We start from the raw sequence: 288358 nt of genomic DNA on the forward strand, positions 1-288358 counted from the left end.
TCCCAATAGGCTCTGCGCATTGGAATAACACAAACAGCAGTTTAGACGTAGGACTGAGGTCATCTAGGTCTCTACTGGATTTGCTAGACTTAATTAGTTTTGCCAGCTAGCTCAGAGGTCACTAGAAACTTTCTCGAATGTTCAGGAAGGAGTTAACTTTCCTGATTAGACAAGAACGGATTAGTTTCTGACAACCGCATAAACATGACAACTTTGCTCCCCCCAGAATAAGGAGTGTATCTACAGAGTCGTGTGAAAACAATAGATAGCTATTTCACTCAGTCAATCGTGCATGCTTAGTTTCACCAGAGTGCAGAGAAATAGAGAGACAGGCGTTTTCAATAAAAGGTGTTATTTATTGAGCAGTCCTCTTTCTCATGCAAGAGAAGTGAGTTGCCGCAATTGCAATACTTATCATGAAGTAAAGTGCGTACAGTAAAAGTAGTATTATGAAATAATGCTGTAAAAGCATTGATATGGTTTCTGAGCCATATGATACTTTAAAATGGATAAAATATATACATACATAAAAACATTGACTAACGTACTCAACTGGAGCTTCTAAGATACGCCTACCCCGGTGTACCTGACCTAAGCCTAATACGTGGGAAGGAGTAAGTAAGTTGCAGTTTAAGTTAAGTTGGTTTTTTGCCAAGAATCTGAATCAAGAATTCTCTTAAGATCTAATCAGCTCTGTACCTTGGTTTTTAGAATGAAGGAGGTCGTGTATCTCTCTCAGGACTCGATCTCCCAGCAACCCGCAAGGGTGACTGGAAACACCGGAGCTGGAATTTCTCGGCAGGAGAAAAGACAGCGTCTCTCTCAGTGCGTCAAATGGGAGGGTCGGCTTCCTTCAGCACTCGCATCAGCTGGGCGTCAGGAAAATAGATAGCCGCTCTGCTCCAAACCACAGTGTGTTTGCTTAAGGCAACGTTGGTATATTTATACCTGAAAGGTGCCGAGTTTGATGTAAGGTTGGACATAAGACGTCACTAAGAACTAACAGTTCTTTCTGGACTCCAGGAGTTTTTGTGTAAATCAAAATAAAAGCAGGGGGAATTCCCGGGCTGCTGGAGGCTTGGTTTGTTTAAAGAACGCGTTGTACTTTCTAGGAGTCTATGGGATTAGCCTTGCCGTATTTGGATTGCATGGGCTATGACTAAATATGGACATGATTCTTATGCCTTTATAAGGATATGTTTTGTTATAACCACGCAAGGGCATGAATCGGGAATATTTAATTAGGGTCCTAGATACATTCGCAACAAGACAGAGAGCCTTTATGGTGTGCCCCCCTCAGTGTCAGCAGCATCACTCTGAGTCCCTGCCTGGCACCCTGCTCTCATGTCTTATGTTGCCTTTCAGCCAATCTAGCTCAGAAGGATCACCAGAGGCCCGCTCCGATGCAGAATGTCATGCCAACCCCAGGCTCAACTCCAGCAACAGTTTCACAGGGCGCCCTGGAGCCAAAAAAGAACTCAGGTGTCTTACTCTCACCATCCACAGCTGCTGCTCCGGCAAGGACTCACCCCCACCCCAGTGCAGGTTAGAGGCAGAGGTCAAGTCGGGATGGCACATGCCCAGCCTAACACCCTCCATGCCACTCCGACTAAACTATGGGCTGAGTCCATCCACTGGCTCCAACAGGCCTCTGCAATGGCTGGCTGCCATCCAGTCACTAGCGGTAGGCTCTGGTCTTACCGCAGCCCCCAATCGCCGGCAGGGCTTCTGTGTCCGGCACTTGTATATTATCAGGACAGGATGATGCTCACCTGAGAGGACCCACTCTGGGCCCCTCCAATACTGACACAGGTCACGCCCACCTACTGACTTCAGCAGCCCTCAGCCACATTAGTCCACCGACTCCACTCCCTGTGGCGTGTTTAGGCTTTGCCATGGTCTTCAGCCTTTAGTTGGGCACACGCACCCCTCGTTGGTGCTGTTAGCAGGAATTATGCTGCTAGATTACTGTCTGTGTATAAGGATAGTGCAGGATTATCGTGCTTGGTCCGGGAGCTCCACAGAGGCACATCTAGTCTGCCATCTCATCAGGCCACGCCCCTAAATGAATGTGTTTTTCTGTCCCAGTGCAGAATCAGTTAGATGGCTCAAACAGATAGCAATCTGCATTACATATAATATGGAGTATAAAGGCTGCATTGAATTCACCATATACCCTCATTTCTGTCATTTCTATGCTGACGAGTGCTGTCAATTGAGCTGTTCTGTGCTCTTTAGTCGCTCTAAAACTATTAGTTCTACTTATATATTTGCCAAATTTCCCAGAGTTTGGTTTTTAATAATTTGGTCATCCTACCCTTCATCCATTGTGTGATGTGAGATAACCCACTAGAGTGCACTTTATAGTAAATACTTTCTCACATTCATTATATTCTAGTGGTTTCTGTCTGGTGTGAACTTTCATGTTACATAATATATTCCTTTCTAATGAATGTCTTGTCCGAGTCAGAAAACTCTTGTTTTGTGCCTGGTGGGCACACTGAGCCTTTTCACATTCAAACACATTCATAAGGGTTCTCTCAGATGTGGACATTCTGATGACCTAGTATGTTTCCTTTTATAATTAAATTTTGATCACATTTGGTACATTCGTATGGTTTCTCCCCAGTGTTGGTGTCCTGCTATCGCATTAGCTTATAATTTCTAAATCACATTGTCACATTCAGCAATTTCATATGATTTCTTCCCCTTGTGGAGATTCAGATGTTTATTTAGTGATGAGTTTATGATGAAAGTATTTTCACATTCAGTAAATTTATTAGAGTTCTCACCAGTGTTAGATTTCAAATGATATTATCGCCCAGTCTATGTAATGTATGCTGCATCACATTTAGTACACTGATGTGGCTTCGCCCTGTGGAAAATGTCAAATCAGAAAACAGTCTTCCTTTTGGTGAATAAATGACTTGTCACATTAGGGCTCATTCCGATCAGCGGAGTGGCTTCCACCCCGTATGAACCTCCCAATCTAAAAATAGTCCTCACCTTTCAAGAAATGCTTTGTCAGATTGAGTACATTGATAGAATGTTGCCCTTGTATGAATTCACATGGTTTCTCTTCTGTTTGGGTTCCATGATATTGCAGTGTTGTTTCTAATGACTGCCCTGTCACACCGATTACAAGCAAATGGTTACTTCCCGGTGTGGATTTTCTGAGATGGCTCTAATAGGTGCTTTGAGTCGAATGCCTTGTCCTATTCAGTAGATCAATAGCGTCTTTCCCGTGGACTTTCTGATGCTGCATTAGGATGTTCTTTGCAACAAATGTCTTGTAACATTCTGTACATTCATATAGTTTCTCCCCAGTGTGGACTTTCAGAAGTAGCATTAGGCAGTCCCTTGGAAAACCCTTCCCACATTCACTTCAATCGTATTGTTTCTCGCCAGTGTGGATTTTCTGATGTTGCACTAGCTTGTGCTTTAAAGTGAATGCCTTTTCACATTCAGTACATTTATATAGTTTCTCTCCTGTGTGGACGTTCAGATGTTGCATTAGGTGTGTCTTTCTCCTAAATGCCTTGCCACATTCAATACATTGATATGGTCGCTCTCCTGTGTGGGTTTTCTGATGTTCCAACAAGTGGTGTTTTCTACTGTATGCCTTGTCACATTCAGTGCATTTATATGGTTTCTCTCCAGTGTGGGTATTCTGATGTACCATTAAGTGTTGTTTTCTGAAGAATGCTTTGTCACACTCACTACAACAATAGCGTTTCTTTCCGGTATGGATTTCCTGATGTTGTTCTAGTTGGTGCTTTAGAGTGTATGCTTTGTCACATTCAGTACATTTATACGGTGTCTCTCCAGTGTGAACTTTCTGATGTCGCGTTAGGCTTCCCTTTGCAAAAAATGCCTTGTCACATTCATTGCATTGATATTTCTTCCCAGTGTGGGTTTCTTGATGTTGCATTAACCGCTGTTTTGTAATAAACGCCTTCTCACATTCACTACAGCCAAATGGTTTCTTTCCAGTGTGTCTTTTCTGATGTAGTATAAGGGTGTGCTTTGCAGTGAATGCCTTGCCACAGTCAGAGCAATCATATGGTTTCTCTCCAGTGTGAGTTTTCTGATGTTGCTTTAATTCCCCTTTTGTAACAAATGCCTTCTCACATTCACTACAACCATATGGTTTCTCCCCAGAGTGGAATTTTTGATGCTGTTTTAATTGCAATTTTGTAAAAAATGCCTTCTTACATTCACCACAACTGTATGGTTTCTCCCCAGAGTGGAATTTCTGATGTTGGTTTAATTGCAATTTTGTAACAAATGCCTTTTCACATTCTCTACAAGCAAATGGTTTCTCTCCGGTGTGGAATCTCTGATGTCGCAAGAGATAGGTTTTTGTAAAGAAGGTTTTCTCACATTCACTACAACCATATGGTTTGTCTCCGGTGTGGATTTTCTGATGTTGCAAGAGATAGCTTTTTGCAATGAATGACCTGTCACATTCAGTGCATTCATATGGTTTCTCTCCAGTATGGCATCTCTGATGTAGAATAAGGGCTCCTTTTGTAATGAATGCCTTGTCACATTCAGTGCATTTATATGGTTTCTCACCAGTGTGCACTCTCTGATGTCGTATTAGGGATGCACTTGTACTGAAAGCCTTGTCACATTCAGAGCATTCATATGGTTTCTCCCCAGTGTGGACTCTCTGATGTCGTATTAGTTCTCTGTTAGTAATGAATGCCTTGTCACATTCACTGCAACTGTATGGTTTATTTCCAGTGTGGATTTTCTGATGTTGGTTCAACAGTGCTTTTGTGAAGAATGCCTTGTCACATGCAGCACATTCATACGGTTTTTCCCCATTGTGGACTGCATAATGTCGATGTACCTCTCCCCTTGTAACAAATGCCTTGTTACATTCAGTACATTTATATGGTTTCTCCCCTGTGTGGACTTTATGATGTCGTATTAGCTCTTTTTTTGTAATGAATGTCTTGTCACATTCTGTACATTTATATGGTTTCTCTCCAGTGTGGATTTTCAAATGTCGCATAAGGGATTCCTTTTCAACGAATGCCTTGTCACATTCAGTACATTTATATGGCTTCTCTTCAGTATGCATTTTCCAATGTCGCATCAGGTTTGCCTTTGCAGCAAATGCCTGGTCACATTCTGTACATTTAAATGGTTTCTCCCCAGTGTGTATATTCAGATGCTGCATTAGGTTTGTGTTTGAAATGAAAGCCTTTTCGCATTCAGTACATTTATATGGTTTCTCTTCAGTGTGAATTTTCAGATGATGCATTAGCGCTCCCTTAGCAACGAATGCCTTGTCACATTCACTACAACTAAAGGGTTTCACTCCAGTGTGGAATTTCTGATGTTGCTTTAACAACTCTTTTCTATAGAATGCCTTGTCACATTCTGTACATTTATATGGCTTCTCTCCAGAGTGAATTTTCAGAAGTCGCATTAAGTTTGCCTTTCTGATGAATAACTTGTCACATTCTCTACATTCATGGGGCTTTTTCCCAATGTGGATGTTTTGTTGTTGTATTAAGTCTGTCTTTGTAATGAATGCTGGATTACATTCAGTTAGGTTAAAAGGTTTCCCATCAGCATGACCATTCTGATATGCCTGCAAGTTGCCTTTTGTAGTGAATGTATTTTCCTCAGCATGGCTTGCCTGTTGTACCGGTAGGTGTCCTTTTGCATGCACTGCCTTCTGACATTCAGTACATTCATGTAACTTCTTCCTGGTGTCAAGACTCGTTTGATTGAATGTCTGCCCACATTCCCTGCATTTACATGTTCTGAGTCTTGCTTGGGCGACCTTGTGTAATTGTAGACGGCCAGTGGCCCTGAATGTTTTATCACATTCTGAATACTTATGTCTTTCCATTGCGTGAGATTTATGTTCAAACCCTACTTATAATAAATATATATTGTCTTTCTTCTATGCTGACTTCATCCACTCCTTATAGAATGCTATAAGAAACAGCTTTGAGTGTTTTAGTACATTTAGAAAGTTCTCTATTCCCTAGTGTCTCTCACGTTAGTCTTTTCAAGCAGTGTATTTGTTTTCATGCTACTTCAGTGTATAGATTAAGATTTCTTTTTGTTTTTTGAACGGATCTTCATGGGATGAATTTTCAATGCCCAGCCTTGCAGACTTTTGCTTTAAAAAAATATACCCGAATGTCCTTTCAATCTTCCATTCCTAAAGCATTCCTTTCACCTGTAACAAAAAAAAGCAAGTTAATATAAAGTAACTATAATTATAACCTAATGCTATCTAGAAAGACTTATACTTAACATTTAAAACAAAGTGAAAGAAACTCTGCAATACATTTACAGCCTGATTCATGTACAATCCGTTTTGCGTGTCCCTAATAGCGAATCATAGCGACTCGCTATTGAGGACACGCAAAACGGCATTCATGTAGGAATTGCTACTTAAATAGCGATTCCTACATGTTCTTTATTTGCGAGTAGCAATTTGCTACTCGCAAATACTCCCCATTCATTCCTATGGGCAAAGAGGCCCATAGGAATGAATGGGGAGTATCCCTTATTTGCGAGTAGCAATTTGCTACTCGCAAATAAGATAGCGATTGAAAGGGTGCCAGGGGTGTCCAAAGGACGCCCTGTAGCACCCCTAAAATGCACATTTGGACAGGTGTTGCGCACACACATGTCAAAAAGGACATGTGTGTGTGCAACATGCAACTTAGAAAAATGCTTTTAAAAGCATTTTTCTGAGTTTCTGCTATTTACCGACAGGTCTGACCTCTCGGTAAATAGCGGCCCCAAAAGTGCTAAATCGCAATTTCAGGATGTGTCATGAATAGCATTTGAGGAATCTCTAATAGAGATTCCTTAAATGCTATTCCTCGCATATTTGCGACTTCTTAAATAGCGATTTTTGCATTTGGTATCATGAATACCAAATGCAAAAATCGCACTCGCAAAGGGCCAGATTCTCAGAATCTGGCCCTTTTGCGAGCGCTATTGCCTACATGAATCAGGCTGTAAGTCTTTGCTGTTTTCAGTTTTTGATGTGAACTGCAGCGGGGGTTTGTCAGTATAAAATCAGTCGTTATTAATGTTTAGGTGTTTTTAAGCAGTGCAAATTCATTTGCACAGTTTCTATCTAGACCTTTTAGAGTAGAGATCACCAACCTTTTGTGTACTTAGAGCTACTCATGTTCAATTAAAATCATTGTGAGCTACTATTATTTGTGTTGAAATAGTAACCACATCAGGCAAGATCACATTAGTCCCCCCCCCCCCCATGCAAGATTACTCACAGTGATCACTTCAGTAGTACATCCGGCAAGCAGTAAAGTAAAAAAACCTTTTCAGATTGGAATGCCTCTATACGGTTAATATGACATCCATAGCTACAATACCCCTAGCATTAAGGTATAATATCAGTAATAGTGTATGATTTATCACTCCGATACTAGCTTTACATATATTTTGGACATTCAGACATTTTTGTCTCTAAACATTAACTTATGAGTTCTGAAAACACACACTTTTTTGTCTTGAATACACTCATTAGGTCTGTAGACATTAATTCAACAAAGAAAAACGTTCCAAATTAGTAAGCTGGGATGCACATAAGAGAGCTACTTCTATCTAGTTGGAGAGCTACCAGTAGATCACAAGCTACTAGTTGGAGAAGCCTGTTTTACAGACTTTTGCTATAATTATTGTTTGCTTTGTGCACGGACATTGTAGGATAAACATAGTGTATATGAGGTTCCCCATGCTGTGGGTATGCCACGGAACAATACTATTCACTTGTATTACTTTTGCCCAGGACCACTTCTGACCAAAGGGGAAAGAAGGAGATTCACTCACTAGTACAGTACATGCCCGGAGCAGCACATGACCAACCCCTCACCAAGACCTGCCCTTCTGACGAAAACAAAGTATGAAACATATCAAAGGTGACCAAGCACTGGGCTGCAACTTGTCATGCAAGAAAGCACTCTACAGCCAGTAAAAAATGTGTTTGCTTACATGTAGCACCATGCATTGGAAATGACTAGGATAGTCTTGCCAGAACTAGTATGCAACTCAATACCTTGTTAATATTTTGAGCTCATGGTGCTTACGGTTTGTTCTAGGCCAGTCATCGCTGACCGACACTGGGTTCATCCACAGAGACTTACTTAGTTCTAGGTTTTAAGCCTCAGATTCTACATGAAAGTACATTTATGCTGAAACATAACAACATAAATACACATAACCCAGAAAGGTAGGCTGCTCTAAAAGTAGCTAGAATACTGAATTTGGTAAGAAGTCATTTGTGTAAATCAGTGCAGTAGATCAGTTTTCCACGATCCCAGAGGAATCAGGGTTGTCATGTTCAATCGTTGCCAGAACCTACCTACACCACTGTAGAATACATGGGGTTGGTAGTGGCACTGTAAAGCGAGCTGGTCTAATGGCTGACATTTCCTGTGGGGGGTTTCGGAAGCAGTAGGGACACCAAGCCCTCAGTTTCGGTCATCCAAAACACGCAGGTCCTGGAGGGTTCCTAAGAACTACATGACAAGACGTCTTACGAGGTGATTAGACAAGTGAATACCAAGTCTGTTACAGCACCTAAGCATGACACACTTTCAAGTCATACCCAGCACTTTATTAAACAATCTTAAGAAATATTCTGTACAATTAGTAAATATGACAGGATGTCGAAAATGTCGATTCCAGGCCCTACATGATAAACCACCAGTTGACCTGTATGTAGCCCCCGCTTCAAGGGCAGTTTCACAGGTACATTTGAGAGGTAAGAACCTTTTGTGAATATTAGATCTCTACCTAAGCACCATAGTAAAGTATGGGACCTGATTTCTTCTGTGCAACCAGATCTCTGCTTCTTAACTGAAACATGGCTAAAACCTCATTCGGCTACAGTTATTACCTTAGGGATCCCAGAGGGCTATAAAATAGTCAGGTTACATCGTCCAATTAAAACTGGGGGAGGCATAGCGATCGTATATAGACACAATCTGTCGATCTCCATTTTAGAGGAAAATAGCACTCCTAATCTAGAAATTTTGGTTTTTAAGGTCTGTATCTCTAATAAAATCAGCCATAAAGGGGCATTAGTCTATCGCCTTCCAGGCCCCTGTACTAATTTCTCTATCTCATTGCTGGAGATATTGGCCAGACACATTAATGCTGAGAATGAATTTATTCTCTTGGGAGACTTCAATGTACATAGCGAATTGAAGGAATGTGGGGAGGCACAGTCCTTATTGACTGATCTTTCCTTATTTGGACTAACTCAGATGAATACTGGTCCCACACATCAGGCAGGACATACCTTGGACCTTATTTTCTCGAATAAATCCAACACCATTAAATGTGTTCACCCTATACAAGTAAATTGGACCGACCATTGTGTCATGGAATTCCATACCTCACATTTAGGGAAAGTTCCCGTTCAGGCACAAGCTCTGCCTAGCAGACAGTGGCAATGGCATAAGGTAACCCCTGAAGCCTTTCATGAGTGGTTTGTTGAGCCCCCCATTAGCCCTTCAGAGGGTGTGGAAACGGCTTTAGCTAATCTTAATCAAGCTATTCTCAAAGCTGTTGATTCCATTGCCCCTATGAAAACGTTCAAACCACGCTCAGCACACAAACAGGAAGTATGGTTTTTGGAGCATCTAAGATCTCTTAAACAATCCGCTAGAAAGCTGGAAAAGGTGTGGAGAACCACCCATAGTGAAGCTGACAAGAATCATTATTGGGCGGCCCTTACAACTTATCACAAAGATATTCGACGTGCGCGAAAAACGCATATTGAGTCCTTACTCTCAGCTGCGGGTAATACCCCTAGGGTTCTATATCAAATCCTCCAGTCCTTTGTGAAGCCAGCTGCCTGTGAAACCCCTGAACTATCCTCACAGCAACTGTGTCACGAAGTCGCTCAGTTTTTTACTAATAAGACAGATAGGATACATGATCACATTACTAATGTAAACTCATCTTCCGTAGGAGGAACATTTTCTTCCCTGGATGATGAAGAAGAACCAGGCCTTATGACCTTGGACATATTTCCCCCCATCTCTCTGGTAGAGGTAGAATGCTCTCTAGGCCAGATTAAGAGTGGTAGCCCCTCAGACTCTATCCCGGCAAGAATTATGTCGGTGGTAGGGAGCACTCTGAGCCCACGGATTCAGTGCCTTGTGAATCTCTCATTGATGGAAGGTCAGGTTCCTGGGGAATGGAAAAAAGCACTGGTTAGACCTATCAGGAAAAATCCTTCTATTCCCTGGACTGACATGTCTAATCTCAGACCCATATCCTTGCTTCCTTTTATGGGGAAACTTATAGAGAAACACGTAAATAAGCATGTATCAAATTATATTGAACAGGCTGGTAGGCTAGATTGCTCCCAATTTGGTTTTAGACCAAAACATAGTACCGAGTCTGCCCTATTATCGGTAACTGATGGCCTTCATATGTACCAGGACAGAGGGTACTCTGTTATCCTGGTACTATTAGACCTGTCGGCAGCGTTCGACACGATATCTCATAAGATCTTAATCGAACGACTGACCATGATCAGCATTGAGAGCACAGCATTAGCCTGGCTAAATAGTTTTTTATCTAACCGTACCCAAGGTGTTAGCATGGGCTCATTTCAATCGGCAGAGACTAAGATCACCAAGGGGGTGCCACAGGGCTCTTGCTTGAGCCCCACTCTTTTCAATATCTATGTGGCGCCCCTGGCCAGAATTTTGAGAGAGTTTGGGTTCATCCCCGTTTCTTACGCGGATGATACCCAGCTCCTGTTTCCTTTTAAGAGTCTCTCTGACGAAGTGAGGACGTCATTTTTCGAATGCATGAAAGCTGTGGCTAAATGGATGTCATCGAACTATCTCCAATGCAACGTAAACAAGACTGAAGTCATGCTTTTCGGGGAGGCTAGGATCATGTGGATGCCGGACTGGTGGCCGCACGAGCTTGGTCTAGTGCCAGAACCCAAACAGGTTGTAAAAAATCTAGGGGTACGCCTCGACCGTGAGCTCTCCTTTAAATAACATGACAACTGGGTGGTGGGCTTATGCTTCCATGTTATTGGTCTCTTACGAAAAGTATTTCCTATGTTACCGGATTCTACCAAAAAAACTTTGGTGCAGGCGTTATTGTTAAAAGGGGCGATCTCAGAGGGCCAGGTTATGCTCACCCGACCACCCCGGGACCCACCTCTCCCACAAGTAATGCCGAGTCTTAACGTGAGGTCCTCGCCGGGGAGGACGTCGGGTCTAGGATCGTACACACTGAGCTCACACCACACTTATGAACGGACACCACACCGTAGGTTTTCAGTAACAGGTTCTTTATGAACATTAAAAAGGAAGCAGCACTCTTATTTACAAGCGATCGAGGGATCGTAAAGACTCAGGAATTCGGGAAGAGGGAAGCGGGACAGTCTCAGTCTTTAGGCCAGTACGAAGCGTACCCTGCGCACAGCTCTCAATCCTCGAGCCGGGGGATACGGAAGATGATGGTCATACTGGCTGCTTCACTCACTTTGAGTCGACTCAGGTCGTGTCGGTAGCGTCGATGGTCCAGCCGGACCAGAGTTCTCCTCGAGCTGCGACGAGGTCAGCAGGGCTCGATCCGGAGGTGTTCTTGAGGAGCCGCGACAGCGTCAGCAGGGCTCAGGAGGTTTCACGAAGATCTCTTTAGAGTTCAAGCTCGAGCCGCGACGAGGTCAGCAGGGCTCCGAGGTTCTTAGTTCCGTCTTTGCGAGGACGAGCCGCGACAGCATCAGCAGGGCTCCGACGTTCCAGTTCCGTGATACTAGAAGGAGCTGCTACAGCGTCAGCAGGGCTCGAAGAGTTCAGAGGTTCAGTTTTCCCCAAGGTTCAGCCGCGATCAGATCAGCAGGGCTTTCTTGTCCAGGATACAACTGCCCGCTAGTTGTTGGGCGGGCCTTGATATAGTCCAGTGGCCCTTTGATGTCCGGACCCTCGCAGGCAGAGGTCTCATGCCTTGGGGGGCTGGTCATTGGGCGGGTCCGGCGGTTGGCTCTTTGATCCTTTTTGAAGATGCGCCCGGGAATTCCCAGACGCCCAGCAGGTCTGGAGCCAGCACTCGGGGGAGCCAGAGGTGCGATCGAAACTGGCCCTCAGGGGGAGGACAGAGGTGTGAGAGAAACCAGTCTCTCGGGGAGGCCGGAGGTCCAATCGAAACTCCCTGTCTTATCTCACTCGGGGAGCCCTTTACCCCCCAGCCGGGACTGGCACGTCTAGAGCCTAAGTTTTGCTGGGGCCGGGGTCATGCTAGGCCCAGGGAGTCAGGGGCCTCAGGAAAGGAAAATGGCTGTTGGGCCCTGTGGGGTGATGCAGGGGCATGCGGGGCTGGTCGTCGGCTGCGGGTCGTGCAGGCAGTTTGGGCGTACAGGGAACAGGACGATCAGGGGATTCTGGGTACAGGGCAAGGCTAACGGGGTGCTGAGGAACGGGGGGAACCACGCCACGAGGCCAGGTCCAACAGTTAGTATTGAGCCGCTTCGATTATTGCAACAGACTCCTGATGTCAGCCAATGAGGGTGTACTAGCAAAACTCCAGGTGGTGCAAAACACTGCAGCGAGGCTAGTACTGAATAACCCGCCAAGATCACCATCTAAACCCCTCCTGGACAAACTACATTGGCTCTCAGTTCGTAATAGGGTTAAATTTAAGATATGCTGCCTAATTCATAAGAGCCTACATGGACTTGGGCCATCTTATTGGATACGCAAATTTACTCCATACAACCCAGCTCGATCTTTGAGGTCAAGTAGCCAACTTCTACTGAGAGTGCCAGCCGCAAAGAAGGCCAGACAAGGCGGCAAGGCTTTGTCAGGTGTTGGACCCACTCCGTGGAACAGACTCCCTCTTGCGCTTAGGCAATGCTCAGAACATCTAAGCTTTAGGAAAAAACTTAAAACGTTTCTGTTTCAGACCTAATCTATGTATCCACTGACTATACTGAACTGTCTGCCTACTCTGTACTTCTGGCTTGTCTCTGTTCTGTCTCTCTTTTTTTCTGTGCGCAGAGATACTCTGTATAGAGTCGATTCTAGCGCATTATAAACCCGCAAATAAATAAATAAAATAAATAAATGAAGAATGGTAGATGCGGGGAGACTACACAGAAAGTAAATGTGCACAGGGTTAAGGGAGAAAATATTATGATCATTTTGGTTATTATGATTTGCACAGTGTACTATTGTCTAAGGCAACAATACTTTGACAAACCTTTCAGATATGTAATCAATAATATGAAATGACAGCGCAATTTAGAGAAATAATTAGATTGTGATGCTGAGTGGTAATGGGTTAAATAACAAATTTAAGGATAGAGCAATAGATATATGGCTAAGAGGACATTCCCCGGATGCAGTATTGATTCAGGAAACACACTACATTGAGAAAAAGGAACCAGCTTTCAAAATGTTCACGCAGTGGGCCGGATATCATGTGTTTATCATGTGTAAGTGCAACAGAACAGGGGGGTGTCACTGTATGTGAGAAAGCATTTCCCCCTACAAGATACTATTTCCCAAACAGATACGGAAGGCAGATGTGCTTATATTTTAGTGTATTTCTTAATAACAACAGGATTATGATAGCTACAATTATAGATATAGATGAGGTCCTACCTCATATCCCAGGTTCTTTTTTTTGGTGCAAAGATATGGAGATATAAACAGTTAATTATTTTAAAATAAATAATAACTCAACTAGTATTGAAATTGTATGGGAGGCTTACAAGGCCATGATATGTGGATATATTACATTGAAAGAGATTGTAAAGAAGAGGAAACAGTCGATATTAAGGGCCGAGCTTGAAACAGAATTAAATCAGGTATGTTTAAAAGTACTATGCTCAGCGACAAAAGCTAACAAAGACTTCCTTAGGAAAGCCAGAATATGCATGCAGGAGTATTATGATGAACAAGAATACACAGCTAAAAACATATCTTTACAAAAGGTATTTGAAAAGAGCGAGTATGGTACTGGCTTGGCAGACAAGAGATCTCCAATCAGCAAAATAAGATAATATCAATAATAGATCCAGAGACACAGAGAAGTATCAAAGACCCTGAAGAAATTCAGATGTAATCTTTTAAGCACTATAAAGCAATATCTGGTACCCCCCAAACATCAAAGGGATATAAGAGCACTTACTGATTGTTTAGTTAAGCGAGAAATCCCAAGACTGAAAGAAAACCAAATACAAGCATTGGTAGCAAAATTTACCCTTAGTGAGATTGAGACAGTAGTAAAGCCCTGAGCAATGGTAAAGCCTGCGGGGAAGATGGCATTCCGGCAGAGTCGTATAAAAGTTTTGCGTCAGTTTTAAACCCAGAACTACTAAAATGAGCTAATCATGTTCTGGAGGGTGGGGAGATTCCGGATTCATTTTGTTTAGCAACGGTAGTCAGCTTTATAAAAAAAGGATAAGATAATGAATACATCAATTCATATAGGCCATTCGCCTTTTAAATGTGGATTATAAATTATGAAGCTTTTAGCTAACCAAATCAGTTCGGTAATGGGAACTTTTATCCACTCAGACCAGTGCGGTTTAGTGTCTGTAAGACAGTTATCTTTTAATACAATCTTTCTAACTGAAGCTTTAGATTATTTTGCACGGAAAAACATGCCTTTTTTATAATTCTTTTAAAAGATTTCTTATTAGATTGATTCAGTTAATATCTGGTATGTACAAGAGAGCAAAAGCCCAAATAGTTATAAATGCTAGAAATAGTGGAACATGCATGATAAATAGGGGAATAAGACAGGGCTGCCCTTTATCACGCATTCTTTTTGACCTCTTCATTGAACCTTTAGCTATCGCTGTTCGTGATTCACCAAATATAAATCCACCTGTAGATGGTATGACTCCCATTAAATTATACGCAGATTATATACTGTTGTTTTTAAAACCAGATATTGAAAATCAGAAAAGAGTTTTGTCAATCTTTCAAATGTATTAAGACCTGGGAGGTTATAAGATTAATAAATCAAAAACTGAAATTTTATTATGTAATTGTACACAAGACACTTTAATGCACAAAAGTTATCTATTAATTAATTCCAGAACCAAGCGATATCTGGGGGTGTATTTCACACAAAATATTAATAACTTATTTGAACTAAATTAAACCCCCCTTTCCAGTAAGATTAAGGCACTATTCACTAAATGGAATAAGTTGCCTCTCTCCATTATGGGGTCGAATTGGGTTAATTCGGATGTCAGTTTTACCACTATATAATTTTATGTTCGCTGCTGATCCTGTGGCTCTACAGATGAAGTTTTTTAAGGAAATAGAGAGCATGTTTATAGCTTTTATTTGGGCAAAGAAATCCCTTTGCTCAGCACTAGACACTTTATATAGGCCACTGAAAGATGGTGGACTAGCCCTTCATAATTTAAGAATTTAATGTTTTACGAATTTTGCACTCAGCACTTTTAGATTCACTAGATCCTCAGGATGCTATGGAATTAAAGATTTAAAAAATAAGTTTTTTATGGAATTATGATACTTCAGATTTTTCACATCTTGCTAAAACACCTTAAACAAGCATTTACAATGCAATGGTCTCGGCATTATTAAAGGTAGAGCTATTGGCATTGCTCATGACATTTTTTTAAATAAATGGTATTGACATTTACAATGGCAATAGGTGAGCATTAGGGAGTAGTAGAGAGTATTTGCGGACACAGAGCCACACACACACAGACAGAGCCGTGCACACACACACAGACAGAGCCGCGCACACACACACAGACAGAGCCGCGCACACAGACAGAGCCACACACAGACAGAGCCACACACACAGACAGAGCCACACACACAGACAGAGCCACGCACACACACACACACACACACAGAGCCACGCGCACACAGACAGAGCCACGCGCACACACAGATAGAGCCACTCGCACACACAGACAGAGCCACGCGCACACGCAGACAGAGCCACGTGCACACACAGACAGAGCCACGCACACACACAGACAGAGCCACACATAAAAAGTCAAGCTGGGATTCAGACGCATGGCCTGTAGGTCACAGCAGAAGTAGGCCTCTCGAGCCTCACGTGACCTTGTGTGACTGGCTCCGTCAATCCAGGTTTTTGCATCTGCATTCTGTGATTTGAAGCCATCTTTACCCCATTATTAATTCAGGACTATAAGTCCCAGAATGCAAAGAAAACCATGGTCTGGCGCTTCTATTCCTGGCGTCAGAAACTGGAGAGTTCCGGGATGTGGCTGAGTGGCTGTGGTTGCGGCTCTAACACTAGTTTCAGCCCATCAAGTGGTCCTGGGCACGTTAGTAGCTAGATTCATGCTTTAACAAATGAAAGTCAAACAATGTCATTTGGGCCGCGTTGAATGTATGCCCGGGTCCGAGTACAGGTGGATTCAAGACGCAGCCAGCAGCAGCAAGCACATGGTTTCATAACAATGTAGGTCACTGGGACACCCTGCTCCAGTCCGGGAAATCCAACTCACACCCCGTTGCATTCTGGGAGTTGTGGGCTTAGTTCACTTCAGTTGAAGAGACAGGACGAGAAAAATGAGATTACAAAGGTTTGCAAGTGAAAGGGTCAGGACTGGGGGAGCCCAGGGCGTCAGCTGGCACGGAGCCCACTAGTCACCCTCACCAAACACTCCCTTGCACAGTACTTACAATGAAATGGGGACAGACACACACTTCCCCCTTGGCACGCGACAGCCTTTGATCTTGGAGAGCTGTGGACGGCAGAGTAAACTAACCGGTTTGTGCCCTGGTCTAAAATTAGACTGGAAGCAGCGGATGTGTTTGTAGCATCATCACTATGGCAGCCAGGCCCCGCCCCCAGCACTGGTGTGACGCACCGACCCCTGGCAGGCTCTGAGGCAATCCCCACCCACGCACAGGCCTCTTATCTGGGTAACAAGGGCAGGGCAGGGCGTCTGTGTGACCCTGGGGATGGGTGTGTTTGCCCTGCAGTGACGCCAGAGGCCGCCCAGAGGATTACTGTCTGAAGCTGGTGCTACAAGGGACAGGACAAACTCTTTCACGACCAAAGGCGCGAGTAGGGAACTTTGAGCAACACTCAAAACCCTCAAAAGGTCCAAACTGAGATTCCTACAGAACCGCTTCCAGCCGCAGGTTCAATCTGCTGGAGACATACATGCATTTAAAGCATTATAGACACTTTTTAAAATACATTTGCAAAATTTTAAGAAGCTTATTCCCTTCCACCCCCCAACCACCATATACAAAAAAAAAGCGATATGACGTGACCAGCACTGGCCACTTCATAGCGCTTTTTTTACCGTCACTTTCCCCGTTATCCACCGCAAGTAGCTTTTCATCGATGAGACCTATTGGCTTTGCCAGTGCGGCCACTTAGAATATAATCTTCTCACAGTATTAGATAAAACAAAATATTGAAGTATTTATAAAATTTTAAATGTCAGCCGGCCCAGCTCTCGCCCCTCTACGCACACCCTCAGGTTTAATGTGAAGCTGAGGACACGCACATTAAACACAAACCTAATTCTAGAACCTTCTCTTCCTCGCCGAATGTACACAGCTGAAAGCCCTTCACAAAGAGAGCCTCAGACTGTGGACGTAGGTGTTCAGCAGCGAGTATCCGCGGGTCCCCTGAAGGGAATGATTGAAGCGACGCAGTCAGATTTGAAGGAGCAATACCTTAAACGCATTTCTCGACAAGAAATAATCTCCAATAATGGGAACTGTACTTAGTAACATGACTGCAAGGAGGAGAGTAAACCTCCGAGCGTGATTGAATTGTACAAAGTGGCACCCTTCATTTCATTTTATCGCCGGGCAGTAAACTCGCGCTTCCCTCAAAAGTGCATTGATTGAAAACAAGCACTGGCCGCACCTGCGCCTCGCGTTTAAAGTTAAAACAAGCAACGAGGAGGGGCAGGACAGCAAGCACACACCTGAGGACGACTTCTTCCGCCGGCGGTCGGGGGGAATTGGCAGAACAAAAGCGCCGCCATTTTCGCAATTCGGGGGCGTGTTTTTTTGCTGAGTGACGGATGACGACACTGATTAAAAATTTTTTTAAAACACGCCCCCGAATCTGCTCAAGCCGGGGCTAGAACCGAGTGACGCCCCTCTTCTCCAATGGCTGGCCAGCATTTACGAGGCCAGCCAATGGAGAAGAGGGGCGGGTTCAAGTCCCCATACTAAACAACATGAAATCTTCGGCTCCGCCCACTGCTTCGCAGTGCGACGGTAGCCTCGACCTAAAATGTCAGATATAAGACTCTGCAATGGTATATAAAACGAAAGACACAGATATTTAAGCACTGCAAAATCCCAGTGATTAATGGTGTAACTAAATTGACGGCTGTGTATGTGGGGGTTCGCCACCTAATGGAAAAGAAATGCAAATCAGTCTTGACCCTGTGCCTCATGGGAACAGTCCAGACCTAACTGCCAAGCCAGGTCCTCCCTGGTTGGGTCTAACCTGGGGTGGCATGGTGAGAAAAAGAATGATGGATTTAACCCAGATCTCTTGACTGGGGTGAATGTATGATTTATTCAGCATTCCGCCCATCATTTGTTTGTACAGCACTTTTCACCCTAAGTTTGATGGGTATGCCCACACGTGGGTCCCTTGCTCACTGTGCCACTGGATTCAAGCTAGCCTGGCTGATAAAGGGTAATACCCAGAAACAGGTCCCAGGATGCTTGTTTCCGGTTCAGGGAGGACCTGGCTTGGCAGGTCGGTCTGAACTGTTCCCATGAGGCACAGGGTCAAGACTGATTTGCATATGATTGGGTCTAAACTGGGGTAGCATGGCGAGCAAAAGAACAATGGATTTAACCCAGATCTCTTGACTGGGGGTGAATGTATGATTTATTCAGCATTCCGTCCATCATTTATTTGCGTAGCACTATGCACGAAACCTAGGCATAATGCTAGACTCATCGCTCACAATCAAAGGCCAGATTAACATCATATCTTCGGCCTGCTTCAACACCCTTCGTATACTCTGAAAAGCTTTCAGATAGATCCCATCCGAATCCAGAAAAACGGTCATGAGGTTCTGTGAATTCTGAACCCTTGGGTTCCCTTTTGTGCATGGTAGCCATTTTGTGGTTGCCCTCACATAGGCCTATGACTGTGGCTGACAAGTCTTTAGGACACGTACACCTTAGCTTGAGTTTGTGCTGACTCCTGTTTGACCTGAGTGAACTGACCCTGTTGCCTGAAGCCGACCTTGCCAAACCAGTTCCTGCCCTTTCGCTGATCAAGATTAAGGATCAGAGCACAGGACATCGTAAAGTTTTACTGCACACAAACATGCCTTATCCTACTTCTATCTGTTTCTGTTCCTTCTTTTATGGTCTGTTTATGATATGGGTTGTGGTCCGTTTATTATGGGTTTGTCCGGCTTGTGTAAGAAGGAATGTTAGGTATTTTGTATGCTTGCAAAAGCTAGGACTGCCCCTTACTTGTATGCTGAAGTTTGTAACCCTGAGAGCATATAAAAGGCCTCTGTTCTCTGTACTCTGGAGACTACCTCATTCAGTTGCTACGGCTTCTGTGTGACGTGGCCTCACTTATTAAATTTAATAAAGATGTCTTTTCATATTTTCAGCTTCTGTGCCAAGTTCTTTTTTTATTAGTAAGTATTCCCTGAGAATGAAGATTACAGTTCTTCAGTCATGCGCGCCCTCATCAGTAGCAGACTGGACTACGGCAATGCTCTCTATGCAAGAATCTACAAGAAACGAGTACGTTACATCAAGAACATTCAGAACGCCACAGTCAGACTGATCCTAGACATCACCCGTCGCAACCACATCACCCAACACCTCCGAGATCGCCACTGGCTCCCCATTCAATGAAGAATAACCTTCAAGCTCCTCACCCACCCATACAAGACCCTCCAGAACTTCGGACAATCATACTTAAACAACCACCTCGTTTTCCACGCACCCAAGAGACTCTTCCGATCTCCTGACCACTCTCTGGCCACCGTCCCACGCATCTACAAGACCAGGACTGGAGGAAAGGCCTTCTCCTACCTCGCAGCCAAGACCTGGAACACCTTCCCACTCTACCTCCGACCCATCCCTACACTGCTTCTGTTCAGCAAGGACCTCAAGACCTGGGTCTTTGGATGACCCCAGCACTCAGTGGAGCCATCCCCCCTCCCCTAGCACCTTGAGACCATTGTGGTGGAGTAGCTGCGCTTTGATGGAGCACGGTTGCACATGAAAAGCAACTTGCTCAGACTCAGCCCTCTCTAAATAACTTGTAAACCTACTAAACTACATGTTTTGTCTTATTAATATTCCACCACATGACATTTTTAGTATCTAGGGGAAGCTTGCCTATGTGCTTTTACTAACCGTAATCCTTTTTCATTATTATGGGCGCCACAACGCAGGTTCTGTTCTACGCATGCGTCAGTCATACTCATGTGACATGATGTACCTTTCGCTTGAGGGGAAAACTTTGCTTCTGCGCACTAGAACCTAAAATGGGTTCTCTATGTCATAACGTGATAATGCTTGCTTTGCTGCTTTAACTAAATTGTTCATTCTGCTTAACCCCTAACGCTATAGTTAAAATAAAGTAATGGGAATAGAGTAGAGATACGTGGTATACAGAACATTCATTTATTCTTTGTTCTAAAACTGTTTGTTTTCTATTTTTGCATGTATCACATTTCGGACCTGATGAAATCCCACTGTACTCATTTTGGACATGCGCAGAAGAAACCAAGAAAGCCCAAGTCATGGCATTGAATGAGTGCCAGGGACAGTCTTGACTGAGATGCGCCTGGGAAGATGACCTGCTGAACTCTCAAAAGGAAGTTATATTATAACATTGTATTGACTATTAGAACATCCATTGTTGGGTGGAATAAACGTGCATGGGAAAATAAAGTTATGGGCGGGAACGCTAATTTCAATATTCTAAAGAAAAGTTTCATTTTGATATGGTGTGATGACCTCTCCTCGTCTTTTGTCCAATCAAAATTAGGGATCCTTACACTTGCAACATTGGGGGGTGGTACACTGCCCTGAAAAATAGTATAACTAGAGTATGCTTAGCTAGTTAGTTTTGTCCAACTTGTCTGAATAGCTGACCTGTCACTGACCCAACGCCAGGCGCGGTGCGTCCATTGGGGCGTGGGGGTGTAGCCCCGCCGCCCGCAGCTCCGACGTTTCTGAACTTAAGTAAACTGAATAGTTTACAAGTTCAAACACCGACGCCGAGGAAGAACTGACAATGCATGCCAGTCAGCATGACGTCAGACCGCCCACCCCCTTCAGAGACTGAGGGGGGGGGGCGGTCTGGCGTCATGTTGACTGACATGCATTGTCAGACATGGGGGCAGCAGCCAGAAGCACAACACAACTGCGCATGAGTGGGGACAGAGGGCGAATTTTCGCACCGTGCCTACTCATGCGCACTTGTGTTCTTACTTGTTAGCTCATGCCCATTAGGAGCCCCTCGGACTCCTAATGGGCGTGCTGCGGGCGAGGAGTAACTGTGCCCTGGCGCTGCAGATTGGCTTAGGGGTTGCCACTCAGTGCTGCTGCTCCTGTTCCGGTTCCTGTTTGAAGATGAGGCGCCAACGCGGACAAGGAGAAGAGGCGGTCATGTAAGTTTTCTCAATGTTATTCTCCCTTGGCGCACCCCCCACCGTGACCCCCTTCCCCGCAACTCCCCCACCCCCCCCTCGCGAGTACTGCGAGCCGTGACTGTTTGAATGGTTTTAATTAACTGTGAATAAATTAGCACTGGGCAGTGAGCGAATGATACACTCACGGAGCACTGCACGCACACTACAATCATTGATAATTCCTCTGTACCCCTTGCACTGGGTCTTGGGGGCACACTTTAGTTACTGGGCAGCGCGTGTACTCTACTCATAAAGCAGTTGGCGTCGACTGCTGTCACCGGATTGCACGTATTCGTTTATTACTGCACTACCGCTGGCAGTGATTGCACATTCAGATTACTGGCCAGCCCTTTAACCGAGGGACAATGCGCTTCACTCGCTGTGCATTATGTGTGCACTGGTAGCTGCAGCGCGTGGACTCTATAATCGCTCGCTCGTACTGGTGTTCTGGCGCCGGTCCCCGTTGAGGCAGACTGTATTTATGGCAGAATTCAATGCTCAAGCCTTAATGTGGCAGAGATGTCTGGGTTGGGAGCGTGTTCAGGCAGCGCTAGGAAGGATCCTAACAGAAATAGTGACACAAACCCCAAATACCTCCCGGAGGTGAGCTTCTACCTCTGGGCACGAAGAGCTCACGTCACTTCTTTGTTCCACTTGGGTACAAACCTGCCAGACAGCAAATCCCTTATTACTAGAAAGCGGATAATAAATCCCTGGGGCAGTGATTTCAGACAAGACCCATAAAAAGCATCACTGACAATAGAGCATGTGGCGGGTCTGATATGAGAATAAAGCTCGCAAACGAACGAAATTAAATTTGGGCAGAGCGCGAGCAGGCACATTGACCCACGGTTCTATTCTGACTGCTGCATCTACACCCACTTTCCTTTGCAGTGCAGGCTGTTGCAGTGACGAACATCCTACAATAACAACACCAGTGTCTGTGGGGGGGCTGCTTGCAGGGGCTGCTTGCATTCTTGGGTCTGTGCTGAGCACCCCCAGCTGCTCAGAGGCCCCAGCTGACGTGGTCTTATGTACTGGAGTCTGTCACCAGGCAATGTCAGGCCTAGACAGGCTGAAAGACATGAAACCTATTGAGTGCAGTGCATTGAAGGGTGAGTGATGTCTGTGTGAGTGCAGGCTGAGCAGTGCGCCTGTTTGAGTCCAGGGTGAGTGATGTCTGTGTGAGTATAGGGTGAGCAGTGTGCCTGTGTGAGTCCTGGGTGAGTGATGTCTGTGTGAGCGCAGGGTCAGCAGTGTGCCTGTGTGAGTGATGTCTGTGACAGTGCAGGGTTGGTGATGTCTGTGTAAGCGCAGGGTGAGCAGTGTGCCTGTGTGAGTCCAGGGTGAGTGATGCCTGTGTGAGTGCAGGTTGAGCAGTGTGCCTGTGTGAGTCCACAGTGAGTGATGTGGATGGGTGAATGCTGGCTTAGTGATGTGTCAGGTAAGGGTGAGTAATGGGTCTATGAGTGTAGGGTGACTGTGCCTATGCGAATGCAGGGAGAGAGATGTATCTGTGCAAGTGCAAAGAGACTTGTCTGGCTACTCCCAGAGATGTATTGGCCAAGATATCTCTTTCTCAAATGTGCTTGAGAAGGCACCATTTGCCCACTCTTTTTTCAAAATGTTCTCGTGGGAGAACCCCTGAATCCCCCATAGGTGGTTGGGCCTCGCTCGCTGCGCGCGCTCGCCACAGCGCAGTATTTACGCCCACCACTTTCAAATGTCACCAGCCGCCCCTGCCCAACGCACTCAATAGGCGATCGAGAGCAGAGGTGCTGGCCGAGCACTCTGTCAGAAAAATCGATAGCAATTTCGGTGTTTCTAAGGGAGAAGATTTGATGACCCATTTGGGGTTCGACTGTTAGCTGTAGAGAGGGTTGTAACGCTGGTGGAGCAACTTTAGCTGTGGGTGTCGGTCTTAACCTATGGTGGTCTTGTCCTGATCCACTTTGGCTTTACCTGTCCTGATTCTGGTCTGCACCTGTTTTATCTTGGTGGCACCTGTGTATTCGGGGTTCTGTCCTTTATCCCAGCCCGTTGCCAGGGTTGGTCTTCACACTATTTTAGGTAAATATAAATAAATGTAGGTATGTTATCGTCTGTCATCCCGTTTCTCTTCCCTACCTTTGTTTAAATGGCAAAATTAAGTTTCACAACTTCTTTGCATATTATTGCTTTCATCATTATCTTCCTAATTGAAAGAGCTTTGATCTTGCATATTTGGACTGTGACATTTAATAATTTTCATAGATAAAGAGTTGAAATCGTCCCTGAGTTTGGGGTTATTTAAGGTAAATGAAGTATTATTGTTCTACCTATTTTCTTGCTAACTCCCTTGATCCCGTAGGACTTTAGGTACCGATGATAAGGATTGGTAAGACAATGGTATAGGTCCTAAAACGAAATTCATAAATCACTGATTAGAGTTGGCGCCAAAGTCACCTGGTGGTTATTAGGCTTAGTCATGCGTATGGGCCCAGGTGAAGATGGTAAGACTAGTCGGGTGACCTGCGCGCTCTATCAGCTTCACTAACCTCTGATTGATTGATCGCCTGCTCCCTGATCACCTCCTGCCCCTCCCCCCCCAGGGGGCCCCATAGAATCCTTCACCCCTGCCCCCACCCCAGGGGGCCCCATAGAATCCTTTACCTCTGCCCCTCCCCCCCAGGGGGCCCAATAGAATCCTTCACCCCTGCCCCCACCCCAGGGGGCCCCATAGAATCCTTTACCTCTGCCCCTCCACCCCCAGGGGGCCCAATAGAATCCTTCACCTCTGCCCCTCCACCCCAAGGGGGCCCAATAGTATCCTTCACCTCTGCCCCCCCAGGGGACCCATAGAATCCTTCACCTCTGCCCCCCCAGGGGGCCCATAGAATCCTTCACCCCTGCCCCTCCCTCCCCCAGGGGGCCCCAGAGAATCCTTCACCCCTGCCCCCACCCCAGGGGGCCCCATAGAATCCTTTACCTCTGCCCCTCACCCCTCCCCCCCCCCCAGTGGGCCCCATAGAATCCTTCTCCTCTGCCCACCCCCCCTTGGGTGTCCAGTGACTCCCCTCAGCCTGGGTCTGGTTCAGCTCTCTCTGGTGCTGTGAAATCCCATCAACACAAACAGTGATGACGCTGCACTCACCCCTGCACCGGGGATCCTGCTCTGTCTGCTGCAAACCTGAGGTCAGGGCTCAGCTGTCAGGACATTACATTGGTCCCTCAGCGCATGCGCAGACCCCTACGGGCAGCAGTCGGATAACATACTGGTCGCACTGCGCATGCGCAGACCCTGGCGGACACCTGTCAAGGTATCACAGGCCGTGCTGCGCATGCGCAGACCCTTAAACAGAGGTCTCCCTCTCAACTTGCAACTGAAGGTGCGCGCATGCGCAGTTATTAACATTCGATCTTTTCACAACTGCGTAACCCGAGTTGCGCATGCGCAGATCTACACTCACTACGTCCACTGCGCTCACTGCCCCATAAATCCGTAGCCAGTGAGTGGCGCATACGCAGATCCGAATTCACTACCTCCGGAAGTGACGTCTTCCGTAGCTGCAGCCAGTGAGTCTAACTCGCCTACGGTGGAGCTGCAGCCCTGGGGCGCCTCGAAGCGGAAGCTTCATCTCCCGGCTCTGTGAGGCCTGGTGAGTCAGAGGGGAGGGGAGTGAGAGGGGGGAGGGGTCATCTCTGTCATCGACCCTCATCCTTCGAGTGTCGATCCCTCAGACCCTGTGTTGACTCCTTTACAAGACACAGTGTGATCTGCATTGTTATAAACCATTCGTGAATTATGTATCTATCTCCTCAGAGCACAAGTCCTGAACAATCATTGGCAAAGCCAAGAGATTTCACCCATGCAAAGTCTCTTGGCGTTGCCAATGTTTGTTTAGCCATGCTGCACAGCTCAAAGTCTAACAGAGCAAAGCGCTGACACCCCAGAGTGCACCGCGGCCTGGGACTTTGTTATTCTTTGTCATGTTTTGGGTGACCAGGCGTCCCCGTTTTGCCAGGACGGTCCCGGTTTTTAACCAGCTGTCCCAGAAAATGTCAAGAAATTTAGCTCATATCCCGGTTTTTGGAGAGGGTCGCCTAAAAACGGTGGGAGGTGTTTTTCATGTCAAAGCAGGGATACTTAGCAGTTGTTTCAAGAAAGCAATTTAATTAACAGGCAAGTTACTGGGCTTAAAAATTGAATTTTATGTATGTTCTTACTGCCTGTTCTGTAATTCTCTGCTGAGTAGCGCTCTCATCGCTTGAAGTAAAATTGTAGTCCTTCTTCTATTTTTGTGAAATGTCCCGGTTTTTAGCTTTAAAATTCTGGGCACCCTACATGTTCCACAGCAGCTTGCGAGCTTTGCATCATGTCTAAATAAGCATTGACAAAGCCAAATACCTCTCATGTTATCTGAGAGCTATTTGGCTTTGTTAATGTTTTTTTGTGATGATGCAAGGAGCGTTGGCTGAAATATTACTCCAGGGCTTCCAACACCGGGAAATGTGGGGATCCTTTCATAAACACAGTCACTCATTAATTACATCATAAACACAGTCACTCATTTAATTACAATACCACGCAAGCAATATTCCCTCTATTTTTTCCTCTGTGTGCGAGAGAGTAAGGTCTCTGTGTGTTGCAGCCAAGGCTATGTGCTTCAAGAACCTGGCCACGCATGTAGACCAGAGCTTTAAGTGAGATGAAAAAACTAGGGTGTCTCTCAAAAAGGCTGACTAATGCATTTAAGGACGTGGCTTACAAAGCAATTAAGATAGTTTAGCATAGTGTGCCACCCGACTGATATTTCGCTTCTTCTGTCATTGCATCCAAATATATAATACAAGTATCTTTACACCTACAAGAAGCCAGATTTATTGGCTTTGTCAATAGTTGTTCGTTGCATAAAGTTGTATATCATATTGTAAATGCTTCCGGTCTTGTGGTAGACGTTGTGGCTTAATGCTCGAGCTGCCAACTTGGGAGATGGGTTTTCTGGCTCGGGTCAGACTAACATTCTGTGATTCTCTGCAAATCAGTGAATCTCCCCAGGCATATAAATAAAAAAATCCAGTAAATCTCTCCAATACCTTTGGGTTGAATTCCCACTATATAAAACTTGCTACATTTCTTTTCTAAATGCGGGGCTGATGGTTTGCCTGTTGAAAGAATTTATGTAAAATGCAGCCCATGACGTACGCTGTGATCAAGGGAGCAACTTGACCCAACCTTCGGGAGGAAGCTAACACTCCCACCCAGTGATAGCCCTTGCACGCATCGCACACTGTGCAACAGTCTTTCTTGGCGCCCCATCTCCTTCTTCTCCATGAATTCCATCACTACCACTCACCAACATCCAGGATCATCTGAAAGCACACATTGTGCTTTTAAATGTCCTGCATTTCTTTTCTTAAAGCAGCACGGCTGCAGGGCTGATTGCGGGCCTTTTGAAAGTATTTATGTTAATCACAGCGTCCGTCAAGGGCTGCATTTAGCATAAATACTTTCAAAAGGCACACAATAAGCCACACAGCTGAGCTGTATTTAGAAAATAAATGCATCAAGTTTAAAAGCACGTACTTGTTCTTTCAGATGATTCTGAAAGCACACCTCGTGTTTGTGGACTTGTTGCATTTCTTTTCTAAATAGAGCACAGCTTTGGGGTTGATTGTATGCCTTTTGAAAGTATTTGTTAAGTGCAGCCCTTGACGGGCACTGTGATTAACATAAATACTTTCAAAAGGCCCACAATCAGCCGAGCTCTAGTTAGAAAGGAAAGGCAGCAAGTACATGTTATGTTAATTAAACTTTTAGAGTGAAACGGTTACCCTGAGGTGTCCTGGCGCTATGCACTGCATATCAGGAGAAATTATGTCACTGAGTAAACAGCCATGGTTTCAGCCCCTTGTAAAAGAGAGGAGATCTGCTGAATTTCTCAAATGGAACGGCAGATCGTTCCAGGTGATGAAACTCCTAGCTCCCCAACTGGCTTTTTAGGTCTCGTATAGGGCAGCGCATGCGCTGCCTCTGCCAGGCATCAAGTAATCAGTATTGGGAGGAGGAGCTTAGCGGGCATCCGTGATGGCCGCGTGAGCGCGGAGCTCTCCGGACCCCCGCCACTCCCGGCATAATATCTTGAAAATATCCTGGATTCTTAAATGGATTATTGAAGAGGAACCTGGGCTGAACTCAATACTGATTTCGGATTTTGAATTGGACCAGGGGCACCGAAGATACGTCGAATCGAACTTTCCGAGGCCCGCCTTGGGGCACACCCGGGACTTGGCGAGGCTCTGATGCTGTGTCTGAGTTGAACAACAGCGGCAGTGGGATTCGACTCATGAGTCCCCCCCTTAACTTTCGGTTTCGATTCCCACTCTGACTACGTCTCTCTACCGATGCGTCTGGCCGGTGGCTGACCCAACAACGAAGACGTGTAAGGAAGCCTTTCGCTCGATTTGGATCTGTCCGGGCCGTCTCCCACCTTGACTTGCCCCCGCTGGTGATTTTTGGACGGTGGCACCCTGTTTTTCAGCGGCCATTTTCACCAGGTCGCTAGGGTCCCTCGGGGGCTCATTCTCCACCATGTCTGGCAGAGGGGACCAAGAGAGTCGGAAGACCAAGACTCCCCTTCGTGGGGGCCCGGTCCAGTCTAACATCATGGACCGGTATACCCAGTCTAAATTGTCCCTGTGTGCCGTCATACCTACCCCGAGTGCAATGGGGGACCCGATGGCTGCTTCGGCGGAGCTATCCCTACAGGACGTCATGGGCGCCATCTCTAACATGAAGGAGACTATCGGCCAACAGTACGAAGCCTTGGCTCACAAAATCGACACTGTGGCCATTGATGTGAACTTGATTCGGGCCGATCTGTCTAAGACCAATGAGAAGGTGAAGTCATTGGACCTCAAGACGACTAGTCTCACGACCGACGTCTCGGAGCTTCAGACGGAGATTGGCAATCTTAGAACGGCGAACGATTTCATGTCCCATTGTCTGGAGGATTTTGAGAACAGGGCACGACGCTGTAACGTGCGTGTAATTGGTGTTCCGGAAAATCCTGAGGCTCACTCCGTTTATCTCCTTGTTGAGGACCTGGTTCAGAACTACCTTGCTCCGTCTGGGTTAAGCAAATTCTTTGCGGTGGAACGTGCCCATCGTGTTCCGGGTGGAAAGGGCAAGCCGGGCGCCCCGCCGAGGCCCATCGTTGCCAAGCTTTTTCACTACAGGGACCGAGACGCTATCCTGCAGGCCTCGAGAGTGAAGGGCCCGGTGGCCTTTGAGAATGCCACTGTGAATTTCTACCCGGACTTTTCTCAGCTTGTCCAGAGACAGCGAATGGGCTTCCGTGGAGTCAAGAAGCGTCTCCGAGACTTGGGACTGAAATATGCCATGCTTTTTCCCACCAGGCTACGAGTTGAGTACAATGAGCGAACATTTTTCTTTGATCGACCTGAGACCGTAAGTGATTGGTTGGATTCCTTGCCGGACCGGACTAACCTGACTGATCCCACCGTGCTCCCGGATGGAGCCGAGGGTGGCATGGAGAGCTGAAAGCAATATCTTGGCCCCTGCCTCCGTAACAAGACATTGTCTGCTGGGGTTCCGTAGTTGTGTGGTTTATGTTTTCTGTGTATCCCCCTCCTCTTCCTCCTTCGGGGTGGCGGGTGGGACAAGGGCCCTTTCCTCCTCCGGGGTCTTTCTGTAGAATGGGGTTGTTTGGGCGACAGGCACACTGCATGTTGGGGTGGCTTTTTAGTCTACTGCAGGGGTGCAGGGTGGGGGGTGTTGCGTTGGGTGTTGGGGGGTGGGTTGGTGGGGTGTTTGTGGTTGTGTTTTGTTCTTTTCAAGGCGATGTAATGTTTGCAATTTTGTTTTCAGTGTCTGGCTCTTTGTGGGGTGGCTCCTGCGTCACATGTTGGGATGGGGGGTAATGGGTTGAGGTTTGTTTTGTGGAATGTCAATGGTTTGGGGGATTGTATAAAACGGGGGGTGGTGTTGCGATATCTGCGACGACTGTCTCCTGATATTGTGTTTTTGCAAGAGACACACCTAGTGGGTAATACTTGTCATGCGATGAATAGGTGGGGCTATCGTCTTGTTGCACACTCGGGGTTTACTACGGGCTCCAGAGGGGTAGGCATCCTTGTCCGGTCTTCCCTTCCCCTTGAGATAGACGAGTTACTCCTGGATGATAGGGGGCGCTATGCCGCCCTCGTGGGAAGGTACGAGGGCAAGACCCTTTCCCTGTTTACCGTTTATGTACCCCCTGGCCTGCAGACCTCCACCTTTTCAGATGTTGGCCGAGTGCTGTTGGGACTTCCTGATGGTGCTCTTTTCCTGGCTGGTGATTTCAACTCTGTTCTCTCGGGTTTGATTGATCGTCACCCCCCCAGGGATACTCCTTCGGCCCAAGCGTGGCTGGGTGGTTTCCTGGATACCTTTGGTTTGGTGGACTGCTGGAGACTTATACATCCCACCCAGCTCCAATATACTTTTCACTCCGGGGCTCATGGGATTTTGTCCCGCCTTGATTACTTCCTCATGCCAGCTGCGCAGGCTTCCTCGTTCCGGGAGATTAGACACCTGGCCCGGGGCATCTCTGACCACTCCCCGCTCTGGCTCTGTTTTGAAATGGGTATAGAAGCAGTGGGGCGGGTGGCACCTATCAATCCTTGGTACTTGAGCTCTCCTGGGACACGTGATCAACTAATCAAGTCCTTAGACCACTACTTTCTGGACAACGAAGGGTCCGTCTCCTCTGCAGTGTCCCTATGGGAGGCCTTTAAGACGGTGATTCGTGGGCAGGCCCTATCTCTTATCGCTGAAACTAAGAAGGCAAGGAATCGGGAGGTGGTGGTTCTGGAGACGGAAATACTTGGGCTGGAGGCTGACCTGGAGTCGGGTGTTACTCGTGACAAACTCCATGCCCTTGGTCTGAAGCAATTTGACTACAAGTCCCTGGTCACGGACGCTGCCAAGAAGATGTACAGGGAACAACAGGGCCGACTTTACGATGTTGGGGATAAGGCGGGTAAATTGCTTGCCTGGTTGGACAAGAAGGAAAGAGCGAATCGTGTTGTACCTGTGATTCAGACTTTGGATGGTGTGAGAGTGACTGACCCGGGTGAGATAGTGGAATGTTTTGCTGATTATTTCCGTACGGTTTACTCCCCGGTGTCGGCTAGGGACGAAGATGACTCCCACTTCTTGTTGCGTGACATAGATCTGCCTTGCCTTTCCGAAGTGGAGCGGGTATCTATGGAGGCCCCGTTCTCTACGAACGAAATAGCGGCGGCAATTCGATCTCTCTGTTCGGGCAAGGCTATGGGCCCGAACGGCCTGCCGATTGAGCTATACAAACTGCGGCCTGATAAGATTGCGCCCTATCTTCGAGCGATGTTTCGGGAATCCCGTGATCTAGGCACACTCCCCTATGACCAGCGCCTGGCCACGATAGTGGTTATTCCTAAAGAAGGTAAACCCCGAGACCTTTGTGCGTCATATAGGCCCATCTCTCTGTTAAACGCTGAGCCTAAGGTTCTAGCCAAGGTTCTTGCCACTCGTCTGCTGGTGGTCATCGGTGACTTGATTCATCCGGACCAATCCGGATTTATCCCGCACCGGAACACAGCCCTTAACCTGCGGCGCCTTCATGGAGTCCTCGCGAGGGCGGGGTCTCTGACGGAACCGGCCATTTTGGCTTCATTGGACGCCTCGATGGCCTTCGACACGATAGAGTGGCCCTACCTTTGGGCTGCGCTCGTGAAGTTTGGTTTCGGCCCGGAGTTTATCGGATGGGTGAAACTGTTGTATACCAACCCCCTGGCGCAGGTCGTTGTTAACGGTCGAGTGTCGGCACCCTTCTCCCTTGGTAGGGGGACCAGGCAGGGATGTCCCTTGTCTCCGCTGCTTTTTGCTCTCGCATTGGAGCCGCTCGCTGCTTGGCTCCGATGGGAGCCGTCTATCAAAGGTATACGGTGGTCCCCCGACTTTGAGGATCGTGTTTCGCTTTACGCCGATGACCTTCTTCTCTATCTTACCTCCCCGCGTAAATCTCTGAATGTCCTCTTTGACGTCCTTACCTCGTTCGGCAAGAACTCTGGCTTGATTATAAACTGGGCCAAATCCTGTGTGTATGTTATTTCTGGCGGCTTGCCTCTGCTGCCACGTAGATTTCCCATCCAGGTTACTCAATCGGGCTTTAAATATTTGGGGATATTTATTACACTGGACTCGTCGCTCCGCTTCGAACGCAATCTCCTTCCCCCACTTCGTAGATTGAGGCTGGACGTGGCCCGGTGGCGTAAATTACCTTTGTCGCCGCTGGGCAGGGCCGCCCTCTTCAAGATGATGTCCCTACCGCGATTTCGTTATGCACTCCAGAATTCTTTTGATGACATCCCTACTAGTTACTTCCGGGAGGTAGAGGTTTTACAGAGACCGCTGATTTGGGACGGGCGTCCACGCATTGCCCTTGCGAAGCTCACCATCCCTTGGTATGATGGGGGTATGGCACTTCCTGACATCAGAAGATATTATTGGGCCTCCCAGTTGTCCGCCATCAACCATTCGGTATACTCCCCCGGCCCGAATCCGGCTTTTGAAATGGACAAATTCCAATTGCCGGGTGGAGACTTCAATAGAGTGCTTTATTCCAGGGCGGCTGGGCTTTACCTTACGGGACCGACTAGGATTGCTGTTAGTGTGTGGCGGGCTGCGAATGTGAGCATGGGCTGGGTTGATCGAGTCACGCTGGCGACTCCACTTTATGCGTCTGAACGTTTGGGATGTCTCTAGACTACGAAGGGGTTTGAACGCTGGGACATGATTGGTATCTGTAGAGTGGGTGACCTTTGGGTGAATGGAGCAGTGAAGTCCTTCGAGGCCCTTCGGAATGAATATGAATTGAGTGACAGAGAGTTTTTTAGATACTTGCAGGTCCGTCATGCTCTGACTTCGGTTCTGGTTTCCGGTGCCGCTATCCCTGAATCCTCCCCCCTTGAAGATCGTATACTTGACGGTCATCTCCCTGATAGCACTATCTCTTTGATCTACAAGAAGTTGATCAACAATCGAGCGGATCTGCTCGGCCGGCTTAGAGAAGTGTGGACTGGAGACGGGCTGGAATTGGACGACGAAGACTGGCAATCGGCTCTGTCTTCCCCGAAAGAGGTCGCCATTCCCGCCCGTCTCCGTCTCGTCCAGCTTAAGATATTAAACCGGGTGTACGTTACTGGTCCTCGTTTGGTTGCAATGGGTTTCTCCCCGGATGGGCTGTGCAAACGTGGGTGCGGGATGAGTGCTACATTTCTCCATATCCTTTGGGAGTGTTCGGAGGTGGCTGATTATTGGACTAAGGTGCTTGCGGTGATGGCTGATGTTACTGGGATTGCCCTGTTGCCTGAGGCCCGGAGGTGTTTGCTGAACGTGTGGGAACCCAACGATTACACTGTGGCCCAGACGAGATGGGCGACCCTGGGGTACATGGTCGCAAAACGAGATATAGCGCAGCTTTGGGGCTCGCAAAGACCCCCTACCGTGTCTGTGTGGGAAGAAAATATGGACTGGTCTATGTTCAGGGAAAAGACGGTATACACAGCTAGGGGCAGACCAGGGGCATGGACGAAGATCTGGTGTCAGTGGAACGCCTATCGTGGGAACATCTGTACTCTTCCCCTGGTAGAGACCCCTGATGTCCCCTTGTCCCCCTGAATTGGCATTCCCATCAGTTCGTTCATTAATCAAATGGATTGCTTGACCTCCCCTCTGTCCCCCCACCCTGACTCATTCTATTGATTGCAATTTTGTATCTCTCATTAGTGAGCTCCCCCCCTCAGGGGCTGACTCTGTCCGTTACGCTATTCGCCTTTGTTTTTGTGTTTGTTTCCTTTTAGTTTTTTCTAAAATAAGAAAAGTTTTCTATCCTGCTTTACACTCTGTGCGGCATTTTGTATCCTGTTCTCGCCTCACCGCTGGGGTTTCGACCATTGATTTTCTTGTACTGCACCATGCCTTGCTGTTAGCGGCCGGCCCGTGTGGTTGTAGGCCCGTGTTTGTAAATATGATTTATGCTGCTCAATAAAAGTTTTTAACCAAAAAAAAAAAAAAAAGTAATCAGTATTACTACTGAAACTCCACCCATTGCATTTGTCTTTGTATTATTGCTTGCCATTGGTGGAATCTGGCATTGCTGTTCTTATCTTGCGCATTGTTGGCTTGTGGTCCGATACATCACTTCCTTTTTCTTAGGTTTCTGGAAGAAGCTGCATGGGCCAAATACAGTTAACTTACGCTGCTGGCTGTTATCTTTTTATTTAGGGACTATTTTTTTTCTTGTGGCATTTCCACATGTGGCAGCTTCCTGCACTTACCTAAACCTGTTTATTTATTTACCTTTAATTTATTCATAACTAAATCAGGCTTAAATGATGCTGCCTATGCAGAGGCTCGAACCCTGTTTTCCTGCTCCAAAGTCAGCAGCGTTATTGTTGAGCCACCTCTTTGCACCGTTTGTTGTATTTGGTTTCAGATGGTACATTTGTCCCTCTCAACCGTTTTTTTTTTTAATTGTATCTGTCTCCATGTGTATTATTTTTTTCTATTTATCTATCCCCACCCCCTCCGAGATTCTTTTTTATTTTTTAATAAGTAAATAATGCAGCCCACGCCGAGGATCGGATCCCTGTTCTCCAGCTCCAAAGTCAGCAGCGCACGCAGCCTGCCATCTGTGTTGTGTCAGGTTACAAATGGTTTCACTTTCTGGGCTTCGCTGCTGCGCTTGTTGTAAATGCCCCTCCTTTCGGTGCCTGGTTCTCTCCCAGGTGATTTCACTCACTGAATATTTTTGTGGGATATCATATCGGCGTTCGCGCTTCTTTCTATTCCGGCATGTGATGGCCCCTCATTCCTCCTCCCGTGTGGGTCTGGCCGAGGCTGGCGATGGAGAACTCTTTCAATTGTCTCTAAACACTTCACTGTAAACACACCCGTCAAGAGGCCCCATGTTATGTGCTTCACCTTGCGTCAGGCTCTTTCATGACCTCTTCCCCAAACGGTATGCTCCATTCTGTGACTTGTAGCGTCAAAATGTAAATTTTAGAAATGGTCGTGGTGGTATTGCCGTGGCATGCGACCACTTGGACACAAAGTCTTAAGTTACTAACATTCTTTTATAATAGTGATAGCCAACGTACATAGCCACGAGTATATTTTTATATTATTTTCCTTTAATTGTTTTCATGATTCCCGAGTGAACATGTCACTTGGTAGTCAGACAAAATATCGAAATTAAAATATCGATATACAATAATATCGATGTTTTAATTTCGATGATATAGAATATCGATGTCCAAAATATCGACAGACAGAATATCGTTTTTTTAAGGTATGTATGTTACTAATATCGAAATTTACTAATATCGAAATTTTGTTTAGTGTTATGTATTTCATTATGTTGTTTATATGTTTGTTAAATATGTTTTGTAATGTATTTTGAAAATTAGTAATTTTGGTAACATTTTGCGTTTTAGTATCAGAGCGGGTTGTGGCTTTATAGGGGAATAGGGTGGGAAGTAATTTAATAATAATTAATTAAATACTATATTTTTGTAAATATTTTTAATTAATAATTAATTGGTAATTAATTAATAATAATTAGTTAATTAATTAATATATTTTTGTAAATATTTTAATTAATAATGAATTGGTAATTAATTAATATTAATTATTTAATTACATTAATTAGAGTTAATGTTTTAATATATATAATTTTTTTGTTATTGTTAATTAATTAATTGGCAATTAAATATTAATTAGTAAATTAAATTAATTAGAGTTAATGTGCTAATATATTTATTTTTTTGTTATTGTTAATAAATAATTAATTGGTAATTAATTCAATAATATTAATTATTTAATTAAATTATTAGAGTTAATGTGCTAATATATTTAATTATTTTCTATTGGTAATTAATAATTAATTGTTAATTAATAATTATTAAGTGATTAAATGATGTGATTTATTTATGTGTAGTGGTTTGTGTGTTTATAGGGGGATAGGGTGTGATATAATTAAATGTAATTAATTAAAGAGATTGTATTTATTTATTGGTATTTATTGTTAAAAAATTAGTAATTAATATGTGTTAATTAGTTAATTTATAATTATATCAATTTAGTAATATTAATTGTTATTAATTGATTAATTGAAATTTATATTAATTGTGTATTTTTGTATGTGTAGTGTGTTGTGTGTTAAAGGGGGAGTAGTGTGAGAAGTAATTTTTAACCCCATGCTATCCAACGCTTTCCCTACTGTTGCACCCTCTGGAGTGGGAATAGTAATTTAAACCCCTGCGCTATCCAACGCTTTCCTTACTGTTGCACCCTCTGGAGTGGGAATAGTAATTTAAACCCCTACGCTATCCAACGCTTTCCCTACTGTTGCACTCTCTGGAGTGGGAATAGTAATTTAAACCCCTACGCTATCCAACGCTTTCCCTACTGTTGCACCCTCTGGAGTGGGAATAGTCATTTAAACCCCTACGCTATCCAACGCTTTCCCTACTGTTGCACTCTCTGGAGTGGGAATAGTAATTTTTACCCCTACGCTATCCAACGTTTTCCCTACTGTTGCACTCTCTGGAGTGGGAATAGTAATTTTTACTCCTACGCTATCCAACGCTTTCCCTACTGTTGCACTCTCTGGAGTGGGAATAGTAATTTTTACCCCTACGCTATCCAACGTTTTCCCTACTGTTGCACTCTCTGGAGTGGGAATAGTAATTTTTACCCCTACGGTATCCAACGCTTTCCCTACTGTTGCACTCTTTGGAGTGGGAATAGTAATTTTTACCCCTACGCTATCCAACGCTTTCCCAAGTGTTGCACTCTCTGGAGTGGGAATAGTAATTTTTACCCCTACGCTATCCAACGCTTTCCCTACTGTTGCACTCTCTGGATTGGGAATAGTAATTTTTACCCCTACGCTATCCAACGCTATCCAACGCTATCCAACGCTTTCCCTACTGTTGAACCCTTTGGAGTGGGAATAGTAATTTTTACCCCTACCCTATCCAACGCTTTTCCTACTGTTGCACCGTTTGGAGTGGGAATAGTAATTTTTACCCCTACGCTATCCAACGCTTTCCCTACTGTTGCACCCTTTGAAGTGGGAATAGTAATTTTTACCCCTACGCTATCTAACGCTTTCCCTACTGTTGTACTCTCTGGAGTGGGAATAGTAATTTTTACCCCTACGCTATCCAACGCTTTCCCTACTGTTGCACTCTCGGGAGTGGAAATATAAATTTTTACCCCTACGCTATCCAACGCTTTCCCTACTGTCACACTCTCTGGAGTGGGAATAGGAATTTTTACCCCTCCGCTATCAAACGCTTTTCCTACTGTTGCACTCTCTGGAGTGGGAATAGTAATTTTTACCCCTACGCTATCCAACGCTTCCCCTACTGTTGCACCCTCTGGAGTGGGAATAGTAATTTTTACCCCTACGCTATCCAACGATTTCCCTACTGTTGCACTCTCTGGAGTGGGAATAGTAATTTTTACCCCTACGCTATCCAACGCTTTTTCTACTGTTGCAATATGTAGAGTAAGTATATATATTAATTTATGTGCAGTTTTTTAATTTATTTTACATGTGTATGTATTAGTTATTAATTTTTAATATGTTTTACATTATTAATAATACATTTAAAAAAACGATATTTTTAACTTCGATATTTTTGTACTACTATATTTTTTGCCGATATTTTTGTACTTACCTTTATATAGATAGAACTCCGATATTTTTGATTTCCATATTTTTGTGTCGATATTTTTGTATGTCTATATTCTGTCTGTCGATATTATGTCATAGATTCATGTCACTTATCTAATGAATGTTGAAATAACTTTGACCCCACTAATACAAGTTCCGAGCGTGAACAGGACATGCCTTAAATTCTTCAAGTGTGCCGTGCCATGTAGCTTTAATTATATGCACCAGCCCCACCCCCAGAAATCAACCCGCAGCCACTCGCAAACAATACACACGGTTTTCTGTCGAGCAAAAATGTATTTCTATTTTTTTGAAATACGAGTTCCGAGCTTGAACAGAACGTTCGCGAAGTAATTCTCTCTAAACACTTCACTGTAGACGCACCCGTCAAGAGGGTCCATGTTATGTGCATCACCATCGCCTATTGAAAACACAAGCGAATATCAAAGCATTGCTGCTCTGCACAGCTCCAAAGCCAGTTGTTTTATCTGTTTCTGGCACATGTGCAACCCAGAAAAACATTCTTCCACCTCTAAAGTGGCAACCCTGGACAATTTGGAGGCAGTCTCTAGAACAGGAGCTGCTGCCACAGGTGAAGCAACAGGAGCTGCTGTCACAAGTGAAAGATATAATTGCAAACAATAAGTGCCAGGAAAGGAGGAAGTCATTTGCAAACAACAAGAGGCCCATTCAACCAGCAAGTTTTAATTCAGATGATGTTCGGTTGTTTTAGCTCTGCTGCTCTTTTCACGTTCTGCCAAACTGCTTTAATCTCTTGTTTTTATCTTGGGTAACCGAGTTTGTGGAAGATGATAGTTAAACACGTGTCCTTCAGAAGAACAAAGCTGAATGTGTTAACTTAAAGCGGCGGATTGCAACTCAGTTCGTACATGGCCTAATCAGTGGCATGAATGCATCTTTGCCGAGTAGTAGTTTACCATAAACTGCTCAGTGAATCATCAAGTTGCCTGAGCATGACCCATCAATGCAGTGGATAGTAATGTAGCTCAGTGGGCTAATGTGCATACTTTAGAAAAATTCTGTCTGAAGTGCAGGCTCAAAATCAATGTAGGGTAAGGAAGCAGGGGTGTTTGGGCTGCAAAGTATGTGTCATGAGGATGGTGAAGATTATAATCCTAGAAAGGATGTTAGTGGGGCTAATGCGCCTGCTTTGCACATATCGACTTCTGCTATTCTCGGTTCCCGTATCAAAAATATGTGTGCTGCGAAGATCTGTAATGTGTTGGTTTAAGTCCTTTCAAGCCAGCTCATTGGGTTAATGCAGGTTTTGCAGAGATTATTTTTATGGATTGTTCACAAATACCAGTGTCAGAAAATACTTGAGCAGGAGGTGTCTGCTGTGACAGTCTTTACTCAATTTGCATATCAGAGATTTGATTGTAATGCACCCTCACTGTTATCATTTTAAGGGCAATACAACTAAAGTTTATCAGCGGTGACAGAGCAGCAACAGGTCTCGCATTTACACAAGTTTGAGCTATTGGCATTGTAAATGAGAATGCCTTTTATTTATGTTTTGGTTTTTGAAACATAAATAAAACACATTGTGATTTACAATGTCAATAGCTCAAACACGCATAATACAAGACCTATTGCATTGCAAATGCAATAGGTCTCGCATTTGCGAGAGATTAGGCTATTGGCATTGTAAATGACAATGCCTTTTATTTATCTGTTTTGGTTTCAAAACCAACACATAAATAAAAGGTTTGTCATTTACAATGCCATTAGCTCTAACTTTTGCAAATGCGAGACCTATTGCATTGTAAATGCTTGTTTAAATATAGGAACTAGGACTTGTTTTGCTACTGTGGACCGAAGAGTCCTTCCAGGAACATATCATTTGAATCTTTGACTCAGATGGTCAGGCCAATTCCATTGAGGGCTTTAAATGCCATACAGAGGCCCATAAAGCGTACCCTTTCTTTCACAGGGAGCCAGTGTAGTTGTATTAGTTATTTTTTGACAAAATGTAGGTGTCCCTGTTAACAACCTTGCCGCAGTGTTTTGTGTGATCTGAAGCCTGTTAATGTGCTGTTTTTGGGCATTCGGACAGAGGCTGTTGCAATAATCCAGAAGTGCCATAACAAGTGCTGCGACCACCGTCCTGAGACTTTCTTCTGGAAGATAAAGCTTTATTTTTCTTATGATTCTGAGTATCAGAAAACAAGCTGACACCACCGTGCTTATGTGGTCACTAAACGTAAGTTTGTTATGCACGAACACCCACAGATTTGTTGCTTTCCCGGTGGGGGCAGGGCAAATACTAAAATCTCCTGGTCACCAGTCTGGTGTCCATAGGTGTGGGTTATTCCCGAATATGATGACTTCTGTTTTGCTTGGATTTAGTTTCAAGCAGTTGGTCGACATCCACCCTGAGAAGGATTTCAGACAATCATGAAAACATGCCCCAGTTTCCTTTTTCTCCCCATCTCTAAGAGATAAGACAATTTGAGTGTCGTCCGCATAGGAGGTGAGTTGGAAGCCAAAGGATCTTATTAAACATGCCATAGTTATCAGGTACACATTAAAAAGTGTCTGGCTTAACGATGAGCCCTGAGGCACCCCACAAGGGAGGGAACACGGCTTTGACATGTTGTTGTCGTCCAGATCAACTGTTTGTGTTCTTTCAGATAGAAAGGACTGCAGGAGGTTCCAAGCAGCACCCTGTACCCCTGCTTCAGACAGCCGGTCCATCAGAGCTTCATGATGGACCGTGTCAAAGGCCGCTGACAAATCTAGCATAATCAGTATTGCCTTGCCTCCACAGTCCAAGGCCTCCCTCACTTCCTCTGCAGATTTAATTAAGGCCAGCTCCGTGCTGTGTTTGCCTTTAAACCAGTATTGAGACTGGTCGAGTAGATTATTGGTTCGAAGAAATAAATCGAGCTGGGTATTCATATCTTTGTAAGCAATTTTTGCAGGATGCGGAAGCCGTGAAATTGCCCTATAACAACTTGGGTCCTTAGGAACCAGAGTCGTTTTTTTTAATAGAGGGAGGATAGAGGCCTTCTTCCAGTCCCTGGGAAACTTGCCGGTGGTGAATATGGTGTTGAGCAAAGGGGTAAGAGCTGACCCTATGACTTACGGGATTAATTTCAATACAAACGCCGGACATGGGTCTATTGACCCTGATCGAAAGAGTTCAAAAGATTGATTGAGTCTGATGTTTCTAGCAATGAGAATTTATCTAAAACTGGTGTAGGGCTGGGTCTATTAGGTTCTATTTTAGGTGGCTGCACTCTTTCACCTTTTTGGGCTAAAGTGAATGTAGAAAAAATACATTCTACCTTTTGTTGGAAAAAAGGAGCCAATTTTTCGCACAATTCAGGACTACTTAAGCTCTTATGGGCTGGTGCGGCAAGTTTGGTAATACTTTTAAAGAGTTCTTTGAGACTGAATTTAGCTCGAGAAATTTGTTTTTCTTTTTTGTTTCCAGCAATAGTTCCTTATAGATTCTGAGACTGTGCTTATACAGTTCTCTATCCTTGCTTTTATACCCTTTCCTCCATGCCCGTTATAATCTTTTACAGGCTGTTTCAGGTTTTTTAAATCATCTGAGTACCAGGGGGCTGAGGTTTGGCCCCGTTTAGGGGTCCAGTGTTTAACCGGAACTAATTTATTGCATGCCACGTCTATCCAATCTGTATAGGCCGACGTAGCCTCGTCCACCCCCGAGGAGAGAGGGTGCAAGCTTCTCTTCAAACAATCTGCATTTTTCCAGGTTCTTTTTGCAATCTTCCTTATGGGTTCAGGCCTCGGTTGAAGGCTTTTTGACCCTTTCGGTTCAAATAAAATGGCACTGTGATCGGACCATGCCAATGGGAGTAGCACAGTGTACGTCAGATTTGGATTATTTTATATGCATAGCTCAGTGGGTTAATGCGCCTCCTGCAGAGAGTTAGTCAGCATATTACAGGACTGTATTTTATATGGAGAGCTCAATGGTTTTATGCACCTCCTGCAAAGAGTCTGTTAGCATATCACAGGGCTGTATTTTATATGGATAGCTCAGTGGGTTGCTGTGCCTCCTGCAGAGAGTCTACCAGCATATTACAGGACTGTATTTTATATGGAGAGCTCAGTGGGTTAATGCACCTCCTGCAGAGAGTCTGTCAACATATCACAGGACTGTATTTTATATGTAGTACTCAGTGGGTTAATGTGCCTCCTGCAGAGAGTCAGCTGCATATTACAGGACTGTATTTTATACAGATAGCTCAGTGGGTTAATGTGCCTCCTGTAAAGACTCCGTCAGCATATTACTGGACTGTATTTTATATGGATAGTTCAGTGGGTTAATGTGCCTCCTGCAAAGAGTGTGTCAGCATATTATAGGTCTGTATTTTATATGGATACCCCAGTGGGTTAATGCGCCTCCTGCAGAGAGTCTGTCAACATATCACAGGACTGTATTTATATGGAGAACTCAGTGGGTTAATGTGCCTCCTGCAGAGAGTCTGTTAGCATATTACAGGACTGTATTTTATACGGATAGTTCACTGGGTTAATGCACCTCCTGCAGAGAGTCTGCCAGCATATTACAAGACTGTATTTTATATGGATAGTTCAGTGGGTTAATGTGCCTCCTGCCTAGAGTCTGCCAGCATATTGCAGGAGTGTATTTTATATGGATAGCTCAGTGGGTTAATACGCCTCCGGTACAGAGTCTGTCAGCATATTACAGGGCTGTATTTGATATGGATAGTTCAGTGGGTTAATGCGCCTCCTGCAGAGAGTCTGCTGCATATTACGGAACTGTATTTTATACTGATAGCTCAGTGGGTTAATGTCCATTGCTGCAGTCGTCCATAGCTGCACTCCATAGCTGCACTCCATTGCAGCACTCCATGGCAGCACTCCATTGCTGCACTCCATTGCTGCTTTCCATGGCTGCACTCCGTTGCTGCACTCCGTTGCTGCACTCCTTTGCTACAGTCCATTGCTACAGTCCATTGCTACAGTCCATTGCTTCAGTCCATTGCTGCAGTCGTCCATTGCTGCAGTCGCCCATTGCTGCACTGCATTGCTGCACTCCATTGCTGCACTCCGTTGCTGCACTCCATTGCTACAGTCCATTGCTTCAGTCCATTGCTGCAGTCGTCCATTGCTGCAGTCGCCCATTGCTGCACTGCAGCAATGCACTCCATTGCTGCAGTTGTCCATTGCTGCAGTCCATTTCTGCAGTCGTCCATTGTTGCACTCCATTGCTGCGGTCCATTACTGTGATCTATGGCGGCATGACTTACTGGCCTGCTGCGCGCGTGCGTTGACTCGCTATCGCCCTTCTGATTGCTTTTCTGATTTTAACCTTTTAAAATATATATTTGCATTCGCTTCAATCGCGCTGTGCGAGTACAGGATGCAGGCGCTTTTGACCTTGTAGATACATTGGGAATTTTAAGTAGAGCTTACCTGCACTATAATGGTTGGGCACCCGCACTTTGCAGGACAGAGGGATATCTAGGGTGTGCTGGGTCCGCTTCACGCCGTTTTGGCCGCCATATTGATTGTGGGTCTCCAGGAGGTGACAATTCCTAGGCGCCATCTTGGCTGAGGGGCCAGCGGCTTGCCCTCACAGGACTTCCGCGTTCGGAGGTGGAGTCTACATAAGTTGGGATCAGGCCCGGACTGGCCGTTGTGGGCACCGGGCAATCCCCCGGTCGGCCGCAAGGGTGGGGGCCGGTTTTGGGCCCTGGGGGCCGTTTTTGTTGCAGAGCCGTTTTTGCAGCATAGCTGCAAAATCGGCCCTGCAACAAAATCAGCTGAAAAGCGGCCCTGGCAAAGCGCTTGCCCCCCTTCCCCCCCGGGAGGGTGGGGGGGGCGGCCGAGCACTTTGCCAGGGCCGGTTTTGGTTCCCAGTCTGGCCCTGGTTGGGATCCTCTTTGAGTCAGGTAGACTTACTGGCCTGCTGCGCGCGTGCGTTGACTCGCTATTGCCCTTCTGATTGCTTTTCTGATTTTAACCTTTTAAAATATATATTTGCATTCGCTTCAATCGCGATGTGCGAGTACAGGACGCAGGCGCTTTTGACCTTGTAGATACATTGCGAATTTTAGGTAGAGCTTACCTGCACTATAATGGTGGGGCACCCGCACTTTGCGGGACAGAGGGATATCTAGGGCGTGCTGGGTCCGCTTCGCGCCGTTTTGGCCACCATATTGGGTGTGGGTTTCCAGGAGGTGACAATTCCTAGGCGCCATCTTGGCTGAGGGGCCAGCGGCTTGCCCTCACAGGACTTCCGCGTTTGGAGGTGGAGTCTACATAAGTTGGGATCCTCTTTGAGTCAGGTAGACTTACTGGCCTGCTGCACGCTTGCATTGACTCGCTATTGCCCTTCTGATTGCTTTTCTGATTTTAACCTTTTAAAATATATATTTGCATTCGCTTCAATCGCGCTGTGCGAGTACAGGACGCAGGCGCTTTTGACCTTGTAGATACATTGGGAATTTTAGGTAGAGCTTACCTGCACTATAATGGTTGGGCACCCGCACTTTGCGGGACAGAGGGATATCAGGGCGTGCTGGGTCCGCTTCGCGCCGTTTTGGCCGCCATATTGGGTGTGGGTTTCCAGGAGGTGACAATTCCTAGGCGCCATCTTGGCTGAGGGGCCAGCGGCTTGCCCTCACAGGACTTCCGCGATCTACGGTACTTAAGATGGACACCTCCCAAGCTTGCAGCGTAGGCGTGCAGTGGGCGCAACGTAGGCGCGCCGGAGGTGCGCCAGAGGTAAGCCCGTTTGCGCCCATTAGCGCACAGGTTGCGCCGGGCGCCGGGAATGCTGCCTCTCTGTCTCTTACTCATTTTACTTATTCGAGAGATGAGCTTATAAGTTTGGACCCCCGTTCTATACCGAGCCGCCAGCCTCACACCATTGCTAGCCGTCTGGAGCCCCTGTCCTGTGGCTTGCTCAACGTTAGACCTCTCAGCAAGCATCACGTGGAAATTGCACTACTCATTGAGTCTTATGAGTTAGTTGTGCTTTTCATGACAGAGACATGGACCAGAGCGGATAGTGCGGTGGAATTGGGCCTTGCCTGTCCCCCGGGCTATAAAATCAGACACAACCCTCGTGTAGGGACTAGAGGAGGTGGCGTAGGTTTCATTTTTAGGGAAGCATTGGATATCTCCAAGCTGGAGACTAAGGAAATCCCGGGTTGTGAACTAATGGGCTTCTCCTTAAAAGGACAAGGAGGCGTCCTATATTCCGGGCTGCTGTGCTATAGACCCCCGGCCAATGCCCTGTCAGCCGTGCCTGAGCTGGTAGATCTGATTTACGATCTTTCCAACTCCCATGCCAGGACTATGGTTCTGGGAGACTTTAATCTGTGGCCGGATGGGTCTACAGACCTAGCTTACAAAGATCTGGTCCAGGCCTGTTGCAATATCCAGCGTCAGCAGCTGGTACTCTCCCAGACTCACTCAAAGGGTCACGCCCTGGACTTGATCTTTGCAGATGCTAGTCGGGTGACTGTACGGAACATCATTCCTCAATGCTGGACGGACCATGCTCTTGTCCACTTCTCTCTTCTACTCCCTGTCGATATACTGAAGAGTGGCAGTACAGGAGCTACTACTAAGTTTGGTAGGCAATGGTCAAGGCTCCTGAAACAGTTGAGCTTGCCAACTCTGCTTTCAGAGGGTTTTTCCTTTGGAGGCAATGTTGAGGAGAGTTACGAGATCCTTAGCCAGCAAATTTCTGACTCATTGGCTGAACTGGCTCCTTTGCGGATAACCAGGGACAGGGCTAAACATGCCATGCCTTGGTTTTCTAAGGAGCTTCTTCAGCTGAAACTCCAGTGTAAACGGGCGGAGCGTGCCTGGAGGAAACAGTATCTTGAGTCAGATAAGGCTTTCTTTAAACAGGCATTGTCGGTTTATAAAGCGCAGATTAAGTGTGCCAAGGCCAGATTTCTGGAGGAGACGCTATCGCTAGCAGTGAACAAATCCCAGGCCTTGTTTAGGATCGTTAAGGATCTTTCTCGTCCTGCCTGTGTTACTAATGACATTCTGGCCTCTCAATCGTTATGCGACTCTCTGGCAAAGGCCTTCGAGGACAAGATTGCTTCCATCTTGAGCAATCTGGGTACTTCGTCCATCCTTGATCCCCAGTCTACGCCTAATTCTGTACTGGTGACCACCCCCAGGACCCTGGAGGTGGATGGAAGGCAAGCTCGGTTGAACAGCTTCCCCCTCCCGTCCTTTGAGGATTTCTGCTCATTGGCCGACGGGGTCTCTTCGGGTTCTCCCTTTGACCCGTTACCACATACATTTTGGAAACTGTTCCATGAGGAGCTCTTCCCCCCCTTCATGCCATCTGTTGTCAGTCCCTCAGTACCGCTCGGGTTCCGGATTGTTGGAAGTTGGCCGTGGTATCTCCGCTTTTGAAGAAGGATACGCTGGATCCTACTTGTTCAGCGAACTACAGGCCTATTTCATTGCTTCCTTTCCCAATAAAGATCTTGGAGAAGCTGGCTACTAAACATCTGTCCAGCTTTATAGAGACCAACACCTGCCTGGACATGGCTCAGTTTGGCTTTAGGCCAGCCCACGGTACTGAGTCCGCACTGGTGACCGCTTTGGATGACCTTCGTTCGCGTGTCGACCTTGGTCGAGCAGCCTTTCTAGTGCTGCTCGACATGTCGGCCGCGTTCGATACGGTCAGCCATGCCATTCTGGTCAGGAGACTAGAGGAAATTGGGGTGTCCGGCCTGGCTCTGGACTGGTTGGTCTCTTATCTCGGTAATAGACACCAGGTGGTAGCCTTGCCGCCCTATCGATCTGACATCAAAAAAGTGGGGCAGGGCGTACCCCAAGGGTCGGCCATTAGCCCTATTATTTTTAATCTATACCTCCGTCCCCTGGTCAGGCTGATTAAGTCCTTCGGCATCGCGGTCATCAATTACGCTGATGACACGCAACTTATCTTCTCTTTTGAGGGTAGGGATGCTGTGTCCCAGGAGACCTTCCACCGCTGTATGACAGCTACCGCGGATTGGTTGAGTCAAAACTCCCTGCAATTTAACAGCTCAAAAACTGAGGTACTGCACTGTTCGATGGATCGCACCCCTCGGCCTCTGCCACTGGATTTTTGGCCTTCTTCCTCCCAGGGCACTGTGTTGGCGGCAGATTCTGTTCGAAATCTGAGTGTGATGTTCGAATCTAACTTACAGTTAGACACTTTTGTGAGCAAAACTGTGGCTACTTGTATGATGCTGCTCCGCACATTGCGGAAGATCCTTCCTTTGCTCCCGGCTCACGCCCGACCAGAGGTAGTGCGTAGTATCATCTTAAGCAGGCTTGATTACTGCAACGCGCTACTTCTGGCTGCGCCTGTTACCCTGGTGGGTAAACCGCAGCGAGTACTGAACATGGCTGCTAAGCTGGCTCTTTCTCGACGGCGTTCTGATTCCTCTTCCTTGGCGCTCATGGACCTTCACTGGTTGCCAATCCTCCAGCGCATTAAGTTTAAAGCATTATGTCTAGTATTTAGGGCCCTTCATGGTCAGGGGCCGTCTCCGCTGCAGGCGATGTTTTCCTGGTATACGCCTACCAGATCTCTTCGTTCTTCGTCAGCCTGCTTGGTGGTAAGCCCTAAAATTTTGAGGACTCGGATGGGCGGACGCTCCTTTAGATTTACCGCAGCTAAACGGTGGAATTCTTTACCCCTACCTCTGAGAAATATGGGGGACCTCTCCTCCTTTAAAAAAGGATTAAAAACATACCTCTTTCCTAGGACAGTGTAAAGACTGTTTCAAAAGGACAGTAGTCCAAAGCAATTTCAGAGATATACAATAATGATAATAAGACAAGCCGTGATGAGCTGCTTATATATTTATCCAAGTCCAGCCGGACCTGGAATTTATTTTCATAACAATAGTTGAATTGTATAATGCATAAGAGACATTTAGAGAGCACAATCCTTTGCTTCTACCGCAAGACAGAGACAATGAAGAATAAAGAATAGTTGTGGGTAGGAGAAGATATCGCAGCCAAGAGAGAAATTAGCAATCTGGGCACTTTCAGATTGATGTTACAAGTGTTTTGCCAGAGTAGTACATACAGGAATTTGATACACATTGGTTTTACTGTATAACTACTACAAAAGGTCGACGTTTCGATCCCGCGCTCAAGGGTACAAGGGGATCATCATCAGGACTGTACAAAATTATTATGCCTGGAAAAAATATACGTCTGTATGAAGAAGAAGACAGGGAAAAGAAAAAAGTTTTCAGAGTATTACCAAAAGGATTACATTCAAGTATTCGAAGGCGAGAGAGTCAGCAATGCTTAGCACATACAATTATGAAATTACTCGGAATCGCAGTGCGCTGGAAGTGGACCCAAAGTGGAACAGTTCGTGCATTAAAACCGTTGAGCATCAATTGTATAAAGGACGCGTAAACACAGTGTTGTGACTTCGTATAGCCGTGTTATGGGTAAGGAGTGACCGCAATTACGTGGCTAGTGGAGCGGGGGTTGGATAAATTATGCAGAGCGAATCTGTGCAGTGATCGGTGGGTACTGGGTGCATTGGATATCGACAAATGCGTGCGGGGGTAATAGTAATCTTGAAGAGTCAGCTGATTACCTCCTAGGTGGGGGGCGGCGTTTGCTTTAGTGAGCGCTCACGTGTTAGCCAACTGTCGAGGTTCAATCGGTATATTCTGGGGGAAAAAATTATAAACATTGGTGCCTATATTGTGCTGGGCACGAGAGCGAGGTAAGAGACAATTCAGGGAATTTACCTTGCATGAAATGAAATATCCGTGCGGAAGGGAGACAAGACTCCTGGGATTTAGATCCGCAATTAGTTATATCGCCGTTCGAAACTCAGGGGATTTAGATCCTCAATTAGTTAAATCGCCGTTCGGGCTAAGGGAAAAAGAAGGTCAATGGATCAGGGCAAGTAATTAACCATTGGTATGTGGGAACCAGACCAAGGTGTAGGTACATACCACAGTAGTAGTCGGGTGAACGACCAGTGAGTAGGAGCCAGCGGTTCTGAATAATTATTGAATCCGCTATGGAAAAGGTGGAAAACGGACAGTTAGGCGGGCCGATGGTGAGCACTCTGAACGAGGCTTGTGAAAGGAGGAGTAAGGCTTACCGGCATCAAGGAACGGTTTCATCGTATAGACAGCTGGATGGCAAAATGGCCCGGTCGTGTTGTGCTCTGGTGGCGCGTAGGGTTTATCGCCAGTGAGAAGCGCAGTCACGTGATCGGGTGGGTGGAGAGAAAGAGGTGGTGCTAGGGATGTGAAAAAACCACGGCCATCTTAGAGTGATGATAGTAACGGATGGTGAAGTGAGAATAGCATGCCAGTACGTGACTTTAAAAGCATGCAATGTTGCAGCAGACGGTAACAGTTACACAGATGGGAGAATAAAACATTTTCCATTAATGTAAGAGTAAAATTACAAAATCATTAGTGGTCTTAATGAAAAAGTTCTGTTTTTAAAAAAACTATTATTCAGACTTTGGTATGGAACAGTGTGAGGCAGAGTCATAATAAAGTGGTCCAATCTTCATTTCTGTTGAGCCCAGTGCGTATAGTGTCAAACTGGATTATGCTTTTCAGTTCTTCTTTGTTTAGCAGCTGGGCTAGGTTTCCACCTCCTGGCGGTAATTTGACCACTTTGAGAATTGTCCATCTAATGTCATCCTCAGTGTGGTGTGCTTCACAGAAATGTTCCACCAGGGGCGCATTAGCAGTCCTGCATCTGATGCGGCTCCTATGTTGGGAAATCCTGGTCTTTGCCTTTTGTGTAGTCTGACCAACATACATTTTGGGGCATGGACAAAGAATTGCATAAATGACATTATTGCTGTTACAATTAGTGAGACATTTCATTGAGACAGTGGTACCATTGTGGGTAAAATCACGCGCTTCAATTGTGTAGTCACAAACAATACAAGACCCACATTTGACATGCCCAGTTACAGGGGGGAGACCCCAGGTTGATTCAATGGTAGATTGGGGTAAGGGAACAGGGAGTGCAGCTCTGACTAGGTGGTTGCTATGGTTTTTACTTTTTCGGAAAGCGAACAATGGTCTCTCTAGTCTGATGGTGCCTGCATTTATAGTGGGCCAGTGTTTCAGAATGGATTTTCTAATCCTATTTGATACAGGGGAGAAAGTCGTGACACAGGCTATCCTCTCATTTTGCACACGGGTTTTAGGTGTTAATAGGACCTCTCGTGGACAGTACCATGCTCTTTTGGTTGCTGTTTTGATCAGTCGGCGCGGATAGCCGCGATTTTTAAGTTTGTTTGCCAAGACGGATGCTTCTTTGAAATAGTCTGTTTTGGAGGAGCAGTTCCGTCTGATCCTTAAAAATTGGAAGTATGGGAGGGAGTCTTTTAGTGCCCTGGGGTGATTGCTCTGATAACTAAGCAGGGTGTTCCGTTCAGTAGGCTTTCTATAGAGCCGGGTAAGGAGTTCTCCCTCCTGATGATAAATGGTGAGATCTAAGAAAGCGATTTGCTCTTTATCGTGAGTCAAGGTGAATTTGAGATCGGCACAGTTATTATTGAGCCAGTGTAGGAATTGGCTAAGCGTGTCTATATCGAGGGTCCAGATGATGAAAATATCATCGATATAGCGCCGCCACAATTTTATTCCAGGGCAGAAGGGATTCTCATCAGTTAGGATTGATCCAATTTCTAGGGCATCCATGAAGAGAATAGCCAGGTTGGGGGCAAAAATAGCCCCCATTGATGTACCCTTGATCTGTTGGTAGTATGTGTTGTCAAAGATAAAGAAATTCCTGGATAGACATACTTCTAGTAATTGTAAAATTAACAAAGTAGGTACCCTGTGTGGACGAGGGCGAGTCTCAAGGGTTTTTTGTATCACTAGGAGGGCCACGAATTGGGGGATGTTCGTGTAGAGCGACTCTACATCCATGGTACAAAGAGTGTCTTGTAAGGGATCAAAAGGAAAGTGCTCTACCAGATTAATCATAGCCATGCTATCCCTTACATAGCAGGCGGTCTGGGGCACAAATTATTTAATGAAAAAGTCAACATAAGCTCCCAGAGGTTCTAGAATAGAACCGCAGGCAGAGACTATAGGTCTGCCAGGGGGATTGGTGAGATTTTTATGGACTTTGGGAAGGGTGTAGATAACAGGCAGGCGAGGGCTTTTTACATTGAGATAGTTAAATTCTTTTTTGCTTAAAAACCCTTCGCTACAGGCATCAGTGGTCAGTTTAAGTATGGTTTCTTGAATTTCTTTGGTGGGATTTCTAGGCAATCTTTGATAGTGATCTGTGTTATTGAGCTGTCTCATAATTTCAGCTTTGTAAGATTCAATGTTTTGAAGAACAATTCCTCCCCCTTTATCTGCACTTTTTATTATCAGGGAGGGGTTGTTTTTCAAAGACCATATGGCCTCTTTCTCTTGTCGAGTGATCTTGTAGGGAATGAACAGCTTTTTGTTTTCAAAATCGTGTAAATCTTTTAGCACCAGCTTTTCGAATGTAGTAATTTCAGAGGGAATAATTCCTGCGGACGGCAGGAATGTGGATGGTGGCCGAAACGGTGTATTTGAATTGAGGATGGGAGAGGGGTGCATCTGGAAAAATGCTTTTAGTCGAATGAGCCTGAAAAATCTCAATAATTCAGTTTGAAGCTCCATGAAATTTGGACGAATGGTGGGAACAAAGGAGAGGCCCTTTTAAGGAGTTCTAGTTCAGGGGGTTCCAAATTGTGTTGCGAAAGGTTAAAGATGGGGATTATTTCAACTGAGTGTTCAGTGGCGAGGCACATGGTGAGAGAGGAAGTGTTCTCTACCACTGGTAAAAGTATTCCGCGTTTTGCGTTCTCCCGGGGGGTTGAACCAACGTTGAGGTTTTTTGACCCTTTCTCTCTGCGAGGTGTTTGTTTGGCCTCTGCCTAAAAAATTGGAGTGTGCAGCCCCTCCTCTTCTTGATGTGCTTGGCTCTTCACCCTGGTCTGAGGTTTCTGAGGAATCAGCAGATGTATCAGAAAACCCAACCAGATTTTGCCGTTTATTATATCGTCCCCAAGGTCTTCTGTTCTGGGGATTAGCGTAGGATCTGTTATTGTAAAAATCCTTTTGCAAGTAGGGGTAGGTGTTTTCAATGCTGTAGGATTTGATGTCTTTCTTGACTTTGTTGGATTTTTTATTTTGCTCGATACGGTGAAAATCTGCTACGGTTTTGTCAACCTGTTCGAGCAATTTTTTGCAATCAATAGTGAGATCAGAATCGTTGATCTGTTTAAGTAGATCGGTTATTTCTATTTCTAGGGCCTTGAGTGTTTCGGTTGCTATGTCGATGCCCAGCACTAGCCAGTGCCTGGAGCATGTGGTGCCTATCTAGCTGAAGTTGGAGATGTATTTAGGGTTATCTGTGAAGATTCCCGGTATATTGCGTACCTGTAGTCTGACTGGTATAATTTCTGCCTTTAGGTAGTCTGTAAGCATTAATATCATCAATTCAAGGCGTACCTGTTTCTTTTTAAGCTTCTCTAGTTGGTCTGGTAGAGAAGTATTGGTCAGTGTAGGTGCGTCTACTGTATCAGAGAGAAGGGAAGGGCGTGAGCAAAGTTGCTTTATATAATCATCTGTGTAGAGGGGGCATGTGCTGACATCTCTCAGCGAGTAGGTTTAGTCAAAAGAATAGTGAGTGTGGAGGAGCAGTAGGAAGGCTCTCCTTCGTATGACGAGGTATCGGAGTTGTATTTTAACCCCTGCAATCCAGCGATTGCACTCAAGTTTCTAAAGAAAACAAGGGGGACCCTATTAGTGGCTGTGGACCAAGGGTTTGAGTCAGTTTCAAAAGGACAGTGGTCCAAAGCAATTTCAGAGGTATACAATAATGATAATAAGACAAGCCGCGATGAGCTGCTTATATATTTATCCAAGTCCAGCCGGACCTGGAATTTATTTTCATAACAATAGTTGAATTGTATAATGCATAAGAGACATTTAGAGAGCACAATCCTGTGCTTCTACCGCAAGACAGAGACAGTGAAGAATAAAGAATAGTTGTGGGTAGGAGAAGATATCGCAGGCAAGAGAGAAATGAGCAATCTGGGCACTTTCAGATTGATGTTATAAGTGTTTTGCCAGAGTAGTACATACAGGAATTTGATACACATTGGTTTTACTGTATAACTACTACAAAAGGTCGACGTTTCGATCCCGCTCTCAAGGGTACAAGGGGATCATCATCAGGACTGTACAAAATTATTATGCCTGGAAAAAATATACGCCTGTATGAAGAAGAAGACAGGGAAAAGAAAAAAGTTTTTAGAGTATTACCAAAAGGATTACATTCAAGTATTCAAAGGCGAGAGAGTCAGCAATGCTTAGCACATACAATTATGAAAATACTCGGAATCGCAGTGCACTGGAAGTGGACCCAAAGTGGAACAGTTCGTGCATTAAAACCGTAGAGCATCAATTGTATAAAGGACGGCGTAAACACAGTGTTGTGACTTCGTATAGCCGGTAAGGAGTGACCCCAATTACGTGGCTAGTGGAGCGGGGGTTGGATAAATTATGCAGAGCGAATCTGTGCAGTGATCGGTGGGTACTGGGTGCATTGGATATCGATAAATGCGTGCGGGGGTAATAGTAATCTTGGAGAGTCAGCTGATTACCTCCTAGGTGGGGGGCGGCGTTTGCTTTAGTGAGTGCTCATGTGTTAGCCAACTGTCGAGGTTCAATCGGTATATTCTGGGGGGAATAAATTAATAAACATTGGTGCCTATATTGTGCTGGGCATGAGAGCGAGGTAAGAGACAATTCAGGGAATTTACCTTGCATGAAATGGAATATCCTTGCGGAAGGGAGACGAGACTCCTGGGATTTAGATCCTCAATTAGTTAAATCGCCGTTCGGGCTAAGGGAAAAAGAAGGCCAATGGATCAGGGCAAGTAATAACCATTGATATGTGGGAACCAGACCAAGGTATAGGTACAACAGGGAAACGGGAGACATGGCCATATGCAAATCATCCTTGACCCTGTGCCTCATGGGAACAGTCCAGCCCGAACTACCAAGCCATGTCTTTCCTGTCCCGGAATCAAGCATCCTAGGACCGGTTTCCCCATGAGGCACAGGGTCAAGGCTGATTTGCAAATGGCCATGTCTGAACTGGGGTGGTGTGGAGTGCAAAAAAACGATGGATTTAGGCCCAGATCTCTTTAGGCCCAGATCTCTGTACTGGGGTAAATGTATGACATTGTTCTGCATTCTGTCCATTAACTGTTTTGCTTTTGTTAATATGAGGCATTCATCTCTTTGGGTGCTGTACACAACTGTACCATGTAGAAGGCATAACTACTTATTGTGGTAAAGGAATTTGCAACAGACAACAATAGTACACATTTGCTGATATATTTCGAAATGTGTGAATACTTTGTGAACAACCCCCTGGTTTACGTTAAAAGGATATTGCAGGATAAAATCATGGACCTCCCAGTGAGTTGCAATATACTGTTTACATATGGTAGGGATATTTTATTTATGTTACAGTTCTTGGTCATGCACTCCATCTTCTTTCCCTCAGTGCTTTTTTAAACTTTTGTGGCATCTAGTTAATGAAAAATGTGAGATCTTTAGTATTAACAATCAGTTGTTTTTTACTTGTAGCCAAAATGTTATGTAGCTTAAGTATTAAAACCGTGTATATGATTTCTGGTAACTCCTAGATATATTCATGTTGTGGTATAGCAACTTAAGCAGTGCAGTAAGGAAATGTGTTTCAATAAGTGCATCCTTATCAGCTATTGAAGAAGAATTTCCAGAGGAAAAAGATCTGAAGAAAGAGAGAGGGACATATCAAGTCTCACTTTATTTAGGTGGCATCAACATTCCCAGCGACCTCGCTTTCATATTCTCTATAGTATGTTGCTGGGGGCACAGTGACTCCTCCGCTGGAATCTAATACATTATTACAGTAGAGTAGATCTGTTGTTTTCTTATTGCGGTTGGCCACAATTAGACGTAATAACTTATTACAGTGAGTTGTGACATGATGCCTGCTGCCAGAGCCAACAGCCAAGGTGAAAGGCAGGTCAAAGAGCCCCATTGCAGGTGCAGTTTAAACAAAGAAAAGGAGAACTGCCTTTTTAGGTCGAGCTTGGGCAGCTCATGCGCTGCTCTGCGAGGCAGGCTGTATTCGAGAATAGAAGCCAAACCCTGCCCATATTTGTCATTGGCTTGTGTCAATGTTCTTCGTACATGCTGACTTCTGATTCGTTAGCAGGCTTGTTTGTGCCTCCATAGTACCGTCTTGTCTTAGTTTGGTATGATTGATATTTAAATCAAGGAATGCAATGGTGTATTTATGTACTATGGATGTAAATGTGAGATGGTTCTGGATGGTGTTGAGGTACGTGACAAAATTGTCAAAGTCTGTCTCACTTCCTATCCAAATCAGAAAGATGTCATCTATGTACTGCTCCCAACATTTAATGTTGGAGCGGTACACATTGTCAATGTTGAGAGTAAATGTTTGCTCCACATAGTTCATATAGGTATTTGCAAGATTTGGCGCAAAAACTGCTTCCATGCTGGTGCCAGAGCACTGCTGGTAGTAGTTGCCACCTGTGAGAACTGGGACCACCAGTTCTCCGGGGGGTAGCATGGCTCGAGCAGGAAGGCAGCCAGGGGCTTGCGTGTAAAGCAGCTACTTAACACACACATCCAATGAAACACACAGTGGCGCAATAATGGAGACATATGAACAAAGAGGGGGACGAAAAGGGACAATGTTTAGAGGGGTCCAGTGTACCTGTCCAAAGAACATGTAGCAAAAAGGTTGTACAAAGTTCCCCTAGGTATAAGCCTGTAATATAGTCTCTCTCCCGAAATAATTAGTGAAAGCAAAAGGGGTTTGGGAAGTCAGCAAGTTCCTTGTCGGAACTAAGAAGCCTCACACAACTAATGGGCTGGATGACATGTCTCATTCAGCCTTTTGTGATGTTGTTTACATCATCGGCTTCCTGCTCCTACGTCAAGCCGGCGCTGCAATGCCTGACGGGTAACAACACGTGTTACTCTTTTACGGAGATCTTTTGTTCCTTGCCGTGATTTGCTAGTGTGTGAGGGACCTAGAAAAGTGAGGTAGTGAGCGAAATGTGAGTTTAAAAAAAGTTGGGTAGTCCACAAAGTAACCTTTATTCGTGTGGCTAGCCACTTTATTAAAAAGTGAAATGAGGGGTATTGAGGACCAAAAATACCATTAGTATGGCCTCATTTCAACCCTCAGACATGGTCAACATGTTTCATGCCCTAAAGGCAATTCTTCAGGACCAGAAAGTGCTCATAAACTCATTGGGTGCCCAGAGGTGAGCTAAGGGGTATGGTTTATACAACCTGGTGGGTCTATGACTGGAGCAAGCTAAAAGTACTGCATCACCGTCAGACCTAGGGATTAAACAAAGATAACATAAACATTGTATGCCAAAACGCTTAAATATTGTGCGTCGTAATTATCCCAAGTTTCAATGTAGCACCCAGGCATCAGTGATCTTCTAGGTGCTGAAACCATTATTTACATGTGACTTCGTGCAGAGAGAGAGACTTTTATTACATTCATAAATATATGACCCAAAACATTATTTGGAGCACGTGTGAATACTAATCTTAACTCGAGGTATGTTACTTTTTAACAACAAAACCTCTCGGGTCAAAAAATTATAGCTTATTTTGAACAGCCAATGTCCCCCGAGGTGGAAGACAGGGACTGAAAAGGATGATTACCCGCAAGTGCCGGGGCTTACCATTGTAGAACCCTATGTCAGTCTACGCGGCTTGTTCCTGTGGGGCCTGCGCTAGAGATAACTACCTGTAAAAATAATGGACAGGGGAGGGAGACAAGGGGTCACAACCAGATCGTAGTCGGGGGAAACTGAAATAACAGGACAGCCAGTAAATCACACGGAGTCCCGCTCCGCCAGGCTGTGGTGTATGGTAGGACATACCACCAGTCAAAATCTGCGGCCCCGCCCGTAGGTGCCGAGCAAGCGCGCCGGTGGTCAAGGGTAGGACCAGCGGTGTGGAGGGCCGTAGATATGGAAGTCCGTGTGGCGGCCCCAACCACCAAATCAGGCGGAGCCGCAGGACCAGGCAGGGGCAGTCCCCACTGTCCGCAGCCCGGCGGTACGCAAAACCCCATGCGGTCTCCTTGAGGAGTCCGTCAAAAAGCAGCGTCGGAGAAGTGTTAAAAGCACTGTTGGCTTACCTTAGCGACGAGAGGCCAGCGCCATTCAGAACCTACCCCCACACACTCAGGCGTGTTGTTGCACGCGGAACAGCCGGTGGAGGGCCATGACTCAGTCGCCATTAAATGCAGGGCGTTCGAGTCTCAGTGGGGGCGTGTCCCTTGTGACGCAGTTGCCTGGGCGGCCAATCAGGAGCCTCTAGTGTCAGTAGACGGGAATGGTAGTTTTTACTGAAATGACGTTAGAGTCAGGGGTCAGGAATCATGAGCTTGGGAAGAAGTGTCTTAACTATCGAACCCCAGAGTCCTACTAAAGTGTATTATAGGATCTCATTGGCGGTACATCCCTCTGAAAAGATTTGCAATGGACCCCGGAGATGGTATTAAACATGAAGGCGGCCACGTCAGGGCACGTCCCAAACTTAGCGAGACCATCAACAAAGTAAGGGGGCGTCCCAAAACTAGCGTGACCGTCAGGGGGCGGGTAAACCGAATGCGCCCTATGGGTGTCATCAAGGGGATTATTAGCCCCCCGATCAGGGCGTGCTAAGAAGGATGGTTAGACTGTGGGAGATAGAGTTGGATGAGGGTGGTGGAAGGAGTGAGGGTACCGGAGTGTGCAACGGGACTGGTTAAGTCTGTCTATTTATTCGATAGTAAGAAGTCCAATTTCAATATCATCCAAGGCTAGGCAGAGTATTAGTAGTGAGTCATAAGAGTCACCTTGCTAGCTGATTCCAAGGGAACGAGTCATTCAGCCCACAGGTGTCTAATTGTAAGCGGTGCACCCACCTCTGTTCCAATCTATGTAGTGCTTGTTGACTGATGGATGGGTGCCATTCTGAAACTACCCATTTCATGTTCTCTGCTAGGTGACCAGCTTCTTTGCAATGTTCATATAGCCTTGTGTGTGTCTTGGCACAGCGAATGTTGCTGTTATGTTCAATTATGCATGTTTTCACAGTGCGCATTGTCATGCCTATATATTTAAGCCCACAGGGGCATGTGAGCATGTATATACATCTGCTGCTGTTGCAGTTGGTATGTTTGTTCATGTGCCAGGTGAAAGATGTTGATAGAGTAATCTCTTTGCTTTGTATGGACTGGGGACAGACGATGCAGTTACCACATCTGAAATGGCCGACCACTGGTGGTAAGTCCCAAAGCGTATTCTGGTGGTGGGTATTTAACTTCTTAGGTTGAGTGTGGGGCAAGGTATCCTTAAGGTTGGCAGTTCTTTTAAAGGTGAAGCGTGGACGTGGAATGTCCAGTCCAGCAATAATGGAGACCACACCAGTAGTTGTATTTGAAAAATCAAGATAGTTTATATAGGCTTTCAATTAGATCAATGCATTGGTAATTCATTAGCATTTCAGATAAGCATTTCATTAAGACATTTCATGAATCACGTGCAGGTTGGGGGACCTCTCGCGGCCTGACGCGGTGCCAAACGCTGCTACAGCGCACCGGCGCCAGGGGCGAGAAACACACACTGCGGGACCAAGCGGAGGGGCGTTTCCAGCTTCGGGCCCCCTCCGCGATGAATCGCGGCCTCTTCCGGGTGCTGGCCTTGAAAGAAGGGCTGGGTCGGAGCAGCCAATGGCTGTGCGGCGTGGCGGGGGGCGTGGCCAATGACGAGGCCGGAGTTCCCCCGTCACGTGCTGCAGGTAGGGGAAGGTCTCAGGCCTAGCGGCCTAGTGATTACGTTGCGGCGGCCCTCTTCTGACTCTGGGGGCCTCTGAGGAGGAATCAATGGCGTGCCCCTTCACAGGAGCACCGGGGCAGATGAAGGAGGATACTTCCCGGCCCAGCGCGGCCTCTCAGGGTTTCCGGCGGCCCTCTCCGGGCATACGGGGGCCGCCGAGGGGGGGATACACGCTCCCTCTGAGGAGATTCCACGACACCCCGGGAGGGCGTGGACGGCTCCGGGCCGCGGCGGTGAGTTGGCCTGGCAATTAGCGCTTCTGGGCACAGCGCTCGGGGACAGCAGGTGAGCGCTTGGGGGCCAACGCAGCGCCTCGCAAGCAGGATGTTCCCTGAGGGGAAAAACGCCTTGGAATTCCAGTGCCTCACAGGGGACTTCAGCGCTAGAGTCACAAGGGCACAGTTAGCTCAGGGCAGGCAGGATGGGAGCAAATAATAGCGCTTGTCATACAGTTCAGTCAGGGGGAGACAGGTAGGCCAGTTGTAGGCAGGGCATGCGCAGGGCAGCACAGTCCAGTTCCTGGTCTCAGGAAACAGTTTTCTTGGCGCTTGGATGGTTCTGCGCCCTTAGTTGCTTGTTTATTGAAGTGGAAGAGGGGGGGGGGGTGATAAGTTGAAGGCTTGAAGAATTTCTCCTCAGTCACTGCAGATGGGCCCTGGGGTTCCCTACGACTGGGCCAGATCAGGGGGCTAGCTTTGGACACCTCACCCAGCTTAAGAGGCAGCACCTAGATCCTGTCACTCCCAGTAGCATAGGTTCCTCACTAGGCCCTCCCGCCTAAAACTCCTACGTGGGTTCCCCAGGTCAGTGATGCCCCAACTGACTAGAAAAAGTTCCCTCCCTTGCTTATATATGCCCAGGTCAGGTGACCACTCTCTAAGGCGGGAAAAGTCAGGTCCGCCTTTCTTCTGGAAGGTTCCAGGAGCTTCCCCACTCTAACTATGGACAGGGGCTGTGTGGCTGGCATTGCAACATTGTATGGGGACCCAGCCTGCTCCTGGCAACTAGGGTGCTACACTAAAAAGACCACGCTGCAGTAGCAGGGGCCAGTGGCAGCCATGTTGGAAGTAGAGAGCACCTGCACCCTAACACAGATTAGCTATGAAAAGGTGCCCGAAGACCTAAGGGCCAACAAAAAGTAGGTGGAAAAAATGAGGCAAGGGGCAAAAAATCACGGGGAAAGACCACCCTAGGGCTGACAGGTCTAACACGAGTCCCCCCAGCTGAAAGTGGGGAGAGCTACCCAACCTCTAGGGAGTTCTCGTCACTAAGGCGGAAAAAACGGGAGAGACCGTCAGCATTGGCGTGGTCCGCTCCGGGCCGATGTTATGTTATGTTATGTTAAAATGTATTTATATAGCGCACGGCTACTCCGACAGAGTGTCCCGGCGCTTTCCACAAACAGCTCAGTGTGTAATAACATAACACAAAACAATGCAGAAAAGAAAGAACCCCCACCCTAAAGTCCATCCCCTGTAGGGAAGTGGACCACCTTAGCAACTTTGGGTTTTCGCCTCTCATTTGCATGAGCCAGCGAAGGGGTCAGTGGTCGGTTTGAACCAGGAAGTGAGAGCCAAAGAGGTATGGCCTCAACTTCTTCAAAGCCCAGACCACAGCGAAGGCTTCTCGCTCGATGGTACTCCATCGCCGTTCCCGCGGGAGGAGTCTTCGGGAGATGAAGGCCACAGGTTGGTCTTGGCCATCATCGTTGAGTTGCGACAGCACGGCGCCTACGCCATGCTCTGAGGCATCTGTCTGCACGATGAATTATTTTTTTAAGTCCGGAGTGGCCAGCACCGGAGCGGTGCACATCGCGCGCTTCAGTGTTTCAAATGCCTCCTGGCAAGCAGCCGTCCAGATGACCTGACGTGGCTGCTTTTTGGACGTCAACTCAGTCAAGGGGGCCACGATGGTACCATACCCCTTGACGAATCTGCGGTAATAGCCAGTGAGGCCGAGGAAAGCTCGGACCTCAGTCTGAGTTTTGGGGGGCTCCCAGGCCATGATGGTCTCAATTTTGGCCTGGAGGGGTTGCACCTTACCTCCGCCCACCAAGTGTCCCAGGTACACGACAGAGACCTGTCCAATCTGGCACTTGCTAGCTTTGATGGTCAAGCCAGCCCGTTGTAATGCCCGCAGCACCTCCTGGAGATGCTGCAGATGGTCCTCCCAGGTGCTACTGAAGACAGCTATGTCATCCAGGTAAGCTGCTGAGAAGGATTCCAGGCCAGATAATACCTGGTTCACCAACCGCTGGAAGGTGGCCGGAGCATTCTTGAGCCCGAAGGGCATCACTCGGAATTGGAAGTGGCCCTCGGGGGTGGAGAACGCTGTCTTCTCCTTTGCTCCATCGGCCATGGCAATCTGCCAGTACCCTGATGTCAAGTCGATGGTGCTGAGGTACTTGGCTGCTCCCAGCCGGTCAATCAGCTCGTCTGCCCGTGGTATCGGGTGAGCATCTGTCTTGGTGACAGAGTTCAACCCCCGATAATCCACACAGAACCGAAGTTCTGGGGTGGCGCCCGGTGGAACCGTTTTCGGCACCAGAACAACCGGACTAGCCCACGGGCTGCTGGAGGGTTCGATTACTCCCAGCTCCAGCATCTTGGTCACCTCACCCTGGATGCTGTTCTTTACTTTGTCGGACAGCCGGTAAGACTTAGTTTTCACTGGCGGACTGTCCCCTGTGTCCGCATCATGGGTACACAGATGGGCAATTCCAGGCGTGAGGGAGAACAACGAGGTGTGCTGCGCCAAAACCTGGCGGCAGTCCCTCTGTTGTTCTGGGGTCAAGGATGGGGAGAGGACAACTCTCTCCACTGAATCATCCTGAGCCGCTAGAAGGTCAGGAAGAGGCTCACTTTCCTCCTCCTCGCACCCATCCGTCACCATGAGGAGAGCAAGCTCTGATCGCTCATGATGAGGCTTCAGGCGATTGACGTGGAGCACCCGGTGGGGTTGTCGGGGGGTCTTCAAGTCCAAGACGTAGGTGGTAAGGCCTCTTCGCTCCACAATCTCGTACAGACCAGTCCACCGGTCCTGGAGGGCACTAAGCTCCCCAGGCTCCATGACCCACACCTTCTGTCCAGCGTCCAACTCTTCCGAGCGTTGCGGTCATACCACTCCTTCATGACGGCTTGACTAGCCTCCAGATTGTCTGAGGATTCCTTCCACAGCTTGCCCATCTGGCTGCGGAATGCCAGCATGTAGCTGACAACATCACGGGGAAGCTTCCTCGAAGTCTTCTCCCACCCCTCTTTGACCAGACTGAGGGGTCCCCTAACGGGATGGCCATAGAGCAGGTCGAAGGGGCTGAAGCCAACTCCCTTCTGGGGTACCTCGCGGTACGAGAACAGCAAGCAAGGGAGGAGGATGTCCCATTTCCGCCTTAGGTCTTCTGGCAGACTCCGGATCATCCCCTTCAAGGTCTTGTTGAAGCGCTCTACGAGCCCGTTAGTCTGGGGGTGGTAAGGAGTGGAGAACCGATAGGTCACTCCGCACTCCTTCCACATGGCCTGCATGTAGGCCGACATGAAATTTGTGCCCCTGTCTGACACCACGACCTTGGGGAATCCCACTCGGGTAAATATCCCCATCAGGGCCCGCGCCACTACAGGTGCAGAAACGGTCCTCAGAGGGATGGCCTCCGGGTACCGAGTGGCGTGGTCCCCCAATACCAAAATTAACCGATGTCCCGCAGAGGTTGGAGGGTCCAATGGCCCAACGATGTCAATACCGACCCTCTCGAAAGGGGTCCCGACCACTGGGAGTGATTCCAATGGGGCCTTCAACTTGGTCCCAGTCTTGCCACTGGCCTGGCAAGTCTTGCAGGTCTTGCAATAGGTGTCAGAGGCAACTCTCATCCTAGGCCAATAAAAATGTGGGACTAGCCTCGCAAAGGTCTTGTCCTGGCCCAGGTGTCCGGCTAGAGGTATCTTGTTGGACCCGGCCTCATGGCATGGCCCTACCCCTCCCGCATGGCGGGCCCAGAACGACATCGGCCCTCCGCTGAGCCTCGGGTGACCCCTTTTGCCCGACCCTGCACACCCCAACACCAACACTGCCGGTCCGGTTACCATCCCGGACCACCACTACCGGCCTGACTCCATCTTGGGCCCAGCACGTTATGAGCACGAGGCCACGCCCGACTCCATCTTGGGCCCATCACGTCACGAACCACGTCCTGTGCACGAGGCCTCGCCCGACTCCATCTTGGGCCCACCACGTCACGAACACGTGGCCTCGGCCCCGGCCCAGGCCCCAGCGAAGCCCCGACATCGAGGCACCAAGATCCACCCAGGTGGTCGAGTGGCCACTCAACAGATCCGAGAGGAGGGAAGTTTCGATGGGCCTCCAGCCGTCCCCGGACGCCTGGTATCGATCGCCCTCCGGCCTCCCTGGGCGCTGGCTCCACCCCCCTGCTGGGTGTCTGGACACCATCATCCCGGCCCCTCTGGCCCCCAGGCGCGAGGGTCCGGACATCAAAGGACTCCAGTTCTATATCTGGGCCAGCCCCGGAGTAGGACGGCAGTTGTATCCTGGACTGGAAAGCCCTGCTGACGCTGTCACGGCCGACACCAGAAGAACTAATTTTCCTGTAACCTGAAGCTACCCTGGGAGCCTGCTGGCGCTGCCGCGGCCCACCTTCGCTGAACCATCTTGAGAGCCTGCTGGTGCTGGCGCTGCCGCAGCCCACCTTTGCTGAACCATCTTGAGAGCCTGCTGGCGCTGCCGCGGCCCACCTTCGCTGAACTATCTTGAGAGCCTGCTGGCGCTGCCGCGGCCCATCTTCTCCGAAACCACCTCGAGGCCTGCTGGCGCTGCCGCGGCCTCCTCTCCGTAAAGACCACCTGTCGAGTCCTGCTGGCGCTGCCGCGGCTCGACCTCTCGGAACCCCCGGCTCGAGGATTGAGGGCTGTGCGCAGGGTATCCCTTCCTGTACCCGTACTAAGACTGTCCCGCTACCCTATCCCTTCTCTCCGAGACTTTACAGATCCATCGATCTGCCTGTACATATCACTGAGAACAAGCAACCTTTATTCCTGATAAAGCCTAAGAACTTATCCTCTTGTGTGGTGTCCGTTTGTAGTGTTGTGGTTACTCTGCTGTACGATCCTAGGAGAGGATCCTCACCCAGGAGGCCTCTCGATAACGCTCGGCTACTTCTCGACGGAGAGGTGGACCTAGGGGTGGTCAGTCAGACATCTTCTGCCTCCCCCGGGATCGCCTTTCTAACATATCTCATGCGCCAGTTCCATCAAAAAGGCCCGGTAACACTGGGGGACCACTAAGGCCCTCGAGGACCCATGCACCGGAACCCTTGGCTCACTGTACAGGAGGCCATCCTCCCAATACACGTGATAGCCGCCGGTCTCCTTGTTTGACGCTTGGGCTTCGGCCTGTCGCCGCATGCCTTCAAGCGTGGGGCACTCCTTTTGAGCCCGACAGAATTCCTCCCGGGTAGGACCTCCTTCCACATGCCACTCGGCAAGGGTCGGCAAATGCCCCACGGGAACGACATCCACCTCCACGGACTCCGGGGTTACCTCCGCGGGCTCCCCATCCATCACACGGAGTGTGTCCTCCACAACACTCTCCTCTGGACCGACAGTGGGTTGGGCCGTTGTTTCAGGCTCCTGCCCGGGTTGAGCTTTTTGCCGGGCAGCCGTGGACCGCGTGACTACGCACGCCCACCCTGGTAATCCCAGCATCTCAGTGTGGGCCTTAAACTCCACTTCCTTCCAGGCGGTATGTTCGAGGTCATTACCGAGCAGACAGTCCACAGGCAAGGCAGGGCTGATCGCAACTCTCAACGGGCCTGACACTCCTCCCCATTCAAAGGGAACTTGAGCCACGGGATAGTAGCTCATTCTGCCGTCAGCCAACACGGCCGGATGGTACACATCAGGAACAACCTGCTCAGGGGACACCAGCCGCCTCACTACAGTGGTCATGCTGGCTCCTGTGTCCCTCAGAGCGTCCACCTCCTCCCCATTGACCTTCACCCTCTGCTGGTACTTAGCAGTATTCGATGGTAAGGGCGCCACTAGGACCATCTCTTTATCCCCGAGTGAAACCAGGGTCAGGCCTGTCCACTCCCCTTCCCTATCTAGGGGCAGCTCCAACCCAAGCGCTATACTAGCCACCCCGGGACTCTTGCCACTAGTGGGGGCTGGGGGTCGTTTGCGACACTGGGGGTCTCCCTTGTAGTGCCCGACCTCTCCGCACTCATAGCACCAGACCACTTTTGGCTGCTGACTCTTGTCAGGGTAAGTGGGTTTTGGGGAACGGTTCTGAGGTGGTGTACCTACTCCTTTCCCAAACGGTCTAGTTTGTGGGCCTCGTGAGAACTCTGTTCTTTTATCTCCCCCCTCCTTCTTCTGAGGGGCGCCCAGTCCACCTTTCGGGCCATCTCCCCCGGGGCCCTTGTGTGACACCTGGGTGTGTAGTGTAGTTCCTATCATCCCAATAGGCTCTGCGCATTGGAATAATACCTTCAATAGTAAAGGCCTAGACCAGACGTTAACTAGGTCTACTACTGACGATATTAGACTTAAAGTTTTGGGTTTGCCAGCTTAGCTCAGAGTTCACTAGAAACTTTCTCGAATGTTCAGGAAGGAGTTAACTTCCCTGATTAGACAAGAAGGGATTTAGTTTCTGACAACCATAGAACATGACAACTTTGCTCTCCCCTAATCAAGAGTGTATCTCGAGAGTCGTGTGAACAAAAGGCAATTTATTTTACTCAGTCAGTACGTGCATTCTTAGTCTCATCAGATTGTAGAGAAAAGGAAGAGACGGGCGTGTTCAATAAAAAGGTGTTATTTATTGATCAGTCTCTTTTCTCATACAAGAGAAATGGATAGATATTATTGCAATACTTATAGTTAAGTAAAGTGCATACATTAAAAGCAGTAGTATAAAATAATACTGTAAAAACATTGATATGGTTTCTAAGCCATAAGATGTTTTAAAATGAATAAAATATATTACATACACATATACATTTGACTAAACGTACTCAACTGGTGTTTCTAAATACGCCTACCCCGTGTACCTGACCTAAGTCTCATACGTGGGCGGGAATAGAAAGTTACAGTTTAAGTTAAGTTTGTTTTTGCCAAGTGACTAACTTAAGAATTCTCTGTGAGGGGTTATTCAGTTCTGTACCTGGAAGTTAGGATGAATGAGGGATGGTATCTCTCTCTCTGGTCTCGATATTCCAGGCTGCCTGCGAGGGCTACCCGGAAGCGCCGGTGCTGGGTCTCTCGGCAGGAGAGAGCAGCGCGTCTCGTTCTCAGCGCGTCAGGAAGGCGGGGCTGCTGCCAGCGGGGTCTGCTCTGCTCTGGGCTTCGGCAAGTATGGCTGCTCCGTCTCGTCACCACCGCGTGTGTTTGCATAGGGCAATATCGGTAATATTTATACCTTTAAGGTGCCGAGATTGACGTAAGGATGGACATAGATACGTCAATAAAGATGTCATACGACTTGCTCGTTAGCACATTCTTTTGCTGAAGTTCTCGGTGAAATCAAAACAATGGCCGCAGGGTTTTGCCCAGGTTGTCATAGGTTTGATTTGTTTAGAGAACTCCGTATGCCTTATCAGGGGCTGGAGAAATATCGCTTGTTTAATTAGATCGCAAGCGTTATGACCTAATCAGATAACACGTTCCTGTGCCGTAGTGTGGCTGCGTCAGATAACGGTATCTGCATCATGGGGGTTGTCTGCCTCATGGGCTGACTGCTAGTTAACTTGTTAGTTTGCTAACCAGAATAGGGTCAGGAATAGGGGGATCGATTCAGAACCTATAGGAATACATGACACCCACTCCACGCTAACTATGGACATATTTACTAATCTAGGCATAGTAAAACATAGTACAACATACTATAGAGTAGTGTGTATACCTTACCACCCCAAAATACATAAATGCATTTTGAAATTTTCAAATATACGGAAAAATTGCAGTCATATGTATTGTATGCGCTCAAGCTGTAGAATAATGCCAAAGTAATCACGCATTTGTATACATTATTGCTATTTGGTATATGAGAATTACACATGAAATGGCTCTTAATACAGAAAAAAAAAAGGTCGAGACCATTCCATCACAGAATAAAATATTTATGAACATACCAGCGGGCAGCTAATGTCTATAAGCTATCTAAAAATTAGAAATTTTAGTTCTCTAAGAATAGTTCTTACTTTAAGCAGAAGATAGTGTCCCGAAAAATATGCAAAAATATTTTGGGGCTGTTGAAAAACTTGCTGTCCGTGAACTGGAGGGAAAAATTGTTCATGTGACTTTATTTTTAAAGTTGAAGGCCGAATTCAGGGAACGCCGTCTGCGAGCTTGCTCAAAAGTCTCTATTTCTGCTCTGGTGAGAACATCATATCATTTAGGCTTTCGAAAAAGCTGTCAACAGCTTCCTGGGAAAGTTCCACTAACTCGGAAATAGGTGTAACCATGCATTCGTGCGCATGATTGTCTCCATTGACATTCTGATTTGAATTACTGACAGAAGGTCGTACCTGATCGATGCTGCTTTCATCTTGAACTTCACTACCCCTCAATCGTAGTGGTGAAGCTTCCACGAATGCCGTCATCAGGATTGGTAGCCTTTGAGGGCAGCACAAAGCGTGAACCTTGATCGGGCTCAACAATGTTTCTGCATCCATTGGCGCATCTGATTGTAGCGTCAGACAGGTGTCTAACACGCATTCTTCTCCGCATAGCAGACATCTTAATACAGGTAAAACACATCTTTGCCACATTGGTCGAAATGATAGAAACCAAGTCATGTTCAGGTCTCTAAGCCGGGAGAGTCCCAGGATTTTTGATATCCGGTCCCGGTATCCAATGGCTAGGATTGTTTCTTCCCTTGTCGCAGGTGTTCTGTCTGTGACATAGTTTGCCATAGCGAAAAATAAGGACTAAGAATAGGATTCCTGCAATTAGTCCCAAGATCAGGGGAAGTCCGCCAAAAATCGAATGGACGAAATCTGGAAAAATACCCAGAATGGCTTTGAATGGTGTTAATGCCATCGAAAATACTGTCTTAAATACCTTTGAGATCCCATTGGTATCAGAAATATTTAAGATTTCATTCAGGATTTCCGCGAAATGTATGGGGGAATTAGTTGATAATAATGAATGTATCTCTGCAGTCGTCCTTGCGACTTGTAGATCATACGTTTCTTTTGATGACGTGAGCCTGGTAGGCGTCTGAAGAAGCACTGTTTTCATTCTGCTTAAAGTATCTATTCGAATAGAAGTAATTTTCAAATTGGGCCATGCCCTTGCCTCCCTGTCTGGAAAGGAGCTTGGGAACAATGAGCGTCCACAGCACTTGACCTTTGCAGTCATAGTTACTAGATAAGGAGTCCCGGGCATAAGACTACAACATCTGCGATCTACAATTAGAATGTAACTCCCATTATAGAGTCTTTGAAAGAATGGTTCTATCTCAGTTGCAGGTGCGCCTTGCTGGTGACATGAAAGGTTATATGAATTCCCTTCACAGGCTCCATGCAAACTAATTCCGTTACACAGAAGTGTACCGCTTAGTGACATCGCACAATTATTGCCACTAAGAAACACTTTCTGTCCTTTATTACTGACACATGCATGTGAATAGGGCAGGTTCCATGTTGTTTTAATGTACCCCTTTCCCAATTTTTCGTACATGCCAGCCTGTATATATTTTTGGCAGTATTGAAACCTGAAGGTTGAGATTGGAATATTTATTATCCCATGTATTATCCATTCACTGACAGGTCGTTCTGACATTGTCACTGGTAATCTTTCGAGTTTTTCAATGCTCAAGATTGTATAATCAGCACCCTTTTGTGCCATACTGATTTGTCTATCAGTAAGGTTAAAGATATGGAATAGTGACGTTGTGTTGATTAAACGCCAAGGCACATAGCCTGAACGCAGATTTTGTAACGTCCAGCCAAGCTGTACAATAGAACGCAATTGGGACTGACCGTGTTGTAGCAACAGTAAGTCCTGCGATAATATGTCGATTGCTGAAGACACAATGCTGTCCAAAGAAAAAATTCTGGAGGACAGAGTCATTAACCCATTGTCCACTACAGAAAGTGATTTTTCCAAATTAATACGGTCAATTTCCCGTATTCTCTCTGCTGTTTCAATTTGAGTAACCTTCCAGGCCTCATTGTATGCTGCATATACAGAGGCTGCTATGAAACGTTTTTGACGCTGTTTGCGTGGTCCCATAATGAAATCACGCAAGTCAGCACCATCAGTAAGTAAAGTTAGGTGTTGCTTAATTTCTGTCAGTGTGGAAGTTTGTAACCATTGAAGGCATAATTTGCCCACACTGTAGGTGGTTATTATTCCTGGGTGATGTCTTTGGGAATATCTAGGGTCTGGCTTGGTCATTTTGAACCCCTGTGTTTTGTTCAGGAATCTGTCTTGACAGTTATTAGTATCTGTGGGCCAGATCAACCACTGTTTCCAATCAGGATGTGTTCTGTTTTGGTTTAATACATAATTTACGTCTATCTCTTCATCTCTAGAGCTATTGCTGAACATTGTTGGCTTTGGAATAGACGGTTTATTTAAGTCTTTGATTTTGGCTAAGCCAAGACAGGTGGTTTGTTGAACAGTGTCTTTAAAAAAAAAAAAAAATTGTTCTGGGATCATGCAGGCTCTAAACAAAGATTCTATACCCTGTACTTGCCATTCTTTTGTACCCCAAACACTTTTCAATTCAACATTTTTGTCCCAATAATCAAAACCAAAAGTATTCATTTGTTCAAAGAATGAGTCTGAATATATCAATTTTGTGTTTGTTATCATGGTCTTAGTTCCTGTCTTATTTGACAATTTGAAATAAAATGTTTCAGCATTACTTGTGTTAAAACCTGAAAAGTATGAATATTTGTCATAAAAGGTTCTTGAGCTTCCTTTTGGAGGGGTTGCACAATGTTCCCATTGATTATAATTTAAAACATTTCTAGGTTGTGCAGATCTATGTATGAAATGGTTACCATAATGGTTATAGCAATACATACTATCATAATTTGTAGAACCCTGCAAATAATCATGTTTGGTAAATTTAGCAGACATTACTAAATCAGACATCATATTATTAATGCTTTCGAAGTCCCAATCATCAGCAAATGAGCTTGGTTTTACAAAGTCACTCAATGAGATCTTAATTTGGTGTGGATATTTCAGGATTTCAACAGGACCATAAATTTCGTAGTCAGTGTTGTCCCATGCTACCCCACCCGGTATAGGATTGGCTGTGAAGTTGACTGAAGAAAGTTCTCTTTTCTCGACGTGTGAAGATGTGTGTGGTTTGAGGATCAAGTTGATTTTCTGACTTGCTGTGTCCATTTTAGCATATTTTCCCTCAATGAAGCGTCCCAAAGTTAGTACCATGATGAGCCAAAGTATGAGGATAAATGCACCAAAACCCACCCAAAATTCAACACATGGAGAAATCAGATATGTTTCTTTCAGTTGTTTCGAAAGTTCTTTAGCTTTATCTTTAAAGGTTTTTGATGATGGCTGTGTCTTTGATTCACTGAAGCCTTCAGAGGAATCATTGAAGTTTATGAAGTAGCCGGATGCAGTTCTGTCAATTGTTCCAATTGCTTCAGGATTTCTGTTTCTTGCATTTTCACTTGGTACTTCATTATAGATTGGTGTGTCTCTGCTAAATGTTTTTATTTGGGTATTCAGAGGTCTGAGTTCTATTGCATTGTTGCATAGTCCTTGTTGTTCTTCTGTAGGCGTTTCGAATGTGATGAGCCTCTTTGTTAGGACCTCTGTACTGGTAGCAAATCTTGGTGTTCTGCTACTTATTGGGAGTCCACTTGGCCTACTATTTGTTATCGGCCACATGATTGTGGTTTTACCAGGTCGATGGATACAACTCGGTTCTCCTTTTTACCAGCAAGTGGCGGTAGTACAACCGATCTTGTCCCGTTGACAGACAAGACAGGAACTGCTTTTCTGTAAGAAGGCCCAAATTCCTTCTTTACCGCGATCTTTTCTCTGACTAGATCCCCGACTTTTGGAATCCAGACAGGTCTTGCTGGGACAGGTGGTGGTTCTTCAGTGGTTGTTGGCTGTTGTTTCAACTTTATGTTGCTCAGGTCTTTTCTTGTTTTGTGTAAGTCCTGCAAAATAGCCAAACGGTCTTTGATATCAAAGCTTTTTTCTTTCACCACTGAAGTCTGACTGTCAAGGTCATAGATCAACATCCTAGTTCCAAATAATAATTCGTACGGACTGAATCCCTTCAGAGAATTTCTTGGCAAGTTATTTAGACTACGTTGGACACTTATTAGATGTTTGACCCACCCAGCTCCCGAACCTAATATCCTTTCCGTTATAGATTGCTTTATGCCTTGGTTTTTTCTTTACACCATCCCGTATCCCTCAGGAAGGAAGTGAGAAGATTCCCGCTGGGCTATGCTCATTTGGTCATGTTTCCTCTCAGGCTGGAGGGCTAGAGTGAAAACAATGGTCAAACGTAGCATGCTCTTAGCGTATATGCCATTTAGACTCGCAAATCTTTGTATAACAGTCCAGACGTCAGCCGAGTGCTGAGGATCTACATTATAAGTGGAAACTAGCCTGTATATGTTAATCGCAAGCCTTGCTTTTTATCGGTGATATTATCTGCAGTGAGACTCCACGGTATTATACCGTTTCTCTCACCACTGCGATTCCTGTTGCAGTTTGGGCAGTTTTTTACAAACCTGGTATGATGCAGGCTCATGCCTGGCCACCAATACCTTGATTGTAATTCTTCCAGAGAATCTTTTAGTTTAAGGTGTCTGAGACCCTCGCCCATATGTGCGTCTGCGATTAACAAGTTTCTCCTGTCCATGTTTGGAATCACTCTCTCCCCCACTCCAGGGATTCGAGCAAAAGGGACGGAGTTTGCATCGATTATATATGTGTAATTGAGTGGATAGTTGATCGGTAGCGCTGAGCAGTCGCCTTTTGATGACGTTTTCACCGCCAGCACTGTTTCACCGTCAATGTATTTTAATGTACGCTTTTTTCGAACTACGGGAGCCGATTTAGTGGCTGCCGCTGTGGCTGTCTCAGCCAATGAATTCCCTGCAACGCGAACGCCATCACGCTGGTGACTCAGTGAGTGTGTCACGTGAGTCTTTGGTAGTTCTTTTTGTAAAAGAGATATTTGTTCCCAAAGCAGTTTCTGCTTTATTGTTGCACCTGTGTCATCTTTGTAACTGTTTTGAATCCATGTCTGCAAATCCTTATTGTATGATTTGACGCAGTAATATGAATCGGACACTATAAGTGTCGGGAATTCGCGATCCGCATTATCTAGCGCCATTTTCAAAGCTAATATTTCAGTTTGTTGTTCTGAATTAGTTTCAACTGAGTGTGTTTTTGTTAATAGCGGTTTTAGTTTACCTCCGCGCCACACTTCTTTTGTAATCTCACATGTGGGGTTGTATGCTTGTTCTCCCCAAACGGAGGGTTGAGCATGTCCGTTTGTATAGATTACACAAGCGTAGTGTCGTAAGGGCAGAATGTCGATTGGCAGAGGGTATATTCTTTCATATTCTAGATTTTTCAATTCCTTTAATTCTGGATCAAAGTAGTAGTATACTTTGTCCGTTGTAATTGAATTCACCCATTGTATCCATTCTGGATTCAATGATGTTGTTGGTAAATTACACGGTGTTGTTAGTGCTTCAAAAGCTGGTTCTGCTGTTCTGACTGTGATGTGTCTACCGTCTGCTTGATCTTTTTCTCTAGCTATTGCGGTTTGAACTGCATGAACAATGTTTTCTTTAATACTGAACTTCTTTTCAGCTTCTGTGTACAAGTGTGATTTGAATGCAATTGGTACCTTTTCTCCCTCATTAGAGGTCAGGTATGTGAATCCGCATCTCCCTGGGATGACTCGAATCACGAGATTGCGTGTGTTATCACGTGTTTCTAATTTTGTTTTAATTAGCATGTCTGTTTGTAAGGATCTCAGAATTTCTGTGTGTATTTGAGTCCAATTGGATCTTTTAAAATCTGGTTTTATCAGATCATAAAGGGGTTTGACCCTTTCTGCGTAATTTGCAATGTACGTTCTTCCGAAATTTAGGAAGCCTAGAATTGACTGTAGATTTTTTAGTGTTCTAGGTGCTTGGATAACGGCACATTTCTCTAGGAAATTGTCAGCCAGGCTTTTGCCTTCACTTGATAATTCATATCCTAAGAACAGGACTGTCAGATGGGCAATTCTGGACTTTTTAAAGTTGAATTTGTAACCCTCTGCTGCGAACCCAAGTATTATGGTGTTCACTCTTTTCAAGTGAGTATCCAAGTCATCATCTGTTAAATAAATGTCGTCGACATAAGATAATGCTTCATCATCATATATTTGTAGTAATTCTGTTACTCTCGCTGAGAATACTCCCGGGCTGTTCTTGTACCCCTGGGCTAACCGACAGAATTATTTTTGAGTGCCATTTATTGAGAATGCAGACAAATATCTGCTCTCTGGTGCTATGTTTTGACAAAAGAATCCATTAGAGATGTCTAATGTTGTTTTGTATTTTTTGCGCACTATGTTATTCATTAGTGCAGCACTATGCGAGTTTTGCACTGCAAAAGTTTTGCAACATGTGTTAAGGTGTCGGTAATCCAAAACTAGACGATATGAATTGTCTGGTTTGGAGACCGGAAACAAAGGGTTGTTCATTTGTGAGGTGCAAGTTTCAATCACCCCCTGGTATTCTAGCTGATCTAGTATTTCTTTTACCTGTTTTTTAGCTTCTTGCTTAATTGGGTACTGCCTTTGTGCAGTAGGTTGTGATTTTAACTGGATTTTGTGAGGAGGAGAGTTCTAATCCCATCCTATGTGATTTTTATATAAAGCAGGAGCTAGAGCTACTGCCCACTTTCTAGCAAGTGTGTATTTTTTATGAATTGGGATATGATTTGAGAAGGCAGGCATTATTATTTCTTCGCCATGAGGGCAATCCCTGACAAACTCTGGTGGCCAGTCTTTTTCAGCTAGAAGGATGTCATAGCCCTTGGATAGATTATCCCAAAATAGTCCCCTTATTTTTCTAGTCATATCCCCCTCTATACGTAATGTTATTTCGTATATTTTGTGAGGTTTGCTAACTCTGGTGTCCGCAGTTTCCACTTGAAGATATTCATTCGTGTCCACTGTCTCCAGATGATTCATAAGGACTTTGCGAGCTATGCTCACTTCTGCTGCGCTGTCTAGCATCGTCTGAGCCCATTCTCCGTTTTTCAGTTGTGTCCTCAGAATTCTCGGCATTGTTAACTATTTTAATGCTGGCTACCTTCTTTTTTGGAAATTGTAATTTCTTTTTTAGCTGAGCAGGTTCCTTGTCTTTGGACTTGGCGTGCTCTTCTCTTTGTTCTGATCGTCCTCTTCTTTCCGATTTCTGCGAGGAAGTCTGAAAAGATTGAGAGGGACGTGTATCAATGTCTTGATATCTATCAGGCTTTTTTATATTATCCCTATTTCTAAGGTTGTATCTTTTCCCAGAGGGGTCACTCTGGGGTGACCTGTGTCTTTGGTTCGGAGATTTTTCTCTTCGCCTAGGAGACCTTCCTCGGGACTGGAATTTCTTTTCTTTAGGACTGGATTGTTTGTTTCCATCCCAGCTCTTTTTTGGTGATGTTGAATTATTATTCAAAAATATTTTTTCAGGGCTTTCAATCAGTTGTGGTTTTACTGGTATCCCACCTAAACTATCTCTACCTAGTTCCTCATAGGATTTTTCTATGATTCTGGCAATTTCAGCTGGTTGGTCTGCTATATCTGTCTCTTTTAACCTCTGGCGGATCGCCACGTTTGCTGCTTCTCCCTTTATGTTGGCTAGTAATATAGCCGAGACCTGCTTGAAGTCTTTTAGTAATTTCATACCAAGAGTTAAAGCGGGTTCTGGACCGTATTCGTCCTGAATTTGTTTTAGCACATCTGGTATTACCGAGATTGATGGAACACCGTGCGTTTTTGTGTAGATGGAAGCAAAGACTGTACCCCAAGTGTCACAGTCCTCAATGTGTGGTGCGATTCCCATTGGAAGACAGATAGTCAGAATCCTGTGCTTTTCTAGCAGGGTGGTGTCCGGAAACACCGCCTCTATTTGGGTGATTTTATGCGCTAGCCAGAATGGTATTTGTTCCCGTTTAGCCGGTACTTTACCTAGGCAGGACTGTATGTTCTGTGGTGTAATTTTAGTTGTGTTCCCCTGGTGAGGGGTCAGCTGTGGAATTTTAATTGCTGGTTGAATTGTTGAAGTCCGCATCACATACTGGACTAATTGTCTATGTATTTTTATTAATTGTTTTAGCTGTGTTAACAGCTGTGGTGCAGACATCCCGTCGATGTCTGGATGTGGTGTGTATCCGGCTAGGACCGGCCACGTTGCTCCTGGTCTACCTAAAGGACCAAGCCTGGTGATGTGATTGTTATGTTTTAGGGCGCCATCAAATAAGAGCAGGTGCTCTTGAAATTTGAGTGGTACTTCCACCTCCTCGAAAGGAGTGTACGTTTCAGGAGGTTCCTCTATTTTGTAATAGTGGAAGTACTTTGTTACAGGATTTGCTGCTGGAAAGTTTATCCATGAATAGTATACCTCTGTCTGCCGATATTCGTGTGCTTCAATTACGAATATGACTGTGCCACCTCTAGGTGTCAGTCCATTTTCTATACGTTTTATGGTTATAGATTTCCTTTTGATGACCGGAATGAGTATTATATTCGGGTCTGCTTCCTGCATGGTAGCATCAGCTGCTGCGAGTTCAGTTGCTATTCTAACTGCCTCTCTTTCATCTTCATTGTCTGATATTTTACTGTCAGGAAGGTTATTTTGTTTGTTTGCAGATCAGGTTTCTTATGGAAACAAAGATTAGATGCACAATATTTTGGAACAGTGTATCCTTCAACGTTGACTAAACCAAGAACCATACATAGGAGTTCCCTCCTGCGAGGTCTGGCGGATATAACCTTTCACCCACTCCAGACGTCTTTGGAGTATTATGGGAAAAGGGGTCTGAGTGAGAAAGCACGACTGAGTTACTCTAAATGTCTTACGTTAGTTTAATCGCCCTTTCCAAACGCGTTGGGCGCCATGTAGTGTAGTTCCTATCATCCCAATAGGCTCTGCGCATTGGAATAATACCTTCAATAGTAAAGGCCTAGACCAGACGTTAACTAGGTCTACTACTGACGATATTAGACTTAAAGTTTTGGGTTTGCCAGCTTAGCTCAGAGTTCACTAGAAACTTTCTCGAATGTTCAGGAAGGAGTTAACTTCCCTGATTAGACAAGAAGGGATTTAGTTTCTGACAACCATAGAACATGACAACTTTGCTCTCCCCTAATAAAGAGTGTATCTCGAGAGTCGTGTGAACAAAAGGCAATTTATTTTACTCAGTCAGTACATGCATTCTTAGTCTCATCAGATTGTAGAGAAAAGGAAGAGATGGGCGTGTTCAATAAAAAGGTGTTATTTATTGATCAGTCTCTTTTCTCATACAAGAGAAATGGATAGATATTATTGCAATACTTATAGTTAAGTAAAGTGCATACATTAAAAGCAGTAGTATAAAATAATACTGTAAAAACATTGATATGGTTTCTAAGCCATAAGATGTTTTAAAATGAATAAAATATATTACATACACATATACATTTGACTAAACGTACTCAACTGGTGTTTTTAAATACGCCTACCCCGTGTACCTGACCTAAGTCTCATACGTGGGCGGGAATAGAAAGTTACAGTTTAAGTTAAGTTTGTTTTTGCCAAGTGACTAACTTAAGAATTCTCTGTGAGGGGTTATTCAGTTCTGTACCTGGAAGTTAGGATGAATGAGGGATGGTATCTCTCTCTCTGGTCTCGATATTCCAGGCTGCCTGCGAGGGCTCCCCGGAAGCGCCGGTGCTGGGTCTCTCGGCAGGAGAGAGCAGCGCGTCTCGTTCTCAGCGCGTCAGGAAGGCGGGGCTGCTGCCAGCGGGGTCTGCTCTGCTCTGGGCTTCGGCAAGTATGGCTGCTCCGTCTCGTCACCACCGCGTGTGTTTGCATAGGGCAATATCGGTAATATTTATACCTTTAAGGTGCCGAGATTGACGTAAGGATGGACATAGATAAGTCAATAAAGATGTCATACGACTTGCTCGTTAGCACATTCTTTTGCTGAAGTTCTCGGTGAAATCAAAACAATGGCCGCAGGGTTTTGCCCAGGTTGTCATAGGTTTGATTTGTTTAGAGAACTCCGTATGCCTTATCAGGGGCTGGAGAAATATCGCTTGTTTAATTAGATCGCAAGCGTTATGACCTAATCAGATAACACGTTCCTGTGCCGTAGTGTGGCTGCGTCAGATAACGGTATCTGCATCATGGGGGTTTTCTGCCTCATGGGCTGACTGCTAGTTAACTTGTTAGTTTGCTAACCAGAATAGGGTCAGGAATAGGGGGATCGATTCAGAACCTATAGGAATACATGACAGGTGCTAACCCAAATATTTCATGAATCACGTGCAGATTGCATTTCCTGTCAAGGGGTAAACGTTTCATTAAGCATTTCAGTAAGACTTTTCATTAAAATAATAACCAGCTCATCAAAGCAATGAAACATTAACTACCCCGCCTGTCGTATCAGACTCTTTGACAGGCAAAGGGGTAATTGTATAAACCTGGAGGATCCTACAAGAAGCGACTATAGTATTGCGTGTAAGTAACACATCAGACCTCTCATGGACGCTCTTCCTAGAAGGTAATAAAACATATCAGCAAGTACTTATCAGTCTAACAAGGAACTTCAAAGAACACAGCTTTTAGTCAGCAACTACAAGCCTTTCTTCTTGTGAATACAGATCGGTTTGCGACCCAGATCAGATCTTGTAAATATGGTACACTTTGAACATATCAGGCTTGTAAATATTGGGGTACGTTGAACATATCAGGCTTGTAAATATGGTGCACGTTGAACATATCAGGCTTGTAAATATGGTGCACTACGGTCTAATGAGGAAAGTGTCTGACCCTCCAGCCTCCAAATACTTGAGGCACATTCAAAAGGGGGCCAACAGGGCCCAGTCACAGTTAACCCTGGGGGAGGGGCGACCTCGGTCCACACTCGGCCTACCGCCCTCGCCCCAGGAGGTTACCTCTCTGCTTCGGCCCTTCGGGGCCCTTGCGTAGGCTGGAGTCGGCAGGAGAAGCTTCCGCCGGTTGGGGGACCTCTTGCGGCCTGACGCGGTGCCAAACGCTGCTACAGTGCACCGGTGCCAGGGGCGAGAACACACACTGCGGGACCAAGCGGAGGGGCGTTTCCAGCTTCGGGCCCCCTCTGCGATGAATCGTGGCCTGTTCCGGGTGCCGGCCTTGAAAGAAGGGCTGGATCGGAGCAGCCAATGGCTGTGCGGCGTGGAGGGGGTCGTGGCCGATGACGAGGCCGGAGTTCCCCCGTCACGTGCTGCAGGTAGGGGAAGGCCTCAGGCCTAGTGGCCTAGTGATTACGTTGCGGTGGCCCTCTTCTGACACCGGGGGCCGCCGAGGAGGAATCAATGGCGCGCCCCTTCACAGGAGCGCCGGGGCAGACGAAGGAGGATACTTCCCGGCCCAGCGCGGCCTCTCAGGGTTTCCGGCGGCCCTCTCCTGGCACACGGGGGCCGCCGAGGGGGGATACACGCTCCCTCTGAGGAGATTCCACGACACCCCGGGAGGGCGCGGACGGCTCCGGGCCGTGGCGGTGAGTTGGCCTGGCAATTAGCGCTTCTGGGCACAGCGCTCGGGGACAGCAGGTGAGCGCTTGGGGGCCAACGCAGCGCCTCGCAAGCAGGATGTTCCCTGAGGGGAAAAACGCCTTGGAATTCCAGTGCCTCACAGGGGACTTTAGCGCTAGAGTCACGAGGGCACAGTTAGCTCAGGGCAGGCAGGATGGGAGCAAATAATAGCGCTTGTCATACAGTTCAGTCAGGGGGAGACAGGTAGGCCCAGTGTGTAGGCAGGGGATGCGCAGGGCAGCACAGTCCAGTACCTGGTCTCAGGAAGCAGTTTTCTTGGTGCTTGGATGGTTCTGCGCCCTTAGTTGTTTGTTTCTTGAAGTGGAAGGGGGGGGGGTGATGAGTTGAAGGCTTGAAGAATTTCTCCTCAGTCACTGCAGATGGGCCCTGGGGTTCCCTACGACTGGGCCAGATCAGGGGGCTAGCTTTGGACACCTCACCCAGCTTAGGAGGCAGCACCTAGATCCTGTCACTCCCAGTAGCATAGGTTCCTCACTAGGCTCTCCCGCCTAAAACTCCTGCGTGGGTTCCCCAGGTCAGTGATGCCCGAACTGACTAGAAAAAGTTCCCTCCCTTTCTTATATATGCCCAGGTCAGGTGACCACTCTCTAAGGCGGGAAAAGTCAGGTCCGCCTTTCTTCTGGAAGGTTCCAGGAGCTTCCCCACTCTAACTATGGACAGGGGCTGTGTGGCTGGCATTGCAACATTGTATGGGGACCCCGCCTGCTCCTGGCAACTAGGGTGATACACTAAAAAGACCACGCTGCAGTAGCAGGGGCCAGTGGCAGCCATGTTGTAAGTAGAGAGCACCTGCACCCTAACACAGATTAGCTATGAAAAGGTGCCCGAAGACCTAAGGGCCAACAAAAAGTAGGTGGAAAAAATGAGGCAAGGGCAAAAAATCATGGGGAAAGACCACGCTAGGGCTGACAGGTCTAACACCACCTCATAGTAATTAATTTACAGACCCATCTCACATTTACATCCACAGCACATAAATCCACCATCGCATTCCTTGATTTAAACATCAATCATGAAAAGAACACCCTCCTTTCATACCAAAGTCAACATCACGAGCACTAAGGGATGGACGGCTCTTTGGCCCATTCCTTAGGATACGCCGCAATTGCACCCTTAAAACAGACTACATGTGAGAGGTGGAGATACTAAGGACCAAACTAGTCACAAGAGGGTACCCCAATAAACTTGTATAAAAGTCTCTCAAACGCACCTGGCACTGCCCCAGGGAAGACCTTCTCAAGACAAATGAGAAACCCAATCTGAACAAGATTGTATGTGTCACCACCTTTGGCACACACACCAATCAAGTCCACAACCTGATCACCAAAAATTGGAATATTATCCAGAGTATTGATCCTACAATAGACACACCTCTGTTTGCCTACAAACGAGGAAAATATCTAAAAGATCATCTGGTCAGGTCATCAACAGACTTAATCATCAACAGGACAAACACACTGACTACTGCATGGTAGTTCAGAAAAAGGCTACTTTAGATCCGCTCCTGCCCGAGAACTATCGCCCCATATCTCTCTTGCCTTGGACTGCTAAAGTGACCGAGGCTCATGTCAATTCCATTCTATCCGACCATCTGGCCCGCCATCAGATTCTGGACTCTAGTCAAAATGGCTTCCGCTCTGGACACAGCACAGAGACCGCCCTACTCCACATTATCGAGCATCTACGCCTGGTGCTTGACTCCGGGCGTACGGCAGCGCTCCTTCTACTAGATCCGAGCGCTGCCTTCGATACTGTGTCCCACTGCATATTGATACAACGCCTAGAGGAAGCCGGAGTCACGGGAATCGCTCTTCAGTGGTTTCGATCTTTCCTATCCGATCGAACCTTTAAAGTGGCTATACCACCTGGCCAGTCCATTATCCATCCCTTGGATCTGGGAGTCCCACAGGGCTCCTCGTTGAGTCCCACTCTGTTCAACTTGTATGTGAAACCGCTAGCGGGAGTCGTCAAACAGTGGGGTCTGACAATGGCCTCATATGCTGACGTGTCACAGCTAGCGGTGACACTGAGTGGAGACCCTGAGGTAGAGGCTCCCAGATTCCGAGCTGGACTTGTAGCAGTAGCCAATTGGCTTCGTACCAACTGCCTACAATTGAATGCTACTAAGACTGAAGTGATGGTCTTTGGAAAACATGCTGAGCTTTGGGGTGATCAGTGGTGGCCTCCAGAACTGGGTGTCACTCCCTTACCGGTCTTAGAGGTGAAAAATCTAGGGATCTGGCTGGATCCTGCGCTCACCTTCATTGGGCATTCGAAGAGGGTTGCAGGTACATGTTACGGCATATTGCGAGGCATAAGGCCGGTCCTTAAATACTTCGATCCTCCAACTCGGCAGCTCGTAGTCCAAGCCTCTATACTATCTCGGCTGGACTATGGAAGTGCGCTGATGCTGGGGGCTAACCAGGCTGAGGTAGCCAGACTTCAGAGGGTGCAAAATGCTGCGGCACAGGCCATTGTTGGTCTCCCCAGGCATTGCTCTGTCTCCAGCACTATCTCCTCTCTTCATTGGCTGCCGGTCAGGCAGAGGATCAAGTTTAAAGCACTCTGCCTGGCGTTCAAAATTCTGAAACTTTCTTCCCCACCAGCTCTGGTTAATCTATTGACCCCTTACATCCCTCGGAGATCCCTTAGATCTGAGGCCTTGCATTTGGCGATCTGCCCTCGATTTAAACTCAGCAGAATGGGTGGACGCTCTTTCCGGGTGCTTGCTGCGGGACTATGGAACTCGCTTCCAGCGCACACCCGTGCCCTAAATGATTTGTCCATTTTTAGGCGTGCTATTAAAACGCTCTTGTTTTCTACTTCTGAATAGCCCTTTTTTTATTCTGCCTGTTATGTTACAGTACCTGTCTGAGCGCCTGGACGCCCCTTTGCTGGGGTATCAGCGCGCTTTAAAAATATAAATAACATAACATAACATAACATAACATAACATAACATAACATGGGGCCTACCCAAAATGAAGGGACACCACAAATGTGGCAACTGTATTTCCTGCAATTTCACGTTCAATACCAACACATTTGAACATGGTAGTGTAAAACACGATTTACAATCATTCTCTAACTGCAATACAAAGAATGTTGTTTATTGCATATGGTGTCCATGTGGCCTCCCCTATATTGGACAAACACAGCAACCGATCAAGGCTCGCATTGGCCAACATCGCAGCCGTATACGCAGATCATTTGAAAACGCACCACTTGAGTCTCATTACAATGTAACAGGTCATACTGCTGATGAAATAAAGTGGCAAGAAATTGAGATTGCCACTCTTCCAGAAAGAGGAGGTGACATCCTTCAAATACTCCAACGGAATGAATGCCGCTGGATAGACAAGGTTAATTTAATAAATGAAGGGCTTAATTCTGCTGAGGAATGGAGAGGATATGTCACTACCCTTTGCTAACCAACTGTCTGTGATATAACAATTGTGGCCTGAATACACCTGTATGTCATCTGACACCCGACTATGCTTGCTCCAACAGCTTTATTTAATTCATTATTGCAGTGACATTTGAACTGTATATATTAGATCTACTCTCATGAAATACGTGTTCACTAACTAAGAATTACAACTGTGAAATGTCTGCACGCATACAATGTTCAGCATGCGTGATTGCATATTACAAATACCGGCGAAATTCGGATTTTTGTAAATATATAAAATATATATGTGATTTTACCTTTTCTTCCCTATTTAGTGCCCATTAATGATATTGTGCCTTAATTTCCACCTATTAACATAATTCACCATTGTCATTAGCGCAGCAACACCACAATGTTGCCAAACCTTCTAGTTCTTCACCTCCCTCTGAGGTCTTCTTTTACTCTTTACTGACCTCGGAACCGTAGCCCCGGATTGCTTGGTGCAGCAGTTTTCCTTAGCTAGGTCTGCCGGTTTCCCTTGGCAAAAATAGCAGGAAACCTTGTATATAACAATCCTCTCTGGATGAGAATCTTTGTCATTGTACCCGATCAAGCTGACTGACGCTGCTTTTTCTGAATCTACACGCAGGGCACTGTCCCGCTTTTCTAATCTTCTACCTAGGTAAGTAATGGCACATCCAGGCCGCTTAGCCCTTGCCCTCAGCCCTTGTAAATGTACAGGAATTTATATAGCGCAAATCACCAAGCGGTTTCTAAGCGCTTGCTTAGGGAACCCGTCCTGGTATTCCCCTGTGAGATAACCCCGGCAGGGTATCCGCAAGGTGAAAGCCAGGCATCCCACCGCGAGGGGCCGTTGTGGAGATTAAGCAAGCTATTGCCCAGAGTCGCAGAGTGTGAACCCGTGAATCGAGTAGGCACTGGAGCGAGAATTGTCGAGTCCATGGACATTTTAGGACTCAAGACCCCGCCGAGCCGGGAATTGAACCCTGGTCCCAGGCTGACCTCTGCTTCCAGGTCTGCCTCCTCTAACCAGTGAGCCACCCTTCTTTTAGCATACTGACCTCTATATCATTATTATTTGAATTGCCAGAGAAACTCCCAGTGCACTGTCGCTGTTAATCCACAAAGGGATTTTACAACGCTACGGCTGTGACGTAAAATTAATTGAGCCCCTCTGGCCTACCTACATACCCTATTGGATTGACAGCCTGTCCTCACATTGAGGTAAGAACCTCGGTGAAACTTGTATTTGATTATAAACAGCACATTGTCCAATTATCAGTAGTTGCAACATTCTTCTTTGCTTCTTTTCTCACAATCATAGTACCAGGACGGGTCCTCATGTGAGTAAACCCTCTATTCTTCATTTAGATGTCCCTTCATCAATAGTCCTGAAGAGACTCCACATTGTTTTTAAGGTCAAAACGTCGTCGACAAACAGAAGCGAACCATTTTCCCAGCACATATCATTGTATATAGCTGCTGTTTACATGCTACAACTGTCCCAGCTCGCACAGAACATTTGGAGATGGGTCATTCCACAGAACATATATCTGTTGGCAGATCACCTTCCAGGAGTTCACAATCAGATAGCAGATCTGTTGAGTCGGCAGACACAACAAATTCATGAATGGGAACTACATCCGCAGGTTCTTCAACCATTTTTTCACAAGCTGGGTCATCCAGACATAGATCTGTTCGCCACACACGAAAACGCAAAATGCCTAACCTTCGCCGCCAATTTTCCACACCCGCTGTCCAAGGGCAATGCGATATGGATGAACTGGTCAGGAAGATTTGCATACGCGTTTCCGCCAATACCACTAATACCATTAGTAGTACGCAAGCTCAGACAACAGTCTCTCAACTAATCCTAGTAGCTCCCACATGGGCACCCAACCATGGTTTACCACACTGCTAGAACTATCTCTAGTTCCACACCAAAAGCTACGACTAACTCCATCCCTGCTAACGCAGAACCATGGAGACATCCGACATCCAGACCCAAATTAATTGAATCTGGCGATCTGGCTCCTGAAGTCTTAGAGTTTGGTTATCTTAACCTACCACCAGACTGTATGAACATTATTAAAGAGGCCAGGACACCTACTACCTGAGATTGTTATGCTGCTAAATGGAAGATGTGAGAAGTAGGCCTGATATATGATGCTCACTAGTTCTAGTGATCACCTTGTATCAGTCCAAACAACCCTTATAGTGATTGGTTGTAAGTCAACCTTATAGACCAGCTATCCTAATGGTAGCATGGACAAAGCAGTCTTAGGCTAAACTCTTGTGGCATGTGAAGCCAGCTGTTTTACCACAATATAACCCCTTGAATACCAGATGAAAGGACACCACACAGGTTGTTATGAAAATAAACAATATATTTATTAATAACCAACACCTCTGAACTCTTTATGAGGTCATAGGGCTAAGCACATGACAATCTCTTACGAAAAATACTTAAAGTTGCACAAAATTACAATGGTGCCCTAGGGGCACGACAAACCATATACTAAGTAAGTGGAATGTGAAAGTCGATAGTTCGAATGGAGCTGTCCAGAGGCTGTAGGATCGTTGGGACCACGCTACACTAACACTAGGTAGGTAATAGGAGGCCCACGGAACGCGTGTGCAGAGTGTGAACTCACACGCGAGATGCGTAACAACTTCTATGGACAGTACAGTTCAAGAAAAAGGTGAGTACGGACAATCCTGACTAGGTAGGACAAAAACGACTGTGGAACTGGACACTTGGACAGTTAAACTACCCTTGAGCACCGAAATGCTCTCGTTACCTCACCCACGGGCTGCGGGTGCATAGGTGCGAAGTCGTGTCGGGTTCTCGCGTTGAAGTCTATGGAGCCTGAAAGAAAAGATGCTGCAGGCGACCAGGAGGAAGATGTCCGGTGCAATCCAAGGGTGGATTGTTGAAGAAGGAGACCTGAAAGCAGAGGGGACAATGTTCACAGTCACTAGCCAGTGACTGGAGTGGAACCAGGAAGGAACCAGATGTCGTTGTCGCGATCAGGTGAAGGGTGGACGCTTGACTCTGCAGCCACGGGGACCAGGAGGTGTCTTTGACGACCAGGATGGAGGCACGAGCTGTCCCATGCAGGCTCTCGCTGTCGGCGGTGTTGGATCCGGAATCGGCATCAACAGGCCTTGGCAAAGGTAACCCACGCGGTGAGTGAAGAAAGCGTCTGGTGCAGACTAGGAGAGTCCGGGGTGCCCCTCTTTTGGAAGGGAGCAAGGGCCAGTCTGGAGCAACCAGACCAGCAGCAAATATTTCAAAGTTCGTAGTCTAGGAGGCCACTAGCCAGCCGGAAAGTGACCAGACAACGCGTCGAGCAGGAACCAAGCAGAAGGGCCCCACGCAGATCTCGTGGATGCTGGAGGGCTGATCTTTGGTGCAGGGGCTGCTCGGGGTTGGGGCTTCTCAGTCCCCAAAGCACTTGGTCGAGTTTACCTCGGGAGTCGTGCTGGAAGCGAATTGCAGTTTCTTCCAAGATGGCAGGTCCCACGTGTCTCGTCGCACCCACGGGTCTCAGCTTTGCTGCAGATGTGGGTTGAGGTCGGAGAGGTCTGGGAATCCGAGTCTCGTCGGGCTCTGAAGTCTGGATCCTCGAGGGAAGACGACAAAGGGAAGCCGCTGGACGCTTGATGGTGCCTGCTTGTGCAGGGTGGACACTCCTTGTCCACAAGGGAGATTCTTCAGTCTTCTGTGGACCAGAACGTCGAAGGGCCAGAGTTTCTTCTTGTTGAATAGTTCAGGATAATCTGATTTGGAATGGGACCAGCTCCTACCTTTATCCTGCTAAAGGGGGCTGCACTACTGACTAGGTCCCTCCCCTGGGTGGGACCAGGAAGGGGGGTGGCTACACCCTCTATCCTTTGTCCGGCTTCCCTCCAGAGCTGGGGCAGGGATGCCCCTGCAACTGGTTGGAACCGGTATATGCACAGGACACCTTGTGTGCCCCGGGCATGTCTCATTCCTTTCAAGCCTACCCTACCCAATACACAAAATCCTGTCTGGGGTGGTGCTAGCACCTCCCAAGGCAGGAAACCCTTTGTCCAAGCCGCCCTCGCTGGAAGGACTCCGAGCAGCAGGAGGTCAGACTTGTGTCTGTGGTGGCAGCATCCATTTTGTGATGCCAAGGCTCGAGTTAACTTTAACCGGGGTTCTCAGTTACATACATGTCGTGTCCCTCTAGAAGGGTGGAATGCTACCCCCGTCGCCAGAGTTGGCGAGGGGGTAGTATTCCAAATCGTATGACACCTCACTAGACATGTTTTGATAAAGTTATACCAGAGTTGGCATTTAACCGCGAGGATTATAATGCACTTAATAGTATATGGTATAGCGTTATCATGGAACAGCTATAAGGACTTGTTTCCGCAAGCTGCAAACGGGCTCAGCTCATGCCAGAGCACCATCTCACATAATTCCAAGCACTCTGCCTTCAGGATTGATACGGCCTTCCATAGGAGTGACTGATAGGAATATATGTGTCCCTTTTAGGTTTAGATATAGGTAACTATATCTAAAGCAAAGGGTGATTACACCACCTTGCCCCAGCTGTCGTGCAGCCAGTTGTGTCTGTTTAGTTGGCCAGCCAGGGGTGGCATAATACATGCTTCAGCCCCAGGTAGGCCCTGGGTACACTTATGCCCTGGATACCTAAGGTATACTGTACAGGGACTGGTAAGGTGGCCCAGTACCAATTGGTAAATGCACCTAAGGTACATGGTTGTCAATTTAGAGAGAGAACAGCTAGGCTGTGGGTCTGATTAGCAGGCCCGCAGCCAGGGAAAGTCGTAAACCAGTGAAGCAAAAATCTGGGGTGACCATAGGATTGCAGACCCCACTCTCCTACATAACCCCCCCCCCTCCCCCCAAACTTAGGGACATTAAACTAACCTTGACCAGGTGAGTCTTCCTGTTCTAAGTGGAAATACCTGGAGAGACCATCTGCATTGCCATGGTCAGTCCCTGGTCTGTGCTCCACTGTAAAGTCCATCCCCTGTAGGGAAATGGACCACCAAGAAGTTTGGGGTTTTCACCCTTCATCTGATTTAGCCATAAGAGGGGCTTATGGTCGGTCTGAATCTTGAAGTGAGTTCCAAACAAGTAGGGCCTCAACTTCTTCAGGGCCCAAACCACAGCAAAGGCCTCCCTCTCTATAGCTGACCAACGTTTCTCTCTAGGGGCCAGCCTTCTGCTTATAAAAGCAATGGGCTGGTAATGACCATCAATATTCAGTTGAGAAAGAACAGCTCCCACACCCAACTCAGATGCATCTGTTTGGACAATGAAGGTTTTGGAGTAGTCAGGACTCTTGAGAATAGGTACAGTACACATGGCCTGCTTTAGGTCATCAAATGCCTTTTGACAGCTAACTGTCCACTGAACTTTCTTTGGCATTTTCTTGCTTGTCAGGTCATTAAGTGGTGTCACAATGGACCCATAATTTTTGACAAACTTCCTATAGTAACCAGACAGGCCCAAGAAAGCTCTGACCTGTGTCTGGGTGGTTGGAGGAGCCCAGTCCTTTATGGCCTGTATCTTGCTCTCCAATGGTTGAACCTGGCCTCCACCCACAAGGTGGCCCAGGTACACAACCTGACTCTGCCCTATCTGGCACTTAGTAGCCTTGATAGTGAGGCCTGCCTTTTGCAGGGCCTCCAAAACTTTCCTCAGGTGGATCAGGTGATCCTCCCAGGTGGAGCTAAAGACAGCAATATCATCTAGATATGCTGCACAAAAGTCATCCAACCCAGTGAGAACTTGGTTCACCAACCTTTGAAAAGTGGCAGGGGCATTTTTTAAACCAAAGGGCATCACCACAAATTGGTAATGACCTCCTGGGGTAGAAAATGCTGTCTTGGCCTTGGCATCCTCAGCTAACCTGATCTGCCAATAACCAGCTTTTAGGTCAAATGTACTTAAGAAAGTTGCAGAAGCCAACTTGTCTATCAGTTCATCTGCCCTAGTTATTGGGTGGGCATCTGTCTTAGTGACAGCATTGAGACCCCTGTAGTCTACACAAAACCTCATCTCTCTCTTACCATCCTGGGTGTGAGGCTTTTGTACTAGAACTACAGGACTAGCCCAAGGGCTCTCTGAGGGTTCAATGACTCCCATCTCCAACATCTTTTGTACTTCTGTTTTTATGCAGTCCCTGACGTGGTCAGGTTGCCTGTAGATTTTACTCTTTATAGGCAGACTGTCTCCAGTGTCCACCTCATGTGTGCACCAGTTTGTCTGACTGGGGGTCAGAGAAAACATTTGTCTGAAGGATTGAAGAACCTGTCTACAATCCCCTTGTTGATGCTCAGAGAGGCTGTCAGAAAAGACTACACCATCTACTGACCCATCATCAGGGTTCTGAGTGAGCAGGTTTGGGAGAGGGTCACTCTCTTCCTCCGGCCCCTCATCTGTGGCCATGAGCAAGCCCATGTCCTCCCTGTCAACAAATGCTTTGAGCCTATTCACATGAAGTACTCTGTGAGGGCTCCTGGGAGTTCCCATGTCCACCAAGTAGGTGACTTCTCCCTTTTGCTCAATGATGGTATGGGGCCCAGATCATTTGTCTTGGAAAGCTGCTGGGGCCACTGGCTTCAACACCCACACCTTCTGTCCTGCATGGTAAACAGTTAGGACAGCCTTTTGGTCATGCCAAGCTTTTTGAAGTTCTTGGCTGGCCTCAAAGTTTTTAGATGCCTTCTCCATGTACTCTGCCATCCTGGAGCGGAGACCAAGTACATAGTCCACTATGTCAAGCTTAGGCTTTTTGAGAGGTAACTCCCATCCTTCCTTCACAAGACATAGGGGTCCTCTTACAGGATGTCCAAACAAAAGCTCAAAAGGGCTGTAACCAACCCCCTTCTGTGGGACCTCTCTGTAAGTAAACAGAAGGCAGGGTAAAAGGATGTCCCATCTTCGCCTAAGCTTTTCAGGTAACCCTTTTATCATCCCTTTGAGGGTCTTGTTAAATCTTTCAACAAGCCCATTGCACTGTGGGTGATAGGGTGTGGTAAATTTGTAATTTGCACCACACTCCTTCCACATAGCAGTCAAGTATCCTGACATGAAGTTTGCACCTCTGTCAGAGACAACCTCCTTAGGAAACCCTACCCTGGAGAAAGCTCCAAGCAGGGCCCTGGTCACAACAGGAGATGTAGTGGTCCTAAGGGGAATAGCTTCTAGATACCTGGTGGCATGATCCACTACCACCAGTATAAATCTGTGCCCAGATGCTGTTGGGGGGTCCATTGGTCCAACAATGTCTATCCCCACTCTTTCAAAGGGTACCCCCACCACAGGTAGTGGTATAAGGGGGGGCCTTTGTTGTGCCACCTGATTTGCCACTGGCTTGGCAGGTGACACATGAGCGACAAAACTCTTTGGTGTCCTCAGACATGTGAGGCCAGTGAAAGTGTGGGGCAAGCCTGTCCCAAGTCTTGTTCTGGCCTAAGTGACCTGCAAGGGGAATGTCATGGGCTACGGTGAGAAGGAAACCTCTAAGAGACAAGGGGATGACCAGCCTCCTGGTAGCACCAGGCTTGGGGTCTCTTGCCTCAGAGTATAGGAGTCCATCGTCCCAATATACCTTATGGGCACCTGTAGCATTCCCTGCAGCCTCAGCAGCAGCCTGCTGTCTGAGGGGTTCAAGAGAGGAACAGTCTAACTGTGCCTGCCTCAAGTCTGCCCTGGAAGGTCCCCTGTCCCAAGAAACTCAACCTGTTCAGGTTCAAGCTCTTCTAGGACAGTTCCTTCTGGGGTCTTGGGGTCAGCCTCCTGAGAGGGCTGATCCTCAACCTGAGGCAGGGGGGAAGGGTCAACCTTACCCCTACTGCTCTTTCTCTTGGGTAGTGTCTGGTCCATTCTTCCAGGATCCAGCACTAGTTCAGCTGGGCATTTCCTGGCCTGTGACCTAGTCTCAGCAAGGACATGTGAGGAGAGACCTAGCATTTCTACATGAGTCCTGTACTCCACATCTGACCACAGTGAGGATTCCAAATCATTGCCCAAAAGACAATCTACTGGGAGGTCTGAACTAACTACAACCCTTTTGAGGTCAGTTACCCCTCCCCCGGAGAAATTAACAACTGCCATACTGTGATTGGTAGTGACATTGCTAGCATTGGTCACTAGGTAGTCTGAACCTAGCATGATCTGGTCAGGGTTCACAAATGTTGGTGTCACCATAGTAACACTGGCACATGTGTCCCTGTAGGCCTGAGCCATCTTTCCATTGATTAAAGGCGTTTGTCTGTATTTGCCCAGAGTACTAGGACTTACAGTAGGGGTCATATCCATGTCCCAAGTACAAACAAGAACTGCCTGAGTAGGAATTCTAACTAAGTCAGAACCCACCTCAGTTCCCAGGGTTAACCCAACTATAGCCTTGGGAGGTACACTACCACTACTAACTATACTAGGGGGTGCAGGTGTCTTAAGGACAGTAGTGGTAGGAGTTTGGCCTTTCTTGGTGCACTCACTAAACCAGTGAGTCTTACTTTTACAGTATTGGCACCATGGTTTCTTAGGACCATCCTTCTTCTTCTTTTGGGAATTTTGGGACCCACCCTCCTTAGGTTGTTGGGGCCCTGTTGAAGACTTCTGGTCATTTTGCTTATTCTCATTACTCTTCTGGTCTGCTTTCTTCTGGCCACCACCCTGGTTCTGGTTCTGCTGCTTGACCCATCTGTCTGCCTTCTTTCCCAATTCTTGGGGAGAGGTCAGATCTGAGTCAATCAAGTGCTGATGCAGCAACTGGTTCTGACAATTATTTAAGATTTGCTCTCTCATAATTAGATTATACAATCCTGTGTAATCAGTAACTTTACTTCCCAGTAACCAGCCCTCCAGAGCCTTAGTGGCACAATCCACAAAGTCAGTCCAATCTTGAGCCTGAGTTTTCTGGGTATCACTGAACATTAACCTGTATTGTTCAGTGGTTAAGCCAAACCCATCAATCAGTGCAAGTTTCAAGACTTGGTAATCATTAGCATCCTCATCTCTAACAGTGAGGAGCTTGTCTCTACCTTTACCTTCAAAGGAGAGCCACAATATAGCTGCCCACTGACTCTGGGGTACCTGCTGTACTTTGCAGGCCCTCTCCAAAGCAGTCATCCACTTGTGGATGTCATCCCCTGTCTTATAGGGGGGCACTACTTTACTCAGGTGTCTATTATCAAAACTCCTGTCTTTATCCTTAGGGATATTGCTGCCACCAGTGGGGACTACCCCACTCAACTGTTGCTCTCTAGCAAAGGCAAGCTTCTCTTTGGCAAGGGCAAGTTCTTCCCTCTGGATCCTCAGATTAGCCTGTCTCATCCTTGCTTCATGCTCTCTCCTCTGAGGGGAAGTCATTCTCCTCTGAGCAGATGCATGAGAGTGCACAGATCTATTGGAGTCGCTAGAATGAGATCTATCTCTCCTAACTCCAAAGTTAGGCCTGCTCAGGGTCAGTACTGGGGGTCCCCCAGATCCTTCCCTACGTAGGTCTAAGTTGGCCCTTGTAAGTCTGCTGACTAACTCCGGACCTTTTTCTGCCTCATCCCCAGAGGTGTCCTCTTCTTCCTCCTCCTCCTCTACATTCTCTGTTTCAGGGAGGTCTGGATCACCAAGTGTACCATCTAAGGGGGGCATGCTCCTATCTGGATTAGAGAGGTCTGGGTTAGCAGCCTTTCTGGCATCATATGTCTCTAAGAGACCTAACAGAAAAGGAGTGGTAGGGTTAGAACCCTGTTTCAATTTCCTGGAGGTACACAATTGTCTCATCTCCTGGAAACTGAGAGCTGCATATCTGGAAAGGACCTGTGGAGGGTCACTAACCACTAGGGGAGTCTCTGAAGACTCTCCATGGGTAGACATGCTTTCTAGTGTGGTGCAAGTGATGCACTTACCTACACTATGGGTTTTCCTACTGATCCCTTGCTAAGAGTTGTAGTCAGGGTGTGCTAGGCCCTTTCTACTACAACAGCTGGTTCAGTAGAACTCAGAGTATTTCTAAGCTTGTTATATGTACCTATAGTACCTTATCTGATCTTTCAAATGATATTTCAAGATTATACGTGGTAAAAACAACAGTAAGCTCAAATCCCAACCGCTGCACACCAATGTGAGAAGTTGGCCTGATATATGATGCTCACTAGTTCTAGTGATCACCTTGTATCAGTCCAAACAACCCTTATGGTGATTGGTTGTAAGTCAACCTTATAGACCAGCTATCCTAATGGTAGCATGGACAAAGCAGTCTTAGGCTAAACTCTTTTGGCATGTGAAGCCAGCTGTTTTACCACAATATAACCCCTTGAATACCAGATGAAAGGACACCACACAGGTTGTTATGAAAATAAACGATATATTTATTAATAACAAACACCTCTGAACTCTTTATGAGGTCAGAGGGCTAAGCACATGACAATCTCTTACGAAAAATACTTAAAGTTGCACAAAATTACAATGGTGCCCTAGGGGCACGACAAACCATATACTAAGTAAGTGGAATGTGAAAGTCGATAGTTCGAATGGAGCTGTCCAGAGGCTATAGGATCGTTGGGACCACGCTACACTAACACTAGGTAGGTAATAGGAGGCCCACGGAACGCGTTTGCAGAGTGTGAACTCACATGCGAGATGCGTAACAACGTCTCTGGACAGTACAGTTCAAGAAAAATGTGAGTACGGACAATCCTGACTAGGTAGGACAAAAACGACTGTGGAACTGGACACTTGGACAGTTAAACTACCCTTGAGCACCGAAATGCTCTCGTTACCTCACCCACGGGCTGCGGGTGCATGGGTGCGAAGTCGTGTCGGGTTCTCGCGTTGAAGTCTATGGAGCCTGAAAGAAAAGATGCTGCAGGCGACCAGGAGGAAGATGTCCGGTGCAATCCAAGGGTGGATTGTTGAAGAAGGAGACCTGAAAGCAGAGGGGACAATGTTCACAGTCACTAGCCAGTGACTGGAGTGGAACCAGGAAGGAACCAGATGTCGTTGTCGCGATCAGGTGAAGGGTGGACGCTTGACTCTGCAGCCACGGGGACCAGGAGGTGTCTTCGACGACCAGGATGGAGGCACGAGCTGTCCCCACGCAGACTCTCGCTGTCGGCGGTGTTGGATCCGGAATCGGTGTCAACAGGCCTTGGCAAAGGCAACCCACGCGGTGAGTGAAGAAAGCGTCTGGTGCGGATTAGGAGAGTCCGGGGTGCCCCTCTTTTGGAAGGGAGCAAGGGCCAGTATGGAGCAACCAGACCAGCAGCAAAGATTTCAAAGTTCGTCGTCTAGGAGGCCACTAGCCAGCCGGCAAGTGACCAGAAAACGCGTCGAGCAGGAACCAAGCAGAAGGGCCCCACGCAGATCTCGTGGATGCTGGAGGGCTGATCTTCGGTGCAGGGGCTGCTCGGGGTTGGGGCTTCTCAGTCCCCAAAGCACTTGGTCGAGTTTACCTTGGGAGTCATGCTGGAAGCGAAGTGCAGTTTCTTCCAAGATGGCCGGTCCCACGTGTCTCGTCGCACCCACGGGTCTCAGCTTTGCTGCAGATGTGGGTTGAGGTCGGAGAGGTCTGGGAATCCGGGTCTCGTCGGGCTCTGAAGTCTGGATCCTCGAGGGAAGACGACAAAGGGAAGCCGCTGGACACTTGATGGTGCCTGCTTGTGCAGGGTGGACACTCCTTGTCCACAAGGGAGATTCTTCAGTCTTCTGTGGAGCAGAACGTCGAAGGGCCAGAGTTTCTTCTTGTTTAATAGTTCAGGATAATCTGATTTGGAATGGGACCAGCTCCTACCTTTATCCTGCTAAAGGGGGCTGCACTACTGACTAGGTCCCTCCCCTGGGTGGGACCAGGAAGGGGGTTGGCTACACCCCCTATCCTTTGTCCGGCTTCCCGCCAGAGCTGGGGCAGGGATGCCCCAGCAACTGGTTGGAACCGGTGTATGCACAGGACACCTTGTGTGCCCCGGGCATGTCTCATTCCTTTCAAGCCTACCCTACCCAATACACAAAATCCTGTCTGGGGTGGTGCGAGCACCTCCCAAGGCAGGAAACCCTTTGTCCAAGCCGCCCTCGCTGGAAGGACTCCCAGCAGCAGGAGGTCAGACTTGTGTCTGTGGTGGCAGCATCCATTTTGTGATGCCAAGGCTCGAGTTAACTTTAACCGGGGTTCTCAGTTACATACATGTCGTGTCCCTCTAGAAGGGTCTAAAAATAGCATTCTTCTTTCCGACCTTAATACCCTCCCACAGGGCTTGAAGAGTTTCCTTCTAAATGTGCGATCATTACCCAAGCATCAACATCAGGTTTGGGATTTAATTTACTCTACTCAGCCGGATATTTGTTTTCTTGTTGAAACATGGTTAAAACCCCATACAATCACAGCCATAGCAATGGGGATTCCATCCGGGTATAAGATCAAACATCTGGATAGAGAAATTAAAACAGGAGGTGGCCTGGCAATTATATATAAGGACCACATAAAAATCACTATTACAGAACAACATTTATACTCACAGTTAGAGATTATGATTTTTAAAATCTTTTTAACCAACCACATTACTTGGAAAGGTGCTTTGGTTTACCGGCCCCCGGGACCAAACCCCAATTTTGCACTCACCCTCCAAGAAATCTTAGTCCCTCATCTTAAATCTAAAGAAGATTTTCTTCTTTTAGGTGATTTTAACACGCACGTAGATCGCCCAACACTGTCTGAATCCACAGCTCTGATCACAGACCTCTCGAATTTGGGTCTAGAACTACAAAACCATGGATCCACTCATAAAGGAGGACACATGCTTGATCTACTTTTCTGCAACTGTGCCAAAGTAATCTGCTCTCCGGCAAAAGAAATATCATGGACAGATCACTCTATGTTAGAATTTTTATTACTAACTCCAACAAGACCCGCTAAAAGTGCTCCTCTCCCCCCACCTGGCGACAACAATGGCACAAAGTTACTGCCAACAAAGTCCAGGAAGTTTGGATAAGTCCTGATTTTCAGGAAACAGACACAGCAGATATGGCCATAGCTAAGCTCAATGACTCCATCAAGCAAGCCATTGACATCTTAGCTCCTCTTAAACGGCACAAGCAGTATCCTGCGTCTAAGCAAGAAAGCTGGTATACCAATGAGTTGAGAGCAGGAAAACAAAAATGCAGACGAGCTGAGAAGGCATGGAGGAAAAGGAAAACCGAGAATAGCCGAGCAGCTTTCCTAGATGCCCAATCAGAGTATTATAAAAACATAAAGTTAGCTAGGAAACAACACCTATCACAACAGATAGTAGAAGCGGGCAATTGCTCCAAGGAGCTCTTCAATATTCTGAAGAATGTTATCAAACCAACTGCGTGTGAGAGCTCCGATGACTTCTCGCAGGATTTATGCGATAAAGTCTCTCTATTCTTTGAGGATAAAATAAATATTATCTACGAAAGAATAGTAGCAGCTAATAATGTCACTAACAAGACTAACAATTGTCCTCCTCAGATCCCGGCAATATATAAAAAACCCCCTCTGATATCCTTTCCTCCGATTGACAATACAGAGCTCCTCTCCCTCTGCAGCCATATTAAATCAGGGTCCCCTAATGACCTAATTCCTGCCAAAATGGTTGGCCCTATGGTCTCTCTTCTGGGACCCCACATATTGGAAGTGATCAATACCTCCCTTATGAAAGGCCAGGTCCCAGCAGACTGGAAAAAGGCAGTGGTGAACCCGATAAGAAAAAAAGCATCATCCCCATGGACAGACCTCTCCAACTTACGACCTATCTCTCTCCTACCCTATTTAGGCAAGATCGCGGAGAGGCACGTGAACACCTATCTTTCCCAACATCTTGAAGCGACGGAAGGCCTGGACTATTCACAATCTGGGTTCAGGCCTAACCACAGCACAGAATCAGCCCTTCAAACAGTGACCAACAACATCAAGATGGCACTGGATGACGGTAGCTCTATGATTCTGGTGCTGTTGGACCTTTCCGCCGCTTTTGATACGGTGTCTCACATGGTGCTTCTCAACCGCCTAAGGGAGGTAGGCGTGGAAGGAGGGCCTCTGGAGTGGGTGGAGAGCTTTTTGTCTGGCCGATCCCAGGAAGTTAGGCTGGGCTCCCACAAATCCATTCACAGGGAGCTCAATAAGGGAGTGCCACAAGGCTCTTGTTTAAGCCCCACACTTTTCAACGTGTATGTGGCCCCCCTAGCCAACTTAGCAAGGTCTTTCGGGTTCACCCCGGTGTCGTATGCTGACGACACCCAACTCCTTTCTCCCTTCAAAAATCTTACACCTGCAATAATAAGATCTTTTGCAGATGGTATGAGAGCCATTGTAGAATGGATGTCATCAAACTGTCTGCAGTGTAACGTAGGGAAAACCGAGGTCATGTTGTTTGGCCAAGCGGCAACACACTGGTCATCTGACTGGTGGCCCCAAGAACTAGGCCCCGTCCCCATTCCCAAGAGCACGGTTAGGAACCTGGGAGTGTTACTTGATCAGCAACTCACTTTTAAAGATCATGTAAATCAGGTTGCCGGTACCTGTTTTCGGGCTATTGGGATGTTAAGACGAGTCTTCCCCTACTTGCCGGACCATCATAGGAAAATGCTTGTACAGGCTCTTGTCATCAGCAGGGTGGATTACTGCAACGGTTTGCTCCTTGGAGCAAATGAGGAACAACTTAAGAAACTGCAGGTAATCCAAAATACAGCAGCAAGGATTGTCCTGAACGCTCCACCAAGGACTCCCTCCTGTCCCCTACTGGCCAGACTCCACTGGCTCCCAGTGAGGAAACGAGTCCAGTTTAAAACTCTATGTACTATTCACAAGAGCATGATAGGGGAGGGCCCCAAATATCTGACGGAAATTTTCCAGCCCTATATCCCTGAGCGCTCTTTGCGCTCCAGTAACCAGCAGCTTCTGCAGGTACCCAGAGTAAAGAAGACCAGGCAAGGTGGCCGTGCGCTGGCATATGCTGGACCAGTACTCTGGAACTCTTTGTCCCCAAACCAAGATCTCTTACCAGTCACCTGATCTTTCGGAAAACCCTAAAAACACACTTGTTTCCCATTAACCAATAGCCTTTCTTGCCCAAAACATCACCATTGGACACACCGCTATATAATATAATACTCCTTTTGCAGTAATAGCGTTGAGATACCCCTTCGGGGGTCTATTCTGGCGCTTTATAAGCATATAAAAAAAATAAAAAAATAAAAATAAAAATAAAAATGCTACCCCCGTCGCCAGAATTGGCGAGGGGGTAGTATTCCAAATCGTATGACACCTCACTCGACATGTCTTGATAATGTTATACCAGAGTTGGCATTTAACCGCGAGGATTATAATGCACTTAAGAGTATATGGTATAGCGTTATCATGGAACAGCTATTAGGACTTGTTTCCGCAAGCTACAAACGGGATCAGCTCATGCCAGAGCACCATCTCACATAATTCCAAGCACTCTGCCTTCAGGATTGATAAGGCCTTCCATAGGAGTGACTGATAGGAATATATGTGTCCATTTTAGGTTTAGTTATAGGTAACTATATCTAAAGCAAAGGGTGATTACACCACCTTGCCCCAGCTGTCGTGCAGCCAGTTGTGTCTGTTTAGTTGGCCAGCCAGGGGTGGCATAATACATGCTTCAGCCCCTAGTAGGCCCTGGGTACACTTATGCCCTGGATACCTAAGGTATACTGTACAGGGACTGATAAGGTGGCCCAGTACCAATTGGTAAATGCACCTAAGGTACATGGTTGTCAATTTAGAGAGAGAACAGCTAGGCTGTGGGTCTGATTAGCAGGCCCACAGCCAGGGAAAGTCGTAAACCAGTGAAGCAAAAAGCAAAAATCTGGGGTGACCATAGGATTGCAGACCCCACTCTCCTAGAGAAGAGATTCGCAATTTATTCAACAATAACCACATTGATCCCTTGGATGTCTCCATCCAGAATATTATTTGTTACCTTTTACATTTACAAAGGTGTAACTTCGTATATTCATCCATATGCCTACACCTTGCAGCAATTGCAGCATATTTACAAAACAGACAACATCTGTCTCTTTTCAGAGTGCCTGCAATTAAAGCATTATGGAAGGATTAAAAAGAATCATCCCTCCCAGGTTGCCACCTTCTCCAGTATGGAACCTAAACGTTGTTCTTACAAGACTCATGGGACCCCCTTTTGAGCCTTTACATAAATGTGAACTGCAATTCCTCACGTGGAAAACAGCTTTTCTTATTGCTATCACCTCTCTTAGAAGAGTAAGTGAAATACAAGCATTTACAATACAAGAACCATTTTTACAACTACATCGTAACAAAGTGGTTTAAGAACTAATCCAAAATTCCTTCCAAATGTCAGAACTCCTTTTCATTTAAACCAATCTGTAGAATTACCTGTGTTTTCCAAAACCCAAACTCTGTAGCAGAAAGGGCTCCACACACATGAGATGTTTAAAGAGTTCTTCTCTACTATATAGATAGGACTAGTCTTTTCGAAAAACAAAACAACTATTTGTGTCTTTCTTTCCACCTTATAAAGGCAACCCAATCTCTAAAGGTGGGATTGCCAGGTGGATTGTAAAATGTATACAAATATGCTATCAAAACGCAAAACGTACATTAACAGTTCCTCCTAGAGCGCACTCAACACGCAAACTAGGAGCCTCTATGGCTTTCTTAGGAAACTTCCCCCTAGAGGACATAGGCAAGGCTGCAACATGGTCTACAACACACACCTTCACTAAGACTACTGTGTTGATGTGCAAGCCAAGCAGCAAGCTGCAGTAGGCCAAGCTGTCCTTAAAACTCTCTTACAAACTACTGCAACAGATACAGGTGACCACCGCTAGGGGGGACAGTGCTGCACAATCGATGCTAAGTGTACAATCTGCAGCTCATATGCCTCGAACAGAAAATGCTACTTACCAGTATGCATCTGTTCTTGGCATGTAGAGCTGCAGAGTTGTACACGCCCTCCCGCCTTTCCGGGACCTGTATCTGTTCCAGTTTTATCTTACTTAGATGCACACGCATGGACATCTTTTTTCTTTACTTCTACTAACTCCATCATTTCCCATCATGGCGAAAAACAATCTAAGGATGGAGCCAATGCCCATAGTCACTATCGTCCAAGGAAGGAGTCACCTATCTCGTGACTACAAAGACTTCTAACAAGATGACAACAACATGCAATCATCCGAGCCCACCACCAGGTGGCGATCTAATGCTAAGTGTACAACTCTGCAGCTCTACATGCCAAGAACAGATGCATACTGGTAAGTAGCATTTTCCTTACTGGTAAAGTCGGATTTAACATTACTATTTTAGAAAAGCTACTTTTAGAAAGTGGACTTTTGTCTGCTTGTACTGCTCTTTGTGTCTTACACCCTGTCTCTAGTACACGTCTGGGCTAGGTGACCGACCCCTTTGTGTATTCCTTCTAGAGAGCCACAGACACTGCAAGGGTTGGGTGTGATTTAGCACCCATCTGCATCCATCTGCATCCCGATGGGTCTTTCTGGGCAGATGGGAGAAAGGGGACAACTCTTACACTTCACAGGGTAGTAGACTGACCACATACAAAGGAATGGTTACTCCCTTTGGTAGTCTGGAGTGAGTGCTGGGATTGAAAGCGATACTGGTGTACTTCAAAACCGCTCTTTGAAGTTTCCCTCACATATAAGGCCCATTTGGACGTAAGTGATGAGTCTCTGGCCACATCAAATCTGACACTTATGGATCTAGACAGACCCGCTGTCAGAAGAATTGTGGTGCTACACAAAATACTCAACTGGAGCCTTGGTTTCTCCTTGAGTCCACACTCCGCGATAGGAGGGCGTCAAGGAAGGATCGTATTCTCTTGCTCTGCCTATGGCATCTTTACATTGAAAGCGTAATCTAGAATTTCTTCAGCACACTTGTCTATGTGATGAATTAAATGTCTCATTAAATGCCAACAGAATTTCGTGATGGACCCACCATTTAAGCTTATCCAGTGTTTTTTTTCCAACAGGTGAAATAAATGCAGTAATGAACAAAAAAAGTGAAGGAATTAAACATCAGTTGTGTAGGAGGTGATGTAAAAACAGTGCACCTTAACATTTCTTCCATTGAAGGCTAATGCCTCGCCAAAGTCTTTCTACAGCAGAAAATCCAAACTGCCCAATGTGGTCTGTACTTGGCTCTTAGGGATCACCTGATAAACATTGACAAAATAACACACTGACATACTGAAGCAAGTCTGATAAGGTCTCACTACGAAGGAAGAGCTAACCTGGATCAGAAAGAACACACAGAAGAGAAACCGTATGAATATCTAGAAAGTGACAACTCATTTATTACGTAGAGAAAGCAAGTGCAACATCAGAAAGTCATACTGGAGAAGAACCATATTGATCGACTGACTGTGGAAAAGTTTTCTTTGCTGTGAAAGCCATAATGCAGCATCAGAGTGTCCACGTAGAGAAGAAACCATATAAATATACAGAATGTGACAAAGCATTTATAACAATTGGACAGCTAAAGCGACATCAGAAAATCCACACTGGGGAGAAACCATATAAATGTACAGAATGTGACAAAGCATTTATAACAAATGGAGAGCTAAAGCAACATCAGAAAATCCACACTGGGGAGAGACCATATAAATGTACAGAATGTGACAAAGCATTTGTAACAAATGGAGATCTAAAGCGACATCTGAAAATCCACACTGGGGAGAAACCATATAAATGTAGAGAATGTGACAAAGCATTTATAATAAATGGAGAGCTAAAGCGACATCAGAAAATCCACACTGGGGAGAGACCATATAAATGTACAGAATGTGACAAATCATTTATAACAAATAAAGATCTAAAACGACATCACATAATCCACACTGGGGAGAAACCATATAAATGTACAGAATGTGATAAGGCATTTAAAACAAATGGAGATCTAAAGCGACATCAGAAAAGCCACACTGGGGAGGAACCATATCAATGTACAGAATGTGACAAATCATTTAAAACAAATGGAGAGCTAAAGCAACATCAGAAAAGCCACTCTGGGGAGAAACCACATCAATGTACAGAGTGTGACAAAGCATTCATTAGAAAGTCACATCTAAAGGAACATCAGAAAGTCCACACTGGGGAGAAACCATATCAATGTACAGAGTGTGACAAAGCATTCATTAGAAAGTCACATCTAATGGTACATCAGAAAGTCCACACTGGGGAGAAACCATATCAATGTACAGAGTGTGACAAAGCATTCCTTAGAAAGTTACATCTAATGGTACATCAGAAAGTCCACACTGGGGAGAAACCATATCAATGTACAGAGTGTGACAAAGCATTTATAAGAATTATACAGCTAAAACAACATGAGAGAGTCCACACTGGGGAGAAACCATATCAATGTACAGAGTGTGATAAAGCATTTATAAGAAATGGAGGGCTAACGCGACATCAGAAAATCCACACTGGGGAGAAACCATATCAATGTGCAGAATGTGACAAAGCATTCATTAGAAAGTCACGTCTAATGGAACATCAGAAATTCCACACTGGGTAGAAACCCTATCAATGCACAGAATGTGGAAAAGCATGTATAACAAATCGACAGCTAAAGCAAAATCAAAAGGTCCAAACTGAGGAGAAACCATACCAATGTACAGAATGTGACAAATCATTTTTAATCAATGGAAAGCTTAACCAACATTAGAAAATCTCCACCGGAGAGAGAACATTCAACTGCACTGAATGTGAGAAGGCATTTATTAGAAAGTAGCATCTTATGCAACATCAGATAGTCCACGTAGGAGAGAAACCCTATGAATCTACATAATGCAACAAGATATGTATTACTAGGCAAAGATAAATACTACATCAGAAATTCCACACTGGTGAGAAATGATATGGCTGTTCTGAATATGACTTAGCAGTTATTACAAAGCAAAGTTTAAAAATACATCAGAATGTTCACACATGAAAGAAACCATATAATTGTACAAAATGTGACATCGCATTTATTCCAAATGGAGGGTGACCATTCAACTGCACTGCATGTGACATGGTATTTATTATAAAGGGAGAGTTAAAGCAATATCAGCATCCACACTGGGCAGAAACCACATGACTTTATAGAATGTAACTAGGGATTTATTACAAAGCAAAATGTAATACAAGATCAGCAAGTTAACACAGAGGAGAAAACATATGTATGTACTGAATACTACAATGCATTCATTATAAATGGAAAACTTAAGCGACAAACCCGAAAATCTACTTGGCAAGAAATCCAATGTATGTACAGAGTTTAATAAAGTCTTCCACAGGAAGAATACGCTAATGCAGCATAAACAAATCCACACCAGGGCGAAACCTTATTAATGAATAGAATGTGACAACGGATTGATTACAAAACATAATGTAATATATCAGAATGTTCACACAGGAGAGAAGCTCTATAAATGTGTTGAACGTGACCATGCATGCATCAATGGAGAGCTAACTCTGCATCAAAAGTCAACCCTGAAGACCGCACTGAATTTAGCAAGGCAATTATTGACAAGGGAGAGTTGAAGCCGCATCAGCAAGTCTCCACTGAGAAAAATCTATAAGAATCTACAGACTCAATCAATCAATGGGTGTTAAGCGCGGCAAATCATCAGTGAGGTTCTCAAGGCGCTGGGTGAGGAGTTGTTGTCCGGAGGGGCCGATCAGTTGAACAGCCAGATTCAGTGATGAGGCAGATCTCAGGTGCAGGGGGGAGTTCATTCCAGGTCTTTGCAGCCAGGTGGGAGTAACCGCGGCCTCCGTGCCAGGAGCTTTAGACTCTCGGAGTTTAAGCTAGGAAGAGGGAGGCGGACTGCAGGTATCTGGCAGGGAGCCATCCAAAGATCTTGCGGCGCATGCGCATTGCGAGGAAACAGATGGCGGAGATCATAAAGCCGTCTTTGACCTGCCAAGGTCTGCCTCCCCTTCCCAGGTCAGATTGGAATTCGACCTTCACCACCAGAAATTCCGGGGAATGAGCGTTTTCATTAAACTCTGTCATAAATTTCGCTACTCAAACCCAGGTACCCTGAATAGATTATGCTGGGATGAAATTAAGGTCCAGTTGAACCTTGAAACTCCAAACTCCTGGGGAAGCTTTTTGTGAACATCTTTGTCTGAGTTGGAACTAGAAACAGTTTGGGAAAACAGGGAAGAAATAGCAACCTTCGGCAAAGCAGCAAATATCGCAGCAAAAAAGAAGTCCCTGTTGGCTGACAAAAAGGCGATCATCAAGCGCGGGGCACGGGTGGACAGTCATTAATTCCTACAGATGTTTAAAGCCTCAAGCATACTTATCTGCACACTTTGGCTTACAGCTAAAAAAGGGCTTTATAAACTTTCGATTAGGCTTGCACGTCTCAAATGACCTGTATCCATCTTGGAAAAAGACCTTTCAATCAGAGACGTGTCGATTATGCGGCTTCAAACAAGAATCTCTAACTCACATATTATGTGCCTGTCCAGCAGTTCTGGTCTAGAGGACACAGTACCTAAAACACATCTTCCAGGATCTGAATATCCGTTCAAGCAGACAAGCGGTGATACGATGGCTGGAGGGCACATCCATCATCCTCGCTTGCCGGGGGGCTAAATTCATGGCAAAGGTTAGAAGACTTTTACAGCAAGCTGATGGAGAACATGTACAACAAGTAGACCCATGCAACTTTGTAAAAGCAGAACTCCCATGAGCTGCCATTGGCCAAAATAAAAGGACAGGTTGGGAAATCACCATTGAATAATGGGGTCTTACTAATATCATTGTTCTCCCTAAGGGGTTCGTACAATGTGAATCCTGACGTTCTGAGGTTAAATCTTAGCTGTCTTATGCTGCCTATTTTACTGCCCATTTTTCTATGCTCTGGCCAGGAGCCGAGGAAGGACTACATTGGAATATAGTCCTAGAGCTATACTGGTTTTGTGTCAGGAGAACGCCGTTAAAGTAGGAATTCTTATAAATGAATTTTGTTGTTAATCATTTTGTATTGAAGTACATGAACCATGGTATTGTGTTAAACCAGGTGAATTTTAAAACGGGATTGTAATGATTTTTGTTAAGTAACTTTTAATCTACTCCAGGGGGGTATTGTAATGATTTTAATTAATCAAACAATTAAAAAAAAAAGAATTTGAGATGGCGGAGATGATGTTGATTTGCTTCTTCATAGAGAGCTTGTTGTCCAGGACAATGCTGGAATCGCAGGGATGGTCGGTAGGGGAGGGGAAGAAGCCAGGTTCTGCTGACCACCATGCGTTGCTTCAAGGAGATGCGTGGTTACTGAAGATGAGGACTTCTGTCTTGTCCATGTTCAGTTTTAGGCAGTTGTGCTTCACCCGGTCGGTGATGTTGGCCGTGCACCTATGAAAGTTGTCTCTGGAGGTAGTGAGGTGGGTCTATTATGTGTAGATGACTTTCAGCCCGTGCGACCTGACAATGTTGGCTAGGGGTGACATGTAAGTGTAGGAGAAAGGGGCTTAACAGAGGATCCTTGTGAGGTGCTGCAGATGATGTCCTTGGGTTCAGGAGAAGGGTGGGAGTCTGATTGAGGTTTTCTAGGGAGGTAAGAGGTGATCCATTTGAGGGCATTTTCTTGGATTCCGATGTGATAGAGCTTGTCGATCAGGATTTGGTGGGAGACCATGTTGAAGGCAGCTGAGAGGTCAAGGAAGATGAGGGCTGCTGTCTCACTGAGGTCCAGGAGGGCTCTGATGTCATCTATGGCTTGCTCTGTGCTTTGATTGGCTCGGAAGGCTAACTGGGAGGAGTTCAGTAGGTAGTTGTGCTCCAGGTGTCTGTTCAGCTGCCTCTTGATCGACCTCTCGAAGACTTTGGCCGGAAACGAGAGCAGGGGCATCAGTCAGGAAATCTTCAGCTGCTCTAGGTCTGCTGAAGGTTTTTTCAGGAGGGGTTTCACTTCTGTGTGTTACCACTCTTCTGGCAAGGAGGCCATGGCGATGGATCTGTTCAGTGGTTTTGTGAGCTCTAAGCTGATCGCCTTGCTCCTGAGGTTAAAGATAAGATGGGGGCATGGATCAGTGGGTACCCCAGAGTGCATCAACTTCATTATAGAGGTGGTGTCTTGTGCGATGAGGAGCTCCCAGGAAGCGACTGGAGTTTGGAGTTAGTGTCAGTGGGTGTGTGGAGGTCGAGGCTGTCACTTGCAGAGAGCTGAGATTCAAAGTCCCTGTAGATGATGGAGATCTTCTAATGGAAGTAGTCAGCAAGCATGTCGCACAGATCCCAGAAGGGAGTTATGATATTCTAAGTGGACGCAGGGTTGCTGAATTCACTAACGATGGCGAAGAGCTCATTGCTGTGGTTTGAGCTGATCTCAATGCAGCATGTGACGGCACTCTTCTTCTCTTCTTTAAGGAGGAGATGGTAGTGGTTCATCGATGTCCTGAAGGTGGTGTAGTGCACTGGATCCTTGCTGTTACTCCATCTTCTTTCTATCCAGCAGCAGTCTCATTGAGGGGTCTAATGTTCCGGGGTAAACAAGTTGACACACTTTGTGGATTCTCTGATCTTGTTCGGCTCGGCGGGGGTGACATAGTCAGTGATCCAGTCTGTGAAGTTCTTGATGGCCTGTTTATGGTCTGGAGCTGTGTCTGGTCAGTTGGCATGGAGAGTGTTGTTCCAGTTCTCGTCTGAGACGGTTTTCAAGTTGCGCTGAGGTTTGCTGGGTGGTTTGGCTTTGGTTTCTGTAACATTGTGCCCTGTGATGGTGAAGTGGACAATGGAGTGGTGTGTCCAGGTGAGTTCTGTGACATAGTGGTGCTTGATTGTTTTGCTGAATACGAAGATGGAGTCAAGCATGTGCCCTCCGGTGTGCTTTGGGTCGATGATAAGTTGGATGAGGCCGATGCTCATGCTTTCTATTAGGTTGTCAGTGCTGGCATCGCTATGGTCTTCCATGTGGAAGTTGAAATCTGCTATGGATATGTAGTGTTCGAAGACAATGGTGAGTTGGGTGATGAAGCAAGGGAAGGCTTTGCAAAACTCTGGGCGAGTTCCTGGAGAATGTGACAAAGTGTTCTTTATGAAGTATCCGTATGAATGTACAGAAAGTGACAAGGCTTTTATTAGAAGGTTACCGCACAGCCACTGTACCATAGGAAAGCCCACCCTGGGGAAGAACCATATAAAGGGCCAAGGGTATGCCCAGATGTGGGTCCCGGGCTCACTGTGCACTGGATTCAAGCTGACTGATGAGGGGTGATACCCCTAAACCGGTCCCAGGATGCTTGTTTCCGGTCCAGGGAGGACCTGGCTTTGCAGTTCGAGCTGGACTGTTCCCATGAGGAGCAGGGCCATTGGTTTACATATGGCAGGGTCTAAACGGGCGTGGCATGGTGAGCAAAAGAACAATGGATGTAAACAAGATCTCTTGACTGGGGGTGAATGTTTGATTTATTCTGAATCCCGTCTATCATTTGTGCTTCTTTTGGTTACGTATATAAGCACCATACAAGGGCCTCAGGCCACATTGTGCAAATGATGGACACAGACACCTGGTGACTATAGTGTAGTAACTGGCCACAAGCACATGCACTCCGGCCCTTTTATTGGCGGCCCACGTCACTCGTGACACCCGTGATGGATGGGTGTGGGAGTGCATATGTGTACAGCCTTCAAGGGAGTGGCTGGGAGTACAGCTTCCTGCTGAACACTAGAACGTGTCCAGCAGGACACTACACCAAGTATGCCAGCCCTCAGTGCAGCCTCTCTACCTCATGCAACACCAGAAGGTCAGAGTCCCAAAGGGGTAAAATAGGAGGGAGGCTGTTTAAATCAGACAAAGGCCCCCCCAGCGCTGAGATAGCAGAGCAAGATCTGGAGCACTAGGTAGAACACATTATTGTTGTAATTGTCCATATCTCCTCCAACTTCTCCGTGAATCACGGGGACAGCATTGTCAGGAAGGTTTTTGTATTTGTATTTATAAGCGCTACCTTCCTCAGGGAGGATATAACGGTGCTAGAAAGCCTAAGACCTGAATGAGGGTGCATATTAGAGGCTTCTGTGTCAGCAGTTACAGCCTGGGGAACAGATATGTTTTCAGCTTCCTTCTAAATGACATATAGTCATGGGTAAGACAAAGTTCTAGAGGTAGTTCATTCCAGTGGGTTGCCGACAAATGAAAGAGTTGGCCTCCTGCCCTAGCTTTCTTAATGCATCTTGTTATTGCCCATGCCTGGTAGCATGACCCTCAAATTCCGTCTAGGGGCATAGAATTCGATGTTATCTTGTAGAATTCTGGGGCCGTGTTGGTGTAGGGCTTTGTCTGCATGATATCCAAGGGTCAGGACAAAAGGTGACTGCCAACTGAACAAATTCACAACCACGATATGACAAACATGAAATGAACCATTAAATCATTTTTAAATGTGGCGAAAGGACCCAGGACGAACACCCGTATGTGACAAGTATTAAGTAAACTCTGGCTCAAAATCATGGGTAAAAGTTTCCCATCAGTAGCTGTTCTGTACCGCCCTTTACATCATATGGGTTCTCCTTGCCCAGGAGACAGAGTTCACAGCCTATGCATGATTTCTAGACTGTGATTTTACCATAGAGTCCATGTTTAAGGAAAATGGTATAGAACCTTAATAATAGTAGCTACCGAAAAAAGCAGTGCAAAAAAAGAAAGAAAAGTGTAAGTGAATCTAAAATTGGATAGAGCTATATGAACTACTACTTTAATATTTTTATTAGCTCTCCCAACCTTAAAAATTACAAATGTGCAGATACAGATTTAACATAATATCTGTAAACAATAACGGTCGACATGTTTCAGCATGGAGGGCTAGTGTGCCAATGCATTCCTCAGGACCAATTTATTGCTACTGCTATGTGATGTGAAAAATTAAAACTAAAATGATATCACCTGTTGAATGAGGTAATATACTCCACCACAAAACTGTTGTCACATCACGTCGTGGTCAATTGAACAGGGGAGACACATGGAAAGAAGCAAACATAGGTTAAGGTGGACCTAGTTAGGAAGGTAATTTAAGATAACACATAAGAACAGATAAGTTGTACAAATTGTTGACGACACTCTGACCACAATCTGGAGCTATCTGTTACAAGTATAATTCTTAAATAGACTAAGCAATATATCGTACATAGCCACTCACCAATTCGTTGTGGGGATGGCGCTTCACCCCACCTGGCTGCAGCTCAGGTATAGAGGACCACCGCTCTAATATTAAAAACAATAAGGAGACCTTCAATATATCATGTAGTTGGTTACATTTCTCAACAGTTAGGGCATCTTTGCTAATTCACCGCTTCATGGTCAGCCTCTAACAAACTCGCCTATAGATTGTCAAAGATGTTTATAAAATCAGGCTCGTTAATGGCCGCCTATTCGTGCAGGTAGCCCTCATAATTTCGAAAATATCGAGGCATATTTCTCAAATAAACCCGGCACATTTGCAAACGGCAGGCATTAACACCCTCACTAAGTAGCCGCCACCACACTACACCACTACAAATGGAGTGTCAAATTGTCAAAGCGTGTTAGTACAATGCGCCATTATCAAACCTACAAAACTGCATTTTGCCAATGGAGTATAGATTCGTAACAGCATGTTGATTCACTACGTACTTATATAGCGCGCTTCAAATTCAAAAAATGCTATTGCGCTCACCCGGTTGCCGCCCCTCTCTCGCGGTCAGATTGTGTAATGTATTTAACTTTGTTTTAGCTCGGATTTTTAATGTGCAGCGAAAAATCCGTGCCGCCCCGTGTAATAAAATGGTACGCCTTGACTATGCTTTTCTTTCAGGTCGAAATGCCTCTTCGGCACACATTGAAGTTGCCTCCAGGACCATATCCGATCATAATCCCATAATTATTGATCTCTCATGGGACCGCCCTACTAACCAAATTAGGCCATAGACTTTCGAGAGCAAGCTCCCTATAGATCAGCAATATCGGGAGCGTTTGGCTATTTGGATCCCAGAATTCTTTAATATTAATAGGGGTACCTCTTCTGATTCTATCGTCTGGGCTACATTTAAAGCGGCTTTACGTGGGGAACCTAAAAACTTTGCCTCCCACCGTTGGAAACCAGCAAAGCAACACACTAAAGATAGACTCAAAGAGTTGCAACAAGCTGAACTTGATTTGTGTAATAATATCCGCCTGGGCCACGATGTATCCAATAGTCAGAAAGCGGTCACTATAGCTAAGTCTAATCTGTTAGAACCTTTGTATCAAGATTTAGCAGCCAAATATGTTCAATTTCATACGCTAATGTATGAGTTTGGGGAAAACTCAGGCAAGGTTCTTGCAAAGAGACGGCAGCAGAGGGCTATGGCGAACCGAATTGTCCGAATTACAGACCAACAGGGCCGTCTGCAAGAGACCCCGGCGGGGGTCCTTGATGTTTTTGTGAGCTTCTATACTAAATTATATACAGAAGATCCTAGCACGGCTCAAAACCAAGTTGGTCTGGATGACTTCTTTCACCCCTTAAACACCTTGCGAGTAACAATGGAACAGAATGAAGTCCTTTCAGCACCCATTAGCTGGGATGAGGTAGAAACTGCTATTAAATCTCTTTCCAACGGTAAGGCTGCTGGCCCCGACCTTATCCATCTCGAGTTTTATAAGACCTTCTCACCACTGTTCAGACAAGAAATGTTAGCGGTTTTTAGGGCTGCCCAACTTGGGGTTGTTCCTGATTCTTGGCGCCGGGCCACCATTGTGCTGTTTAAAAAGAAGGGCAAAGATGAGCTAAACCCTGCCTCATATCGGCCGATTGCGCTCATTAACACAGACCGTAAGATCTATTCTAGAATTCTAGCTTTTAGACTAGCTCAAGTTATAGTCCCCTTGGTCTCAATCCGGCAGCATGGTTTTATTCCCAGAATGGACACAACAGATCACATTCGGCGCGTCATTGCCCTTCTTGATTGGGCTCAGGCTACGAGCTCTCCCCTCTGGGTGATCCTGTTGGACGCCTAGAAGGCGTTCGACAGGGTCTCCTGGGGGTATCTTTCGGCGGTAATGCGTTGGAAGGGATTCCCTCCCGAGTTCATCCAGGCCCTCCAGGCGCTTTATCTGGCTCCAACCGCCGTAATTCGTATCTCAGGGAAAGGATCTGCCTATTTTTCTATCAGTAGGGGGACTAGACAGGGCTGTCCCTGTTCCCCCCTACTATTTGCCCTGTTCATCGATCCCTTTCTGAGTATGATCGAAAATTGCCATGGGATTGCTCCAGTCAGGGTTCGAGGGGTGGACTACACGGCATTGGCGTATGCCGATGATATTGTTGTACTAACTGACAGTGTTGGCTCTTCTTTTTCAGCATTAGAGAGTCTCGCGGCTCAATTTGGGGCTATGTCTGGGTATAAGCTCAACATCTCAAAGACCCAAATAATTCAATCCTCAGCTATGCCCCTCTCGCATGTTTCTATATTCAAAGAGGCCACATACCTTAGGGTTCAAATTTCCGCAGATGTTGATCAGATTCCAGACCTAAATTACCTCCCTGTAATTGATTCGCTTCATAGGAAACTTGAGAGAATGGACCATCTGCATCTTTCTTTATATGGACGTTGCAATATCCTGAAAATGCTTGCTCTCCCAAAGTTCTTATATCTTTTTAGGTCCATCCCACTCTTAATCCCTAATTCAACATTAGTGAGAGCTGATAGAATATTTCAACGGTTTCTCTGGGGGTATTGAAGGCCGAGAAGGCCCGCTAAATGGACATGTCTCCCCCGGGAGCAAGGTGGCTGGGCCGTTCCTAATCTGTTATATTATTATTGGGCTGCCTTGATTCAGCACTTTGGCCTCCCCCTTCTTGGGGATAATGTTGAGATTTCAATCTGTATGTCCCCATCCATTTATGAAATAGCACTTGGGGATGCTGCCAAGGGGGTATTAGCACATGTACTGGAAATCAGTTATTTAAAAAAAAAACTAATTTAAGATCTGCTGGGCCTTATTCTCTGTATGGCAGAAAATTCTCTCTCGCCTGGCTATTCCAAAACTTAATTATTATACCCCATTAGACACCTCTGCCTTGCTTCCTCCAATATTTTATGATGGTTTGATGATGAAATAGAGGTCTTTAGGGTTGAAGTGAATTGGTGATTTAGTCCAGTCCGATCAATTGGCCCCTTTTTAGGTCTCGTCCTGGCCGTACACTGCGCAGCGGTGTTCGCGCAGGCGAGATCTTCTGTATTACAGTAGTGTGGTTTAACCTGCCTCTCTCTTCCATTGGCTAGCTCCATAAACGGAGGCTAGCCATTGGAAGAGAGATGTGGCAATCATTGTGGGAGCAGATTCGGGGGCGTTTCTCTCTTGTTTTTTAAGTCCCGCCCACTTTGTGTCGTCATTCTGATGTTGGCGATTGTGGGCGTTTACTTTTTTTTTTGTCATGGATGTTTTTCGCCATTCCCAACTTCATCCCCGTCCGGCGTTGTTGTATCATGCTCTCCTCCTGCGATTTGCGAGCAGGTAAGCATTTTTTCTCTTTTTGTTCCTCCACTGTTCCTCGTTGTGTTCGTGCCCCGCCCACCCCGCTGTTCCTCGTTGTGCTCGTGCCCCCCACCACGCTGTTCCTCGTTGTGCTCGTGCCCCCCCACCCCGCTGTTCTTTGTTGTGCTCGTGCCCCCCCACCCCTCGTTGCGCTCGCTTTTTTCAAACTCCCCCCGCCCCCCTGTTGCTCGTTTTCTCACCCCTCCCGCCCCCCTGTTGCTCGTTTTAGTCTAGGATTTATAGTCTTGGCGTTATAATGGGTTAACAAGACCACACATCCCAACATGCAATTCAAAAGCATAGCCGATTGTGAGGTGCACACACGTGGATATGGGAACACGTACAACTCTAGGTCTGTGCTGATGAATTCCCAGCGATGAGGTGTATAGAGTGTGGCAGACTAGTTTCTCGTCATACTTCCGAGTGTTTGATATAGGCTTCTGGTATGTCATACAGCGAGTCTAATCTTGCATCAGGTCACGTTTTTGTGATCTTCTGTAGCAAAATATGAGCGCTTCATGGTTACGTTTTTAAACATATGATTTTCCAGTCATTTTGCCTCAGTCTGCGCGATGTGTTATAGCTTGTAAGTTTGGATGGCAATTCTCCCTCACACCAGTGAGGTGCAGATCTTTTTTACCTGCTACTAGTTGAGGAGACCGCATATTGTCTCCCTTGTAAATATTAACTGAGTTGCTTGTCTTCCTTTGGGCTCCGCTTGTTTTCTCAGCGTGCAGTTTTATAGCTTGTAACTGCTACTACTAGTGTCGCATTGTAGCGCCCAAACTTTCTACAGGTGGTAAATATTTGGTTGGAGACCTGTTGCCTGTAGTGTGCCTTTAGTGTAAATAGTTGGGTGGGTGCATGAGGTCCGTATCCTGACTAGTGAAATTGCATTTTTTTTGTCACACAATGTATACGTTTCTTGCAAAGTAAGCACGTTTTGTGAAGTAACTTGGGCAATGTGTGTGAAAGTTAAATACAAACTTCACGCTTTTATGTCATGCTGCTTTCCTAGTTGTAAAAAAGGGAATCGGGATAAATCTCCTTTTACCATATTGTCTCTATTTTCACTCTGAATTGTCATTTATTACTGCTAATGAAGGTGTAATGAAATTCTAAAAGGTGAAGGGGTGCCTCCTTATGTAAACTAGAAAGAGCTATGGTCTCCAGGATCTAAGAAAAGTCTCTTTGCTAACATGAAGGGAATGAGGGCAGATTGGTAACCTGAAAGACCCCCAGTGTCAAGTAGGTAATGATTGGAGGTTTATCATGGTATGGATGTGATTTGGTAACCATTTGACTGGAAGGAAGGAATCCAAACTAGGGCTTTTTTCATCTTTTCATCACTTTTTTAAATCATCCATTGATGATTAAAAAAAAAAAAAAAAGAAATGTCATGAGCAATGCCTATAGCTCTACCTTTAATGATGCCGAGACCATTGCATTGTAAATGCTTGTTCTTTTTTGAAGGGGAAATTTCACTTACAATCTAGCTATTTTTTTAAAATATTTACAGATTAGAAGCTTTTTCGACAAGAACCTCTCCAGGAACCCCAATCTGTATGTTAAGATCAATTTAATTGAACAAATTCAGAAGGAGTCTAGAATTAGCTCTCTGTACCAAAGTCTTTTGTCGGAACTTCCGGATGACCTATCTGCTCAGAATGCAAAGTGGGCTGCTAAATTTGGTGTTCCAATATTAGACTGGAATTTCCGCTTAAATTAGCTAGATCCGTTCTTGTCTCTGGCTCACTGCGCACTCAAAGTCATATGGCCATGTTTAACTTGTATCATACCCCTGCAAAGATAGCTAGTTGGGGGACTCCTAGATCAACTAGCGGGGGCTCTTGTCCTAGATGTAAAATGGGCTCTGCTGATGCCATACATATGTTCTACTCATGTCCCCATTTAAGTTCCTTTTTAGACGAAGTGGAAGTTTTTCTCATCAATCACTTCTAATTCCGGTTAAGATCTCAGCGGAACTAATAATAATTGGATATGAATATTCAACTGGTTCTCAAAGAACACACCATTGATCAGCGTTTTTGTTCATTGCAATGGCTATGATTAGACTGTGTATACCATCACAATGGTTAAATCCTGAAACTCCTACCTTTATCCATTGGAAAGCTAGGATGCTTGAATGGTACAAATTAGAGTCAGCGGTGCTGTTGTTGAGGGGGAGGAGAAGGCGTTTATTGGCATTTAAGAACTGGGCTCTTTCAGATTGTCTCTCTCAATAACTGCTTCATTCTATATTTAACTGCGTTGTGTACTCATTTGGTTATGTATATATATATTTTTTTGTATCAACATGTACTTCTAAACTATGTACTTTGTTCTATTGTCTCCTGATGCCCTGTTTTTCTTTTTGAAAATTTAAATAAAGCAAAAAAAAAAAGAAAAAAGAAATTCCACACTGGTGAGAAACGATATGGCTGTACTGAATGTGACTTATCAGTTATTACAAAGCAATGTTTAAAAATACATCAGAATGTTCACACATGAAAGAAACCATATAATTGTACAAAATGTGACATAGCATTTATTCCAAATGGAGGGTGACCATTCAACTGCACCGCACGTGACAAGTTATTTATTATAAAGGGAGAGTTAAAGGAATATCAGCGTCCACACTGGGGAGAAACCGCATGAATTTATAGAATGTAACAAGGGATTTCTTACAAATCAAACTGTAATAACCCATCTGCTAGCACCACTTGGGGCTTCAGAGATGTGATGGAAATACTCCAAAGGGGAGAGCCGATCAATAATCTCAGAGAGTAGAACTGAGAGGTGTCACAGATAGGTGACGATAAGACTACTCAAAGGGGAGAAGTGATGGGCATACTCAGGGGTGTTACAGAGTCCAGAGGGTACGTTTTCAAGCTTCCAAATGTTACCTCTACAACAACTGAGGAAAACATGTGGAGCAAGTGAAGTATAGCTGCTAATGAACTATATATGGACAGTTTAAAAAAAATTCCAAAACCTTTTCCAAAATATGTAAACTATCTCATGAAAAACTGCCATTGGCTTATTAGTCTCGCAGCTCTAACTTTGTCAATGTTTTAAATAATCTGCCTTGATTTTTTAAGCTGCTTTTAAGATTCAGTTTCAGTTATTTTAATTTCTGCTAATATTTATTTTAAACTTCATGCTGTATCGGGTGCTTTTTTACCTGTTACTTGCTCCTGGGTGTTTAGGGGAGTGGGCAAGCTCTGCCCATGTTGGTTGAAGTCTTCCGGTTAGGGACAACTAGAGATGCCATTTTGACTTTGTGCATTCTCTAGTCATCGTGGGGGGAATGCAGATAAAAAAACACTTGCTGCTACAAGCCCGTCGGCACCCATCAGCGTCCCGGAAGCAGCCAGCGCGAGCCATGCTGCCCGAAACAGTAAGTTGCCATTGTTAAAGTACTGCAGAAGGAGCATTTAGATTTGCTTTTTATCACTGAAACATGGCTGACTGATAATACTAGTTGGGTGATAGAGATGGCTATACCGGTTTTAAAATTATCAGGGGGGATTGGAAGAAAGGGCATGGTCGGGGAGTAGCTATTGTTGTGCGGGAACAAAGGAGCTGCCAATGGAGTGTGCTAGCGAAACTAGTGGAGGCTGAAGCATTGGGTCGTTGTATTAATATTTACCCCCAGTATGCTTTGGGGGAAGTCCTGATATATAGCTCCCCTGGTCCACCCAGCACATTTCTAAAAGCTCTGGACAATGTTATTACCCATCTCACCTTACGCTACCCTCATTTTATCATCCCCAGCATTTTTAACAATCATGTGAACAACCTAGAAGCAGGGGACACTCTAGAGTTTCTTGGTATTGTGAACCAAGTACATCTTACACAATGTGTTATGCACCCCACCCATCGGGGTGGTCATATCCTGGATCAAGTATGTTCTAATAAGACACTACTAATGGAGGATTCCCATCCGGAGCTTTAGTTGGACTACATCCTGATTAAATTCACCAGGCATGTGCAGAATAAGCCGATGAAGGCCACCAGGAACAATAGGCTGCAGGGAAAGCTTCTAATAGGATTGATGCCTTGGAATTGAAAAAGTTGATCATCATGTCTACCCCCGTGCTGTTGGGGAAAATCGAGGAGGCATTAGGCAGTTCTAATAGCTGCATCAATAAAGTGGTTGAACAACTCGCCCCCTCATGTCAACTTAGAGGAGGTACGAACTACCCTTCCAAGCCCTGGTTTTCTGACCCTGTAAAACTGGAAAGACAACAGTGGAACACGCTAAAACACAAATGGAGGCAGAATTATAGCCCAGAGGATAAAGAGCTCTTTAAAAGGGCACACAATAATTACTATGCCTCCATCTTAAAAGCTAAAAGCCTCTAGTATGAGGAGTGCATTGCCCACTCTGGCAATAACACCAAAGGAATCTTTACAATTGTCAATAGTTTTTTTCTCCAAAAGCCAAGACCCACGCCAAAACGGCCTCGCAGGAATGGTGCGATGAATCAGCTGGCTTTTCACAGATAAGTTTCGATCTATTCCGGCTACGTTCAGTGACACTGATAGTCTGGAGTCGATGTTGAAATTTCCTTCCACAACGAAATCAACTCCACTGCCTAGATTAGAGACATCTAATTTCCTTGTAAGATTCACTTGTCAAACTAAAAACACTCAAACCTGGCTCTCCAAATAATCCCTGCCCGGTGAATCTACTTGCAGCCTGTGCAGAGGTCATTAACCCTGTAGTTAAAACACTGCTCAACCATTCTCTCTCTTCAGCAAGGGTACCCTACGCTTGGAAACAGGCTATGGTTATTCCCTTACTCGTTGGATCTCTCTCTGCCCTCTAATTACTGACCCATCTCTCTACTCTCAGCAGTGGCTAAAGTCCGTGAAAAGCAGGTTAACAAACAACTATTGGGGGTTGGTGAGCGGAAGGAGCACCCTCACCTGGCTCAATCAGGCTTCAGGTCTGTGCACAGCACTGAAACGGCTCTGACTGAAATATCCGAAGCAATACGGAGGACCCTTGATATTGGGGGCAGGGCAGCACTGGTTCTTCTGGATCTATTGGCAGCGTTCGATACAGTCTATCCCAGGAAATTGGCGTGGATGGATCATCCTGGAATTGGCTCAAGTCCTATCTGGAAGATAGAACCCAACACATCTGGATTCTGCCTTTTTCAGCCTCCCCTCAAAAACTGGATATGGGGGTATCTCAGGGCTTGGTCTTAAGTCCCTTGCTTTTTAACATTTACATGTCTCAACTAATTCAGTTAGCAGATGAACTCGGAGCACAAGTCATCTCATGTGCAGATGACACACAGCTGGTTCTTCTCCTGGAACAAAGTTAGTAAGGCAAACTGTGCACATGTCAAGATCTGCCTCACTGCGATATTTCACTGACTAGCGAAGGCTCAATTGAAATGTAATGAGGACAAGACAGAGATGCTTCTGTCGGGGAATTTCTCCCCACAGTTCTAGTATTCTTTTGGCCATATAAGTCACCTTTGCAGGCGCCAAAGGGTGTACCAGAAAAAAAATTGGGGATATGGTTCGATGAAAAGCTATGCTTTGGTCCATAAATCCAAAGGTTGCCGGGAACATGTTTTGCTATCCTGAAAGCACCAAAGAAATTCCTACCACTGCTCCCCATGCACGCTTGTATGTCGTATATAAGTTGCGGTTGGATTGTTAAAGATTCCTCCCCAGTGGACCCTGAAGAAACCCCATGGAAGACAGAAGGTTGGTGAGCCACCCCACCCATGGATTGCCTAGCACCCACGTTACCTACACAAGGGGAGCTGGATGCATACGTGTGAAGTGGTCTTAAAAACCGCTGCGAACCCATAGAGGACTTCAGGAAAGTGCCGCTGCTGAAGAAGGAAAAAGTGTCCGGTGGAATCTGAAGGTGGGTTCTAGATGAGAGGTACCAGTAAGCAGAGGGGACAGGGTCTATGTCAGTCAGTGGTGACCAGGAGACTTGGAAGACAATACCCTCCGATGTCGGGTGTAGCAGGATGGGTGACAATGACCCCTGACTCTGCAGCTGTGAGGACCAGGCGATGCTGAGGAAGACCAGGAGCTATTCATGAGCTGTCCCACAAAGGATGTTGAGTGCTATGGGGTCGGTGTCCGGCGGGAGCACCAACAAGCCTTGACAAATACAAAGAACGCAGGAATTTAAGAAGAAGCAACATCAGGACCAGTAAGGTTCAGGGGACTCACCACAAGCAGGGGAGTCAAGGCAGGCACCAAGCAATCAAGGAAGCCCAAAAGAAACAAGTGGGACCCTCAGATTGACTCACAGGCCAGGGGCACTGGAGTTGCGAGACGACCTCGAGCAGCTCACCAAAAGATGCAGGCCACTGTGCACACCATGCAATGTGGCTGAAGATTCTGGTCACTAGAGGTGCTTGAGGTTGGGGCTACTTGAGCCTGAAGATCTTCTTGGAAGGAAAGTGCACAGGGGTTCGGTTATTGCAACCCCCACGTAGGATACTGGCCTCAAACTTGGTGAGAGGCATGGCAGGCCTCAGGAGCTGTGGAAAACCACCACCTGTGTTGCAGAGCCTTTGGAGTCCGGAGGAGCTCGGGATCAGCAGAGAGGTCAACTTAGTTGCGGTGCCTGCGGATGCAGGGAAGTGACTCCTTCAGTTCAAGGGAGATTCCTTCAGGGGTCTTTGATGCCCATAGGCCTTGGAAGGTTCCTGTATGGTGCACAGGCACAAATGATGCAGCAGACTGGAAGGGGGATGAATTAGAGCCCAAACATAGTCCAGCGAAGGCCAGACAGTAGAAGAAGTGGCGGCTGATATGAATCTTATCCCTTGACGAATCTAGGGACGTACGCCCAAGGAAGCCCTTAAGTACCCTAGGGAAATGGTTGGGATGATTCAGGGCACCCTCCCAGGGGAGTGTCTGGACTTTGGGGAGGTTACCCCCATGTCCTTTGTCCAGTTTTCTGCCAGAGTGGGAGACAATAGCTCCCAGGACTGGTTTGAACTGGATTATGCATGGAGAGTACCAAAGGTGCCCCTCATGCAGACTGAGTGGCGCTGGCAAGTGCACCCACCCTACCCCAATACACTATATCCTGTCTGGGAGACGGTCACACCTCCCTGTGACCAGATGCTTATTTTTCTGCCTTCACATAAGAATTTAGGGAGAAAACAGATAGACTGGGGTCCTGATTAGCAGGATCCCAGTCAGACTAGTCAATAACAGCTTAGCATCAGGCAAAAAGTGGGGGTAACCATAGAAGCAGATCCTACTTTCCTACACAACCCCCCAAACATAAGGAGATGAGACTAACCTTTCCTAGTTGAGTCTTCATTTTCTAAGTGGAAATATCTAGAGAGTCTATGTGCATTCGTATGGTTACTCCCAGGTCTAAGTTCCACTGTATTGTCCATCCCCTGTGGGGAAATGGACCACCTCAAAAGTTTGGGATTTTCACCCTTCATCTGTTTAAGCCAAAAGAGGGGCTTATGGTCTGTCTGAACAATGAAGTGAGTGCCAAACAAGTATGCCCTCAACTTCTTCACGGCCCAAACCAGAGCATAGGCCTCCCTCTCTATAGCGGATCAACGTTTCTTTCTGGGGTCAACCTTCTGCTGATAAAAGCTACTGGCTGATCGTGGCCCTCTGCACTATGTTGCGACAACACAGCCCCTACCCACAACTCAGATGCATCTGTTTGGACAATGAATTGTTTGGAATAGTCAGGACTTTACAGAATGGGAGCCGTGCACATGTCCTGCTAAACGTCATCAAATGCCTTCTGACAGCTAACTGTCCACTGAACTTTCTGGGGATTTCTTTTAGATGTAATATCATTCAAGGTCAAGATCATTGGGGAGAGGAGTTGGCCTAACGGCTAGGGCAGTCAACCTCGAGTCTTAGGAACCGGGTTCGAATTTCTGGAATGACGCTAAACCTCCTGTGATTCTGGGCAAATGTATGATGTCCCCGTGTCTAACAAAAAAAATGAAGGCCTCCTCATGTAATGCAACTGTAGCTATGTAAAGCGCTCTGATACCCGATACCTTCAGTCAATTTCGCCCTATATAAAACTCTGTAAAAAAAATGAAAAAAAGGTAGTCACTATAGACCCATATCCTTTTACAAATCTTTTGTAGTACCCAGTCAGGCCCAAGAAAGGTCTGATCTGAGTCTGGGTAGTTGGAACAACCCATTCCATTATGGTCTGGATTTTGCTCTGTAGTGGTTTAACTTGGCCTCCACCTACCAGGTGGTCCTAGTACACCCCCTTACTCTGTCCTATCTGGCACTTAATAGCCTTGTTAGTGAGACCTGCTTTCTGCAGAGCCTCCAAAATATTCTTCAGGTGGACCAGGTGATCTTCCAAGGTGGAGCTAAAGACAGTTATATCATCTAGATATGCTGCACTTTAGGCTTCCAGGCCTGTGAGAATGTTATTCACCAGCCTTTGGGATGTGGCAGGTGCATTCTTCAAACCAAAGGGCATTACAATAAATTGATAATACCCAATAGGGGTTGAAAAATCTGTTTTTGGTTTGGCATCCTCAGCTAATCTGATTTGCCAATAGCCAGCAGTAAGGTCAAATTTACTTAAGGACTTGGCTGAGGCCACAGTGTCAATAAGCTCATCTGCCGTAGGAATTGGGTGAGCATCAGTCCTAGTGACTGCATTGAGTCCCCTGTAGTCCACACAAAACCTTATGTCTACTGGGCTAGCCCAAGGGTTACCTGAGGGCTCAATCACTCCCAGTTCTTTTGGACCTCTGTCCTGATGCAATCTCCGACATGGCCAGGCTGCCTGCAGATGTCATTCTTGACAGGTAGACTCACACTTGTCTCCACTTCATGGGTACACCAGGTGGTTTGACTGGGTGAGAAAGGGACGACAATATGCACGTTCTAGCATCTGTGTCATTTTTTACATTCTCCTCCATGCAACAGGACGCTTCATACTCGCTGTCACTCACTGATGCATTACACACGCACACTACACCGTGCCAGCTACTCCCTTACAAAGAATGCATGCACCAGATTCATGACGTTGAAGGAGAGTATGGGCAGGAGCTTTTGATAACTTTTGGTACATTGTAATACCTCACCTTTTAAAGATTTTTATGTTGCTCAGAATAAAATTGAGCACATCAATTTGACCTACAATGAGCAGAACCTTCTCATTTTATAAAAAGATACACAGAAGTCATTTCTCATAAGTAAATTCAACACCCCAAAGATTTTATGAAATTTCTTAGCCAGTCGGTTGCACCTGTTGATTGAAATGATGCATAGTGTATGATTGTGCCTGGTGTCTTCATAAAAATTGGAATAATTCCTGTGATGGGTGCTCCCTTTCACCACTCCAAGGGGCATATTATCAAGGACAGGCGATACACTATCGCCGCTTTTATCGGCAGGAAACTGCCAATAAAGCGGCGATAATGGCCTTGATAATATGCTCTATGAATCCCAATCGAAGCCCATGTTAGATGTGATGAGGGATAAACGAGTGGCACAGAAGGCAGAAGGGCACAAAAAACAAGGGAAAAACGAGTGGAACAGTGGGTAGTATCGGTACAAAAGGGGGTGGTGATGGACGGAGCATCTGAACCAATCAAACACTCACACCCAGTCAACAAATCTGGGTTGAATCCATCACCGTTCTTTAGCTCACTCCGCCACCCCAGTTCAGACATGGCCATATGCAAATCAGTCTGACCCTGTGCCTCATGGGAACAGTCCAGTCCGAACTGCCAAGCCATGTCTTCCCTGGACCGGAATCAAGCTTCCCAGGACCGGTTTCTGGCATTACAGCCGTCTTCAGCCGGGCTTACTTAAATCCAGTGGCAAAGTGAGCAAGGGACTCACGGCTGAGCATACCCTGCCAACTTATGGCGAACAAAGCAAAACCAAAGGGGATTTAGGACGGAGCGTTGACAATACAAGCACTCACCCCAAGTCAACTGATCTGGGTTTAATCCATCACCGTTCGTTAGCTCACTCTGCCACCCCAGTTCAGACATGGCTATATGCAAATCAGTCTGACCCTGTGCCTCATGGGAACAGTCCAGCCCGAACTGCCAAGCAATGCCTTCCCTGGACCGGAAACAAGCTTCCGAGGACCGGTTTCTGGCATTCCAGCCGTCTTCAACCCGGCTTGCTTGAATCCAGTGGCAAAGTGAGCAAGGGACTCACGTCTGAGCATACCCTGCCACACTTATGGCGGCCAAAGCGGTACAAAAGGGGGTGGTGATGGACGGAGCATCTGAATCAATCAAACACTCATACCCAGTCAAAAGATCTGGGTTTGATCCATCACCGTTCTTTAGCCCACTCTGCCACCCCAGTTCAGACATGGCTATATGCAAATCAGTCTGACCCTGTGCCTCATGGGAACAGTCCAGCCCGAACTGCCAAGCCATGCCTTCCCTGGACCGGAAACAAGCTTCCGAGGACCGGTTCCTGGCATTCCAGCCGTCTTCAGCCCGGCTTGCTTGAATCCAGTGGCAAAGTGAGCAAGGGACTCACGTCTGAGCATACCCTGCCACACTTATGGCGGCCAAAGCGGTACAAAAGGGGGTGGTGATGGACGGAGCATCTGAATCAATCAAACACTCACACCCAGTCAAAAGATCTTGGTTTGATCCATCACCGTTCTTTAGCCCACTCTGTCACCCCAGTTCAGACATGGCTATATGCAAATCAGTCTGACCCTGTGCCTCATGGGAACAGTCCAGCCCGATCTGCCAAGCCATGTCTTCCCTGGACCGGAAACAAGCTTCCGAGGACCGGTTTCTGGCATTCCAGCCGTCTTCAGCCCGGCTTGCTTGAATCCAGTGGCAAAGTGAGCAAGGGACTCACGTCTGAGCATACCCTGCCACACTTATGGCGGCCAAAGCGGTACAAAAGGGGGTGGTGATGGACGGAGCATCTGAATCAATCAAACACTCACACCCAGTCAAAAGATCTGGGTTTGATCCATCACCGTTCTTTAGCCCACTCTGCCACCCCAGTTCAGACATGGCTATATACAAATCAGTCTGACCATGTGCCTCATGGGAACAGTCCAGCCCGAACTGCCAAGCCATGCCTTCCCTGGACCGGAAACAAGCTTCCGAGGACCGGTTTCTGGCATTCCAGCCGTCTTCAGCCCGGCTTGCTTGAATCCAGTGGCAAAGTGAGCAAGGGACTCACGTCTGAGCATACCCTGCCACACTTATGGTGGCCAAAGTGGTACAAAAGGGGGTGGTGATGGACGGAGCATCTGAATCAATCAAACACTCACACCCAGTCAAAAGATCTGGGTTTGATTCATCACCGTTCTTTAGCCCACTCTGCCACCCCAGTTCAGACATGGCTTTAAGCAAATCAGTCTGACCCTGTGCCTCATGGGAACAGTCCAGCCCGAACTGCCAAGCCATGCCTTCCCTGGACCGGAAACAAGCTTCCGAGGACCGGTTTCTGGCATTCCAGCCGTCTTCAGCCCGGCTTGCTTGAATCCAGTGGCAAAGTGAGCAAGGGACTCACGTCTGAGCATACCCTGCCACACTTATGGCGGCCAAAGCGGTACAAAAGGGGGTGGTGATGGACGGAGCATCTGAATCAATCAAACACTCACACCCAGTCAAAAGATCTGAGTTTGATCCATCACCGTTCTTTAGCCCACTCTGCCACCCCAGTTCAGACATGGCTATATGCAAATCAGTCTGACCCTGTGCCTCATGGAAACAGTCCAGCCCGAACTGCCAAGCCATGCCTTCCTTGGACTGGAAACAAGCTTCCGAGGACTGGTTTCTGGCATTCCAGTTGTCTTCAGCCCGGAATCCAGTGGCAAAATGAGCAAGGGACTCATGTCTGAGCATACCCTGCCACAATTATGGCGGCCAAAGCGGTACAAAAGGGGGTGGTGATGGACGGAGCATCTGAATCAATCAAACACTCACACCGAGTCAAAAGATCTGGGTTTGATCCATCACCGTTCTTTAGCCCACTCTGCCACCCCAGTTCAGACATGGCTATATGCACATCAGTCTGACCCTGTGCCTCATGGGAACAGTCCTGCCCGAACTGCCAAGCCATGCCTTCCCTGGACCGGAAACAAGCTTCCCAGGACCGGTTTCTGGCATTCCAGCCGTCTTCAGCCCGGCTTGCTTGAATCCAGTGGCAAAGTGAGCAAGGGACTCACGTCTGAGCATACCCTGCCACACTTATGGCGGCCAAAGCGGTACAAAAGGGGGTGGTGATGGACGGAGCATCTGAATCAATCAAACACTCACACCCAGTCAAAAGATCTGGGTTTGATCCGTCACCGTTCTTTAGCCAACTCTGCCACCCAGTTCAGACATGGCTATATGCAAATCAGTCTGACCCTGTGCCTCATGGGAACAGTCTAGCCCGAACTGCCAAGCCATGCCTTCCCTGGACCGAAAACGAGCTTCCGAGGACCGGTTTCTGGCATTCCAGTCGTCTTCAGCCCAGCTTGCTTGAATTCAGTGGCAAAGTGAGCAAGGGACTCACGTCTGAGCATACCCTGCCACACTTATGGCGGCCAAAGCGGTACAAAAGGGGGTGGTGATGGACGGAGCATCTGAATCAATCAAACACTCACACCCAGTCAAAAGATTTGGGTTTGACCCATCACCATTCTTTAGCCCACTCTGTCACCCCAGTTTAGACATGGCTATATGTAAATCAGTCTGACCCTGTGCCTCATGGGAACAGTCCAGCCTGAACTGCCAAGCCATGCCTTCCCTGGACCGGAAACAAGCTTCCGAGGACCGGTTTCTGGCATTCCAGCCGTCTTCAGCCCGGCTTGCTTGAATCCAGTGGCAAAGTGAGCAAGGGACTCACGTCTGAGCATACCCTGCCACACTTATGGCGGCCAAAGCGGTACAAAAGGGGGTGGTGATGGACGGAGCATCTGAATCAATCAAACACTCACACCTAGTCAAAAGATCTGGGTTTGATCCATCACCGTTCTTTAGCCCACTCTGCCACCCCAGTTCAGACATGGCTATATGCAAATCAGTCTGACCCTGTGCCTCATGGGAACAGTCCAGCCCGAACTGCCAAGCCATGCCTTCCCTGGACCGGAAACAAGCTTCCGAGGACCGGTTTCTGGCATTCCAGCCGTCTTCAGCCCGGCTTGCTTGAATCCAGTGGCAAAGTGAGCAAGGGACTCACGTCTGAGCATACCCTGCCACACTTATGGTGGCCAAAGCGGTACAAAAGGGGGTGGTGATGGACGGAGCATCTGAATCAATCAAACACTCACACCCAGTCAAAAGACCTGGGTTTGATCCATCACCGTTCTTTAGCCCACTCTGCCACCCCAGTTCAGACATGGCTATATGCAAATCAGTCTGACCATGTGCCTCATGGGAACAGTCCAGCCCGGTGATGGATTAAACCCAGATCCTGTGGGATGGGTGTGAGTGTTTGATTGATTCAGATGCTCCGTCCATCACCACCCCCTTTTGTACCGCACCTGTTTGCCTTAGAGCATGTACTATAAACAAAAAGTTGCATCTGAATCTATTAAGGTAACAATATTGAACAACACTAATGCATTACAGGGGATAGATTTTCATTAGAGATCACCATTCGTTCCACTGGTTCAGTCTTCTTGCGCCAAGGTGTCAATTGGATCCCCCCGATCCCCCAAGACTCACCCCTCCTCCGAGCCTGTAATATTGCAACTAAGGCCTCCCACGCCCTCGCCGCCTCCTGTGCCTTTTCATTACTAGTACGTAGGGCCTGTTGTAGCCTAATTGTACCTACACTCTGCGCCCACCTGAGTAATTCTGCCCGCCATCTCCACACATTTGGCCCACTCGCTGATTTCCAATGCATTGTGATTTCCCTCTTGGCTAATACGAGGCCTAGGTCTAGAAATGTACTTGCCACTTTCGTTCTAGCGGTATGCAGGAACCAGTGCAGTAAACAAGTACCCAGTTCTAGTTCTATCGTATGATCAGTTATACTACACAGCAGTTCCAGCACTTCCTCCCAATACGATCCCAAACTCATACATCCCCACATCATATGCTGAAAGTCAGCCCCCTCTAAACCACATCTCGGGCACTGAGCGGCCGCCACCTTGAAAAATTGGTTAAGCCTAGCTGGTGTCAAGTATGCTCTATGCAGGACATACATATGATGCACCAATTGAAACCTGGCATTCCTCGTGCTCTTCCAGGCTCTTCTAACCAATTGAGCCCAAGTCTTCTCAGGAATTTCTCTGCCAATATCCACTTCCCCTGCAACGTGCGCAATGGTTCCAGATCATCAGTCAACATGCGCCTGTAAAGGCACGTAATAGCCTTAAAGGTCCCCACGGCCATTACCACATATTGACATGCCATTAAGGTTTGTCGTTCTGACAGTCCTATCTCCCAGTAGCGTTGCATTGCCAAGACAAGCGCTGAATGCAGCAAATAATCCCCTCGCGGGATATCATATCTATGTTGCAGGGCCTGAAATGACAACAGGGTTTCGTTTTCATGGAGATCTCCTAGCATTTGTATTCCCAGTTCCTCCCAGTTAACCAGTGCCGTCCAATGCCCGCCATGCGGGAATGCTGTGCACATACCCAGCTGTATCTCCGAGGCATACGGGCGGGTGAACCCAACCCAGTGCTGTCTCCGGTCCCAACACAACCTCAGCATCCTCTCCTCAGCAGTGAGCGGTTCAAGACGCATCTTCTGCTGAAACACTATAAAGGACAAGATATAGCGTGGGACCCACTGTCCTTCAGGGCCATCCGGGCCACGGATCTCCCGAGCTACAGCTTGGGTGAGCCACTGCAGCTGTGCTGCCAAATAGTACCACTCAAAGTCCGGCACTGCCACACCCCCTTCAGCTCTTGGGCGTATCATTGTAGTCATTGCAACCCGCCTCCTGCCCGTCCCCAGGAGAAATCCTCCAGCCATAGAGCGGAGCTGTTGGAAAATGGAGCCCGCGACCCAGATTGGCAACGTCCGATAATAGTACAATAAGCGCGGGAGCGCCACCATATTCAGGAGCGCCACCCTTCCCGCTACCGATAGCGGAAACGTACTCCAAAACACCAAACTGCCTTTAAGTCCGCATATGGCCGACCCAAATTAACCTCCAGCAAATCCTCAGGGGTATGATAAATTTGGTGCCTAAGTAAGGTAAACAGTGGGGCTCCCAGCGAACACCCGCCACCTGCGAAGGGTTCACCTCAGCCAACGCCACCGGAAACAAGCAGGTCTTTGCCCAGTTCACCCTCAGCCCGGGTATGCCCGCTGGGGTAGTCAAAGCCAAGATGGGAGTACCTCTCGGTGCCGGGTTGGCCAGCCATGCCAGGAGGGAAGCTCCCTTATCCCTTTCCGCGTGCGCCCGTACCAAATACTCCTTATGGTCAAAGCAGCGCAACCTCTCTACCTGCGTCGCCACTCCCTCTCTCGCAGCTAAGACCTCGGCCTGTACTCCTGGGTTCTCAGGGTGGGCCCTCTCTGCACGACGCAGCTGCAGTTCCTCCCTCTCTATATCCTGCAAAAGCGTTGTCCGCACTCCTGCTGTTTTGGCAATACATAAGCCCCGCACCACCACCTTAAAGGCATCCCACTCCAGAGCCAGGGTCGAAGCCGTCCTCTCATTCTCGAGGAAATAATGCTCTATACCCACCTGCACCTCTGCACGAAACACCGGGTCTTCCAAAGCCTCCAGGCGTAATTGCCAGGTAGGGATTGCAGGTCGTTCCCGAGATCATCTCAACTTCAATAGCAGCGGATTATGATCCGATATTGTCTTCGCCAGGTACTCACTATGGCGTACCAACGCATGAACATCCGGGGAACATAATACTGCATCCAGCCGCTCATGCAAGTCATGTAGGGCAGAATAATAGGAATAATCCCGCTCCCCTATATGTTGCGCGCACCATGTGTCTATCAGCCCCCACTCAGCCTGCCAATCCATCCGGAGATTCGAAAGCCTATGTATCGGTGCTTGGGGTAGCGGTGGATGTGACCTATCAACCTCAGTATCTGTGACAGAGTTGAAATCACCCCCTAATATCACTGAACTGGTCGGGAATGACGCCAATTTCCCTGATAACCGAGCAAAATAGGACCTCTGTTCCACATTAGGGGCATACACACTGCATAATGTCACGTCCCTCCCATCCAACCACCCCATAACAGCCACAAACCTCCCTTCAGGATCCTCTATCTGTTGAGTCGGCTGGAAGGGAACGCCCGCCCTCACCCAAACCAGTGCACCCCTAGCAAAAGCAGAATAGGTTGTATAAAAAATCTGCCCCCTCCACCGGCGCTTCAGTGCCTGGCCTTCAACTCGGTCCATGTGGGTTTCTTGGAGAAAAGCTATCTGCAACCCTCTGCGCACCAAATTAGCATGGACCCTGTGGTGTCTCAACATCGTATGCATTCCCCGTACATTCCACGTAATGCATTTGAACTCAGGTGATGACCCCATTGTGCGGATTATCCCTATTCCACAACTTCACTCCCTGCATTGGCACCCTCGGTGCTCTAACTACCCCAAAAACAACCCTCAAATTCTCCCCAACACCCCTCCCCAGAAAAGCCTCTAAACAGCAAGTACCCATCCAAACTATCCACTAACAGGCCCTCTGGTAGATACCAGGGATTCACTCTAGGAGCGAAACTAAGGGGGAGCTCTAGCGCCAAGAAGGTCTGGTCCGCAGCCTCACTATATCCAAACGCCAGACCCCACTATAGGAAAATCTTAAGCTCCCCGGAAGGGCTCCCAGGTGGGTGGGCAGTTGCACAGTGCCTCCGAACCACCTTGTCTCTCCCAATTCCCCCTCCGAGGGCAACGCCAGACCCCACTATAGGAAAATCTTAAGCTCCCCGGAAGGGCTCCCAGGTGGGTGGGCAGTTGCACAGTGCCTCCGAACCACCTTGTCTCTCCCAATTCCCCCCTCCGAGGGCAACAGCACCAGGTCCAGTCGACCCCCCTTACTAGTCACTTGAGACACTGCATAAGTTCAGGCATCCACAATCTCATCCACTGTCCCTGGTGTGACGTGCGGTACAGTGACACTCCCTGCGTCGGTCCCATCAGAATCCGTCCCTGCTGACCCTTTTTCCGATTCGATCACTCCCAGCAGTGTCGTACCGCTCGCCTGTGAGATCTCTGTCACGGCCTACAGTGTCCCCAACCTCTCCCTCTCCGTCTGAGTTGTGGAAGGCTTCTGTGTCCCAGGACGCCGTCTTCTGGTGCGTCTTGCACGGCGCAGCAGCAGTGCCTCCGTTGTCCGCCACTCAGCACCTCCTGCTGCATCCGTCCCCGCCCGGTAGGATTCCAACCAGCTCCATGCCTTATCGGGGTCTTTATGGAATAATGTTTTGCCATCCAGCGTCACTCGCAAGTGCGCCGGGAACATCTGGAGTATTGAATGCCTTTGTCTCGGAGGGCCTTCTTGACTGCCAGAAACGAGGCTCGAAGTATAATCCGGGAACAGTGACACATTGCTATTGTCCACTCGATATGGGCCAGCAGTGCGTGCTTTATGTAGCAGGAGGTCCCTGTCCTTATAATGGAGCAGGTGGGCCACCACAGGCCTGGGCGGCCTCCCAGGTGTCAGCGGACGGGCAGGCACTCTGTGCGCTCGATCCAAGGTGTAGAATGGCATCAGGCCCTCCAGAGCAACCTCAGTGCGCAGCCACTGTTGCAGGTAGTCTATCATGCTGTCCCCTTCTACTCCTTCCGGAAGGCCCACCACCCGTATGTTGTTCCGTCTATTTCGCCCTGTGGCGTCTTTGGCACTCCAATCTAGCCCTTGGAGCCTGCGAGTGACTTCTCCCATCTGAACATCCAAGGCTTTCTGAGATGGTTCTAAGACCTCCAAGGAAGTCTCAGCCTGCTTCACCCGATAGGCGTGCTTACATGATCTGCCCGTAGGAGTCCCTACCCCAGCGACACCTGGGCAATGTCTTGTTGGAGTGCTTCTTTTGTGTCCGCGATAGATCGGAGGATATGGTCCACCTGTTGTTGCATCAGCTCCTCAGGGTGCGGGTCAACCACGTCTTGCTTCCTCTGCTCCACCGCCTCATTCTCCCGCTCTGGGTGATCCCCTCCCTGCCGGCCTCATGGTTTTCCCATGGGTGCCAGACTACTTGGTCCCCAGTCCTGGTCTCACCATACAACACCTCCTGTAGTTTGGCAACTTGGGTACCCCTGTTGGGCGGGGATATGGGTTCTCCGAGTCACCAGCCTCCGCCGTCCACTGCGCTCCTGGAGGTTCCTAGCCCTTCTACGCTTCCTGCAGGTGCCCCAACTGAGCAGGCCACTATCATGTGCCCCGGGCCCAATAAAAACACAGCAGCCTTGTCATTAACCCCCGTGTCTGATATAGCCCAGCGGGGTTCCCCAGTCCAAGGCACTCAATGCCAGCCTCCACGGGGGAGGGACCCAACAGGCAGCCACCGAGCAAGTGCTCCAATCTGAGCCAGAGGCCGCTTCAAACCACAGGAGGTGACCGCCCTGGCCCGCCAGCATCACCGCTCATCCGAGCACCCCGGAATGTCTGGCCATCCACGTCCCTAGCCCTAGGGCACCTCAGGGTGCATTGGTCTGCTCCTGTGCCGCCCGCCTTGCGGCTGTGCCACCCCCAGTTCCTGCCGCCAGTCCTGGCCTCATGCTCCTTATCGGCTCCGCTGCAGTAGGCACCTCAGGCCAGAGGGTCCTGGAAGTCCTCACTCTGGTCCACCGGCCAAATTGCGAACGGCCCCAGCGTCACCCGAGTTTTTGAGGCCAGGGACCCCCAGCACCGTACAGCGGCCTTCGCCGTCTTCTCCAGTCCGCAGGGCAGCGTGGGGCTCCACAGCAGGTAGACCCGGCTCCCCGGTCACAGGCAGGCAATCAGGTAGCGTCTCACCAAGCCCCCTTTGGTCGATCCTAGGGGCCTATCTCAACCCTGATGCCAGCACAGCTGCGCAGGGCTCTCGTTCATAGGCTACAGGCGCCGGGACATCCGCTCGTCTTCCTCCGTCAGTCATCGGGAATGCGCGGTCTTCCCTGACTCTCTCCGTCAGCTCCCTTCTCCACTGCGGCCGGGCGCTCCCGGGACCACCCAGGAGCCACACCGCCGGCAACTGCTGCACCTCCCGCTCAGTGCACGGGGGAGAGCAGGACCCCACCGCCGGTGTTCGGCACCCGCCGCTCACAAGTGGGGAAGCACTCACTCCTCCAGGACATCGGTCCACGCCTCCTCCTGGCCGCTCTCCGCAGATCGACTCGCGGAGATGGCCGCTATTTTCTGCCTGCGTATGCCGGGTCTCTCACTTCCCAGATTCGTAGCTAGGCATCGGGGGGCTACAAAGCACTCGATCTATTGCGGTGCAGGCCCCCGCATCCGAAGGGCACAGGAGCGCCAGTCCGGTGCTCCGTGTAGGATAAACGGTGAGGTCGGCGTGGAGCCCTCAGCTCACACGACCGTCCTCATCGGTGTCCAAGCCACGCCCCGTAACATGTAACATCTATGCCAGAGGATGGGGAAATAGATGTACTTTAGAAGTCAAACTTAGTGTACTGTAACATCTGTGCGAGAGGATGGGAAATAGCTGTTTTTTATAAGTCAAACTTAGTAAACTGTAATTCTCAGAATCTGCCCATATCTCAGAATCTCCTACCAGGAAAACCACCTGGACTTCAAAAAAGTCACTCTGCTGAGCCACCCATCTCCATTCAAAATACAACCCAGAGCGCGGGTCTGTCTTTAGTGCATCTACTTTTCAAGAAGTCTATAGGACTTCCACCACTGCTGTGCTTTGTCAGTTTGAAGACACCACAGGGCTTCTACCTCTGTTGTGCAAAGAGACTGAGTTGTGTTTCTTTTGTTGTCACCTCAGAGTTACTGTAATGAAGTACACCAAGGGTTTCATACTAGAACGCTTTCTACCCATCGTGAAGAAAGCAAGACATTCCGTTCACTACCTGTATTTCAGGTGCCGAAAGTATAAACCTTCCTCAGGCTGCTTCTATTATGAAACTAGGAGTGGTGAAAGGGAGCACCCATTACAAGAATTATTCCAATTTTTCTGAAAACACCAGGCACAATTATGCACTTCGCATCATTTCAATCAACAGTTGCAAGCAACTGGCTGAGAAATTTCGTAAAATCTTTGGGGTGTTGAATTTACTTATGAGAAATTACTTCTACGTATTTTCTTTATGAAGTGATAAGGTTCTTCTCATTTTATGTAAAATTGATGTGCTCAGTGTTTAAAAAGTGAGGTACTACAATGTGCCAAAAGTTTTTAAAAGCTCCTGCCCACGCTCGCCTTCAACGTCATCCGAGCACCACTCTTTAAAAGTCCAACCGCAATTTACACGTGGAGTTGTACGGAGCATGCAGTCGTGTTTCCACACTGCACACGCTCTCCGTGTGGTCATATCTACTAACCTTGGGTGGTTCCTTGGGTCCCCAGTACTTCTATGTCCTCTCAACCTCGTCTTGACCCAAAGTCATGATTCTTATACCACTTTCTTAGTATATGGTTTGGTCCCCCAATGGGTTCCACTGTGTATTCTGTGCTATTTACTGCATTTCTTCGCAAAGTATTGTGTACATTGTGCATATCTCCAGATAGGAGATGTTTGTACATGTTAGAGTACATATAAAATAAATATTTTTATAAATACAGTGTGTGGTTCTTTTTCACTTAATCTATACTATCAGATTGCATTCTGGTAAAAAATTTGCTTTGCACTCCTTCTGGACTAAGACTGAAGGCTGCTCTCCACAGCTACCACTTAGAGAGCTTTCTAAGGTTGTCTAAGAACTCTAACTTCACCATAATGGCTATCTGGACTGGTGCAAGGTGTTGACTTACATAAGTGTAAATCATATACCAGGCCAGCTTCTCACAGTGAGTGACTGAGGGAATGAAGTGTCCTGTTGCATCAAGGATAATGTTAAAAAAATGATGGATGCTAGAAAGTGCATGTCCTCGTCCCTTTCTTCACTTTAGGTGGTACAGACTTTATGTCCCTACCTGGTCTGTGTTGTACTGTAGTGGTGTTGTTAGTGCTTTCTGTAACCCCTTGCAAGGGTTTCAAGCAAGCCGGGCTGAAAACGGCTGAAATGCCAGAAACTGGTCCTCGGAAGCTTGTGTCCGGTCCAGGGAAGGCATGGCTTGGCAGTTCGGGCTGGACTGTTCCCATGAGGCACATGGTCAGACTGATTTGCATATAGCCATGTCTGAACTGGGGTGGCAGAGTGGGCTAAAGAACGGTGATGGATTAAACCCAGATCTGTTGACTGGATGTGAGTGTTTGATTGGTTCAGATGCTCCGTCTATCACCACCCCCTTTTGTACCGCTTTGTTAGCCATAAGTTGGCAGGGTAAGCTCAGATGTGAGTCCCTTGCTCACTTTGCCACTGGATTCAAGCAAGCCAGGCTGAAGACGGCTGAAATGCCAGAAACCGGTCCTCAGAAGCTTGTTTCCGGTCCAGGGAAGACATGGCTTGGCAGTTCGGGCTGGACTGTTCCCATGAGGCACAGGGTCAGACTGATTTGCATATGGCCATGTCTGAACTGGGGTGGCTGAGTGAGCTAAAGAATGGTGATGTATTAAACCCAGATCAGTTGACTGGGGGTGAGTGTTTGATTTGCTCAAATGCTCCGTCCATCACCACTCCCCTTTTGTATCGCTTTTTTCGCCCTAAGTGTGGCAGGGTATGCTCAGACGTGAGTCCCTTGCTCACTTGGCCACTGGATTCAAGATAGCCGGGCTGAAGACGGCTGGAATGCCAGAAACCGGTCCTCAGAAGCTTGTTTCCGGTCCAGGGAAGACATGGCTTGGCAGTTCGGGCTGGACTGTTCCCATGAGGTACATGGTCAGACTGATTTGCATATAGCCATGTCTGAACTGGGGTGGCAGAGTGGGCTAAAGAACGGTGATGGATTAAACCCAGCTCTTTTGACTGGGTGTGAGTGTTTGATTGATTCAGATGCTTTGTCCATCACCCCCCCCCCTTTTGTACCTCTTATCCATAGGTCATGGACATAGGTTTATGCCATCTGAAGCACAGAATACGACAGGGGCATGCCCTTGCTAACAAAATAACAGAGGGAGACGCCTCCTTGGCATCTCTGGTAGAATGGAGTTTTTTCTGGTATAGAGCAATCATGAATGGAAAGTTGGACATAACATATTTTTACACTTCTGGCAGCCTTTGAAGCCTTGGCTTTTGCATTAGCCCAGATCACAGAAACCAAGCTTGTCCCAGAAGAGCCAATTGGCTCGTTTCAGTGTCACTACTTCAGCGCTCGTGGGGCTCTCACCCCCTACCACCAAAACACACTGAAGAGGTATCGAGGGAAAGGGGAGAATCTTGCCTTTCCAATGGTACTCTTCCCTAGTAGATCCCTTCTTGGGGATCACCGCAGGAGGGTGATTCCCAAGCAGGGATCCACCACTAGACATCAGGGAGGGCGAGTAGCCCCCTGGGCAAGGCCCTTTGTTCCCCTCATATCAATTTGGGCATTTTCAGTCTTTCTGCCCCCCCACCCCGGAGGAGCAAAACACACACTCAACACCAGGGATTTTTTTTTGTATTTAGGGTTGTGGGCTGCACTAAATGGGCACTATAATTAAGCATGGGTGTAAAATCCGATCCGCTCGCGGATTTTGCGGATTTTCAGCAAATTCGCAATCCGCGAACTCTCGCGAACTTACCGAAAATTCGTAAATCCGTGCGAAGCGGATTTTTTGCTTGGTCACACTTGCCAACTAGAATACTATACAATTTCGCGGGAGTAAACACTTGCGAACACGTAGATGCGGCGGGAAGCAACAATCTCGCAATTGCGAGATTGCAAAATTTGCAATTTCGCACAAGAAATCCACCAGCAGGCAGCGTAAACCTTGAAAATTATGATTTTTATCAGAATAACTCCTCAGGTTGACATTTGCCTGCACTTTTTTTTTGCAAGGAGTCCATTTTGGGGGGGGGGGGGGTGGTGGGAGGAAGGAAGTGCCCCACAGTCTCCAACTTGCTGTTCCTGTCCAGCAGGCTCCTCCCAGTGCTTTCTTCTTGTGCTGGTCACTTTGATTTGGATCTTGACCTGGAAGGATTACTTTTTGTGGATGCTGCTGGATATTTGGATTTTTGCAAAACTGAAAGCACTCAGCAGGTGCAAAAGTTCAATCTTATCATTAGTAACCATTCCCTGCAGTGCCTGGAAGGATTACTTTTTGTGGATGCTGCTGGATATTTGGATTTTTGCAAAACTGAAAGCACTCAGCAGGTGCAAAAGTTCAATCTTATCATTAGTAACCATTCCCTGTAGTGCTTCCTGAGGGGCCACTTCAGAGTTCAGTTGCCTACTTGCAACTATTCTATGACCCTGCTCTGACCCTCACAGCAGGCTCAGAGAATAGCTACAAGTATACAACAAAGGTCCTATTAAAAAAAATACACTGCAACAGAAAGCAATTACAGATAAGGAACCAGGTGCCAGCCTGGAAGTTCAAATTCAGTGACACATTAATCAGCCCCTAATTCATTCATGTCAGTTGAGGCAGGGCAGGTGTGCTTTCCCCCCCCATAATCTACAGTGATGAACTAGAGGGTGGCATGGGTGAGCCAGAGGGTGGCATGTGTGAGCCAGAGGGTGGCAGTGGTGAAACAGAGGGTGGCAGTGGTGAAACAGAGGGTGCTGTGATGAACCAGACGTAGAAACAACATGGTCGCGACCGTTGCTACCTGACAAGTAAGTTCGCGTTTGCGAACTGGTAAAAAACCCTTGCGAAATGGCAGAAACACTTGCGAACACAAAAAAAAAAGGAATCCGCAAAATTCGCGAGAGTTCGCGGATTTTGCGGATTGCGAATCGGTAAATACGCAATTTCGCGGATTGCCAATTCGCAAAATCCGCCCATGCTTAACTATAATGCCCCACCCCTCCCAATATTTGTCAGTCTTTCTGCCCCCTGGGATGCAGATGGGGGCAATTGCTGCTCCTCCACATTGCACCATATTTTGTTTTATTAAAAAAGGAGTGGGGGCTTCCCACAATGGGCATGTCAATGCCCCCATCCCCAAAACAAGAGGGCAATTCTTTTTGCCGCCCCTGGAAGGCAGGTGGGGGTTATAACCTCGATCTGTCCACGTGGGGCAGAAAGCCATCTAGACACCAGGGATTCTTTTTTTTGAATTGCTTATGGGTAGGAGCTGCCCTAAATGGGCACTATAATGCCCCCACTCCTCCCAAAAAATTGCCACAGTCTTTGTCTTTCTGTCTCTCCGGGGTTGCAGATGGAGGCAATAGCCCCCGATCTGAAAGCCCCCCCCCCTCCCAGGCCAGAGCAGAAAGCCCACTAGGCACCAGGGATGATTGTTTTATTTTTTATAAAAGAGGGTTGGGGGCTGCCCAAAATGGGCTTGCCAATGCCTCCTTCTCCAACAAAAAATAGCCACAGTCTTTCTGGCCCCATGGGGCAGGGGGCAGAAAGGGGACAATATCCCCAAACTGGCCCCCGCGGGGAAAGAAAGCTCACTATGCACCAGAGATATGTTTAGGGGCATGTCAGGGAGTGCCCCTTAGGCAACTGTTTTTCCCACATTTTGACTGCTTCAGGTCCCATTGGGGGTAGATCAGCGATATTTTTAGTCACATCTGCTCCCAAGGGGGCAGAAAACCACTAGACACTAGTGAATCTTTCTGTGTGTGTGAGTGTGTGTGTGTGTGAGTGTGTGAACTGGAGTTCGGCTGATGGTCTATGTTTACTGCTGATAGGCTGGCTGTGTGTGAGCCTGCATTTTGTTGGCAGTGTGAGTGGACTTGTACATAGCTAGCAGTGTGTATGGGCTAGCACTTGGCTGGCCGTAAGCACAGACTGTCACTTGGCTAGCAGTCTGCATGGATGGCAACTGTCTGGCAGTGTGTGTAGACTATTACTTGGCTGGGGATGTGTGGATTGTGGCTTGGCTGGCGATGTGCATGAATGGCACTTGGTTGGTGGTGTGAGTGGATGGCGCTTGGCTGCAGTGTGGCTTGCATGGATGCCCCAGCATTTTCTTACCCAGAATCCCCTGCCACTTTTTGACACTTTATACTCATGTCCAGTCTCATTTCTTTTTTAAACCTATTAACAGTGAACAAATTAATCAGACTGCACGTTATCCATAACACCATCTGAGATACTGCACCAGATTTGCTAGAAGTAATCATTTGTCATCTGACAAAGTGGGCACACTTAAAAATAAGGCATTTTTGTGTTTAGAGTATCACCTGGTGATTACATGCCAGTGAAAAGTAAATGACCATTCATTGTGGGCAGAGAGAAATGTATGTGTCGATAGAGGAGATGGTCCTTGAACTGGATCGGGCCTGATGCCTCTTTGTTTCTTCGTTGATGTCTTCACAGCAGCCATCCCACGCAGACGCACGGGAAATGAGACTGATTCAGGTCTAGTACCATATCTTTGTAGAAGTCAAACGGTAAGAAATTAGACACAGGTTAAAATAGAGGGCTCTGTTGTGGGTGGATTTGGGTTTGTGGAGGTGGGTAGGAGCTTTCACTGATTTTCCTTAGTATCTAGTCAACTAATGTTTGTTTAATTTTGAGCAGCCCATTACAACACCCCAATGTACATACAGAAGAGATTGAATCAATTCAGATGCGGTGCTGGAGATGTCAAGATCATTCAAAGGATCATGATACTTTCTGTGTCTTTGGGTTGTGCTAGGTTGCTGGAGAGAGACACCCACAATCGGAGAATAAAAATGCTTTTAATTTAAAATACACACACACACACACACACACACACACAAGAGATTTCTTGTTTCTAGTTGTTTTCCTTCTTTGAGCGTATTTCAGTGTGTGTGCAAGCGTGTGAGTATGTAGACATGTGTGAATGTGGCTTTATTTTTTGTACATTAAACCTACTTATTTATATTTGCTTGTTTTTCCAGTAGGGTTCTTTTGATGTTGATGAAATACACATTCTGCCTGCAAAGCAAATGGTTAAGAAAAGTGTTTATACAGCTAGCTTGAATACAAAGCCAAAAATCCATCTGTCAGAGGAGGACAATTGTCCAGAGCTTCTCCTCTGCCACATGAGTCTCTCCTACTGGGCCTCATGTTGGGCCCACAGCCACTCACATTTTCTCCTTTACTCCCCGGTTGAACACCCACTTCTTCCCTTCTCCCTCCTCTTTCCATCAACAGGCACTCCTGTTTGATGCCCCAGGCAGTCCAACAATTGTCCCTATGCACTTTGTCCTTTCATCTTTCTAACCACAAGAGCCAGCTATCACAGGGAGGTAAGCCTGGAGCAGAACCAAGAGTCATGATAGCATCCAGTGGAATTATTTTTTTAATAAGAAATTAAAGTTGTATTTTTGTGTGTGAGTGCATGTCTGTCTGTGTGCGACTACATGTGTGTTGGAATGTGCATGCATGTGTATCTCAAACTCTGCATGCATGTATGAGGAGTGTGTGAGTGCATGTCTGTCTGTGTGCAACTACATGTGTGTTGGAATGTGCATGCATGTGTATCTCAAACGCTGCATGCATGTATGAGTGTTGCGCCCACTGCCCGCCCTGGTAGATTGCTAGCCCATGTACAGTGGTCCGAGTTTTTATCCAGCTGTGGATCTTGGTATTATCTCCTGAGGCTTTTTTATATTCTGCTTCCCTCAGTTATCAGCTTATTTCCTCTACAAGTCTGAGGAAGCCATGGCTGCTCTACCCTCATTCCATCCACTAACCCACCGGCTCTCACCAGATTGATGTCATTTCCTTCCACTCCATCCATACACAACGCTTCTTGCCAATCAATGTTTATGTTTATGTAGTTAAGGACTCAATTCATGACGTCATTACTTTTAGGCTTCTGAGATGTTCTATGTGGTAATGGCTGGGGGTGAGTGGACTGTCCATGTTTCCTTAGTCACTACTTTCATACCTTCCAAGTTAGCTCAGTGTAAAACACTGATGCGCCTGGATAGATTTTGGTCTTTCCTGACATTGGTGGGTATTTAAACCATGGGAAACTATAAAAGATGCCTTTTCTTTATAAATGACATTAAAGGTAAAATCAACTTCCTTTTCTAAGAGTTTGTGCTTATCTTCCTACTAAGCAAAGAAAATGCTGAGGACTGTAGGCAGCTCAGACATGACAGAGGTTGTGACAATGTTTAGTGCAGTCGACTCCTGCACTCAGTTTATCTTGATGCCCTTTTTTAATGTCCTCACAGCTACCAGATTGGCCTGTCATGGGAGCATCCCAGGGACTGAGATCATAGCTCAGGTGCTGGGATATGAATCACGGTGGGACAGAAATGGTAGGTAAGAAGGGAGGTAAGTGGATTGAGTTGGAACCGTGTCTGTGAATGCTTTTCCTTGGGCTCCCACGCCAGTGATGAAGAAATTGCCTCTATTATAGTTATCCAGCATGACATGTCACGTATATTGACCATTGTCCCTCACAACATCTAACACTCACCTCGTCCAGTTCGTTGCAATAGTGTCTTCATTGGAAGGCGCTCACTATGATTCACACTCGACTCTTCTTTCCCATCCCCAGCATAGGCTGATGTCGGTACACATCTTTCAAACAACTGTTGTGAGTTGACAATGCAATGCTTTCTATCTATGATAGGAGATTTATTGTGCTTGATTGCTCAAGAGCATATTTATTTTCATATCACCTCCATCAATATCCCATACAATAGAGATTTGCATTGGATCAATAGCGTAATCATCTACAATGTCTCTGTTGTGTCTTGAAATCCATGCGGTCAGTTTTTAAAAATTGTGCCTTGTGACTGCACATTGGAGGGGAGAAATAGAATGCAATGTTGATCCTGACAATGGCAAGTAATAGTCTTATTCTTACCCAATGGCTCTGTACAATAGACATCCTAACAAGGTCAAACTATAAACATTTAGGAGTATCCCAATATACATTCTTAGCCAATCCATCTCATTTCGCACTCTGGTTCCGTTGTCTATGGCACACCCATCAGACCCTGGCATTTCTCAATATGTCAACAATGTCCAGCATTCTCTAAGGGCCATCACCATGACAGATATATGCACCTTTGTGGATGCCACAACATGCCAGGATTTATTACCGTTGATCTCAGAGTTTTATTAGTAGGTGGCTATTGTGCCATAAATTGCCACAAGTTTCCAACAAATTTATAAGCATTATGCGACTGTCATCATTTTATCATGGGTAGACAATGTGAATTCACTGATGAAAGTAGCAAGTTGACAAGAATTATCATCTTTGTGCTAGGGCCGCCATTCTACTGGGTGTGAATGGACAACATGCATTGGATGGCCCGCAAGCTGCCAAGTATTTCCACCATTAAGTGGGGACCAGCGTTTTATCACACATGATCAATCAGTGTCATCCTACAGATCCCCACAAGCTGCCAACAATTAGGACCATGGTACCTGGGCTATCAAATTACCATGGTGGGCACATCACTCACACGCTCTTCATAAATCCATGCAGTCTCAGATACACATGCATGGGCATAATGACACACACATATGTGCCCACACAAACACACACACACACACAGGCATGCACTCTTACATTCAACAATAAATAACTTCCCCTGGGTGCTGTTATCATGACTCCTGGCTCTGCTCCACGCTTACCTCAGCTCACAGCTGGCTTTGCAAGGGTAGAGGCCTGAATGGACAAAATGTTTAGGGGGAAGTGTGGGGCTGCCTGAGGGATCAAGCGGGAGTGCCCGTTGGCAGGAAGGAGATAGCAAGAGAAATACCTGATGAGGAGGAAGGAACAAGCGGGTGCTCCTACGGGGGAGGTGGAAGACGGCAGGCCTGTGGAAGTAAAGGAGAAAGCAGCAGTGGCTTTGGGTAGCAGAAGTATGAGGCCAAGTGGTGGAAGGCTAGTGTCGAAGGGGAGCAGCTCTGACAAACTTTCCTTCTCCGACAGATGGATTTTTCCCTTGCTATACAAGCTAGCTGTATAAACACGTAACCATTTGCTTTGCAGGCAGGATGTTTATTTCATCAGCATGAAATAATTATAATGGGAAAACAAGCACATTTAAATAAGTAGGTTTAATTTACAAAAAATGAGACATTCACATGCATGCAGAAACACTACAGTAAACTAAAATGAACAAGGAAAACAACCAGAAAAAAATCAAAACTCTACTTTGTGTTTTCTTTTAGCTAAAGCATTTTTTTCTCCTGTTGTGGGTGTCTCTCTCCAGCATGCTGGCACAACCACAAAGACACAGAAAGCATCATGGTCGTTTCAATGTTCTTGACCTCTCCAGCACCACATCGGAATAGCTCAAATTTCATCAGTAGATTGGAGTGTTGTAATAGGCTGCTAGAAACTGGTCAACTAAACTGTAAGGAAGTAAGCAATACACATCAATCCTTCGAATCCATCTCAGTGAATTCCTAGATTTCATGGGTCTCGAGAAAGATTCAGTCCAGGAGAAAATCACTCTCTCCAGAAACTGGTTAGTCAGCCCTCGAGGGCTTCTCCAGCTAAGACATGTGGACTACTTCACGCAGGAACCTCTAGGAGTGCGCATGGATAGCAGGAATTGTACTCGGGGTTCTGATACATGACACTGTGCAGGGAAAGGGGGAACCGCTGGGCTGTTGAACTGCTGATATGGCTGAACCCCTTAGTGCTGTAGAACTGCAGATATGGCTGAACCCCTTAGTGCTGTAGAACTGCAGATATCGCTGAACCTCTTAGTGCTGTAGAACTGCAGATATGGTGAAACCTCTCAGTGCTGTAGAACTGCAGATATGGCTGAACCTCTCAGTGCTGCAGAACTGCAGATATGGCGAATCCTCTCAGTGCTGTAGAACTGCAGATATGGCTGAACTTCTTAGTGCTGTAGAACTGCAGATATGGCTGAACTTCTTAGTGCTGTAGAACTGCAGATGTGGCTGAACCTCTCAGTGCTGTAGAACTGCAGATATGGCTGAACCCCTTAGTGCTGTAGAACTGCAGATATGGCTGAACCCCTTAGTGCTGTAGAACTGCAGATATGGCTGAACCCCTTAGTGCTGTAGAACTGCAGATATGGCTGAACCCCTTAGTGCTGTAGAACTGCAGATATGGCTGAACCCCTTAGTGCTGTAGAACTGCAGATATGGCTGAACCTCTCAGTGCTGCAGAACTGCAGATATGGCTGGAAATTGGGAATTTGGTTCCCTCTGTATCCTCTGCAACTTGCAGCCTCACTGACATAACTTCTTTATGGGACTGCTACGAAGGAAAAGGTGTTATTTTTAGATGGTGCGGGATTCTCCTCTAGCATTGGAGATTATTCAAAATAAGTGAATCCTTAAATAAAACTGTTGCTAATCGTGCTACAGGTACATGCTAATTCACCCGTCACTCCCCATGATGCCACAGAGCCTTCATTGATTATGTAGACATCACTCTACGTAAGCTGAGCAACCTGGGAAGTGTAGTCTGGTGTTGGGACTGGGCATATTTATGGTGGACTGAGAGCAGGGTTAATGGAGGCGGATCTTGGACTGGGCCACGCTTCACACCCTTTTGGGGTATTTACAGTTGTCTATGTGGCCATCAAGAGACAGAACTACACAGGGGAGCAGCTTGGTGATTGTCAGCTTCATACTGTACGATACTGAGGTAAATTGGGTAAGTGAAAGCGGCTGTCAGTAGATTGGGAATTAACCATAGAGTTTAGTGTTTCCTTTTCCCACCATGCCTGTATTTCATATACAATTTATTTGTGTATCTGAAATTGTGCATAATTTTGCTTATGCAAATTAGGATGCGTAGGTTTGCTATGATGAAACATCATAATATAATAATGATAATCCACATTTTTAAAGCGCGAACAATCACCCATCAGGGTGTCCAGGCGCTGGGATCCGCCGGGAAGATTAAGCAAGCTATTGCCCAGAGTCACATGGTGCTGAGCTAATCTGCCGCCGGCGCCGGGGATCGAACCGTGGTCCCCAGATTCCAGCGTCAGTCGCCCTGGCCGCGGCGCCACACCTCTCATCAAGCTAACCATTCAAGAAGTGGACTGCTGCCACAGTTTAAAGATAAATAATGAGGTGATTCGATTAACAAAATGTTTCCAAATTGACCCACCCACTGGCCGCGCTACAGCGGCAGCTGCCCTCGGCAGCTCTCCTCCCTCTGCACACTTTATCAGAACTCTCTCCAAGAGTGCGTCACACTTCCAGAACACTCTCTGACCAGACACACCACCGTATCTCAACAGGCTGACAGTCCCACTTAGGCACTAAGACCGTACGTATGTTCTCTTTTTGCAACTGGATTGCTGTAGTCATCCCCCTGAACTAATGGGGCTGTCACTTTCATCTTAATCAAGACTCTGACCTGGGACCTGACGCTATATATTTATATCCATCTGCCATGCAAAGGAGAACACTGCCACTCACAAATTAATATATGCATATTTCATGCAGGCTGTTTCCTTTATACAGTTCTCACTCATTTGCTGTACTTCATAAAATCTAAAATGGCTTCTGTGGTTTCAGTGATCTAGCTGCTTGCCTAAGGTGACCTTGATGGGCTTCTAATGTAAACTTGGATATCCTTTTTACATATGGTACATGGTCTTGGTATGACAATGGAGGATACTCAAAGCATGTGAATGTGTGAAAGATACAAATGCCGGGGAAATAGCGCAGGTAAGGTTTTTATCCTCTATCCCCTGTGACTTCCCAGAAACTTTGTTGATGGTACGGGAGTATCTGTGATCATCTTTCTGCTTCGGCAAAATACCAAGGGGTGCTGATCTGGATTGAAATTAGAGGGGGATTTTTCACTGTGGAAAGGGATTTTGTGTGCCGGTTGGATGAAGTTTTGCCTGATGACCTCTTTTGGGACCTTCACAGACCCCACCACTCACCATTCACAAGAGAGTGTGATGCAGAGAAGCGATCCAAACCTTATGCTGTCTGGAGTGGAAGGGTAAGTGCATTGATAGACAGGGCTTCCAAGGGGTGGAGTGAGACGAGGTGAATAATAGTATTATCCAACTGAAGTGCAGTTGTCGTGTGACAGTGCAATTCTGCAGTAAATGAAAGTACCTATACTGGATAATACCCAGTGATTACAAGCACCCCACACAAAGGCTGCACAATATTTCCTGTGCTCACTGTGCCGTAAGACTCCTGCTGCACCTCACTGACGGCGAAGCATTACGGAGTCGCATGTTCGCTCATTCAGAGAGGATATGGCCTAGCAGATCATGGTGGAACCGCCCCTACTGGAGTGAGCGCCAAGAGTGATTTGCATTTAATTGTTGCATATGGTTGGTCTGTAGTAGCAAAGTGAGCAAAACTCAGTGAACTGGAATGAAGCGAAGAGTAATTACCAATCACTGGGAACAATTCAAGCCTTAGAACATTCACTTTGTTGATCGTATCGCTAGAGGTCGTCTGATGCACGTTTTTAGTGTCTTTCAGAGCAACCAACTTGGCCTGGAAAAGAGAAAAATAAAGAGTGCACGGCCATTGAACTATATACCGGCAGGATCAAGAGCCCGAGTGAATGCTTTGGAGGTGGACAGACCACGGAAATCCCTCCTACCATACACAGCCACAAGTGAGAGGGTGAGTGAGAACAGGCATCCTTTGGAGGGAGATAGACCATGCAAAGCCCTCCTACCATATACAGGCAGGATCCAGAGCCCAAGTGGAGCAGGCATCAGTTGGAGGGGGATAGACCCTGCAAAGCCCTCCTACCATACGCAGGCAAGATTGAACGGGTGACTGAGAGCAGGCATCCTTTGGAGGCGGATAGACCAAGCAAAGCCCCCCTACCAGACACAGGCATCCAGAGCCCAAGTGGAGCAGGCATCAGTTGGAGGGGGATAGGCTACGCAAAGCCCTCCTACCGTACACAAGCAAGATTGAGGGCATGAGTACGAGCAGGCGTCCTTTGGATGGAATGAGCCATGTGTTTGAGTCTTTCCTTAGTTCTCCATGCATGCTACTTAGTCCTCTATCAATGGCCTCCTTTAAATCTGCCCTAAAGCCTCATTCCTTGCTGTCCCTCCTTAGCTGAAACTGACCAAACTCTAATCTAGCCCCCCTCCAGTAAAAATGGTTAGGACCGTTGTTAAAGATAGTTTACAACTTCTTCACTCTAAATCCTTGTTTGCGTAGGTAAGAAGGTACAATCTATCTATATATATAAAAACAAAAGAATGTCTGTCTGTCTGTTTGTCCTTTATGCATTACTACACAATTCATCCGATCGCCATGAAATTTTGGGAAGTTGTTGAGTACACTCCCGCGAAGGTTCCTGGCATAATTTCTTGTAAATATCGGCTTCCCAGGGCCCTCATAATCTTTCTAATACTGATGTACACACCAGATGGAAAAAGCAACAAATTGTGTATCCACAAGCACTCGAATAAATAAATAGAATTAAAACACCATTCATCCGATCACCATGAAACTTTGGGAAGTTGTTGAGTACACTACCGCGAAGGTTTCTGGCATAATTTTTTTAAAATATTGGCCCCCCCAGGGCCCTCATAATCTTTGGAATACTGATGTAAGAAGATGGTACAATGAAAATTAAAAAATACATGAACGTTACCTAAAAAATCAAATTATTCTTAATTTGTTTGTTTTCTTACTCATTGCTGTCATACCTTTTAAGTTTATGGAAAAACACTCGACCTGCTAGCCTTGCTCCTGTAGAAAATGTATCAGATCCAGAATCCTGAAGACCAGCTTATACCTTGTTGGTCCAACAGCACAACCACCAACAATCACCACATAGATGTCTTCTTCAATCTTCCGAGCACAGCCTGGTTGCTTTACCCTTGAGGTATGATTTAAGTGGCCAGAACCCATCTGTCTTTCCTAATATCTTTCCCAAGGTTGCTTTTCACTCCTTGTCCCTCTCCAATTCTTCTCTTTTCTTAATCACCACAACTTTCTTATTGGTCTCTGCACAGAAGGTGTATTTATTATGGGTACTGTATCGATCCCCCTGTTTCTGACCCTTGTCTGGTTAATAATTAACTAGCAGCCATTCAACTGCACAGAAATCCGTTATCTGATTAGCCACACAACGGCACAGAAGCCCGTTATCTGATTAGGTCATAGCGCATGCCATCTCATTAGGCAAGCACTATTCCTCCAGCCCCCTAATAGGCATACGGTGCTCTCAAACCAAATCAAACCTACCACGATCTGGGAAATCCCCACAGCCATTGTTTTGATTTAGCCGAGAACTTCAGTAAAGAATGTGCGAACGATCAAGTTCGTATGACATCCTTATTGACGTATTTATGTCCATCCTTACGTCAATCCCGGCACCTTTCAGGTATAAATAATACCGACATTGCCTTAAGCAAACACACGAGGTGGTGACAAGATTGGAGCAGCGAGACTTGCCGAGGAGCCCAGCTGACAGCGAAGCCCACAGACGCTGCCCCTCCTTTCTGACGCGCTGAGAGAGAGAGAGACGCTGCTTTTCTCCTGCCGAGAAATCCAGCCCCGGCGCTTCCAAGCAGCCCTCGCAGGCAGCTGGAATATCAAGACCTGAGATAGAGATACCAGCCCTCCAGCCTTCTAAACTCCCAGGTACTGAACTGAATCATCCTTTGTAGAGAATTCTTGAAGCAGACCCTTGGCAAAACAAACTTAACTTAAACTGCTACTTATCTACTCCCACCACGTATTAGGCTTAGGTCAGGTACATTGGGGTAGGCGTAGTTAGAAGCACCAGTTGAGTACGATTAGTCAATGTATATATGTATGTATCTATTTTATCCATTTTAAGTATCCTATGGCTAAGAAACCATATCAATGCTTTTACAGTATTATTTTATAATTCTGTTATTACTGTATGCACTTTACTTAAATCTAAGTATTGCAATAATAGCGATTCATTTCTCTTGTACGAGAAAAGAGACTGATCAATAAATAACATCTTTTTATTGAACACGCCCGTCTCTTCCTTTTCTCTACAATCTGGTGAAACTAAGAATGCACTGAACTGACTGAGTAAAATAAGTTGTCTTTTGTTTTCACACGACTCTAGAGATACACTCTTGATTAGGGGAGAGCAAAGTTGTCATGTTCTATGGTTGTCAGAAACTAAATCCCTTCTTGTCTATCCAGGGAGGTTCAACTCCTCCTTGCCTATTCGAGAAAGTTTCTAGTGAACTCTGAGCTAGCTGGCACACACATAACTTTAAGTCTAATATCGTCAGTAGAAGACCTAGTTAACCTCTGTCCTACGTCTATACTATTGAAGATATTATTCCAATGTGCAGAGCCTATTGGGATAATAGGAACTACACTACAAAACAGTGTCTGAGTTTTCAGCACAGATAGCAATGGATAATTGTGCTTGATCACCCCCATACACACCAAAAATACAACTTTCAAGCTTTATTCAGTACATTGGTGCTACCAGTAAGTGCCGCCCTAAGGCTTTCTTACCTCGCCAAAAAGCATCAGCCCTGTGCACGGAAAACAGATACACCAAACTAGATTTTTCATCATATGTTTACATTCCTCTGACAGCATCAAAACAGGCGTTTTGGTCCCAATATATGTGTGTTTGTCGATATCGATATTCATTGGAACTACAGGCTGATGGACATGGAGGATTCTGTTCTGAGTGTGGTCTTGTGTTCTTGTCTGATACTTTTTGTTCAAATCTTTACATTTGCCAGACTTGCATACCTCAGGTGGCACACAAAAGAGAAGCATCGCATTGGCGGTGCAACTCACAGCAAAGGGTAAGTGACAGGGTGCCAGTGGGCATACCCATGTGCCTGTTTGTTTTGTTCCCACTGTGTGCTTGCTTATAATGTTCTAGCAAAGGAATCCTATTCAAATCGACTAATCTTTTATACCCTCTTTCCCCTAAATGATCTACCATATCAGTAAAGTAATTTTCCTATGCACCACTGAAGACACCATTTAGTTTAAGGGGCAGACTTACTATTCACGCAGTGCAGCGCGCATTGCAGCGCAGCAAGCATGGTTGCTGTGCTGCTTTGGGTGAAAGGAAGAGAGCGGACAGTACCATATCTATAAAGATTCAGCACTGTTGCGCTCTACCGAAGCACTGGTTCGTCTTCTGTATGTCTAGCTCTAAGCACCGACCTGTGCACTATAGAGTGAAGATGTGGTGTAACTCTAGAATATGTTTTGTACTAGAAAGAAACCCTTTCAGTTAAAGTGCTTTGCTGAGACATGTTTTTTAAACGTTCCCACTTTCTACGTCTTCTGTACGCACAAGCAAAGACAGAAGATGTTGTACCCAAACACGTATTTTCACAGACGTTGCCTCCTCCAGAGGGAGGCTATCATTTTTTGGTGCATCGGCCTGTCTACCCTTTATAGTATAAAGGACTTTGTCTCAAACTTCATTTGTGGTTTCACGGGAATGCCCATGTGTCAGCCTTGGAATGCCCCTTGGAACTAATAAAGATACTCTGCTTTACGTTTATTCAACTTTCCAGCACAAATAAATATTTGCGCTCAAAAGTACTTTATCAGCACTATGCACTGATGCACATTTATTTTTGTGACTTGCTCTGGTGCAAAGGCTTGATACATCTGCCTCTATATTCTTATTTCATTTAACATACACTGATGTCACTTCCATCCACCTTGCTTCATGTAACTACTTCACGCGTACACCAGGCTTATTGACAAACATTAATGTTTATTTGTTTAGTTAAGCACTCAACATGATGGATTGATACAGAATGAGAGTTACTGCATGACTGTCACATTGTTTTTAATTGTATTGGTAAGTGACTGTACAAGTGTGGAGGGAGGATATCGCATAGTGAGGGCCTACACCTCAGTTTCTACCGTGGGCTCCAGCTGTTTAGGCAAGAGTACTAAACATGAAGGGGATTATTTACAAGCCCCTTGCGCCGCCGGTATGCCACTTTTTCCCGTTTTAAAAGTGATGCACCGATGGCGCAAGGGAGTTGTAAATAAGCCCCGAAGAAGGCACACACTGCACAGAGCCATATTCGGACATGGTATCCCACTTCTTTTGATCTGGCACAGTTTGTGCACTCTGTACTGTCCTAGCTGGGACTGGGAACTATGCTCAGCCATGTGTCCCTCATCCCACTGCTAGAAGGTTGACTGCTTTGATTCCTAGATGGTGCTGGTGGAGCTTGATTTTGTACTGCAGTATGAGAGTGCTGAACTTTCAGTGCAGTTTGAAGCTTAAGAAAAGTGGGACTTTTTTGTTGAGGTGTGATTGGTCGAGACTTATTGCATACAGAAAAGAAAGGTGAATAACTGTGTTTCAGGTTTTCATAGTCTTTTAGTCTGATGGGAGTAGATTTGAGTGTTACACAGGGCATTGCTGTAGTCACATTTGCTAGTGTCCGTACCATCGGGGAGGGGTGATTTGTTTTGATCTGGGACAGAAATTTTGAGGAGCTTTTTTTGGGAGAAGGTGGTATTGACCACTGCTTCTGTCAGTTCAGAGGGTCTGTGTCTAAATCATGAAAAGGTTCCTGCCTTTGCTTGTGATGGAACAGTGTCACCAAGATGTGGCAGAGTGACATTATTTTTTAAGGGATGTGTGGTGCAACAGCACCAGGATTTCTGTTGTTAATCCAGTGAGCTTCAGGCTGCTCTGACTCATCCTCATCTCTGTTGCTTTGAGGTCTTCGGTCACATTGGTGGATTGTTTTCTTTGACCCACAGGTAAATCTACCTGCGATCATCTTAGGAGTGGGAGGGAAGGTTGTGGTTTATTAGGAGGCCCATGGGGGGCTTCAGGGAATTATCAAAGTGAGGTATCGGAGAGATGCTCTGGTACTCCTCATGTGACCTCTCAGGGTAGAACAATTCATACCATTGCACTGGAGTGGTCACTGTAGTTGTATGTACTTTATTCGATACAAAAGATATCATAAAAGCATGTACATTCTGTTTTCGTCATTTTAAAAAGTCATTATTCCAACAACTAGTGATATTAAATTCATCAACGTTTCCATTATAAATAAATATTCAATAAAAACAGTAACATTTAAATAGATTAAGAACAATATAAAACAGTACATCACAAAACTAGCCTGTGCAAAGCCTCGCTCATGTTTTTATTTCGCTAGGAGGTTCGAGCGTGTTAACCATGCACTGCCCAGGTATTTAGCTACCCCACAGACCGCAGCGAGGGAGCAAGTGTCGGTTTTTAGAATACGTAGGGCTACCCGGTAGTTCGTTGATCCCAGCATTATACAAATAGGTTTTAGCAATTTGCTTCTTGCACATCTATATGCTGGGCATGCGAAAAGGAAATGTGCAATGGACTCTGTGGGGCTCACAGCCAGGACATGAGGCTGCTGTAACCACTGCATCCGTTGGAGCACGCCTCAACCAACCTGCTGTTAAATCGTTAATTGGGAGGGTTCCAATCCTCAATTTCATATAGAGCGACCTGTCTCTTGGAGTTTGAATGAAATCTAAATAAGGTTCCAGTTTCCAGACAGGCTTATGTTCCAAAAACCGCTCAGTAAGAGTCCCCATATTCGAACTGCTCACCAGTTCCTCCTCCACCCATTCCCAGTATGCTTTCGTTATATCTGGTCACTGAAGTGAGAAACAGACTGAAGATGAGACAGAGTGGTTGAGAAGGATCGACATCCTTAGGGAGCCTGGTTAGCTGAATCACACAAGACGGTCCTGATATTCACTCGTGCGACTTCTGTTCCACAGTAATGATAATATTCAGATTTGTTCTCATAGGAAAATACATTCCCTATTACTTTTAAGTCTTTGGAAAGGTTGTTGGCTTTTGTTCTTACATTTTGTGTAAGTGTGTGGCGCATTAATGGGTGCGGTAACACCAAGTCAATGTTCCTTGTTTGGGTAATTGCAGGTGAATTTGGAGCAAAATAATGCAGCTGCACCAGAATGATAAAGGTAAAAAATAAGATAAAGAGGTTGAAACACCTTATGCAGCTGCCTCCGAGTGATGCTTTCTTTGCCCTCAGGGATGAATCCCATTCTACTATTCATAAGTGCGGAAACGTCTGAGTTTGTACTTGGGTGGTGAAGCTTGTCCAGCAATGGGTTTTATAAGCACTGTAATTTTCACCTGCTGACCTCCCCAGTGAGGCATTCATAGGAATGCTTCTGTTGTACAAACTCTGCTTCTGTTGTGAAAGTTTACCTCAAGCCTCACAATCTAAAGTGGATTCTGGAATGTGCCATACTCCATACAGTGTAAAGTGGACACTGGAAGCAGCATGACAGTGGGGTCTATAATGCTTCTACAGTTTATGCAGAGCAGGGTAGGGGGCTGCGGGGTGTAAGGTGGATACTGGGAGCAGCATGACACTGGGAGTCTATAATGCTTCTACAGTTTATGCAGAGCAGGGTAGGGGGTCTGCGGGGTGTAAAGTGGACACTGGAAGCAGCATGACACTGGGAATCTATAATGCTTCTACAGTTTATGCAGAGCAGGGTAGGGGGCTGCGGGGTGTAAGGTGGACACTGGGAGCAGCATGACACTGGAGTCTATAATGCTTCTACAGTTTATGCAGAGCAGGGTAGGGGGTCTGCGGGGTGTAAAGTGGACACTGGAAGCAGCATGACACTGGGAATCTATAATGCTTCTACAGTTTATGCAGAGCAGGGTAGGGGGCTGCGGGGTGTAAGGTGGACACTGGAAGCAGCATGACAGGGGAGTCTATAATGCTTCGACAGTTTATGCAGAGCAGGGTAGGGGGGCTGCGGGGTGTAAGGTGGACACTGGAAGCAGCATGACAGTGGAGTCTATAATGCTTCTACAGTTTATGCAGAGCAGGGTAGGGGGCTGCGGGGTGTAAGGTGGACACTGGGAGTAGCATGACAGTGGGGTCTATAATGCTTCTACAGTTTATGCAGAGCAGGGTAGGGGGGCTGCGGGGTGTAAAGTGGACACTGGGAGCAGCATGACAGGGGAGTCTATAATGCTTCTACAGTTTATGCAGAGCAGGGTAGGGGGCTGCGGGGTGTAAGGTGGACACTGGAAGCAGCATGACACTGGGAGTCTATAATGCTTCTACAGTTTATGCAGAGCAGGGTAGGGGGTCTGCGGGGTGTAAGGTGGACACTGGAAGCAGCATGACACTGGGAGTCTATAATGCTTCTACAGTTTATGCAGAGCAGGGTAGGGGGCTGCGGGGTGTAAGGTGGACACTGGGAGTAGCATGACAGTGGGGTCTATAATGCTTCTACAGTTTATGCAGAGCAGGGTAGGGGGGCTGCGGGGTGTAAGGTGGACACTGGAAGCAGCATGACACTGGAGTCTATAATGCTTCTACAGTTTATGCAGAGCAGGGTAGGGGGGCTGCGGGGTGTAAGGTGGATACTGGAAGCAGCATGACACTGGGAATCTATAATGCTTCTACAGTTTATGCAGAGCAGGGTAGGGGGGCTGCGGGGTGTAAAGTGGACACTGGAAGCAGCATGACACGGGGAGTCTATAATGCTTCTACAGTTTATGCAGAGCAGGGTAGGGGGGCTGCGGGGTGTAAGGTGGACACTGGGAGCAGCATGACAGGGGAGTCTATAATGCTTCTACAGTTTATGCAGAGCAGGGTAGGGGGTCTGTGGGGTGTAAAGTGGACACTGGGAGCAGCATGACAGGGGAGTCTATAATGCTTCTACAGTTTATGCAGAGCAGGGTAGGGGGCTGCGGGGTGTAAGGTGGACACTGGAAGCAGCATGACAACGGGAGTCTATAATGCGTCTACAGTTTATGCAGAGCAGGGTGGGGGGTCTGTGGGGTGTAAGGTGGACACTGGAAGCAGCATGACAGGGGAGTCTATAATGCTTCGACAGTTTATGCAGAGCAGGGTAGGGGGGCTGCGGGGTGTAAGTTGGACACTGGAAGCAGCATGACAGGGGAGTCTATAATGCTTCTACAGTTTATGCAGAGCAGGGTAGGGGGCTGCGGGGTGTAAGGTGGACACTGGAAGCAGCATGACACTGGAGTCTATAATGCGTCTACAGTTTATGCAGAGCAGGGTAGGGGGCTGCGGGGTGTAAGGTGGACACTGGAAGCAGCATGACAGTGGAGTCTATAATGCGTCTACAGTTTATGCAAAGCAGGGTAGGGGGTCTGCTGGGTGTAAGGTGGACACTGGAAGCAGCATGACACTGGAGTCTATAATGCGTCTACAGTTTATGCAGAGCAGGGTAGGGGGCTGTGGGGTGTAAGGTGGACACTGGGAGCAGCATGACACTGGGAATCTATAATGCTTCTACAGTTTATGCAGAGCAGGGTAGGGGGGCTGCGGGGTGTAAAGTGGACACTGGAAGCAGCATGACAGTGGAGTCTATAATGCTTCTACAGTTTATGCAGAGCAGGGTAGGGGGGCTGCGGGGTGTAAGGTGGACACTGGAAGCAGCATGACAGTGGAGTCTATAATGCTTCTACAGTTTATGCAGAGCAGGGTAGGGGGGCTGTGGGGTGTAAGGTGGACACTGGAAGCAGCATGACAACGGGAGTCTATAATGCGTCTACAGTTTATGCAGAGCAGGGTGGGGGGTCTGTGGGGTGTAAGGTGGACACTGGAAGCAGCATGACAGGGGAGTCTATAATGCTTCGACAGTTTATGCAGAGCAGGGTAGGGGGGCTGTGGGGTGTAAGGTGGACACTGGAAGCAGCATGACAGGGGAGTCTATAATGCTTCTACAGTTTATGCAGAGCAGGGTAGGGGGCTGCGGGGTGTAAGGTGGACACTGGAAGCAGCATGACACTGGAGTCTATAATGCGTCTACAGTTTATGCAAAGCAGGGTAGGGGGTCTGCTGGGTGTAAGGTGGACACTGCAAGCAGCATGACAGGGGAGTCTATAATGCGTCTACAGTTTATGCAGAGCAGGGTAGGGGGCTGTGGGGTGTAAGGTGGACACTGGGAGCAGCATGACACTGGGAATCTATAATGCTTCTACAGTTTATGCAGAGCAGGGTAGGGGGGCTGCGGGGTGTAAAGTGGACACTGGAAGCAGCATGACAGTGGAGTCTATAATGCTTCTACAGTTTATGCAGAGCAGGGTAGGGGGCTGCGGGGTGTAAGGTGGACACTGGAAGCAGCATGACACTGGAGTCTATAATGCGTCTACAGTTTATGCAAAGCAGGGTAGGGGGTCTGCTGGGTGTAAGGTGGACACTGGAAGCAGCATGACAGGGGAGTCTATAATGCTTCTACAGTTTATGCAGAGCAGGGTAGGGGGGCTGCGGGGTGTAAAGTGGACACTGGAAGCAGCATGACAGTGGGGTCTATAATGCGTCTACAGTTTATGCAGAGCAGGGTAGGGGGGCTGCGGGGTGTTAGGTGGACACTGGAGCAGCATGACAGTGGAGTCTATAATGCTTCTACAGTTTATGCAGAGCAGGGTAGGGGGCTGCGGGGTGTAAGGTGGACACTGGAGCAGCATGACAGTGGAGTCTATAATGCTTCTACAGTTTATGCAGAGCAGGGTAGGGGGTCTGCGGGGTGTAAGGTGGACACTGGCAGCAGCATGACACGGGGAGTCTATAATGCTTCTACAGTTTATGCAGAGCAGGGTAGGGGGCTGCGGGGTGTAAAGTGGACACTGGAAGCAGCATGACAGGGGAGTCTATAATGCTTCGACAGTTTATGCAGAGCAGGGTAGGGGGGCTGCGGGGTGTAAGGTGGACACTGGTAGCAGCATGACAGGGGAGTCTATAATGCTTCTACAGTTTATGCAGAGCAGGGTAGGGGGCTGCGGGGTGTAAGGTGGACACTGGAGCAGCATGACAGTGGAGTCTATAATGCTTCTACAGTTTATGCAGAGCAGGGTAGGGGGTCTGCGGGGTGTAAGGTGGACACTGGCAGCAGCATGACACGGGGAGTCTATAATGCTTCTACAGTTTATGCAGAGCAGGGTAGGGGGCTGCGGGGTGTAAAGTGGACACTGGAAGCAGCATGACAGGGGAGTCTATAATGCTTCGACAGTTTATGCAGAGCAGGGTAGGGGGGCTGCGGGGTGTAAGGTGGACACTGGAAGCAGCATGACAGTGGAGTCTATAATGCTTCTACAGTTTATGCAGAGCAGGGTAGGGGGCTGCGGGGTGTAAGGTGGACACTGGAAGCAGCATGACAGTGGGGTCTATAATGCTTCTACAGTTTATGCAGAGCAGGGTAGGGGGCTGCGGGGTGTAAGTTGGACCCTGGAAGCAGCATGACAGTGGAGTCTATAATGCGTCTACAGTTTATGCAGAGCAGGGTAGGGGGGCTGCGGGGTGTAAGGTGGACACTGGGAGCAGCATGACACTGGGGTCTATAATGCTTCTACAGTTTATGCAGAGCAGGGTAGGGGGCTGCGGGGTGTAAGGTGGACACTGGAAGCAGCATGACACTGGAGTCTATAATGCGTCTACAGTTTATGCAGAGCAGGGTAGGGGGTCTGTGGGGTGTAAGGTGGACACTGGAAGCAGCATGACAACGGGAGTCTATAATGCTTCTACAGTTTATGCAGAGCAGGGTAGGGGGGCTGCGGGGTGTAAGGTGGACACTGGGAGCAGCATGACAGTGGAGTCTATAATGCGTCTACAGTTTATGCAGAGCAGGGTGGGGGGTCTGTGGGGTGTAAGGTGGACACTGGGAGCAGCATGACAGGGGAGTCTATAATGCTTCTACAGTTTATGCAGAGCAGGGTAGGGGGCTGCGGGGTGTAAGGTGGACACTGGGAGCAGCATGACACTGGGAGTCTATAATGCTTCTACAGTTTATGCAGAGCAGGGTAGGGGGTCTGCGGGGCGTAAGGTGGACACTGGGAGCAGCATGACAGGGGAGTCTATAATGCTTCTACAGTTTATGCAGAGCAGGGTAGGGGGCTGCGGGGCGTAAGGTGGACACTGGGAGCAGCATGACAGTGGAGTCTATAATGCTTCTACAGTTTATGCAGAGCAGGGTAGGGGGGCTGCGGGGTGTAAGGTGGACACTGGAAGCAGCATGACAGTGGAGTCTATAATGCTTCGACAGTTTATGCAGAGCAGGGTAGGGGGTCTGCGGGGTGTAAGGTGGATACTGGAAGCAGCATGACACTGGGAATCTATAATGCTTCTACAGTTTATGCAGAGCAGGGTAGGGGGTCTGCGGGGTGTAAGGTGGACACTGGAAGCAGCATGACACTGGGAGTCTATAATGCTTCTACAGTTTATGCAGAGCAGGGTAGGGGGTCTGCGGGGTGTAAGGTGGACACTGGGAGCAGCATGACAATGGAGTCTATAATGCTTCTACAGTTTATGCAGAGCAGGGTAGGGGGTCTGCGGGGTGTAAGGTGGACACTGGGAGCAGCATGACAATGGAGTCTATAATGCTTCTACAGTTTATGCAGAGCAGGGTAGGGGGTCTGCGGGGTGTAAGGTGGACACTGGGAGCAGCATGACAGTGGAGTCTATAATGCTTCTATAGTTTATGCAGAGCAGGGTAGGGGGGCTGCGGGGTGTAAAGTGGACACTGGAAGCAGCATGACACGGGGAGTCTATAATGCTTCTACAGTTTATGCAGAGCAGGGTAGGGGGGCTGCAGGGTGTAAGGTGGACACTGGGAGCAGCATGACAGGGGAGTCTATAATGCTTCTACAGTTTATGCAGAGCAGGGTAGGGGGTCTGGGGTGTAAAGTGGACACTGGGAGCAGCATGACAGGGGAGTCTATAATGCTTCTACAGTTTATGCAGAGCAGGGTAGGGGGCTGCGGGGTGTAAGGTGGACACTGGAAGCAGCATGACAACGGGAGTCTATAATGCGTCTACAGTTTATGCAGAGCAGGGTGGGGGGTCTGTGGGGTGTAAGGTGGACACTGGAAGCAGCATGACAGGGGAGTCTATAATGCTTCGACAGTTTATGCAGAGCAGGGTAGGGGGGCTGTGGGGTGTAAGGTGGACACTGGAAGCAGCATGACAGGGGAGTCTATAATGCTTCTACAGTTTATGCAGAGCAGGGTAGGGGGCTGCGGGGTGTAAGGTGGACACTGGAAGCAGCATGACAGTGGAGTCTATAATGCGTCTACAGTTTATGCAAAGCAGGGTAGGGGGTCTGCTGGGTGTAAGGTGGACACTGGAAGCAGCATGACAGGGGAGTCTATAATGCGTCTACAGTTTATGCAGAGCAGGGTAGGGGGCTGTGGGGTGTAAGGTGGACACTGGGAGCAGCATGACACTGGGAATCTATAATGCTTCTACAGTTTATGCAGAGCAGGGTAGGGGGCTGCGGGGTGTAAAGTGGACACTGGAAGCAGCATGACAGTGGAGTCTATAATGCTTCTACAGTTTATGCAGAGCAGGGTAGGGGGGCTGCGGGGTGTAAGGTGGACACTGGAAGCAGCATGACAGTGGAGTCTATAATGCTTCTACAGTTTATGCAGAGCAGGGTAGGGGGGCTGTGGGGTGTAAGGTGGACACTGGAAGCAGCATGACAACGGGAGTCTATAATGCGTCTACAGTTTATGCAGAGCAGGGTGGGGGGTCTGTGGGGTGTAAGGTGGACACTGGAAGCAGCATGACAGGGGAGTCTATAATGCTTCGACAGTTTATGCAGAGCAGGGTAGGGGGGCTGTGGGGTGTAAGGTGGACACTGGAAGCAGCATGACAGGGGAGTCTATAATGCTTCTACAGTTTATGCAGAGCAGGGTAGGGGGCTGCGGGGTGTAAGGTGGACACTGGAAGCAGCATGACAGTGGAGTCTATAATGCGTCTACAGTTTATGCAAAGCAGGGTAGGGGGTCTGCTGGGTGTAAGGTGGACACTGGAAGCAGCATGACAGGGGAGTCTATAATGCGTCTACAGTTTATGCAGAGCAGGGTAGGGGGCTGTGGGGTGTAAGGTGGACACTGGGAGCAGCATGACACTGGGAATCTATAATGCTTCTACAGTTTATGCAGAGCAGGGTAGGGGGGCTGCGGGGTGTAAAGTGGACACTGGAAGCAGCATGACAGTGGAGTCTATAATGCTTCTACAGTTTATGCAGAGCAGGGTAGGGGGGCTGCGGGGTGTAAAGTGGACACTGGAAGCAGCATGACAGTGGAGTCTATAATGCTTCTACAGTTTATGCAGAGCAGGGTAGGGGGTCTGCGGGGTGTAAGGTGGACACTGGCAGCAGCATGACACGGGGAGTCTATAATGCTTCTACAGTTTATGCAGAGCAGGGTAGGGGGCTGCGGGGTGTAAAGTGGACACTGGAAGCAGCATGACAGGGGAGTCTATAATGCTTCGACAGTTTATGCAGAGCAGGGTAGGGGGGCTGCGGGGTGTAAGGTGGACACTGGGAGCAGCATGACAGTGGAGTCTATAATGCTTCTACAGTTTATGCAGAGCAGGGTAGGGGGCTGCGGGGTGTAAGGTGGACACTGGAAGCAGCATGACAGTGGGGTCTATAATGCTTCTACAGTTTATGCAGAGCAGGGTAGGGGGCTGCGGGGTGTAAGTTGGACCCTGGAAGCAGCATGACAGTGGAGTCTATAATGCGTCTACAGTTTATGCAGAGCAGGGTAGGGGGGCTGCGGGGTGTAAGGTGGACACTGGGAGCAGCATGACACTGGGGTCTATAATGCTTCTACAGTTTATGCAGAGCAGGGTAGGGGGCTGCGGGGTGTAAGGTGGACACTGGAAGCAGCATGACACTGGAGTCTATAATGCGTCTACAGTTTATGCAGAGCAGGGTAGGGGGTCTGTGGGGTGTAAGGTGGACACTGGAAGCAGCATGACAACGGGAGTCTATAATGCTTCTACAGTTTATGCAGAGCAGGGTAGGGGGCTGCGGGGTGTAAGGTGGACCCTGGGAGCAGCATGACACTGGAGTCTATAATGCTTCTACAGTTTATGCAGAGCAGGGTAGGGGGCTGCGGGGTGTAAAGTGGACACTGGAAGCAGCATGACGGGGGAGTCTATAATGCTTCTACAGTTTATGCAGAGCAGGGTAGGGGGCTGCGGGGTGTAAGGTGGACACTGGGAGCAGCATGACACTGGGAGTCTATAATGCTTCTACAGTTTATGCAGAGCAGGGTAGGGGGCTGCGGGGTGTAAAGTGGACACTGGAAGCAGCATGACGGGGGAGTCTATAATGCTTCTACAGTTTATGCAGAGCAGGGTAGGGGGCTGCGGGGTGTAAGGTGGACACTGGAAGCAGCATGACACTGGGGTCTATAATGCTTCTACAGTTTATGCAGAGCAGGGTAGGGGGCTGCGGGGTGTAAGGTGGACACTGGAAGCAGCATGACACTGGGAGTCTATAATGCTTCGACAGTTTATGCAGAGCAGGGTAGGGGGTCTGCGGGGTGTAAGGTGGACACTGGGAGCAGCATGACAACGGGAGTCTATAATGCTTCTACAGTTTATGCAGAGCAGGGTAGGGGGTCTGCGGGGTGTAAGGTGGACACTGGAAGCAGCATGACACTGGGAGTCTATAATGCTTCTACAGTTTATGCAGAGCAGGGTAGGGGTCTGCGGGGTGTAAGGTGGACACTGGGAGCAGCATGACACTGGGAGTCTATAATGCGTCTACAGTTTATGCAGAGCAGGGTAGGGGGGCTGCGGGGTGTAAGGTGGACACCGGAAGCAGCATGACAGGGGAGTCTATAATGCGTCTACAGTTTATGCAGAGCAGGGTAGGGGGCTGCGGGGTGTAAGGTGGACACTGGGAGCAGCATGACAGTGGAGTCTATAATGCTTCGACAGTTTATGCAGAGCAGGGTAGGGGGCTGCGGGGTGTAATGTGGACACTGGAAGCAGCATGACACTGGGAGTCTATAATGCGTCTACAGTTTATGCAGAGCAGGGTAGGGGGCTGCGGGGTGTAAGGTGGACACTGGAAGCAGCATGACGGGGGAGTCTATAATGCTTCTACAGTTTATGCAGAGCAGGGTAGGGGGCTGCGGGGTGTAAGGTGGACACTGGAAGCAGCATGACACTGGGAGTCTATAATGCTTCGACAGTTTATGCAGAGCAGGGTAGGGGGCTGCGGGGTGTAAGGTGGACACTGGGAGCAGCATGACACTGGAGTCTATAATGCTTCGACAGTTTATGCAGAGCAGGGTAGGGGGTCTGCGGGGTGTAAGGTGGACACTGGAAGCAGCATGACAGGGGAGTCTATAATGCTTCTACAGTTTATGCAGAGCAGGGTAGGGGGGCTGCGGGGTGTAAGGTGGACACTGGGAGCAGCATGACACTGGAGTCTATAATGCTTCGACAGTTTATGCAGAGCAGGGTAGGGGGGCTGCGGGGTGTAAGGTGGACACTGGGAACAGCATGACACTGGAGTCTATAATGCTTCGACAGTTTATGCAGAGCAGGGTAGGGGGTCTGCGGGGTGTAAAGTGGACACTGGGAGCAGCATGACACTGGGAGTCTATAATGCTTCGACAGTTTATGCAGAGCAGGGTACGGGGGCTGCGGGGTGTAAGGTGGACACTGGCAGCAGCATGACACTGGAGTCTATAATGCTTCGACAGTTTATGCAGAGCAGGGTAGGGGGACTGCGGGGTGTAAGGTGGACACTGGGAGCAGCATGACACTGGGAGTCTATAATGCTTCTACAGTTTATGCAGAGCAGGGTAGGGGGTCTGCGGGGTGTAAGGTGGACACTGGCAGCAGCATGACAGGGGAGTCTATAATGCGTATACAGTTTATGCAGAGCAGGGTAGGGGGCTGCGGGGTGTAAGGTGGACACTGGAAGCAGCATGACACTGGGGTCTATAATGCGTCTACAGTTTATGCAGAGCAGGGTAGGGGGGCTGCGGGGTGTAAGGTGGACACTGGAAGCAGTATGACACTGGGAGTCTATAATGCTTCGACAGTTTATGCAGAGCAGGGTAGGGGTCTGCGGGGTGTAAGGTGGACACTGGGAGCAGCATGACAGGGGAGTCTATAATGCTTCTACAGTTTATGCAGAGCAGGGTAGGGGGTCTGCGGGGTGTAAGGTGGACACTGGCAGCAGCATGACAGGGGAGTCTATAATGCGTCTACAGTTTATGCAAAGCAGGGTAGGGGGTCTGCGGGGTGTAAGGTGGACACTGGGAGCAGCATGACAGGGGAGTCTATAATGCGTCTACAGTTTATGCAGAGCAGGGTAGGGGGGCTGCGGGGTGTAAGGTGGACACTGGAAGCAGCATGACAGTGGGGTCTATAATGCTTCTACAGTTTATGCAGAGCAGGGTAGGGGGTCTGCGGGGTGTAAGGTGGACACTGGAGCAGCATGACAGGGGAGTCTATAATGCTTCTACAGTTTATGCAGAGCAGGGTAGGGGGTCTGCGGGGTGTAAGGTGGACACTGGGAGCAGCATGACACTGGGAGTCTATAATGCTTCTACAGTTTATGCAGAGCAGGGTAGGGGGCTGCGGGGTGTAAGGTGGACACTGGCAGCAGCATGACAGGGGAGTCTATAATGCTTCTACAGTTTATGCAGAGCAGGGTAGGGGGGCTGCGGGGTGTAAGGTGGACACTGGGAGCAGCATGACACTGGGAGTCTATAATGCTTCTACAGTTTATGCAGAGCGGGGTAGGGGGCTGTGGGGTGTAAGGTGGACACTGGGAGCAGCATGACAGGGGAGTCTATAATGCTTCTACAGTTTATGCAGAGCAGGGTAGGGGGTCTGCGGGGTGTAAGGTGGACACTGGGAGCAGCATGACAGGGGAGTCTATAATGCTTCTACAGTTTATGCAGAGCAGGGTAGGGGGGCTGCGGGGTGTAAGTTGGACACTGGCAGCAGCATGACACTGGGAGTCTATAATGCTTCTACAGTTTATGCAGAGCAGGGTAGGGGGTCTGCGGGGTGGAAGGTGGACACTGGAAGCAGCATGACACTGGGAGTCTATAATGCTTCGACAGTTTATGCAGAGCAGGGTAGGGGGCTGCGGGGTGTAAGATGGACACTGGAAGCAGCATGACAGGGGAGTCTATAATGCTTCTACAGTTTATGCAGAGCAGGGTAGGGGGCTGCGGGGTGTAAGGTGGACACTGGAAGCAGCATGACAGGGGAGTCTATAATGCTTCTACAGTTTATGCAGAGCAGGGTAGGGGGGCTGCTGGGTGTAAGGTGGACACTGGAAGCAGCATGACACTGGGGTCTATAATGCTTCTACAGTTTATGCAGAGCAGGGTAGGGGGCTGCGGGGTGTAAGGTGGACACTGGGAGCAGCATGACACTGGGAGTCTATAATGCTTCTACAGTTTATGCAGAGCAGGGTGGGGGGTCTGCGCGGTGTAAGGTGGACACTGGAAGCAGCATGACAGGGGAGTCTATAATGCTTCTACAGTTTATGCAGAGCAGGGTAGGGGGTCTGCGGGGTGTAAGGTGGACACTGGGAGCAGCATGACAGTGGAGTCTATAATGCTTCTACAGTTTATGCAGAGCAGGGTAGGGGGCTGCGGGGTGTAAGGTGGACACTGGAAGCAGCATGACACTGGAGTCTATAATGCGTCTACAGTTTATGCAGAGCAGGGTAGGGGGCTGCGGGGTGTAAGGTGGACACCGGAAGCAGCATGACAGGGGAGTCTATAATGCGTCTACAGTTTATGCAGAGCAGGGTAGGGGGGCTGCGGGGTGTAAGGTGGACCCTGGAAGCAGCATGACACTGGGAGTCTATAATGCGTCTACAGTTTATGCAGAGCAGGGTAGGGGGGCTGCGGGGTGTAAGGTGGACACCGGAAGCAGCATGACAGGGGAGTCTATAATGCGTCTACAGTTTATGCAGAGCAGGGTAGGGGGCTGCGGGGTGTAAGGTGGACACTGGAAGCAGCATGACAGTGGGGTCTATAATGCTTCTACAGTTTATGCAGAGCAGGGTAGGGGGGCTGCGGGGTGTAAGGTGGACACTGGAAGCAGCATGACACTGGAGTCTATAATGCGTCTACAGTTTATGCAGAGCAGGGTAGGGGGGCTGCGGGGTGTAAGGTGGACCCTGGAAGCAGCATGACAGGGGAGTCTATAATGCGTCTACAGTTTATGCAGAGCAGGGTAGGGGGGCCGCGGGGTGTAAGGTGGACACTGGCAGCAGCATGACACTGGGAGTCTATAATGCTTCGACAGTTTATGCAGAGCAGGGTAGGGGGGCTGCGGGGTGTAAGGTGGACACTGGGAGCAGCATGACAGGGGAGTCTATAATGCTTCTACAGTTTATGCAGAGCGGGGTAGGGGGCTGCGGGGTGTAAGGTGGACACTGGGAGCAGCATGACAGGGGAGTCTATAATGCTTCGACAGTTTATGCAGAGCAGGGTAGGGGGCTGCGGGGTGTAAGGTGGACACTGGGAGCAGCATGACAGGGGAGTCTATAATGCGTCTACAGTTTATGCAGAGCAGGGTAGGGGGGCTGCGGGGTGTAAGGTGGACACTGGAAGCAGCATGACACTGGAGTCTATAATGCGTCTACAGTTTATGCAGAGCAGGGTAGGGGGCTGCGGGGTGTAAGGTGGACACCGGAAGCAGCATGACAGGGGAGTCTATAATGCGTCTACAGTTTATGCAGAGCAGGGTAGGGGGGCTGCGGGGTGTAAGGTGGACACTGGGAGCAGCATGACACTGGGGTCTATAATGCTTCGACAGTTTATGCAGAGCAGGGTAGGGGGGCTGCGGGGTGTAAGGTGGACCCTGGAAGCAGCATGACACTGGGAGTCTATAATGCGTCTACAGTTTATGCAGAGCAGGGTAGGGGGGCTGCGGGGTGTAAGGTGGACACTGGGAGCAGCATGACACTGGAGTCTATAATGCTTCGACAGTTTATGCAGAGCAGGGTAGGGGGTCTGCGGGGTGTAAGGTGGACCCTGGGAGCAGCATGACAGGGGAGTCTATAATGCTTCTACAGTTTATGCAGAGCAGGGTAAGGGGGCTGCGGGGTGTAAGGTGGACACCGGAAGCAGCATGACAGGGGAGTCTATAATGCGTCTACAGTTTATGCAGAGCAGGGTAGGGGGGCTGCGGGGTGTAAGGTGGACACTGGGAGCAGCATGACACTGGGGTCTATAATGCTTCGACAGTTTATGCAGAGCAGGGTAGGGGGGCTGCGGGGTGTAAGGTGGACCCTGGAAGCAGCATGACACTGGGAGTCTATAATGCTTCTACAGTTTATGCAGAGCAGGGTAGGGGGCTGCGGGGTGTAAGGTGGACACTGGAAGCAGCATGACACTGGGAGTCTATAATGCGTCTACAGTTTATGCAGAGCAGGGTAGGGGGGCTGCGGGGTGTAAGGTGGACACTGGAAGCAGCATGACAGTGGAGTCTATAATGCTTCTACAGTTTATGCAGAGCAGGGTAGGGGGCTGCGGGGTGTAAGGTGGACACTGGGAGCAGCATGACACTGGGAGTCTATAATGCTTCGACAGTTTATGCAGAGCAGGGTAGGGGGGCTGCGGGGTGTAAGGTGGACACTGGGAGCAGCATGACAGGGGAGTCTATAATGCGTCTACAGTTTATGCAGAGCAGGGTAGGGGGCTGCGGGGTGTAAGGTGGACACCGGAAGCAGCATGACAGGGGAGTCTATAATGCGTCTACAGTTTATGCAGAGCAGGGTAGGGGGGCTGCGGGGTGTAAGGTGGACACTGGGAGCAGCATGACACTGGGGTCTATAATGCTTCGACAGTTTATGCAGAGCAGGGTAGGGGGCTGCGGGGTGTAAGGTGGACCCTGGAAGCAGCATGACAGTGGAGTCTATAATGCTTCTACAGTTTATGCAGAGCAGGGTAGGGGGGCTGCGGGGTGTAAGGTGGACCCTGGAAGCAGCATGACACTGGGAGTCTATAATGCGTCTACAGTTTATGCAGAGCAGGGTAGGGGGGCTGCGGGGTGTAAGGTGGACACTGGGAGCAGCATGACACTGGAGTCTGTAATGCTTCGACAGTTTATGCAGAGCAGGGTAGGGGGTCTGCGGGGTGTAAGGTGGACACTGGGAGCAGCATGACAGGGGAGTCTATAATGCTTCTACAGTTTATGCAGAGCAGGGTAAGGGGGCTGCGGGGTGTAAGGTGGACACTGGGAGCAGCATGACACTGGAGTCTATAATGCTTCTACAGTTTATGCAGAGCAGGGTAAGGGGGCTGCGGGGTGTAAGGTGGACACTGGAAGCAGCATGACAGTGGAGTCTATAATGCTTCTACAGTTTATGCAGAGCAGGGTAGGGGGGCTGCGGGGTGTAAGGTGGACACTGGCAGCAGCATGACAACGGGAGTCTATAATGCGTCTACAGTTTATGCAGAGCAGGGTAGGGGGTCTGCGGGGTGTAAGGTGGACACTGGAAGCAGCATGACAGGGGAGTCTATAATGCTTCTACAGTTTATGCAGAGCAGGGTAGGGGGCTGCGGGGTGTAAGGTGGACACTGGGAACAGCATGACACTGGAGTCTATAATGCTTCGACAGTTTATGCAGAGCCGGGTAGGGGGTCTGCGGGGTGTAAGGTGGACACTCGAAGCAGCATGACAGGGGAGTCTATAATGCTTCTACAGTTTATGCAGAGCAGGGTAGGGGGCTGCGGGGTGTAAGGTGGACACTGGAAGCAGCATGACAGGGGAGTCTATAATGCGTCTACAGTTTATGCAGAGCAGGGTAGGGGGCTGCGGGGTGTAAGGTGGACACTGGAAGCAGCATGACAGTGGGGTCCATAATGCTTCGACAGTTTATGCAGAGCAGGGTAGGGGGGCTGCGGGGTGTAAGGTGGACACTGGAAGCAGCATGACAGTGGGGTCTATAATGCTTCGACAGTTTATGCAGAGCAGGGTAGGGGGCTGCGTGGTGTAAGGTGGACACTGGAAGCAGCATGACAGGGGAGTCTATAATGCTTCGACAGTTTATGCAGAGCAGGGTAGGGGGCTGCGGGGTGTAAAGTGGACACTGGAAGCAGCATGACAGTGGAGTCTATAATGCATCTACAGTTTATGCAGAGCAGGGTAGGGGGCTGCGGGGTGTAAAGTGGACACTGGAAGCAGCATGACAGTGGAGTCTATAATGCATCTACAGTTTATGCAGAGCAGGGTAGGGGGGCTGCGGGGTGTAAAGTGGACACTGGAAGCAGCATGACAGTGGAGTCTATAATGCATCTACAGTTTATGCAGAGCAGGGTAGGGGGGCTGCGGGGTGTAAAGTGGACACTGGAAGCAGCATCATGACACTGGGAGTCTATAATGCGTCTACAGTTTATGCAGAGCAGGGTAGGGGGGCTGCGGGGTGTAAGGTGGACACTGGAAGCAGCATGACAGGGGAGTCTATAATGCTTCTACAGTTTATGCAGAGCAGGGTAGGGGGCTGCGGGGTGTAAGGTGGACACTGGGAGCAGCATGACAGGGGAGTCTATAATGCGTCTACAGTTTATGCAGAGCAGGGTAGGGGGTCTGCGGGGTGTAAGGTGGACACTGGCAGCAGCATGACACTGGAGTCTATAATGCTTCTACAGTTTATGCAGAGCAGGGTAGGGGGCTGCGGGGTGTAAGGTGGACACTGGAAGCAGCATGACACTGGAGTCTATAATGCGTCTACAGTTTATGCAGAGCAGGGTAGGGGGCTGCGGGGTGTAAGGTGGACACTGGAAGCAGCATGACACTGGAGTCTATAATGCGTCTACAGTTTATGCAGAGCAGGGTAGGGGGCTGCGGGGTGTAAGGTGGACACTGGAAGCAGCATGAGACTCGGAGTCTATAATGCTTCTACAGTTTATGCAGAGCAGGGTAGGGGGCTGCGGGGTGTAAGGTGGACACTGGAAGCAGCATGACAGGGGAGTCTATAATGCTTCTACAGTTTATGCAGAGCAGGGTAGGGGGATGCGGGGTGTAAGGTGGACACTGGGAGCAGCATGACACTGGAGTCTATAATGCTTCTACAGTTTATGCAGAGCAGGGTAGGGGGGCTGCGGGGTGTAAGGTGGACACTGGGAGCAGCATGACAGTGGAGTCTATAATGCTTCTACAGTTTATGCAGAGCAGGGTAGGGGGGCTGCGGGGTGTAAGGTGGACACTGGAAGCAGCATGACAGTGGAGTCTATAATGCGTCTACAGTTTATGCAGAGCAGGGTAGGGGGTCTGTGGGGTGTAAGGTGGACACTGGCAGCAGCATGACACTGGGAGTCTATAATGCTTCTACAGTTTATGCAGAGCAGGGTAGGGGGTCTGCGGGGGTATACAGCTGTTACAACGCATTTTTTACTCCGCACTACCATTACAACGCGACTTTTACTCCGCATACCATTACAACGCATTGCGCTGGGGGGCGCTCTAGGATAGGGAATAAGTATAATTTACTATCCAACACCTTCCCTAGGGTCCACGGGGACTGGAGTTAGAATAGTAAATTATACTTACCACTATCCAGCACCTCTAAGCGCTATGCGTTGTAACGGTATGCGGTGTAAAAGTCGCGTTGTAACGGTCTGCGGAGTAAAAGTATGCGTTGTAACGTCATACATCCGTCTGCGGGGTGTAAGGTGGACACTGGAAGCAGCATGACAGTGGAGTCTATAATGCTTCTACAGTTTATGCAGAGCAGGGTGGGGGGTCTGCGGGGTGTAAGGTGGACACTGGGAGCAGCATGACACTGGAGTCTATAATGCGTATACAGTTTATGCAGAGCAGGGTAGGGGGGCTGCGGGGTGTAAGGTGGACACTGGAAGCAGCATGAGACTCGGAGTCTATAATGCTTCTACAGTTTATGCAGAGCAGGGTACGGGGGCTGCGGGGTGTAAGGTGGACACTGGCAGCAGCATGACACTGGGAGTCTATAATGCTTCTACAGTTTATGCAGAGCTGGGTAGGGGGGCTGCGGGGTGTAAGGTGGACACTGGAAGCAGCATGACAGTGGAGTCTATAATGCGTCTACAGTTTATGCAGAGCAGGGTAGGGGGCTGCGGGGTGTAAGGTGGACACTGGGAGCAGCATGACAGGGGAGTCTATAATGCGTCTACAGTTTATGCAGAGCAGGGTAGGGGGGCTGCTGGGTGTAAGGTGGACACTGGAAGCAGCATGACAGTGGAGTCTATAATGCTTCTACAGTTTATGCAGAGCAGGGTGGGGGGTCTGCGCGGTGTAAGGTGGACACTGGGAGCAGCATGACAGGGGAGTCTATAATGCTTCTACAGTTTATGCAGAGCAGGGTAGGGGGTCTGCGGGGTGTAAGGTGGACACTGGGAGCAGCATGACAGGGGAGTCTATAATGCTTCTACAGTTTATGCAGAGCAGGGTAGGTGGTCTGCGGGGTGTAAGGTGGACACTGGAAGCAGCATGAGACTCGGAGTCTATAATGCTTCTACAGTTTATGCAGAGCAGGGTACGGGGGCTGCGGGGTGTAAGGTGGACACTGGCAGCAGCATGACACTGGGAGTCTATAATGCTTCTACAGTTTATGCAGAGCAGGGTAGGGGGGCTGCGGGGTGTAAGGTGGACACTGGAAGCAGCATGACAGTGGAGTCTATAATGCGTCTACAGTTTATGCAGAGCAGGGTAGGGGGGCTGCGGGGTGTAAGGTGGACCCTGGAAGCAGTATGACAGGGGAGTCTATAATGCGTCTACAGTTTATGCAGAGCAGGGTAGGGGAGCTGCGGGGTGTAAGGTGGACACTGGAAGCAGCATGACACTGGAGTCTATAATGCGTCTACAGTTTATGCAGAGCAGGGTAGGGGGCTGCGGGGTGTAAGGTGGACACCGGAAGCAGCATGACAGGGGAGTCTATAATGCGTCTACAGTTTATGCAGAGCAGGGTAGGGGGGCTGCGGGGTGTAAGGTGGACACTGGGAGCAGCATGACAGTGGAGTCTATAATGCGTCTACAGTTTATGCAGAGCAGGGTAGGGGGCTGCGGGTTGTAAGGTGGACACTGGGAGCAGCATGACACTGGGAGTCTATAATGCTTCGACAGTTTATGCAGAGCAGGGTAGGGGGGCTGCGGGGTGTAAAGTGGACACTGGAAGCAGCATGACGGGGGAGTCTATAATGCTTCTACAGTTTATGCAGAGCAGGGTAGGGGGCTGCGGGGTGTAAGGTGGACACTGGAAGCAGCATGACACTGGGGTCTATAATGCTTCGACAGTTTATGCAGAGCAGGGTAGGGGGGCTGCGGGGTGTAAGGTGGACCCTGGAAGCAGCATGACACTGGGAGTCTATAATGCGTCTACAGTTTATGCAGAGCAGGGTAGGGGGGCTGCGGGGTGTAAGGTGGACACTGGAAGCAGCATGACAGTGGAGTCTATAATGCTTCTACAGTTTATGCAGAGCAGGGTAGGGGGTCTGCGGGGTGTAAGGTGGACACTGGCAGCAGCATGACACTGGAGTCTATAATGCTTCGACAGTTTATGCAGAGCAGGGTAGGGGGGCTGCGGGGTGTAAGGTGGATACTGGAAGCAGCATGACACTGGGAGTCTATAATGCGTCTACAGTTTATGCAGAGCAGGGTAGGGGGGCTGCGGGGTGTAAAGTGGACACTGGGAGCAGCATGACAGGGGAGTCTATAATGCTTCTACAGTTTATGCAGAGCAGGGTAGGGGGGCTGCGGGGTGTAAGGTGGACACTGGGAGCAGCATGACAGTGGAGTCTATAATGCTTCGACAGTTTATGCAGAGCAGGGTAGGGGGGCTGCGGGGTGTAAAGTGGACACTGGGAGCAGCATGACAGGGGAGTCTATAATGCTTCTACAGTTTATGCAGAGCAGGGTAGGGGGCTGCGGGGTGTAAGGTGGACACTGGAAGCAGCATGACAGTGGAGTCTATAATGCTTCTACAGTTTATGCAGAGCAGGGTAGGGGGCTGCGGGGCGTAAGGTGGACACTGGGAGCAGCATGACACTGGGAGTCTATAATGCTTCTACAGTTTATGCAGAGCAGGGTAGGGGGGCTGTGGGGTGTAAGGTGGACCCTGGAAGCAGCATGACAGTGGGGTCTATAATGCGTCTACAGTTTATGCAGAGCAGGGTAGGGGGGCTGCGGGGTGTAAGGTGGACACTGGAAGCAGCATGACACTGGAGTCTATAATGCGTCTACAGTTTATGCAGAGCAGGGTAGGGGGTCTGCGGGTTGAAAGGTGGACACTGGGAGCAGCATGACACTGGGAGTCTATAATGCTTCGACAGTTTATGCAGAGCAGGGTAGGGGGTCTGTGGGGTGTAAGGTGGACACTGGAAGCAGCATGACAACGGGAGTCTATAATGCGTCTACAGTTTATGCAGAGCAGGGTAGGGGGCTGCGGGGTGTAAGGTGGACACTGGAAGCAGCATGACACTAGAGTCTATAATGCGTCTACAGTTTATGCAGAGCAGGGTAGGGGGGCTGCGGGGTGTAAGGTGGACACTGGGAGCAGCATGACAGGGGAGTCTATAATGCGTCTACAGTTTATGCAGAGCAGGGTAGGGGGCTGCGGGTTGTAAGGTGGACACTGGGAGCAGCATGACAGTGGGGTCTATAATGCGTCTACAGTTTATGCAGAGCAGGGTAGGGGGTCTGCGGGGTGGAAGGTGGACACTGGGAGCAGCATGACAGGGGAGTCTATAATGCGTCTACAGTTTATGCAGAGCAGGGTAGGGGAGCTGCGGGGTGTAAGGTGGACACTAGAAGCAGCATGACACTGGAGTCTATAATGCGTCTACAGTTTATGCAGAGCAGGGTAGGGGGTCTGCGGGGTGTAAGGTGGACACTGGAGCAGCATGACACTGGGAGTCTATAATGCTTCGACAGTTTATGCAGAGCAGGGTAGGGGGCTGCGGGGTGTAAGGTGGACACTGGAAGCAGCATGACAGTGGAGTCTATAATGCTTCTACAGTTTATGCAGAGCAGGGTAGGGGGGCTGTGGGGTGTAAGGTGGACACTGGGAGCAGCATGACACTGGAGTCTATAATGCGTCTACAGTTTATGCAGAGCAGGGTAGGGGGCTGCGGGGTGTAAGGTGGACACTGGCAGCAGCATGACAGTGGAGTCTATAATGCTTCAACAGTTTATGCAGAGCAGGGTAGGGGGCTGCGGGGTGTAAGGTGGATACTGGGAGCAGCATGACACTGGGGTCTATAATGCTTCTACAGTTTATGCAGAGCAGGGTAGGGGGGCTGCGGGGTGTAAGGTGGACACTGGGAGCAGCATGACACTGGGGTCTATAATGCTTCTACAGTTTATGCAGAGCAGGGTAGGGGGTCTGCGGGGTGTAAGGTGGACACTGGAGCAGCATGACACTGGGAGTCTATAATGCTTCGACAGTTTATGCAGAGCAGGGTAGGGGGGCTGCGGGGTGTAAGGTGGACACTGGAAGCAGCATGACACTGGAGTCTATAATGCGTCTACAGTTTATGCAGAGCAGGGTAGGGGGTCTGCGGGTTGAAAGGTGGACACTGGGAGCAGCATGACACTGGGAGTCTATAATGCTTCGACAGTTTATGCAGAGCAGGGTAGGGGGTCTGCGGGGTGTAAGGTGGACACTGGGAGCAGCATGACAGGGGAGTCTATAATGCGTCTACAGTTTATGCAGAGCAGGGTAGGGGGCTGCGGGTTGTAAGGTGGACACTGGGAGCAGCATGACACTGGGAGTCTATAATGCTTCGACAGTTTATGCAGAGCAGGGTAGGGGGTCTGCGGGGTGTAAGGTGGACACTGGGAGCAGCATGACAGGGGAGTCTATAATGCGTCTACAGTTTATGCAGAGCAGGGTGGGGGAGCTGCGGGGTGTAAGGTGGACACTAGAAGCAGCATGACACTGGAGTCTATAATGCGTCTACAGTTTATGCAGAGCAGGGTAGGGGGTCTGCGGGGTGTAAGGTGGACACTGGAGCAGCATGACACTGGGAGTCTATAATGCTTCGACAGTTTATGCAGAGCAGGGTAGGGGGGCTGTGGGGTGTAAGGTGGACACTGGGAGCAGCATGACACTGGAGTCTATAATGCGTCTACAGTTTATGCAGAGCAGGGTAGGGGGCTGCGGGGTGTAAGGTGGATACTGGGAGCAGCATGACACTGGGGTCTATAATGCTTCTACAGTTTATGCAGAGCAGGGTAGGGGGGCTGCGGGGTGTAAGGTGGACACTGGGAGCAGCATGACAGGGGAGTCTATAATGCTTCTACAGTTTATGCAGAGCAGGGTAGGGGGGCTGCGGGGTGTAAGGTGGACACTGGGAGCAGCATGACACTGGGAGTCTATAATGCTTCCACAGTTTATGCAGAGCAGGGTAGGGGGTCTGCGGGGTGTAAGGTGGACACTGGAAGCAGCATGACACTGGAGTCTATAATGCGTCTACAGTTTATGCAGAGCAGGGTAGGGGGGCTGCGGGGTGTAAGGTGGACACTGGAAGCAGCATGACACTGGGAGTCTATAATGCTTCTACAGTTTATGCAGAGCAGGGTAGGGGGTCTGCGGGGTGTAAGGTGGACACTGGAAGCAGCATGACACTGGGGTCTATAATGCTTCTACAGTTTATGCAGAGCAGGGTAGGGGGCTGTGGGGTGTAAGGTGGACACTGGAAGCAGCATGACAATGGGAGTCTATAATGCTTCTACAGTTTATGCAGAGCAGGGTAGGGGGTCTGCGGGGTGTAAGGTGGACACTGGGAGCAGCATGACAACGGGAGTCTATAATGCGTCTACAGTATATGCAGAGCGGGGTAGGGGGCTGCAGAGTGTAAGGTGGACACTGGAAGCAGCATGACAGGGGAGTCTATAATGCTTCGACAGTTTATGCAGAGCAGGGTAGGGGGCTGCGGGGTGTAAGGTGGACACTGGAAGCAGCATGACAGTGGAGTCTATAATGCTTCTACAGTTTATGCAGAGCAGGGTAGGGGGGCTGCGGGGTGTAAGGTGGACACTGGGAGCAGCATGACACTGGAGTCTATAATGCTTCTACAGTTTATGCAGAGCAGGGTAGGGGGCTGCGGGGTGTAATTTGGACACTGGAAGCAGCATGACACTGGGGTCTATAATGCTTCGACAGTTTATGCAGAGCAGGGTAGGGGGGCTGCGGGGTGTAAGGTGGACACTGGAAGCAGCATGACACTGGGAGTCTATAATGCTTCTACAGTTTATGCAGAGCAGGGTAGGGGGTCTGCGGGGTGTAAAGTGGACACTGGGAGCAGCATGACAGGGGAGTCTATAATGCGTCTACAGTTTATGCAGAGCAGGGTAGGGGGGCTGCGGGGTGTAAGGTGGACACTGGAAGCAGCATGACACTGGGAGTCTATAATGCTTCTACAGTTTATGCAGAGCAGGGTAGGGGGTCTGCGGGGTGTAAAGTGGACACTGGGAGCAGCATGACAGGGGAGTCTATAATGCGTCTACAGTTTATGCAGAGCAGGGTAGGGGGGCTGCGGGGTGTAAGGTGGACACTGGAAGCAGCATGACAGGGGAGTCTATAATGCGTCTACAGTTTATGCAGAGCAGGGTAGGGGGCTGCGGGTTGTAAGGTGGACACTGGAAGCAGCATGACAGTGGGGTCTATAATGCTTCTACAGTTTATGCAGAGCAGGGTAGGGGGCTGCGGGGTGTAAGGTGGACACTGGGAGCAGCATGACACTGGGAGTCTATAATGCGTCTACAGTTTATGCAGAGCAGGGTAGGGGGGCTGCGGGGTGTAAGGTGGACACTGGAAGCAGCATGACACTGGGAGTCTATAATGCTTCGACAGTTTATGCAGAGCAGGGTAGGGGGCTGCGGGGTGTAAGGTGGACACTGGGAGCAGCATGACAGGGGAGTCTATAATGCTTCTACAGTTTATGCAGAGCAGGGTAGGGGGCTGCGGGGTGTAAGGTGGACACTGGGAGCAGCATGACAGTGGGGTCTATAATGCGTCTACAGTTTATGCAGAGCAGGGTAGGGGGCTGCGGGGTGTAAGGTGGACACTGGAAGCAGCATGACAGTGGGGTCTATAATGCGTCTACAGTTTATGCAGAGCAGGGTAGGGGGGCTGCGGGGTGTAAGGTGGACACTGGAAGCAGCATGACAGTGGAGTCTATAATGCTTCTACAGTTTATGCAGAGCAGGGTAGGGGGTCTGCGGGGTGTATGGTGGACACTGGAAGCAGCATGACAGTGGGGTCTATAATGCGTCTACAGTTTATGCAGAGCAGGGTAGGGGGCTGCGGGGTGTAAGGTGGACACTGGAAGCAGCATGACAGTGGAGTCTATAATGCTTCTACAGTTTATGCAGAGCAGGGTAGGGGGTCTGCGGGGTGAAAGGTAGACACTGGAAGCAGCATGACACTGGAGTCTATAATGCGTCTACAGTTTATGCAGAGCAGGGTAGGGGGTCTGCGGGGTGTAAGGTGGACACTGGAGCAGCATGACACTGGGAGTCTAAAATGCTTCGACAGTTTATGCAGAGCAGGGTAGGGGGGCTGCGGGGTGTAAGGTGGACACTGGAAGCAGCATGACAGGGGAGTCTATAATGCGTCTACAGTTTATGCAGAGCAGGGTAGGGGGCTGCGGGTTGTAAGGTGGACACTGGGAGCAGCATGACACTGGGAGTCTATAATGCTTCGACAGTTTATGCAGAGCAGGGTAGGGGGTCTGCGGGGTGTAAGGTGGACACTGGGAGCAGCATGACAGGGGAGTCTATAATGCGTCTACAGTTTATGCAGAGCAGGGTAGGGGAGCTGCGGGGTGTAAGGTGGACACTAGAAGCAGCATGACACTGGAGTCTATAATGCGTCTACAGTTTATGCAGAGCAGGGTAGGGGGCTGCGGGGTGTAAGGTGGACACTGGAGCAGCATGACACTGGGAGTCTATAATGCTTCGACAGTTTATGCAGAGCAGGGTAGGGGGGCTGTGGGGTGTAAGGTGGACACTGGGAGCAGCATGACACTGGGAGTCTATAATGCTTCTACAGTTTATGCAGAGAAGGGTAGGGGGGCTGCGGGGTGTAAGGTGGACACTGGAAGCAGCATGACAGGGGAGTCTATAATGCTTCAACAGTTTATGCAGAGCAGGGTAGGGGGCTGCGGGGTGTAAGGTGGATACTGGGAGCAGCATGACACTGGGGTCTATAATGCTTCTACAGTTTATGCAGAGCAGGGTAGGGGGGCTGCGGGGTGTAAGGTGGACACTGGGAGCAGCATGACAGGGGAGTCTATAATGCTTCTACAGTTTATGCAGAGCAGGGTAGGGGGGCTGCGGGGTGTAAGGTGGACACTGGGAGCAGCATGACACTGGGGTCTATAATGCTTCTACAGTTTATGCAGAGCAGGGTAGGGGGTCTGCGGGGTGTAAGGTGGACACTGGAAGCAGCATGACACTGGAGTCTATAATGCGTCTACAGTTTATGCAGAGCAGGGTAGGGGGGCTGCGGGGTGTAAGGTGGACACTGGAAGCAGCATGACACTGGAGTCTATAATGCGTCTACAGTTTATGCAGAGCAGGGTAGGGGGCTGCGGGGTGTAAAGTGGACACTGGGAGCAGCATGACAGTGGGGTCTATAATGCTTCTACAGTTTATGCAGAGCAGGGTAGGGGGGCTGCGGGGTGTAAGGTGGACACTGGAAGCAGCATGACGGGGGAGTCTATAATGCTTCTACAGTTTATGCAGAGCAGGGTAGGGGGCTGCGGGGTGTAAGGTGGACACTGGAAGCAGCATGACAGTGGGGTCTATAATGCTTCTACAGTTTATGCAGAGCAGGGTAGGGGGCTGCGGGGTGTAAGGTGGACACTGGAAGCAGCATGACAGTGGGGTCTATAATGCGTCTACAGTTTATGCAGAGCAGGGTAGGGGGGCTGCGGGGTGTAAGGTGGACACTGGAAGCAGCATGACAGTGGAGTCTATAATGCTTCGACAGTTTATGCAGAGCAGGGTAGGGGGCTGCGGGGTGTAAGGTGGACACTGGAAGCAGCATGACAGTGGGGTCTATAATGCTTCTACAGTTTATGCAGAGCAGGGTAGGGGGCTGCGGGGTGTAAGGTGGACACTGGAAGCAGCATGACAGTGGGGTCTATAATGCTTCTACAGTTTATGCAGAGCAGGGTAGGGGGCTGCGGGGTGTAAGGTAGACACTGGAAGCAGCATGACAGTGGGGTCTATAATGCTTCTACAGTTTATGCAGAGCAGGGTAGGGGGCTGCGGGGTGTAAGGTGGACACTGGAAGCAGCATGACAGTGGGGTCTATAATGCGTCTACAGTTTATGCAGAGCAGGGTAGGGGGGCTGCGGGGTGTAAGGTGGACACTGGAAGCAGCATGACAGTGGAGTCTATAATGCTTCTACAGTTTATGCAGAGCAGGGTAGGGGGCTGCGGGGTGTAAGGTGGACACTGGGGGCAGCATGACAGTGGAGTCTATAATGCGTCTACAGTTCATGCAGAGCAGGGTAGGGGGCTGCGGGGTGTAAGGTGGACACTGGAAGCAGCATGACAGTGGAGTCTATAATGCTTCTACAGTTTATGCAGAGCAGGGTAGGGGGCTGCGGGGTGTAAGGTGGACACTGGGGGCAGCATGACAGTGGAGTCTATAATGCGTCTACAGTTCATGCAGAGCAGGGTAGGGGGCTGCGGGGTGTAAGGTGGACACTGGAAGCAGCATGACAGTGGGGTCTATAATGCTTCTACAGTTTATGCAGAGCAGGGTAGGGGGGCTGCGGGGTGTAAGGTGGACACTGGGAGCAGCATGACACTGGGGTCTATAATGCGTCTACAGTTTATGCAGAGCAGGGTAGGGGGGCTGCGGGGTGTAAGCTGGACACTGGAAGCAGCATGACACTGGGAGTCTATAATGCTTCTACAGTTTATGCAGAGCAGGGTAGGGGGGCTGCGGGGTGTAAGGTGGACACTGGGGGCAGCATGACACTGGGAGTCTATAATGCGTCTACAGTTCATGCAGAGCAGGGTAGGGGGCTGCGGGGTGTAAGGTGGACACTGGAAGCAGCATGACAGTGGAGTCTATAATGCGTCTACAGTTTATGCAGAGCAGGGTAGGGGGGCCGCGGGGTGTAAGGTGGACACTGGGAGCAGCATGACAGGGGAGTCTATAATGCTTCGACAGTTTATGCAGAGCAGGGGAGGGGGGCTGCGGGGTGTAAGGTGGACACTGGGAGCAGCATGACAGGGGAGTCTATAATGCTTCGACAGTTTATGCAGAGCAGGGTAGGGGGGCTGTGGGGTGTAAGGTGGACACTGGGAGCAGCATGGCAATGGGAGTCTATAATGCTTCTACAGTTTATGCAGAGCGGGGTAGGGGGGCTGCGGGGTGTAAGGTGGACACTGGGAGCAGCATGACAATGGGAGTCTATAATGCTTCTACAGTTTATGCAGAGCAGGGTAGGGGGGCTGCGGGGTGTAAGGTGGACACTGGGAGCAGCATGACAATGGGAGTCTATAATGCTTCTACAGTTTATGCAGAGCGGGGTAGGGGGGCTGCGGGGTGTAAGGTGGACACTGGAAGCAGCATGACACTGGAGTCTATAATGCTTCTACAGTTTATGCAGAGCAGGGTAGGGGGGCTGCGGGGTGTAAGGTGGACACTGGGAGCAGCATGACAGGGGAGTCTATAATGCGTCTACAGTTTATGCAGAGCAGGGTAGGGGGGCTGCGGGGTGTAAAGTGGACACTGGAAGCAGCATGACACTAGAGTCTATAATGCGTCTACAGTTTATGCAGAGCAGGGTAGGGGGGCTGCGGGGTGTAAGGTGGACACTGGGAGCAGCATGACAACGGGAGTCTATAATGCGTCTACAGTTTATGCAGAGCAGGGTAGGGGGTCTGCGGGGTGTAAAGTGGACACTGGCAGCAGCATGACACTGGGAGTCTATAATGCGTCTACAGTTTATGCAGAGCAGGGTAGGGGGCTGCGGGGTGTAAGGTGGATACTGGGAGCAGCATGACAGTGGAGTCTATAATGCTTCTACAGTTTATGCAGAGCAGGGTAGGGGGCTGCGGGGTGTAAGGTGGACACTGGAAGCAGCATGACACTGGAGTCTATAATGCTTCTACAGTTTATGCAGAGCAGGGTAGGGGGGCTGCGGGGTGTAAGGTGGACACTGGGAACAGCATGACAGTGGGGTCTATAATGCTTCGACAGTTTATGCAGAGCAGGGTAGGGGGCTGCGGGGTGTAAGGTGGACACTGGAAGCAGCATGACACTGGGAGTCTATAATGCTTCTACAGTTTATGCAGAGCAGGGTAGGGGGCTGCGGGGTGTAAAGTGGACACTGGGAGCAGCATGACACTGGGGTCTATAATGCTTCGACAGTTTATGCAGAGCAGGGTAGGGGGCTGCGGGGTGTAAGGTGGACACTGGAAGCAGCATGACACTGGGAGTCTATAATGCTTCTACAGTTTATGCAGAGCAGGGTAGGGGGCTGCGGGGTGTAAGGTGGACACTGGAAGCAGCATGACAGGGGAGTCTATAATGCTTCTACAGTTTATGCAGAGCAGGGTAGGGGGGCTGCGGGGTGTAAGGTGGACACCGGAAGCAGCATGACAGGGGAGTCTATAATGCTTCTACAGTTTATGCAGAGCAGGGTGGGGGGTCTGTGGGGTGTAAGGTGGACACCGGAAGCAGCATGACAGTGGAGTCTATAATGCGTCTACAGTTCATGCAGAGCAGGGTAGGGGGGCTGCGGGGTGTAAGGTGGACACTGGAAGCAGCATGACAGTGGGGTCTATAATGCTTCTACAGTTCATGCAGAGCAGGGTAGGGGGCTGCGGGGTGTAAGGTGGACACTGGGAGCAGCATGACACTAGAGTCTATAATGCTTCTACAGTTTATGCAGAGCAGGGTAGGGGGGCTGTGGGGTGTAAGGTGGACACTGGGAGCAGCATGACACTGGGAGTCTATAATGCTTCTACAGTTTATGCAGAGCAGGGTAGGGGGCTGCGGGGTGTAAGGTGGACACTGGAAGCAGCATGACAGGGGAGTCTATAATGCGTCTACAGTTTATGCAGAGCAGGGTAGGGGGGCTGCGGGGTGTAAGGTGGACACTGGGAGCAGCATGACAGGGGAGTCTATAATGCTTCTACAGTTTATGCAGAGCAGGGTAGGGGGCTGCGGGGTGTAAAGTGGACACTGGAAGCAGCATGACACTGGGAATCTATAATGCTTCGACAGTTTATGCAGAGCAGGGTAGGGGGTCTGCGGGGCGTAAGGTGGACACTGGGAGCAGCATGACAGGGGAGTCTATAATGCTTCTACAGTTTATGCAGAGCAGGGTAGGGGGCTGCGGGGTGTAAGGTGGACACTGGGAGCAGCATGACACTGGGAGTCTATAATGCTTCTACAGTTTATGCAGAGCAGGGTAGGGGGCTGCGGGGTGTAAGGTGGACACTGGGAGCAGCATGACACTGGGAGTCTATAATGCTTCTACAGTTTATGCAGAGCAGGGTAGGGGGCTGCGGGGTGTAAGGTGGACACTGGGAGCAGCATGACACTGGGAGTCTATAATGCGTCTACAGTTTATGCAGAGCAGGGTAGGGGGTCTGCGGGGTGTAAAGTGGACACTGGCAGCAGCATGACACTGGGAGTCTATAATGCTTCTACAGTTTATGCAGAGCAGGGTAGGGGGCTGCGGGGTGTAAGGTGGACACTGGGAGCAGCATGACAGGGGAGTCTATAATGCTTCTACAGTTTATGCAGAGCAGGGTAGGGGGCTGCAAGGTGTAAGGTGGACACTGGAAGCAGCATGACACTGGGGTCTATAATGCTTCTACAGTTTATGCAGAGCAGGGTAGGGGGCTGCGGGGTGTAAAGTGGACACTGGAAGCAGCATGACAGGGGAGTCTATAATGCTTCTACAGTTTATGCAGAGCAGGGTAGGGGGGCTGCGGGGTGTAAGGTGGACACTGGGAGCAGCATGACAGGGGAGTCTATAATGCTTCTACAGTTTATGCAGAGCAGGGTAGGGGGCTGCGGGGTGTAAGGTGGACACTGGGAGCAGCATGACAGGGGAGTCTATAATGCTTCTACAGTTTATGCAGAGCAGGGTAGGGGGCTGCGGGGTGTAAGGTGGACACTGGGAGCAGCATGACAGGGGAGTCTATAATGCTTCTACAGTTTATGCAGAGCAGGGTAGGGGGCTGCGGGGTGTAAGGTGGACACTGGAAGCAGCATGACAGGGGAGTCTATAATGCTTCTACAGTTTATGCAGAGCAGGGTAGGGGGGCTGTGGGGTGTAAGGTGGACACTGGGAGCAGCATGACACTGGGAGTCTATAATGCTTCTACAGTTTATGCAGAGCAGGGTAGGGGGGCTGCGGGGTGTAAGGTGGACACTGGAAGCAGCATGACACTGGAGTCTATAATGCGTCTACAGTTTATGCAGAGCAGGGTAGGGGGTCTGCGGGGTGTAAGGTGGACACTGGCAGCAGCATGACAGGGGAGTCTATAATGCGTCTACAGTTTATGCAGAGCAGGGTAGGGGGCTGCGGGGTGTAAGGTGGACACTGGAAGCAGCATGACACTGGAGTCTATAATGCGTCTACAGTTTATGCAGAGCAGGGTAGGGGGTCTGCGGGGTGTAAGGTGGACACTGGAAGCAGCATGACAGGGGAGTCTATAATGCTTCTACAGTTTATGCAGAGCAGGGTAGGGGGGCTGCGGGGTGTAAGGTGGACACTGGGAGCAGCATGACAGTGGGGTCTATAATGCTTCTACAGTTTATGCAGAGCAGGGTAGGGGGCTGCGGGGTGTAAGGTGGACACTGGAAGCAGCATGACACTGGAGTCTATAATGCGTCTACAGTTTATGCAGAGCAGGGTAGGGGGTCTGCGGGGTGTAAGGTGGACACTGGAAGCAGCATGACAGTGGGGTCTATAATGCTTCTACAGTTTATGCAGAGCAGGGTAGGGGGTCTGCGGGGTGTAAGGTGGACACTGGGAGCAGCATGACACTGGGAGTCTATAATGCGTCTACAGTTTATGCAGAGCAGGGTAGGGGGCTGCGGGTTGTAAGGTGGACACTGGGAGCAGCATGACACTGGGAGTCTATAATGCTTCGACAGTTTATGCAGAGCAGGGTAGCGGGTCTGCGGGGTGTAAGGTGGACACTGGGAGCAGCATGACAGGGGAGTCTATAATGCTTCTACAGTTTATGCAGAGCAGGGTAGGGGGCTGCGGGGTGTAAGGTGGACACTGGAAGCAGCATGACAGTGGGGTCTATAATGCGTCTACAGTTTATGCAGAGCAGGGTAGGGGGGCTGCTGGGTGTAAGGTGGACACTGGAAGCAGCATGACAGGGGAGTCTATAATGCTTCTACAGTTTATGCAGAGCAGGGTAGGGGGCTGCCGGGTGTAAGGTGGACACTGGGAGCAGCATGACACTGGAGTCTATAATGCTTCGACAGTTTATGCAGAGCAGGGTAGGGGGGCTGCGGGGTGTAAGGTGGACACTGGAAGCAGCATGACAGGGGAGTCTATAATGCTTCTACAGTTTATGCAGAGCAGGGTAGGGGGTCTGTGGGGTGTAAAGTGGACACTGGGAGCAGCATGACAGGGGAGTCTATAATGCTTCTACAGTTTATGCAGAGCAGGGTAGGGGGGCTGCGGGGTGTAAGGTGGACACTGGGAGCAGCATGACAGTGGGGTCTATAATGCGTCTACAGTTTATGCAGAGCAGGGTAGGGGGGCTGCGGGGTGTAAGGTGGACACTGGAAGCAGCATGACGGGGGAGTCTATAATGCTTCTACAGTTTATGCAGAGCAGGGTAGGGGGCTGCGGGGTGTAAGGTGGACACTGGAAGCAGCATGACAGTGGAGTCTATAATGCTTCTACAGTTTATGCAGAGCAGGGTAGGGGGGCTGCGGGGTGTAAGGTGGACACTGGGAGCAGCATGACAGGGGAGTCTATAATGCTTCAACAGTTTATGCAGAGCAGGGTAGGGGGGCTGCGGGGTGTAAAGTGGACACTGGAAGCAGCATGACAACGGGAGTCTATAATGCGTCTACAGTTTATGCAGAGCAGGGTAGGTGGTCTGCGGGGTGTAAGGTGGACACTGGAAGCAGCATGAGACTCGGAGTCTATAATGCTTCTACAGTTTATGCAGAGCAGGGTAGGGGGCTGCGGGGTGTAAAGTGGACACTGGAAGCAGCATGACAGGGGAGTCTATAATGCTTCTACAGTTTATGCAGAGCAGGGTAGGGGGCTGCGGGGTGTAAGGTGGACACTGGAAGCAGCATGACAGGGGAGTCTATAATGCTTCTACAGTTTATGCAGAGCAGGGTAGGGGGGCTGCGGGGTGTAAGGTGGACACTGGAAGCAGCATGACAGGGGAGTCTATAATGCGTCTACAGTTTATGCAGAGCAGGGTAGGGGGCTGCGGGGTGTAAGGTGGACACTGGAGCAGCATGACAGTGGGGTCTATAATGCTTCGACAGTTTATGCAGAGCAGGGTAGGGGGCTGCGGGGTGTAAGGTGGACACTGGAAGCAGCATGACACTGGGGTCTATAATGCTTCGACAGTTTATGCAGAGCAGGGTAGGGGGGCTGCAGAGAGATGACCAGAGAGGGAATGTGTGTGTGGAGAGTGACACAATACTTTGAGTCTTTCACTAATGCTGTGTCTTGTGTCTTTGCAGCACTCACTGTGGCTTGGAACACCTGGAATATTTTTGAAGTGCAGCCTTACAATTATCAACCACATCTATCATCGTTCTGTGTGAGAAAGGGTAAGTGACAGAGAATATCAGTGGACAGATGTGAGCCGTAGGGTTGAGTGTTTCTTTGGCTCCACCTGCATGCCCTGTTGTTGTCCTTCAGGAATTGGTGTCTAAGATCCAACCTCATTTCACGCCACCTGCTGCTCCACATCCGTAACTGCGGTGTCCGATCTGTAAACTACAGCGGCTCCATGACTATCTTGTAATTCAACGGCTCTCACCACACGGACATCTCGTCTGTCCTTCCTGGCCCTGTCCGGCTGGCTGTGTTACACCACGGTTCTTACCTGCGAGGACCTGTTGCTCCTGTTCTTTTCCCATCTTAACACTTTATAGCCAGACTTCTTGGCTTTGCCATTGCATGTTGATGCAGTATCCATATTACAGATGCAATGTAGAAACTTATTATATGTATTGTCCATCATTTTGAAGTGTAAATGAAAGCTTAGCTGATCTTAATCCATAAATGGCCTTTTTTGGAAAAGAAACGCTTCCTGCACCATTTTTGATAATCTTGCAATAGATGCCAGAAGAAAATAACACTCCCATAATAAACATTTAAAGATTTGTCAGAATCTATGCATTCATTTAACGCAAACAGAAAAATGGTGTGGATCAGTTTGCCCCCCTGTCTAAATCTGCAGAAAACAAGCACAAATGTGCCCTGGTTTCTTTTATGTGCATTAGTGCATCTGTGGTCTTTAGAACTTTTTGTAATTAGAAAGACAAGCTGAGATCAGTTATATCTCCGGCTCCTCCACAACATATCAGGCCCTTCTCCCCCTGCCACAGCTGCTCACAGCTGCCAAGACTCCCCTGGTTCAGAGTTGAGCAGCTGATCTAGTCCAGGCTGTTTGTTTCTTTGGATTCTAGGACTCAGTTCCCTGATTTTATTCAGCTAAACAAGGACTACAAGTCCTGGAATGAAAAGTAAAAACCCGGCCTAGAGCAGTCAGTCAGGCCTGGACCTGGTGAACTTTGTAAGGAGGGAAGTTCCTGCCAGCTCTGTTTTGCTGTGTCTACACTCCAGTAATATAAAGCTCGGCCCTAAAGTGAGCATTGTGCGACTGAGCACTCTATACTGATAATAATAATCCAGGGAAAATCTTAATACTTATTCTCTTTCTTACTTGTGAAGAAGGTGCAGGAGTTGTATCAAAAGCCAGATTTGTCACAATGTATTGAAATACAAGTAGTGTAATTGTTCAGTGCTCCATTGCTGTTTGGAGCACGATTAGCTAATATTTTTGTTCAAGTTACCTAAAAATGTAAAACAGTTTTTTCTGTTTCATTAGCCCTAACTGAAATGTATATTTATATGTTTTTCTTTTCAGGTAACAGAACTTTTCTTTGAAAATATGTCTGCTTCCAGTGCAAGCACGCATCACAAATAAATAACGTTACTATATTGATGCAAATTGGAGAATAGAAATAATGTTGTCAAGAAATACTGCTGCTGTCTAGATGTGATTTTGTGTTGCATCACTTCATTCTGTTTCCTGTTGCCCAATCTAGCTGTGCACTGTTCATACTCTCACTGACAGTGCGAATAAAAGTGAAAGCAGTGGAAATTGAGGTTGAGATTTTGAGGCACATTTATGATTAAACAAAGTCTTTTGCTTCCATTGTGCCTGATCTTAGATTGGAATAAGGTCCAAATGGCCGGGCGTTGGTCCCAGTCCCAACTAAGATGGTGTGCATGGTGCATAAACTCTGCTATCAGAACAGAAGTGGGTACAGTTTCTGTGCATGGCTATGAGCAGCGAGCGGCTGCCATGAGCGACTTCTTCATGTGTGGTACTCTCGCCTAAACACTGCTAACAAGCGCCTGCACCAGACGATTTATTGATCCCAGACATGTCAGAGGTTTTGTAATGGCTGGGTAAGCAACATGAAGAGAAGCCTTAAGGACGCAGGGCCTGTTTTAGAGTTTGGTGCATTAAGATTAAGCAAGCTATTGCCCAGAGTCGCATGGTGCTGGGCTAACCTGCCGCCGGAGCCAGGGATCGAACCCTGATCCCCAGATTCCGTAGTCAGCCGCCCTGGCCGCGGCGCCACACCTCCCCATCATCATCATCGTTATAGTTTATTCGGAATATCTCTCTGTAACTAAGTAAGTACGATTGACTGAACGAAAACTACAGCACTGTTTCCACGATCCCTGAAGGATCAAGGGATGTCATGCTCGATTGTTGCCAGAAACTACTCGCCCCTTGGTTAGATTAGGGGGCTTATGGTAGCACTGTGAGCTAGCTGGTCTAAAGACTAACATATCCTTTGGGGATGTCTGGAATCAGTCTGGGCACCAATCCATTAGTTTATGTTGCCCAAACCCGCAGATCCTATGTATCTTTAGGAACTACATGACATGGCGCCACCAACGTTGGTTTGGTTCTTATTTAAGGGTCAAATCTGAGTAGTTCAGTCGTGCTTTCTCAGAGATCCCTACTCCCATTTAACCAGAGACGTCTGAAGTGGGAAGGGAAAATCCACCAGAGCCGAGCAGGTATATCCTATGTATTGGCTGTAGGTTTGTTCAAGCTTCAAGGATTATGGTTCCCCACAGTGTGCAAACTTTTTCTTTTTTTCTTAATACTTCCTCTCATAATGTCTATCAAAAGAGACGCTGGTAGGAGTGGTGCTAGTTCAGAGGAAGCTGAGCAGGAAGGTGCTCTTAACCTTTCAGAAAATTGCAGACATGCACTTGCTATGAAACCAGTCGAGTATAGCCTCTCATAAGTAAGTGGGACGTTTACCTTCATGATTGAGGCACACGAGGCATTCAGGACAGAGGCATTCTATTCTTGAATGAATTTCCACCTGCAGATGCACCCCACATTTATTTCATACTTACATTCCAGACAAGACACCTAGGAAATGCTCTCCATACGAGGACATAGAAGACCCGTTAACTTAACAAGAACATATTAATTGGTTTAAAGGCGCCCTCCCCCACACCACAGAGAATGTGATACTCAGTCCACTCAACAGAGAAAGAGTGACTTCGCCGGTCCTAGCTGCTTACAACCGCATCCAGAGATTGATACATTGCCAGCAGCAGAATAACATACACCTTACAAAGAGATAGTAAAACTAGACAGAAACCTTACACAGTTCGTAATGCGAACACTTACAATTCAACCTTCAAGGGTCACTCAAGCTGGAAAACCGCAAGGGACTTTGAAAAAACTCAGCCAATAAACTCTGAACGTGATTATGGAACGGATGTCCAGTACGCATGGGCAAATGACATTCTGGATAGTACAGAAAATAGCACAGCTTGAGGTAGTGTTTCCCCACACAGGTCAGCAGGAAAAAAAAGAATACTAACAATTTGCTTGCCAACGGGATAGCTCCCCCAATAGAGGATTGTTATTGTGGGGTACACTTTTTGCTGCAGTTTATACCGGTATTCATGGTACCCCTCAATAGCAGTGATACTAGAGGTATTGAAACAAATACTGAATGAGTATGGGGCAGAACCTGCCCTGGACTTTGGGATGAAATTGATAGGCAATTTTGCCCACGTATCAACAATTATGTTAGGTAACATAAAAGGGGAGGCAGCAACAGTGGCTATACACCAACGCCTGAGGGCAGTCAGTGCTGCAGAACAGGAGCGAGAACTACCTAAGATTATTGTAGAAACCTATGCTTCGCTGGGTAGAGATAATTCCGGAGCTAGACCTGGAAAACCACAATTAACGAGCAATCCTAAAAAGGATAACTCTAAATAAGCACCCAATTTTTCTTAAAAGAAATGGGATAACACACAATCAAAAAATCATAAGCAGAATGCATCACGGTGTGGGCCTCCTCAACAGAAGCCCTAAGATAGAAAATGTAATCTTAGAAAACCCAATGATATTAACCTGACATGTATCAGGTTACTGATACATGTTCCTCTTGTTCCTTTCAGGGTTCACAAAAAAATGAGGAGAGGAAAGGACAGTCAGAACATAGATCAGAAGAGCGAGCCAAGTCAAGAGACACACATCGCACTTCAGACCACAATATCAAACAAGAAGCTAAATGCAAAAGTAAACCTCAATAAAAAAAAAAAAGAAGGTAGCTGGCCTTAAAATAAGAAATGCCAGGCTACTGAGGACTCTGCTACTGAACGGGGAATGGGCTCTGCCGATGCTAGACAGCTCAGCAAAAATAACAATAGCTCGCCAGAACCTGATGGAATTTCTGGAAACAACAGCATTGAATAAGCATATCACGGTGGAAACACAGTTCAAGTGGACCCCTATGGGTGGCAAAATACATGCTGCAGCCCATGGAGACCCCTGCTGCACCTAGGCCCTGGGTCCCTTAGTACCATACACTAGGGACTTACAAGGGTATATCAGTAGCCAATTGTGGATGTACATGAGTTAGAGAGAAAGCACAGTAACTGGGGTCCTGGCTAGCAGGATCACAGTCAGTCTAGGTGGAAAACAGACTGACACATCATGTAATCATGAAAGCAGATCCTAATTTTCATTATGGTGTAAGTGTTTTTGAGAAATTAAAGATCAAAATGTATGTATATTTAAAATCATGGTTAAGTCTCGGATCCACCAAAAAGGATCGGCGATGTCAAGCATGTGTTGTGATTGGCTGGCGGCAACCTGAAGAACCATCTTAGAACTCTGGACTCCGTCCCTGAGTGCAACAAAATAAAATAAAATATATTTTAATTTAAGGGGCAGTGCTGGATCCACCACAAGACCCAGCGTGCCCCCCGTGGAATCTCATGTGCAACAAAATTTATGGAAAAGGGGCTTGGCAACAACCCCACACCATGCACAGTGATGGACATCTTAGTTTACATTTAAAAAACACATAGAAATCCCCTGACAAAAACAAAGTTCAAAGGCACTTTATAGCTAGGAGAAAATGTAAGTTAAAACATAGTAGTAGTTTTATTTTGTATGTAATTATTAACATCAATATATAAGTCTGACAATAAAACAGTAAAATGAATTAGAAGCAACAGTATTCAGCAAATACCAATTCTTATGTCCATTTCTTGTCGCTCAGTCTTGAGTCCATCGTGTCCACCAATCTCTGAGCCCCTGACTCCCTTTCACTGTGACATATAATAAACATAAAGTAAATGTTTCTAATTAAGCTGAGTCTTGGATTCCAATGTATTCCATAATATTTTGATAAATGTGCCTAAACCAGCTTGTACTGTTACTTCGCCTGAGTTGGAGCAAAGTGTTAGTACCTCCTTGAAGGTATATGTGCCTTTTAATAAACACGGGTTTCAGTAAAATGCGGCGAGGGAACCCAAATTCTGAACAGGAACAAAACAAATGGATGAGTTTTAGGGGAACACTTGTACTGTTTCTCCAATAGGATCTGTATTCATGTATTAGGAAAGTCATGAATCTTACCAGCAGAATATTACTCCTACAAGGCTTACTCAGCAACTCTTTTAAAGTAACAAAACTTCTGAAATTCACCAGTTGTAGTTATTTCAAGTAACTATAACATGTACCCTAAAGTCAGCTGGTGCCCTTGCCATGCCCTGCTTCTAACCACACATGCTGCATCATTCATGACATGTTCAGTGGCTGCATTGATAACATCCCTAATGACACCTGAAATTACCTCATTGATAACAACACTGTCCACAAAAGTGCCCCAGCCCTTAGAAATGACTGCTGGTGCTGAGCCCTGGCAAGATTGCAAGTAGCGCAGACTGAGGCTCAGCCCTGCTCATCATGGGAGCCTGTAACGCACAGTCTTGGCGACCAAACTGGAGAAAGCATCTGAGTGATGGTATTGGTGAAGGTGCACCATGGTGTGACCAGAAGTGTGGGTCTTTGTTCGCCCGTGGTATCGCAGGGAAGGAGGGATCATGGTGTGACCAGAAGTGTGGGTCTTTGTTCTCCCGTGGTATCGCAGGGAAGGAGGGATCATGGTGTGACCAGAAGTGTGGGTCTTTGTTCGCCCGTGGTATCGCAAGGAAGGAGGGATCATGGTGTGACCAGAAGTGTGGGTCTTTGTTCACCCGTGGTATCGCAAGGAAGGAGGAATCATGGTGTGACCAGAAGTGTGGGGCTTTGTTCGCCCGTGGTATCGCAAGGAAGGAGGGATCATGGTGTGCCCAGAAGTGTGGGTCTTTGTTCGCCCGTGGTATCGCAAGGAAGGAGGGATCATGGTGTGACCAGAAGTGTGGGTCTTTGTTCGCCCGTGGTATTGCAGGGAAGGAGGGATCAAGGTGTGACCAGAAGTGTGGGTCTTTGTTCGCCCGTGGTATCGCAAGGAAGGAGGGATCAAGGTGTGACCAGAAGTGTGGGTCTTTGTTCGCCCGTGGTATCGCAAGGACGGAGGGATCAAGGTGTGACCAGAAGTGTGGGTCTTTGTTTGCCCGTGGTATCGCAGGGAAGGAGGGATCATGGTGTGACCAGAAGTGTGGGTCTTTGTTCGCCCGTGGTATCGCAAGGAAGGAGGGATCATGGTGTGACCAGAAGTGTGGGTCTTTGTTCGCCCGTGGTATCGCAGGGAAGGAGGGATCAAGGTGTGACCAGAAGTGTGGGTCTTTGTTCGCCCATGGTATCACAAGGACGGAGGGATCTAGGTGTGACCAGAAGTGTGGGTCTTTGTTCGCCCGTGGTATCGCAAGAAAGGAGGGATCATGGTGTAACCAGAGGTGTGGGTCTTTGTTCGCCCGTGGTATCGCAAGGAAGGAGGGATCATGGTGTGACCAGAAGTGTGGGTCTTTGTTCGCCCGTGGTATCGCAAGGAAGGAGGGATCATGGTGTGACCAGAAGTGTGGGTCTTTGTTCGCCCGTGGTATCGCAGGGAAGGAGGGATCATGGTGTGACCAGAAGTGTGGGTCTTTGTTCGCCCATGGTATCGCAAGGACGGAGGGATCAAGGTGTGACCAGAAGTGTGGGTCTATGTTCGCCCGTGGTATCGCAGGGAAGGAGGGATCAAGGTGTGACCAGAAGTGTGGGTCTTTGTTCGCCCATGGTATCGCAAGGACGGAGGTGTCAAGGTGTGACCAGAAGTGTGGGTCTTTGTTCGCCCGTGGTATCGCAAGGAAGGAGGGATCATGGTGTGACCAGAAGTGTGGGTCTTTGTTCGACCATGGTATCGCAAGGACGGAGGGCTCAAGGTGTGACCAGAAGTGTGGGTCTTTGTTCGCCCGTGGTATCGCAAGGAAGGAGGGATCAAGGTGTGACCAGAAGTGTGGGTCTTTGTTCGCCCGTGGTATCGCAAGGACGGAGGGATCAAGGTGTGACCAGAAGTGTGGGTCTTTGTTCGCCCATGGTATCGCAAGGACGGAGGGATCAAGGTGTGACCAGAAGTGTGGGTCTTTGTTCGCCCGTGGTATCGCAAGGAAGGAGGGATCAAGGTGTGACCAGAAGTGTGGGTCTTTGTTCGCCCGTGGTATCGCAAGGAAGGAGGGATCAAGGTGTGACCAGAAGTGTGGGTCTTTGTTCGCCCGTGGGATCGCAAGGAAGGAGGGATCATGGTGGGATCATGGTGTGACCAGAAGTGTGGGTCTTTGTTCACCCGTGGTATCGCAAGGAAGGAGGAATCATGGTGTGACCAGAAGTGTGGGGCTTTGTTCGCCCGTGGTATCGCAAGGAAGGAGGGATCATGGTGTGCCCAGAAGTGTGGGTCTTTGTTCGCCCGTGGTATCGCAAGGAAGGAGGGATCATGGTGTGACCAGAAGTGTGGGTCTTTGTTCGCCCGTGGTATCGCAAGGAAGGAGGGATCATGGTGTGACCAGAAGTGTGGGTCTTTGTTCGCCCGTGGTATCGCAAGGAAGGAGGGATCATGGTGTGACCAGAAGTGTGGGTCTTTGTTCGCCCGTGGTATCGCAAAGAAGGAGGGATCATGGTGTGACCAGAAGTGTGGGTCTTTGTTCGCCCGTGGTATTGCAGGGAAGGAGGGATCAAGGTGTGACCAGAAGTGTGGGTCTTTGTTCGCCCGTGGTATCGCAAGGAAGGAGGGATCAAGGTGTGACCAGAAGTGTGGGTCTTTGTTCGCCCGTGGTATCGCAAGGACGGAGGGATCAAGGTGTGACCAGAAGTGTGGGTCTTTGTTTGCCCGTGGTATCGCAGGGAAGGAGGGATCATGGTGTGACCAGAAGTGTGGGTCTTTGTTCGCCCGTGGTATCGCAAGGAAGGAGGGATCATGGTGTGACCAGAAGTGTGGGTCTTTGTTCGCCCGTGGTATCGCAGGGAAGGAGGGATCAAGGTGTGACCAGAAGTGTGGGTCTTTGTTCGCCCATGGTATCACAAGGACGGAGGGATCTAGGTGTGACCAGAAGTGTGGGTCTTTGTTCGCCCGTGGTATCGCAAGAAAGGAGGGATCATGGTGTAACCAGAGGTGTGGGTCTTTGTTCGCCCGTGGTATCGCAAGGAAGGAGGGATCATGGTGTGACCAGAAGTGTGGGTCTTTGTTCGCCCGTGGTATCGCAAGGAAGGAGGGATCATGGTGTGACCAGAAGTGTGGGTCTTTGTTCGCCCGTGGTATCGCAGGGAAGGAGGGATCATGGTGTGACCAGAAGTGTGGGTCTTTGTTCGCCCATGGTATCGCAAGGACGGAGGGATCAAGGTGTGACCAGAAGTGTGGGTCTATGTTCGCCCGTGGTATCGCAGGGAAGGAGGGATCAAGGTGTGACCAGAAGTGTGGGTCTTTGTTCGCCCATGGTATCGCAAGGACGGAGGTGTCAAGGTGTGACCAGAAGTGTGGGTCTTTGTTCGCCCGTGGTATCGCAAGGAAGGAGGGATCATGGTGTGACCAGAAGTGTGGGTCTTTGTTCGACCATGGTATCGCAAGGACGGAGGGCTCAAGGTGTGACCAGAAGTGTGGGTCTTTGTTCGCCCGTGGTATCGCAAGGAAGGAGGGATCAAGGTGTGACCAGAAGTGTGGGTCTTTGTTCGCCCGTGGTATCGCAAGGACGGAGGGATCAAGGTGTGACCAGAAGTGTGGGTCTTTGTTCGCCCATGGTATCGCAAGGACGGAGGGATCAAGGTGTGACCAGAAGTGTGGGTCTTTGTTCGCCCGTGGTATCGCAAGGAAGGAGGGATCAAGGTGTGACCAGAAGTGTGGGTCTTTGTTCGCCCGTGGTATCGCAAGGAAGGAGGGATCAAGGTGTGACCAGAAGTGTGGGTCTTTGTTCGCCCGTGGGATCGCAAGGAAGGAGGGATCATGGTGGGATCATGGTGTAACCAGAAGTGTGGGTCTTTGTTCGCCCGTGGTATCGCAGGGAAGGAGGGATCATGGTGTGACCAGAAGTGTGGGTCTTTGTTCGCCCATGGTATCGCAAGGACGGAGGGATCAAGGTGTGACCAGAAGTGTGGGTCTTTGTTCGCCCGTGGTATCGCAAGGAAGGAGGGATCATGGTGTAACCAGAAGTGTGGGTCTTTGTTCGCCCATGGTATCGCAAGGACGGAGGGATCAAGGTGTGACCAGAAGTGTGGGTCTTTGTTCGCCCGTGGCATCGCAGGGAAGGAGGGATCAAGGAGTGACCAGAAGTGTGGGTCTTTGTTCGCCCGTGGTATCGCAGGGAAGTAGCAGTTTGTTATTGCAGTTAATATATATATTTTATTTGCCTCTTTGGAAGTTCTCACACTGAGTCTAAGCAACGCTAGTTTTAATAATATACCTTGTGTTGTTTCAGGGCTGGAGAGAGGCAGAGACAATGAGACGTCATTTGAATTCACTCTCCACACGATGCATGAGTTGACGGCGGTAACATTGGTTCAGCTCTGCCCAGCCTTGCTGACCTCAGCAGGGCTCGAGTGATCTGTTTTTATCGATCTCAACGGAAAGGTCATGATTGAATCCTGGTTTGTAAACAGCTCCCGGCAGGTTAATCATTGTCAATCAATTAAACATTAAGACAGAAGCCCCGCCTCCCTTTTGAAGTCACTCCAGGGGGCTCCAGGGCTGCCTTGAACTGCACCAAAGACAGGCCCCATGTGTGCCCCCCCCCCCCGGGGCCAGGAGAGGGGGACCCCGCAGACAGGGGGACACTGAGAGCCACTCTGGGCACAGGGGGTGAGTGTGGACTCACTGGAGCTGGGACTGTGTGAGTGGACTCAGAAACTGCGCATGCGCATCCGCATGGTGATCCTTGACCCCAGGCCACTGCTGCAGACCGTGAAGACCAAGAGCCCTGTGCAGGGGTGAGTGCAGCGCCATCACTGTCTGTGTTCATGGGATTTCAGAGCACCAGAGAGAGGTGAACCAGACCCAGGCTGAGGGGGGTCACTGGACACCGGGGGGGGCAGAGGGGAAGGGTTCTATGGCCCCCTTGGGGGGGTGGAGAGGTGAGGGACTCTATGGGGCCCCTGGGGGGGGGAGGAGGGGAGGTCAGAGGTAAAGCTGTGTGTGACCTCAGGGTGTAGAGGGACAGAGGGTGATGTGGGGAGCAGGAGTGGACGGTGCAGAGGTAAAGCTGTGTGTGACCTCAGGGTGGAGAGGGGCAGAGGGTGATCTGGGGAGCAGGAGAGGGCGGTGCAGAGGTAAAGCTGTGTGTGACCTCAGGGTGCAGAGGGGCAGACGGTGATCTGGGGAGCAGGAGGGGCGGTGCAGAGGTAAAGCTGTGTGTGACCTCAGGGTGGAGAGGGGCAGAGGGTGATCTGGGGAGCAGGAGGGGCAGTGCAGAGGTAAAGCTGTGTGTGACCTCAGGGTGGAGAGGGGCAGAGGGTGATCTGGGGAGCAGGAGAGGGCGGTGCAGAGGTAAAGCTGTGTGTGACCTCAGGGTGGAGAGGGGCAGAGGGTGATCTGGGTAGCAGGAGGGGCAGTGCAAAGGTAAAGCTGTGTGTGACCTCAGGGTGGAGAGGGGCAGAGGGTGAGCTGGGGAGCAGGAGGGGCGGTGCAGAGGTAAAGCTGTGTGTGACCTCATGGTGCAGATGGTGATCTGAGGAGCTGGTGGGCGGTGCAGAGGTAAAACCTATGGAGGCACCCTTGGTAATTATGTGCACCAATCATGTCCTACTACCAATTACATGCAAGTACGTTAGTTTACCCAATATTCTTATCAATCCTAGGTGGCCTCTCCACCTCACTCCACGCTCTAGTCCTAAGGAAGACCCCACGGTAAGCTGGAACAATACCTACATCATCTGGGGGTCGAAACGTCGACTTTTTACGCCATCACCTACCCATGAACAACAGCTTATTGTTACTGTGTTAGACTGTATGGGATAGGTCATCAAGTATTATCTATTTGGCTTAAACATGCCTATGTGATGTCAACTATTTATATGTGTGACCACATTGTTCTTTGAAACTATTCACTTAACCCCAAACCTTCACAAAACCACTCACGCACCCACCTCCTTTCCTACCACTCTCTGGGCACATTGTTTATGTATGTTTGAATACATTTTGTACATATATATGCATACATGAGGATGTGATTAAACAACATCTGTGTAATTATTTTTGTTTGTAGAACAATGCTAAGTAAGTGTCTGTGTTCTTCTGAAAGTGCATGTACTAGGACCCTCTTCCCTGCAACAGTGATGGTAGTAGGGAGCGCGGGTCGAGGCACAAGTAACTGGCAATGGGATCTCTGGATGTTAGACACTAGTGAGAATAATGGGGCCTGGGCAGGGCAGCACTCTTGGAGGGCTGGGGTTAGTCAATTCTGCTGGGAAAGGTGCCCACCTTGGTACCTCTAGCGGGTGCTAGAAATGCTGTGCTCAGAATCTTTGTCAGTTGCTTGCGGAAGTGCGTGAGCAATATAGCCAAAGGTGGGTAGATAAGGCATCAATGCATCCGACGCACCTCCTCATACCAAAGTGCTTCCTCCTCTGCAGCACCCCATTTGCGTGCTGCTCCAGTCCATGCGTTCACTGGGCGACCTGCTGGTGATCGCCAGTGTAGTGTGATTGCCTGCTTGGCTAACAGCCAGGGCTTGATAACTCTTAGCAAGCAGGCTTCCCAAGTATATATAACTGTGAGACCTGTGACTTCCTGCAGCGCTGCGTGGATGGCACCCCAGTAATGTTGAAGAGCCGAGCCGGACTATAACATGTGTACAAGTGACGCATAAGGTGTGTGCCATCGTGGGCAAGCAAAGTGTGCCTCTGGGAAGAGGCGATGGAGCTGCGCTGATGTTAGATATGCCCGATGTAGGAGGAAGAACTGAATGTTTTTGAAATATGAGTTTCGGGACACCTTCTTTGGGAATTCCAAGTCCTTTTCCCATTCTTTATCAGGAAGCACCCTCGTGAACTCCGACTCCCATTTTTGGCGAAGTGTGTTGAGCGGTGTGGCCGCCAATTCCCGTATGTCTTTGTACAGCCATGTGATAAGATGGTGTCCTGATCCCATGGTCAGCATGGCCTGAAGCACTGTGTGTGTCGTTGGTTCACACCCTGATAGTTCCCAGAGTTACTTGCAGGAGAATATAAGTTGCCTGTGAAGGAGGAACTGGCCCAGAGGGAGCCTGCTCCCCTCAGCCAGACGAGCGAAGGGGAGAAGATGGATCTCCACCTCTAGTAGCGAGCCATTGGTCAAGGCGCGCTGTTCCCTGGCTGTTTAATAACCCTAGCACCAAGGCAAGCTGACCAGGGACAGCAAAGGAGTATAGAGCGGAGGGTTCAGAGAGAAATTATATATCCTAGCCATCGCCACCTGTATGGAACAGAAATAGACGGCGGATTGACAGCAGCTACTGGGGCCCGGTCTCCATGCAGGCCTCCCCAAGTTAGCATCCAGTGAGAGCCATTGGAGTTGTGTCACCAGGAAATATGCCTTGAAGGATGGCGCCCAATGCCTCCCCGATCCGTCGGTAGCTGCATCTTGTCCAAGGCAACTCGCTGACTTCCGGTCTCCCAAATGAGTGAACACAGAGTGCATCCAGCTCTTTAAAGTAAGAGTGAGGTCAGACAAATATAAGATTTGTCAAGTAATATAGAAGGCGGGTATAAATGAATTTTTTTGCCAGGGCGATCTTGTCGATGGGGCCTTTTGGATTTGTCCTCCAGAAGCCTACTTGGGAGCGTGCGCCCATCAGGGCCCTGCTGCGGTTGCCCTCATAAAGGTCGCGAGGATTATGATATAGGTAGACTCCCATGCAGGGAGCATCCACTATGGGGTCATAATGTGCGCGTCATGGTTATGATATTACCCCGCCTAAATATTCTGTGTGCTGGATCTAGGTACAGTTGGGGGAGAGTAGAGAAAGCACTCAAGGCGCACATAGAGACTGTGCAGAATGGAATAGAAAGAGTATAGTCTGGATGTGGGGTGTCAGGACCCCCAAGCATCCGTAAGTTTCCAGTGGTGGACCTAGGGAAGGAAGCGCTCCATCTGTGTGTAGGGCGGGGAGTGCGGAAGGGGAGTGTGGGATCTATCCAAGGATATTTCAAGCACGCAATTGTATTCCCTGCTAATATCCATGGGAATGCTGTATAGTGGGCCAGCGTGCCATAGAGGGTTTCCCGGAATGTGCCCGATCAGTGTTTGGTGCATAGATGCTACACAGGAGTACCGGCTGTCTGTCCAGATGCCCATCAAGGAGGGCGCACCTCCCATCGTCAACCACCCGGTGAGTCACCTTGAATGTGACCCTAGGGCGCATCCACAACATAGCCCTTTGGGAAAATGGCAAATAGGTAGTGGAACAAAGAATCCCTCTCCATCTCTCACATAGGCAGTGCAGCTACTCAGCAGTAAAGTGTGTCTCCTGCAGAAGGACTATTTGCACCTGCAGGTGCTTGATCTAGGAGTAGACAGCATAGCATTTCCAAGCAGCGTGCTTGCCTCAGATGTTGTTGTTGTAGTACTTTATTCGATAAAACATTTATCATAAAAGTATAAGCCTATTTCAAGTACAAACAACCCTTAAAAATTCATACAAAATGGAATGTAAATCACAAATGCAATAAAAGGCATATGTACAATTAAAAGTAAACGGGCCAGGAGGGCCATTAAAAATGGAATAGCAGCAGAGTCGGACACAGATAGCCTAACTTATCTTTTGTTACTCTCGCTCAAATTCATCTTTATCTGTTTTGATCATGTCCGCCAGGCTCTTCCCAAGAATTTTGCAACCCCACACACAATAGACAGTGATGTTACCTCTGTTGTAAGGATGCTGTCTGAAGCCCAACTCCCTGCAAATCGGCCTTAGCCATCGTCTTCTTGCCCCCCTATATGCTCTGCAGGCGAATAGAAAGTGGGCTAAAGACTCTTTGGGGCATGGGCAGCATGGACATTTAGCATAATCAGACAGGGAAGATTTCCACTTCTCAGTGAATGAGTTTAATGGTAGGCTTCTGTAGGAGAGTAGGGTCTGCTATCCTATGGGCACCCCAAATTTTTGCTTTTTGCTTCACTGGTTTTCGACTACTGAGGCTGTGGGCCTGCTGATCAGACCCCCAGCCTGCTGTTCTCTCACTAAATTACTGACACATGTGCTATAGGCACATACCACAATTGGAAATGGACTCCTTGTCAGCCCCTGTATAATGCACTATAGGTGCCCAGGGCATAGGGGCCACCAAGGCCTACCAGGGGCTGCAGCATATCTTTTGCCACCCCTGGCTGGTTCTTAAATTGACACAACTGGCTGATCACTCAGCTGGGGTAAGGTGGTGTAATCACCCCTTGCTTAGATATAGTATACCTATATCTAAACCTATATCTGGACACATATAAACCTGTGAGCCACTCCTATGGAAGGCCTCATCAATCCTGGAGGCAGAGTGCGTGGTTTTATGTGAGATGGAGCTCTAGCATGAGCTGAGCCTGTCTGCAGCTGTCGGGAACAACTCCCTAAGCTGTTTCAGGATAATGCCATACCATATACTCTTAAGTGCCTTATAATCCTCGCGGTTATATAGCAACTTTGGTTTGGCTTTATCAAAACATGTCGTGTAAGGTGTCATACGATTTGGAATACTATCCCCTCGCCAGTTCTGGCGACGGGGATAGCATTCCACCCCTCTAGAGGGGTAGGACATGTTGCTTTACTTAAATGCGGTTAATTTCTACAAAGACCTTAGATCCACAAAATGGATGCCTCTGCCACAGACAAGAGTCTGGACCCCTGCAGCTGACCGAAACTCAGCCAAATGGGGCCTGGACAAAGGGTTTCCTGTCACAGGAGGGTGTCACCGCCCTCCAGACAGGAGATAGTGGATTGTAGCAGGGAGGTTTGAAAGAAACCAGACACTGCTTGGGGCGCACAAGGCTGCCCCTTGCATAATCCGGCCAAACCGGTTCTGGGGCACTCCAGCCCTCGTGCCAGGGAGGCCTGGATCAAAGGAAGGGGGTGTATCCACCCACTTCCTGGGTCCCTCCCATAGGGGGGGACCTAGCAGGTAATCACGCCCCCCAGATTCGAATAAGAGTGGGAGCAGTGCCAATGCACATCAGATTATCCTGATGAAACATAAGAAACGAAACTCTGGACCCTTCGACATCCTACTCAACGTGGAAGCCCGAAGAATCTCCCTTGTGGTCAAGGAGTGACCACCCTGTGCAAACAGGCACCATCCAGCCATCGACGTCTGCTTTGTCACAGTTCCCGCCGGAACTCGAGCGACAGAGATCAACGAGATCAAGCTTGCCTGCCTTCCAACAGCCCGATCCACAGTCCCTGCAGAGCTGAGACCCGTGGAGGCGACCGGAAGCGTGGGGCACGCCATCTTGAAAAGACCACGAGACGCTGACCGTGCAGCTCACGAGTGAACCTCGAAGCTGTACACCGGGGTTTGAGAAGCCCCAACCCTGAGCCACTCTTGCACCGAAGTTCAGCCCTCCACACTCGACGAGTGCTGCGTGGGGCCCTTCTGCTCCATTTGGCTCAACGCATTGGCCCGGTCACTTGCCAGCCAGCTAGTGGCCCCTGTGCCGACGAACTTTGAAATTCAACCTGTGAATCTGGTTGCTCTAGATCTGCACCAGCTCCCCTGAAAAGGAACCCCCACTCTGACCCTCCTGGTTCGAGTGAGAAGCAATCTCCCGGTTCCGCGTGGATTGCTTTTGCCAAGTGTTGTTTGCTCCAATCTTGAAGCCGACAGCGCCGACGGCGAGAGCCTGCGTGGGACAGATCGTGACCCGCTCCTGGACGTCGCAGATGCCCCAGAGCCCACGTGACAGCGGAGAGAAGCTCCTCGACGACCACCTGATTGCGCCCGACATTGCCTGGTTCCGTCCTGGTTCCACCCTGGTCACTGCTGAGTGACCCAGACTCTGTCCCCTCTGCTTTCAGGTACTTTTCGACTTGAGTCCACCCTTGGACTCCACCGGACACTTCTCTTTCACCCCGCCTGCAGCCCTTTCAGCTCCAAGCACCAAGAGCCTGCGTGACGAAACCCGACTCAACTTCAACCCTGTGCACCCGCTTCCTGTGGGTGAGGTAACTTTGCTCCGCCGGTGTTCCCACACTGGTACACATCTCTAGGGTCTGTGTATTAAGTTTTGTTCCTCTAGGTTCAGCGGAAGTGTCCTTAAACTCTAACTTTACAACTTTTACGCACCATTGGTTAACATTGGTGCACGCGTGCGCTTTCCGCACTGCACCCGAATCCCGTGGGCCTCTCCCGACTTCAGCATTGCTTGTCCCGACTGCTCCCAGCGATTCCCTAGGCCCTAGGCCTAACCACTGTTCGATTGGTATCTCTTATACCACTTGTTTAGTATATGGTTTGAGTGGCCACCCGCCCTCATCCATAATTGTGCAACTTTATATGTTTAAACTGTGCTTTTGATTTAACGCTTGTGCCCCTTTATTCATAAAGAATACTGGGGATTGTTGTTAGTAATAAACACATATATTTTTATAATATATACTTGTGTGGTGTCCTTTCATTTGATATTACAGGATTGTATGTGGTAAAACAGCTCGCTTAACACGACCTCTTAAGTTAAGCCTTTAGGCTGCTTAGTCCATGCTACCCCTAGGATAGCTTGTCTAATAAGGTTGACTTACAACCAGACACCATAAGGGATTGTTTGGTCTGATAGCAGGTGGTTCCAGAATTGGAAACATCACCTATCAGGCCAACTTCTCACATTGGTGAGCAGCGGTGCGGATTTGAGCTTGCTGTTGTTTTACCATTGCAATCTTTTTATCAAATTGAAAGATCACATCAAGTACCTCTAGGTACATATAAATCAAAAGCTTAGCATATTAAGTTCTACTGAACTTAGTAGTTGTAGATTAAAGGGATTAGCACACCCTGACTACAACTCACTAGCAAGGTACAGTAGGAAAACACTTAGTGTAGGTAGGTGCATCACTTACACCACACTAGAGTCATGTCTGACACAGGAATAGCCTCAGGGTCTGCTCCTGCGACAGTTGACCTTACCAAGGCAACTTCCAGCTATGACAAATTAACCCGAAAGGACTTGATTGCCTTGTGCATCTCAAGAGGGTTAAAAAGGGGCAGAAGTCCCACCTGTCCTATCCTGATAGCCATTCTAGAACAGGATGACTTAGAGAAGGCGAATGAAGTTCCCTTAGAGTCAGGAGATGGAGTGAACCCCCCTGTAACTGATACCACTCCAGAGGAAGAGGAGGAGGAGGAGGACTCAGATGTAGAGGACCCAGAAGATCAGGATCAGAGGGGTAGCCTGGTCCAAGTTGCCAGGCTTAACCAGGCCAACTTAGACCTACTGGGGAATGGAGAGGGCCCAACCTCCCCAGATCCCACCATATCATTCTCCCAGGCAACAGAAGAGTGAGATCTCCCTCAGGGGACTCTCATATTTCTAGTGTCTCAAGAGAATCTCAGAGAGGCATGACTGCTTCTCAGAGGATAGAGCATAGGGCCAGAATGAGGGCTGTCAAACTCCAAATAGAGAGGGAGGAGGTAGCCTTGGCTCAAGCTAGACTTGCCTTGGCAAGAGAGCAAAAATTGTGTGGCTTAGATGCCACTGGTGGCAGCAATATTCCTAGAGAAAAAGACAGGAGCTATGATAATAGAAACCTGACAAAAAATTGTGCCCCCCTACAAGGAAGGGGATGACATCCACAAATGGATGACTGCTCTGGAGAGAGCCTGCATGGTACAGCAGGTTCCTCAGGATCAGTGGGCTGCAATTTTATGGTACTCCTTTTCTGAGAAAGGGAGGGACAGGCTCCTCACAGTTAGACCTGAGGATGCCAAAAACTACTCTGTCTTGAAGAGTGCTCTTATTGAAGGGTTTGGCCTAACCACTGAGCAATACAGGTTGTTGTTCAGAGACACCCAAAAAGCACAGACTCAAGACTGGACTGATTTCGTTGAGTGTGCCACTAAGGCTCTGGAGGGTTGGTTGCAGGGAAGTAAAGTTTCAGACTATACAGGATTGTACAATATTATAATGAGAGAACAGATCCTTAATAACTGTACAAACCAGCTGTTGCATCAATACCTTATTGACTCTGATCTGACCTCTCCCCAAGAATTGGGAAAGAAGGCGGACAAATGGGTCAGAACAAGGATTAAGCAGAAACCCCAGAACCAAGGTGGTGACCAGAAGAAAACAGACCAGAAGGGTGGAAATCAGAAAGATAAAGAAAAAGACCAGAAGTCTTCAGGCCCCCAAACTAATAGTAAGGAGGGTGGTTCTCAAAATGGAAACAAGAAGAAGAAGAATAATGGCCCAAAGAAACCTTGGTGTAATACCTGCAAATCAGTTTCACACTGGGGCAGTGAATGCACTAAGACAAATCCAGTCCCCACCACTGCAGCTCCTAAAGCAACTGCAACCCCTAGTCCAGTAAGCAGTGGTGGAACACAGTCCAAGGGTGTAGCAGGGTTGACCCTGGGTATTGAAGTAGGATCTGGCCTAGTCAGAACCCCTACTCAGGCAGTTCTCCTATATGATGTGGACCTAGCTTTGTCCACTACAGTGAGTCCCAGTAACCTGGGCAAATATAGGCAGACGCCTTTAATCAATGAGAAACTGGCTCAGGCCTACAGGGACACATGTGCCAGTGTCACAATGGTGACACCTGACTTTGTGGACCCTGGACAAATTGTACTAGGTGAAAGTTACCTAGTGACCAATGCAAGCAACTCCACTACTTCCCATAGTGTGGCAGTTGTGAACTTCTCCTGGGGAGGGGTAGATGGCCTAAAGAAAGTTGTTGTGAGTGCAGACCTCCCAGTAGACTGTCTGTTAGGCAATGATCTTGAAAGCTCAGTTTGGTCAGAAGTGGAGTACAGGACTCATGCAGAAATGCTAGGGATTTCAGCTCATGTCCTTGCAGTGACAATGTCTCAGGCTAAGAAGTGCCTTCCTGAACCAGTGGTGGATCTTGAAACAATAGACCAACCACAACCCAAGAGGAGGAGCAAGAAAGGAAAGGCTGAGCCTTCCACCTTGCCCCAGGTTGAGGATCAAGTTTCAGAGGAAACTGATTCTGCAGTCCAAGAGGAGACTGTCTCTGAGGAACTTGAACCTGACCAGGTTGAGTTTCTGGGGACAGGGGGACCCTCAAGGGCAGACCTGAGGCAGGCTCAATTAGATTGCCCTTCCCTTGAACCCCTCAGACAGCAGGCTGCTGCTGAGGCTGCTGGGGATGCCCAAGGTACCCATACTGTGTATTGGGATGATGGACTCCTTTACTCAGAGGCTAGAGACCCCAAGCCTGGCATGACCAGGAGGTTGGTCATACCTCTGCAGTTTAGGGGGTTCCTTCTTACCTTGGCCCATGATATTCCCCTTGCAGGACACTTAGGCCAGTGTGGTAAATAAATAAATAATACCCTATTTTTGAATGTATAAATGAATAACAGATAGCTCAATAAATAAGAGTCAAAATTCGAGGTAGTAGGAGTTTCGCAGGTTTATTACAGCATAAAGGACAGGAACAGGACAACCTGCATAGGAATAGGATGGCAGGGCCCAGCAGCGCTGCTGGTGTCAGGATCGGGACAAGGGGAAGGCAGGGAAGGGAAAAGGAATGGCTTTTAATAACAATACATGAGCATATATACATAACGCAAACACATAGCATTACATTGCAGTAGGCGTAGCAGTGGGTGGAGCAAAAGGCGTGACGCGTAGCAGTCGCGAAAGATAAGGGTGAAAAGAGGTGTAACAGGGCGTATACATAGACATGTGATGCAAACGTAACAGAATATGTCATGAATGGGGCGGAAACCATGGAGGGGGCTACCTGAGGAGCCGGGACCTCTAACCTGATGGTGCGCGCAAACTGGCAATGACGTATCACTAGGAGAAGCTGGGGCTATGAACTCTGTGCTAGGAGCAGAGACTGAAGTCTGGAGAGTCAGGGCGACATGTACCTAAACAGTATCTAGTATCTGATGTTTAGAGAACATGTTGATATAAACTATAAGTCAGGAGGGGAAAGGCTAACAGACACTAAGACTGGACCATGCATTATTCTACATGCAGTACGTGATGAAGAATATTAAATGACCATTAAATGCAGTATTTCTCTAACGTGGAGACGTGAAGGCTAGACAATGACGGAAACTATTGATGCGATTCAGTAGCTTAGGAATGCAGAGAAGGAGGACTGAACTGATAACTGGAACTATAACATACTTTTGGCAGACTCAGAGGCAGAGCCAGCCTGAACCGGGCACTGCGAGGCAGGAAGTAAGTGAAGGGTCGAGGATACAGGTGGGGGCTGTATCGCTCCTTAGCGAGGTTTCAGGAGACAGGAGCTGAATCTGGTGTCCAGGCCCTTTTGAGGCCTAGAAACGGGGACTTTATAATGGAATAACGTGCACACTGAGAAACGTGGCAACGTAACTTTACATAGGCCTGATATTCGTAGTATTCACGAGAACTAGAAACTGGCATACTAGAGGTGGACACAACTATAATTGCGTCATTTATCGAACATGGGGAATGCATATGCATATTTAATCATGCACACATAACATATGATGGATGACACGTAGGGACACAGAACATGGCAAAATTTACTTTTCCACATTCCCTCCTTGTCACTACGTTTCCATCAGGAAACATCAATATTCATGATACCATCTATCATTTCATACAGTATCATTTGCTCGTCTCGAATTATCCTGGAACGGGATTTAGAACGGGGCTTGGGACTAGGAATACAAGAGGTAGCACAAATGCCGCAAATCGCAGGGCCACATTGTATACAGAGACAGCAGCTGAATATGATCGCTACTGCAATACCTAGAAAGGACAAGACTTTCCATCCCCAGGCGGAAATTATATTCCAGAACCAACCGGACCATGTCCAGGTGCCTGGATCTTGGTGTATCAGATGGGCAATTTTATGGAGTCTGGTTATAGCTGAATAAACAGACGGCGCGTTATTTGGAATGAAAATGCAGCAACTAGATCCGATGACTCTACAAGCCCCGCCCCTATCGGCCAGTATGACGTCAAGGACGAGACGATTCTGTAAAACGACAAATCTCATAGCAGATTGCTCTTCAGTTAAATTACCTAGAGCAGAGGCAGTCTCATTTACTACAGCTTCAAGGGTTCTGGTTAACCTGCGGATTAGCTTACTATTCTGGATAGGTCCTATAAAGAAAAAGAAACCTCTATTGAAATCTGTATACTGTTCTAGAGCAGTTTCAGTATAATCGACAATTGGGGACTCCCTTCTATGTCTAATGTGTACTAGATGTGTGTTTCTGTGATAATCAGATGGGGCTAGGAAAACTGGTGGCAGTAGGAAGGCAATGTAACAGGTTCCCTCCCAATCGAGGGGCAGACGAACATATGCAGTTTGACCACAAATAAAATAAGAATGACGTGAAGCTTTGAAGATAGATTTCCCACTGTCACTATACTTGACAATAGTAGTACAATCACTATGTCCTACATGTACGGAACCATTATTTCGGACACATAATTCACCTCTGACTGGCAGTACTGAAATAGCAGGTAAGTCTGGAGTGGAATCAGACTGAACATTCAGGACCATGAAATTCGAAGAATAGTTACCTAAATTATACACTTCATTTTCTAGATCTAAACCTGTTCTGTGGGGGAGACCTTGCTTGTCTGGGAAACATGTACTGTTAAGAAAAGACATATCTGTTGAGGATGACGTTAACGTGGACCATGCTCCACACGAACCATTATGGGAAAATGGATAAGGAAAAAGTGGCAGAACTCCCTTCGGTGTCTGGAAAGGGGGGAGTCGACCACACACCCAACAATTAGTGGCATTGCTGGTCTGGTGTGAGTAATGTAACATGCGGATGAATGAGTTATTTCGCATAGCGAGGCGGTAAGAGAGTTCATGAGGAGGCAGATCACTAAACATGTGCTCTACTGTAGCATTAGCAGACTTATTTACATGAGAAACTGGAAAGTACAGGTAAAACGCATAACTGGTGCAGGAAATCATAATACTGAGAAATAATATGAAACATAGAAAAATGATACATCGAATTGAGTTTTGACTAACTCTCTCACTATGGGGGTCTAATTTATACATGTCAGAAACAGTCTAACCGTTTCACCTAGGGGAGGACTTAGACAATCAAACTGGCTGACTTATTTTACTAGACCGGAGTTTTAGCTTGTACTCCTGTTGCGGAGTTTTCTCTAACAGGGGAGGGTTTGTAGCAATGTCTTTTGCGGGACAGTCCTTGAGAACAATGCTTTGGCAATCCTTCAAATCCTGGGAAATGTTCTTTAAGACGGGTTTCAGTCCATTAAACTGTTTTACATGAGAAAGGTGCACCCAGCCTTTGCGACCTTCCAACTTCACGGCTGTACGGGTGGTGAGGAGGACCTGTCGGGGCTCTTTCCAGCGAGGCTCCAGCGGACTTGATCTGTCAAAATTCCTCACCATCACCATGGATCCTGGAACGATTTCATGCGGTGCCACCTCGGTATTGTCTGGAAATGCGGCGGCAACCTGTGAACGACATGAGTTGAGGGCAGACATCAAGGAAGCTAGGTAATCTGTCAGCATATTACTTGAAACATCGGTAATACTTCGGGGTCTAGGAGTACCCCACATGTTAGGGGGGCGGCCGAAAACGACCTCATACGGGGACAGACCTGATCTGGAATGTGCGACCATGCGCATATAAAATAAAGCGACTGGTAGAGCTACTAGCCAGTCCACACCTTTCTCTTTACACACTTTTGCAATTCGGATTTTCAGGGTCTGGTTATGTCTCTCTACGAGACCGGCTGCTTCAGGATGGCGTACACAATGAAACTTCCACTGGTACCCCAACAACAGGGAAACATGCTTCATGAGTTCAGTTGAGAATGGCTGACCGTTGTCAGAATATACGACTCTAGGGAGTCCATAACGGGGGAAGAACTCACGAACCAACTGCTTAGCAGTGGTCGCGGCTGTGTAATCTGGGACTGGATATGCTTCTGTCCACCTAGACAAAGCGCATACAACTACAAGGACATACTTGAAACCTCGACATCGCTCCATCTGAATATAATCCATCTGGAGGACTTCAAAAGGGTGGTCAGGGGGCTGGAATCCACCTTGTTCCAACGGGACACTTTTACCTGGATTAAACTGAAAACATATCATACAGGTACGGACTTTTTGCTTGGCTGCAGCTCGTAAATGCTTGTTGAACCAAATGTTCTGGATACTGTCTAACATCGCTTTTTCTCCTAGATGTGCTGGACTATGTGCGGTATTAATAATGACTTGAACCATAGAGTCGGGGAGAAACCATGTGGCTCTACCCTTCGTTAACCATCCTTGATCTGTCTGGACCCCTCCTTGTTCGGACCATTTCTTGATTTCTTCAGGAGTAGCATGTAACTGTATGTCTATGACATCTTGTGTAGGGTCCTTAACTGTCATACATGTAGTCGGATCTGGAGTATGTGTCTGATTAACTGGAATGTCTGGAGTCTGTGCTGTAAACTTGGCTGTGCGATCTGCTAGATCGTTACCTTGAGAAATGGTGTCAGTAACTTTCGTATGTGCTTTGCACTTCATGATAGCGATAGATGTCGGTAAATGTATGGCATCTAACAGAGCTTGAATAAGGAGACCATGCTGAATCTTGGTTCCATGAGAAGTCATGAAACCTCTCTCCTGCCAGAGCACTCCGAAGTCGTGTACAACTCCAAATGCGTAGCGTGAATCTGTGTAAACATTAACTTTCAAGTTCTTGGCGTGTATGCAGGCTTGTGTCAGAGCAACTAGCTCTGCTGCTTGAGCGGACAGGGTGTCAATACGGTGTGTTTCAATAACTTCAGTATCAGTAGTCACTGCATACGCGGCGACTAGTTCTCCTGTACTAGTTCTCATGCATGAACCATCCACATAAAGTGTCAGGTCGGGATCTGGTAACGGAATATCTGTCAGATCTTGTCTTGGTTTTGTCGTAATGTTAACTACTTCCACACAGTCATGTGTGGCAGAATTCGAAGTAACTGATGGTAACAGTGTAGCAGGATTTAAAATGTTGCAGCGTCTGATTTCTATGTGTGGCTGGAACAGTGTCAATTCATAACCTGTTAAACGTGCAATTGTCAAGTGCTGAGTTTGTGTTCGGTTTAAAAGAACTTCCACGGAATGTGGAACTTGTACTGTCAAGGAGTGTCCTAAGACTATGGAATCACTTTGTCTGATAGCTAGTGCTGTGGCTGCAACTGACTTGAGGCACGCAGGCAGAGCCTGGGCTACAGGATCTAATGTGCTCGAAAAATAAGCACAGGGCTTGTATTGTCCTGCTTGATCTTGTGTGAGAACAGATAATGCTGTACCTTCCCGTTCAGTTACGAAAAGTGTAAAAGACTTACTGTAGTTCGGTGTCGCTAGAACTGGAGCTTGACATAAGGCTTTCTTTAACTCATTGAAACTAAGTGTATGTTCAGATGTCCAAGGGAGGACAGTCGGTACGGCTGCCTCCTGTGTCGTTAACTGTATCAGTGGTTTGGCTAGGAATGCATACTGAGGAATCCATTGTCTGCAATAAGAAGTAAGGCCAATAAAGGCACGTACCTCCTTCTGGGTCTTGGGCTGAGGAAGACTCGCTATTAACTGGATACGGTCTGGTGTCAACTGCCTACCCCTCTTGGACAGCAAGTGTCCTAAGTAGACCACTTGCTGGACACAGAATTGGAGCTTAGAAGGGGACACCTTGTGCCCCATCTCGGCCAGGAAATACAAGACTGTAAGGGATGCTCGCTCGCAAGCACGTTCAGAACGGGCTGTGATCAGTAGATCATCGACATACTGGAGCAGGGCAGTGTCAGTTGGCATGTGAATGTTGTCTAGTTGTCTCTTAAGTGCTTGACTGTAAATACTAGGACTTTCTGTGAAACCTTGAGGAGCGCGTGTGAACATATAGCTCCTTCCATTTAAACAAAATCCGAAAAGGAACTGGCTGTCTGGATGAATAGGAACACTGAAAAATGCGTTCTTGAGGTCGATTACAGTAAAGAACGTGGCTTCGGAATCAATGGCTGTTAATAGGGAAGAGATATCTGGGACAACTGGGTACTGAGGAATAATACACTTATTAAGCTCTCGTAGGTCAATCACTAATCGATATACTGGGGGTGCATTTGGATCAGTACGTTTCATGACTGGAATGATCGGAGAATTACATACATTGGAGTCAGTTTCTACAACCACTCCTTGAGCCATGAGCTCGTCAATAATTTTGGATAAGGCTGCTACAGCCTCAGGTGGCAATCTGTACTGTCTGATTCGTGGTAACACTACACCTGGCTTGAGAGTCACACGATAGGGTGTGATTTGCATATAACCAACATCAGTTGGACCTTGCGCCCATAGATGCTGTGGAACATTAGACAGTCTTGAATCAAAATCTCGTAATACATAGTGACCCTTAAAGTCACGTAGGAACAATCGTATTCCCTCTGGGGAACAGCATATAACTGCACCTAACTCTTTCAGTGTCTTAATGCCTAATAGATTTTCTGGACATGACTTAGTAACAGATCAGTAGTACGGGACAATGGACCTACTTCTAGAGTAACTGGCTTTGATATTTCATTTACAATGGGTTTTCCTGAAAATCCAAGGGAAACATTTCTTGAGCCTGAGAGCGGAGCCCCTGGAACTTCGGCGTGACTAATTGTGGTCCTACTTGCCCCTGTATCAATCAAAAACTTTCTGTCTTTCCCTAATACTTGACTGTGAACATAGGGACCTTCTTGATCTACAGGTATCTTGATGAGAGGCAAGCCTACCTCCCTCTCTAGGCTGTTTCATGAATACTGTTGGTACTCTGGATACTCAGACTGTGCATACTGGTACATCTGCTGTGTGACGTGCTGTGTTGCAGCAATAGGCTGCGGTGCTGTAACTGTCTGTGGTGCATTCTGTGACTGAGGAATCTGTGAAACTTGTTCTTGTCTAGGCGGACGTGGTCTTTCTTTAGTCTTACCGGTAGCTATGTTATGTTTCAGAACTGCACACTCATTTATAAAATGACCTGGTTGTTTACAATAATTGCAGTTCCCCTTAACGGGAGCTGCAGGATGACTGGCTTGATTCGGACCCCTCTTCTGACTGTCTTGAGGAACAGATTGTGCAACTAGTACTTTCATTTTCGTGTCTTTCATACGTTTTCTCTCGTGTTCTTGTTCTTCCCTGATCCTATTCTGGTGGTATTGGAGCATCTGCAACATCTGGGACGGGGTATTAGCTTGCCAGGTACTTTCGACTTTCAAAACTCGATTTTTAATTTGTGGACTTGAATTCTCGACTAATTTAGTAACAAAAAGGTGAGGGTATGACTCACTACTCGTCTTGAGGCCACTGTTGATGCTAAAACATTTTTCAAATCTAGAATAAAAATCACTAATATCTTCGTCTTGCTTCTGTTTACAGGCTGAGATTGCATCCCAGTCTTCTTTTCTAGTTGTCAATAATCTGGGTAAAACTTGTATTAATAATTCCGGTAATTCTTTACATTTATCTCCAAGACCGGTACCTGGTACTCGTGCCTTATCTTCAGCTTCTAGAACTGCCCAATCGATCTTTTTCTCTCCCACCTCCCATTCTTTTTCCTTGAGCTTTTCATACACCCCTGCGGGCAGCAGAACCTTTAACATTTTAATTATATCTGGATACGTGTATTCTCCCATACGGAGCATGTCTTTTAATTCTCTATGGAACCCTGCTGGATCTTTGTCATGACAGGGAATTAATTTCTTCATCTCGAGGAGTTCCATCTTTGTAATCGGAGTGTAAACAAACACTCGTTCTAGTTCGCCACCCGTTCCTCTAACTGGGTGGACTTCTCGTAACGGATTCTGTCTGTCTATGTAAAATGGTTTACTTTCTGGGGGTGAGACATGAACAAAATGCGGGTTCAGAAACGTTCTATATTTGTGACGCTGTTCTAGAACGACACTAATTAAATCGGTACCTAGACCTCTCCACCTATGCTGGAGTAGCTCGTTCAGGATATCATGTAACGGGCCTGGATCAGAGTGTTGACCCTCATACAATGTAATGAGGTGCTGGATCATATACATACCCGCCAGTCGTTGCTCGGCTGGGGGCAGTTTCAGAAACATTTGTGCCACTATTTCGTCTGGAAAAGTGGTAGAATCAGTAATTCATCGGACTGCTGATCGGGCTAGTTCTTGTTCATGCATGGTACTTAACTCACTGTAACCGGTTCGTGATTTCAGAATGTGATCGGTAGCTTGAAATACTTGTTCTAGAGAACCTTGTTCTGGTGCTGGATGATGGAAAGTAGACTTGGGTTCTAGACGTAAATGGCGATCTGGAAATCTGGGTTTTCCTACATACGCTATTCTGGCGGGGTCCTCGTCCTCTACCTCTTCAGTATCAGAGTTACTTTCTTTCTTGCTTACTTGTGCTGCTTTACGTTGTTCGTGTAACTTTATTATTTCTTTACGTATTTTCTTGTACATACTCTCCATAGCACCGACGGTCTTGTGCTTACCCTCGGCTATATTATCACTCCAACTTCAGGGTTCTCATTTCTGCCGGATCTTTAGACGGGTAATCTTGTTCTCTTATTAGACAATTGATCAGAAACTTTAATATCATGAGCTGGATCTCGGCTTTCCTTTGAGACATGGCCTCGCTAATGCTTTCTGGATCATCCCCTGTACGGATGAAACGATATATTCTGTCTAGATCTTCTTTCATATTCGGTAAGGTGACTAGATACTCGGCCACCTTTCTTACGCGGAATGAATATAAAACCATATTATCCTCGCCTGGGACTGGATCATAGCCGCATTCGGCAAGGGATTTTCTTATTTCTGCTACAGTCTGATGTCTGGGCGTACGCTGTGACGCTTGTGCATGTAATTCGGCTGTCGTTAAACGCTTGTGTGGCGGCGGGGTTTGAGGAGTACCTCCCCCTGCGGCCCCTAAACTAGAGTCGTCTACTGAGGCTCTTCGTCCTGGCAGAGTGGGAAATGGAAATGTAGGCTGGACTTGTATGGCGGGCTGGACCGGGGGGACCGTAGCAGGTACTCCGGTGTCTGGAGGAGCGGGAAGTGCCTGATTTACAGGGACTGGCGGAGCGCGAACAGGATTTGCATATTCTGGGACTGTGTCGTCCAAATAGGACGAAATAAAAATATCAGCTGCGGTCTGTTTGTGACGTAGCTTGGTCGGAACTAATGGTGGCGGGAAATTACTGGATGCCTCTGGGGTCGCTTTAGGCAAGCCCTCGGCAAGAAGAGGATACATACCCCTAATAAGGGCATGCCTCTGTCTGTCTGACTGTTCGGCTTTGACTTGTTCACCTATCTCGATTAGTTCTTTTTCTTGTGCTCGTTCTAAGGATTCTCTACTTAATTCTGACTTTCTGATTTCCTTTTCAGTTCTTCTATGAGCTTCTTTGCGCCATAACTCGATGGCATCTTTCTGTGATTGTCTGGCTTTCTTTTTCCATAATGCCTCTTCTACTCGCATGATGCACTCGGCATCCCATGTACCCGATACGGGCCATCTATACTTTTCTTCTAACTGTTTGGTATACTCTACCCATGAAATCTAGATATAATATGGCACTTATGCCATGCTTCTGATACATAAAATGACCTGGACTGTCCCTAGGCGGAACTGGAACTGCTGCTTCCAGCAGACCCTTTCTGGTTTTTAACTGACGTAATTTCGAAAAGAGCGGCATGACTGAACTATAATCTAGACACAATACAATACACAATGAACACAATACTTATTCCCATTCATACCACGACATTAAAATACATGAAGAACATTTAAAAATAACAGTTCAAACAGAATACTACCTGGAATACGGAACACAGAATACATGAGTTTTCTCGAGAACAGAACTGACTAGAATAGGAACTAGATGCACTGCTGAAACAGTACGAGACTTACCGGTCTCATAAAGAGACACGTCAGGACCCGCATCCACCGAAGTGGACACTTCGTTTGTGGGACTGGGTACCACCAACCCACGGACCAGAGTCAATTAGATTGACCCTGTCTAGATACTACCCCAGTAATGGTACTCACCGGGCAGCAAGAACGGAAAGCCTCGGACTGGACTGGACTGCTTCGATGACGGACGACGAACTTCGGACTTCAGTTACGGGTGGGCCTCCGGATACCTCGGACCTTGGACTCTTGGCTTGGGCTCTGGTCGGGACTCGCCGCGTTCCTCCACCGTCTCGTTTGGATGCTGGACCGCCTCCTCCGTCTCCTCCGTGGGCCTGAGGGATACTTGAAGCAGAAATATCTGCCGGTGCGCAGAAGAGTTCCGTCACGACTGCAGAGGGTCAGGGGGTCGGCGTGGCTTCACCGACGCGTGGGGAAAGGGCAAGTCCCTATTCGGGCGCCATTATGTGGTAAATAAATAAATAATACCCTATTTTTGAATGTATAAATGAATAACAGATAGCTCAATAAATAAGAGTCAAAATTCGAGGTAGTAGGAGTTTCGCAGGTTTATTACAGCATAAAGGACAGGAACAGGACAACCTGCATAGGAATAGGATGGCAGGGCCCAGCAGCGCTGCTGGTGTCAGGATCGGGACAAGGGGAAGGCAGGGAAGGGAAAAGGAATGGCTTTTAATAACAATACATGAGCATATATACATAACGCAAACACATAGCATTACATTGCAGTAGGCGTAGCAGTGGGTGGAGCAAAAGGCGTGACGCGTAGCAGTCGCGAAAGATAAGGGTGAAAAGAGGTGTAACAGGGCGTATACATAGACATGTGATGCAAACGTAACAGAATATGTCATGCATGGGGCGGAAACCATGGAGGGGGCTACCTGAGGAGCCGGGACCTCTAACCTGATGGTGCGCGCAAACTGGCAATGACGTATCACTAGGAGAAGCTGGGGCTATGAACTCTGTGCTAGGAGCAGAGACTGAAGTCTGGAGAGTCAGGGCGACATGTACCTAAACAGTATCTAGTATCTGATGTTTAGAGAACATGTTGATATAAACTATAAGTCAGGAGGGGAAAGGCTAACAGACACTAAGACTACACCATGCATTATTCTACATGCAGTACGTGATGAAGAATATTAAATGACCATTAAATGCAGTATTTCTCTAACGTGGAGACGTGAAGGCTAGACAATGACGGAAACTATTGATGCGATTCAGTAGCTTAGGAATGCAGAGAAGGAGGACTGAACTGATAACTGGAACTATAACATACTTTTGGCAGACTCAGAGGCAGAGCCAGCCTGAACCGGGCACTGCGAGGCAGGAAGTAAGTGAAGGGTCGAGGATACAGGTGGGGGCTGTATCGCTCCTTAGCGAGGTTTCAGGAGACAGGAGCTGAATCTGGTGTCCAGGCCCTTTTGAGGCCTAGAAACGGGGACTTTATAATGGAATAACGTGCACACTGAGAAACGTGGCAACGTAACTTTACATAGGCCTGATATTCGTAGTATTCACGAGAACTAGAAACTGGCATACTAGAGGTGGACACAACTATAATTGCGTCATTTATCGAACATGGGGAATGCATATGCATATTTAATCATGCACACATAACATATGATGGATGACACGTAGGGACACAGAACATGGCAAAATTTACTTTTCCACACCAGAACAAGACGTGGGACAGGCTTGTTTCACACTTTCACTGGCCTCATATGTCAGAAAATGTCAAGGAGTTTTGTCGCTCCTGTGTCACTTGCCAAGCCAGTGGTAAGTCAGGTGGCACAACAAAGGCCCCCCTAATACCACTACCTGTGGTGGGGGTTCCCTTTGAAAGAGTTGGAATTGATATTGTGGGTCCAATGGACCCCCAAACAGCATCTGGGAACAGATTTATACTGGTGGTAGTGGATCATGCCACCAGGTATCCAGAGGCTATTCCCCTAAGGACCACCACAGCACCTGTGGTGGCAAAAGCCCTCATTGCAGTTTTCTCAAGAGTGGGCTTTCCAAAGGAGGTACTATCAGATAGAGGCACGAACTTTATGTCTAGCTATCTGAAAGCAATGTGGAAGGAGTGTGGAGTAAACTATAAGTTTACCACCCCCTATCATCCACAGTGCAATGGGCTTGTGGAGAGATTTAACAAGACCCTTAAAGGCATGATAAAAGGATTACCAGAGAAGCTCAGGCGGAAATGGGACATTCTTTTACCTTGCCTGCTCTTTGCTTACAGAGAGGTCCCACAGAAGGGGGTTGGCTACAGCCCTTTTGAACTTTTGTTTGGCCACCCTGTGAGAGGTCCATTGTGTTTGGTGAAGGAAGGATGGGAGTTACCTCTCAAAAAGCCCAAACTAGACATAGTGGACTATGTACTTGGTCTCCGCTCCAGGATGGCTGAATACATGGAGAGAGCATCCAAAAACCTGGAGGCCAGCCAAGAATTACAAAAAGCTTGGCATGACCAAAAGGCTGTACTGGTAGAGTTCCAACCAGGACAGAAGGTGTGGGTACTGGAGCCAGTGGCCCCAGCAGCACTCCAGGACAGATGGAGTGGACCCTATCCTATCATTGAAAAGAAGGGAGAAGTCACCTACTTGGTTGACTTTGGAACACCCAGGAGCCCTCACAGGGTAATCCATGTGAATCGCTTGAAAGCATTTGTGGACAGGGAGGACATGAGCTTGCTCATGGCCACAGATGGGGATCAGGAGGAAGAGAGTGACCCTCTCCCAGACCTGCTTTCTCAGAACCCTGATGATGGTTCAGTTGATGGAGTAGCCTTGGCGGGCAGCCTCACTGACCAGCAACAGATGGACTGCAGACAAGTTTTGCAGGCCCACAGGCATTTGTTTTCACTCACACCCAGCCAGACTGACTGGTGTACCCATGTGGTGGACACTGGTGACAGTCTGCCTGTGAAGAATAAGATCTACAGGAAACCTGACCATGTCAGGGATTGCATCAAGGCTGAGGTGATTTGATTTGACAGCTGGCTACTGGCAAATCAGACTAGCTGAAGAGTCAAAAGCCAAAACAGCATTCTCTACCCCTAGTGGACATTATCAGTTTGTGGTAATGCCCTTTGGCTTGAAGAATGCACCTGCCACTTTCCAAAGGTTGGTGAACCAAGTCCTTACTGGGTTGGATGACTTTTGTGCAGCATATCTAGATGATATTGCTGTCTTTAGCTCCACCTGGGAGGATCACCTGATCCACCTGAAGAAAGTTTTGGAGGCCCTGCAAAAGGCAGGCCTAACTATCAAGGCTACTAAGTGCCAGATAGGGCAGAGTAAGGTTGTATACCTGGGTCACCTAGTAGGTGGAGGCCAGGTTCAGCCACTGGAGAGCAAAATCCAGGCCATACAGGACTGGGCTCCTCCAGTTACCCAGACACAAGTCAGAGCCTTCTTGGGCCTGACTGGGTATTACAGAAAGTTTGTGAAAAACTATGGGCCTATAGTGACACCATTAAATGACTTGACATCCAAGAAGATGCCAAAAAAGGTTCAGTGGACAGTTAGCTGTCAGAAGGCATTTGATGACCTGAAGAAGGCCATGTGCTCTGCACCTATCCTGAAGAGTCCTGACTACTCCAAACAGTTCATTGTACAGACAGATGCTTCTGAGTTGGGGGTGGGAGCTGTGCTCTCACAACTTAATCAAGATGGTCAAGACCAGCCCATTGCTTTCATTAGCAGAAGGCTGACCCCTAGAGAGAAACGTTGGTCAGCCATTGAGAGGGAGGCCTTTGCTGTGGTTTGGGCCCTGAAGAAGTTGAGGTCCTACTTGTTTGGAACTCACTTCCTAGTTCAGACAGACCATAAGCCCCTCTTGTGGCTTAATCAGATGAAGGGTGAAAATCCCAAACTGCTCAGGTGGTCCATTTCCCTACAGGGGATGGACTTTACAGTGGAGCACCGCCCAGGGATTGACCATGGTAATGCAGATGGTCTCTCCCGGTACTTCCACTTAGAACATGAAGACTTATCTGGTCAAGGTTAGTTTAATGTCCCTGCGTTTGGGGGGGGGTTGTGTAGGAGAGTAGGGTCTGCTATCCTATGGTCACCCCAAATTTTAGCTTTTTGCTTCACTGGTTTTCGACTACTGAGGCTGTGGGCCTGCTGATCAGACCCCCAGCCTGCTGTTCTCTCACTAAATTACTGACACATGTGCTATAGGTACATACCACAATTGGAAATGGACTCCTTGTCAGCCCCTGTATAATGCACTATAGGTGTCCAGGGCATAGGGGCCACCAAGGCCTACCAGGGGCTGCAGCATATCTTTTGCCACCCCTGGCTGGTTCTTAAATTGACACAACTGGCTGATCACTCAGCTGGGGTAAGGTGGTGTAATCACCCCTTTCTTAGATATAGTATACCTATATCTAAACCTATATCTGGACACATATAAACCTGTGAACCACTCCTATGGAAGGCCTCATCAATCCTGGAGGCAGAGTGCGTGGTTTTATGTGAGATGGAGCTCTAGCATGAGCTGAGCCTGTCTGCAGCTGTCGGGAACAACTCCCTAAGCTGTTTCAGGATAATGGCATACCATATACTCTTAAGTGCCTTATAATCCTCGCGGTTATATAGCAACTTTGGTTTGGCTTTATCAAAACATGTCGTGTAAGGTGTCATACGATTTGGAATACTATCCCCTCGCCAGTTCTGGCGACGGGGATAGCATTCCACCCCTCTAGAGGGGTAGGACATGTTGCTTTACTTAAATGCGGTTAATTTCTACAAAGACCTTAGATCCACAAAATGGATGCCTCTGCCACAGACAAGAGTCTGGACCCCTGCAGCTGACCGAAACTCAGCCAAATGGGGCCTGGACAAAGGGTTTCCTGTCACAGGAGGGTGTCACCGCCCTCCAGACAGGAGATAGTGGATTGTAGCAGGGAGGTTTGAAAGAAACCAGACACTGCTTGGGGCGCACAAGGCTGCCCCTTGCATAATCCGGCCAAACCGGTTCTGGGGCACTCCAGCCCTCGTGCCAGGGCGGCCTGGATCAAAGGAAGGGGGTGTATCCACCCACTTCCTGGGTCCCATCCATAGGGGGGGACCTAGCAGGTAATCACGCCCCCCAGATTCGAATAAGAGTGGGAGCAGTGCCAATGCACATCAGATTATCCTGATGAAACATAAGAAACGAAACTCTGGACCCTTCGACATCCTACTCAACGTGGAAGCCCGAAGAATCTCCCTTGTGGTCAAGGAGTGACCACCCTGTGCAAACAGGCACCATCCAGCCATCGACGTCTGCTTTGTCACAGTTCCCGCCGGAACTCGAGCGACAGAGATCAACGAGATCAAGCTTGCCTGCCTTCCAACAGCCCGATCCACAGTCCCTGCAGAGCTGAGACCCGTGGAGGCGACCGGAAGCGTGGGGCATGCCATCTTGAAAAGACCACGAGACGCTGACCGTGCAGCCCACGAGTGAACCTCGAAGCTGTACACCGGGGTTTGAGAAGCCCCAACCCTGAGCCACTCTTGCACCGAAGTTCAGCCCTCCACACTCGACGAGTGCTGCGTGGGGCCCTTCTGCTCCATTTGGCTCAACGCGTTGGCCTGGTCACTTGCCAGCCGGCTAGTGGCCCCTGTGCCGACGAACTTTGAAATTCGACCTGTGAATCTGGTTGCTCCAGATCTGCACCAGCTCCCCTGAAAAGGAGCCCCCACTCTGACCCTCCTGGTTTGAGTGAGAAGCAATCTCCCGGTTCCGCGTGGATTGCTTTTGCCAAGTGTTGTTTGCTCCAATCTTGAAGCCGACAGCGCCGACGGCGAGAGCCTGCGTGGGACAGATCGTGACCTGCTCCTGGACGTCGCAGATGCCCCAGAGCCCACGTGACAGCGGAGAGAAGCTCCTCGACGACCACCTGATTGCGCCCGACATTGCCTGGTTCCGTCCTGGTTCCACCCTGGTCACTGCTGAGTGACCCAGACTCTGTCCCCTCTGCTTTCAGGTACTTTTCGACTTGAGTCCACCCTTGGACTCCACCGGACACTTCTCTTTCACCCCGCCTGCAGCCCTTTCAGCTCCAAGCACCAAGAGCCTGCGTGACGAAACCCGACTCAACTTCGACCCTGTGCACCCGCTTCCTGTGGGTGAGGTAACTTTGCTCCGCCGGTGTTCCCACACTGGTACACATCTCTAGGGTCTGTGTATTAAGTTTTGTTCCTCTAGGTTCAGCGGAAGTGTCCTTAAACTCTAACTTTACAACTTTTACGCACCATTGGTTAACATTGGTGCACGCGTGCGCTTTCCGCACTGCACCCGAATCCCGTGGGCCTCTCCCGACTTCAGCATTGCTTGTCCCGACTGCTCCCAGCGATTCCCTAGGCCCTAGGCCTAACCACTGTTCGATTGGTATCTCTTATACCACTTGTTTAGTATATGGTTTGAGTGGCCACCCGCCCTCATCCATAATTGTGCAACTTTATATGTTTAAACTGTGCTTTTGATTTAACGCTTGTGCCCCTTTATTCATAAAGAATACTGGGGATTGTTGTTAGTAATAAACACATATATTTTTATAATATATACTTGTGTGGTGTCCTTTCATTTGATATTACAGGATTGTATGTGGTAAAACAGCTCGCTTAGCACGACCTCTTAAGTTAAGCCTTTAGGCTGCTTAGTCCATGCTACCCCTAGGATAGCTTGTCTAATAAGGTTGACTTACAACCAGACACCATAAGGGATTGTTTGGTCTGATAGCAGGTGGTTCCAGAATTGGAAACATCACCTATCAGGCCAACTTCTCACATCTTCCATACCTAAATTTTATGAAGAGAGTTCTATCACTGGGTGATTGGATAAAATCCAAAAATGGTTCAAGCTTTCTGGCAGATTTGTTGTTAAAAAATTGGTCGGTCAGACGTCCCCACCTTTGTCCCTGTAATTCCTCCTTCTGCACCCAATCCCAGTACATTTTCTTGACAGTATTTTTTGGTGGGGGGGGATTGCGTCCGCCAAAGCTCACCCAAACCTAACTGTGTGACCAACTCCCTCAACTTGCTCAGCCATCGGATCTTAATGCAGCCGCCCAAGCTGATGAGTTCGTCGAACACTGCAGCATAATTGGCCAGATCTGGTGATCTTCTCAAACGCACCCAGAACAATAATGGGCGCAGGCGGACTATATCCTTAATTGAGCGTCTGCCCAAGTCAAGAAAAAGCGGCTTTAAAGGGGTTGAAACAAGAAGGGAGACTAGATCTCGAAAAAACGTATTCGCTGCCCTAACCAGATCCGAGATATTCTCGAACCCCCACAGTTCGGAGCCATACACTGCTGAGGCCAAAGCCTTCCCTTCGTAAACTGCCAGGGCCGGGGCTATGGGTCTACTAATCGAGCCTCGCTGGTCTCTTGAGATAGCTCCTGACACTCTCTTAAGGTTCAGGGGCATTTTCCAGACGTGGGAATTCCAGGTCATTTTGTTGTTTACTCTTATTCCCAAGTAATCAAATGCCTTGACTACCTCCAAGGGGGCCCCATTGAGTGAAATGTTTAGCCTTTTTACTTTTTTAGATGAGGACAGTGCCATCAGCTTTGTTTTGGAGGTGTTGATGGTTAAACCACGCTCTTCACAAAACAAGCTGAACCTGTCCAGGAGTTTCTGAAGGCTCATAGGGGTCTTAGACATCAGGAGGGTATCATCTGCGAAGAGGAGGGTTGGTGTTTTTCTCCCCGCCAGGACTGGGGCGTCGGCCGGGTCCTCCCTCAAATGGTCCACCACCCCATTCACAAAGAGGGAGAACAGGGTCGGCGCCATCACACAGCCCTGGCGCACCCCTCTATTCACAGGTACCCCCTCAGTCATCTCTCCCTGGCTCCCCCATCTAATCTTGGCATAGTTATCCTTGTGTAATCTCTTTATTAGTTCAAGAAGATAGCTCAGAAAACCCATGTCATGTAGCACCTGCCACAGTTTGTTGCGGGGCACCAGATCAAATGTGGTTTTCAGGTCAATAAAGGCCAGGTAAAGGGATCCCCTCCCGATGGACACAGATTTCCAAAAAAACGCAAAGAATCTGAAAACCTGATCCATCGTACCCACTCCCCGCCTGAAACCTGCCTGGAAATGTGACAAGATGTTCCCTTCTTCTAACCATGCTCCCATTCTGGAGACAATGACCCTGCCAACTACCTTCTGCACCACGTCGATTAAACTAATCGGCCTGTAGTTGACAGGGTCCTCTCTGTCTCCCTTCTTGTAAATTGTTACCACCTCGGCCGCCTGCCACGACTCAGGGGCATCCTGGCCCTGGACAATTAGGTTCAACAAGAGACTAATGTAGGTGGCCCAGGTCATAGGGTCATGTAAGAGTAGGTCACCTAGCAGGCCATCCGGACCTGTAGCCTTGCCTGGGGCCATGTTCTTAATGGCTTGTTTGACCTCTTTTGGGGTGAAGGGGTCAGGGTCGAGAAGGGTTTCCGAGCCAGATTCTAGATAAGTCACAGATATTGGCTCTGGTTCTAACCCTACGGCTTCATTGCAGCAGCGCCGGGACACTTTGAGTAGCTGTGCGCTTTAGAAATACAGTATAACATAACATAACATAACTCCAGGACCGCAATGCCACAATATAAATTCAAAAAATGATCATGCCATTGTTGTGCGGTGATATGGTTTACAATTGGGTCAGAACCTCTCCTATTAGAAATGTTAATTAAATCCCAGAATTTGGTTGAATCTTTTGCTTGAGCTGCAATTTTTAAGTTTTGCCAACGGTCTTACTCCCATTCCCGCTTCGCCACATTTAAGATGTTATTGTAGTCCTTCCTAGCCTCCCTTACTGCTTCCATGTTTTTTTGCTGTAGTGCTAAGGATATGGCCTGTCTCTTATTCCTACATAAGGGAGTATACCATACATTTCCCTGCTTCAATCCTTTACTATTGTGTCCTCTTGGAACATTTGTAGAGAAAAACAAACCCAACTTGTCCACCAATTCCCTATAAAGGGTGCATGCATGTGGGCTCTGCTGAATGCCCGGGGAAACATTGAAAGAGGCACGGTCTAAGTTCCCTCGGAGCGCTGTATCTCTGATACTATCTAGTGTGTCTTTTTGGCTCACAATCTTGTTCCATTTCAATCTGCGATTGCAGTGGGAAAGGACTACTTCTTTTGATGAAAAGAGCAGGACTTTGGGAGCTTCCCCGGTAGCTCCCCATCTGATTTTCATGCATAGTGGATTGTGGTCGCTATCCTGTGAATGCTTAACCTCCATATCCACTAGGTCCCCCATGAATGCATATCCAACAATAAATACCGATACGCGATGGGCTGCTAATTCTGTTAAAAGTATTGGCACCTTCTAGGTCCGATAATGTTCTGCCATTTAGTGCTCGCAAATTAAACTCCATAGTCAGGGCATTGATTTGGATCGCTCTGTGTCAATCAATCAATCAGTGGCATTTATAGAGCGCGCTACATACCCGTAGGGTCTCAAGGCGCTGGGGGGGGGGGGGGTGCCGCTACTGCTCGAACAGCCAGGTCTTCAGCTTCTTCCTGAAGGAGAGGTGGTCTTGGGTCAGGCGCAGGTCGGTCGGGAGGGAGTTCCAGGTCTTGGCGGCCAGGTAGGAGAAGGACCTTCCTCCTGTAGTCGCTCTTCGGATGCGGGGGACGGCGGCGAGGGCGTGGTTGGCTGATCGGAGGTGGCGTTTCGGAGCGTAGAAGTTGACTCGGCTGTTGAGGTAGCTCGGGCCTTGGTCGTGTAGGGCTTTGTGTGCGTGGGTGAGGAGGCGGAAGGTGATTCTTTTGTTGACGGGGAGCCAGTGAAGGTCTCTCAGAGGTCCGGAGATGTGGCTGGTTCGTGGGATGTCGAGGATGAGTCTGGCTGAGGCGTTCTGGATCCGCTGGAGTCTCTTCTGGAGCTTAGCGGTGGTACCGGCGTAGAGGGCGTTGCCGTAGTCCAGTTGGCTGGTGACGAGGGCCTGGGTGACGGTCTTCCTGGTCTCGGTGGGGATCCACCAGAAGATCTTCCGTAGCATGCGTAGGATGTTGAAGCACGCCGAGGAGACGTTGTTGACTTGCCTGGTCATGGAGAGGGAGGAGTCCAGGATGAAGCCCAGGTTTCGTGCATGGTCTGTCGGTTTGGGTGCGGTGCCCAGGGCGGGAGGCCACCAGGAGTCGTCCCAGGCGGAGGGTGAGGAGCCCAGGATGAGGACCTCCGTCTTGTCCGAGTTCAGTTTCAGGCGGCTGGTCGTCATCCACTCGGCTACCTCTTTCATCCCTTCGTGCAGGTTGGCTCTGGCGGCGGCGGGGTCGTTGGTCAGGGAGAGGATCAGCTGGGTGTCGTCGGCGTAGGAGATTATGCTGAGGTTGTGTTTGCGTACGATGGCCGCGAGGGGGCTCATGTAGACGTTGAAGAGGGTGGGGCTCAGAGATGATCCTTGGGGGACGCCGCAGATGACTTCGGAGGCCTCTGACTTGTACGGTGGTAGGCGGACTCTCTGTGTTCTTCCGTCGAGGAAGGAGATGATCCATTCCAGCGCCTTGTCCTGGATTCCGATGTTGCTGAGGCGCCGTACTAGGGTGCGGTGGCAGACCGTGTCGAATGCCGCGGAGAGGTCTAGGAGGATGAGGGCAGGCTGTTTCTCCATTGTCCATCAGGGTCATCATGTCCATCATGTGACCACTTTTTTATTGGAGGCAAACTCAGCAGGGGTATAGAATGTTTTGCATCATCCTCACTGGTTCCCAGTAAGTCATCTTCACTCAGGGGCTCAAAAGTACTATTTAAATCTCCTACTTTGGACTGTGGCTGGATACTCGCCAGGGCTGATTCCGAAAGGGATATGGTGCCCGATATTTGGGCCCCCGGCGTACCTCTAGCATACACATTGAAGAGTTCCATCTTATAATTATTCTGGGACCCTTTAATTGATAAATGTAAGATATCTTCCGATCCAGAGTCATTCATTGTAATGGCCCAATTTAGAGCCACATTAACCCAAATTGTGAGGCCCCCTGCTGGCCGGCCTTTCCCTGAGCTCGACGGTAGAATAGGTAGTGTACCCTGATTTATATAGGGGGATCGTACTCCCCCTATATAAATCAGATGAAACCATTCCATTCCGGGATTACCATTTTTTTCTCAAGCCCTGCAATGTTCCAGGAAAGGAGCTGAATTACTTTAGCAGTGCTACTCTCCTCGAGAAGGGTGCCCTGAACAGCTTGGCCATGGGATACCCCACAGGAGGGACTCGTGGTCATCTGCACTATGGACGATACAAGCTCTTGCTTCCCGAGTGCAAGTGTTTCTGCAGGGGGGATCAGGGCAATGTCACTATCGCTGGCTAGTCAATCTATTCTATTGAGCTCGGAGTCGTCGTGTTCCCTATCAAAAGTCCAAAGTGGCATATGTCTAATTTGGATATTTGAATGTTTGGGAGGGCAGGACCGAAACTCAAGGGCCAGCAAATTCTCCGCAATTTCTCTGTTACATAACTCAATTTTAATACAATCAGTTTGGGAACTGAACAGGGACATTCTTTTGACCTTAATCATGTCTTCTCTAATAATTGAACGGCACCCCCTCACATGACGCAGCCAATGTATGGCTTTGTTATGAACTGCTTCCCTATCCTCTTTGATAGCACTTATGCCAAGCTTTGGGACTTTGGTCATGAAAACAACTAATGGGTTGTTTCTAGTGGAAGTGTGATGATTAGATGGAATAACCTGTCCAACTCCTGAGTTCATTCCTCCTGACGTTCTTTCTTTGTTTATGTGGCATCCCCTGCTCTTGTCTTCCTCCAATCTAGATTTCACCATTCCCACATATGTGCTCGATTTAGGTTGCCCCGTTACAGTATTTTCATTTGAAGGCTTTTGCCCTAAGCTCCCTCCCAATCTGGCCTCCCCACCTTGTAGTAGAGTAGTGGGAGCGATTGGTCCCCTCTTAGCAGCCCTAGGCAAAGGTATGGGAACTTTATCCCGAGCTCCCCCTTGACTTGAGGCTCACTACCAATTACCTCCTGTTCCGAAAGAAATTAAAAACCCACCTATTTCCCAAATGTTAATGTTCATTTCAGTACAGCTTGCAGTAGTCTCAGTACTGGTATAAGCGCCTTGATATCCTTCGGGATGAGTGTTGCGCTCTATAAATACCATAAATAAATAAATAAATAAATAAATCGAGAGGATCATTGGTCGTGTCCAATTTCTGCTTCTGAACAAACCCTTTCAGAGTGTTTTTAATGAAGGCCATTTCGCTCTCTAACTTCTCTAATTTCTGCACTAGTATCCTGTTGAGATGGAAACAGTTCGAACAACCCACAACCCAAGCGGGACTTAGCTCCCATTCCTTTGTACCAACTGCTGGGTTATCTGCTGGATCGCTCAAAAGGCCTTCTAAAACTGCAAATCTGTTGGAACAGTTAATACCCGTGCTAGGTGATAACTCGGCCTCCTCCCCTTGGAGCCCAGACTCTGGTAATATGTTCTGAATTGTTTTAACAACTGGGGATTCTGATGGCCCTTCAAGGGGATTGTGAACTTCACAGATGGGGGGCATATATGTTTTTTTTTTCCTGAAATTGCAGGGATTACTTTTTTACGGTGTAAGATTAAGGCATCGGAAAGAGGGTCACGAGTCCCAGCCATATTCGTATTCGGGTCCCCAGCGAAAACCTCCTCACATTCGCTAACAATGCATTCGATTCTTGCGAGAGCACAGTTAGTTGCCGCATGAGCGGATTTCTTGGATTTTTCCCCTTTTTTGCGTGCACAAGTGTAAGGCCCCCTTCAGTTGCCTTCCTTTTGCCCATACTTCACACTTTATATTAATCATTCCCCTTCAAAATGTTACCCAGGTGAACAGTCTCACTGCAGTAATGTAGCCCCAACAGACAATATATATTCATGAAACCTCCTCCTTATGAGCCTCACAGTACCTTGCTCCCTGCAGGTGGGATGTCTTTGTCCAGTGCTTAGGGAGGGGGCCCTGCCCTGCCTCCTCCTACCCCGGACGTCCACAGGCGGTCCCGCCCTTGTCCCGGGCTTAGCCCGGCGCACGCCCGCGCGCGTCCTGCAGGCCGGAAGTGTAGCTTGCTTAAATCACCCCCGGTATCAAGGGGAAGGGTCCGCTGGTCTCCTGGTCAGCGCTGGCTGCGCTGGCTGCTCCTGGGTCCCGCCGCCGGCAAACGCTGTATCTCCCGCAGAGCGGGAGGCGCGAGGTCAGTAATTATACCCCCGGTGTCAAGGGGGAGGGTCCGCTGGTCTCCTGGTCAGCGCTGGCTGCTCCTGGGTCCCATCGCCGGCAAACGCTGTGTCTCCCGCGGAGCGGGAGGCGCGATGTCAGTAATTATACCCCCGGTGTCAAGGGGGAGGGTCCGCTGGTCTCCTGGTCAGCACTGGCTGCGCTGGCTGCTACTGGGTCCCACCGCCAGCAAACGCTGCGCCTCAGATGTTGAGGGTGAGACGACGGATGTCAGCCGGTGAAGCTATGACGAGGTGACAGTAGTGTATGGAAGACACGTAAGGGTACCAGTGCGCCCGTCCCTGTGGCCTGGTGACACCCACCCGCCATAGTGCTAATGGAGAAGGGATGGAAAGAGTAAGGTAAACCTGCAATAACCGGGGATGGGCTATTCCTAATACTTTAGGCCTTCCGCACCCGGTGATACGCCAAAACAGAATGTGTGAAGCATGCTCCAGTGGATCGTGGGGGGTGAGCTAAAAGTGTGCATAATACAGAGAAGGTGCATTACCCATTAATATCTAAAAAGAGAGGTTGCCGGAGGCGCAGGGGATGCATTACTGCAGTGTTTCATCTCCATGCAATCTTCAGCACAGATGAGTAATCACGAATCAGCTCCATGAGTGTATCTGCCATCTGTAGAGTCACTGCGGCAGGTTTAGGCAAATTGGCCTGGGAGCTGCCCGAGTGCTGGGGTCCTCCTCATATGTAAAGATGTGTGGACCTTTCTCATCGTCTGTGGCTGAGGAGCCTGCGATCCGCAACAATTTGTTCCAGGTTGGGGAACCTGTTCAAAGACACTTGAGGTGAAGGCTTTGTGGATAATTGAATCCTCCCCCTGCGTTGCCGCCTGTTCCAGGAAGCTCGGGCATTGTCGCCGCGGTCGGCACCTGACATCGCGGGCCGCAGTTTGCTGCTGAAGCTGAGCAAACTGTCACGCACTCCACGTGCCCAATTCTGGTGCTCTGGTACAGCTGACGCAAAAATAACACCAGGTGAAGGTAGGGAAACAAAGAGACCCAGTCCCCCGGTGGCAACCCCGCATCTAGATTATCATGCCGACCTGGGGCCAGTGTTCACTGTGGGCCACCAACAGTGCTCTAGCAGGTGCTCCTACTCCATGAGGCCCTGAGCAGACAGGACCTTGTGGAGCAATGTGACAGGCAGGGAAGTGCAGCTCCTCAACCTCCTAGGCTGCAGTCTTCACTCACGCCTCGCTAGCCTGAGCTTGCATCCCAGGATTTACGCTGACAAACACTGAGCATCATGCGTCCGCATTCAAATCATGCAGGTACCGAATATGGATAGCCCTGAGAGAGATGTTCCCCGACCGCCCTGATGTAGGAGGTTAATGGTGGAGGTTATGAAGCAAGGGGAAGAGTATAACAGTTTTCCTGATAGAATGAGGGAACAATGGGGACAAGAGACAGGACAGCCATGGACTGGTACAGGCCTACAAGTCACATTCTATTACAATATTCTCAAAAAGGGGCTGAGATACAAAACAGATTGGGGATGGTGACCTGTTGGGAGATACAAGCTCACATATTACATTAACTCAAACAAAGGCAAGAGTATGATTCAGAAAACAGGAACAAACCCAGTGAGACACTGCTAAATTGATTCAACACAAATTGAAAAAGAATGCCCTGGAGGGGACCCTGTTGGCAGCGAGGGTGCAACTGGCACCGGTCTTAAAGGGAGCTCCACCACAAAACCCTAGAGGGTTTCAACCTAGCTATAGCAGCAGATTCCAAGGAAGTTGGAAGCAATTGAATCCTAGGGAATGTTACTATTGCCACAGGATGGGCCACTTGGCAGACTGATGCTGGCTAAAAGCATACCACGTACAGAGATCGCCAGGGCCAGCCACCACAAAGTTCTCATCCACAGTACCAGGCCCAGGGAAACCCGATTGTCCCTTACATTCAGCCGCAGAGAGGTCAGTCAGCCGCCAAAACAAGGATCCAGTAGTTGGTCAAACACGTGGAAACAGCAACCACAGAACTCAGCCAAAAGGGACCGGGGCCACAGCCTCGGCAAGGAGGGATAACTGTCTGGGGAGGTAATGCCTTCACACGAACACAGTCCAAATGTGAAGTAAGGTAAAACCCCCAGAGTAAATACCCCCATTCACCCACATCCCAAAAATTAATTGTACCAAAACCAAAAGAAGGACCCATGAGACAATTTTGGGAATACAAACTTTTACCTGCATGTGGGCATTCAGGGCTGCTGTATGTATTCTGTCTACAGAGTATTCTCACTAAAGTTTGCCATTAAACACACCTACAGGAGGCAAGGCCTCAATCTGCTGCTGATCCCTCAGAGCGGTGTTGACTATTCACACCCGAGGGTGAGGGCAGTCTGATGAGGGAGCAGGGCATCTCCCAAACTAAGTACCTAAAAACAGGCACTCTGCTCCTTGCATCCAAACTACCAAATCAAAAGGTCCCCTTTCTCTGGCATCTGGTCCAGGACCCATGTTTCCTTCGTGGTGTGTAACCGCAACTTGTGCCTCCCAAAAATTTAGAAGCCTCTGGCCAGATGGAGGCCCCCTTTCACTTCCAAATCAAAGCTGTATTCAAGAGACGCGAGCCAAGATTCCTGTACGCCTGGGACAATGAAGACCCCATGACCTCCACAGCACACGCACAAGAACCAATGAGTAACAGGTGCTCGCATTGTGTCAAGTTAATCAATATGTTTGCCAGGTTAGCCAGAAGTCCTAGAATTGAGAGGCAGTCCCCTTCCAGTCATCATCCCTAGGCAAAGTTCAGCGAGGGTTCTAAACCTTGGACCCGGGTTCCCGGATGTTCTTATGATCCTGGCGGTGTTTTTTTCTTTCCTTCAGGTTTTTAAAATCTCCAAACTCTGGTCACCGTGACATGCCTAGCCCAAATAGTGCGGGAAGCATGCCCGCTAGTTGGAAGTCCATAGCTACAAACTGTGAACCACAGATCCAAGTGCACGGAAAACACGAGGTCTGAGGGAGAGTCAACACAGAATGTGCATAACCTGGTATCAGGTCTAGAAATTACCCAATGCGACAGGCCTAACATACACAATCCAGTGAAGGCAGTAAGACCTGACCTCTGGCACCACAAATCAGCATGATCAGTGGTGTACGGGGCTCTGAACAACTTTCCAACCTCTTTAGATCTCAGGAAGTGTGTTGGACTTGGCCCTTTTCCCCAAAATGTTTCGCTTTTCGCCCCCCCTAATTGTAGGATGTCTCCCCCTTGGTGTATAAAGTGTATAGGCCATGTGAGGTATGAGATGCCCTGGTTAATGTTAAATGTGACGCCATGTTAATGTGTAATGTCATGCAATGGTGTGAGCACTTGTCAATTCCCCCCAGTGTGTAAATGTACCCTGATAAAATGCTATTTTTAAAATGGATGCCATGACTGTGTGTTGTGCCACCTGACTGCAGTAGGTTAGCGGTCTAGATGTTAGGTACCCAGCCACCCCTAGCTTTTGGAGGGAAGCCTGGCACCCAGGGTGCTCTACTCCTCCCCCTGAGCCAGCTTAAACCAGTTCGCCTGAGCATTCCAGTAGCTGCTGGTACTGTCTGGGAGGGGGATATAAATAAGGGGGATGTGCCACCATGTGCAGAGACAGAGCTGGGACAGGAATGTGAGGGGACCTGCTGGTAGGGGATACCACCACTTGGGCCTGTGTGCTGAACCCTGCACCCATCTAGGACCCCCTACTGTCCCCAGGGCTAGTGGAAGCCCCACTTCAGGAGTTCAGGCTGCTGTGTAGGAGGAGGGCCACGCTGCAGTGGGGATGGTGAAAGCCTACCACCCTGTTTTGATGATGCCACCACTACCTGCTGACCCGGCCCAGTAGTGCCTACTGCTCTGTCCCCAGGGCCACTGAAGAAGGAGGGCCCCCCTAGGTCCCTGAAGCTGCCGGGACCCTGCGCCACGCAAGCGCTGCGCAAAGAAGCGCCTAGAAGGGAAGGAGCACCTTGGAATCGCCCCCCAGGAGGTGAGGAGTGTTACCCTGGGGCTTGCTGCTGGGACTGTCCGCCCCCCTTTCGCTGTGCGCCTGGAAGTGTTGGGCCTAGAGGAAGCGCTGTGGGCCAAAGCGCTATGATCTGGGAAGCGCTGGCCTGTTAAAGAACTGAACTGCTGTGCACCTGCTAAGCGCTATAATCGTGGAAGCGCTATGCTGCAGAAGCCCTGGGTGGTCCTGAATTGCCTGAACTGTACTGCCTGCTGCTGGCCTGAGCACTGTGAGCGCTGCTGTGACTGCCCCCAAAGCGCTGTTGTGTGCTCTAAGCGCTGTACCTGCTGAGCGCCGTGTTGGGATAATTGTGCCCTCAAGGAGCTGTTGCACCTGTATGCAGAATTTTTTAAGGAGGGAGCCTACCTCTCATTGTCCCGGGAAAAGGAAGAAAGGGGCCCGCCATCACCGCCGCCGCCCGGTACCCGTAGAGCGCTGTGGGGAAGTGAAGCACTAGAGAAGTGAAGCGCTAGAGAAGTGAAGCACTAGCTGTCGTCCCCGGGACTTCTGGAGTGCCTTGGGCCTTGTCGATATTACCCCGGCCTCGGCGCTCGCCTGAGGTGGCCCTCGCTGTGGCTGGCACCCCGCATCACGTGACGGGGGCGCGTCCTGGACTCCGCCCCCGCCAGCGCTGCATCTTCATTGGACCTTGGCCGCACCCCTCTAGCCGGCCGCGCTGTGATTATCGGCCGGCTCCACACACACCAGGGGCCGCGACCGGATTGGTCCCTGGCCAACTTGGAGACCGGGAAGAACGCCAGAGCTACACTGGGGCTGAAGGGAGGCCCCGGGAAGAGCGCCAGAGCCGTGCGGGCCTCCCCTGACCGGCCCATCACTCTCCGAGGCCAGCCACCACCACGAGGGATCCTCGAGGAGCCGAAGAGAAAAGAGGTAACCCCCTGGGGAAGAGGGCAGAAGGCTCAGAGGAAGAGCGAGAGCCACGTGACCGCCCCTCCCCCGGGGAAAGCAGTAGTTGGGCCCTGTTGGCCCTGGTTAACTCTGTGCAGGCCCCCCTCCTCCCCTCGAGTTAAACAGGGAGGGGAAAAAGCATCTACCGGCCTTCCAGCCCCCTGCACTGGGCCAGGAACAGGAATCAGGCCCTCAGTGATTGTTGGCTGCTAGTTAACCCCTGGCTAGGGGAATGTCCCCAGTAGCCTGCCTTTAGGCAGGAAGTTGAGTCGATCGTAATGTCATGCCATGTACATAGGGGTGCTGGTGCTTAATGACCCATGGGATGGTGTTTTGTTGATCCTGCTGGGGTCCATGGTTACAGGAAAGGTTACAGCCACCAAGCCTACTGTTTCACGCTGAGGGGTATGCCCACGAGGTTGTTTGTGCCCAGGTGCTCAGGTTGATGCCCCATGGTAGATGTGATTACGCCTGTCTAGGCCTGAGGTTAATGTGGGACGCTTAATGTTCCTTCTTGCAGGGGGTGCGGATGTCATGCCTAATGTTTTCCCTGCCAAAGGTAAGTTCCCCATGGTAAGTATGATTTATACCCGATATTTTAGGGGTACCTCCCGTTGTTAACGCTGTTGATGTCATTTATATTTGCACAGTGTTGCTGGCCTAAGGAGCTTATCCACAAGGGGCTTTCATGCCTAATTTTTCTTTCCCTCACGTTATACTGCTAATGGTTCATGCCAAGAGATAACGTTCTTATTATTTCAGCTGGACACTAATGGACTTACTTACCTTTTCTTGCTTTGCCCATTTTCCCTGTAAATAATCCCCCTGGTATACATTACTCTGGCGCCAGTTGGCGCCCTACTGTGCATTACTGTGTTTGCCTTTACAGGTTAGAGACAATACATGAGTTATTCTTTTACTTCCAACCCAGTGTCGTGTCTCTTTTGTAGTGTGCCTGGTGTGTCATCTGTGGGTACAGTGTGGATGCTTCACACATGTCCTCAGGAGTTTGGCCTGCCCGCTCTGCTCCATGCTACCCCCCTGTGGAATTTGCAACCCCATTTCCTAAAACAGCAAAAAAGAGCCCAAAGCTAGCTTAAAAAGAAGTCTCAGGAGAAAGGGCAGAACCAAGATATCAGGCACCGCAGGGGAGGCAACCAATAGATAAATATGCCTACAATGGATTTTTTTTCATAAAATTAACACACTTGGAATAATTATTTGGCAGTAAAGCTACGACTGGTAGCTTACATAAAATTCATCTGAATGTCATTGAATAGTTATAATGAAATTAATCAATTATTATTTAATACATGGATATCAATTTTTCAGAAAAAAAAAGAAATTTAGTATGAACAAAATAAGACATTATTGACCAAGATAGCTGAAGTGGTCAATAAACTACTGTTTTCATTCAAAAGAGGCTTCAATTAATTATGCATTTACTAGAGCTCAGTGGTTATAAACATACACAGAACAGAAGCTGAGGCAGCATATTGAGAAGTGTTGTATGTCCTGTCATTGAGGGGACTCACAGACCCATCATTCTCCTTCACCATCTTTCTATATTTCTGCAAACCTTTACTTTTTTGCAGATTTCTATAACTCTACATGACCTTTAAAGGTGGCCGCTCCACCCACAGCCTCCGGCTGTAGTCCGTCGTCCATGTCTGCGTTGGAGACCTTTAAAGATGGCCGCTCCACCCGCAGCCTCCGGCTGTAGTCCGTCGTCCATGTCTGCGCTGGAGACCTTTAAAGATGGCCGCTCCACCCGCGGCCTCCGGCTGTAGTCCGTCGTCCATGTCTGCGCTGGAGCCCTTTAAAGATGGCCGCTCCACCCGCGGCCTCCGGGCGGTAGTCCGTCGTCCATGTCTGCGTCGGAGCCCTTTAAAGATGGACGCTCCACTGTAGTCCCTCGTCTGTGTCGGCGCCTTTTAAAGATGGCCGCTCCCCCACGCCGGCTCTGTTGCCTTATAAAGCGCCCTGACCCCCTCGCCCTCGCTGGAGGCGCTATAAATACCCCATAACTCTACATGACCTTTAAAGGTGGCCGCTCCACCCACAGCCTCCGGCTGTAGTCCGTCGTCCATGTCTGCGCTGGAGACCTTTAATGATGGCCGCTCCACCCGCGGCCTCCGGCTGTAGTCCGTCGTCCATGTCTGCGCTGGAGCCCTTTAAAGATGGCCGCTCCACCCGCGGCCTCCGGGCGGTAGTCCGTCGTCCATGTCTGCGTCGGAGCCCTTTAAAGATGGACGCTCCACTGTAGTCCCTCGTCTGTGTCGGCGCCTTTTAAAGATGGCCGCTCCCCCACGCCGGCTCTGTTGCCTTATAAAGCGCCCTGACCCCCTCGCCCTCGCTGGAGGCGCTATAAATACCCCATAACGCTACATGACCTTTAAAGGTGGCCGCTCCACCCACAGCCTCCGGCTGTAGTCCGTCGTCCATGTCTGCGCTGGAGACCTTTAATGATGGCCGCTCCACCCGCGGCCTCCGGCTGTAGTCCGTCGTCCATGTCTGCGCTGGAGCCCTTTAAAGATGGCCGCTCCACCCGCGGCCTCCGGGCGGTAGTCCGTCGTCCATGTCTGCGTCGGAGCCCTTTAAAGATGGACGCTCCACTGTAGTCCATCGTCTGTGTCGGCGCCTTTTAAAGATGGCCGCTCCCCCACGCCGGCTCTGTTGCCTTACAAAGCGCCCTGACCCCCTCGCCCTCGCTGGAGGCGCTATAAATACCCCAGAGACGCCCTGCGGGTCTATTCTGCAGCAGAAGCACACAGCGTCCACGGCCGGGGCGGCTCTGGTGAATCCACCGCACTCCAGGTCGGTGCAGGCCCCCCACCCCGGGTTTGACATCACTTCTAAAGCCACTCGCCCCCCTTCTGTCTTCATATATCCGGTGCTCCGAGATCATGCCCTCCTTCCCTCCACCCCGTCTGTCCTGATATCACCGGGGCTCCAAGATCACGCTGACCCCCCCCACCCCTGGGTGCTGGTGTCTTCACTAAGAGAAAGATTGAAAGTTTGAGGCTCAGAATGAGTGAGAAGGAACAGAAGAGCATGTTGAAAGGTGGAGCTAAAAAGACCATTGGCTGGATGAAAGGTGGTGTTAAAAAGACCATTGGCTGGATGAAAGGTCGAGTTAAAAAGACCATTGGCTGGATAAAAGGTGGAGTTTATGGGAAAAACATGGAGGGAGGAGGTTACAGAAGCAGAGATTACTGAGGACTGAGAAATTTCCTAGTTAGCACAAAGGAAAGTTCAAATTCTATTAAGGACGCGGAGACGAGGATTATGCATGTCCTTTCTTCATTTTATTGACAGCAAGTTCAAAGAAACACAAAACACAGTCAATGAACTACATAACCCATGAAGCTAAGTAGTAGCCATGGGACCAAGTAACCAATCATAGTCCAGCCAAGTCCATATAGTAACTCCTTCGACGAAGTCCTTCCTCTTTCGTTGCTGCAGGAAGTTAAGCCATCCACAGTCTAGTCCGCTTTCTGATCAGAACCTAGGAGAACAGAGAATCTTATAACCTCCCATCGATAAAAGACTCATAAATGTGAACAGAAAAGTACCATAAAGCAAAGCTATATAATGCAAGTACTAGAACCATCTCAGATGAAATATATAAGCATAAGCTGTAAAATAGCAATGCAAAAGGAAAAAGAACAGTAAAGGAATGATCAGTGTGCAAAATGCAATCAACAGTCAAAGAATAACATTACTTCCCTGATACGTAGGAATGTCAGGACATCTAAAAACTATAGATAATTGGGGTCGTGAGGAGCACTCCAGATATATCCAAATCCTATATTTTTATCCAATCGTGCTATGATTAATCAGGATAGTCACTCCTGAGAACTTGAATCAATGGTTATGGTGAATTGTGGCTCACCTAATCATGCACTGTTCACTTGGTGCTCCGCACCTTAATAACTAAAAGTTTATCGCCACTCTTGTACTTTGTTTTACATTTGTTTTCACATTTATTGAAAAATTTTCAGTCATATTTTTCAACGTTCTTGGTTTATGTTATTCACATTATTCATAACATTTTTCATACTTATGTACCAATAAATCACTGTTGTATTGACATCATTAATATAACATTTCTTATTTCAAACATTTAACAATTGGCCCAATGCATTTCGGCGCCCGGACGGCGCCTTCATCAGGGGCAGATCTGAAAGGAATAAAGAAATTCTTAATGTAAGTGACTGATGATTGATGGGTCATGGGGGTGTTTTAATATTTAATAAATGGCGTACCTGAGAATGATTGTTGCTCAATGTTGAAGTTCTAATTTGATCACCTGAGTGATTGTAGTTCTATGTAAACAAAATAAAAAAAATTGGAATGTGTAACAATTTTTTTGCTTCAAAAGATAAAGCGAAGATGCCTATGTAAGTAAAAAACATACCTGCTTGTCTTTGCTTTTTGGGCTGTAACAACAAGCATATATTCGATAAGATTTACGATGCTTTGGAAAGTGCAAAGCAGCACTATTCTGAGGATTAAACACCCTACCTTATCGTCGTGGCTACTCTTCGTCTAAAATAGAAGAAAAAAACGCTGTGTTATTTAAGCGTTTTAAGTTAAACTTTCCTCGATCTGTTAAGGTTATGTCTGTAACGGGCTGTACCTGTTTGGTTAAGAATCTGAGCCGTCGCGAAAAATCCGCTGCCCTGTAAACGGTCGTTCGTTTGGGCTTTGGTAGTGAACTCCATATAATCTTAGCGTTCTCCACGTTTTTGCACGGTAGTGAAAATAAACGGCGGACTAGCTCTATGGAACGTTCACTCTGATGGTCACTTAGCTCGCCATCTTAAGATGGTGACTGTGTGTAGTGAATCTTCTCTACTTGGATGAATATATGAATTCATGCTACAGTTAGCTGTGATTTAATTTAAATAGTTAGTGGCCTCGCGGGTCTAAGTATTTAATGAACAGATGTCGTCATTTTCTAATAGACTTGCGAATGGATAACATTCTATCGTATTACCTATCGCATTACTCAATGTCTAAAATAAGTTAAAGGAGGTTATTTTAATGTTTGCATCTAATAGGCGTCTATGTACGCGGTTGTGTTGTCCTGATAATATGTGTCTATGTGGAATCTCACTAGATGATGTGAATATGTCTTGCACTGTTGTTCAATATTAAGAATCCTGGTGCTGGCGATTTATACAATCGTTCTATTGAGCACACATATTCATGGCTGCTATTCTATCCACCTGTATGCAAAATACATTTCTTAAGGTATTGTAATAATTGATAAAGGTAATATCTGCTTGTTTAACATACTGAGAGCAGTTAATGCAAACCATAATAGAACATATCGATCTTTAGTCTTGAATTCAATGTACCCCATGATAACATTTTATCTGTGATCAAATACATCGCATCATTGCTATTTAAGCATTTTATACCCAGTGTTCATGGTTTCAGGTGGGTTCTCCATTGTCTCGGTATGTACATTCAGATCACAATGAATAAATGGGGCTAGTGTTCTGTGATGACAACTTAAAGGTAGCAAGCTAAATCATATTTATCATTAAGGCCTGTTGGTACCAAGGTCCTTAAATATTTAATCCAGAAAAGTTCTCGTTGCATCAGTCTCTGATGGTTATCCATGCCTGGTTTGACTTGTACTTGTTCTATGATAAGAAACCTCAGTTGTGAGATCGTGTGTTTTTCTTCTCTCCAGTGTAACACCAATGGTGAAGTTAAACTCTCGTTGCGAATACGACTCTTGTGTTCCGTTATGCGAGTTTTAACCTTACGTTCCGTTTTCCCAATGTACATCTTGCCACAAGGGCATTTGATGGCATACACAACATTTTTTGTGTTACAATCGCTTGAGTGTTTCAAATGTATTAGTTTGCCAGAAGTGGGGTGTGTGCACGTGTTACCTGTGATCACGTTGTTACAATTTGTGCAGTTAAGGCATCTGGTTGTTCCCTTGTAAGTAGTTGGTGCTGTCGGTTGTGGTTTCCGTTTCAGTCTCTCCCTCAAGTTTGATCCTCGCGTATATGCATGTAGAGGAAGTTCTTTAAAGATGCCATGAAAGTCTGGTTCTAAAGATAAGAGTTCCCATCTTTTATTTACAATATTTTTGATCTTTGAGGATAGGGTTGTATATTTTGTTACAAATACCATCCTGTTCTGTGATGGTTTCTTGCTTTGTTGTAACAAGTCCAATCTATTCATTTGTTGGACTCTATTAAGTTGTACTGTGAGTACATCCGCTGGATATCCTCTATCTTTGTACTTTTGTACTTGATTGTCAAGTGTAGTTTGGCATGTTTGTTCATTAGAACATATTCGTTTAATACGAATGAACTGCGATACTGGTAAGTTTCTGATAACATTTTTAGGGTGAAAGCTTGTATAATCAAGTGCGCTGTTGCGGTCTGTGGGTTTAGTGTACAGTGCTGTCTCAAATCCATTTTGTGTTTTAGTGATTCTTACATCTAAGTAGTCGATGGTATCTTTACTTATTTTGTATGTAAACTGAATTCTGGCATCGATGTGGTTTAATTTGTTAATTAGTTGTTCAAGAGTTTCTTGGGTGTCATTCCAAATTAAAAAGATGTCGTCGATGAAGCGACTGTACATCTTCACATGTGACCATTCGGTAGATGACATTAAGTTGTTCGCTTCATACTGTGCCATAAAGGTGTTAGCGTACGCTGGGGCCCCTGCAAAGCCCATGGCTGTCCCATTCAATTGTGCGTAGAACTCATCCTTCCATATGAAGTGGCTGTTGTGTAAACAGAATTTCAATAGTTGCAACAAAAAGATCTTTTTGGTGGTGGGTAAATCCTCCATTTTAAGCAGTGCCCATTCCAATCCTGCTTGGTGAGGTATAGAGGTATTAGGACATCTAAAAAGACAGACATATCATCAGGGAGGGAGGCACAAAAATGCCAGGGGGGGGGATAATCCTCGCCTCCGCGTCCTTAATAGAATTGAAACTTTCATTTGTGCTAACTAGGAAATTTCTCATTCTATGTCAGGAAGCGGAGGCGAGGATTGTGTATGTTCAAAGCTTACTTACCACCAGCGCAGCGGCTTCATGGATTGGTTTAAAATAAAACTTTTTAAAAGTGGATTCCGAAGACCAATCAGCCGCATTCATAATGTCCTCCAATTTGCCACCTACCTGGACAGCCTTGGAGGCCATAGCTCCCCTTGTAGAATGAGCACCAAATTGTCTGACATCAATACCGGATTCTGACATAATCCATTTGACCCACCTAGCAATGGTAGGAGAAGACACCGCCTGAAACGTTTTTTTAATGGCAATCAAAAGTTGCCTTTCACCAGGAGGTCGAACCTCCAAAGTCATATCCTCATAAGATTTTAAGCATCTAACCACACACAATTTAGGAGAATCCGGGAAAGCAGGATAAGTTACTGACCTTGTACTCAACTTAGTCCTCCTAGAGATGGTAAATGTAACCCCTTCCGGGGTAGTAATGTCAGGAGCTCGGACATCTGACGCCCTCGTACAAGAATTAAGACAAAGGAGCATAGCGAGTTTAGCCGAGATCTCCTTCCGAGGAAGGAAATCATTATCTTGCCAAGATAAGAGTAAACGAAGGACCAGGTTAACATCCCAGAGGCTTGAATAACGAGGTTCAATCAATCAATCAATCAACACATTTATATAGCGCGCTACTCACCCGTGAGGGTCTCAAGGCGCTGAGAAGGGGGGGGTGCTGCTACTGCTCGAAGAGCCAGGTCTTGAGGTGTTTCCTGAAGGTGAGATGGTCCTGGGTCATACGTAGGTGTGCGGGGAGGGAGTTCCATGTTTTGGCTGCCAGGTAGGAGAACGATCTTCCTCCGGCGGTGGTTCTTCGAATCCGTGAGACGGTGGCGAGGGCGAAGTTGGCTGAGCGGAGCTGGCGGGTGGGAGTGTAGAACGAGAGGCGGTTGTTGAGGTATTCGGGGCCCATGTCGTGGAGCACTTTGTGTGCGTGGGTGAGGAGCCTGAACGTAATCCTCTTGTTGATGGGGAGCCAGTGCAGGTTTTTCAGGTGGGCGGATATGTGGCTGTGACGAGGGATGTCGAGGATGAGTCGTGCGGAGGCGTTCTGTATGCGTTGTAGTAATTTCTGAAGTTTGGCGGCGGTTCCTGCGTATAGGGCGTTTCCGTAGTCCAGACGGCTGGTGACGAGGGCCTGGGTGACCGTCTGTCTGGTTTTGGTGGGGATCCACCGGACGATCTTTCGGAGCATGCCCAGGGTGTTGAAACATGATGACGAGACGGCGTTGACGTGCTTGGTCATCGTAAGGGAGGAGTCCAGGATGAATCCTAGGTTGCGTGCGTGGTCCGAGGGTGTTGGCGCAGAGCCCAGAGCTGAGGGCCACCAGGAGTCGTCCCAGGTGGATGGGGATTGTCCGAGGATGAGGACCTCTGTTTTGTCTGAGTTCAACTTCAGGCGGCTGAGCTTCATCCATTCTGCGACGTCTTTCATTCCTTCCTGTAGATTGGTTTTGGCGGTGGCTGGGTCTTTGGTGAGAGAGAGTATCAGCTGTGTGTCGTCGGCGTAGGAGATGATGTTGATGTTGTGTTGGCGAGCGATGGCGGCGAGGGGGCTCATGTAGATATTGAAGAGGGTCGGGCTGAGCGAGGAGCCTTGGGGTATGCCGCAGATGATCTCGGTGGCCTCCGAGCGGAAGGGAGGGAGGCGGACTCTCTGGGTTCTGTTGGAGAGGAAAGAGAATATCCAGTCCAGGGCCTTTCCTTGGATCCCAGTGTTGAAGAGGCGGGTTATTAGGGTGCAATGGCATACGGTATCGAAGGCTGCCGAGAGGTCTAGGAGGATGAGGGTGGTTGTTTCTCCGTTGTCCATCAGGGTCCTGATGTCGTCGGTGGCTGCGATGAGGGCAGTCTCGGTGCTGTGGTTGGCTCGGAATCCGGACTGGGATGGGTCGAGCGAGTTGTTTTCCTCGAGGAAAGCAGTCAGCTGTTTATTGACGGTCTTCTCGATGACCTTTGCCGGGAAGGGAAGAAGTGAGATGGGGCGAAAGTTCTTGGGGTCTTTGGGGTCCGCTGTGGGATTCTTCAGAAGGGCGTTGATTTCTGCGTGCTTCAAGCTTTCGGGGAAGGTTGCTGACACGAATGAGATGTTTATGACGTTCCGGAGATGGGGTGTGATGATGGTGTCGGCTTTGTTGAAGATATGATGGGGCAAGGGTCCGAGGGGGAGCCGGAATGGATGGAGTTCATGACTTTGGTGGTGTCTTCAGTGCTGGTGGGGGTCCAGGCCTTGAGGGTGGAGGTGGGGGTTGCTGGTTTGGTGACCGGAGGCGGAGTCTGGGGTACGAAGCTGTCGTGTATATCTGCGATCTTACGGTGGAAGAACGTGGCAAGGGAGTTGCAGAGTTCTTGTGACGGTGTGATGTCGTTGTTGCTGGCGCTGGGGTTGGAGAGCTCTTTGACGATGTTGAAGAGTTCTTTGCTGTTGTGGGTGTTGTTGTCTAATCGCTCTAAGAATGATGTTCTTTTGGTGGTGCGGATCAGCTGGTGGTGTTCGCGGGTGGCGGTCTTGAGGGCTGTTCTGTTTTCTGTGGTTCGTTTGTGGCGCCAGGTTTTTTTGAGGGGTCGGCAGGTTTTCTTTGATTCTTTGAGGGCGTCTGTGAACCATGTAGTTTTCCTGTTGCCGGTCGTGCCTGGGGGGTTCTTCAGTGGTGCGAGGTCGTCGGCGCAGTTGGTGATTCACTGTGCAGTGTTGTGGGCTGCGTCGTTGGTGTCGGCTGGCGAGTTCTGGTTCAGCGATGAGTGGAGTTGGTCCGTGGTGATTTTGCTCCAGCATCTGCGGGGGATTTGTTGTGTACGGTGGTGGGAAGTAGTCTTTTTGAAGGTGAAGTGGATGCATCTGTGGTCGGTCCAGTGTAGTCCGGAGGAGTGGCTGAAGGAGACGTGGTTGCTGGCGGAGAAGATACGGTCGAGCGTGTGGCCCGCGATGTGGGTGTTCACCAGTTGCTTGAGTCTGAGGTTGGCGAGGTTGTCGAGCAGGGTGGTGCTGTTGTTGTCGCTGTTTTTCTCCAGGTGGAAGTTCAGGTCCCCAAGGAGGATGTATTCTGGTAAGGCTAGGGCGTGTGGGCTGATGAATTCGGCGATGGTTTCGTTGAATTGTGTGCGCGGGCCCGGGGGTCTGTAGATGAGGGTTCCTCTAAGGGTGGTCTTGGGGTTGGTGTGAATCTGGAAGTGCAGGTGTTCGGCGGTGGAGAGTGTGTCTTCGGCGTTGGTCGTGATGTTGATGGTGTTCTTGTAGACAATGGCGATTCCTCCTCCTGTTTGGTTGACGCGGTCCTTCCGGTGTAGCCGTCCGGGGTGGCTATGGCAATGTCGGGGGCCGAGGAGGCGTTCAACCAGGTTTCCGTGAGGAAGGCGACGTCTGGCGCTGTTGTGTCAAGGAGGTCCCATAGTTCGATGGCATGCTTGTGGACGGAGCGTGTGTTGAGGGGGATGCACTTGAGGTGGTTGTTGTTGGTGTGAGGGCCGGTGGGTGGTCTGCAGGTTCGAAGGCAGGTGTAGGTGCAGGTTTGGCAGGTGAAGGGTCCGTGGGTTCGCTTCGGGTGGCTCTGTAGCAGGTGGGTGTTCGTCCGGTGTTGAGTGCGTTGAGGGTGGCGGAGTCGCATTTCAGTCAGGTAGCGCGGTCCAGGCGCAGACGGGCTTGCCTTAGGCGCGCCTTCGGCGCGTCTGCTGCGCGCCCGCTGCGCGCCCGCTGCGCGGCCTCCATATGAGGGGGAGTGGGAGGGAGGAGCAGCTGGGAGGCGGGAGCGGGGCAGCGACATGGGAAAGCGAGGGCGAGGTGCGGGGCCGCAGGGACGCAGCGGCGGGAAAGAGTGGCACAGAAAGAAAAAAGGGGGGAAGGACACAGTGGCAATGCGGGGGAAGGGGGCACAGAAGGCAAAGGGGCACAAAGGTCTAAAAAACACAATACAATACAAATACAAACAATACAGAGTCAAGGGCAGCAGGAGAATGAGGGATAGAGGTCAGAGGGGGCAGAGGGCACTCACAAGACCGCAGGCAGTGGCAGGAGCAGAACGGCGGCAAGCAGCAACAGCGGGGGTAGCCTCATGGGAGGACCGCGTGGCGGCTGGGGGGGCGACCTGCCAGAGGACAGGGTCAAAGGTCGATCCCTTCACCGCTGCGCGGCCTCCATATGAGGGGGAGGGAGAGTGGGAGGGAGGAGCAGCTGGGAGGTGGGAGTGGGGCGGCGACTGGGAAAGCGGGGGGGGGCGAGGCCGCAGGGACGCAGCGGCGGGAAAGAGTGGCACAGAAAGAAAAAAGGGGGGGAAAGGACACAGTGGCAATGCAGGGGAAGGGGGCACAGAAGGCAAAGGGGCACAAAGGGCACAACGGTCTGAAAAATACAATACAATACAAATACAAACAATACAGAGTCAAGGGCAGCAGGAGAACGAGGGATAGAGGTCAGAGGGGTCAGAGGGCACTCACGAGACCGCAGGCAGCGACAGGAGCAGAACGGCGGCAAACACAACAGCGGGGGTAACCTCTCGGGAGGACACTGTGGCGGCTGGGGGGCGACCTGCCTGAGGACAGGGTCAAAGGCCGCTCCCTTCACCGCTGCGCGGCCTCCATATGAGGGGGAGTGGGAGGGAGGAGCAGCTGGGAGGCGGGAGCAGGGCGGCTACTGGGAAAATGGGGGGCGAGGCCGCAGGGACGCAGCGGCGGGAAAGAGTGGCACAGAAAGAAAAAAGGGGGAGAAAGGACACAGTTGCAATGCGGGGGAAGGATGCACAGAAGGCAAAGGGGCACAAAGAACACAACGGTTTTAAAATATACAATACAATACAAATACAAACAATACAGAGTCAAGGGCAGCAGGAGAACGAGGGATAGAGGTCAGAGGGGGCAGAGGGCACTCATGAGACCGCAGGCAGCGGCAGGAGCAGAACGGCGGCAAGCAGCAACAGCGGGGGTAGCCTCACTGGAGGACCGCGTGGCGGCTGAGGGGGCGACCTGCCTGAGGACAGGGTCAAAGGTCGCTCCTTCTGGAGGACGCGAAAGCCAAATCCCCTTCAAAAGCTTACAAACCCATGGATGTTCACCGACTGGTGACCCATCCACCAGAGAATGACCAGCAGAAATGGCTGACCTGAAGGAATTAATAGTGCAATAAGCCAGTTTCTGATGGAAAGTTCTGCCAAGAAGTTTACGACTTTAGTAACGCAGGCGCCAACGGGTTCCAGGTGTTTCGCCACACACCAACGAACACATCTTCTCCAGGCGGATCTGTATCGCTTGGTAGTACCCGGGCCCAGGCCTGTTGGATAAGGAGTTCAGCTTCTCTCGAAAGCGAGACGTCAGTCCATCGTCTCCAGAAATCCTCCATGCCATAAGATGTAGATGGCCTTGGAGAACCAGGGGGTGCGGATGACCCAGGGGATCCGACAGGATGCAGCTGAAAGACGGGAACCGAAGAAGTCTGTCCCAAGACAATTCCAGAACCAAATCTGGGCTTGCCAAATCGGGGTAACCAGAATCAAAGAGGCTCCCTGCCGACAGACCTGGGCTGCGACTCTTTGGATGGAAAGGAAGGGGGGAACGCATAAGCTAGGATCCTAACCAATCCTAACCAATCCTGAAGGAAGGCGTCCACAGCTTCTGCTCCCGGGTCCAGCTTCCAACTGAAAAATTGGGGAAGTTGGGCGTTCCATCTGGAAGCGAAGAGATCCACCAGAGGAAGGCCCCAAAGGTTCACAATCTGAAGGAACACCGCAGGATCCAGCTTCCAATCGCTGACATCCCTTAAGTGTCTGGAGTTCCAATCCGCCACACAATTCTGAACTCCCGGGAGATACTCTGCCGTCACTGAGATCTGACACTGAAGGCAGTAATGCCAAAAATCCTTGGCAAGTTCCGTCAGAAATTTGGAGTGAGTACCTCGCAGACGGTTGATATATTGCACCGCCGTCGTATTGTCCATTCTGAGAAGGACACAACAGGAGACCCTGTTCGTTATGAAGGAACGAATGGCAAAAGAACCTGCTAGGAGTTCCAGACAATTGATATGTAGAAGACGTTTCTCCTCCGTCCATCTGCCTCCCACAGAGAGAGTCCCGCATCTGGCCCCCCAGCCCAAACGGCTGGCATTCGAGTCTTTCACTAGATCCCGTTTCAGGCCTCCATGTGATCTATCCACCAATGGAGTTCCGACCTAGCCTCCGAGGAAAGGGAGATCAACTCCGAGTATGTGAGACCCCTCCGAAGATGCGAGGCCTTCAGCCTCTGAAGAGCCCTGTAATGCAGAGGCCCCAGACAAATGGCTTGAATCGACGACGATAACAAGCCCACAATCCTGTCCAGCTGCCGAAGGGAGATCCTGTCTCGACGGAGAACGTTACGAATCTCCTTTTTGATCGTGGAAATCTTCTGAGACGGAAGATTCAAGGTAGCGTCTATCGTGTCGATGCGAAAACCCAGAAAAATCATGCTTTTCTCGGGAACCAGATCTGACTTCTGGGCATTGATGGTAAATCCCAGATTCTGCAGTAGGGAAATTGTAATCCTTAAGAGAAGGAGAAGATGTTCCCTGGATTGATCCATCAGAAGGATATCGTCCAGGTAGATAATCAACCGGATGCCCTTTGTGCGGAGATGTTCCACCACCGGTCGGAGAAGTTTGGCAAAGCACCAGGGTGCTGAGGCAAGACCAAAGGGAAGCGTTCTGAACTCGAATATCTGTCCCCTCCACAGGAATTGAAGGAACCTGCAATGTGGAGGGAAGATGGGAACCGACAGATAGGCATCCTTGAGGTCCAACCGATACAACCAATCGTTCTGGAGAAGGAGGTCCCTGAGCAGATGGATACCCTCCATCTTGAAGTGTCGATAAAACAACCACTCGTTGAAAGACCTGAGGTTGATAACCGGTCTGAAGTCTTTTTCTTTCTTTTCTACAAGACAGATGTTGCTTAGAAAGCCCCGCGGATGAAGACTTGAAAGAGAGATTGCGCCTTTAGAAAGAAGATCCTTAACTACCTGATCTATCAGAGAGTCTTCTGAGGTCGGAAAAACCAAAGGGCGAGGGCGTGAGGTTTGAACGGGACACCCGCAGAACTCTATGTGGAAACCTTGAACAGTCTCCAACACCCAATGATCTGAAGTGAGAGCTGCCCATTCTGCTAGAAACAGAGAAATCCTGCCCCCCAATCTAACAGGAGAGAGGAGATCTATGCTTACCTAGAATCCTCTGGAATTAGCTTGGCTTCCATTGCGGCCTCTGTTTTGACCCTTGCCGCCGCTGGAGTGGTAGAAGGTCCCTTGCTGACCATCGTTCCATCCGTTGTTACGCTTTGCTTGTGCTCTATTGGATCCTTGGTTCTATTGACGGCCGGAAGAGCGACCCCTGCCTCATCCAGCCCCGCCAAAAACCTTTTTAGGAAAAAATGTCTTCATAGAAGCCTGAGCTTTATCCAACGCAGAAAACGTGGCGACAAACTTTCCTAGTTCTTTAACAAAGGGATCACCGAAGAGGGTACCCTGCGCCACTGAGCCAGCCTCTGAAGAACTGAAGAAGACAACTCTCCAAGTTTCGGATCAATCTTCAATAAGAGAGAACGACGACCTTCAGCACAGAGGGCACAGTTGGCGTTACCTAGAAGGCACATAGCCCTCTGTGCCCACCCCGCAACGTCATCTGTTGGGAGAGGTTGCCCAGATTCACGAGACCGCTCCGCTAACTCAATAATCTTAGTCAGGGGACCGACAACATCCAGGAGCTTGTCCTGGCAAGCCCTCCAAGATCGATCTATACCCTTTTTAGGGTCCTTCATATATTTTGCAAAAAATGTGCAGAGCTTAGGATCTATCTCAGGGGTAGCCGTGACATCATTAGGCAGGGAAAGCTTAGGACACTCCGACCGGAGGCAGGATCTCACTTCCTGGTTAAGGGGTTGTCTAATCTTAGCGGCAACATAATCCGCTATTTTCTTATCGGGAACCCTATCCACAAAACGCGGACGAAAAATACAAGTGGGATCAAACATGTCAGAATGAACCGGTTCCCCATCCCCCAGCTCTGAGCAGGAAAACCGAGGGCACCAAGACCTGCCAGAATCTTGTAAATCATCGAAGGAATTATCGTCATCCTCAAAAACATCCTCATCACCCTCTCCGCCATCGGGAAACCCTTCCTCAGGGACAAAATCCTGGGTGACCTCATCACCAGTATACCTGGGTAAGTCTTCCTCCCGGATAGGGTGCGCTTCTCAGCGTGCACGCACTCTTATGGAAGACTTCAGCTAATTTACTGAAGCCTTCGAGGTGCCTTGTGTCACGCTTAATAGCCTTGCGTGGCACCACAGAGTGCATGCCACTAGGCCCAATCCCTCCGTCACCCAGGACACTAGCACCAGTTTTAAACACGTGTGCAGACAACTTATTGATGCTATCCTGCAGAGGTGCAAGCGCCTGGGCAATGGCTGAAGAAAGGAGTTTGTCAACCTCTGCAGGAGGGCGTCCCTGGGAGGGCTACTCCTCACTAGAGGGTACTGCGACATAGTCATGCTCATTACGAGACTGCATCATTAATGAGGGTCGGGCACCTATACACTGAAACACCCTGTAAATATTCAAAAGGGTTCCCCCAACACAAGTGCCCTGAAGGGAAATATATATCTGAAAAAGAAGTGTTCCTTAAAAGTCCTGTAAAAATAGGCAAAGCCCGTCAATCCTACCACAAACGCAGTGAAGGGGGAGAGACAAACAGCTGATAAAGTCGAAGCGCTAATGTCCCAGCGCGTTCCTACCACACGCGCGCAAAGGGCGCTGCGGAGGAACTCAGAAACGCCAGCGACGCGAGCCAGCACCGCTCAGCGCGCTCACGCTAATATTCACCAAAGTCGCTCGGGCTGGAGCCTACTGCGTCACCACACAATGCGGGAGTAACCGCTCACAATAGAAAATGCCAATGAACAAAATTACACAATTAGCAATAACGAACTACCCCGTGCGTCAGTCCCAAAGCCAAATAAATGTGTGAAGGGACTTAACTGACGGGGCAGCAATGAAGAAAGAGGAAGGACTTCGTCGAGGGACTTACTATATGGACTTGGCTGGACTATGATTGGTTACTTGGTTCCCATGGCTACTGCTTAGCCTCATGGGTTAAGTAGTTCATTGAGTGTGTTTTTTCTTTCTTTGAACTTGCTGTCAATAAAATGAAGAAAGGACATGCATAATCCTCGCCTCCGCTTCCTGACATAGAATTGTGTTAACTTTAGTTTATTGGTGAATAGAAACCGAAACCATAAAAGCATTCACTCAACCAAATTAGCATAACCATGACTAAAGAAGTCTAAAAACATGACACGAGCACAGGCCTAAAAACTAAAGAAAATCCGTCTAACTCTAGCAGCAGATGATAAACACAGCGCTTATATTCAGAGTATCGTTGACACAGCGCTTTATCACAACATATTCAAGGCATCCTATGGATACCTCACAGCAGCAGATGGAATAAACCTGGAACATGGCCACATAGGTATTATAATGTAAATAAAGTGCATCGCAAAGCTCTGATGCACCCAGCTCCCCCCCTGCCCGGGTCTTCTTATATCTGCCCATGACACGTGCAGGGGCCCATAACAGTATTTAACTCAGGTGGGTAAATATTCATTTACAAAAGCAAAAACATAATCCAAACACAGGCTTGGGCGCATCGACTATAGCAGCAGATATTGTAGAGAGGGCTTAAGCCTTATCATATTAAAACACCCAAAGATTCCCTCTCCCCGTCAAAACATAGACAAGTGTTTATTAAAGTAAAACGATAATAAGGTGCAAAGTGACAGGGTACAAAGTGACAGGGTGTAAAGTGACAGGGTGCAAAGTGCCATGGTGCAAAGTGCCATGGTGCAAAGTGGCTGGGTGCAAAGTGACAGGGTGCAAAGTGACAGGGTGCAAAGTGACTGGGTGCAAAGTGCAACCAGTTTCCCTCCTGAACCCAGGGGCAAAGAGCATGTAGGATCTTGGGGCCACCTCACCCGAGATAGAGGGTGCAGAATTCCTCTCTCAGGCCTCATGCACCCCCTAGCAGCCCATCTTCAGGAGCCTGCTGTGCCCACCTGTGCCCCTCTGTTGGCACCCTTCCTGAATTAAGGCGGACCCAGACCCTGTTCGGAGAGGTCCTTTACCCTCATTAAGCCTTTAAAATTGTCAAGAAACTGCACCAGCTGAATGTTTAACTTGATCTTTCAGGGGTTTAAAGACCCCACGGCCGCTGACCGGCAGGTTCTTATTGCTAAGGCTAAGAATTAATGAGGTAGCAGGGCCCTCCGAGGCCCAGTAGGCTCTGGCAGAGGATGGGCACGAATGTCTGCTCTTTCCGGTGGCATAAGTGACACCTCTTATCCTCCAAGTGTCCCTCCTCCGGCAACTTAGGCTTAAGGTCCAGGCTAGGGAGCAGCCCAAATCTCATTAACATAAGTTTCCTCTTGATGATCACAGAATAAGCTGCTTCGGATAGGGCCGTCCCTGTCGGGCATCATGGGCGTTTAACACTAGCCACCCATGTGGGAGCTTGGCTGGCGCCATTTTATCCTCCAACCGACTTTTCAGCCGGATACATTTTGTCACTTGGGGCCATATTATCAAGGAACGGCGATAACATTAACGCTGCTTTAGCGGCAGGAAGCTGCCGCTAAAGCGCCGATAAGGGGCTTGATAATATGTCCTTGTGAATTCCCATAGAAGGCCAGATTTGATGACCTTCAGACCAGAACCTGGGCTTCTATGGTAATTCAGAAGCGCATATTATCAAGGCCCTTATCGCCGCTTTATCATCAGTTTCCTGCCACTAAAGCGGCGATAATGTTAACGCTGTTCCTTGATAATATGGCCCTGCTTTCTTAAAAACATGCTCCTTGTTTCCAGGAGCCACATATCGCCAAGGTTCTAAGTACTGTCCTGTAAATACTTATTGAAGCATCCTTTCACTCTTTGTAAGTTAATTACATTCAAACCTAAGTTGCAATCTAGTCGTTAGGAGCGCTCCTCGTTGTTGCTGCATTCTCAGAAGGCCCCTTGTCTAGATAAAGATTGCTTTACCAGTGAAACTCAAGTCTGACGTGCTCAGGCGAGGCCGACCTATGAAACTGAAGGACTCATTATAGGTCCATATTATGCGCTTATAGAAGAGCTGTGCATCTTCAACAAGCATTATTGCGCCGCCATACGATAAAGTCGGGAGCAATTTTGACTTTATCACTGTGAAGAACGATTTAAGGTTATGACCTCAGACGCTATTCAATAATGTTAAAAGGCAAATTTGAGCGCAGTTGCTTTCCCTCTAATACTTCCTTTTTTTGCCACGTAGGAGGCCCTTGAGTCCAGCATAACACCCAGATATTTGTATGAGACTGTTTTCTTCTGATAGGGCCCCTTTGAGCAGCCATTTCCCTGCTTAGCAATTTACCAGTTTAAAGACATTACTTTTGTTTTTTAGGTCGAGCATTTTTAAGAACTGTTGTAATTTCTCATGTTGGCTTAAAGCCATCCCCCTGCTTTTGATTTGCTTGTTTCAGTGTCCTTCAAAAGTCCTTGCTTGTCAGTGGTCATTCCTGCCTCTTTCACCCTCCTTTTTCTCTTCCGTCCTTCCCAGCAGCAGGGACTAAGTACTGTATCATTATTCTGTTGCTCTGTATCTGTTCCTTAGGGGACTATTTTTTCTTGCTTTCCTTCTCTGTTATTGTTTACCTGTGTTCAGCTTCAGAGTCATTGCTGCTTACACTGTAATATATACATATCATCTCTTCTTAATGTCACAGTTGTATTTGTGCTGCCTGTCGCGCTTTGCCCGCTCCGTTGCTTGTATTTTTTATTACTTTTTTTGCAATCTTTCCTGTCGATTGTCAGTTGGGATTGTTTTGGTACAATGTTAGTTTGATTTTGGGCTTCCTTTTAAGGGGGTTTGGGCTTGTTTTCCGAGGCGCCCACGATTCATTGCGGTTATCGTTAGGTGAGTTGTTACCACCTTGTCCTTACAATGATAATGTTTTTTGGCTGGTGGAACACACCGTGACTTCCCTAATTAAATGTCCCTAACGCACGTTCTCTCTGACTTTGCAGGCTGCCATCCCTGCCTGGTCCAGCTCAAGGCTCTGCTTGCAGAAATACTGAAATGAACTAGAGCAGCAGGGTGATTTTTAGGTCGAGCCTTCGCAGTGTCTGCGCTGAAAAGGAAAATTACCTTTTCCGAGCGCTCTGGCATTTCAGCCAAGCACGTGCACGCGCTCAATTGCCTTCAATGCACGTCAGGAGATCCACTCGTGGGCGTGCGTGGATCATCTGGTTGCAATTATTGCTCCCGCGAGTGAATCCCACCCCTCTCCTGCTTTTTTTCTTGTTTCACATTCTCATAGCCACATCCTCAACTTTAATTCCCCTGTCCCTCCATGTTCTATGATTTCTCTTTGCATCGCCTCCACGTGCATCCATTGCTGTTATACCCTACTTGCTCACAGTGGTGCTGCTGAGTGGCATTCACTTGATCTCCCTATTCCCCACCACTCCTCTGCTAAACAGCATCAGCCGCAAGCATTTAAAAAAAAAACTTTTTGCAGATTCACGTTAATAAAAAGCCTGCACCAAAGCCTGAACTATCGACATTGCACAATGTCTGTTTAATTGCAATTGGGTACTTGCAGTCCTCATTTTGCACTGAAATAAACAGCAGGACTTCCAGTACCAGACTTGGAGCAGCTGAGCTACGCACCACTGGAAATAGGAAACTTGCGACATTTGTCGCCCCACTTCCCAGCTCGGAAAGAAAATATTTGCAGGCCGTTACAGCCAATTTCAACTAGAAGCCCTGCCAAGTATCACGCATCATGCGTTAGACAAATGCATTTCAGTGTGGTGATCCACATCACCGCACTGAAATGCATTGTCACGCATATTAGGCAGAGCTCGCGCCTCTGCTGTCAAGCCGGTGGGCTTCTATTATGACTAAGCTAAGCTGGAGTGAGTGGCTGGCATCGCGCTGTGGTGTGCGAGCTGTTCACGCACCGCTTGGGGATTGGCTGAGTTAGATGTTGCAAGTGCTACAAAGTTTCATTGAGACTTTACGATTCCCCCTCGGCGCGGCATAGTTTTGAGTGACGTCATAGGCACTGCCAACCGGCTCGGGCTGCAGTAAGTTTGTGCAATGGAAATCACAGCAGTACTGCTCGCATGGTGGTAAATAGGAACCCATGACCCTACTACCGCCGGACCTAACCCCATGGGACCGTAGCGCTGTGGATGCCACTGTGCAGCAGTGGCACCTGATGCTGAGCTTCTGTGCGTCTGATGCCGGGGGTGACGCACCATGCACGTTTGCAGAGGGAGAGACTGTTGTTACAGCGGCCGAGAGTCTGAGGAGAAAGGCGAGCGGCTGGCCCACAAACTAAAGTGCAGTCCAGTAAGTGACAGTGGCACTGTGAGACTCAGAGTCAGGCGAGTCCAAATCAACGCGATCAGCTGCCTGCAGGTCGGTGTCTGGACTGGGGTCTCTTTTCACATGCTTCATGTAAAACAGAAAATGTAACTCCAGTCCAGAAAGGATCTTGTGACCTTCTATATATCGTTTTTCTAGAATGTTTCCCATTAACGCTTTACAGATACACACGCATTTATGCTTAATCCCATTAAAAAGATAACTCATAATTTCCCTTTCTCTGTTCTCAACTTGCCTGTAAACAACAAAACGATTACAATTTCTGACTAAATAAGGAAAGAAAATTACACGTTTCCAGGATAAACAAAGTAAATGCAACCGACCATATGACAAAACATATTGAGAATTATCCTTGTTTTTAACTATTTGCTTAAAACAATTTGATCTTTTCTGTAAAAATAAATATTTAAACGCATTTCTTTCAAAGTAAGACCTTTTGGTCCTATTGTTTTCAATACATAATTTTCAATAGCTTTATTTTACTTTGGGTCCTTACACCTGGAGGGGTAGCTCTGCAGAGATACAGGAAATGAGGTGACATTGTGCCAGGAGCTGGCGTTGAGTGCCACATGGTATGGGTGGGGGGTACAGCACAGCTTGATCAGTTCTTGCAGGGAGAGGGTGAAGCACGTGCTTCTCCTTAAGTCCACCCATGGGAGATCTACCCTGTTCTTGTGGGGGGCGTTATAGAAGATGAGGTCATTTGCGGGCAGTACCTGTGGCCTCTCACATCCTGAGTGGTCAAGTGGTACAGTCGGGTCCCACAGTGCCTCTGGATTTCTGGTGTTTGCTGTATTTTAAAAATTTCTTGGAGTTTCTTGTTGCTCGGATTGGTGTAATTTCTGGTATTTCTATGTTTCCCTCGTCTTCATATCTTGATTTTGCTCATAAGAAAGTGTCACTCATAGTCATTGAAATGTCACTCTTATTTACACTGAAATTGTGAAAATGTCACACACACTAATCTGAACCCTTGGCAGCTTTGAACTAGGCATCCTGTCGTTTCCAATGTACAGTGACAGCTATTATCCCTTCCACATCATTACACAGCTTCTGCTTGTTAGGTCGCGTGTATGGGATTTCCAAAGAGAGGAGCACAGCATTGAAACGCAAAACTACAAATCCCATCCTATTGGAACGCGGAAGCGAAGACGCAGCCATATTTAAAACAGGAGCCAATGAGGTGCCGTCGTGCGTTAATCTTCGCCCACCGCAATGACGTACACTGGCTCTAACCAATCGCTGCTATGAACGTCCTTCCTGCCGGGCAAGTGGCATATTCTGCGACCAATGGTTTGTCATCCTGTGCGTGTAACTGCACCAATCAACATAGGAGGCAGACCAACGGCTTTGGATGTAAACAAACCCAGGCGGTAGATTCCGGGTACAGTGGGCCCTGACGCACAATGGTGTCTGTGGGACTGGACGACATCAGCCACGGCCTGGAAGCGGCGCCAGTCATTGTGAGGAGGGAGTGGAGCTTCCAGACTTCAAGGTAAGCGCTACCAGGCAGCTCTTTTCAAAAGACTGAAGACAATCACTCACTTCCGGCCGGAGACCGCCAATCACTCACTTCCGGCCGAAGACCGCCAATCAGAGACAGGGAGCGCGGACACGTGGAGTAGGCCTCTCTACTGCGAAAGATATAATGGCAGGGGGGGGGGTTCAAAGTATGGAAGGGCAGCCTTCAAGGAGGGCAGTGACTGCGCGGCATCTGCAGTGCTTGAGGCAGGGGTTCAAAGTATGGAAGGGCAGCTGCTGTGTGAGGACGCAGTGCTTGAGGCAGGGGCTTATCCTCCATTTATTGCAGCATTATCCCTGTACCTGTGTCTGGTACTCTTTTGTAACATGCACACGGCACTTTTCTCTTGTAACACACTGTTTGCTACCGCTTACATTTTGTTTGCTTTCGATACCTGCTCAAGTGCCACCATCAGGGCCGGACTGGGAACTGAAAGCAGCCCTGGCAAATTTTGCCAGACCAGCCCCCGTCTGGCGCGTAGCGAGCCAGCCCCCGTCTGGCGCGTAGCGAGCAAGCGCAGCGAGAGAGAGAGGACAAGAGAAAGAAAGAGTGGGAGGGAGGGAGAAGGAGGGCGAAAGAAGAGGTGCGAGAAAGAAAGAGCAATGGAGAGAGAGAAGTAGAGGGAGAAACAGAGGAAGAGAATGAGAGAGAGGAAGGAGTGGAATGAGAGAAAGATGGGGAGAGGGATGGAAAGAGATAGAGAGGGATGGAAAGAGATAGAGAGAGGGAGGGGGCTCTGTGTGTGTGTGTGTGGCTCTGTCTCTGTGCGTGTGGGTGCGTGTGGCTCTGTGTGTGGGTGCGTGTGGCTCTGTGTGTGGCTCTGTGTGTGTGTGTGGGTGCAAATGCAATAGATCTCGCATTTGCGAGAGATTAAGCTATTGGCATTGGAAATGACAATGCCATTTATTTCTATGTTTTAAAAACAAAAATAATGTCATGAGCAATGCCAATAGCTCTAACTTTCTAACTTTAACAAGGACGAGACCATTGCATTTCAAATGCTTGTTTAGGTCTTGCCGGCGTGAACATGTGATAGCATGTGTCAGTGAATGCCCTCTCCCTTGTTAGGCTCTTGTGTTCAATAATGGGCTTGGAACCATTGGTTGGTATCATTATCCTTCTTCTTTGCTAACTCGTCCCTTCCTCTTCTTTCTGTGGCACACGGACCAAGTAGAGATTATTTAGGTTTGATTAGTGTCCCTACGGTGGCCATCCCTTGCAGATACCGTGATTGAGGTACTATTTCTGTCATATGATGTAGTCAACACTGGCCGCATCAAAGCTTTTTTAAACGTATCCCCACTCTTCCTTGTTTCTTCTACCCTCTCACTTGAATAAGTGCCCTCTAACGGACCTGAAACAAAGGTGTGTTTTTCGTTGAACTATAAGTGGGCCTTGTTCAGTCAGGACACCTTCCTGGCCTGGGCTTTATTGATTAACTAGTACAAAATGGTTCCCGGAGTTCCATTAAGGGGAAGCTACTGTTGTTCTAGGTTCCAGTAATGATGACGACCTCTCTAGATAAAGTATGTACCAACGCTTCAGTCAAATAGTTTGCTTTACTGGATTACTTTCAGTTGACATTTTGCATTCTTTTTGTTACAACTTTTATATTTAAATGAACACTTTCATTATTTGCCATATGAATCCGTTTCCCTCCCTGATTTTCGACTGAAAAAGCAGTTTTACTCTTAACTCTGGAATTTGTAAAAATAAATCAACTGAGGGGTCATCCAGAGCAGAAGCCATTAAAGTAGCACGAGGAAAGGGACAGCACCTGTCAGCAGTAGAAGAGGGGAAACAATACCACCCTCAGAGGGCATGACCTGTTTGGTTTCATAGCAACATGACATTTCACTGCTGATGTACGCAGTGAGCTGCAGGTCACGAGCTCGAATTCCATCGAGGCCGACTGGGTAACAATAACACAGGTAATTTACAGTGTTTAGAATCCGTATTAAAGGCTTTGTGTAAAAAGTTATGATTGGTCAAAATAAGATAATGCACCGAGGCAAATTAATTTTCTGACAGCCAAGCCAAATAACAAATCAAAAGGTACTGCGATAAGACATTCGTAATCTGACCTAAACTAGAAAAACAATCTGTAATATACGTGGAAAACCAATCCTTTTGCAAGCTATTTGAAAAACATGAAACATACTGATGAAAGATAGGGAAGGGCCCCACTACTAAAACTCAGTATAAAGATTTTAATGCTATTATGCTAACATGATTTGCAGAAGAATGACAATGAAGGGGCTTTTCCTCATGGAAAAGAGAGGTGTGTGACCACCACTACGCGACGCCCCGCCCCGCCCGCCAACTTCAGTGTTTGTGAAGACATTAAAGATGAGTCATTAATGATGATGATAAGAGTAATTGTCGGTACGGCCGGGGGCCGGCCAGGGCGGAAAAAATACACTTACTCACGGTCACGGACCACGGTCACGGGTCGGCCCGGCTCCTGCTGTTGGTGGCAGACACAGGAGGACAGGAGGGCTACTACTTCCAGGGGCGGGCAGCGGGCTAGCCACCACAGTACAATAATTAAATTATGGCCGCTCTGGTCCTCTCCTGGCTGGCTCTCGTCACTCATCGTGAATGATGATGGCTGCAAGACTGACTGCGCAGTTTTAATTGCCCACAAAGCAATGCGCATGCTGAAACATCAGAGTTGCACCCTAGGCGCGCAGACGCGCCGGAGGAGGCAGGGCATGACTGCGCGCTGCGCACAGGCACCTCCATCCACCCTCCTGAAACGCTTCCGCTTTTTTTTTTTAGGTTGCACTTCAGTGTGCAAACACACCGCCGGTCAATCAGGCTTGCTGATGCTGGTGCTGTCGGGAGTATGGGTAGGCCTGCTTGGAACTTGGAGTCTACGACTCTCACTCAATCTCAGACACGACTCCGAGTCACAACACGACACCTTCTTCTCTCTGTGAGTGAGTGACTTCAGCACAACTTAAAGACTGTCTCAGACGAAAACTGGAACAACACTCTCCATGCCAACTGACCGGACACAGCTACAGACCATAAACAGGCCATCAAGGTGAGAGGTGTGGCGCCGCGGCCAGGGCGACTGACGTTGGTATCTGGGGATCACGGTTCGATCCCCAGCACCGGCGGCAGATTAGCCCAGCACCATGTGACTCTGGGCAATAGCTTGCTTAATCTTCCCGACGGCCCCCAGCGCCTAGAGACTCTTACGGGTGATTGTGCGCTTTACAAATGTGGATTATTATTATTATCATCAAGAGCTTCACAGACTGGATCACTGACTATGTCACCCCCACCCCACCGAACAAGATCAGAGAATCCATAAAATGTGTCAACTTGTTCACCCCGGAACATTAGACCTCTCAATGAGACTGTTGTTGGCTAGAAAGAAGATGGAGTAACAGCAAGGATCCAGTGCGCTACATCACCTTCAGGACATCGATGAACCACTACCATCTCCTCCTTAAAGTTCAAGTTCGGGGGGCGTGGCCAACAGCCGAACATGGTGGACGTGAGCTAGGATCGCTCCGTCCTCCTTTCCCCTAAAATCCTGTAAAACATTCTGTAGCAGAGGGGTTTGACCCCTACTCCCTCGCCTGCAAGGTATCGCAGCCTGTCCGCACTGCCGGTGCCTGGCTGGCGGCGCCGGGAACCCTGGCACACAGCGCCAAACGGAGACGTCACACACACAGGAAGGAAGGCCTACGACCAGCGAGGTGACCGCGGCCCACAGTGAGCTGGCGGGCGGCCCGGAAGTGACCCGCGCCCGGGTCAGTGGAGGCCGTTGTGCAAGGCGGAGCGGCCTTGGGTGATCTGGAGCCGCCGGAGCAGCGCCGCTGGCCCCCCTACTGCGACTGCAACCGCGGGGCGAGATACGAACGTCGCAGCTCGCTGGGGAACCGCCGGAGCCCCGAGATATCTGGCGCCTGGGACCAGGGACACGGTGAGGTGTAGGGCGCCCGGGGCACAGCGTTGTGTCCTACCCTGGGACACATCCTGAAGGTCGCCGGCCTGACAGAGGCGGGACCCGGATTTGCGGAGAAGCTTGCCGACAAGCTGTGGCCAGAACCTGACATTTGAAGGTGAGCCTCGAGACCCCCCCAGGATTGGGCGGGAGGCGGAGACTCTGGCACTGAAAGGGCTCGTGCTGTAATGATAAAAGCTTGGGGGCATTAATCGAGGTGCCAGGTTTGCGAGCAAAGAATTGAGGAGGAGGCGCCGAGCGGACTACCACAGCGGCGCCCCCCCCCCCCCGGAGGGACGCTGAACACTACTGCGGTGCCACGGAGACGTGGGAAGAGGTGCGCCACGACCCGTAGCTGCGGGGGGCTTGCAGCCGTGCGCGCTGTGTCACTCACCCGTCACACCGGATGACCATTGCGGGCCCACCCACGGTTTTGGGTTAACGAGAACGTGACAATACTCTGATCTGCACAGGGGAGGAGACAAGAAACCAGTCCTGACTGCGGCAGTGCCTAGAACCCCTAACCAGGCGGACTACCGAAGTATCAATCCACTCACAGGGTGCGCAGTTACACAACACCACTCATAACTGGCCGATCTGGAGGTGAGTGACCGGAGGCGACGGAGGAAGGTGACCGGGACACCCGCATAATACTCACGGGAGGCACTGTGGAGGTGCAAGATGGGCAGGAACAGACTCCCCCCGTGGTGGCGCGCATGCCTCTGGCTCGGACGACCCCTTGGCTTCTTCCACCGAGGACGTGATCCCGCCCACGGGAACCACCACTCAAGAGGATAAACTGGACCTCATATTATCGGAGATAAGGGCGTCCAGAGAGGCACTTGAAATTCGGATGGATACAATGTACACAGGCCTATCACTCCTCAAAGATGACCATAAGAAGCTGGCGGAAAGAGTGTCGGAGCAGAAACTTGCGCTCGCTGATTTGATACCCCAACAAACGGAACACTCCACGAGACTAGAACACCTGGAGAAGCAAATGCAACACCTGAGAGACAGGGTCGACGACGCGGAAGGGCGCTCAAGGCGCAACAATGTACGCATCTTGGGCGTGCCGGAACGCAGCGAGGGGACTAATCCGACCCGATTTGTGGAGGAATGGCTGAAGACTGTGGCAGACCCGGCAGACCTAACTCAGATGTACAGCGTGGAGAGAGCACACAGGGTCCCTCCTAGGCCACCGAAACCGGGAGCCCCACCTCGCCCCTTGATAGCACGTCTACTCCACTTCAAGGACAGAGACGCCATCCTGAAGGCCGCAAGGGAGAAAGGCCCCATGAAATATGAGAACCACTCGGTATCCATTTACCCAGACTTTACGCAAGCGGTGCAGAGGGCCAGGGCGTCTTTCTGGGGTGTGAAAAGAGAGCTCAGGGAACGCAACGTGAAATATGCCTTGTTTTACCCAGCGCGCCTTAGGGTCATTCACGATCACAAAACTTACTTCTTTGACAATCCGGAGGAAGCTACGGAGTGGCTGGAAGTTACACTCACCCCGCTGCGGTCCGCACACGAAGTACGGGAGGTACCGGAGACACAGGGGTCGGGCGACCGGACGGAATCTCAGGACCGCCCTGGACACCAGGACGCGGCAGGGTCTCACACTGACCGACAAGACCAGGAGGAAGATGACGGCTCGGCGGCAATAGCGCGACTAACCACCAACGCACTGGCGGAACATGATGCGAACATTGGGTCGACACCAGCGAGCCAGACAAGTTCCCATACAGCGGCCTCAGACACGGAAGGCAGCATACAGTTATTTCCCCAAATTACAGCACAGATGGCGGCGGACATGTGATCTTCATCACTGTGGCAACAGACTGGTAAGGTAGCGGATGTTCTGCTCTGTTTGAGGGAGGGGGTCGAGAACTTGGAATACTTATGACCATAGGGGACAATGGTTACGAGACTTTTAGAAGCGAACTGTTATGAAAGTTTGACTGGGCTCACACCCCCAAGCCAAGACACGGTTATAGCATTCTCATACCCATGTTGGGTGTTATGGTTTGGTCCTCCATAGTTATAGAGGGGGACCTACAAGTTGGGGCAATGTTTGCATATGTAGCACTGAAATTTTCCATTTTGTGGTCGATATTGCTGAGGTCGAAGGTTATGGACTATATCAGAGGTATCCGGGGTGATGACGTCCTCTAATGATTATGTGGTCTGCACTTGGAATGTACGGGGATTGGGCTCGGTACACAAGCGACACAGGGTTTTAACACAACTGCATAGAAGGCGGGTACACATAGCTTACCTCCAGGAGACACACTTGAATGACTCTGAGGGTGCCAAGATGTTGCGAAAATGGAAGGGCCAGCTATACGCCACTACATACTCTGCATTCTCCCGGGGGGCGGCTATTTGGATTAGTAACTCGGTTCCGTTTAAACTCGTCGAATCTAAAATAGACAGGGAAGGCAGATACGTGCTTGCCAAGGGACTGCTGAACGGTGTGTGTGTAGTGCTTGGTTGTTTATATGCCCCGAATGTGGAGCAGTCGCAGTTTTTTGCGGGACTAGGTAGGGCGCTAGCGGATTGGGTGGAGTATGATTGGATTATAGGTGGGGACTGTAACGCGGTACTAGATCTCGCGCTAGACAGATCACACCCCCCTTTACACGTGACAGAGAGTCGGAGACAGGCGGAAGCATTGGCACAGTGGGCTGAGGGTTGGGACTTAGTTGACACATGGCGGGCACTCCATGCATCCCATAGGGAATACACGTTCTACTCCCCTCCACACAAACTCCACACCAGGATAGATCGCATCTTTTGCTCCAAGACACTCACGTCGTCAATTGTGAAAGTGGGACACATGGGAAAGACGCTATCGGATCACAACCCGGTGGAATTGTCACTGCATTGGGGAAGATTACCCACCCCTATACCGACTTGGCGCCTGACCCCAAGCCTGATGGAAGACCCGTTTTTTAAGTCCATACTGTCGGACGCTACCACAAACTACTTCACGAGAACACGGGCACGGCAAGCTCCAGACAGGTCGAATGGGACGCCTACAAGGCTACCATTCGCGGAGTGGCCTTGGGCGCTAAAGTAGGCGTCAAACACCAGATACTGGTGGAGTTGCGAGAAGTAGAGGACAGTCTAGCGGCTCTGGAAACTGAAGCTGCAGGCACAGGCGGAGCCCTCACGCAACTACAAGAGGCTAATATATGATATGCGGAACTCCTGGAGGACCTAAGGGTCCTAGACCATAGGGAATACACCGCACGACAGCACACACAGGCGGACAGGGCGGGTGCGCTTCTGGCGCGCATGACTAGGGACGCGCCGGCCGCCACTCCTATCATGGAGATACAGGGCTCCTCGGGGGACTTGATCCAGGGGCAAAGGGAGCTTAACATGACATTCCGGCATTACTATGCAACCCTATACGGTCCACACGCTCCGCTCTCGGAACCGGCATTAGAGGAATTTTTCTCTGACATATGTGTTCCTCAACTGAGTGCAGCACACAGTGCGGACCTGGCGAAACCCATAACGATTGCGGAAATTAGAATGGCCATTCGGGCTCTACCTAGAAACAAGGCACCCGGGACAGACGGGCTCCCGGTGGAGTTTTACTTAACATACATAGACATACTGGCCCCCCGCCTTCGGGAGCTGTACAGCGAGGCATTGAGGGGAGACGGCCTGCCTGACACGACACTACAGGCCCTGATTGTTTCCCTTTTGAAACCAGGGAGGGACGCTCTGCGCCTAGACAACTACAGACCGCTGTCCCTTCTGAACACTGACTCCAAAATTCTCAGTAAGATACTGGTTGTGCGCCTCTCCCAGCATATCCCGGACATGATACACCCCGATCAATGTGGGTTTGTGCCGGGTAGGAGTACGGCACTAAATTTACGTAGACTCAGCCAACTAATGTCTCCGGATATGGGGGGGAGCGACACCGAGGGTTGTATCTCGCTCGACCTACGACAGGCATTTGATACCCTCAGATGGGACTACATGTTTGCGGTCATGGCCAAATTCGGGTTACCAGCCGGATTTATAGCCTGGGTATCCCTGTTATACCGGAAACCCACGGCACGGGTTCGGACCAACAAATGTATCTCTGATCGGATCGAGGTGGCGAGAGGCACGCGGCAGGGCTGCCCACTCTCGCCCTTGTTATTTATACTCGCCCTGGAACCCTTAATGCTGAAAGTGCGATCAGCGGCGGCTGCAGTGGGGATAAATAGGCTTACCACTTATCATGTCATATCGGCGTACGCCGACGACATACTGCTGTTCCTACGAGACGTGAATAACCCAGAGACACCACTACCGCGGATCTTCGAGGTCTTCCGGGAGTTATCGGGCCTCGCCATTAACGAGACAAAGTCGTATGGGTTTGGTTTCTGGGGCCCGGTGGCGGGAACGCAAATTCAGTTTCCGCCGCACTGTTTTCAGGTGGCACCCGTGACATTTAAGTACCTGGGTATCCAGATATACCGACAACCGCAGGACTTACTGGATGGTAATCTGGGACGAGCCCTGACTAACCTGACTACGCAGGTGCAATTCTGGAATACCCTGCCACTGTCGGTGGCAGGAAGGGTGGCCATTTCAAAAATGGTGGTATTGCCGCGGTTGTTGTACTTCTTTACGAATTTACCACTCTCTATCCCTATGCCCTTTTTTAAGAAAATGAATACTCTACTACTCGACCTAATATGGGGAAAGGGCAGACGACGTATAAGCATGGCTAAACTGCAACTACCCACTGATAGGGGCGGTCTAGGGGTGCCTGATTTGTTCGCTTATAGCTGTGCGTGCCACCTGCAATGGCTGGCTTATTGGCTAGCAGGTCGCAATTTACATGAACTGAACATGACGGAGGGTGATAGGAATCGGGGGATTATACATCGCTTGTTGCTACCAGGGGCCAAACCGCCGCCAACGACTCCACCCCTCCTCAAATTGGCCCTTACATATTGGAAGAGGGCGATTAGATACACCAATAGGTGTTCGAATTATTCACCTTCGATACCACTATTGGGCATCCCACTGGGGACAGGCCCGATGACGGAAAGGAGACTACAGGCGTGGCAGGGAGCGGGAATAACACAAATTGGGGATTTTTTCTCAGATAACAGACTACTGCCCTACGAGGAATTCACCAGGCTCCATCAAACGCTGAGGGCGCTCTTTCTACAACATGCACAACTGACTCACTATATAAGCGCCCATTGGCTGGAGGGTGGAGCGGAGCCTGCCACTAACACATTGATTACTATGCAATATCTCATGGGACTGGGTAGTCATCTGACTAAATGGCTGACTGCCGGAATAAGGGAGGGCAGAGCTGACCCCCTACAGCCTCTGAAGTTGCGTTGGGAGGCGGATCTGGGACAGGCGTTGAATGACAAGGAATGGGAGAAGGTGCTGAGATTGCCAAGAAAAGTGTCCCGAAACCCTAGGTTTAAATTTATACAGTTGATGGTCATACATAGGGCATATCTGACTCCTCACAAGATGCACACAATGTTCCCGGCAGTGGCTGACAATTGTCCAAGATGCAAGCTGGAGGATGCAGGTATGCTGCACATGTTTTGGGGGTGTCCTAAGCTGGGGCGCTATTGGGGTACGATACACCGCATTCTGAGTGACTTAGCACCAGGTAGACCTTACACGTCCGCTGCTTATTGCATGCTGGGGATAGGACACAAAGAGAGAAAACGAAGTGTGGCATCCAGATTTATAGAATTGGCACTGCTACTAGCGAAGAGGTCAGTGGCGATGAGGTGGAAATCGGCCAGGCCGCCGGAGGTGGAGAACTGGAGCGGGGAGGTGATCAGATGGGGAAAAGCAGAAGGGCAGGAACTGAGTAGGGAAGAACGCAGAGGCCTCAGGAAGCATCCCATTTCGATGGAATGGAATGCCTTAATTATAGCGTTAGAACAAGGCGTATTGGACCAAGAGGACTAGTACGAGCCTATCAAACACCACGGGGGGGACACATGAACATGACTGAACATACCCATGAACCAAGATGCAGGACCACAGGATATCAAATGTTGAATCTATATGATGTAATTGAGGAGTCAGGTAAACCCGTCAGATACCGACTGTAACAGGAACAGTAGAACCACACCATTATAATACTGGCATACGGATTGAGTAAGTGCTGGGCAGGGTGGGAAGGGGGAGGGTGTTTGGGAGGTGAGGGATGTTACTACTTATAGAAATTGAAAATGTTAATATTGCACTGTATTCTGAGATACATGTCACGATGAGGAGATGTACAATACGACTGCCTGTAAACTGTGAAGTTCAAGTTCAAGTTTAGCATTTGTATAGCGCACTACTTACCCAGAGGGTCTCAAGGCGCTTGAGGGGGGGGGGGTACTTTACTTATCGAATATCCAAGTTTTTAGTTGTTTTCTGAAGGAGAGGTGGTTCTGTGTAAGGCGGAGGTGGGTGGGGAGAGAATTCCAGGTTTTGGCCGCTAAGTAGGAGAAGGATCTTCTCCCCATGGTGGATCTATGGATGCGTGGAATTGCGGCGAGGGCTTGATTGGACGATCGTAATTGGCGGGTGGGGGTGTAAAAGGACAGGCGCGTGTTGAGGCATTCGGGTCCTAGGTCATAAAGGGCTTTGTGTGCGTGGGTGAGGAGACGGAACGTTATTCTCTTGTTGACGGGGAGCCAGTGGAGGTCTTCCAGATGACCGGAAATGTGAGCTTGGTGGGGATGTCTAGTATGAGTCTGGCTGATGGAGTTTTTTCTGTAGTTTGGCTGTGGTTCCGGCGTAAAGGGTGTTTCCGTAGTCCAGTCAGCTTGTGACAAGTGCGTGGGTGACCGTCTTTCTTGTTTCGGTGGGGATCCAACGGAAGATTTTTTGAGCATACGTAGGATGTTGAAGCAGGATGAACAGACGGCGTTGACTTGTCTGGTCATCAAGAGGGAGGAGTCCAGGATGAAGCCCAGGTTACGTGCGTGGTCCGTAGGTGTGGGTGCGTTTCCCAGGGCTGGTGGCCACCATGATTCGTCCCAGGCGGAAGGGGATGATCCCAAGATGAGGACTTCCGTTTTGTCCGAGTTCAGTTTTAAACGGCTGTTCTTCATCCACTCGGCTACTTCTTTCATCCCTTCGTGTAGGTTGGTTTTGGCGGTGTTTGGGTCTTTGGTGAGGGAGAGGATCAGCTGGCTGTCGTCTGCGTAGGATATGATGTTGAGGTTGTGTTGGTGCGCGATGGATGCGAGGGGACTCATGTATACGCTGAAGAGGGTGGGACTGAGTGATGATCCTTGTGGTACGCCGCAGATGACTTCGGTGGCCTCTGATCTAAAAGGGGGGAGGCGGACTCCCTGGGTTCTTCCGGCGAGGAACGAGATGATCCAGTCCAATGCTTTCCCTTGTATTCCGACGTTGTTGAGGCATTGTATAAGGGTGCTATGACAGACTGTGTCGAAGGCTGCGGAGAGGTCAAGTAGGATGAGGGCAGCTGTTTCTCCGTTGTCCAGTAGTGTTCGAATGTCGTCTGTTGCTGCGATGAGGGCGGTCTCGGTGCTGTGTTTGGCTCGGAAGCCGGACTGTGAAGGGTCGAGGGATTTGTTGGATTCGAGGAAGGTGGCGAGCTGACTGTTGACGGCTTTCTCAATGACTTTGGCAGGGAATGGGAGGAGCGAGATGGGGCGGTAGTTCTTAAGTTCAGTGGGGTCTGCTGTGGGTTTCTTCAGGAGGGCGCTGATTTCGGCATGTTTCCAGCTTTCCGGGAAGGTAGCGGAGTTGAGGGACCAGTTGATGAAGTCTCGGAGATGGGGTGCGATAATGGAGTCTGCTTTGTTGAAAATGTGGTGGGGACATGGGTCGGTTGGCGATCCTGAGTGGATGGAGTTCATCAGGCGGATGGTGTCTTCAGTGGTGATTGGGTTCCAGGCGCAAAGGTTGTTGGAGGGGGGTTTTAGTTCGGAGGGGGGTGGGGTGGACTGGTCTCCGGACTGGTTTTCAAAGCTGTTATGTATATCAGCGATTTTGTTGTGGAAGAATGAGGCTAGGGAGTCGCAGAGGTTTTGGGAGGAAGTGATGTCGTTGGTGCCGGCGGTGGGGTTGGTAAATTCTTTGACGATAATGAATAGTTCCTTGCTGTTGTGGGCGTTGTTGTCGAGTCGATCCTTGAATGCTGATTTCTTGGTGGATCGGATCAGTTGGTGGTGTTTGCGGGTGGCGTTCTTGAAGGTGGCCAGGTTGTCAGTGGTTGGGTTTTTTCTCCAGGCTTTCTCGAGGGTGCGACAGATCTTCTTGGATTTCTTAAGGTCATCGTTGAACCAGGGGGCTTTTTTGCTGCCTTGCTTGCTTTGATGTTTTTTCAAGGGTGCTAATTCGTCAGCGCTGTGCGTGATCCATTGTGTGAGGTTGGTGGCTGCAAGGTTTGGGTCCGATGATTTTGCAGGAAGGTTTTGGTGAAGCGATGTGAAGAGCTGGTCGGTGGTAATTTTGTTCCAGTTTCTGCGGGGAATTGGTTGTGGGTGGTTGTGTGTTGCAGTCTTTTTGTAGTTGAAGTGAACTCAGCTGTGGTCTGTCCAATGGAGAGCTGTGGTGTGATTGAGGGAGATGTGCTTGCTGGAGGTGAAGATTGGGTCGAGCGTGTGTCCGGCGTAGTGGGTGGGGGTGTTTACTAGTTGTTTGAGTCCGAGATTGGCGAGGTTGTCCAGAAGGGTGGTGGTGTTGCTGTCGTTGTTCTTTTCCAGGTGGAAGTTGAGGTCTCCCAGTAGAATGTAGTCCTCGGAGGGGAGGGCGTGTGGGCTGATGAATTCAGTGATGTGTTCGCTGACTTGTGTGCGGGGTTCTGGTGGCCTGTAGATGAGGGTGCCTCTGAGTGTGGTCTTGGGGTCGGTGTGGATCTGGAAGTGAAGGTGTTCGGTGGCTGCGAGGTGATCGTCGGAACTGGTCGTGATGCGGATGGTGTTCTTATGGACAATGACGATGCCTCCTCCTGTTTGGTTGATGCGGTCCTTACGGATAATCTTGTAGCCGTCAGGGATGGCTATGGCGATGTCGGGCGTTGATGAGGCGTTCATCCAGGTTTCAGTAAGAAAGGCGACGTCCGGCGATGTGGTGTCGAGTAGGTTCCAGAGTTCAATGGCGTGTCTGTGGACCGAGCAGGTGTTGAGCAGGATGCATTTCAGGTGGTTAGTGTCGGAGCTCTGTTTGGAGTTAGTGGATTTGGTGTGGGTTTTGATGCAGTCGAACTTGCAGGAGTGGCAGGTGAAGGGTCCATGTGTGTGTCCTGGGGCGGCTTGGTAGCAGTTTGGTGGTCGGTCGGGGTTAAGGGCTGAGAGGGTTGCGGCGTCGTACGTTATGCGGGCGGAGTGGATTTTGCGGGGGCCAGGGGGTCTGGCGCTGGGCGCGGTACAGGCACGGACGGGCGTAGACGGGCTTACCTTTGGCGCACCTTCTGCGCGCATGGGGCGCGTCCGCTGCGCGTGGACGCTGCGCGCAAGAGTGACTGTCAAAAGTGGAGAGTGGGGAGGGCGGAGCGAGAGAGGAGCAGCTGGGAGGCGGGAGCGGGGTGGAGAGCCGGGCTGGGAGGCACAACAAACAACAAAATGGCAGCGAAATCAAAAGTGAAACATGACGAGACTGGGGCACAACCTGGCAATCGCAATGTAATGAGCAGTGGCACCGGTACGAACAGGCACAACAATTCAAGCAGGCAAAGCGTTTAATGCACAAATGAGTAGCGACAATGAGCAGTCTAACAGTACAGCGCTACTATCAATCAATATGCCCAAATACTTGCAGTAAGCAGTGCGAGCGATGCGAGAGTGATTTCAAGCCAATGAGCAGTCTGGCAGTGTAGCAGTGTAGCGCTACGATACCAATTTTAGTTCAGGGAGCAGCGTGAGGAGCGACCGCTTCTGAGTAATTCAGGACGGTCACAGCGCTTCCAAGAGTGGGTAGAGCCTTAACTTTAGTGGGAGGGAGGAGCAGCTGGGAGGCGGGAGCGGGGTGGAGAGCCGGGCTGGGAGGCACAACAAACAACAAAATGGCAGCGAAATCAAAAGTGAAAAACGACGTGACTGGGGCACAACCTGGCAATCGCAATGTAATGAACAGTGGCACCGGTACAAACAGGCACAACAATTCAAGCAGGCAAAGCGATTAATGCACAAATGAGTAGCGACAATGAGCAGTCTAACAGTACAGCGCTACGATCAATCAATATGCCCAAATACTTGCAGTAAGCAGTGCGAGCGATGCGAGAGTGATTTCAAGCTAATGAGCAGTCTGGCAGTGTAGCGCTACGATACCGATTTTAGTTCAGGGAGCAGCGTGAGGAGCGACCGCTTCTGAGTAATTCAGGACGGTCACTTAAAGAAGCGAAGAAGAGTGCCGTCACATGCTGCATTGAGATCAGCTCATATCACAGCAATGAGCTCTTCGCCATCGTTAGTGAATTCAGCAACCCTGCGTACACTGAGAATATCATAACTCCCTTCTGGGATCTGTGCGACACACTTGCTGACTACTTCCATTAGAACATCGCAGTCATCTACAGGGACTATGAATCTCAGCTCTCCGCAAGTGACAGCCTCGACCTTCACACACCCACTGACACTAACTCCAAACTCCAGCCGCTTCCTGGGACCTCCTCATTGCACAAGACACCACCTCTATAATGAAGTTGATGCACTCGGGGGTACCCACTGATCCATGCCCCCATCTTATCTTTAACCTCAGGAGCAAGGCGATCAGCTTAGAGCTCACAAAACCACTGAACAGATCCATCGTCATGGCCTCCTTGCCAGAAGAGTGGTAACACACAGAAGTGAAACCCCTCCAGAAAAAAACCTTCAGCAGACCTAGAGCAGCTGAAGATTTCCTGACTGATGCCCCTGCTCTCGTTCCCGGCCAAAGTCTTCGAGAGGTCGATCAAGAGGCAGCTGAACAGACACCTGGAGAACAACAACCTACTGAACTCCTCCCAGTTCGCCTTCCGAGCCAATAAAAGCACAGAGACTGCCCTGATTGCAGCCATTGATGACATCAGAGCCCTCCTGGACCTCAGTGAGACTGCAGCCCTCATCTTCCTTGACCTCTCAGCTGCCTTCAACATGGTCTCCCACCAAATACTGATCGACAAGCTCCACCACATCGGAATCCAAGGAAATGCCCTCAAATGGATCACCTCTTACCTCCCTAGAAAACCTCAATCAGACTCCCGCCCTACTCCTGAACCCAAGGACATCATCTGCAGCTCCTCACAAGGATCCTCTGTTAGGCCCCCTTCTCCTACACTTACATGACACCCCTAGCCAACATTGTCAGGTCGCACGGGCTGAAGGTCATCTTCTACACCGACTAGACCCACCTCACTACCTCCAGAGACAACTTTCATAGGTGCACGGCCAACATCACTGACTGGATGAAGCACAACTGCCTAAAACTGAACATGGACAAGACAGAAGTCCTCATCTTCAGTAACCACGCATTTCCTTGAAGCAACGCATGGTGGTCAGCAGAACCTGGCTTCTTCCCCTCCCCTACCGACCATCCCTGTGAGTCCAGCATTGTCCTGGATAACACGCTCTCTATGACTAAGCAAATCAACATGATCTCCGCCATCTCAAATTCTTTTTTTTTATTGTTTGATTAATTAAAATCATTTAAATACCCCCCTGGAGTAGATTAAAAGTTACTTAAAAAAAATCATTACAATCCCGTTTTAAAATGCACCTGGTTTAACACAATTCCAGGGTTCATGTACTTCAATACAAAATGATTAACAACAAAATTCATTTATAAGAATTCCTACTTTAACGGCGTTTTACTGACATAAAACCATTATAGCTCTATGACTATATTCCAATGTTGTCCTTCCTCGGCTCCTGGCTAGAGCATAGAAAAACAGGCAGTAAAATAGGCAGCATAAGACAGCACCAAAAGGGCTAAGATTTAACCTCAGAACGTCAGGATTCACATTGTACGAACCCCTTAGGGAGAACAATGATATTAGTAAGACCCCATTGTTCAATGGTGATTTCCCGACCTGTCCTTTTATTTTGGCCAATGGCAGCTCATGGGAGTTCTGCTTTTACAAAGTTGCATGGGTCCACTTGTTGTACATGTTCTCCATCAGCTTGCTGTAAAAGTCTTCTAACCTTTGCCATGAATTTAGCCCCCCGGCAATCGAGGATGATGGATGTGCCCTCCAGCCATCGCATCACCGCTTGCCTGCTTGAACGGATATTCAGATCCTGGAAGATGTGTTTTAGGTACTGTCTCCTCTAGACCAGAACTGCTGGACAGGCACATAATATGTGAGTTAGAGATTCTTGTTTGAAGCCGCATAATCGACACGTCTCTGATTGAAAGGTCTTTTTCCAAGATGGATACAGGTCCTTTGAGACGTGCAAGCCTAATCGAAAGTTTATAAAGCTCTTTTTTAGCTGTAAGCTAAAGTGTGCAGATAAGTATGCTTGAGGCTTTAAACATCTGTAGGAATTAATGACTGTCCACCCGTGCCGGCACTTGATGATCGACTTTTTGTCAGCCAACAGGGACTTCTTTTTTGCTGCGATATTTGCTGCTTTGCCGAAGGTTGCTCTTTCTTCCCTGTTTTACCAAACTGTTTCTAGTTCCAACTCAGCCAAAGATGTTCTCAAAAAGCTTCCCCAGGAGTTTGGAGTTTCGAGGTTCAACTGGTCCTTAATTTCATCCCAGCATAATCTATTCAGGGTACCTGGGTTTGAGTAGCGGATTTTATGACAGAGTTTAATGAAACCGCTCATTCCCCGGAATTTCTGGTGGTGAAGGCCAAATTCCAATCTGACCTGGGAAGGGGAGGCAGAGCTTGGCAGGTCAAAGACGGCTTTATGATCTCCGCCATCTGTTTCCTCACAATGCGCATGCGCCGCAAGATCTTTGGATGGCTCCCTGCCAGATACCTGCATTCCGCCTCCCTCTTCCTAGCTTAAACTCCTAGAGTCTAAGGCACAAGGAACGGAGTTCGCTCTTACTCCCACCTGGCTGCAAAGACCTGGAATGAACTCCCCCTGCACCGGCGATCTGCCTCATCACTGAATCTGGAAAGGACTCAAGACATGGCTGTTCAACTGATCGGCCCCTCCGGACAACAACTCCTCACCCAGCGCCTTGAGAACCTCATTGATGATTTGCAGCGCTTTATACCCATTGATTGATTGAGTCTGTAGATTCATATAGATTTTTCTCAGTGGGGACTTGCTAATGCAGTTTTAACTCTCCTTTGCCAATAAATGCCTTGCTAAATTCAGTGCGGTCTTCAGGGTTGACTTTTGATGTCGAGTTAGTTCTCCATTTGTGAATGCAAGGTCACGTTCAATACATTTATAGAGTTTCTCTCCTGTGTGAACATTCTGATATATTACATTTTGTTTTGTAATCGATCCCTTGTCACATTCTATTCATTAATAAGGTTTCTCCCTGGTGTGGATTTGTATATGCTGCATTAGCGTATTCTTCCTGTGGAAGATTTTAATAAACTCTGTACATACATTGGATTTCTTGCCATGTATATTTTCAGATGTTGCTTCAGTTTTCCCTTTATTATGAATGCTTTGTAGTATTCAGAACATACATATTTTCTTCTCAGTGTGAATTTCCTCACCTTGTATTACATTTTGCTTTGTAATAAATCCCTTGTTACATTCTATAAATTCATGCGGTTTCTCCCTAGTGTGGACACTGATATTCCTTTAACTCTCCCGTTATAATAAATAACTTGTCACGTGCGGTGCAGTTGAATGGTCACCCTCCATTTGGAATAAATGCTATGTCACATTTTGTACAATTATATGGTTTCTTTCATGTGTGAACATTCTGATGTATTTTTAAACATTGCTTTGTAATAACTGCTAAGTCACATTCAGTACAGCCATATCGGTTCTCACCAGTGTGGAATTTGGTTTTTTTTTGCTTTATTTAAATTTTCAAAAAGAAAAACAGGGCATCAGGAGACAATAGAACAAAGTACATAGTTTAGAAGTACATGTTGATACAAAAACATATACATATACATATCAAATGAGTACACAACGCAGTTAAATATAGAATGAAGCAGTTACTGAGAGAGCGAATCTGCAAGAGGAGCCCGGTTCTTAAATGCCAATAAACGTCTTCTCCTCCCCCTCAACAACAGCACCGGTGACTCTAATTTGTACCATGCAAGCATCCTAGCTTTCCAATGGATAAAGGTAGGAGTTTCGCTCACCGGGTTGACAAGGATAAGAGCATGTCGGCGTATACACGTTTTGGAATCAAGAGGTTCTGATGTTTAGACACGGACGCTTGGACAAAGTTACCATTAATGGGATAAGGAAGTCATTTATTGAAGATATTACAACTATAGGAATACGAGCCGGTTCCAACAGTTGAGGAGAATATAATACCTCTACCTGGTGAAGAGTTTCAACTCGATATTTCAGCATCCTCCTTTAGGGAATGCTATATTACAAGAGGCATAAGTCAGGAAACCTATAATAAATACAGGACCTAACCGCAGGATAGTTTTCCTGAATACATATACACATACCCCGTTTTTGTTCCCTGGATATTTGGGTTGTTTGATCTGGAAGAGGTCCTGAAGAAGGTGGCCTTGAGCCGCCGAAACGCGCGTCGACCAAGTGCGGGGTCTCAAAATTCATCTTTGAGACCTTCATGTTGGCAGAGATTTTCTGTCATTTAAGATTCAGTGTCTTTATTTCAGATAGTTGTATGCAGTTAGGGTGTGAATGTGTAAGAATGGTGTGACATAGTTTCTGTTACCAGGGACGTATATATTTAGGTGTTTTTTTGTATAAAAATATTTTTTCTTGTGTATGAATTTTCATTGTATATATTTCAAATTCTTGTTCTTAAACTCCTTTCTAAAAAAATGAAAAATGTTATATGTATAAAAAAGAAGAAAATAAATCTTTATATAAACAGGTTATGAATAAATCAGAGACACTAAAATAAACTTTTCACTTTGTGAAGTAAATGAAATGCTTTGTCTTTGTCACCATTATCTTGTTATAAATTAGAGATACATGTTTATTAGATTTGTGTGGCCATAGAGGGAAAATTGTGTTTTTTCTGTGATATTTCATTCCCCTCCCTTCCATGGCCTTATTGATTCTTGAGGGGGTCCCTTCATTATTGCTATAAGGAGTTTCAGGATTTAACCATTGCGATGTTATACACAGTCTAATCATAGCCATTGCAATGAACAAAAACGCTGATGAATGGTGTGTTCTTTGAGAACCAGTTGAATATTCATATCCAATTATTATTAGTTCCGCTGAGATCTTAACCGGAATTAGAAGTGATTGATGAGAAAAACTTCCACTTCGTTTGGGACATGAGTAGAACATATGTATGGCATCAGCAGAGCCCATTTTACATCTAGGACAAGAGCCCCCGCTAGTTGATCTAGGAGTCCCCCAACTAGCTATCTTTGCAGGGGTATGATACAAGTTAAACATGGCCATATGACTTTGAGTGCGCAGTGAGCCAGAGACAAGAACGGATCTAGCTAGTTCAAGCGAAAATTCCAGGTCTAATATTGGAACACCAAATTTAGCAGCCCACTTTGCATTCTGAGCAGATAGGTCATCCGGAAGTTCAGACAAAAGACTTTGGTACAGAGAGCTAATTCTAGACTCCTTCCGAATTGGTTCAATTAAATTGATCTTAACATACAGATAGGGGTTCCTGTAAAGGTTCATGTCGAAAAAGCTTCTAATCTGTAAATATTAAAAAAAAAAATAGCTAGATTGTAAGTGAAATTTCCCCTTCAAAAACGAAAAAGGGGCCAAATGATCGGACTGGACTAAATCACCAATTCGCTTCAACCCTAAAGACCTCCATTTCATCATCAAACCATCATAAAATATTGGAGGAAGCTAGGCAGAGGCGTCTAATGGGGTATAATAATTAAGTTTTGGAATAGCCAGACGAGAGCGAATTTTCTGCCATACAGAGAATAAGGCCCAGCAGATCTTAAATTAGTTTTTTTTTAAATAACTGATTTCCAGTACACGTGTTATAACCCCCTTGGCAGCATCCCCAAGTGCTATTTCATAAATGGATGGGGACATACAGATTGAAATCTCAACATTATCCCCAAGAAGGGGGAGGCCAAAGTGCTGAATCAAGGCGGCCCAATAATAATATAACAGATTAGGACCGGCCCAGCCACCTCGCTCCCGGGGGAGACATGTCCATTTAGCGGGCCTTCTCTGCCTGCGATACCCCCCAGAGAAACCGTTGACATATTCTATCAGCTCTCACTAATGTTGAATTAGGGATTAAGAGTGGGGTGGACCTAAAAAGAACTTTGGGAAAGCAAGCATTTTCAGGATATTGCAACGTCCATATAAAGAAAGATGCAGATGGTCCATTCTCTCAAGTTTCCTATGAAGCGAATCAATTACAGGGAGGTAATTTAGGTCTGGAATCTGATCAACATCGGCGGAAATTTGAACCCCATGGTATGTGGCCTCTTTGATTATAGAAACATGCGAGAGGGGCATAGCTGAGGATTGAATTATTTGGGTCTTTGAGATGTTGAGCTTATACCCAGACATAGAGAGTCTCGCGGCTCAATTTGGTGCTAACGCTGAAAAAGAAGAGCCAACACTATCAGTTAGTACAACAATATCATCGGCATACGCTAATGCCTTGTAGTCCACCCCGCGAACCCTGACTGGAGCAATCCCATGGCAATATTCGATCATACTCAGGAAGGGATCGATGAACAGGGCAAATAGTAGGGGGGAACAGGGACAGCCCTGTCTAGTTCCCCTACTGATAGAAAAATAGGCAGATTCTTTCCCTGAGATACGAATTGCGGCGGTTGGAGCCAGATAAAGCGCCTGGAGGGCCTGGATGAACTCGGGAGGGAATCCCTTCCAACGCATTACCGCCCAAAGATACCCCCAGGAGACCCTGTCGAACACCTTCTCGGCGTCCAACAGGATCACCCCGAGGGGAGAGCTCGTAGCCTGAGCCCAATCAAGAAGGGCAATGACGCACCGAATGTGATCTGTTGTGTCCCTTCTGGGAATAAAACCATGCTGCCGGATTGAGACCAAGGGGACTATAACTTGAGCTAGTCTAAAAGCTAGAATTCTAGAATTGATCTTACTGTCTGTGTTAATGAGTGCAATCGGCCGATGTAAGGCAGGGTTTAGCTCATCTTTGCCCTTCTTTTTAAACAGCACAATGGTGGCCCGGCGCCAAGAATCAGGAACAACCCCAAGTTGGGCAGCCCTAAAAACCGCTAACATTTCTTGTCTGAACAGTGGTGAGGTCTTATAAAACTCGAGATGGATAAGGTCGGGGCCAGCAGCCTTACCGTTGGAAAGAGATTTAATAGCGGTTTCTACCTCATCCCAGCTAATGGGTGCTGAAAGGACTTCATTCTGTTCCATTGTTACCCGCCAGGTGTTTAAGGGGTGAAAGAAGTCATCCAGACCAACTTGGTTTTGAGCCATGCTAGGATCTTCTGTATATAATTTAGTATAGAAGCTCACAAAAACATCAAGGACCCCCGCCGGGGTCTCTTGCAGACGGCCCTGTTGGTCTGTAATTCGGACAATTCGGTTCGCCATAGCCCTCTGCTGCAGTCTCTTTGCAAGAACCTTGCCTGAGTTTTCCCCAAACTCATACATTAGAGTACGAAATTGAACATATTTGGCTGCTAAATCTTGATACAAAGGTTCTAACAGATTAGACTTAGCTATAGTGACCGCTTTCTGACTATTGGATACATCGTGGCCCAGGCGGATATTATTACACAATTCAAGTTCAGCTTGTTGCAACTCTTCAAGTCTATCTTTAGTGTGTTGCTGTGCTGGTTTCCAACGGTGGGAGGCAAAGTTTTTAGTTTCCCCACGTAAAGCCACTTTAAATGTATCCTAGACGATAGAATCAGAAGAGGTACCCCTATTAATATTAAAGAATTCTGGAATCCAAATAGCCAAACGCTCCTGATATTGCTGATCTAGAAGGAGCTTGCTCTCGAAAGTCAATGGCCTATTTTGGTTAGTAGGACGGTCCCATGAGAGATCAATAATTATGGGATTATGATCGGATATGGTCCTGGGGGCAACTTCAATGTGTGCCGAAGAGGCATTTTGATCCGAAAGAAAAGCATAGTCAAGGCGTACCATTTTATTACGTGGGGCAGAATAGAATGTATATCCACCCATATCCTGATGGTGATAGTGCCATAGATCTATAAGACCATGGTCCAACAAAAGAATTTGGAGAGCCTTGAATACTTGAGGCTAGTTACGACAAGTTAGGAGATTGATTAGAAAGATTAATATTAAAGTCGCCAGTAAATAATATTGGATGGGGCCATCCCACTAATTCCAAATTTAGGCTCCTGAGAACTTGCGGATCATCTAAATTGGAAGCGTATATTGAGCAGACTGACAATGGAGATCTGTTCAGCAAGAGTTCAATAATTGCCCATCTTCCAAAATGTTCCACCTTCACCCTTTTAATAGATCCAACCCCATTCTTCAGGAGAATAGCTACACCCCTGATTGTAGATGTTTGTCTAGAACAGGCAACCAACTCATATCCAGGAAATCTTAACCAGCTATGTTTAGTCCACGGGATATGAGTCTCCTGTAAGCAAATTAGATCGACATGTAGAATTTGGAGAATCTTGTAAAACATCCTACGCTTCTTGGGATCATTCAAACCACATATATTCCATGTGACACAGCGTAGCCTACCCCACCCCATTCAAAAAGTAGAAAAACCAACAACCAACAATACTCGATTTACTATTAGTACTGTACAGAAAAATTACTGGACCTCTGAACAAGAATATACATAGTGTAGACAATATTTGAGTCATTAGCGCATCAATCAGGTTTCCTAAACACAAAAAAGATACTAGAAACAGAAACAGCCTCCTGAGCACCCGCCACCAAAACACCCCCCGAACCCCACCAAACCCCCCCCAAACCTCCCCGAAACCACCCCCCACCCCCATGTAGAGCAACAGGACCATGGTCCTTTTGATGGTCCGGTTGGTGAGATCCACTTTCTCCCGGAACCGGAGACCCCCCCCCCCCTCCGTTGAAGCACTATGGAAGACCGGACCGCCAGATAAATAAAAAAGCCAAAGAGAGAAAATCTAGCAAACTATCTGTCAGGTCATCTAAAGTCACTAATCTTTAAAGTGAGCAAACATCCCATCCAGAGTCAATCCGAATTTAGTGCAACAAGTTAAATTAAATAAGGCAGTTCAATCTAGATAGTCCCAAGAAACTCCTTGGCCAATATCTCTGATGTAAAGTATTTAGTCTGACCTTTACAGATCACTTTCAACTTAGAAGGAAAGAGTAGAAAGGCTTGAGCACCCTTAGCCTGGAACAAGGGCATCAGCTGACGAAGGTGCCATCACCTCTCAACTGTAGCTGGACAGAAATCAGGCTGCACAAAAAATTGACATCCCTTCGCAGTCCGCTTTTTATCAGGTCTGGCGAGATCAAATATTTTCTCACATGCGAGAAAATTGTTGAAGCATATCAGGATGGCGCGTGTGAAGGTTTTATTGGTACCAGAAGCTGAGGTTTGCCGCTGCTGAAATGGAAACCGGTGTGCCCGCTGTATTTCTAAATTCCAGTCCCATTGTGTAACTTCTGGGAACGCCTCCGAAAAGAGCTCGACTATGAACTGCCTAGCATCTTCGCCTTCTATATTTTCTTCGATTCCTAAAACTCTTAAGTTGTTTCTTCTCGCTCGATTTTCTAAGTCCGTGAGCTTCCATAGGATATCAGTACGTTGTTCCATAATCTCTGTTGTGAGTTCTTTCTGGGCCACCACTGCATCCTCTAACGCCGAAATCCCCCCCTCATCTTCCCCAACCCTGGAGGCAATGTCAGTACATGTTTTCACCACTCGGCGCAAGGAGTTCTGCATTCTACGGCACGCCCACTGTGTACGAATGTTCTCCTGTCTTGTAGCCTCACTGTGGCTGATGATAGTTTGGTAAATTGTTGAGAGGGTAACTTCCTCACAGGTTTCTGTTGACGAGCCAGAGGGATTGTCAGGTGTAGCTCCACTGTTAGTTACAGCTTGTTCTAATACTATATTCTGTAGGCAGGTGGTATTTATCAATCCCTTGGGGCAGGGGGCTTTACGAACTGTATTAACAGCGCTCGCAGCATTCACATCCTTAGAAGCCTCACTAAGACGCTAATCCCCTGATTCACTTTCGTAGTCAGACCATTCAAGTTCAGCATCAAACTCCGGATCCTCCTCCGCTGATGAATGATCCGAAACTGAATAAAATGTATCCGTGGCCTCAGTGCTCTCTGACCCCCTTGAATCGAGACCAGACTCTGGAGTAATGACTGTACCATTCGCAAACAACAGATTAGAGCCTTGCTCCAGGAGAGAGACCGAATGGGCATCAGATTGAATACATGGCTGAACTACAGTTCCCAGCATACATTGAGAAGGAGGTATGGGTGCAATACTAGACATATCACTTGAATTTTGTATAAGAGTAGCACCTGAGTTGATATCGTGTGGAATTTCTGATGTAGTATTTATCTTTGCCTAGTAATAAATATCTTGTTGCATTATGCACATTCATAGGGTTTCTCTCCTACGTGGACTATCTGTTGATGCATAAGATGCTACTTTCCAATAAATGCCTTCTCACATTCAGTGCAGTTGAATGTTCTCTCTCCGGTAGAGATTTTTCAATGTTGCTTCAGATCTCCATTGATTAAAAATGATTTGTCACATTCTGTACATTGGTATGGTTTCTCCCCAGTTTGGACCTTTTGATTTTGCTTTAGCTGTCGATTTGTTATACATGCTTTGCCACATTCTGTGCATTGATATGGTTTCTACCCAGTGTGGAATTTCTGATGTAACATTAGATGTGCCTTTCTAATGAATGCCTTCTCACATTTATATGGTTTCTCCCCAGTGTGGACTATGTGATGTCGTTTTAGATCTTTATTTGTTATAAAAGCTTTGTCACATTCAGTACATTTATATAGTCTCTCCCCAGTGTGGATTTTCTGATGTTGTTGTAGGTTTCCATTTGTTATAAATGCTTTGTCACATTCTGTACATTTATATGGTCTCTCCCCAGTGTGGAATTTCTGATGTAACATTAGATGTGCCTTTCTAATGAATGCCTTCTCACATTCTGCACATTTATATGGTTTCTCCCCAGTGTGGATTTTCTGATGTAACATTAGATGTGCCTTTCTTATAAATGCTTTATCACACTCTGTACATTGATATGGTTTCCACCCAGTGTGGAATTTCTGATGTTCCAGTAGATATGACTTTCTAATAAATGCTTTGTCACACTCTGTACATTGAAATGGCTTCTCCCCAGTGTGGATTTTCTGATGTTCTTTTAGCTTTGCAATTCTTATAAATGCTTTGTCACACTCTGTACATTGATATGGTTTCCACCCAGTGTGGAATTTCTGATGTAACATTAGATGTGACTTTCTAATGAATACCTCCTCACATTCTGCACATTTATATGGTTTCTCCCCAGTGTGGATTTTCTGATGTTGCGTTAGCCCTCCATTTCTTATAAATGCTTTATCACACTCTGTACATTGATATGGTTTCCACCCAGTGTGGAATTTCTGATGTTCCAGTAGATATGACTTTCTAATAAATGCTTTGTCACACTCTGTACATTGAAATGGCTTCTCCCCAGTGTGGATTTTCTGATGTTCTTTTAGCTGTGCAATTCTTATAAATGCTTTGTCACACTCTGTACATTGATATGGTTTCCACCCAGTGTGGACTTTCTGATGTAACATTAGATGTGACTTTCTAATGAATGCTTTGTCACACTCTGTACATTGATATGGTTTCTCCCCAGTGTGGCCTTTCTGATGTTCCTTTAGATGTGACTTTCTAATGAATGCTTTGTCACACTCTGTACATTGATATGGTTTCTCCCCAGTGTGGATTTTCTGATGTCGTTTTAGGGCTCCATTTGCTTTAAATGATTTGTCACATTCTGTACATGTATATGGTTTCTCCCCCGTGTGGATTTTCTGATGTTGCTTTAGCAATCCATTTATTTTAAATGCCTTATCACATTCTGTACACTTATATGGTTTCTCCCCAGTGTGGATTATGTGATGTCGTTTTAGATATCCATTTGTTACAAATGCTTTGTCACATTCTGTACATTTATATGGTTTCTCCCCAGTGTGGATTTTCTGATGTCGTTTTAGATCTTTATTTGTTATAAATGATTTGTCACATTCTGTACATTTATATGGTTTCTCCTCTACGTGGACACTCTGATGCTGCATTATGGCTTTCACGGCAAAGAAAACTTTTCCACAGTCAGTCCATCAATATGGTTCTTCTCCAGTATGACTTTCTGATGTTGCACTTGCTTTCTCTCCCTAATAAATGCGTTGTCACTTTCTAGATATTCATACGGTTTCTCTTCTGTGTGTTCTTTCTGATCTAGGTTAGCTCTTCCTTCGTAGTGAGAACCTAATCAGACTTGCTTCAGTATGTCAGTCTGTTATTTTGTCAATGTTTATCAGGTGATCCCTAAGAGCCACGTACAGACCACATTGGGCAGTTTGGATTTTCTGCTGTAGAAAGACTTTGGCGAGCCATGAGCCTTCAATGGAAGAAATTTTAAGGTGCACTGTTTTTACGTTACTTCCTACACAACTGATGTTTAATTCCTTCACTTTTTTTGTTCATTACTGCATTTATTTCACCTGTTGGGGAAAAAAAAACACTGGATAAGCTTAAATGGTGTGTCCATCACGAAATTCTATTGGCATTTAATGAGACATTTAATTCACCACATAGACAAGTGCGCTGAAGAAATTCTAGATTACACTTTCAATGTAAAGATGCCATAGGCAGAGCAAGGGTATATGATCCTTCCTTGACGCCCTCTTAGCGCGGAGTGTGGACTCAAGGAGTAACCAAGACTCCAGTTGAGTTTTTTGTGTAGCACCACAATTCTTCTGACAGCGGTTCTATGTAGCTCCAAAAGAGTCGGATTTGATGGGGCCAGAGACTCAGCACTTACGTCCAAATGGGCCTTATATGTGAGGGAAACTTCAAAGAGTGGTTTTGAAGTTCACCAGTATCTCTTTCAATCCCAGCACTCACTCCAGACTACCAAAGGGAGTTATCATTCCTTTATATGGGGTCAGTCTACTACCCTGTCAGGGATAAGAGAGGGCCCCTTCCACCCATCTGCCCAGAAAGACCCATCAGGATGCAGATAAGTGCTAAATCACACCCAACTCTTGCAGTGTCTGTGGCTCTCTAGAAGGAGTACACAAAGGGGTCGGTCACCTAGCCCAGACGTGTACTAGAGACAGGGTGTAAGGCACAAAGAGCAGTACAAGCAGAGAAAAGTCCACTTTCAAAAAGTAGCTTTTCTAAAATAGTAATGTTAAATCCGACTTTACCAGTAAGGAAAATGCTACGTACCAGTATGCATCTGTTCTTGGCATGTAGAGCTGCAGAGTTGTACACTTAGCATTAGATCGCCACCTGGTGGTGGGCTCGGATGATTGCATGTTGTCATCTTGGAAGAATTCTTTGTAGTCACGAGATAGGTGACTCCTCCCTTGGACGATAGTGACTATGGGCATCGGCTCCATCCTTAGATTGTTTTTCGCCATGATGGGAAATGATGGAGTTAGTAGAAGTAAAGAAAAAAGAAGTCCATGCGTGTGCATCTAAGTAGGATAAAACTGGAACAGATACAGGTCCCGGGGAGGCGGGAGGGTTTGTACAACTCTGCAGCTCTACATGCCAAGAACAGATACATACTGGTAAGTAGCATTTTCCGTTCGAGGCATATGAGCTGCAGATTGTACACTTAGCATCGATTGTGCAGCAGTGTCTCCCCTAGCGGCGGTCACCTGTATCTGTTGCAGTAGTTTGAAAGAGAGTTTTAAGGACAGCTTGGCCTACTGCAGCTTGCTGCTTGGCTTGCACATCAACACAGTAGTGTTTAGTGAAGGTGTGTGTTGTAGACCATGTTGCAGCCTTGCATATGTCCTCTAGGGGGATGTTTCCTAAGAAAGCCATAGAGGCTCCTAGTTTGCGTGTTGAGTGCGCTCTAGGAGGAACTGTTAATATACGTTTTGTGTTTTGATAGCATATTTGTATACATTTTACAATCCACCTGGCAATCCCACCTTTAGAGATGGGGTTGCCTTTATGAGGTGGAGAGAAAGACACAAACAGTTGTTTTGTTTTTCGAAAAGACTTAGTCCTATCTATATAGTAGAGAAGAGCTCTTTTAACATCTAATGTGTGTAGAGCCCTTTCTGCTACAGAGTTTGGGTTTTGGAAAAACACAGGTAATTCTACAGATTGGTTTAAATGAAAAGGAGTTCTGACTTTTAGAAGGAATTTTGGATTAGTTCTAAAAACCACTTTGTTACGATGTAGTTGTAAAAATGGTTCTTGTATTGTAAATGCTTGTATTTCAATTACTCTTCTAAGAGAGGTGATAACAATAAGAAAAGCTGTTTTCCACGTGAGGAATTGCAGTTCACATTTATGTAAAGGCTCAAAAGGGGGTCCCATGAGTCTTGTAAGAACAACGTTTAGGTTCCATACTGGAGAAGGTGGCAACCTGGGAGGGATGATTCTTTTTAATCCTTCCATAATGCTTTAATTGCAGGCACTCTGAAAAGAGACAGATGTTGTCTGTTTTGTAAATATGCTGCAATTGCTGCAAGGTGCAGGCGTATGGATGAATATACTAAGTTACACCTTTGTAAATGTAAAAGGTAACAAATAATATTCTGGATGGAGACATCCAAGGGATCAATGTGGTTAGTGTTGAATAAATTGTGAATCTCTTCCATTTAGCAGCATAACAAGCTCTGGTAGTAGGTTTCCTGGCCTCTTTAATAATGTTCATACAGTCTGGTGGTAGGTTAAGATAACCAAACTCTAAGACTTCAGGAGCCAGATCGCCAGATTCAGTTGATTTGGGTCTGGATGTCGGATGTCTCCATGGTTCTGCGTTAGCAGGGATGGAGTTAGTCGTAGCTTTTGGTGTGGAACTAGAGATAGTTCTAGCAGTGTGGTAAACCATGGTTGGGTGCCCATGTGGGAGCTACTAGGATTAGTTTGAGAGACTGTTGTCTGAGCTTGCGTACTACTAATGGTATTAGTGGTATTGGCGGAAACGCGTATGCAAATCTTCCTGACCAGTTCATCCATATTGCATTGCCCTTGGACAGCGGGTGTGGAAAATTGGCGGCGAAGGTTAGGCATTTTGCGTTTTTGTGTGTGGCGAACAGATCTATGTCTGGATGACCCCGCTTGTGAAAGAATGGTTGAAGAACCTGCGGATGTAGTTCCCATTCATGAATTTGTTGTGTCTGCCGACTCAACAGATCTGCTATCTGATTGTGAACTCCTGGAAGGTGATCTGCCAACAGATATATGTTCTGTGGAATGACCCATCTCCAAATGTTCTGTGCGAGCTGGGACAGTTGTAGCATGTGAACAGCAGCTATATACAATGATATGTGCTGGGAAAATGGTTTGCTTCTGTTTGTCAACGACGTTTTGACCTTAAAAACAATGTGGAGTCTCTTCAGGACTATTGATGAAGGGACATCTAAATGGGAATGAAATAAAAAGAGCATATGGCCCATATAATGGCACAAATGCGAAAAAAAGAAAATAAAGGCAGTTGGATAAAAGGTACCTGAATTTATGATTGCGCAGCCTTGTGAAAATGATGTGCCACACGTGAAGAATAGAGGGTTTACTCACATGAGGACCCGTCCAGGTACTATGATTGTGAGAAAGGAAGCAAAGAAGAATGTTGCAATTACTGATAATTGGACAATGCGCTGTTTATAATCAAATACAAGTTTCACCGAGGTTCTTACCTCAATGTGAGGACAGGCTGTCAATCCAATAGGGTATGTAGGTAGGCCTGAGGGCCTCAATTCATTTTACGCCACAGCCGTAGCGTTGTAGAATCCCTTTGTGGATTAACAGCGACAATGCACTGGGAGTTTGTCTGGCAATTCAAATAATAATGATATAGAGGTCAGTATGCTAAAAGAAGGGCTGAGGGCAAGGGCTAAGCGGCCTGGATGTGCTATTACTTACCTCGGTAGAAGATTAGAAAAGCGGGACAGTGCTCTGCGTGTAGATTCAGAAAAAGCAGCGTCAGTCAGCTTGATCGGGTACAATGACAAAGATTCTCATCCAGAGAGGTTTGTTATATAGCCTGCCTCGGCAAGAGAGTCAGTAGCGAGAGCTTTAATTGTCTCGCGTCTGGACTATGCCAACGCTCTGCTGGGTGGCTCCCCGGCCTATTTGGTAAGGCGGCTCCAGGTGATCCAAAACGCGACCGCTAGATTGTTGAGGAATATCTCCAGCCGGATCAGCGTTAGGAATTACCTGCAGAGCCTGCATTGGTTGCCAGTCCCTCAAAGGATTACCTTTAAAATTCTGACCCTGGCTCATAAAGCCATCAACGGGCAGGGTCCCGCCTACTTGAAGAAACGATTCATTCGGTACTCTCCCAACCGAGACTTGCTCTCTGCTGCTCAACATCTGATGCAGGTTCCCCGCTTTCGGCGTGTCCAGTTGGGAGGGCACTCAGTGGCGGTGAAGGCCGCGTTAGCTTGGAATGAGCTTCCTTCTTCTCTGTGTGCTATTGCTAACTTTGGTGCTTTTAAAAAAGCTTTGAAAACTCACCTGTTTAGATTGGCCTTTTAGTTCTCTTTTCTGTGTAGTGTTGGCTGTTTAATTTCTTTCTTCTTTTTCGCGCCAGGATACTCCGGCAGTAATTGAGCGCGTTACAAAACAGCATAACATAACATAACATGACATATACAAGGTTTCCCGCTATTTTTGCCAAGGGAAACAGGCAGACCTAGCTAAGGAAAACTGCTGCACCAAGCCATCCGGGGCTACGGTTCCGTGGTCAGTAAAGAGTAAAAGAAGACCTAAGAGGGAGGTGAAGAACTAGAAGGTTTGGCAAAATTGTGGTGTTGCTGCGCTAATGACAGTGGTGAATTCTGTTAATAGGTGGAAATTAAGGCACAATATCGGTAATGGGCACTAAATAGGGAAGAAAAGGTAAAATCACATATATATTTTATATATTTACAAAAATCCGAATTTCGCCGGTATTTGTAATATGCAACCACACATGCTGAACATTGTATGCGTGCAGACATTTCACAGTTGTAATTCTTAGTTAGTGAACACGTATTTCATGAGAGTAGATCTAATATATACAGTTCAAATGTCACTGCAATAATGAATTAAATAAAGCTGTTGGAGCAAGCATAGTCGGGTGTCAGATGACATACAGGTGTACTCAGGCCACAATTGTTATATCACAGACAGTTGGTTAGCAAAGGGTAGTGACATATCCTCTCCATTCCTCAGCAGAATTAAGCCCTTCATTTATTAAATTAACCTTGTCTATCCAGCGGCATTCATTCCGTTGGAGTATTTGAAGGATGTCACCTCCTCTTTCTGGAAGAGTGGCAATCTCAATTTCTTGCCACTTCATTTCATCAGCAGTATGACCTTTTACATTGTAATGAGACTCAAGTGGTGCGTTTTCAAATGATCTGCGTATACGGCTGCGATGTTGGCCAATGCGAGCCTTGATCGGTTGCTGTGTTTGTCCAATATAGGGGAGGCCACATGGACACCATATGCAATAAACAACATTCTTTGTATTGCAGTTAGAGAATGATTGTAAATCGTGTTTTACACTACCATGTTCAAATGTGTTGGTATTGAACGTGAAATTCCAGGAAATACAGTTGCCACATTTGTGGTGTCCTTTCATTTTGGGTAGGCCCCATGCAGTAGTCAGTGTGTTTGTCCTGTTGATGATTAAGTCTGTTGATGACCTGACCAGATGATCTTTTAGATATTTTCCTCGTTTGTAGGCAAACAGAGGTGTGTCTATTGTAGGATCAATACTCTGGATCATATTCCAATTTTTGGTGATCAGGTTGTGGACTTGATTGGCATGTGTGCCAAAGGTGGTGACACATACAATCTTGTTAAGATTGGGTTTCTCTTTTGTCTTGAGAAGGTCTTCCCTGGGGCAGTGCCAGGTGCGTTTGAGAGACTTTTATACAAGTTTATTGGGGTACCCTCTTGTGACTAGTTTGGTCCTTAGTATCTCCACCTCTCACATGTAGTCTGTTTTAAGGGTGCAATTGCGGCGTATCCTAAGGAATGGGCCAAAGAGCCGTCCATCCCTTAGTGCTCGTGGATGTTGACTTTGGTATGAAAGGAGGGTGTTCTTTTCAGTGGGTTTCCTATGGAGGGAAGTGTATAGTCTCCCTTTGTCATGATTGATGTTTAAATCAAGGAATGCGATGGTGGATTTATGTGCTGTGGATGTAAATGTGAGATGGGTCTGTAAATTAATTACTATGAGGTGGTGTTAGACCTGTCAGCCCTAGGGTGGTCTTTCCCTGTGATTTTTTGCCCTTGCCTCATTTTTTTCACCTACTTTTTGTTGGCCCTTAGGTCTTCGGGCACCTTTTCATAGCTAATCTGTGTTAGGGTGCAGGTGCTCTCTACTTCCAACATGGCTGCCACTGGCCCCTGCTACTGCAGCGTGGTCTTTTTAGTGTAGCACCCTAGTTGCCAGGAGCAGGCTGGGTCCCCATACAATGTTGCAATGCCAGCCACCCAGCTCTGTCCATAGTTAGAGTGGGGAAGCTCCTGGAACCTTCCAGAAGAAAGACGGACCTGACTTTTCCCGCCTTAGAGAGTGGTCACCTGACCTGGGCATATATAAGCAAGGGAGGGAACTTTTTCTAGTCAGTTGGGGCATCACTGACCTGGGGAACCCACGCAGGAGTTTTAGGCGGGTGAGCCTAGTGAGGAACCTATGCTACTGGGAGTGACAGGATCTAGGTGCTGCCTCTTAAGCTGGGTGAGGTGTCCAAAGCTAGCCCCCTCATCTGGCCCAGTCGTAGGGAACCCTAGGGCCCATCTGCAGTGACTGAGGAGAAATTCTTCAAGCCTTCAACTCATCACCCCCCCCCCCTTCCACTTCAAGAAACAAGCAACTAAGGGCGCAGAACCATCCAAGCGCCACGAAAACTGCTTCCTGAGACCAGGTACTGGACTGTGCTGCCCTGCGCACCCCCTGCCTACAACTGGGCCTACCTGTCTCCCCCTGACTGAACTGTATGACAAGCGCTATTATTTGCTCCCATCCTGCCTGCCCTGAGCTAACTGTGCCCTCGTGACTCTAGCGCTGAAGTCCCCCGTGAGGCACTGGAATTCCAAGGCGTTTTTCCCCTCAGGGAACATCCTGCCTGCGAGGCGCTGCGTTGGCCCCCAAGCGCTCACCTGCTGTCCCAGAGCGCTGTGCCCAGAAGCGCTAATTGCCAGGCCAACTCACCGCCACGGCCCGGAGCCGTCCGCGCCCTCCCGGGGTGTCGTGGAATCTCCTCAGAGGGAGCGTGTATCCCCCCTCGGCGGCCCCCGTATGCCAGGAGAGGGCCGCCGGAAACCCTGAGAGGCCGCGCTGGGCCGGGAAGTATCCTCCTTCATCTGCCCCGGCGCTCCTGTGAAGGGGCGCGCCATTGATTCCTCCTCGGCGGCCCCCGGGGTCAGAAGAGGGCCGCCGCAACTAAATCACTAGGCCGCTAGGCCTGAGGCCTTCCCCTACCTGCAGCACGTGACGGGGGAACTCCGGCCTCGTCATCGGCCACGACCCCCGCCACGCCGCACAGCTATTGGCTGCTCCGATCCAGCCCTTCTTTTAAGGCCGGCACCCGGAACAGGCCACGATTCATCGCGGAGGGGGCCCGAAGCTGGAAACGCCCCTCCGCTTGGTCCCGCAGTGTGTGTTTCTCGCCCCTGGCGCCGGTGCGCTGTAGCAGCGTTTGGCACCGCGTCAGGCCACGAGAGGTCCCCCAACCGGCGGAAGCTTCTCCTGCCGACTCCAGCCTACGCAAGGGCCCCGGAGGGCCGAAGCAGAGAGGTAACTCCCTGGGGCGGAGGGCGGTAGGCCGAGTGTGGCCCGAGGTCGCCCCTCCCCCGGGGTTAACTGTGACTAGGCCCTGTTGGCCCCCTTTTGAATGTGCCTCAAGTATTTGGAGGCTGGAGGGTCAGACACTTTCCTCATTAGACCGTAGTGCACCATATTTACAAGCCTGATCTGTTCAACGTGCACCATATTTACAAGCCTGATATGTTCAACGTTCCCCAATATTTACAAGCCTGATATGTTCAAAGTGTACCACACTTACAAGCCTGTTAATGAGAGGGAGAGTCACTTCACTGTACTCAATTTTCTTGCAGAGGTGGACTTCCACAATATTCTGATGATCTGATCTGGGTCGCAAACCGATCTGTATTCACAAGAAGAAAGGCTTGTAGTTGCTGACTAAAGGCTGTGTTCTTTGAAGTTCCTTGTTAGACTGATAGGTACTTGCTGATATGTTTTATTACCTTCTAGGAAGAGCGTCCATGAGAGGTCTGATGTGTTACTTACACGCAATACTATAGTCGCTTCTTGTAGGATCCTCCAGGTTTATACAATTACCCCTTTGCCTGTCAAAGAGTCTGATGCGACAGGCGGGTTTAGTTAATGTTTCATTGCTTAGATGAGCTGGTTATTATTTTAATGAAAAGTCTTACTGAAATGCTTAATGAAACGTTTACCCCTTGACAGGAAATGCAATCTGCACGTGATTCATGAAATGTCTTAATGAAATGCTTATCTGAAATGCTAATGAATTACCAATGCATTGATCTAATTGAAAGCCTATATAAACGATCTTGATTTTTCAAATACAACTACTGGTGTGGTCTCCATTATTGCGCCACTGTGTGTTTCATTGGATGTGTGTGTTAAGCAGCTGCTTTACACGCAAGCCCCTGGCTGCCTTCCTGCTCGAGCCATGCTACCCCCCGGAGAACTGGTGGTCCCAGTTCTTACAGGTGGCAACTACTACCAGCAGTGCTCTGGCACCAGCATGGAAGCAGTTTTTGCGCCAAATCTTGCAAATACCTATACGAACTATGTGGAGCAAACATTTGCTCTCAATGTTGACAATGTGTACCGCTCCAACATTAAATGTTGGAAGCAGTACATAGATGACATCTTTCTGATTTGGACAGGAAGTGAGACAGACTTTGACAATTTTGTCACGTACCTCAACACCATCCAGAACCATCTCACATTTACATCCATAGTACATAAATCCACCATTGCATTCCTTGATTTAAATATCAATCATAACAAACTAAGACAAGACGGTGCTAAGGAGGCACAAACAAGCCTGCTAACGAATCAGAAGTCAGCATGTACGAAGAACATTGACAGAAGCCAATGACAAATATGGGCAGGGTTTGGCTTCTATTCTCGAATACAGCCTGCCTCGCAGAGCAACGCATGAGCTGCCCAAGCTCGACCTAAAAAGGCAGTTCTCCTTTTCTTTGTTTAAACTGCAGCTGCAATGGGGCTCTTTGACCTGCCTTTCACCTTGGCTGTTGGCTCTGGCAGCAGGCATCATGTCACAACTCACTGTAATAAGTCATTACGTCTAATTGTGGCCAACCGCAATAAGAAAACAACAGATCTACTCTACTGTAATAATGTATTAGATTCCAGCGGAGGAGTCACTGTGCCCCCAGCAACATACATTAGAGAATATGAAAGGGAGGTCGCTGGGAATGTTGATGCCACCTAAATGAAGTGAGACTTGATATATCCCTCTCTCTTTCTTCAGATCTTTTTCCTCTGGAAATTCTTCTTCAATAGCTGATAAGGATGCACTTATTGAAACACATTTCCTTACTTTACTGTTTAAGTTGCTATACCACAACATGAATATATCCAGGAGTTACCAGAAATCATACACTCGGTTTTAATACTTAAGCTACATAACATTTTGGCTACAAGTAAAAAACAACTGATTGTTAATACTAAAGATCTCACATTTTTCATTAACTAGATGCCACAAAAGTTTAAAAAAGCACTGAGGGAAAGAAGATGGAGTGCATGACCAAGAACTGTAACATAAATAAAATATCCCTACCATATGTAAACAGTATATTGCAACTCACTGGGAGGTCCATGACTCTATCTTGCAATATTCTTTTAACGTAAACCAGGGGGTAGTTCACAAAGTATTCACACATTTCTAAATATATCAGCAAATGTGTACTATTATTGTCTGTTGCAAATTCCTTTACCACAATAAGTAGTTCTGCCTTCTACATGGTACAGTTGTGTACAGCACCCAAAGAGATGAATGCCTCATATTAACAAAAGCAAAACAACAGTTAATGGACAGAATGCAGAACAATGTAATACATTTACCCCAGTACAGAGCTCTGGGCCTAAAGAGATCTGGGCCTAAATCCATCGTTTTTTTGAACTCCACACCACCCCAGTTCAGACATGGCCATATGCAAACCAGCCTTGACCCTGTGCCTCATGGGGAAACCGGTCCTAGGATGCTTGATTCCGGTCCAGGAAAGACATGGCTTGGCAGTTCGGGCTGGACTGTTCCCATGAGGCACAGGGTCAAGGATGATTTGCATATGGCCATGTCTCTCGTTTCCCCGTTGTCGAGCAGGCACCTGATGTCGTCGGTGGCTGCGATGAGGGCGGTCTCGGAGCTGAGGTTTGCTCGGAAGCCGGACTGTGAGGTGTCGAGAGATCCGTTGGTCTCGAGGAAGGTGGAGAGTTGTCTGTTGACGGTCTTCTCGATGACTTTGGCTGGAAAGGGGAGGAGCGAGAGTGGGCGTATGTTCTTCAGGTCATGGGGTCCGTGGTGGGTTTCTTCAGGAGGACGCTCAGCTCGGCATGTTTCCAGCTCTCCGCAGGTTTGCGGGTGGCGTTCTTGAGGGCGGTCATGTGTTCTGCTGTCTGGTCGTGGCGCCAGGCTTTCTCGAGGGTGCGGCTGGTTTTCTTGGAGTTTTTGAGGTCGTTGGTAAACCACGAGGCTTTCCTGCTGCTGGGTCTGCTGGGAGGGTTCTTCAGTGGTGCGAGTTCGTCGGCGCAGTCGGTGAGCCACTGTGTGAGTTTGCGGGCTGCTTCGTCGGGGTCCGTCGTGTTGGTGGGCGGGTTCTGGCTGAGGGTGGTGGCGAGCTGGTCGGCGGTGATCTTGGTCCAGCTTCTGCGGGGAACCTGTTGCGGGTGGTGGTGGGTCGTGGTTCTCCTGAAGTTGAAGTGGACGCAGCGTAGTCCGGTGGAGTGGCTGAAGGAGATGTGCTTGCTGGAGGAGAAGACGGGGTCAAGCGTGTGGCTGGCGTAGTGGGTGAGGTTGTTCACCAGTT

The 288358-nt window shown here is 48.0% G+C and overlaps 3 protein-coding genes across 6 annotated transcripts in view; 1 reads left to right on the forward strand and 2 right to left on the reverse strand.

Annotated features, from left to right (window-relative positions):
* Positions 1 to 348: 348 nt before the first annotated feature.
* LOC144807651 (uncharacterized) lies at positions 349 to 24929 on the reverse strand. The gene is made up of 2 exons (XM_078673271.1): positions 24804 to 24929; positions 349 to 6208 (listed from the first exon to the last, which is right to left on the reverse strand). Exon 2 carries the CDS (start codon positions 5870 to 5872, stop codon positions 3386 to 3388), a length of 2487 nt encoding a protein of 828 aa, XP_078529397.1. The 5' UTR covers positions 5873 to 6208; positions 24804 to 24929; the 3' UTR covers positions 349 to 3385.
* Positions 24930 to 25133: 204 nt separating this feature from the next.
* On the forward strand, positions 25134 to 191875 carry LOC144807652 (uncharacterized). 4 transcript variants are annotated; one of them, XR_013606374.1, is made up of 3 exons: positions 25134 to 25308; positions 181565 to 181654; positions 191283 to 191875. XR_013606374.1 is itself a non-coding variant. In XM_078673272.1 (2 exons), the coding sequence occupies exon 2, from the start codon at positions 100045 to 100047 to the stop codon at positions 101164 to 101166; it is 1122 nt and encodes a 373-aa protein (XP_078529398.1). In that variant the 5' UTR covers positions 25142 to 25308; positions 99620 to 100044; the 3' UTR covers positions 101167 to 113594. The 4 variants fall into 4 exon arrangements, 1 of the variants encoding a protein (XP_078529398.1); XR_013606373.1 differs by lacking the exons at positions 25134 to 25308; positions 191283 to 191875 and adding exons at positions 141198 to 143737; positions 182980 to 183101; XR_013606372.1 differs by lacking the exon at positions 25134 to 25308 and adding an exon at positions 141201 to 143737.
* Positions 191876 to 274140: 82265 nt separating this feature from the next.
* LOC144807656 (uncharacterized) overlaps positions 274141 to 288358 on the reverse strand; it is a 27786-nt gene continuing 13568 nt past the window's right edge. Inside the window, exon 2 of the mRNA XM_078673282.1 lies at positions 274141 to 277788. Within this exon, the coding sequence (XP_078529408.1) occupies positions 275914 to 277362 (1449 nt within the window). The 5' untranslated portion in view covers positions 277363 to 277788 and the 3' untranslated portion in view covers positions 274141 to 275913. The remainder of the gene's footprint in view (positions 277789 to 288358) is intronic.

Source organism: Lissotriton helveticus, chromosome 1_2 (genome assembly GCF_964261635.1).
Source record: "Lissotriton helveticus chromosome 1_2, aLisHel1.1, whole genome shotgun sequence".
In the NCBI taxonomy this organism is placed as follows: Eukaryota; Metazoa; Chordata; class Amphibia; order Caudata; family Salamandridae; genus Lissotriton; species Lissotriton helveticus.

Excerpts from the sequence above, each read along its gene's own strand:
- LOC144807651 (XM_078673271.1), bottom strand. The coding sequence starts at position 5,872 with ATGGAAAGACATAAGTATTCAGAATGTGATAAAACATTCAGGGCCACT.
- LOC144807652 (XM_078673272.1), top strand. The coding sequence starts at position 100,045 with ATGCAGCATCAGAGTGTCCACGTAGAGAAGAAACCATATAAATATACA.